Genomic DNA, 262,362 nt, shown 5'->3' with positions numbered 1-262,362 from the left:
CAAATGCCCACAAAGAACAAGCGGGAGAAAACAGCCAATTTTAAGAAAAACAGAATAAACAAGTCTGCATTTGGTAGAAAATGGTGAGTAGTAAGAACCACTGCAAACTGGAGACCATATACCCAACCAAGGCAGTTCCAATATTGCTTGCTCTTGCAAATGTTTAAGAAAAGCTAGCTATCCAGAAGTTTTGTGGGAAATATCTCAATTCCTAAACACTAGCAACAAAGCATAAATTGTTTTAATCAAGTAAAAAATGTGTGTAGGCTGCATACAGGGGGTCCAAAGTCACTGGTTTTCTCAGCTTTAAATGATTCATTCCTAAAACAAACCTCTATGTCACTATTTCACTGAGCCTGTAATTAAAGAAATCTGCACATATACATAAGTTGAAATTAAGAGGGCATTACACCCTATTCTTCATTTCTTTCCTATTCTTAATAAGACAGTTCCCTTCTTCATCTTCGGTAACCCAATCTGAATTTGTTCTATGACACTTCCTCATGTTACTTTTATTTCTTCTACTAACCTATCAAGTTTCTTGAAAAAAGAACGCGTATACGTGCCTGTGCCCCAACAATGCTTTGCACAAGTAGGTGCTCCGTAAATGAAAAGTGCAATCATCTAACCTTCAAATATCTAATATTTACAATTTCTTATTAAAAACAAATCACACAGACTGCTGTAACTTTCAATAGTTTTGAAAAGCCCAGTGAATTTTGGCCCACTTATTGCGACAATTACATTCATATTAGTTTTGGTATAAATTGGGTCAAGTATTATCACATACCTCACCAAAACCACCAAAGTACTCCCTTATTTTCTCCTCAGGTGTATCTGGAGAAAGGCCACCAACGAAAATTTTTTTAACAGGTTCTTTTGTTTTCATGGCTTTGGCCCTTTTAGGATCAATCACTTTCCCATTCAATTTATGTTCTTTCTGATCCATGACCTAAAGAAATTGAAGTTTCCATTTTAAATGTTTATCTTAACTAAAGTTCACAGAAAATTAATTTAAAAATAATTACAGTTTAGTATAGCTAATGCCAGGCATATATGTTGACTGGCTGAAGATTAAACTGCCACGTCATGTGGAGATGTGACATCAGCTAATACATGACTTTGTTAAACCAAACCCATGTGTTTCAGAGTAGAACTGGACTCCACAGGGTTTTCAATGGCTGTGATCTTTCTGAAGTAGATCACCAAGTCTTTTTTCCAAGGCACCACTGGGGGAATTGGAACTGCCAACCTTTTGACTAGTAGCGCTTAACTGTCTGCACCACCCAGGGTCTAGCTAATATGTACTAGTGTCTAAATCTAAGGTCAAGAAGAATGCAGGGGGAAAAGGAGGCACAAATTTAACTAATTATTAGGTAACACTAGATAACCAAAACCTGTTACCTTATAGTTGATTATGACTCATAGTGACCCTACAGGACAGAGTAGAACCGCCCCATAGGGTTTCTAAGGCTATAAATCCTTATGGAAGCAGGTTGCTATATCTTTTTCCCAGTGGAGTGGCTGAGGGGTTCAAACCGCCAACCTCCCAGTTAGCAGCGGAGTATTTAATCACTGTGTCACCAGGGCTCCTTACTAGATAACCATCAGCTACATGAACAGTTGCTACTTCCCTTTGGCAAGGACCAAAATGATGATTAGGTCAAAGTTTCTTGCCTAACAAATTTCAAAATCTGTTTTTCCGTGAATCTGTCACAGCATATGCTTTTAAATTAAGTCTTTTTAAGTCTCGATGGTTTTTTAATTTTAATTTAGTAGAGCATGGCACACAGAATGTATTCAGGAAACAATTTTTTAATCCGACTCTTAAAAACATATTGGGCCAAGAACTGTGTCGTTTCCTTCCTAGACGTGCAAAAGGGGAACCATAAATAATGAGCAAATCCATTATTAAGCTATTCACATTTTAGTATTTTATACAGTGAAACCTGTGAGAGCTGGAACTCAATGGGACTGCCTTGTTTTTCCAGGTCTCGCAAGTTTTCTGCCTTTGATAGGGTATAGTCTTAACACCTGTTTATCACTCATTTTAGCAGAAAGTATTTTGAGTTTTCCTTCTGACAGGTTTCCGCCTTATACAGGTTCCGGCTTTCAAAGGTTTTACTGTATTACTTATTCAAATACCACAAACTGATCAGAACACAAACACTACCTTATCTACACTCTCCGACTCTTTAAATAGCACAAAGCCAAAACCCCTTGATCGCCCTGTGATAGGATCTAACTTCAGAGTGCAGTCTACAACTTCACCAAATTTAGAGAAGTAGTCCTTCAGATCTTTCTTTGTAGTGTCCCAGCTAAGGCCTCCTATAAACATTTTCCTGTAAAGACAAAAAGCAATTATTAACATGCTAAAAAATAAATTAAACTTTGCCTTAAATATTATCCACATCAATAACACACCTTTTCCAAACTGCACCAATTTACTGGGCAGTATATTAAAATGTCACTATTCCTATATAACCCCACATCAAGGTCATCCTATTCCAAAAAGTTGTACTTATTGCTGCTGCTTCTGCATAATTACAAAATAATCAGCATGCAGCATACTGTCTTTCAACATGCTAAAAAGATAAACATGTTCCCCAAGTAAAAATATAGGACATTAAGCTTTCCTTAAATTACAATACTGACAGCAGCAAAACACAGAATCTTAGCTTTGGATTTCTCAATAATCATTAGACATGTCAAAAGGCTATGTGGTATGCATTGATCACAGCAACCAGCATTGTGTCTATGCTGAAGCTCCGGTTCTAATTTAAAAATTCTCTCATGAACAAAACTCTTAGCACACAAAACGGGAAATTCTAAGTCTCACAATTAACTTGTGAACTTTTTAGATGTGCTAAGAGCCCTTAATAAAGACAAAAATAAGTAAACAGTTTAGTAAAAAGGTTAATTAGTAGATAATCAGTAGACAATTCACTGAAGCATAATCCACTACTTAACCTAGAAGATTTCTCTACAGTAGAACCTCAGTTAACCAGCAGTAAAATATTTAAACCTTTAAATGCTGGAGGTGACAGGTGGGTGAGTGGGATACTACCAAGACCCAAGCTGTATACTCAAAAAAAAAAAAATTAAAGTGAAATCTTAAATTACTGTGTAACATTACTATTACAGCAAAAGACCATAAAACTCTGATCCGGCAGCTCTCTGATCCTTTTTACAGTGTCCCCTGCCAAAAAAAAAAAAAAAAAAAAAAGGGCTAATGTATACCTCCTACCCTTTAAAGAGACAGGACTGGAGATTTTCTAAAGGTAAACTGTCAGAATTTGTTATGTGAGAGCTAAAAAAAAATTCACCATGAGGATAAAATTCCTGCCTGCTCCATGTTTTCTCATTTTTATAACTGAGAAGTGGGTCATAACTGGGATGGGGGTTTGATACTTCCAGCTTCTGAAAGAACTAAAGGAGGCCTTTCAATAGAAAACAACTCCATCTTGTGGGCTTTTAGAGTATTGCCGCTAAGGCCCATTCTTGCAACAAGAGGCCAACTGTCCTTGAATTAAGGTCTTCACCCCAAAGATGCCAGATTAACTGAGGTGTTACTGATGTTACTATTTCATGACGTTTGTTTTTACTTCTAATGACAGAGTTATTTTTCAGTGCAAAAGAAGCTTTACTTTAGGCATATTCTGTGCTTCCCATTTCAGCTTAGGTTTTCAACTTGCGCATGTATTCTAAAGCTGGGCGATTTACATGCTTAATTTTCAGGAGTTCCCCAAATAAAACTGCCATGCTCCAAGTAACATTTATTAACCCTTCTTGCATTTTAAAAATCAAATAACATAACAAAGACACCCATAATGCTGCAAAGGTTATTTTTAATATCTGTTGCCAATTCCATGGGAAATATTTGAGCTATTTCCGCAATAACATACATTTCTTTCATTCAAATAATGCACCTCCTAACATCCAATCCCTACTGACATAAGTTTCTTTAAACACCTTATTTTTATCCTAAAGATACAGAGCACTTCTTTCAGAGATGAAAGTTCATTACCAACATTTACCCTTTAAAGGTGACGAGCCCACTGCTATCTTTTTTAAAGATGAGAAAGAAAATTGACTATAAAGCAATGGCTTCTTGCTCAGATATCCATGGCAAGTTCTAGAACAGAAACAACTTCAATTAAGTTGAGATTTAACTATTAAATTACCACTTCTGTGATTATTACAGAAATTTTCCATCAGTAATTGAGCAGATAGTTTGAAATTATTTCAGCCCGAACAGAATATAATTGTAACAAAAGCCTTATTTTAAAAAGCAAAAGTTGAGAAGAAAATTGTGCGTCTGATCTATTCCTCAGATAGACAGAACTAGTTCTGATTTTATTTAACCAAGGCTATGTTTATATTGCAAAAGTATCCTTAATTTAAAATTAAGAAACAGAAAGCAATTACAAAAAAAAATTAACACCAAGAATGAGGCATGTTCGAACCATTATTACTCACAGGCCCCAAATGTTTTTCACATTTCTTGAATATTAGATAGGCATTATTAATTCATCAACTGGCCCAGTAAAGTGCTCTAAAAAAACTCTCCACCTATATAATATAGTCTCCTATGCCATTTTAAGCCTAAATTAAAATATTACATATGCCTACCTTAGAGCCAAAAAGGTTCACTGAAGATACTATCCTTCCTAAACTAATCCCATTTATCCAGATTATTAAATATTTGGTCAACCACAACTATATATGTGTACGTGTATACGCATATCCCAAAGAATGACTACTACTTCTCAAAAAATTAGAGCAAAATGTATAGTAAAACATCAGCAGTCCAGCACCTTTAGAGAATGAGGAGCCAAGTATTTCAGAGCTGGAAGTTCCACCTTCCTTAAGGTATTGCCTGCCTTCCACAGCCCTTTAATTTTTAGCCATCAACCATTTGCAATAAAACTTTTGTCTTCTCAATCAAACCCAGCAATCATGATTTAACACTTTATGGGTCAGTCATCACTAATAATTATGCTAATGTAGCATTCCTTAGGGTCTTCTGAAATTAGAACTATCTACTAATGCACTAGAGCACATCTCATTTAACAAGTTCTATTTATCATCTTTGCCAGGTTAGTCACCATGTGTTTTTCTAAAATGCCTCCCCACTTTCATTTTGTAGGGTAGTAGAGTAAGGAGCCAGTTCTCAGGCTTTTTCGAATTTTGTGTAAAGTAAAAGCAAAGTCTCTGGGCAACAACCTAGGGCACCTTTTGTTTTAGAATAAATTAACATCTATTCTGACAGCCCCAAAGCCCTTTGACTTTCTTTTTCCTGATGTAATAAGGAAGATCTGCTCAACAAGTAGTATCTACAGGTGAACCATCAACCAAATCCATTCCATCTTTACTAAATGGAATGTATTAAATCCACTCCATTTATTTAACAGGAACATCAAGATATAACTATACAGTACAGTGTTGGGAAAGGCTGCTCATTTGGATTCTGGATAAACAGGAACCTACTTTAGCCTCTCTAGAACATCTGCATTCTGACATGCTCTCCTTCAAATCATGAGATGGCATAAAATGGTATCAATTTAAACTGTATTTTATGACTGCTTTTTTTTTTTTTAGGCACAATACCTATGATCCCATCCAAATTAATGCCCTTGGATACAAAGACTGACTTTCAAAGTTGCTGTCACTCCTGCAGAGGTGTAAATGCTTTCCAAGAGATAAAACTTCAGAAAAACCCTAAGCATCCAAGTTAAAACTATGTCACAAGACTTACTCAAGTCCAACAGAAATGGGCCCTTAACGCTGCATATCTGACCCTTAGCTGTAAATCAATCAATAATCCTACAATTAAAATGCAGGACTTCAACTTAAAACACCTATCTCAGCAATAGAAGACTCCCTGCTTTTAGCTTATATTGCCAAGCTACAAAGTTAAATAACAAGCATAAAGTTATGTAATTCAGCACAGATAGCCACCCAGATGCCATGCAGTGTTATTCAGGAATTTCAGCTGCTTTGTGGAACCATTATTTTATCACCTTTCAGAGAAAGAAGTTTAGCAGCAGTAAGTCAAACTGCCAGACTTGAATCCTAGCTCTGCCACTAACTGTGTGATCCTGAGAAATAAATAGAATTCCAAGACTGTTTACCTATCTGTAAAACAAAAAGCATGAGAGTCCACCCTCAGATATCTGCAGTGAGGACAAAATGGCAATAAAGGGCATGGAACAGAGCCTGGCACATCTTAAGTGCTCAATAAAAACATTATTTAGAAGCAGCAAAGCACAATTTAATCGTAACTATTTATGGACAATGATCAACAACAGTTTATTATCAAGCAACTCTTCCATTTACTCAACGGCTTAACTTTTTTAAAAATCAGCAGGCCATATGGATGAGCTATTATGAAGTTTCCAACATTTAGGGGAAGAGAAAAGGCCAGGATGAGATTAATATAAATGGATCCTACGATTATTTTTTTCAATGCAACAGACTTATAATAAACCAGAAATAATTTTAAAATACCCCATGTAAAAAATACATAGGCTGTAGATTAGGCTGCCTAAGACTCTCAAATATAGCATCCAAAATTATTTTGAAGACTCATTTGTGCTGTACATAAATGCAAGTAATTATAGTAAACAGTAATTTAAAAAACAAAAGATAATACATATGGAGCAGTACTGGTTAGTGGAAAATCTGATTTAATAGTCCTGTTTTTTCCTAGGCAAGAAACGTATTCTATGGACTATTGAGGTCATTAGGTTTAACACTCCAAAATCAACAAAGTTTAAAGATGTTTTCTCCCTAACAAGGCTTTACTGTGAAACCAGACAGCTTTAAACACCTTATTCAAGGTAAAATGATAAACCATTATACTTCCTCACAATTTTGGAAAAAGTACCAAAAAAGAGTGTTCTATAACTTTACAACACTTCCTACAACTCATGCTCTTATGGCTTCATAACAAGTTCTGACAGTTTAAGAACTACAACAAAACGTTAACCTGATATACATACTTCAGGTTTATGTAACATGACTGACCAATCACTGTCACCTTTTATAAGAATGTTACACAAGCACACAAAATCCTTATTTAAATAATGTTTCTGATATTTTATTGCTATAATTATTCCTTTTAAAATCCTAAAATGATACAAACTATAATGAGGATCACCAACACATAAAAAATTCGGTATCTTTCCTTCAAAATTATAGGTTTCTTTTTAAGCTAAAACACTAGTTACCTATAATGGGGGTGGGGTGCTTCGCAAATAGATTACATGGTTGCTGCTGTTAGTTGCTACTGAGTGGATCCGACTCATGTGTGCAGAATAGAACTGCTCCATAGGGTTTTCAAGGCTATGACCTTTCAGAAGCAGATCACCAGGCCTGTATTCCGAGGAACCTCTGGGTAGGTTCAAACCACCAACCTTTTGGTTAGTAGTTGAGCACTTAACCATTTGCACCACCCAAGAATAATGATTTTAAAATCTGTATAAAAATTACCCTTGGAAGTAAAACACTGACAATCTTTTAACACATCAGTAACAGAACAGCCTTTTAAGATTTGATCTGGTATATAAAATGTAAGAATTCTTTTAACTATTTAAAACTATGAATTAGTTGGACAACAAATATATTTTCAAAAAAATGCTTTACCCAACAGACTCTCAATTCCAGTATTTCCCCATTATTAAAGATTAACCCCCCAATGCTTTCTACGTCAAGATTACACTTCCAAGGTAACTGTGAAGAGAAATTTTGTTTTTATTCAAGACTATCATGTACAATTGATAAAACATTTCCAAAGCAAGATTTATTTCTCTAGCCTAGTATACTAAATCTCATTACTTCACACTTTAGTTGAAAACATCTTAATATGTTAAGTACAAGTTTTTGAATAAACTTTAAATGCTTAACCCAGTACTTCCATTTTCTTCATTTCATTACAAGGACGCAATGACATTTTTCATTTTACTTTTTTAATAAACTATCGGCTTTACAAAGTAAACTCCATCTACCTAGGTGTTAACGAATGGAGTTTCTTTAGAGTTTAAGATTCTGGTTAATTGAGATTACCACATATCCCACAATTACATGAAGTTTTCTGTTAGAAATCAATGTGGAGATCAATCCTAAAATTAGAAAATGATTTTTACCCTTTGTGATGAAATTTTAGCTCTTGTAATGCTTTAAAATCACAACTACCTTTCAATAACTCTAAGAGAAAAATTATAGCAATTCATTCTATGATGATTATGTCAGTTGCTCTTTGAATGTATTTGCTGAGTTTCATCTTTTTCACAAGACTAAAAAGCTGGGTTGGGGAGGGGGGTCCCTTGGCTGTTTGGGCTTTGTGATGAAGTATAGATAAGCAGGATTTTATAGTACATAGCCCAATACTTAAAAGTATCACCTTGATTATTGGCCAAACACTACCGTAATACAAGCCCTCCTCTCCCCGCAAATATTCTTAAACGCCTAGCTCCAACATACAATATAATACTTCAGAGACTGAAACATGCTTACCTTTACTCCACAGGAGTAAATCATTGGCAGTATCAACTATTAGTGCACCGGATAAATACACACAAGCTATCAAAGCAGGCTATGCAGTCAATCTTCCCATGATGAGCATTGTTTCAACACACAGATCAGCAAACCAAGTTAACAAACATGTTATTTTACCTGAGACCACACTGCAGTTGAAAGTGAAGTAACAGAAACAGATCCCATGTTTCCAGCATCCAGTTCAGTGCCCTATCTACTAAAATGTTAAAGCAAAACTAAAGTCAAATCAAACTTAGGACTAACAAGTTATGTTTTACTCCATTTGTGAATCTGCGTAGTCTTGAAGTACAAAAGTTTTATGTGGAATGGAAAAAAAAAGTTATTCTATCCCTTTTTTAATGCTTTCAACAGTGGCATGTTCTCATCACTTGCAGGCTAAAAATAATCATCCTCCATATTGGCCATAAATCACACATCACAATAAAATCATAGCAACAACAGTAGACTCAATAATGTTCTTATACTAGTGTGACCTTACAGATGGCAGAATAACCACAAAGTATTTTCCTAAAAAATACATTAAAAACAAACATGCCGAAGGGGCCACATGGCTTGAGAAAAATACCCAGATTTAAGGCAATGTTTAAGGCACATGCACCTCAAAAAGCACTAAAAAACTTCAATAACAGTCTCCAATTCCAAACCTAAAAGGTCAGTTGATTTTTCTTTCAGGATAGGAATTTGAAATTAAAAGAATCTTATACTTCTCCCTTACACATTCAGCACCTTAAGATTTAGGGGCAGCAATTTCCTCAATTTTAATACTGGCAACTTGTCAAAAGCTCCAAAGAATATTAAAACTGAGACCCTTCTTCTCATGGCCTCAACTTTACTGTTCACAGTAAACCTAACTTTACCGAATCAAAAGGTCAATAAGTTTGGCATGAGATTGCCCGAAAGTAATTATATTTACAAAGCAATGTTCAGATTGCTCCATAAACACGAGTATAAATTATAATTTCAAATATTTAGAACAAAAGCACGTTTGGGTCCACTACATTTGAGCTTCTACACTGACGGATACAGGACTATATTGTCCTGTAAAATAAAGTACTCTTCTACTTTGGCTGATAGTTAAATGCGACTATTTTACCGTCTGCCCAACCCAATGTAAAACTGTTTCTAAAAGCTAACACGAAATTCTAGTTCTCCACTTATCTTAAAATTTTAAAATCTCTATCCACAAACCCCTCCTGTTAACTTGCTACATGGCACATATTTTGCCAGACACAAGTAATTTTAAAGTACCCTACCCCAAAAGACAACATTGTAAACAAAGTAACAAGTCCCCACATTAAGCAAAATGGGTAATTCCAGTGCAACTACTTTTAAGTAAAAACTACAGATAATGTTAAAATTGGAAAAATTTGAGAGAATTATTTTTTGTAGAACCATCCCTTAGAGGTTTAACAGGCTTGTTTTCCTAAAAACAGTTCTATTCATTCTTTCAAAAATAAATAAATAAACCAAAAGCATAAATACAACCAGCTGATTTTTTAAATAATTTTAGGATCATAATCACTTTATTCTCAAGTTAGCACTGTAAAAGAAAATTCAAAGTAATGTGCTTAACGAATTAGATTTAGATTTTATTTAATAACTGGGCTTATCCTCAGTATTCAGGCTACTATTATTAAACTGTGTTGCCCAACATCTTTCAAAATGGGAGACAGAAAAGAACAGATACGGTTGCAGGTGTGTGCGCACGTGTGCATGCATCCGCACGTGCACGCACACACACAGACATCACAAAAAGACTTAAAGGTCTTGGGGGGAATATCATATGGCTGGGTGATTGGGTGCTCATTAAGAAAACTCATAGTAGACCTTACAAACGAGAACTACATCATTTTTAAGTGTAAAACATCCTTATCTCCAAATGAACCTCAGTAAAAACCTATTTTCTGTGGATGACAATTGGTCATAATCCAACAAGTTCATTAACTCCATTTGATTGTTCATTTTTCTTAAAAGGTCTCCTCAAAAAGTTGTAAAATTACATAGCATCAAGTAGCAGGGCAACTACTCTAAGAGTCATGCAATGACCTTCAAACCTAAATTTATGGCCCTTTCAAATTAACAGAAAACAATTACGACTTCAATGTGAAATACAGAATGAATAAGGAAAGTCTTTCATATATAACTTAATCTCATTTATAGTTTGCCATTCTTGCACTAGCAGTGAAACTGAACTACCACAGTGCCCGCTAGTCATCAGATAGATTGAGCTCATCTAATCTTTTTACTGTTTTTGTTTTGTTTTGCTTTCCCCTTTGCCTGTTTCTGGTCTGCTTTATTTCCAACAAAAAAAAAAAAACTGAACACACTTCAGTACGTGAGAACATAGTAATAAGTAAGTTCTGTATGAAATGACAAATTTATTCTGACTAGGCTTTTAAAACAGAATGTAATTTATATAAGGATAAATAAGTCAACTATCTGCAAATTACTTATTCACCTGTGGCCCTCCAAACTCCAGTGCTGGTGGATACAAACCCCTGGAAAACTCAAATATGCTCCTAAAGGTGGAAAGATTGACATTTAGGGGAGGGGAAGAGAGGAATAAAAAGAACAATACTCAACCTTTCAGGCCTTCCAAAGAGGAGTCATGCAATTGTGAATACATGGCAACCAATTATAACCAACATTCCAGCCAAATCAAATTGAAAATAAAAAATCTGAAAGAACTGTAGTGGAAAGCCACACCAGATCTCCTCTAAATGGTTCATACCCAATTCTCATTAAAGTTTTATATCCAATTATCTTTGGTAATAAATTACAACACTTTTGCATGATACATATATACAGCACCATTTTAAAATTATTTTACTTCTAACAAAATATTTCAGCATAACATGCAAGACACTTTAAACAATTTTATATCAAAAAACCTTTAGCATTAAACTCAGAATTCCAATAAAGTTTCCATCTTAACAAAGTCAACATTGAAATTACAGTATTTCTTTCCCAGATAAGAAAATATCATTAATTATGCTTAGCTTAAATTGGCCCAACCGAAATTACATGCATTACACAGACCAAAACCATATAATGACATCAACTTTGCCCAAAGATTACACACTATGCCTAAAAAGATTGTATATTTTTATATCCCAGGTACAAAATATCCTACTGTACTAATGTCTAGAATTTCCTGGGGATCAATGGGCAACTAATACAAAGCCTCTGCATGTTACGGCTATGGAAACCTTTATAATACAGAAATAAAATTTAAAAGTTTTACCATTCTTCCCGCTGTGCCGTCGCTGCTTCAGTGTGTCGTGGGGAGGAGTTTGAATGGCTAGGGAATTAACAACCGGTACAGCAACCAATCAAAATTCTAGTTTTAGTTTTTGACACTGTTAGGGTTAAAAACTTTAATTCATTTACACTTCAGTTCAACAGTAGATAACTACAAAAGGAACTGCTTCTCAATCTAGTAACTCAGGGCTAATAGAAAGCCTGCCCCAACTATACACAATAAATCACTTTGGTGCCTATGACCAAAGAACAAAATTCAGAAAACACAAACCAAAATGTTAAAGGTTTATGTTCCCAGATATTTAAAATATTTCTTTCTTAACCTATACATAATTCAAGATTAGTTCTGTTTAATAAAAAAAAAAAAAAGTTTCCCCTCCCACCTCCATTCCCCGAAAAGCCAGCAGAGCAAAAAAGCCTGAAAAGAACCTGTCTGGGCCAGGGTTATTAAATCCTATTTCCAAAATGCTTCTCCCTCCCCCTCCAAAGCTTGTGCTCTCTTCCCCAAAGAACACCGTTGTTTTCTAATACTGGATCAAAACGACATTTTACTGCTTTTACCTTCTACACCTTTCTCGTGGGAGTGGGAGGGATTGGGAGGGAGGAGGAACACTCCCAGAAAATGAATGGAAGCATTAATCCAGGATCAGCAGTCAGTAAGGCGAACAGGAAGAAAACTCAACCAAGGACCTTGATTTAGTCCCTCCCTCCTAACTCCTGTATTATGCTCCCGTTTCCAAATGCTGCATTTTAATGTACTTGATGCAGCTTTAAGCGCTATATACAACTGTTACTCCAACTGGAAAAAGCAAGTTACTGAGTGTGTATATATATACACACACGTATTTTATATACATCCTTCAGCACAATACGGTCCTTTTCATTTATTTTGTGAAAAGAGGGCGGGCAGATCTCCTTTTTAACGGTGGGAGAAAGCGGGAAGAAGAAATCGAGAGACCAAAATGGATCCTGGTCACCGAGAAAAATAAAAAACCATGTTTCTTAAAAAAAGTTAGAAAAAGTAAAGTAACAGTACAATCTGTACGAGCAGTTCAAGTTAGGGAACCCAATAGCTGAGGGCGCGAAAAGGGTGCGCTAGAATAACTCAGCGGGGTGGGGGAAGGGCAGCCCGCAGACCGGAGGTAGGAACTGCTCCAGTCAAGTACAGGCCCCGCAGACCAGAAACTTAACTAAAGCCCGCGGAGCAAAGCCAACGTACCAACAGGTGACCCCAGGCATTTTACCAGGCCCAATCTGTTCCGTAGCTTGAAACACGGCCTATATACAAGCACGCCAGTGCATAGTGGAGAAAACTACTAGGTCAAGGCGACACTTCTTCAAAATGCAAAAAAAAAAACAAAAACGGCCTGAAACTGCGGCGGGAAAAGCAGGGGCGAGCAGCACTAACACGATCCCAAAAGCATTGCTTATGAAGAATCGCATCGCCTCGGAATGCAGTGAGGAACGCCAGTCCCTAGCAATACAGACAGAAAAGCTTCTCTGTCTGCTTTTTTACGGCCAGAACTTTAAAAAACAGGGCAGAAGAAAACGGGAAAATAAAAAAGGTATCCCTCGACAGGCGGGAAAAAATCCCGGCGGCTAAATCGGTGGGAGGAGACCCAAGACAAGAGAGGGAAGGAGGGCGGGCCGGGGAGCGGCATGGTGACGGCTAAAGGTGGAAACGTGTGTGATGGGGGAGGGGCGAAAAGTAGGCAGAGGGAAAAGGAAATGAAGGCCCCGGGGAGTCCGACATAGAGAAGGAGCGAATAGTGCAAGGAGGCTGCATCGGGGCCTGGAGAGCCGGCGGGGGAAAAGCGGCAACGAGGCCTAATGGCGGGGGAAGGGGAATTAGTTGGGCCTGACTCTCCCGGGCCGCCCCTTACTCACCCTTCATCCTCTTCATTCTTACTGGCGTCGATCTTCGCCCCCTCCGACTCCGCGCTGCCCGCTTCGGTGCCTCCCGCTGCGGTTCCGCCCCCGGTCCCGGTTCCGCTTCCCGCCGCCGCCGCTGTCCCTTGCGCCGCCACCATGGCTCCTTCCTGCTCGCCCGCCGAGCCGCCTACCGCCGCCGTTGCCGCCGCCGCCGCCCCGTCCCCGCCGAACTGCTCCTCCGACATAGTGCTACTGCCTCCGCCGCCGCCGAAACTACACCCGCCGCTGCCGCGAACCGAAACTAGCAGCAAAGTAATCCCCGCCGCTGTCGCGCGCTCGCTCTACCTCGCGAAGCACACAAGACAGAGAAGGCGCGCGCGTGGCTGCAAACGCTCCTGCGCCTCTCCCTGGCCTGCTTCCCTCGCCTCCCACTCTTGTGCGGCACACTCCCGCTCCCTCCGGCTGCACTAAAAAAGAATAAGAAGCAGCGGCGGCCGCTCTTGCCTCCTCCTCGCTTTAATGGCGCCGCCGCGGACCACCTAAAATGGCCGACGGAAGAACGGCGCGTCCCGGTCACGTGACGCGAGAGCGCGCCCTTTGCGCCTCACCCGCCCCCTCTACCGCTAGGTTTTTTTCCCATTCCTTCTCGGTCCCGCCCCCTCGCTCTCTTTTACACCTTCTCTCACGCGCCGCTCCGCACAGCGTGGGGCCTTTAAAAGGAACCGGAAGTGGCGTATGCTAATACGGCCGCGCGGGGACCATCGAGAACAAGGAGCGCAGTTTCGAAGCCGCGGCTAGAGAGGTCCGTCTTCCATCGTCCCCGCCTTCTCAGAGTTCCTGGAGTCCGCGCACCCTTCCTCCCACCCGGCCACTGCGAGGAGTCGGGGAGTGGTTGCGCCTCGCGCCTTAGCGGGCGCCCTTTCTCGAACGGTACTGTGCCCTTTCGACCTGCGACGTTGAAGGGAAGGACGCATATTAGACGGCTCCTGCTGTAGAGGTGCCCAGCCAGAGAAAGGTGCCGGCCCTGTGCTCCCGGCTTTATCCACCGCGGTGCCTCAGGACGCCTATTCGCCGTACGCAGAGCGGGGCGCCGTGGCTGGCCTGGCGTGTACACGGACTGCAGCAACTCCTCCACCAGCTTCGCCGCCCCGTCACCGGTGACACTGATGTTTTTCCTGCCGCCGCGCTGCCTGCCCCGGGCGGGCGGGCTGAGATCGCGGACGGTTAGAGTTTCTTTTTCTTTTTAAGCTTAGCTTTTCAATTAAGATTTTTGCTTACCTGCTTTTCTTCTGGAATTTTTCGGCAAAAGAAGCAGGTAACTTGAATATTTTAAAGAACAGATACTGTTTTACTTTGCTGCCTTTATTTGAAGATCCAAAAACCTATCACGATTCTTTTTAAACTGGCCGTTAAGGGTTTGGAAATATGTTATTTTTTAATAGAACTGTTAAAAATTCTAGATGCCTTGGATGGAAACTGGGTTATTCAAGCTTGGGGGTTGCAACTTCCCGCAATTGACCTAAAAGAAAATGAAGACAGCAAATAATGATTTGTTTGTTTGGTATGTGTGAAGTTTGCAAAATATACGAAGAACTCTGAATAATGTAATTATTTTCCAAATATTGTAGCTATTCCATTGTGCAATTAAATAAATTTGTATTAACTGAACACTCTCCGAAATCTCAAAGGAAGATTGAAAATAAGTTTAATTAGTGAAGTTTTTAATCAGTTTGGATTGCAGAATAATTAAAACTCAAAATCAGAAAGCATCTTAAAAATATAATTTTACCGAACTCCTGTATTAAGCAAATCTCACGGAGGAAAGTTTGTCTGAGATCAGATGACAATGACTTCATTTATGTCTCCACCTGCCAGATACCAGACAAAGAGAAAGGGGTATTGTGCTTAAACTATATATTACAAGTTTGAGACAACCAAGAAGAGATCTGACTGAAACAAGGGTTCTTGGATCTCTTCTGGCTTCAAGAAAAAATGACTGATTTCTTTCGACCTTAAGTCCACTGGACATGCCCACCTTTTAGTAATAGTGGTTTTCTCAAAAGCTGCGTTTTAATTTACATGTGGCCCGGTAGTTTCTGGACTTCCGGGAATTTATATCAAAAATCCCAGATAGCCTAGAAATAGTTTTAAAGTTAACGTTGTTACTGTATGTTGTGTGAGTGTGTATGATGCCCTTATCACTCACAGCCCTTCATGTTATGGCCCACACCTGCATCCTGTGCCCTTACACCTACCCAACATTCCTCTTAGAACTCGCTTTAATGCTAGTACTCTTAATGTTTTTCACTGCCTAGTAAGCTCCTACCCATCCTTCAGAACCCCAACAAAATGTTACTATTTCTGTGATGACTTCCCAGACTCTCTAAGACAGAATTCTCTCTTCTCACAGCCTTTTATCTGTACTTTCATTATTCTGAATGTCCAATCATACTAGACCTGGAAAGCAAAGATCATGCTTTCAGTGTATCTCTTCCTACCACATACACATACACATAATTTAAAACAAAACAAAAACACCTTGCCATGGAGTCAATTCCAAGTCATGGTGACTCCACATGTTTCACAGTAAACTGCACTCCATAGGGTTTTCAATGAATGTAATCTTAGAAAAGTAGTGACCTCACTGGGTGGATTCAAACCACTAACCTTTTGGTTAGTAGCTGAGAACAAACTGTTTGCATCATTCAGGGATCTCAGTAATTGTAGGTTGAGTTATTAAAAGGCAAATCACTGAACATTTCCAACTAGCTAGATTCAGAGCCTTTTAGGCAAACAAGGTGTGTTTCCAGGGACTTAGAAAGCCCTTCTCCCTGCCATCCCACATCATTTCTGGCATGAAGACATTTCCTCAAACATACTTGCTGATGCTTGAAATTCCTTAGTTTCTTGTTAGGTGCCGTTGAATTGTTTCTGACTCAAAGGGACCCTGTGTACAATGGAATGAAACACTGCCCAGTCCTGTGCCATCTGCACAATTGTTGCTATATTTGAGCCCATTGTTTTAGCTGCTGTGTGAATCCATCTTGTTGGCCATCTTCTTTTTCCCTGACCCTCTACCAAGCATGATGTCTTCCAGGGACTGGTCCCTCCTGATAACGTGTCCAAGGTATGTGAGGTGAAGTCTCGTCATCCTCACTTTTAAGGAGTGTTCTGGCTGTACTTTTCCCAAGACAGACTTGTTCATTCTTCTGACACTCCACGGTATAGTCAATATTCTTCACCAACACCATAATTCAAAGGCATCATTTCTTCAGTCTTCCTTGTTGTCCAGATTTCGCATGCATATGAGGTGATTGAAAATACCATGGCTTGCATCAGACACTTCTTAGTCCCCAGAGTGACATTACCCGTTGCCACCGAGTCAATTCCAACTCATAGTGACCTTATGGAAGGATCAAAAGAAAAAACTTTTCATTCCACATTAATAAGAATTTTAATGTTTTAAGTGACTGCAGATGCTACACTGGAGTGGTATGTTGAATATACCCAAACCACTCGGAAAGCAGCAGTATCCCCTCTCAATTTCCACTGGATTCCAGCACATCAAAAATCCATTATATTAGGAGGTTCCCCGTGTGTTCCAGATGGCACACTGAAATACTGAGTCTTCATTGAATTCAGACTTTTTGAAGCAATCTGCAGAAAAAACTATAGTGCTTAGGAAAGGTAAAAAGCTCATTTGAGATTTGAATTGGAATCTGTTTTACCCAGGACAAGATGCATACACCTAAATCAAAAAGTCACAGTTTTTAATCTGCTAGATGGTTTAAATTTATACTGTACAAAATGGGCAGGGGTACTTTACACTCAAATTTTAAAAAGTAGAATCTGCATTCCAGTCAAAAAACAGCAGGGAGAACCCATTTCTGTAGCACACATACCTGAGCCTCTTCTACAGCTGTTCAGCAGTCTGGACCCATCTACTCGCAGAGCACACTTAGTAGGATTTAAGCAATGGGTTAATAAACAATTAGCTTGCAATTTTAGGGAAGATGACCATCCAGCAGACATTCCCCATCATTCGTGGTTGTCACAAAGATCTCACCTCACTCAGAAAATAGAGGCCATATTACTATGACTAAGGAAGCCTGGTGGTACAGTGGCTAAGCACTCAGCTGCTAACTGAAAGTTCAGTTCAAACCCCCTAGCTGCTCCACAGGAGAAAAATGTGGCAGTCTGCCTCCGTAAAGATTACAGCCTTGGAAGCAATTAACAGAATACCTAGCTCAAAAGGATTCAGACAGTAAAGAAATTTAATCATCTCAATGTAGATCTACATATCCAACCTAATTGACATGTCCACTTGGCTTCTCCACAGACATCTCAAGCTTAAGATGTCTAAAACTGAGTTTGACCTTACAAATGTGCTTCTTTGGTCTTCCTCTTCTCAGTAAATGACACCTCCACTCATCTATGTCCTCCTAACAAAAACTAGGGAATCCTGGAATTCGCCCCCTCCCTCACCTACCACATCCAACTCCCTCTACCTTCAAAATAGGTCTTAATTCTAAATGTTTCTTAGAACTTAAATACTGGGGTTGTTTGTGGTTAGATTTATTCACATTCGACAGTACAATACATTTGTGACATGGGTACTTTTCTGGTGCTGGGAATATAAAAGTGACCAAAATGGACAAGGTAGGTCTCTGATCTCATGAACTTGACATTCTAGTGAGAGACAGAAACAATAGCCAAATAGATATGTAATATTAGTTTAGGTAGCTATAGGAATCAAAATGACAAGGTGCTAGAGACAGAATGTGCACTCTTTACGTAGGGCGGTCAGAGAAGACCTCTTTGAGGAGGTAACATTTTGAATAGAGCCCTGAAGGAAACAAAAATAAAACCAGGTGTTGAGTCAACTTCCAACTCATAGCGACCCCCTGTGTTTCAGAGTAGAACTGCACTCTGCAGTGTCTGATTTTTTAAGAAGTAGATCCCCAAGCCTTATCTTCTGACACACTGGTTGGATTTGAACAACAACCTTTTGGTTAGTAACCAAGCACGTTAACTACTTCTGCCACCCAGGGACTAGAGTGGTCAGAGAAGACCTTCAAGGAGGTAGCATTTTGAGTAGAGCCTTGAAGGAACTAAGGGAAAAAGCCACACAGATAGCTTAGGGAAGACTTCACTAAGCAAAGGTCTACACCTGAGGCAGGAGTGTGCTTGGTGGTTTTGATGAACAATGGAGGCCAGTGTGACTGAATAGAAATCAAGGAAAGCTTCATAGGAGATAATTTCTGAGGGGGATCTAGGAGTGAGGTTACCCAGGGCCTTGTAGGCTGTGCTTAACACTTTGCTTTTGTTATAAATGATGAGAAGTCATAGAAGAGTTTTGAGCAGGGGAGTGCAGAACCTGACAAACTGAGTGGGACTGCAGGCTGCTGTGTGGACGACGGGCTGTGGGGAAGCATCAGGGTGATGAGTTAGAAGGCTGCTGCCATGGGTTGACTTATTTTTTAGCCTCTCTTGCTTGATTTCTGACAAGAGGCTAATCTACAAAGAGGGTGTTATTTTTTCTAGAATGACATTTTCTGCAAAGAAAAACATGCTTTAATGACAACAAGGGATCATTAAAAGTAAGATTTTCGTTAATAATATTTGCAATAAATACTCAGACTAGCATTTTCATTAAATAAGGTATTTTTTCCCCTTCTTTTTGTCCCTTTTTCTGAAGTTTAGGGTAAGACTGTGGTTAGCATTGCTGCTAGGGTGGTTTGCTCAGAGCCTTTTCATAATCCTACCTCAGGTATTGCAATAGTATAGTATTTTGACTTGAATTGAGCTCTGGCATCTTGGACATGCCAGACTTCTTTCTTTTCCCAGGGTCCAAAGCTTAGGCCAAATAGTACCAGGTTTTGCTTCATAAGGTACTTATAAGTTTTTTTATGCTGCTGATTTTATAATTTTCCCACTTAATTTGCAGGAAAAAATTTAAGGGATAATGATCATTATTGAAAAAAAGAGAAATTAAGACAGAAGAGTCAGGGCTTTCAGATTAAGGGTCAACTAACAAACACTGAAAGCCTAAGAAGAAATTTGGGCAAGTGTTTCTGCCCTAGAGCTATTTGGAGCTGTTTCCCTTATGAGAGTGATTTTATTGGATATCCTTCATCCCATACAAGCTGCACCGGGATAATCACTTCCTTACACTAGGGCCAGAGTTCTCAGGCTCTCAGACCACAGAAAAACTGCTTAAAAGTCACCCTTTAAAAATACTGACTCATGCTTCAAAGCTCAGCGGAGCAAGCGTGGGGGTCTGGGGAACATGGTTTGCGGGGACTTCTAAGTCAATTGGCAAAATAATTCTATTATGAAATCATTCTGCATCCCACTTTGAAATGTGGCGTCTGGGGTCTTAAATGCTAACAAGCAGCCATCTAAGATGCAGCAATTGGTCTCAACCCACCTGGAGCAAAGGAAAATGAAGAACACCAAGCCCACATGACAACTAAGAGCCCAAGAGACAGAAAGGGCCACATGAACAAGAGACCTACATCATCCTGAGACCAGAAGAACTAGTTGGTGCCCGGCCACAATCGATGACTGCCCTGACAGGGAGCTCAGCAGAGGACCCCTGAGGGAGCAGGAGAGCAGTGGGATGCAGACCCCAAATTCTCATAAGAAGACCAAACTTAATGGTCTGACTGAGACTGGAGGAATCCCGGCGGCCATGCTCTCCAGACCTTCTGTTGACACAGGACAGGAACCATCCCTGAAGACAACTCATCAGACATGAAAGGGACTGGTCCGCGGGTGGGAGAGAGACGCTGATGAAGAGTGAGCTAATTATATCAGGTGTACACTTGAGATTGTGTTGGCAACTCTTGTCTGGAGGGGGGATGGGAGGATAGAGAGAGAGGGAAGCCGGCAAAATTGTCAAGAAAGGAGAGACTGAAAGGGCTGACTCAAGACGGGGAGAGTAAGTGGGAGTAGGGAGTGAGATGTATGTAAACTTATATGTGACAGACTGATTGGATTTGTAAACGTTCACTTGAAGCTTAATAAAAGTTATTATAAAAAAAAAAAAAAAAAAATACTGACTCATAAACAGTCACTCTGGCCATAGTAAAACAAAACAAAAAAAAAATCAAGTCAATTCCAACTCGTGGAAATCCCACGTTTCAGAGTAGGACTGCACTTCACCCTGTAGAATTTTCATGGCTGTGACCTTTCAGAACCAGCTCGCCAGGCCTTTTTTCTGAGACGCCTTTGGATGGGTTCAAATCCCCAACCTTCTGATTAGTAGCCCAGCACTTAACTGTTTTGGCCACCTAGGGACTCCCTGGCTGTAGTAGAAGGGGTTTTTTTATTTCATTGGTTCATGTCCTCAACATTTAGGCTGCTATAGTAGACATTTGCTGTTTTCGCCCCCACCAACATCCATTTTCCGTTTTCTTAGTAGTAACATAGGGGAAAGCCACTGGGCTGGGAGTGAGGGCCTAAAGAACAGTGAGCCAGTTCAATCAGCTATTCAGAATAAACTTATCACCTGTGAAAACAGTGTGGTGGAGGTGTCTGACCTTTCCTCTAACCTCATAAGGGAGAGGGAATCATAGCAAACTGATTCCTATGAGGCGGATGTCAGACATACCTCCACCCTGCAAACTTTTTACCAATTCTGACACCAACCCTTGGCATCCTCTACTTCTCTACTTCTCTGCTGGTTCGATAATTCATTGCAATGGCCACACAGAACTCAGATCATACAGTTACAGGGCTTATTAGGAAAGTAATGGTTTACAATTCAGGATCAAGGACAATTTAGGATACGGTTCTTAGATCAGGACAGCCTCTTCTCAGCCATGCCCACAAGCAGGCCTCTTTCTGGCCCTCAGCCTCTCAGGCTCTTAGCCCCTGAGAATGGCCTCTAGCTTGGCTCGGGCAAGTGTTAAAAGCTCTTTAGCTCTGCCAGTAAGTGCCCGGGGGTACCCCACTCCACCAGCAAGCCTTAGCCCAAAGGCAATCAGCTCTTTTGCTCTGTAGGTCAGCAAGCCTAGCTCCACCAACAAATGCCCTGGCCCCGGAGGCACCCCACTCCATCAGGAAGCACCCTGCCCAAAGGCACTCACTCTGTGGGTTAGCACATCCACTCTAACTGCCTCACTCCATGGGCCAGGAAGCTCGTTTAGCACCAGTGTCATGGCTCTACTGCTGTCCCTTCTCTGCCTCTCCTCACTGTCTTGCACCGTCTCCAGTATTACAGCTCTCTCTTATCTCCTGGGTCTAGAAGGTTCTCAGCATAGGAGCCCCTGGTCCAAAGGATGTGCTCTGTTCTTGTCTCTTCTTGGTGGTAGTGAGGCCCCCCCCGCCCACCTCTGGTTCATTTTTAGCCTAGCAGGATGGCAAAACTGGCCACTCACCTCATTAGGGTTCCATACACCTTGTTTGCGTGGTTCCACCCCCACAAAGGTGCCATGCACTTTATTTGCATTATTAGTACACTATCCAATCCCCTTGGTGGGCCACAAGCACCTCATTTGCATAGTCCTACCCAGTCATTTTGTGGGAGTTACAAGGCCATTGCAAGAAAGGACATATAAAAGTGATCAATCACATTGCGACACCCTGGTCACATCATTCTGTCCAGAGAAGGGTACAGGCCCTAAGTTGGCCAGTTAAAGGATTTCTCTTGGACATTCGGTGAAGAAATACCCTCCTACCCACTGGTTGTAAACAGAGAAGCATGGAGCTGGGAGAACCAACTGGCAGCCGTTTGCAACAGTAAGATGTCCCTAAAGAAAAGAGCCAAACAACAAGGAAAAGTTACTGAGTCATGGAGAATAGAATATAAGATCCTGGTCACATTCTTTGAACTATCAGATGAATCTATATCTTCAGCTATCCCTACCACTAGACTTACTGGTCAATGACCCAATCAATTTTTTTTATCATTTAAGCCAGTTTGAATTGAGTTTATTTCTTGAAATAAAAAATACACTCGCTATGCTGAATTATTTTTTTGTCAGCCTTGCATTACTACCACCCACTTGTTACATCTCCTTCTGCATTGAAGAAGAGAAGCCAGAAGCAACATTTCCCAGAATCTTCTTTCTTTACAATTCCAAGTTAGAGTTTGCCAGTGAGATGAACCCACACTAGATTAGGAAGGCAAAGAAAAGAAGCTTTTATTCCCAGGAGGTTGTGGTGGCTTCACAGACTTCTCTTCCCTTGGGAGGTTGTGTCAATTTTTGGCTTCTTAGATATCTCCACAAGTTTCTGCTTTGCAATTATGGCAGCGAAACACAATGGCTTCATACAAACTATAATTAATATGCACAAACACCAGGAGAGAAACTAGATAGCTGGGAGCTCCTAAAAGTTAAACACTTATGCTCCTCAAAAGATTTCACCAAAAGTAGCATCTAGGGTCTTAAAAGCTTGTGAGCAGCCATCTAAGATAAATCTACTGGTCCCACCCTGTCTGGAGCAAGGGAGAATGAAGAAAACCAAAGACACAAGGGAAAGATTACACCAAAGAACAAATGAACCACAGCTGCCACAGCTTTCACCAGGCAGAGTCCAGCACAACTCTCTGGTGCCCAGCTACCACCACTGACTTCTCTGATAGGGATCACAATAGAAGGTCCCAGAAAGAGTGGGAGAAAAATGTAGAATAAAACTCAAACTCACACACAAAAAAAGACCAGACTTATTGGTCTCACAGAAACTGGAGAAATCTCGAGAGTATGGCCCCAGACACCCTTTTAATTCAGTACCGAAGTCATTCCTGAAGTTCACTCTTCAGCCAAGATTAGACAGGCCTATAAAACAAACAATAACACACATGGTTCAACCATGTATATGAGACTAAATGGGCACACTAGCCCAAAAGCAAAGATGAGAAGGCAAGAGGGGACAGGAAAGCTGGACAACTGAAAATGAGGAACCCGAGGTCAAAAAGGGGAGACTGTTGACATGTTGCAGGGTGGGCAACCAATGTCACAAAACAGTATCTGTATTAATTTTTTAAGGAGAAACTAATTCGCTTTGTAAACTTTCACCTGAAGCACACATACACAAAAAAGACCACCAAAAGAGTAAAAAGAGAACCTACAGACTGGGAAAGATTTTTTGGCTATGACATCTCCAAAAAGGGTGTAACTTCTAAAATCTGTAAAATACGTCAACACCTCAACAGCAAAAAGACAATCCAATTTAAAAATGGGCAAAGAATATGAACAGACATTCCTCCAAAGACGGTATTCAGGCAGCTAAAAGACATATGAGGAAATGCTCACAATCATTAGCCATTAAAGAAATGCAAATCAAAACTATAATGAGACACCATCAGTCATGGATTGGATTATGTCCCCCCAAAATATGTGTCAACTTGGTTAGGCCATGATTAACAGCATTGTGTGGTTGTCCTCCATTTTGTGATTTTCCTGTGTGTTATAAATCACAATCTCTGCCTGTGGTTAAAGAGGAGTAGGGTGGGATGTAACACCCTTGTTCAGGTCACATCCCTGATCCAATGTAAAGGGAGTTTCCCTGGAGTGTGGCCTGTACCACCTTTTATCTTACAAAAGATAAAAGGAAAGTGAAGCAGAGAGCGGAGACCTCATACCACCAAGAAAGCAGTGCCAGGAGCAGAGTGCATCCTTTGGACCCAGGGTTCCTGCACAGAGAAGCTCCTAGTCCAGGAGAATATTGATGACGAGGGCCTTCCTCCAGAGCTGACAGAGGGAGAAAACCGTCACCTGGAGCCGATGCCCTAATTTGGACTTCTAGCCTACTAGACTGTGAGAAAATAAATTTCTTTGTTAAAGCCATTTGTTTGTGGTATTTCTGTTATAGCAGCACTTGATGACTAAGATACCATCTCACCCTGAAATTACTGGCATTAATTTAAAAATAAAAAATGTTGGAGAGGTTGTGGGGAGATTCGAATTCTTATGCACTATTGGTGGGAACATTAAACTGCTATGGAAAACGATATGCATCTCATTAAAAAGCTAGAAATAGAGATACGGTCTTAGCGATCTATTGCTGCTATAAGAGATATACCACAAATGCATGGCTTTAACAAAGAGAAATTTATTCTCTTACAGCTTAGGAGGCTAGAAGTCCACATTCAGGACGCTAGCTCCAGGGGAAGGCTTTCTGTCTCTGTCAGCTCTGGAGGAAGGCCCTGGTCATCAATCTTCTCTTAGTCTAGGAGCTTCTTTCCACGGAAACCCTGGATCCAAAGGTAACTCTTGCTCCCAGCACTGCTTTCTTAGCAGTATGAGTTCCCCCGTCTCCCTGCTCCCTCCTCTCTTTTATCTCAAAAGAAATTGACTTAAGACACAACCTAATCTTGTAGATTGAGTCCTGCCTCATTAACATACCTGCCACTCACCCCACCTCATTAACATGGCAGAGGTAAAATCTACAGCACACAGGAAAATCACAAAATGGTGGACAATCACACAATACTGGGAATCATGAAATAGCCAAGCAGACACACATTTTGGGGGGACACAATTCAATCCATAGCAAATACCATATGATCCAGCAATCCCACTCCTTGGAATATATCCTAGAGAAATAAGAGCCATCACACAAATAGACATACGCACACCCATGTTCATTGCAGCACAATTCACAATAGCAAAAACGTGTAAACAACCTAAGTGTCCATCAACAGATGAATGGATAAACAAATTATGGTACATACACACAATGGAGTACTACTCAAAGAATGATGAATATGTGTAACATATCACAGTATAGATGAAGCTGGAGGGCATTATGCTCAGTGAAATAAGTCAATCACAAAAGGACAAATACTGTATGAGACCACTATTATCAAAACTCAAGAAAAGGTTTAGCACACAATACAGGGGAAGCCAGCACAACTGGACTAAACCAAAAGCTAAGAAGTTTCCCGAATACAACCAAACACTTCAAGGGACAGAGTAGCAGGGGCAGGGGTCTGGAAACCATGATTTCAGGGGACATCTAGGTCAATTGGCTTAACAAAATTTATTAAGAAAATTTTCTGCATCCCACTTTGGCGAGTGGCATCTGGGGTCGTAAAAGCTAGTGAACGGCCATCAAAGATACATCAACGGTCCCAACCCACCTGGAGCAAAGGATAATGAACAACACCAAAGACACAAGGAAAATATTAGCCCAAGAAACAGAAGGGGCCACGTAAACCAGAGACTCCGTCAGCCTGAGACCAGAAGAACTAGATGGTGCCCGGCTACCACCAATGACCACCCTGACAGGGAACACAGCAGAGAGTCCCTGATGGAGCAGGAGAAAAGTGTGGTGCAGAAGTCAAATTCTAGTAAAAAGACCAGACTTAATGGTCTCACTGAGACTGGAGGCACCCCAGAAACCATGGCTCCCAGGCTGTTATTCCAAAACTGAAGGCATTCCCAGAGCAAACTCTTCAGACAAAGATTAGACTGGACTATAAGACATAAAATGATACTCGTATAGAGAGTGCTTCTTAGCTGGAGTAGATGCGTGAGATTAAATGGGCAGCTCCTGTCTGGAGGCAAGATGGGAAAGCAAAAGAGACAAAAACTGATTGAATGGACACAGGAAATCCAGGGTGGAAAGGAGGAGTGTGCTGTCACATTATAGGGAGAGCAACTAGAGTCACATAATAATGTATGTATAAATTTTTGTATGAGAAACTAACTTAAACTGTGAACTTTCAATTAAAGCATAGTTAAAAAATTTTTTGAAAGAAAAAAGGTTTACACACAGATGAAACATCTTTTGATGATTACAAGGGCAGGTGGGGAATCACTAGATAGTAGACAAATGTCAACTTTAGGGAAGGGAAAGACAACACACAATATAAGGGACATCAACAAAACTTGACCAAACCAAAGTCATAGAAGTTTCCTGGACACATCCAAATACCTTTCAGGACCAAGGTGCCGGGGCTGAGGGCCAGGAACTATAGTCTTAGGGGACATCTAGGTCAATTGGCATAACATAGTTCATAAAGAAAATGTTTTACATCCCACTTTGGTGAATAGTGTCTGGGGTCTTAAAAGCTTGTGAGTGACCATCTAAGATACATTTATTGGTCCCATCCCATCTGGAGCAAAGGAAAATGAAAATCAAAGATACAAGGCAAATATTAGCCCAAAGGACTAAAGGACCACGTAAACCAGAGCCTCCAATAGCCTGAGCCAGGAGAACTAAATGGTACCCAGCTACCACCACCAACTGCTCTGACAGGGATCACAACAGAGAGTCCAGGACAGAGCGAAAGAAAAAGGTAGAATAAAATTCAAATTAGCAATAAAAAACCAGACTTACTGGTCTGATAGAGACTGTAGGAACCCCGAAACTATGGCCTTAGACACTCTGCTAACTCAGAACTGAAACCACTCCTGAAATCCACTTTTCAGACAAAGATTAAATAAGTCTATAAAACAAACAATAACACACATGAGAAACGTGCTTCCTAGTTCAAATATATGAGACCAAATGGGCAACTGTTGCCCAAACGCAAAGACAAGAAGTCAGGAAGGGACAGGAACTGGATAACCAGTCACAGGGAACCTGGGGTGGAAACGGGGACAGTGCTGTCATGTAATGGGGATTGCAAAAAAGTCACAAAACAATATGTGTATAAATTTTTGAATAAGAAACTAACTTTAGCTGTAAACTTTTACCTAAAGCACAATAAAATTAAAAAAGCAGACACAATGGCCTCTAGGACATCTCTGCAAACTCCTGCTCTGAGGTCAAGTTGGCCATAAATGGCAGCTTCTCAGACTCCTCCACAGATCTGGCTTCTTTTATTGCACCATGAGTGCCAGCTTCTCCCTCTGCTCCAATGCTTCCAGCCAAAATAATTAGTGAGTGTTTCACCAATCTTTTGGCTGCAGCTCCAGATCTTCACACCTCCAGCTTCTCCTACATTCATTTAACCCTCAGTCCTTATATTAAATACCTTTATTCTAGAATATTTGCAGTGGTTTTGTTTTCCTCACCACACCCAATTTTTGGTAACAGAAGTTGTTGGGAGCAGGGAGCAGGGGGCAGGGGGAGGGGGAAAGATCAGAACCTAAGGACGGGAACTGGTTCTCTGATCCCATTAGATTTAAAGGCATTCATGACCCCATTGCCAGTGGTAACGGCATTGGCAAAATGATTAATTAATTATCACCCTGGATGACCAAGAAACTCTTGCAATAGGACAACAGTGGAAATAAAGAGTACAAGAACTGTGGGGTAGAGTGCATTAGCTATTTCAAATTACACTGAAGAAAGAAAATGATAAGCTCAGAGCTTTAAATTCCTACTTCAAAACTGGGGTAAAGAACCAGGAAATATTTTACCTGCCTGAAAAAAAAAAATGCTTTACCTGATGTAGCCACAAGGTCTCAGTTTCTGAAAACCAAACCCAAAATCTGATCCTGCGGGTGACTGAATTACAAAGCAAGTTGAATTATTTTGCATGGTTTCTTATGTCAAAGTTAGGGTAAATTTAGAGAAAGAGTGGAACTCTGAAAATTAGATGGGGACATTTAGACAGATTTCTATGAAGCAGAGGATCTTAACACCCAAAATTCTGCCAAGGCTTTCTTGCCAGCAGAAATGGCTTTTCCTCTACTGTGGTAGGTGGCATAATGGCCCTCCAAAGATGTCCATGTCCTAATTCCCAAATCCTGTGAATATGTTACTTCATATGGCAAAAGAGAATTTGCAGATGGGATTAAGTTAAGGATCTTGAGATGGGAAGATTATCCTGGGTTATTGTGGTGGGCTCCATGTAGTAACAGGGGTACTTATAAAAGTGAGGCAGGGGGGTCAGAGCCAGAGATTCGAAGATGCTACACTGCTGGGTTTGAAGAAAAAGGAAGGGGGCCACAAGCAAAGCAATGCAGACAGCTCCTAGAAGCTGGAAAAACAAGGAAATGAATTCTCCCCTAGAGCCTCCAGACACCTTGATTTTAGCCCAGTGATAACTTCAGAGCTGTAAGATGATAAATTTGTGTTGTTTTAGGCCACTAAGTTTGCTGCAATTTGTTACAGCACCAATAGGAAACTAATCCATCTACTGTCTGCAGAGGTTACTGTCTGAAGAGGTTGCGTGAAGAACTTCTAACAACCAATCCTGAATTAGTTGCTTTGCAGACAAATGTTGATCCTCAGCAAGACCTACACCTATCACCTCTCATTTTATTGCTTCTAGACTTATAGCCCCCACCCCCGCCAAAATATCTCACCAGATGGAATACACAGGAATCAAATCAACTACATCTGTGGAAAGAGGTGATGGAAAAGCAAAATGTCATCAGTCAGAACAACTGCAGAACAGGCCATCAATTGCCCATGTGCAAGTTCAAGCTGAAGCCGAAGAAAATTAGAACAAGTCCACAAGAGCCAAAGTATGATCCTGAGTATATTCCGCCTGAGTTTAGAGACCATCTCAAGAATAGATTTGTCATGTTGAACACTAATGACTGAAGACCAGATGAGTTGTGGAATGACATAAAGGGCATCATACATGAAGAAAGCAAGTGGTCATCAAAAAGACAGGTAGGAAAGAAAAGTCTAAAATGAATCTCAGAAGAGAGTTTGAAACTTGTTCTTGAATGTCAACTAGCTAAAGCAAACGGAAGAAATGATGAAGTAAAAGAGCTGAATAGAAGATTTAAAAGGGCAATTTGAGAAGACAAAGTAAAATATTATAATGACGTGCAAAGACTTAGAGTTAGAAAACCAAACATGCTTGGCATTTCTCAAGCTGAAAGAACTGAAGATAAAATTCAAGCTTCTAGTTGCATTATTGAAGAATTCTATGGGGAAAAATATTAAACAATGTGGGAAGCATCAAAAGAAGATGGAAACAATACACAGAGTCACTGTGCCAAAAAGAATTCATTGAAGTTCAACCATTTCAGGAGGTAGCATATGATCAAGAACCAATGGTACTGAAGGAACAGGTCCAAGGTACACTGAAGGCACTGGCAAAAAACAAGTCTCCAGGAATTGATGGAATACCAATTGAGACGTTTCAACAAACAGATGCAGCACTGGAAGTGCTCACTTATCTATGCCAAGAAATTTGGAAGACAGCTACCTGGCCAAAAGACTGGAAGAAGTCCATAATTATGCCTATTCCCAAGAAAGGTAATCCAATGGAATGTGGAAATTATCCAGCAATGTCATTAACATCACACACAAGTAAAATTGTGCTGAAGATAATTCAAAAGCAGCAGCAGCAGTACATTGACAGGGACCTGCCAGAAATTCAAGCCAGGTTCAGAAGAGGGCATAGAACTGGGAATATCATTGCTGATGTCAGATGGGTCTTGGCTGAAAGAAGAGAACACCAGAAAGACGTTTACCGGTGTTTTATTGACTACGCAAAGGCATTCGATTGTGTGGATCATAACAAGTTGTGGATAACATTGCAAAGAGTGAGAATTCCAGAACACAAAACGATGCTCATGAGGAACCTATACTTAAACCAAGAGGCAGTCATTTGAACAGAATGGGGATACTCGTGGTTTAAAGTCAGGAAAGATGTGTGTCAGTGTTCCATCCTTTCACCATACTTATTCAATCCATATGCCGAACAAATAATCCAAGAAGCTGGACTGTATGAAGAATGGGGCATCAGGATTGAGGGACGACTCATTAACAACCTGCCGTATGAAGATAACACAACCTTGCATGCTTCAAGTGAAGAGGACTTGAAGCACTTACTGATGAAGATCAAAGACCACAGCCTTCAGTATGGATTACACCTCAAAATACAGAAAACAAAAACCCTCACAACTGGACCAATAAGCAACATCATGATAAATGGAGAAAAGATTGCAGTTGTCAAGGATTTCATTTTACTTGGATCCACAATCAGCACCCATGGAAGCTGTAGTCAAGAAGTGAAAAGACACATTGCATTGGGCAAATCTGCTGCAAAAGACCTCTTTAATGTGTTGAAAAGCAAAGATTGTCATGCACCTGACCCAAGCCATGGTGTTTTCAACCACCTCATATGCATGTGAAAGCTGGGCAATGAATAACAAAGACAGAAGAAGAATTGATGCCTTTAAATTGTGGGGTTGGCAAACAATATTGAATATACCATAGATTGCCAAAAGAATAAACAAATCTGTCTTGGAAGAAATACAATCAGATGTTCCTTAGAAGCAAGGATGGCAGGACTCACATACTTTGGAAGTGTTCTCAAGAGGGATCAGTCCCTGGAGAAGGACATCATGCTCGGTAAACTAGAGGGTCAGTGAAAAAGAGGAGGACCCTCAACGAGATGGATTGACACAGTGGCTGCAAAAATGAGCTCAAGCATAACAACGATTGTGAGAATGTGGCAGGACCAGTCAGTGTTTCATACACAGTCAGAACCAACTGGACAGCACCTAACAACAATGACAACAATCACTCAGAGTATAAATGTAGAAATAGAAACATGTTTACTTTTGTGAGGCTCTCTACATTGGCTATAAATCATTAGAAACCTGTAAGTCATTAGAAAGCTATTTAGAAAACTTTTGAACATAGAAGCATATGAATTATAAGAATGAATGTGGTAAACAACCATAAAACTGATTTTTTTTTTTTTGACCCAGTAGGCTGTGATAAAAGAAGACATAACAGGAGGTGGGGCCAAGATGATGGAGTAGTCACATGCTTCCAGTGAACCCGTTTACAGCAAAGACCTGAAAAAACAAGTGAAATGATCACATCTATGACAAGCTAGAAGCTCTGAACATCAAAGGCAAAGTTGGAAAATGGACTGAGTGGCCGGGGCAGGGAGAGACGGTTTAGAAGTGGAGAGGAGTTGCGGGACCTGAATCACCGGCAACCCTAAGGCTGCGGTGGGCTGATGGTAGCGTTTGGCCGCAGTTTCCTCAGGGAGAAACAGCCAGACACACAGCCTACTCCAACCTCTGGAACCAGAGAATAATGGTGCTCTCAGCAAAAGCTAAGTACTTGCATATATTTTACCACACCCCCAGCCCCCAAGCTGCCTTCAGTGACTGTCGATTTCCCGGGGCCTGAGATAGGTCCTGTTGCACACTTTGAGCCATTCTCCCAGCCGTGGAGAAGGAATAAATTCACAACTGGGGAAAAGATAATCTGCCAGCTCCACTAACCTGGGGAGCTCAGGACAGAAGCAGCTTCTGTCCAGGCATAAATGGTCCGTGGACTTTGAATACGTTTCCCCGCCTACGTGGACCTATGTGGGCCTATTTCAGGAGAACAGGCCCTTGTTGGCAGACTGCAACAATTTCAGCTGTGAGGTGGAGAGGTGGGTGTTTGATGTTTGACACTGCTTTGCCTATTAAACTGAGTTCTAACCTACCCACATCACAGGCCTAAGGACTGGTAGCTACACTCAGGTCACCCAGCCACCCTCTACAGGGTCCAAGGATAACTGGTACCTCCCAGTCCTTACAGCCAAAAGCATTGGGTGCCCAAGTTCCGTCTGCAGAACCCACCCACCTGTGTGCTCTAGGGGACAGGGATGTGCTTTCCTCAGAGACACTCGGGGGATGGTTGTCAGCCCCCTGCCTTGTTCACAGCGTGACCCCCTGCTGAAACCAGATACTGGTACCTACACCAATCACCCCTACCCTCTAAGTCTGTAGAACAGAACCTGTACCACACACTTGATAACCAACTTCCTAGACACCTGGGCTGAATCCATATAAGAAAAGTTAATGGACTCCTAGGCTCATGTACCTGGTAACAGCTGTGGCCATCTGATGACAGTATGTTAGAGCTTCAAAGGTGACAATAATTAAGCTAGCTCACTCAAGCAACCAATTTGGGCATATAAAAACAAAACAAAGCCAGAAGCTAGGATATAGTAAGCAAATATAAAATGAACTAATACAATAATTTATACACGGCACAGAGACAAGAGTCAATATCAAATCACATAAAGAAGCAGACCACGATCACTTCAACAAGCTCTCGAAACAAAGATTCAAGGGATCTTCTGGATGAAGGTACCTTCCTGGAATTACCAGATGCAGAATACAAAAGATTAATATACAGAACTCTTTAAGACATCAGGAACAAGATCAGGAAGGAGATCAGGCAATGCACAGAACAAGCCAAGGAACACACAGCTAAAACAGTTGAAGAAATTAAAAAGCTTATTCAAGATCTTAATGAAAAATTTAATAAGCTGCAAGAATCCATAGAGAGACAGCAATCAGAAATTCAGAAGATTAACCATAAAATTACAGAATTAGACAATGCAATAGAAAGTCAGAGGAGCAGAATTGAGCAAGTGGAAGGCAGAATTGGTGACCTTGAAGATAAAGCACTTGGCACCAATATAGTTGAAGAAAAATCAGATAAGATTTTTCAAAAATGAAGAAACCCTAAGAATCATATGGGGCTGTATCAATAGGAATAACCTGCAAGTGATTGGAGTACGAGAACAGGGAGGGATAGCAGAAAATACAGACAGAATCCTTGGAGATTTGTTGGCAGAAAACTTCCCTGATATCATGAAAGATGAGAAGGTATCTATCCAACATGCTCATCAAACTCCACATAAGGTAGATCTTAAAGTCACCAAGACATAATCAAACTTGCCAAAACCAAAGATGAAGAGAATTTTACGAGCAGCTAGGGATTTTTTTTTTTTTAGGGATAAACAGAAAGTCACCTACAAAGGACAGCCAATAAGAATAAGCTCAGACTACTCAGCAGAAAACATACAGGCAAGAAGGCAATGGGATGACTTATATAAAGCATTGAAAGAATAAAATTGCCTGCCAATAATCATATATCCAGCAAAACAGTCTCTCAAATATGAAGGTGAAATTAGAACATTTCCAGATAAACAGAAGTTTAGGGAATTCGTAAAAACCAAACCAGAACTACAAGAAATACTAAAGGGAGTCCTCTGGTTAGAAAATCAATAAAATCAGATATCAACCCAAGACTAGAACACTGGACTGAGCAATCAGATGTCAGCTCAGATAGGGAAATCACAAAAATAAATCAAGATTTAAAAAATGCTCAAAACAGGGGAACAATGATGTCATTATGTAAAAGAAGACAACATTAAAACAATAAAAAGGAACTAAGAAATGTAGTCATATATATTTCATATGGAGAGGAAGACAAGGCGATATAAAGAAATAAAAGTTAGGTCTAAACTTAGAAAAATAGGGGTAAATATTAAGGTGACCACAAAGGAGACAAACTATCCTACTCATCAAAATAAAATACAAGGAAAAAAATAGAGACTAAGCAGAAACAAAATCAACTACAACGAATAAGAGGAAAAGACAATATATATGAAGATAAACTACTCAGCACAAAAAACTAAGTGGGAAAAATAAACTGTCAACAACACACAAAGAAGACATCAAAATGACAGCACTAAACTCATACCTATCCATAATTACGCTGAATGTAAATGGACTAAACGCACCAATAAAGAGACAGAGAGTGGCAGAATGGATAAAAAATCACGATCCGCCTCTATGCTGCCTACAAGAGACACACCTTAGACTTAGAGACACAAACTAAAACTCAAAGGATGGAAAAAAATATATCAAGCAAACAGCAATCAAAAAAGAGCAGGAGTGGCAATATTCATTTCTGACAAAATAGACTTTAAAGTTAAATCCATCAGAAAGAATAAGGAAGGACACTAATGATTAAAGGGGCAATACACCAAGAAGATATAACCATATTAAATATTTATGCACCCAATGACAGGGCTGCAAGATACATAAAACAAACTCTATCAGCATTGAAGAGTGAGATAGAGAGCTCCACAATAATAGTAGGAGACTTCAACATGCCACTTTCGGTGATGGACAGGACATCCAGAAAGAAACTCAATAAAGACACGGAAGATCTAAATGCCACAATCAACCAACTTGACCTCACAGACATATACAGAGCACTCCACCCAACAGCAACCAAGTATACTTTCTTTTCTAGTGCACATGGAACATTCTCTAGAATAGATCACGTATTATGTCATAAAGCAAGCCTTAGCAGAATCCAAAACATTGAAATATTACAAAGCATCTTCTCTGACCATAAGGCCATAAAAGTGGAAATCAATAACAGAAAAAGCAGAGAAAAGAAATGAAACACTTGGAAACTGAACAATACCCTGCTCAAAAAAAAACTGGGTTATAGAAGACATCAAGGATGGAATAAAGAAATCCATAGAATTCAATGAGAATGAAAACACTTCCTATCAGAACCTTTGGGACACAGCAAAAGCAGTGCTCAGAGGTCAATTTATATCAGTAAATGCACACATAACAAAAAGAAGAAAGGGCCAAAATCAAGGAATTATCCCTACAACTTGAACAAATAGAAAGAGAGCAATAAAAGAAACTCTCAGGCACCAAAAGAAAGCAAATAATAAAAATTAGAGCAGAATTAAATGAAATAGAAAACAAATACAATTTAAAGAGTTAACAAGACCAAAAGCTGGTTCTTTGAAAAAATTAACAAAATTGATAAACCACTGGCCAAACTGACAAAAGAAAAACAGGAGAGGAAGCAAATAACCTGAATAAGAAATGAGAGGGGCGATATTACAACCGACCCAACTGAAATTAAAAGAATCACATCAGATGACTACAAAATGTTCTTCTCTAACAAATTTGAAAACCTGAAGAAATGGATGAATTCCTAGAAACACACTACCTACCTAAACTAACACAGAGGGAGGACAACTAAATAAACCTATAACAAAAGAAGAGATTGAAAAGGTAATTTAAAAACTCCCAACCAAAAAAAAAAAAAAAATGCCTTGGCCCAGATGGCCTCACTGCAGAGTTCTACCAAACTTTCAGAGAAGAGTTAACACCACTACTACTAAAGTATTTCAGAGCATAGAAAAGGATGGAATACTCCCAAACTCATTCTATGAAGCCAGCATATCCCTAATACCAAAACTGTTTTATACTCCCACCAACAGTGTATAAGTGTTCTAGTCTCTCCATAACATCTCCAACATTTATTATTTTGTGTTTTTTGGATTAATGCCAGCCCACTCAGTCCGTTTTGTAACTTTGCCTTTGATTTTCAGGGCTCCTAGCTTGTCATAAATATAATCGTTTCACTTGATTTTTCGGGCCTTTATTGTAAGAGGGATAGCCGGAAGCATCTTGCTATTCCGCCATCTTGGCCCCATCTCGGAAATGTAAAATGGTACAACCACTTTGGAAATCAATTTGGCACTTCCTTAAAAAGCTAGAAATAGAAGTACCATACAATCCAGCAATCCCACTCCTTGGAATATATCCTAGAGAAATAAGAGCCTTTACACGAACAGATATATGCACGCCCATATTCATTGTAGCACTGTTTACAATAGCAAAAAGATGGAAGCAGCCAAGATGCCCATCCATGGATGGATGGATAAATAAGTTATGGTGTATTCACACAATGGAACACTACGCATTGATAAAGAACAGTGATGAAACATTTCATAACATGGAGGAATCTGGAAGGCATCATGCTGAGTGAAATTAGTCAGTTGCAAAAGGACAAATATTGTGTGAGGTCCCTATTATAAGAACTTGAAAAATAATTTAAACAGAGAAGAAAATATTCTTTGATGGTTATGAGAGGGGGAAGAGAGGAAGGAAGAGGGGTTTTCACTAATTAGGTAGTAGATAAGAACTATTTTAGGTGAATGGAAAGACAACACACAATACAGGAGAGGCCAGCACAACTGGACTAAACCAAAAGCAAAGAAGTTTCCTGAATAAACTGAACTCTTCGAAGGCCAGCATAGCAGGGGCGGGGGTTTAGGGACCATGGTTTCAGGGGTCATCTAAGTCAAATGGCATAATAAAATCTATTAAGAAAACACTCTGCATCCCAATTTGGAGAGTGGCATCTGGGGTCTTAAACACTAGCATGCGGCCATCCAAGGTGCATCAATTGGTCTCGACTCTCCTGGAGCAAAGGAGAATGAAGAACACGAAAGACACAAGGTAATTATGAGCCCAAGAGACAAAGGGCCACATAAACCAGAGACTACATCAGCCTGAGACCAGAAGAACTAGATGGTGCCTGGCTACAACCCATGACTGCCATGACAGGGAACACAACAGAGAATCCCTGATGGAGCAGGAAAGCAGTGGGATGCAGACTTCAAATTCTTGCAAAAAGACCAGACTTAATGGTCTCACTGAGACTAGAAGGACCCCTGAGGTCATGGCCCCACACCTTCTGTTAGCCCAAGAAAGGAACTATTCCCAAAGGCAGCTCTTCAGATAGGGATGGATTGGACTGGACTATGGGATAGAAAATGATACTGGTGAAGAGTGAGCTTCTTGGATCAAGTAGACACATGAGACTATGTGGGCAGCTCCTTCTGGAGAAGAGATGAGAGGGCAGAGGGGGTCAGAAGCTGGCCGAACGGACCCGAAAATAGAAAGCAGAAGGAAGGAGTGTGCTGTCTCATTAGAGGGAGAGCAACTAGGAGTATACAGCAAGGTGTATATAAGTTTTTGTATGAGAGACTGACTTGGTTTGTAAGCTTTCACTTAAAGCACAATAAATGTTAAGAACAAAAAAGAAGACATAGCATAATCTTTTTAAACTAGCCTTGAGACATAAATCTAAACAACTTCCCTAATCTCTAATCTTGAAGAAAAAATGTGACCTTAGGCTACTCCCTGTTGTTGTTCTTGTTGTTCTTGTTAGGTGTTCTTGAGTTGGTTCTGACTTATAGCAAACTTATGTACAAGAGAAAAAACACTGCCTGGTCCTGCACAGTGTAATCCATACTGAAGGCTGAGATATTTGACCTTCATCAGTAAGAGCTTCAAGTCCTCTTCACTTTCAGCAAGCAAGGTTGTGTCATTTGAATATCACAGATTGTTAATGAGTCTTCCTCCAATCCTGATGCTGCATTCTTCTTCATACAGTCCTGCTTTTGGGCTTATTTTCTCATCACACAGATTGAGTAAGTGTGGAGGAAGGATACAACCTTGACACACACCTTCCCTGATTTTAAACCATGTACTGTTTAATCCCCTTGTTCTGTTGAAATGACTGCCTCTTGGTCTATGTACAGATTCCTCATGAGCACACCTAAGTGTTCTGGAATTTCCATTCTTTGCAATGTTATCCATAATTTGTTATGATCCGCAGAGTTGAATGCCTTTGCATAGTCAATAAAACCAGGTAAACATCTTTCTGGTTCTCTGCTTTCAGCCAGGATCCATCTGACACCAGCAATGATATCCCTCATTCCACATCCTCTTCTGAATCTGCCTTGAATTTCTGACAATTTCCTGTCGATGTACTGCTGCAACTGGGTTTTATCTTCACCGCGTTTTTACTTGCATGTCATGTTAATGATATTGCCTGATAATTTCTGAATTCTGTTGAATCTCCTTTCTTTGGAAGGGGCACAAATATGGATCACTTCCAGTCTGTTGGCCAGGTAGCTATCAGGCAGCATTACATTCACTTGTTGAGATACCTCAGTTGGTATTCTGTCAATTCCTGGAGACTTGTTTTTCACCAATGGGTTCAGTGCAGTTTAGACTTCTTCCTTTAGTACCATCAGTTAGGCTACTCTCTACCCTGGAAAAAAGACATAGCACATTGGCCTTTGATGTCACGCTGGCCTTTATCATGTGAGGCCAAGGTGAGTTTTTCACATATAAACCCTGAATTTCTGCTCACTTACTGAGAGAATGCAGAGGCAAAGGGGTATTTCTCTAGTTTTTTTCTCCCTGTTGAGACTCTGCCAGCCACTGCCAACCTCACATCCTAGCTACGGTTCTAAATAAATATTGTGAAGTCTTAAGTCTATGCCTTGCCATGACTAGCCTACAATAAACTAAAGAAGTTTATGCATGACAAACCTGAGTATCTCTCAATTTAGTTTCTAAGATAAAATCCTATACAACAATTAATAATTCAGCGTCCTGGATACCCTAATCCAAAAAAGGTGTTACTCTTTGTGGCATCCATAAACGTTCAGGCCACTGAAAAGGAACTCCTCCCTTGCCCCTAAAATTGTACACTAATACATTAATAAATTGAACCTTTAGTTTTCTGCAGTGGAGAATTTGTACTAGAAATCTGAGAACCAGATATGGTCTATGGTGGGCACGTTATGGTACAATCACCTTATAGTCCCTTTTTGGGAGACTTGCCAGCCCTCTTCATTTATCTTTGTCCTTCCGAGTTCTGACCTTGCTGACTATGGAAGATCTCAGACCTGAAACCAAGGAAAAATAGTCAAGCAACTATAGAGTGATTTACAGGAAGTAGCTGTGAAGAGGATATTGTGGCCTCATCTACACTCATAGCTTCAAATACTATCTCATGTTGATAACTTTGTAGCCTCGGTTTTCCATTCGTTGTCATTCTGTGTAATTTCAGACGTCTTCCATCATACATAAATTTAGCATTATCTGGGACTTTTTCCTTTCCTCTTTCAACATTTAATTTAAAGACCTCTTGCTCAGTCTGGCCTGTTTCTTGAATGTTTTTCTGTAGTCTTTCAGGTATGAACTCTATCCCTAGCCAAAATTCCAGTTTAAATATCCAAAGATGTGATTCTTGAAACCAAATTCTGTGCAGCTATATAAATAAAAATTCACAGAAAGCCAATCCCCAAAATGCAACAATAATTCACATCCTGCTTTTCCACTTCTCCATCTCTTACACCAGCTGCCCACATGGCATTTTCTCTTTTTTACCCTAACTACCCAGAGTTAATAGGAGCCTGGTGGCACAATGATTAAGTGCTCAGCTGCTAACCAAAAGGTCGGCTGTTCGAAACTATGAGCAGCTCTGTGGGAGAAAGATGTGGCAGTCTGCTTCCATAAAGATTGTTGTTGTTGGTAGGTGCAGTCAAGTCGGTTCTGACTCATAGCGACCCTATGTGCAACAGAATGAAACACGGCCCAGTTCTGCACCATCTTCACAGTTGTTGCCATGTTTGAGCCCATTGTTGCAGCCACTGTGTTAGTCCATCTCCTTGAGGGTCTTCCTCTTTTTCACTGACCTTCTACTTTACCATGTATGATGTCCTTCTCCAGGGACTGGTCCTTCCTGATAACATGACCAAAGTACATGAGACAAAGTCTCGCCATCCTCGTTTCTAAGGAGCATTCTGGCTGTACTTCTTCAAAGAAAGATTTGTTCCTTCTTCTGGCAATCCAGAGTGTATTCAGTATTCTTCGCCAACTCCATAATTCAAAGGCATCAATTCTTACTAGGTCTTCTTTATTCATTGTCCAACTTTCGTGTGTATATGAGGTGATTGAAAGTGTCCTTAAAGTGATATCTTTGCTTTTGAACACTTTTAAGAGGTCTTTTGCAGCAGATTTGTTCAACGAATGCGTCGTTTGATTTCTTAACTGCTGCTTATGTGGATGTTGATTGCGGATCCAAGTAAAATGGAATCCTTGACAACTTCAATCTTTTCTCTGTTTATCGTGATGTTGCTTATTGGTTCAGTTGTGAGGTTTTTTTGTTTTCTTTATGTTGAGGTGTAATCCACACTGAAGGCAGTAGTCTTTGGTCTTCATCAGTAAGTAGTCTTTTGGTTGTGTCATCTGCATAACACAGGTTGTTAATGAGTCGCCCTCCAATCCTGATGCACCATTCTTCACACAGTCCAGCTTCCCGGATTATTTGCTCAGCATACAGATTGAATAAATACAGTGAAAGGATACAACCCTGACGCACATCTTCCCTGACTTTAAACCATGTAGTATCCCCTTGTTCTATTTGAATGACTGCCTCTTGGTCTATGTCTTAGTCGTCTAGTGCTGCTGTAACAGAAATAGCACAAGTGGATGGGTTTAACAAACAGAAATTTATTCTCTCACAGTCTAGTAGGTTACAGGTCCAAATTCAAGGTGTCAGCTCCAGGAGAAGGCTTTGTCTCTTGGCTCTGGAGAAGGATTTCTTGTCATCAATCTTCCCCTGGTGAAAGAGCTTCTCAGGCAAAGGGACCCCAGGTTCAAGAGACGTGCTCTGCTCCCAGTCCTGCTTTCTTGGTGGTATGAGGTCCCCACTCTCTGCTAGCTTCCCTTTTATCTCTTTAGAGATAAAAGGTGGTGCAGGCCAAACCCCAGGGAAACTCCCTTTACATTGGATCAAAGATGTGACTGCTAAGGTTGTTACAATCCCACCTGAATCCTCTTTAGCATAAAATTACAATCACAAAATGGAAGGCAACCACAGAATACTGGGAATCATGGCCTAACCAAGTTAACACACACATTTTTGGTGGGACATAATTCAGTCCTTAACAGTCCATGTACAGGTTCCTTATGAGCACAATTAAATGTTCTGGAATTCCCATTCTTCACAATGTTATCCATAATTTGTTATGATCCACAGAGTTAAATGCCTTTGCACAGTCAATAAAACACAGACTGGTGGTGCAGTGGTTAAGAGCTCAGCTGCTAACCAAAAAGTTGGCAGTTCGAATCCATCAGCTGATCCTTGGAAACCCTGTGTGGCAGTTCTACTCTGTCCTATAGGGTCACTATGAGTCAGAATCTACTTGACAGCAACAGGTTTGGTTTTGGTTTAAACATCTTGCTGGTATTCTCTGCTTTCAGCCAACATACATCTGACATTAGCAATAATATCCTTGTTCCACGTCCCCTTCTGAATCTGAATTTCTGACAGTTTGCTGTGGATGTACTACTGCAACTGCTTTTCAATGATCTTCAGCAAAATTTTACTTGTGTGTGATATTAATGATATTGTTCAATAATTACCACATTCTGTTGGATTATCTTTCTCTGGAACGGGCAAAAATATGGATCTCTTCCAGTTGGTTAGCAAGGTAGCTATCTCCCAAACTTCTTGGCATAGACAAGTCAGTGTTGCATTCATTTGTTGAAACATCTCAAATGGTATTCCTTCAGTTCCTGGAGGCTTGTTTTTTCCCAATGCCTTCCATGCAGCTTGGACTTCTTCCTTCAGTAACATCGGTTCTTGATCATTTGCTATGTCCTGAAATGGTTAAACCAGGTCTTTTTGGTACAGTGACTCTGTGTATTCCTTCCATCTTCTTTTGATGCTTCCTGCGTTGTTTAATATTTTCGCCGTAGAATCCTTCAATATTGCAACTCGAGGCTTGAATTTTTTCTTCAGTTCTTTCAGCTTGAGAAATGCCAAGTGTGTTCTTCCCTTTTGGTTCTCTAACTCGGGGTCTTTGCACATGTTATTATAATAATTTGTCTTCTCTAATCACCCTTTGAAATCTTCTGTTCAGCTCTTTTACTTCATCATTTCTTCCTTTTGCTTTAGCTACTCTATGATCAAGGGCAAGTTTCAGAGTCTATTATAACACCATTTTGGTCTTTTCTTTCTTTCCTGTCTTTTTAATGACCTCTCGCTTTCTTCACATATGATGTCCTTGATGTCATTCCACAACTCATCTGGTCTTCGGTCATTAATATCCAATTCGTCAAATCTATTCTTGAGATGGTGTCTAAATTCAGGTGAGATATACTCAAGATCGTACTGTGGCTCTCTTAGAGTCATTCTAATTTTCTTTAACTTCAGCTTGACCTTGCATATGAGCAATTGATGGACTGTTCTACATTCAGCCCCTGGCCTTGTTCTGACTGATGATATTGAACTTTTCCATCATCTCTTTCCACAGATGTACCATAAGGATTACAGCCATGGGAACCCTATAGGGTCGTTATGAGTCAGAATCAACTCCTTAGTTCTTCACAAAACTACTTCTTCTACAGCCCTCTTCTGTATACTAGACACCTAAGGCAGGCTCTGCACAATTTAGGACTCTGTCCTTTTAATCAGCTGCCAAATAGGCAGACACCAGGCTCTGAGGGCTATCATTGCCCCCGAGATGGGTTCAATAATTCACTAGAGTGACTCACAAAACTCATAGAGACTACCTATAATTGCAGTTTCACATTCATTTTAACCAGAAAAGATGCAAAGAGATACATCAGACAAGGTCTGGGAGAGGTAACAGCATGGGGCCTCCATTGTCCCCAGGGTCGTGCCACACTCTCCCTTGTATGGATGCTCTCCCAACTTCAGGAAGTATCCAAAGGAAAGTTTAAGCACTTAGCTGCTAACCAAAAAGTTGGCAGTTCAAATCCACCAGTGGCTCCACAGGAGAAAAGACCTGGCAATCTGCTTTTGTAAAGATTTAAAAAAAAAAAAAAAAAAAAACCCATTGCTGTCCAGTCAATTTCAACTCATGGCGACCCTAAAGGACAGAGTAGAACTGCCCCATAGGGTTTCCAAGGAGCAGCTCGTGGATTCAAACTGCCAACCTTTTGCTTAGCAACCAAGCTCTTAACCACTATGCCACCAGGACACCACGAGCTTCATTTAGTATGTTCAAATGTTGTGTAACCACCACCTTTGTCTAGATCAGAGTGTTAGAAACCATATGGGACGGTTTTACTCTGTCCTATAGGGTCACTATAGGTCAGAACCGACTCCACAGCAACGGGTTTGGTTTTGGTATGAGTTGGAATTGACTCAGTGGCATCCAATAACAACAAGATCCAAAGTTCCCTTGTCATTGGCACCTCAATAAAATGCATGATTGCATCATACCTCCCTCTCTTCCTGAAGTTAGTTCTACCAGAGGTGGGGCCTGTGTACCCGTATTTGCCTGGCTATTTTGGAAAAGAAAGGCATCTTGATTGCTTGAGTTATTTTCAGAAACCAGAGACAAGAAGACCAAGTCTAGTTCTTTGTTCCACAGCAGCTAAGCACCCACATATATCACTCTTCTACCTTCCCATTTCCAACTCACCAAAGAAAAAAATGTTGAGAATGCTGTTTGTATACCTAAGTACTTCAGCTTGTGGCCCAGCACTTCAAAATCCCTTAACACACTTCTTAGATTTCCTCCACGAGGAATGGATGACCTTCCCCACAAATCAGTAGAATCAGATAGTGACTATCAAATTTGATGAGACTGTAGACTTTATATTACTTTCCAGCAAGATGCTCCAGGAAGACAATACACATCCCTATGCCACAGCAGGGCCCAAGGCTGTCTCTATACTCTTCCTCAGGAAGTTGCCAAACATCATTCAGTTAACAGTTCATTGTGGCCTCTTGTGTGGCAACCAACATAATAGTCCTAGTACCTAGTCAAACAATCCATTACTTCTTTCTGGGTTTAGTAGCCAGTATCCTTACACCATCTGCCACTTGTGAAGCCTCATCCTTTTATTTTGTACCTTATACTTATTTTTTTTATTTTAAATTAATTTTAAAGTATACAAGTAATATATGAACACATAGTTTCATTATAAAACTTCAGTCAAACAGTAGTACATAGAGTCAAAATAAGAAAGTCCTGTCCAATCCACCTTCTAAACCCACTCCCACTCTCCAAAAACAGACATATAAACTTTAGAGTGGTACTACCATTTTTTAATTCTGCTACTGAGATCATCTGGCCTGCTTTCTCTGCCCTCTCTTTAAATTCTGTTATTTTCCAAGATTCACCCTTGGTTCTCTTCTTACTATAAATCCCCATCTATACCTATAGCTTCAAATACCATCTCATGTTGATAACTTTTTTTTAAGCAATATGCCTTACAACCACTTAGTACAGTGTCTGATCAGAAATTCTCAGTGGCCCACTAGCTGCTAGGCTATCAATCTCTAGAAGCAAACATCTAAGTTAATCAATAAATAATGCAGTCCACAAACATCGCAAAGGTGATTGGTTTTAATTTTTGAAAATCACTCACTTCTTTTCACCTTCCCAGTTATCACTCTTCTTATGCTGTGAATGTTTTAGGTTTCTTTCCTGATATCTCAAGCTCTCTGACAGATAATATTCTAGGATATTTTGTAAGTTTCTCCACAAGCACAGATCTGAGTCCAGATGATTGAATGTCTAATACCAAAGGCTAATTGTATAACATAAATTTATTTGGCACAAGTGATTGTTAAGGTTGTGTGTCAACTTGGCTGGGCCATAATACTCAGTGGTTTGGCAGCTATGTAATGACCTAATCACCTCCATAATGAGATCTAATATAATGTAATCACCTCCATGATGAGTTCTGTTATGAGCAGCTAATCAGTTGAAAAGGAGTTTCCTTTGGGGTGTGGCCTAAAACCGATATAGCTGGACTTTTTGGCAAAACTTGCAGGCTTTGCTTGCTCTGAATCCTGCAGCTGGCTCCTGTTCATCTGACCTCCAGTTCTTGGGGCTTGAGCTAGCAGCTTACCTGTCCATGGTCTCCACACCTGTCATGATACTGTCCTCCTCCCAGTCTGCAACTATGGCCTCATGGGGAGCCCCTTATGATCAGTTGACTGAGGAAGATAAAACTCATGCCTGGTTTACAGACAGTTCTGCACAATACATAGGCACCCACTGAAAGTGCTCAGTGACAGCACTACAGCCCATTTCTGGGGCCTCCCTGAAAGCCAGTGGTGAAGGGGATCCTCCCAATGGGCAGAGCTTCAAACAGTGTACCGGGTTGTTCACTTTGCTTGGAAGGAGAAATGGCCAGTTGTGCGATTGTATACTGATTCATGGGCTGTGGCCCATGGTTTGACTGGATGGTAAGGGGCTTGGAAGGAACATGATTGGAGAATTGGAGACAAGAAAGTATGGGGAAGAGGTATGTGGATAGACCTCTCTGAATGGGCCAAAGAAGTGAAGACATTTGTGTCTCATGTGAATGCTCACCGAAGAGTGACCTTGGCAAAAGAGGATTTTAACAATCAATTGGATAGGATGATGTGTGCTGTGGAAACCATTCATCCTCTTTCTTCAGCCACTCCCATCATTGCTCAATTGGCTCATGGACAAAGTGGCCATGGTGGCAAGGATGGAGGTTGTGCATGGGCTCAGCAACATGGACTTCCACTCAACAAACCCGACTTGGCTACAGGCACTGCTGAATACCTGATCTGCTAGCAGCGGAGACCAACACTGAGTCCCCGATATGACACCATTCTTTGAGGTGATCAGCCAGCAACCTGGTGGCAAGTTGACTACATTGTACCAATTCATCACGGAAAGGGCAGCGTTTTGTTCTTACTGGAATAGACATTTGCCCTGGATATAGATTTGCCTTCCCTGCATGCAAATCTTCTGCCAAAACTACCATTCATGGGCTTATAGAATGTCTTATCTACCGTCATGGTATTCCACACAGCACGCCTTGAATCAAGGTACTCACTTCACAACAAATGAAGTGTGGCAATGGGCCTATGCTCATAGAATTTACTGATCATACAAGGTTTCCCATAATCCTGAAGCAGCTGGCTGGATTGAGCAATGAAATGGCCTTCTAAACACACAATTACAATGCCAACTAGATGACAATACCTCTCAGAATTGGGGCAGTGTTCTCCAGGAGGCTGTATATACTCTAAACCAGCATCCAATATATGATGCTATTTCTCCTATAGCTAGGATTCATGGATCCAAGAAATCAAGGGGTGGGAATGGGTGTGGCACCACTCACTATTACCCCTAGTGACCCACTCCCAAGATTTTTGTTTTCTGTCCCCACGACCCTATTCCCTGAGGGTCTAGGGATATTGGTTCCAAAGGGAGGAATGCTCCCACCAAGAGACACAACACTGATTCCATTGAACTGGAAGTTAAGAATGCCACACCGCTACTTTGGGCTTCTCTTACCTCTGGATCAACAGGCAAAGAAGGGACTTACTGTATTGGCTGGTGTGATTGATCCTGATTACCTAGAGGAAATTGGATTGGTATTACATAATGAAGGTAAAGAAGAATATGTGTGGAATACAGGAGATCCCTTAGGATGTCTCTTAGTACTACACTGCTCTGTGATTAAAGTCAATGGAAAACTACAGCAACCCAATTCTGACATACCTACTAATGGCCCGGACCCTTCAGGAATGAAGGTTTGGGTCTCCCCACCAGGCAAAGAACCACGACCAGCTCAGGTAGGTGCTTGTTGAGAGTTAAGGAAATACGGAATGTGTGGTGGAAGAAGGTAGTTCTAAATACCAGCGACAACCACCGGACCAGTTGCAGAAATGAGGACTGTAATTTTTATGAGCATTTCTTCCTTGTATGTGTGCATCAAATATTTTGTTTCCTTCACTTGTAAAATATGAGATGTAAAGAGGGCTAGTGCATTCTTGGTTGTACATGTGTTAGTTGTATCATGTTATGTGCAAGTATGGCTTTATAATTGTCTTTATTTAGAGATGTGTATGGGTGCCAAGTTGACTTGGCCAAGTTGACAAGGGGTGGACTATGGTGGTTAAGGTTGTGTTCCAACTTGTTTGGGCATGATTCTCAGTGGTTTGGTACTTATGATGTTGTTTGGCAGCTATGTAATGATGTAATCACCTCCATAATGAGTTCCGATATAATGTAATCACCTCCTTGATGAGATCTGTTATGAGCAGTCAATCAGTTCAAAGGGTCCATGGGATTGTGGCCTGCATCCAATATAGCTGGACTTTCTGGAAAACTCACTTGCCTTTGTTCACTCTACATCCTATAGCTGGCTCCTGTTCATCTGACATCAAGTTCTTGGGACTTGAGTCAACAGCTCATCTGCTGATTTTGGAATCTGTCAGTTTTTATAGCCTGTGAGTCAGAGACCTGCTGTCTGACCTGCCAACCTTGGGTTCACCAGTCCCTGCAGTTAGGTGAGTCAGAAGAAGCCTCCATCCTGATACATGAGTTTGGGCCTTTCCAGCCTCTACAACCACATGAGCCATTTCCTTGATATAAATCTCTCTGTATATATATTTATACACTTCGCTGGTTTTGCTTCTCTAGAGATTCTAGCCTGAGACACCAGAGAATAATATTTTTTTTAAGGCTAATGGTCTCTTTCCATAAGATGTGTACCATGAGAATTGTAGTACTAATTCTACCAAACTTTTTTTCTTTAGTTGAAAATTTCAATGAAGTAATTGTAGATTAACAAGCAGTTGTAATAAATAACTTAGAGATATCCTATGTACACTTTGCCCAGTTTCTCTCAGTGCTAATATTTTGCAAAACTATAGTGCAATATTGCTAACAGAAAATTGACTTTGAAATAACTAACTCACAGATCTTATTCGCATTTCCCCAATTTTACTTATACAGACATACCTAGAAGATATTGTGCATTCGGATCCAGACCACTGTAATAAAGCAAATATCTCAATAAAGTGAGTCACACAAATTTTTTGGTTTCCCAGTGCATATAAAAGTTATATTCACACTCCCAGCTGCTACTAGAATCTGGTGCACACAACTATCACCACTACTTCTCAAGGTGGATAGGTGAAAGGGTGCATCACACACTTGATGACCCAAAATCAGATTCTACTCAAGAATAGTGAATGGACTCAGGCATATATATCTGGTAACAGCCCAAACCAGCTGGTAATAAGTCATAAGTAAGTCAAGGGCTACAACAATCAAGACAGCACAATCTAGTAGCCCACCTACGTATATTGAAAGAAAACAAAACAAGATAAGATTCAGTGAGCAAATATAGAATAAATAACTACAATATCTTAGTGATGGCTCGGAGACAGCAGTTGATATCAAACCACATAAAGAAGCAGACCATGACTGCTTCTACAACCCCCCAAACTAAAGAATCAAAATCTTTCCCAAATGAAGATACAATCCTGGAATTTTCAGATACAGAATATAAAAAACTAATTTACAGAATGCTTCAAGACATCAGGGATGACCTCAGAAATGAAATAAGGCAATCTGCAGAAAAAGCCAAGGAACACACTGATAAAACAGTTGAAGAACTCAAAAAGATTATTCAAGAACATAGTGGAAAAATTAATAAGTTGCAAGAATCCATAGAGAGACAGCATTCAGAAATCCAAAAGATTAACAATAAAATTACAGAATTAGACAACGCAATAGGAAGTCAGAGGACCAGACTCGAGCAATTAGAATGCAGAGTGGGAAATCTGGAGGACCAGGGAATTAACACCAACATAGCTGAAAAAAAATCAGATAAAAGAATTAAAAAAAATGAAGAAACTGTAAGAATCATGTGGGACTCTATCAAGAAGGATAACTTGCATGTGATTGGAGTCCCAGAACAGGGAGCGATAACAGAAAACACAGAGAGAATAGTTGAAGATCTGCTGACAGAAAACGTCCCTGACATCATGAAAGATGAGAGGATATCGATCCAAGATGCTCATCAAACCCCATTTAAGACTGATCCAAAAAGAAAAACGCCAAGACATATTATCATCAAACTTGCCAAAACCAAAGATAAAGAGAAAATTTTAAAAGCAGCCAGGGATAAAAGAAAAGTCTCCTACAAGGGAGAATCAATAAGAATAAGTTCAGACTACTCAGCAGAGACCATGCAGGCAAGAAGGGAATGGGACAACATACAGAGCACTGAAGGAGAAAAACTGCCAGCCAAGGATCATATATCCAGCAAAACTCTCTCTGAAGTATGAAGGTGAAATTAAGATATTTACACATAAACACAAGCTTAGAGAATTTGCAAAAACCAAACCAAAGCTACAAGAAATACTAAAGGAAATTGTTTGGTCAGAAAACCAATAATATCAGATACCAGCACAACACAAGGTCACAGAACAGAACATCCTGATATCAACTCAAATAGGGAAATCACAAAAACAAATTAAGATTAATTAAAAAAAAAAAAATGCTCAAAACAGGGAATCATTGAAGTCAATATATATAAGATCACAATAATCAAAAAGAGGGACTAAATACAGGTGGCATAGAACTGCCATATGGAGAGGGATACAAGGCGATATAGGACAATACAAGTGAGGTTTTTACTTAGAAAAATAGGGGTAAATATTAAGGTAACGACAAAGAGGTATAACAACTCCATAACTCAAAATAAAAACCAAGAAAAATGTAATGACTCAGCAAACATAAAATCAAATACTGTGAAAATGAGGAACACACAATTTACAAAGAAAAAGTCTCAGCACAAAAAAGTAAGTGGAAAAATGAAATTGTCAACAACACACATAAAAAGGCATCAAAATGACAACACTAAACACATACTTATCTATAATTACGCTGAATGTAAATGGACTAAAGGCACCAATAAAGAGACAGAGAGTCTCAGACTGGATAAAGAAACACGATCTGTCTATATGCTGCATACAAGAGACACACCTTAGACTTAGAGACACAAACAGACTAAAACTCAAAGGATGGAAAAAAATATATCAAGCAAAGAATAAGCAAAAAAGAGCAGCAGTAGCAGTATTAATTTCTGACAAAATAGACTTTAAACTTAAATCCACCACAAAGGATGAAGAAGGACACTACATAATGATAAAAGGGACAATAGACCAGGAAGATATAACCATATTAAATATTTATGCACCCAATGACAGGGCTGCTTATATAAATCAAATTTTAATAGAACTGAAAAGTGAGATAGACACCTCCACAATTATAGTAGGAGACTTCAACACACCACTTTCGGAGAAGGACAGGACATCCAGTAAGAAGCTCAATAGAGACACGGAAGACCTAATTACAGCCATCAACCAACGTGACCTCATTGACTTATACAGAACTCTCCACCCAACTGCTGCAAAGTATACTTTTTTTTCTAGCGCACATGGAACATTCTCTAGAATAGACCACATAATAGGTCATAAAACAAACCTCTGCAGAATCCAAAACATCAAAATATTACAAAGCATCTTCTCAGACTACAAGGCCATAAAAGTGGAAATCAATAACAGAAAAATTAGGGAAAAGAAATCAAATACTTGGAAACTGAACAATACCCTCCTGAAAAAAGACTGCGTTATAGAAGACATCAAGGAGGGAATAAGGAAATTCATAGAATGCAACGAGAATGAAAATACTTCCTATCAAAACCTCTGGGACACAGCAAAAGCAGTGCTCAGAGGCCAATTTGTATCGATAACTGCACACCTACAAAAACAAGAAAGAGCCAAAATCAGAGAACTGTCCCTACAACTCGAACAAATAGAAAGTGAGCAACAAAAGAATCCATCAGGCACCAGAAGAAAACAAATAATAAAAATTAGAGCTGAACTAAATGAATTAGAGAACAGAAAAACAATTGAAAGAATTAACAAAGCCAAAACCTGGTTCTTGGAAAAAATTAACAAAATTGATAAACCATTGGCCAGACTGACTAAATACAGGAAAGGTAACAAATAACCCGAATAAGAAACGAGAAGGACCACATCACAACAGAACCAAATGAAATTAAAAGAATCATTTCAGATTACTACGAAAAATTGTACTCTAACAAATTTGAAAACCTAGAAGAAATGGATGAATTCCTGGAAAAACACTACCTACCTAAAGTAACACATTCAGAAGTAGAACAACTAAATAGACCCATAACAAAAAAAGAGATTGAAACGGTAATCAAAAAGCTTCCAACAAAAAGAAGCCCTGGCCCGGACGGCTTCACTGCAGAGTTCTACCAAACTTTCAGAGAAGACTTAACACCACTACTACTGAAGGTATTTCAAAGCATAGAAAATGACAGAATACTACCCAACTCATTCTATGAAGCCACCATCTCCCTGATACCCAAACCAGGTAAAGACATTACAAAAAGAGAAAATTATAGACCTATATCCCTCATGAACATAGATGCAAAAATCCTCAACAAAATTCTAGCCAATAGAATCCAACAACACATCAAAAAAATAATTCACCCTGATCAAGTGGGATTTATACCAGGTATGCAAGGCTGCTTTAATATCAGAAAAACCATTAATGTAATCCATCACATAAATAAAACAAAAGACAAAAACCACATGATCTTATCAATTGATGCAGAAAAGGCATTTGACAAAGTCCAACACCCATTTATGATAAAAACTCTTACCAAAATAGGAATTGAAGGAAAATTCCTCAACATAATAAAGGGCATCTATGCAAAGCCAACAGCCAATATCACTCTAAATGGAGAGAACCTGAAAGCATTTCCCTTGAGGACGGGAACCAGACAAGGATGCCCTTTATCACCGCTCTTATTCAACATCGTGCTAGAAGTCCTAGCCAGGGCAATTAGGCTAGACAAAGAAATAAAAGGTATCCGGATTGGCAAGGAGGAAGTAAAGTTACCACTATTCGCAGATGACATGATCGTATACACAGAAAACCCTAAGGAATCCTCCAGAAAACTACTGAAACTAATAGAAGAGTTTGGCAGAGTCTCAGGTTATAAGATAAACATACAAAAATCACTTGGATTCCTCTACATCAACAGAAAGAACATCGAAGAGGAAATAACCAAATCAATACCATTCACAGTAGCCCCCAAGAAGATAAAATACTTAGGAATAAATCTTACCAAGGATGTAAAAGACCTATACAAAGAAAACTACAAAGCTCTACTACAAGAAATTCAAAAGGACATACTTAAGTGGAAAAACATACCTTGCTCATGGATAGGAAGACTTAACATAGTAAAAATGTCTATTCTACCAAAAGCCATCTATACATATAACGCACTTCCGATCCAAATTCCAATGTCATATTTTAAGGGGATAGAGAAACAAATCACCAATTTCACATGGAAGGGAAAGAAGCCCCGGATAAGCAAAGCATTACTGAAAAAGAAGAAGAAAGTGGGAGGCCTCGCTCTACCTGATTTCAGAACCTATTATACAGCCACAGTAGTCAAAACAGCCTGGTACTGGTACAACAACAGGCACATAGACCAATGGAACAGAATTGAGAACCCAGATATAAATCCATCCACGTATGAGCAGCTGATATTTGACAAAGGCCCAGTGTCAGTTAATTGGGGAAAAGATAGTCTTTTTAACAAATGGTGCTGGCATAACTGGATATCCATTGGCAAAAAAATGAAACAGGACCCATACCTCACACCATGCACAAAAACTAACTCCAAGTGGATCAAAGACCTAAACATAAAGACTAAAACGATAAAGATCATGGAAGAAAAAATAGGGACAACCCTAGGAGCCCTAATACAAGGCATAAACAGAATACAAAACATTACCAAAAATGATGAAGAGAAACCCGATAACTGGGAGCTCCTAAAAATCAAACACCTATGCTCATCTAAAGACTTCACCAAAAGAGTAAAAAGACCACCTACAGACTGGGAAAGAATTTTCAGCTATGACATCTGCGACCAGTGCCTGATCTCTAAAATCTATATGATTCTGTCAAAACTCAACCACAAAAAGACAAACAACCCAATCAAGAAGTGGGCAAAGGATATGAACACGCACTTCACTAAAGAAGATATTCAGGCAGCTAACAGATACATGAGAAAATGCTCTCGATCATTAGCCATTAGAGAAATGCAAAATAAAACTACAATGAGATTCCATCTCACTCCAACAAGGCTGGCATTAATCCAAAAAACACAAAATAATAAATGTTGGAGAGGCTGCGGAGAGATTGGAACTCTTATACACTGCTGGTGGGAAAGTAAAATGGTACAACCACTTGGAAATCTATCGGCGTTATCTTAAACAGTTAGAAATAGAACTACCATACAACCCAGAAATCCCACTCCTCGGAATATACCCTAGAGAAATAAGAGCCTTCACACAAACAGATATATGGACACCCATGTTTATTGCAGCTCTGTTTACAATAGCAAAAAGCTGGAAGCAACCAAGGTGTCCATCAACGGATGAATGGATCAATAAATTGTGGTATATTCACACAATGGAATACTACGCATCGATAAAGAACAGTGACGAATCTGTGAAACATTTCATAACATGGAGAAACCTGGAAGGCATTATGCTGAGCGAAATTAGTCAGAGGCAAAAGGACAAATATTGTATAAGACCACTATTATAAGATCTTGAGAAATAGTATAAACTGAGAAGAACACGTACTTTTGTGGTTACGAGGCGGGGAGGGAGGGAGGGTGGGAGAGGGTTTTTTACTCATTAGTTAGTAGATAAGAACTGCTTTAGGTGAAGGGAAGGACAATACTCAATACATGGAAGGTCAGCTCAACTGGACTGGACTGGACCAAAAGCAAAGAAGTTTCTGGGATAAACTGAATGCTTCAAAGGTCAGTGGAGCAAGGGCAGGGGTTTGGGGACCATGGTTTAAGGGGACTTCTAAGTCAACTGACAAAATAATTCTATTATGAAAACATTCTGCATCCCACTTTGAAATGTGGCGTCTGGGGTCTTAAATGCTAACAAGCGGCCATCTAAGATGCATCAATTGGTCTCAACCCACCTGCATCAAAGGAGAATGAAGAACACCAAGGTCACACGATAACTATGAGCCCAAGAGACAGAAAGGGCCTCATGAACCAGAGACCTACATCATCCTGAGACCAGAAGAACTAGTTGGTGCCCGGCCACAACTGATGACTGCCCTGACAGGGAGCACAACAGAGAACCCCTGAGGGAGCAGGAGATCAGTGGGATGCAGACCCCAAATTCTCACAAAAAGACCATACTTAATGGTCTGACTGAGACTAGAGGAATCCTGGCGGTCGTGGTCCCCAAACCTTCTATTGGCCCAGGACAGGAACCATTCCTGAAGACAACTCATCAGACATGGAAGGGACCAGACAGTGGGTTGGAGAGAGATGCTGATGAAGAGTGAGCTATTTGTATCAGGTGGACACTTGCGACTGTGTTGGCATCTCCTGTCTGGAGGGGGGATGGGAGGATAGAGAGAGTTGGAAGCTTGCAAAATTGTCACAAAAGGAGAGACTGGAAGGGCTGACTCATTAGGGGGAGAGCAAGTGTGAGTACGGAGTAAGGTGTATATAAACTTATATGTGACAGTTTGACTTGGTTTGTAAACGTTCAGTTGAAGCTCAATAAAAGTTAATAAAAAAAAAAGTTATGTTCACACTACACTGTAGCCTATTAGGAAACCCTCGTGGTATAGTGGGGTTAAGAGTTCAGCTGCTAATGAAAAGCTTGTTGTTGTTGTTGTTAGGCGCTGTCGAGTCGGTTCCGACTCATGGTGACCCTAGGCACAACAGAACAAAACACTGCCTGGTCCTGAGCCCTCCTTATAATCATTGTTATGCTTGAGCTGATTGCTGCAGCCACTGTGTCAATCCACCTTGTTGAGGGTCTTCCTCTTTTCCGCTGACCCTGTACTCTACCAAGCATGATATCCTTCTCCAGGGACTGATCCCTCCTGACAACATGTCCAAAGTATGTAAGGTGCAGTCTCGCCATCCTTGCTTCTAAGGAGCATTCTGGCTGTAGGTCTAAGACAGATTTGTTCGTTCTTTTGGTAGTCCATGGTATATTTAATATTCTTCGCCAACAGCACAATTCAAAGGTGTCGGTTCTTCTTTGGCCTTCCTTATTTATTGTCCAGCTTTCACATGCATATGATGCGATTGAAAATACCATGGCTTGGGACAGGCACACCTTAGTCTGCAAGGTTACATCTTTGCTCTTCAACACTTTAAAGAGGTCCTTTGCAGCAGATTTACCCAATGCAATGCGTCTTTTGATTTCTTGACTGCTGCTTCCATGACCGTTGATTGCAGAACCAAGTAAAACAAAATCCTTGACAACTTCAATCTTTTCTCTGTTTATCATGATGTTGCTCATTGGTCCAGTTGTGAGGATTTTTGTTTTCTTTATGTTGAGGTGCAATCCATACTGAAGGCTGTGGTCTTTGATCTTCATTAGTAAGTGCTTCAAGTCCTCTTCACTTTCAGCAAGCAAGGTTGTGTCATCTGCATAACGCAGGTTGTTAATGAGTCTTCTTCCAATCTTGATGCCCCGTTGTTCTTCATGTAGTCCAGCTTCTCGTATTATTTGTTCAGCATGCAGATTAAATAGGTATGGTGAAAGAATACAACCCTGACGCATGCCTTTCCTGACTTTAAACTAATCAGTATTCCCTTGTTCTGTCTGAACAACTGCCTCATGATTTATGTAAAGGTTCCTCATGAGCACAATTAAGTGTTCTCGAATTCCCATTCTTCCCAATATTATTCGTAAATTTGTTATGATCCACACAGTCCAATGTCTTTGCATAGTCGATAAAACACAGCCAAACATCCTTCTGGTATTCTGTGCTCTCGGCCAGGATCCATCTGACATCAGCAATGATATCCCTGGTTCCACATCCCCTTCTGAAACTGGCCTGAATTTCTGGCATTTCCTTGTCGATATACTGCTGTAGTCATTTTTGAATGATCTTCAACAAAATTTTTGCTCGCATGTGATATTAATGATATTGTTTTATAATTTCCACATTCAGTTGGATCACCTTTCTTGGGAATAGGCATAAATATGGATCTCTTCCAGTCAGTTGGCCAGGAAGCTGTCTTCCATATTTCTTGGCATAGACGAGTGAGCACCTCCAGCACTGCCTCTGTTGTTTGTTGAAACATCTCAATTGACATTCCATCAATTCCTGGAGCCTTGTTTTTCACCAATGCCTTCAGAGCAGCTTGGACTTCTTCCTTCAGTATCATCAGTTCCTGATCATATGCTACCTCTTGAAATGGTTGAATATTGACTAATTCTTTTTGGTATAATGACTCTGTGTATTCCTTCCATCTTCTTTTGTTGCTGCCTGCTTTGTTTAATATTTTCTCCATAGAAGCCTTCACTATTGCAACTCGAGGCTTGAATTTTTTCTTCAGTTCTTTCAGCTTGAGAAACACCGAGCGTGTTCTTCCTTTTTGGTTTTCCATCTCCAGCTCTTTGCACAGGTCATTATAATACTTTACTTTGTCTTCTCGAGAGGCCCTTTGAAATCTTCTGTTCAGTTATTTTACTTCATCAATTCTTCCTTTTGCTTTAGCTGATCAAAGTTCAAGAGCAAATCTCAGTTTCCTCTGACATCTATCTTGGTCTTTTCTTTCTTTCCTGTCTTTTCAATGACCTTTTGCTTTCTTCATGTATGATGTCCTTGATGTCGTTCCACAACTTGTCTGGTCTTCGGTCGCTTGTCTTCAATGTGTGAAATCTATTCTTCAGATGATCTCTAAATTCAGGTGGCATGTACTCAAGGTCAGATTTTGGCTTCATGGACTTGCTCTGGTTTTCTTCAGTTTCAGCTTGAACTTGCACATGAGCAATTGATGGTCTGTTCCACAGTCGGCCCCTGGCCTTGTTCTGATTGATGATATTGAGCTTTTCCATCGTCTCTTTCCACAGATGTAGTCAATTTGGTTTCTGCATATTCCATCTGGCGAGGTCCAAGTGTATAGTCGCTGTTTATGTTGGTGAAAAAAGGTATTTGCAGTGAAGAAGTCATTGGTCTTGCAAAATTCTACCATTCAATCTCCAGCATTGTTTCTATCACCAAGGCCATATTTTCCAACTACTGATCCTTCTTTTTTTGTTTCCAACTTTCGCGTTCCAATCGCCAGTAATTACCAATGCATCTTGATTGCGTGTTCAATCAATTTCAGACTGTAGCAGCTGATAAAAATCTTCTATTTCTTCATCTTTGGCCCTAGTGGTTGGTGCGTAAATTTGAATAATAGTCGTATTAACTGGTCTTCCTTGTAGGCGTATGGATATTATCCTATCACTGACAGCATTGTACTTCAGGATAGATCTTGAAACATTCTTTTTGACGATAAATGCAGCACCATTCCTCTTGGAGTTGTCATTGCCAGCATAGTAGACTATATGATTGTCTGATTCAAAATGGCCAATACCAGTCCATTTCAGCTCACTAATGCCTAGAATATCGATGTTTATGCATTCCATTTCATTTCTGATGATTTCCAATTTTCCTAGATTCATATTTCGTACATCCCAGGTTCAAATTATTTATGGATGTTTGCAGCTGTTTCTTCTCGTTTTGAGTCGTGCCACATCAGCGAATGAAGGTCCTGAAAGCTTGACTCTACCCAAGTCATTAAGGTTGACTCTACTTTGAGGAGGCAGCTCTTCCCCAGTCATCTTTTGAGTGCCTTCCAACCTGGGGGGCTCATCTTCCAGCACTATATCAGACAATGTTCTGCTGCTATTCATAAGGTTTTCACTGGCTAATGCTTTTCAGAAGTAGACTGCCACGTGTCTGTCAGTTTGTCATACCATGGGGGCTTGCATGTTTCTGTGATGCTGAAAGCTATGCCACCGGTATTCAGATACCAGGATGGTCACCCATGGAGGACAGGTTTCATCTGAGCCTCCAGACTGAGTCAGACTAGGAAGAAGAACCCAGCAGTCTACTTCTGAAAAGCATTATCCAGTGAATCAAAAGGTAGGGAGTTCAAATCCACCAGGTGTTCCTTGGAAACCCTATGTGGCAGTTACAATCAACTTGATGGTGATGGATTTCGGTTTTTTTTTTTTTGGTAATTTATTAAATGTGCATTAGCATTATGTCTAAAAAAAACAATGTACATACCTTGTTTTAAAAATAGTTTATTGCTAAAAAAATGTTAACAATCACTTGAGCCTTCAAAGCATCGTATTTTTGCTGGTGGAAGACCTTCCATCAATGTTGATGGCTGCTGACTGATCAGGGTGGTGGTTGCTGAAGGTTGGGGTGGTTGTGGCAATTTCTTAAAATAAGACAACAGTGAGTTTGCTGCATCAATTGATTCTTCAATTCACAAAAGATTTCTCTGCAGCATGTGATAACTGTTTGGTAGCATTTTACCCACAACAGAACTCTTTCAGAATTGGAGTCAATCCTCTCAAACCCTGCCAATGCTTTATCAACTAAATTTAAGTAATATTCTAAATCCTTTGTTGTCATTTCAACATCTTCACTAGGAGTAGATTCCATCTCAAGAAACCAATTTCAGGTTTAATGGTCTGACTGAGATTAGAGGGACCCCAGAGTTCATGGCCCCTGTACTCTCTGTTAGCCCAAGGCTGCAACCATTCCCGAAGCCAACTCTTCAGACAGGGATTGGACTGGGCTATAAGACAGAAAATGATACTGGTGAGGAGTGAGCTTCTTAGCTCAAGTAGACACATGAGACTATGTGGGCAGCTCCTGCCTGGAGGCAAGATAAGAAGGCAGAGGGGACAGGAACTGGTAGAAAGGACACAGGGAACACAGGGTAGAGAGGAGTGTTCTGCTACATTAGGGGGAGAGCAGCTAGGGTTACATAACAAGGTGTGTATAAGTTTTTGTATGCGAGACTGACCTGAATTGTAAACTTTCACTTCAAACACAATAAATTTTTAAAAAAGAAACACTTTCTTTGCTCATCCATAAGAAGCAACTACTCATCTGTTAGTTTTATCATAAAATTGCAATGATTCAGTCACACCTTCAGGCTCCACTTCTACTTCTAGTTCTCTTGCTGTTTCCACCACACCTGCAGTTACTTCTTCCACTGAAGTCTTGAACCCCTCAAAGTCATCCATGAGGGTCGGAACCAACTTCTTCCACACTGCTGTTAATGTCGATATTTTGACCTCCTCCCATGAATCGCAAATGTTGTTGATGCCATCCAGAATGGTGAATACTTTCTAGAGGTCTTCAATTTACTTTGTCCAAATACACCAGTGGAATCACTATCTATGACAGCTATAGCCTAACAAGATATATTTCTTAAATAATAAGACTTCAAAGTCAAAATTACTCCTTTATCCATGGGCTGCAGAATGGATGTTGCATTTGCAGGCATGAAGACATTAATCTCCTTGTACATCTCCATCAGAGCTTGTGGGTGACAAGGTACATTATCAATGAGGAGGAATATTCTGAAAGGAATCTTTTTTCTGAGCAAACCGTGTTGTAAACAGATGTACTGTCATCCAGGCTTTGTTGTTCCATTTATAGAGCACAGGCAGAGTAGATTTAGCATAATTCTTAAGGGTCTTAGGATTTTTGGAATGGTAAATGAGCACTGGATTCATCTCAAAGTCACCAGCTCCAAGAGAGTCAGCCTGTCCTTTGAAGCTTTGAAGCCAGACATTGATTTCTCCTCATTAGCTATGAAAGTCTTAGTGGTATCTTTTTCCAATAGAAGGCTGTTTCATCTGTATTGAAAATCTGTTGTTTAATGTACCCACCTTCATTAATTACTTTAGCTAGATTTTCTGGATAACTTGCTTCAGGTTCTACATGAGCACTTGTTGCTTCACCTTGTACTTTTATATTATGGAGACAGCTTCTTTCCTTAAACCTCATGAACCAACCTCTACTAGATTCAAACGTTACTTCTGCATCTTCCCCATCACTCTCAACCATCATAGAATTGAAGAGTTAGGGCCTTGCTGTAGATTAGGCTTTGGCTTAAGGGTAGGTCATGGCTGGTTTAATCTTCTATCCAGACCACTAAAACTTTCTCTTTATGAGCAATAGGGGCTGTATCACTTTTTTATCATTCATACGTTCACTGGAGTAGCACTTTTAATTTCCTTCAAGAACTTTTCCTTTACATTCACAACTTGGCTAACCGTTTGGTGCAAGAGGCCTAGCTTTCAGCTTGCCTTGGCTTCCGACATGCCTTCCTCACTAAACTTAATCATTTCTAGCTTTTGATTTAAAGTGAGAGACGAACAACTCTTCCTTTCACTTGAACACTTAGAGAACACTGTAGGGTTATTAACTGGCCGAATTTCAATCTTTTCATGTCTCAGGGAATAAGTAGGCCTAAGGAGAGGGAGAGAGATGAGGGAATGGCTGGTCTGTGGAGCAGTCAGAACACATACATCATTTATCGATTAAGTTCACCATCTTATATGGGTACAGTTTGTGGCGCCCTAAAACAATTACAATAGTGACATCAAAGATCACAGATCACCACAACAAATATAATAATAATTAGAAAGTTTGAAATATTGCTAGAAGTACCAAAATGTGACACAAAGACACAAAATGAGCACACTATGTTGGAAAAATGGCGCCGATAGACTTCCTTGATGCAGGGTTGCCACAAACCTTCCATTTGTAAAAAAACCCACTATCTGTGAAACACAATAAAGCAAAGCACAGTGAAACAAGGTATGCCTATACTCACTTGTATCTGTTATACAGTTTTATCACATGTAATTTCATGTATCCACCACCATAGTCAACATACTGAACTGTTTTAACACCTTGTGCTTCCCTTTTATAACCATACTCACTTCCCACACCACCTCTCATCTGTAACCCCTGGTGCAGGAAGTCTGTTCTCGATTTCTAAAATTTAGTCATTTCAAAAATATTACATAATCAGTATGTAACCTTTTAGAATTGGCTTTTTTCGCTCAATATAATTCTCTGGAGATTCATACATCAATATATCAATAGCTTTTTCCTTTTTATTTCTGAGTACTATCCCATGTAGTATTATGTTCTACAGTTGGTTTGAACATTAACCTGTTGAAGGAGATCTGGCAGTTTCCAGTGTTTGGCTATTATGAATAAAGCTGCTGTGTACAGGTTTTTATGCAAGTATACGTATTTCTCTGGGATAAATGACCAGAAGTGCAATTGTGGGGTTGTATGGTAATTGCAAGGAGCCCTGGTGGTGCAGTGGTTAAGTGCTCAGCTGCTAACCAAAAGGTCAGCTGTTCAAACCACCCGCCACTCCTCAGGAAAAAGATGTGATGGTCTGCTTCCATAAAGATTATAGCCTTGGAAATCCTATGGGGCAGTTCTACTCTGTCCTATAGGGTTGCTGTGAGTTGGAATTGACTCTACAGCAACAGGGTTTTTGGATGGTCATTGCAGGACACACACAATTGGTGAAGAATATTGGATATACCATGGGCTGCCAGAAGAACGAACAAATCTGTTTTTGGAAAAGTACAAGAATGCTCCTTAGAAGCAAGGATGGACCATCCTTTGTCTTGCTTACTTTGGACATGTTGTCAGGAGGGACCAATCCCTGGAGAAGGACTTCTTGCTTGGTAAACTAGAGGATCAGCAAAAAAGATGAAGATCCTAATAGATGGATTCACAGTGGCTGCAACAATAGGCTCAAACATAGTAACGATTGTGAGGATGGCACAGGACCAGGCAGTATTTCCTTCTGTTGTACATGAGGGTCACTATGAGTCTGAACCGATTTGAAGGCACCTAAAAACGACGTTAACAACAACATGGTAATTGCGTGTTTTGTTTTTTAAAAAAACTGCCAAACTGTTTTCCAGAGTGGCTGTATCATTTTGCACTCCCACCAGCAGTGTATGAGTGATCCACTTTCTCTGCATGCTTACCAGCGTTTGGTATTGTCATTGTTTTGTATGTTAGCCGTCCTGGTAGATATGTAGTGATATCTTGTTGTGGTTTTAATTTTCGTTTCCCTGATGGCTAGTGATGTTGAAGACCTTTTCAGGTGCTTATTTGCAATTCAGATATCATCTTCAGTGAAATGTCTGTTCATGTCTTTTGTCCATTTTCTAATTGAAATGTTTAATTTTTTATGGTTGAAATTTAAGCGTTCTTTTTATCTTCTAGCTACTAACCCTTTGTCTTACATGTGGTTTGCAAATATCTCCTCTCATTCTGTGGCTTGTTTTTCATCCTCTACACATGGGTTTTCAGAGAGCAAACATTTTTAATTTGGGTGAGCTACAAGAAGTCTTTGCCTAGTCCTAGATTCCAAAGATTTTCTCCTGTGCTTTTTTCTAAGGATTTTACACTTTTAAGTCTGTGATCCATTTTGAGTTAATTTTTCTGTAAGTTGTGAGGCTTAGGTAAAAGTTTTTGGGGGATTTTTTTGCATTTGCTTTGTTTTTTTGCCTATGAATGTTCAATTGTCCTAGCACCAATTGTTTAATAGGCTTCATCAGCCTTTTATCATTATGCGCTGTCCCTTTTTATGCCTTAAAACCCACTCTTTTCAGGTAGTGATGTGGCTAATTCTGCGTTAGGAGGAAAAAAAGCACACCCAGAAAGAAGAAATGGGGTATAAGAAACAAAGAGATCTTTAAGACCAAAATTTAAAATCAAAGAGAGGAAAGTAGAAAAGCCTTTAGAGCACAAGTGTGGTAGAGGTATTGTAAATTTGTGCAACAGAAGCAAAAAATGTGAGAGAGGAAGACACATTAGAGATCATCTAGTCTGAGCATCTCATTTTGAAGATGAGGGAAATAAGGCCAGGGAAGCTAAATGCCTTGTTCCAGAGTACCCACACAGTAGCAGAGCTTGGACTACAGTGTATAGCTCCTAATACCTATTACAGTGTTCTTCCTACAACACCCTTCTCCTTCACTCATTTTGTGATTATGAATTGCAGATGTCTTATTTATACCCAGAGTCCCTAGATGACACAAATAGTTAAGTGTTGGTGGTTTGAACCCACTCAGAGGTGCTTCAAAAGAAAGTCCTGGTGATCTACTTCCGAAAGGTCACAGCCTTGAAGACCCTGTGGAGTACGGTTCTGCTCTGCACACATGGGATCGCTCTAAGTCAGAATCTATTTGATGGCAATCAGTTTGGTTACTCGGTTTTATTTATACCCAAAGACTTAGCCCATTACCAATTTAGTCATAGACAACACTTTTGAAAACTGATGGCTTTGCAAAATTTTTTTACTACGAGTTAGGCAAATAACAGAGGCCTGTTGAGTCTCACAATTGGTAGCTGGTACAAAGGTCGAGATACTAAAGGAATGTTTTGGGTTCTGGATTGCATTCTATTTATGAAGATCAAAGAAAGAAATTTTTGACAAACCTATTCTATAATCACAGGGTTGGATTGCTCCTAGCTAGGCCTTCTTTTTCGCCGACCGGTAACATTTTAAACAACTCTCTTTTTGTGTTTTTTATTATTTGCATTAATATGCCTTTTCACAAACTTTTGTAAATATAGTGCCAGATTTACCACTGTGAATTTGTCACTATATTCCTCTGTCAAATAAGGAGTTGGACTAGCTGGTCAAATTATCTTAAGATATGCACCTTTTTTTTTTTTTAAATATTGGCCAGAATTTTGCAGACACGTAATGGTGGTCTCACAAAATGAGTTAGGAAGTGTCCTTCCTTCCTGTATTTTCTGAAAAAGTTCTTGTAGTATTGTTACTATGATTTTTTTGAATGCTTGATACAGTTCACCAACGAAGCCATCTAGGACTAGGGTTTTTCTTATGGGAAAATTTTGTTGCCCTTTACGTGAAAGTTTACAGCGCAAATTAGTTTCTCATTCTCATGCACAGCGGCTTCTGGGGTCTTAAACACTAGCAAGTGGCCATCTAAGATACATCAGTTGGTCTCAATCCACCTGGAGCAAAGGAGAATGAAGAACACCAAAGATATAAGGTAATCATGAGCCCAAGAGACAGAAAGGGCCACATAAACCAGAGACTACATCAGCCTGAGAGCAGAACTAGATGGTGCCTGGCTACAACCCATGACTGCCCTGACAGGGAACAAAACAGACAATTCCCTGATGGAGCAGGAGGACAGTGGGGTGCAGACCTCAAATTCTCATAAAAAGACCAGACTTAATGGTCTGACTGTGACCGGAAGGACCCCGGAGGTCATGGTCCCTGGACTTTCTGTTAGCCCAAGACTGGAACCATTCCCAAAGCCAACTCTTCATACAGGGATTGGACTGACTATAAGACAGAAAATGATGCTGGTGAGGAGTGAGTTTCTTGGCTCAAGTAGACACACGAGACTATGTGGGCAGCTCCTGTCTGGAGGAGAGATAAGAAGGCAGAGGGTGACAGGAGCTGGCTGAATGGACATGGGGTGTACAGGGTGGAGAGAAGGACTGTGCTGTCTCATTAGGGGAAGAGCAACTAGGAGTACATAGCAAGGTGTATATAAGTTTTTATATGAGAGACTGACTTGATTTGTAAACTTTTACTTAAAGCACAATAAAATAAATAGATAAACAAAAATGTATGTACAAATTGTTTTGTGACACTGGTTGCAATCCCTAAATTGTGTCAGCATTCACCCCCATTTCCTTTCTGCCCTGGGTTCTCCCTGTCCATTCGTCCAGTTTTCCCTTCCTGCCATCTTGTCTTGCTTTTAGGCAGGTGTCGCCCATTTGGTCTCATATACTTGATTGAATTAAGAAGAACTTTCTTCACATGTGTTACTGTTTGTTTCATAGGCCTGTATAGTCTTTGGCTGAAAAGTGGACTTCAGCAGCAGTTTCGGTTCTGAGTTAGCAGGGTGTCCGGGGACATAGTTCCGGGACAGTCTCTGTCAGACCAGTAAGTAAGCCTGGTCTTTTTTTGTGAATTTGAATTTTGTCCTACATCTTTCTCCTGCTCCTCTCAGGACTCTCTGTTGTGATCCCTGTCAGAGCAGTCAGTGGTAATAGCCAGCCACCATCTAGTTCTTCTGGGCTTAGGCTGGTGAAGGCTCTGGTTTATGTGGTTCTTTAGTCCTTTGGGCTAATATCATCTTTGTGTCTTTGATTTTCTTCATTCTCCTTTGCTCCGGGCAGGATGGGACCAATAGGTGTATCTTAGATGGCCGCTTGCAAGCTTTTAAGACCCCGGACACTACTCACCAAAGTAGGATGAATAACATTTTCTTACGAACTATGTTATGCCAACCTACCTAGATTGTGGTCCCCAGCCCTCAGCCCCAGCAACTCGATCCCTCAAGGTGTTTGGATGTGTCTAGGAAGCTTGTATGACTTTGCTTCAGTCAAGTTGTGCTGCCTTCCTCTATGTTGTGTGTTGTCATTCCCTTCACCAAAGTTGACATTTGCCTACTATCTAGTTGATGATTTTCCCTCTCCATCCCTCCCCACCCTTATGACCATCAAAGGATGTTTTTTTGTGTGTGTGTAAACCTTTTCTTGAGTTTTTATAATAGTGGTCTCATACAATATTTGTCCTTTTGTGATTGACTTATTTCACTCAGCATAATGCCCTCCAGATTCATCCATGTTGTGAGATCTTTCATAGATTCATCATTGTTCTTTATCATTACATAGTATTTCATTGTGTGTGTGTACCATAATTTGTTTATCCATTTATCTGTTGATGGGCACATAGGTTGTTTCCATCATTTTGCTGTTGTGAATAGTGCTGTAGTGAACATGGGTGCGCATGTGTCTATTCATGTGACAATTCGTATTTCTTTAGGACATATTCCTAGGAGTGGGATTGCTGGATCATATGGTATTTCTATTTCTAGCTTTTTAAGGAGGCATTATATTGTTTTCCATAGTGGTTATAACATTTTACATTCCCACCAGCAGTGCATAAGAGCTCCAATCTCCCCACAACTTCTCCAACGTTTATTATTTTCTGTTTTTCTGATTAGTGCCAGGAATGTCAGCATGAGATGGTGTCCTAGGCTGGGTTCTCTAGAGAAGCAAAACCAGTAAAGCCTATAGGTATGTATATAGAGAAATTTATATCAAGGAAATGGCTCACGCGGTTGTAGAAGCTGGAATGTCCCAAGTCTGTGGATCAGGATAAAGGCTTCTCCTGATGTACGTAGCCACAGGGGCTGGTGAACTCAAGATTGGCAGGTCAGAGAGCAGGGCTGTTGCTCACAGGCTGTGAAGATAGATGAATCCCAACATCAGCAGACAAGACTACAAGTAAGCTACTAGCTCAAGTTCCAAGAACCAGAGCCAGCTGCTGGATCCAGAACAAGCCAAAACCCACGAGCCTTGCCAGAATGTCCACTTATATATTTGATGCAGACCACACACCCAAGGAAACTCCCTTTCTAACTGATTGGCTGCTCACAGCAGATCCCATCATGGAGGTGATCACATTATATCAAATCTCATCATGGAAGTGATCACGACATCATGTGACTGCTAAACCACTGAGAATTATGGCCCAGACAAGTTGACACACAACCTTAACCATCACGGATGGTATCTCATTGTAGTTTGATTTGCATTTCTCTAATGGCTAACAATTACAAGCATTCCCTCGTGTGTCTGAATGTATTCTTTGGTGAAATGCCTATTCATATTCTTTGTCCATTTTTTAAATGGATTCTTCGTCTTTTTGTTGTTGAGGTGTTGAAGTATTTTGTAGATTTTAGAGATTAGACCCTTGTTGGATATGCAGTAACCAAAATTTTTTCCTGGTATAGGTTCCCTTTTTACTCTTTTAGTGAAGTCTTTTGATAAGCATAAGTTTTTAATTTTAAGGAGCTCCCAGTTATCTAGTTTCTTTTCTGGCGTTTGTGCACTGTTACGGTTTGTATTCTATTTATGCCATGTATCAGGGCCCCTAGCGTTATCTCTATTTTTTTCTTCTATGATCTTTGTCATTTTAGGTTTTATATTTAGGTGTTTGATCCATTTTGAGTTAGTTTTGTGTATGATGTGAGGTATGGATCCTGTTTCATTTTTTTACAGGTGGTAATCCATTATGCCAACACCATTTGTTAAAGAGACTGTCTTTTCCCCATTTAACAGACTTGGGCCCTTTGTCAAATATCAGCTGCTCATAGATGGATAGATTTAAATCTGAGTTCTCAGTTCTGTTTCATTGGTCTACATGTCAGTTGTTGTACCAGGACTGGGCTGTTTTGACTGCCATAGCTGCATAATAGGTTCTCAGATCAGGTAGTGTGAGGCCTTCCACTCTGTTTTTCTTCTTCAATAATGCTTTACTTATCCAGGGCCTCTTCCCTTTCCATATAAAGTTGGTGATTTGTTTCCCCATCTTGTTTAAGAATGCTGTTGGAATTTGGATTAGGATTGTATTACATCTGTAGATCACTTTGGGTAGTATTGACATTTTCACAATGTTGAGCCTTCCTATCCATGAGCATGGTATGGTTTTCCATTTATGTCAGTCTCCTTTGGTTTCTTACAGTAGTATTTTGTAATTTTCTTTGTATAGGTCTTTTATGTCCTAGTTAGATTTATTCCTAAGTATTTTATCTTCTTGGGGGCTATTGTAAATGGTTTTTATTTGCTGATTTCCTTTGTGAAGTTCTATTTGTTGGTGTAGAGGGATCCAACTGATTTTTATATTAACCTTGTATCCTGCTACTTTGCTGAAATCTTTGTATTAGTTCCAGTAGCATTCTTGTGGTTTGTGGGGGGTTTTCTATGTATTAGATCATGTTATCTGCAAATAGAGATACTTGTACTTCTTTATTGCCAATTTGAATGCCTTTATTTCTTTTTCTTGCCTTATTGCTCTAGCTAGGACAGTCTTTTCTTTTTATCTCATAACTTCAGTAGCCAAGGCTATTGTTGAAGTACATATGGCCACGTTTTTAAAGTAAAATAAGCAGTTACTTAACTTTTCCTTTCTTTCTTTTAGATATTTTTGACTGTTTATGTTGATTAGATATTCCTAGAGTATACTCATAACGGAATGATTTTTTTTCTGATCAATTCATCTATAAAACTTCTCAACTGAGGAGAAAACAAAAAAACAAAACCCACTGCCATTGAGTCGATTCAGGTCATTGGTTTTAGTCAAATATAAAATTATTGTTGAAAAAAACCATCTTTCCTCTCCAAGGAGAAGGAAGAAAGTTTATATGTAGAAAAACCCATTTTGACATATACCTAGACACACATAAACAAAAGAAAGAGTCATTACATCTGTTTTAAACAGTAACTTCGGCCCTTCACAATTTTATAAAGTCAAAGAATAAAACAACTAGCACTTACTAATCCCCTAAATATGAAAATGAAGGATTTGGAAGAAGCAGGGTGTAGGGAGCCCTTCATTAAACTAAATGGTCTCTTTTTTAGAAAGACATGACAGGATATTTTTTTTCCATTTTTTCATTCTAAGGCATCTCTCAAATGAGCACTCTTTTCATATCAAAGTTCTCCAAAGTAGTCCCTACAATTCCAAACTATCCTCTATAATGTTATGCCAGGAAGTAGTGCAAGTTTATTAGCAGGCAAACCTATGAGAAGTTGGCTCACAGTTGGTCAAAAATAAACATATTAATTATAAGAGTTTTAGGCTCTTCCTTCACACAAACAGATATATGCACACCCATGTTTATTGCAGCTCTGTTTACAATAGGAAAAAGCTGGAAGCAACCAAGGTGTCCATCAATGGATGAATGGGTAAATAAATTGTGGTATAGTCACACAGTGGAGTACTACTCATCGATAAAGAACAGTGAAGAATCTGTGAAACGTTTCATAACATGGAGGAACCTGGAAGGCATTATGCTGAACGAAATTAGTCAGAGGCAAAAGGACAAATATTGTATAAGACCACTATTATAAGATCTTGAGAAATAGTATAAACTGAGAAGAACACACACTTTTGTGGTTACGAGGCGGGGGAGGGAGGGAGGGTGGGAGAGGGATTTTTACTGATTAGTTAGTAGATAAGAACTGCTTTAGGTGAAGGGAAGGACAATACTCAATACATGGAAGGTCAGCTCAACTGGACTGGACTGGACCAAAAGCAAAGAAGTTTCTGGGATAAACTGAATACTTCAAAGGTAAGTGGAGCAAGGGCGGGGGTTTGGGGGCTATGGCTTAAGGGGACTTCTAAGTCAACTGGCAAAATAATTCTATTATGAAAACATTCTGCATCCCACTTTGAAATGTGGCGTCTGGGGTCTTAAATGCTAACAAGCGGCCATCTAAGATGCATCAATTGGTCTCAACCCACCTGCATCAAAGGAGAATGAAGAACACCAAGGTCACACGATAACTATGAGCCCAAGAGACAGAAAGGGCCTCATGAACCAGAGACCTACATCATCCTGAGACCAGAAGAACTAGTTGGTGCCCGGCCACAACTGATGACTGCCCTGACAGGGAGCACAACAGAGAACCCCTGAGGGAGCAGGAGATCAGTGGGATGCAGACCCCAAATTCTCACAAAAAGGCCATACTTAATGGTCTGACTGAGACTAGAGGAATCCCGGCGGTCATGGTCCCCAAACCTTCTGTTGGCCCAGGACGGGAACCATTCCCAAAGACAACTCATCAGACATGAAAGGGACTGGACAGTGGGTAGGAGAGAGATGCTGATGAAGAGTGAGCTAATGATATCAGGTGGACACTTGAGACTGTGTTGGCATCTCCTGTCTGGAGGGGGGATGGGAGGATAGAGAGAGTTGGAAGCTGGCAAAATTGTCACGAAAGGAGAGACTGGAAGGGCTGACTCATTAGGGGGAGAGCAAGTGGGAGAACGGAGCAAGGTGTATGTAAACTTATATGTGACAGTTTGACTTGATTTGTAAACGTTCACTTGAAGCTCAATAATAAAAAAAAAAAAGACCAGACTTAATGGTCTGACTGAGACTAGAGGAATCTCGGCGGTCATAGTCCCCAAACCTTCTGTTGGCCCAGGACAGGAACCATTCCCGAAGACAACTCATCAGACATGGAAGGAACTGGACAGTGGGTTGGAGAGAGATGCTGATGAAGAGTGAGCTACTTGTATCAGGTGGACACTTGAGACTGTGTTGGCATCTGTCTGGAGGGGAGATAGGAGGGTAGAGAGGGTTAGAAACTGGCAAAATTGTCACGAAAGGAGAGACTGGAAGGGCTGATTCATTAAAAACACTTTAATTTTAGGGGGAGAGTAAGTGGGAGTATGGAGTAAGGTGTATATAAGCTTATATGTGACAGACTGACTTGATTTGTAAATGTTCACTTAAAGCTCAATAAAAATTATTAAGAAAAAAAAAAAAAAAGAGTTCTAGGGTCTTAATCCCCAAAATAAGATGCCCTGCCTGCTGACTCAAGAAACCAGTATGACATTGATGGGCCAAAGAAATCATAAAAGTTCAGATTCATTCAGTGCAAAACTCATGTAATCAAGGATAGAGAGGCCTCAAGCAGGGGAACATGTTATTACTGAGTCAACGGTTCCAGTTCAAGGCAGAAAGGGCCTTGACCAAATCTTGATGGAATTGCTCTAGCCCAAACCGCCTGAGTCAACCAAGGACAAATCTACAGCCAAAGTGAGATTTATTGACTTGTTGCAGCAAAGGAGCCTGCACACCAAAGAAACTATGCGGTGCCTCATCAAACAAAGGAAAAGTGTTGTTATAGGGTTTGGTGGAAAGGTGATGTTTAGGTGAAATGTAAATGAAACTGTTTTGATAAGATCAAAGCAAAGCAGGGCTGTATGTAAAAGAGGAACTCAGTTCTGTACAGCAAAATAGAACATACCCCTGTTTCCTTGGAAACTACAAAGTTAAGATAAAGGGGGAATGTTGTTTTCAGAAACCCCTTCTCTGAAGCTCTGCACCTGGACTGGAAATCAAGGTTGCTTCTTTATGACTTAGAACCTTCAGGAAAGAGTGAGATATTTCATTCTTACTGATATAATTTCAAACACTAAAGTTTCCAGCCTATGATTTTGGAGAACCAAGTTTCTCAGTGAGGAGAAAGCAGTAGTCTCACCAAGAGGAGGGTTGTTTTGACACTTTACAGCTGCTACATGTCCTTAGGAATGGTATTATTTATTTTTAACTTTGCATCTGGCTTTATCTGTGTCTGTCCTCCCAGTCTGATAAATGTCAGGACGTATTTTTACTTTCTTAGGTTTAAACCATCACAGAAGTGGCGAGGTGTGCTCTTTCTAACACCATTCAGGGCAGAAGAAAAAATAGCATTGAGATTTTATAGACCAATTTACTGGTTTAATAGAGTTAAAGGTTATACACTGGTTTTGATAAACTTTTCCATGAGAATCCAAGCTAAGGAAAACACATCTGAACATAAACTTACAGGCACTGTGGCATACAGAAAAGGGCACAGGCTTTCAGTCAGACAGGTTTAAATCCTGCTCTAACAGAACAAGGCACATGGGGCAATTCTACTCTGTCCTATAGGGTCGCTGTGAGTTGGAATTCACTTGGCGGCAACGGGTTTGGTTTGGGGTTTGGTATATGATATAAATAACAGTGTACACTATGACTAATACAAAGACAATAAAAATGCCCTACTTCACTGACAAATTTATAAGGTATGTTAAACAAAACAAACACTTAGGAACTAATTAATTAGTCCAGTCACACTAAAATATAAGGAAAACAAACTAAAACAGCTTTAAGTTATCATTTTTTTTAATATGTCTTTTAAGCTAGAAAAACTGCTTCCCACTCCTGAGCAGCTTATACTTAAAACCCTGCATGGGACCGGCAGTCTGTTGTTGTGAGGCGCCGTCAGGTTGATTCTGACTCACGGCAACCCCATGTACAACAGAACAAAACACTGCCCTCTATCAAGCATGAGGTCCTTCTCCAGGGACTGGTTCCTCCTGATAACGTGTCCAAAGTACGTGAAACATAGTCTTGCCATCCTTGCTTCTAAGGAGTGCTCTGGTTGTACTTCTTCCAAGACAGATTTGTTTGTTCTTTTGGCAGTCCATGGTATATTCAGTATTCTTTGCCAACGCCACAATTCCAAGACATCGAGTTTAAGCTAGAAAAAGAAAAGTAAAGAGCAATGTTGGCAAAGTATTATGAAAATGTTGTAAATAGCTCTGCACATTATTCAGTCTCTTTGGAGATCAATATCACAATAGGCATAAAACCATACTACTTTGTGAAATATACAACAAAGAATTACTGCAATCCAAAGGAATAAAAATTGTTGTACAAAGATAATTATAGTCTTCTTTGTAACAAAATTCTGAAAATTCTTAATTGTAACAATTATAAAAATGATGAAATGAATACCAGAATGTACACTTCTTTATGAAGTTTTTCCTTTTTTACAGTCAACTTTCATTCACATTTTCCCACATTTATACCACTTTCTTTGCTTTTTTATCTTTCTTTTTTAATCTCAGGCCTTCTATCTGGGATCACTTTTCTTTGACATCTAGTATATGCCTTAGAGTCTCCTCTAGTGAAAGGCTCCGGGTGATGAATTGTTAAGTTTTTTTTCTTTTCAGAAAATGTCTTTATTTCACTTCCAATCTTGAAAATAAATTGCCGTAGAGAATTCTCAGTTGCAGTTATTCCTTTTCAGCACTTTAAATATATCATTTTACTGTTGCCTAGCTTCCATTGCTTCTATTTAGAAGTGAGCTTTATTGCTGCTTTTTGGAAGAAATACTTCTCTCCCAAGCTGCTGCTTCTTTCACTTTTTTATTAGTCATTTTTTGAACTTTTGCATGGAAACTTCCAAACATGCACTAGAGTAGAAAAAATTGTATAACGAACCCTTGTGCCCACTACCCACCTTTAAAAAAATCAACATTATTTCAATCTTGTTTTATTTACCCCCTTCTTTTTATGCTATAAATCTCATAGACCATATCATTTTATCATAAATATTTTGTATTTATTCTAACATCTAAGAGATAAATACAAAATGGTATTCAGTTGTTTGCTTTAAAAAATACCATTTAATTTCTTTAAAAAATAACTGAATACCACTGATTGTCCATGCTTACATTTCCATTAATGTGTCTAAAAATTGTCTTTTTGATTAGTTCAAACCTGTTTTCAATAAAGATACATACTTTATAATGACTACGTTTCTATTTTTTTATAAAAGCTTTGAAAACCCCTTATTGAGCTATAATTCACACACCATAAAATTCACCATATAAAATGTATGATTTAATGGTTTGTATATGTTAATTGCTTGCTGATGCCAAATGGATCTCAACCAAAAGCAGAGAATACTAGAAAGATGTTCACCTGTGTTTTATCAGCTACATAAAGGCATTCAACTGTTTGGATCATAATAAATTATGGATAACATTAGGAAGAATGGAGATTCCAGAGCACTTCTTTGTGCTCATGCAGAACCTGTACATAGATCAAAATGCAGTCTTTCAAACAGAACAAGGGGATATTGCACGGTCAAAATTGGAAAAGGTGTGTGGCAGGGTTGTATCTTCTTACCTTACTTATTCAATCTGTATTCTGAACAAATTATCATAGAAGCTGGACTATACGAAGAAAAGGGTTGGAAGGAGACTCATAAACAATTTATGATATGCAGATAATGCCATAATGAACACAACTGGAAGCACTTATTGATGAAAGTCAAAGACCTTCAGTATGGATTACACCCAAACGTGAAGAAAACAAAACTCACAACTGGATCAATAAACAGTGTCATGATAAATGAAGAAGAAATTTAAGTTGTCAAGAATTTCATTCTACTTGAATCAACAATCAATGCCCATGGAAGTAGTAGCATTGGGCCAACCCGTGTTGCAAAAGACTTCTTTGAAGTGTCAAAAAGCAAAGATGTTACCTTGATGACTAAGATGCTCCTGACTCAAGGCGTAGTATTTTCAAGCAACTCATATGCATGCCAAAACAGAATAAATGAAAAAAGGAAGGCAGAAGAAGAATGAATAAATTTGAATTGTGTTGTTAGCAAAGAATATTGAATATCCTGTGAACTGCCAGAAGAATGAACAAATCAGTCTAGGAAGAAATACAACAAGAATGCTCCTTAGAAACAAGGATGTCCAAACTTGGGCTCATTTACTTTGAACATGTCATCAGGAAAGACCAATCTCTAGAAAAAGACATCATGGTTGGTAAAGTAGAGGGTCAGTAAAAATGAGAACAACTCTAAATAAATAGATTGACACAATAGCTGCAACAGTGGACTCAAATATGCAAATGATCATGAAGATGGTACAGGACCAGAAAGCATTTAGTTCTGTTATCCATGAGGTCTTTATGAGTTGGAGCCTACTTAATGGCAACTAACAATAATAACAACATTGAAATTTTTTATTGAGGTAGTTTTAGTAATTTGTGTGTTTCTAGGAATTTGTTCATCAAGTGTCTTAGTTATCTTGTGCTACCTTTACAGAAATTCCACAAGTGGATGGCTGTAACAAAGAGAAATTTATTTTCTCACAGTCTAGTAGGTTACAAGTCCAAATTCAGGTTACAAGTCCAAATTCAGGGCGTTGGCTCCAGGGGAAGGCTATCTCTCTCTGTCGGTTCTGGAGGAAGGCTCTTATCCTCAAACTTCCCCTGATTGAGGAGCGACCCTGTGTCCAAAGGATGCACTCTGCTCCTAGTGCTGCTTTCTTGGTGGTATGAGGTCCCCACCTCTCTGCTTGCTTGCCTTTCCTTTTACCTCTTGAGAGATAAAAGGTGGTGCAGGCCACACCCCAGGGAAACTCCCTTTACCTTGGATCAGGGAGGTGGCCTGAGTAAGGGTGGTGTTACAATCCCATCCTAATCCTCTCAACATAAAATTACGATCACAAAATGGAGGACAACCACACAATACTGGGAATCATGGCCTAACCAAGTTGCTGCACACATTTTTGGGGGAACATAATTCAATCCATAACATCTAGCTTATCGTATTGTTCATAGTATTCTCTTATAATCCTTTTTTTTTTTTTTTTTCTTCCTGTAAAGTGGTATTGGTGTCCTGTTTTTTATTTCTGGTTTTAGTTATTTAAATCTTCTCTCTCATGTTCTTGGTCAACATAACTAAAAGTTTCTTGATCTTTTCAAAAAACAAGCTTTTGGTTTTATTTTCTGTGTTGCTTTCATGACTCTATTTCATTAACCCATTGCCATCAAGTCAATTCCGACTCCTAGTGACCCTATAGGACAGAGTAGAACTGCCTCCGTAAGGTTTCCAAGGAGCAGCTGGTAAATTCAAACTGCCAAATTTTGCTTAGCAGCTGAATGGTTAACCACTGTGCTGCCAGGACACCTCTATTTTGTTAGTATCTACTTTAATGTTTATTTCATTCCTTGGGTTCGAGTTTAGTTTCTTTTTCTTTTTCTAGTTATTTAAGGTAGAAGATTAGGTTATTGATTTGAGATCTTATTTCTTTTTTGACATATGCATCTGTAGGTTAAAATGTCTTACTAGGCACTGCTTTAGGTATATTCCATAGTTTTCATATGCTGTGTTTCGTTTTTATTTATGTCAAACTATTTTCTAATTTCCTCTATATTTTTTCTTTGATTCATTGTTTATTTTGGAGTGTCCAATTTTTTATTTAATTTCCACGTATTTGTGAATTTCACAAACTTCTCTTTATTATTAAGTTCTAATTTCATGTTATTGTGGTCAGAGCACATATTTTATATGATTTCAGTCTTTCTAAATTTATTGAACCTTCGCTTATGGCGCAGATGGTTTATGCTGTAAAATTTCCCATGTGTATTCTGCTATTGTTGGGAGGAGTGTTCTATAAGTGCCTATTAGGCCTAGTTGATAAGTGTTGCTTACCACAAGCCTCTTGTAATCTTGTAATCACTTTTACCCCCTACTTTTCATACCATTTATTTGTTGAAGAAACTGGGACAGTCATACTGTAGAATTTTTCAGATTCTAGATTTGCCATGGTTGCATCATCATGGCAGTTTAAAATGTGCCTCTATCTCTCATATTTCCTGTTTACTAGTATTTGGATCTAAATTTGGCTGCTTTTAATATTTGCTCTTTGTTGTTGAATTCTTTGGTTTCACCATTGTCTTAGTTGTTTAGTGCTGCTGTAACAGAAACAGAGATTCATTCTCTCACAGTCTAGCAGGCTAGAAGTCTGAATTCAGGGTGCCAGCTCCAGGGGATGGCTTTCTCTGTCGGCTCTGGAGGAAGATCCTTGTCATCAATCATCCCTTGGTCTAGGAGCTTCTTACTACAGGGGCCCTGGGTCCAAAGAACACATGCTCCTGACTCTACTTTCATGGTGGTATGAGGTCCCCCGTCTCTCTGCTCGCTTCTCTCTTTTATATCTCGAAAGAGATTGATTTAAGACACAGCCTGATCTAGTAGATTGAGTCCTGCCTCATTAATATAACTGCTGCTAATCCCACCTCATTAACACCATAGAGGTAGGATTTACAAGAAAATCAGATCAGATGACAAAATGGTGGACAATCACACAATACTGAGAATCATGGACTAGCCAAGTTGACACACATTTTTGAGGGACACAATTCAATCCAGAAAACCCTGGTGGTGTAGTGGTTAAGTGCTACGGCTGCTAACCAAAGGGTTGGCAGTTCAAATCCGCCAGGTGCTCCTTGGAAACTCTATGGGGCAGTTCTACTCTGTCCTATAGGGTTGCTATGAGTCAGAATTGACTCGACGGCACTGGATTTGGTTTTTTTAATTCAATCCATGACATCCTACTCTTTGACCCCCCAAAATTCTTGTCTTTGCTACATGTAAAACACATTTACCCCATCTTATCATAGCAAAACTCAACTCCAAATCCAAAATGCAAAAATTCCTCTTCACCTGTGAAATTGAGAATACACTACAAGTTATCTGCTTTCGAAGTGCAACAGTAGAACAAGCACAAGCTAGATATTTTCATTACAAATGGGAGAAATTGGAGGGAAAGAAGGGATATCAGGCATCAAGCAAGTCAGCGAACACATTACATTAGCTCTCAAGGCTTGAAAATAATTCTCTGTTTTTGGAGGCCATTTAGACAATGGCCCTGCCCTCCAGACTCTAGGTATTGGTCTCACTCTCCAGATTCTGGGTGTTGGCCCCTCAGCCCTGGGCTTCAGGCCTGCCTTCCAGACCCACTGGAATGGCAAGTCTAGTCCCTCACATTTGGGTGGCCCCATTCTCCTAGTCCATCGGAGTGGTGACTCTCAAAGGGTCTTTGAGACCCCGAAGATCATGGTTCTACCCTTCAAGACCCCAAAGATCATTGCTCTACCCTTCAGGACTGAGGCAGCTCTGCTTCTAGTGTTCCTTGTCCCTTTAGCTTCTGTTTCCTGGTTCCTTGGCCTCTCATCCCCTCAGGCCTCACACCCACATCTGCCCTGCTGGGGCAAGTGTTCCAAAGCTCTGTAGCTCCACTGATAAGTGCCTGGAGGCACCCCAATCCACCAGTAAAGTTTGGCCAGAAGGCACTCAGCTCTCTTGCTGTTTGGGTTGGCAAGCCTAGCTCCACCGATAAGTGACCTGAGGCACCCCACTTGGCCAGAAAGCCTCCTGCCAAAGGCACTCAGCTCTCTCACTCCTTGGGTTGGCTCCAGCTCTGTCTTGGGTTGGTCTCCTTGTTCTGCTGCTGCTTCTCACTGTCTGCGACATCTCCGGTGTAACAGCTCTCCTCATTTCCTTCTGAGTCCTCACCAGAATTGTCTTTGATGTCCATAATTCCACGAATGGTCTTCAAGGCAATCTAGGCTTTTACTATTAGGCACTTTGAAACTCTTCCAGCCTCTATGCAGTCACAGTTTCAAATCTTCTTCTACATTTTAGGTATCTGTTAGAACAGCACCCCCACTCTTCAGGTACCAAATTCTGTCTTAGTTATCTAGTGCTGCTATAACAGAAATAGCACAAGTGAATGGCTTTAACAAACAGAGATTTATTATCTCACAGTCTAGCAGGCTAGTAGTACGAATTCAGGGTGCTGGCTTCAGGGAATGGCTTTCTCTCCGTTGGCTCTGGAGGAAAGCCTTTGTCATCAATCTTCCCCTGGTCTAGGAGCTTCTCAGTGTGGGGACCGTGGGTCCAAAGGATGCATGCTCCTAGCTCTACTTTCTTGCTGGTATGAGGGCCCCATGTCTCTCTGCTCACTTCTCTCTTTTAGGTCTCAAAAGAGATTGACTTAAGACACAACCTAATCTTGTAGATTGAGCCCTGCCTCATTAACATAACTGCTGCTAATCCCATCTCGTTAACATTATAGAGGTAGAATTTACAACACAGAGGAAAATCACATCAAATGATAAAATGGTGGACAATCACACTGAGAATTGTGGACTAGCCAATTGATACACATTTTCAGGGAACACAATTCAATCCATGACAACCATGATGTATCTTTTGTGTAAATTTCTCCTTATTTTTCCCACTTAGGATTTGTTGGGTAGTTGAATCTGTAGTTGTCTTCGATCACTTCTGGAAAATTTTCAACCATTATCTCTTCAAATGTCACCTCTTTCTTACTCTCTTTGAAATTCCAATTAAACATGTTATACCTACCTACTATATCCTGTGTATCTGTGGTTCTCTAGGCATTTTTCATCTTTCCATGCTATATATTTTTTAAATAATATTTTATTGGGTTTTCAGTGAAAGTTTACATGGCAAATTAGGTTCCTGTTTAACAATTTCTATACAATTTGTTCAGTGACATTGGTTACATTTTTCACAGTGTGTCAACATTCTCGTTATTTCCTTTCTGGTTGTTCTGTTTCCATTAATCTGGTTTCCCTGCCCCTCCCTTATCTTCTCATCTTTGCTTTGGAATAAGTGTCGACTCTTTGGTCTCAGGTAGATGATTTTTTAAAGAAGCACAGTACTCACAAGCAATGTTTATTTTATAAGCCAATGCCTTAGCTATCTAGTGCTGCTATAGCAGAAATACCACAAGTGGATAGCTTTAACAAAGAGAAATTTATTTACTCACAGTCTAGTAGGCTAGAAGTCCGAATTAAGGACATTGGCTCCAGGGGAGGGCTTTCTCTCTCTGTCGGCCTTCTCATCAATCTTCTGCCGGACTAGGAGCTTCTCGGCGCAGGGACCCCATATCCAAAGAATGCACTGTGCTCCCGGCACTGCTTTCTTGGTGGTATGAAGTCCCCCAACTCTCTGCTTGCTTCCCTTCCCTTTTACCTCTTGTAAGACAAACGAGGGGACAGGCCACACTCCAGGGAAACTCCCTTTATGTTGGATCAGGGATGCGACCTTAGTAAGGGTATTACAATCCCACCCTAATCCTCTTTAACATAAAATTATGGTCACAAAATGGAGGACAACCACACAATACTGGGAATCATGGCCCAGCCAAACTGATACACACATTTTTTGGGGGACATAAGTCAATCCGTGACAGCCAATCTGTTATTTATCTGAAAGGTCACCTCCAGGAACAGTTTGAGTTCAAAGTTATACGGTATCTCAGGGTGATAGTCTTGGGGATTCCTCCAGTCCCAACTGGTCCAGTAAGTCTGGATTGTTTACAAATTTGAGTTTTGTTCTGTATTTTTCTCCACTTGTATCAGGGTCCATCTATTATGTCCCCTTTCCATGCTATATTGTGGACATTTTTTTCTAATTTATTTTACAGTTCAGTAATTCTCTCTTCGGTGGTGTCTAACTTGTTGTTAGCCTTATCCATATTTCATCCTTAATTTTATTTATTGTATAATTTTTACAAATTCTATTTGTTTTTCCAATCTATGTTGATTTTATAGTTTTTCTTCCTTGAAAATATTTCAAGCTTATATTTTATTTCTGTCAACGTAATAAGTATTTGGGCCTGATAAATCCCTCATTTGTTCATTGTGCTAATTCTCAGCTGTGGTGTTTTGTCCTTGTTTTTATGTTTTGTCCTTTTTTTTTTTTTTCACTTCGTGTTTGTCATTATGTTTGGAGAATATTTGTAGAAACAATCAGAAGCCTAGGATGAAGGTACTTTCCTCCAGAAAGTATTTTCATTTGCTTCTGCCAGGGTTCTGGAGGCCATTACCTTTCTGGGACTATGTTCATCTAAGTTTTGAGTTTGAAATTCCCTTAACCACCCAGGGAAGGAGCCTAGTTTATCCCTTATCTTCAGAGTGTAGCCCTTTGGAGACTCAGTTTAATGGAGGTAATGAGGATATCAGACTCCAGACTCCCATTCGAGGTTGCTCCTAGTCTTTTGACTTTGTTCCTCTTATCTTGTGAGCCCAGGCCGTCAAAACCAGTTTTGAGTGTTATGTTTACTTCATTGGGTTTTGAGCTTCTCCAAAACTTTGGTCAGGTAAGTTCCTCATTATCTCCTTAGCTCTTCAGTACTTTTAAGATTTTTTTTTTTTAATAATTTTTATTGTGCTTTAAGTGAAAGTTTACAAACGAAGTCAGTCTCTCACCCAAAAGCCCATATACACCTTGCTACACACTCCCAATTACTCTCCCCCTAATGAGATAGCCTACTCTCTCCCTCCACTCTCTCTTTTCGTGTCCTTTTCGCCAGCTTCTAACCCCCTCCACCCTTTCATCTCCCCTCCAGGCAGGAGATGCCAACAGTCTCAAATGTCCACCTGATCCAAGAAACTCACTCCTCACCAGCATCCCTCTCCAACCCATTGTCCAGTCCAATCCATGTCTGAAGAGTTGGCTTTGGGAATGGTTCCTGTCCTGGGGCAACAGGAGGTCTGGGGGCCATGACCACCGGGGTCCTTCTAGTCTCAGTCAGACCATTAAGTCTGGTCCTATGAGAATTTGGGGTCTGCATCCCACTGCTCTCCTGCTCCCTCAGGGGTTCTCTGTTGTGTTCCCTGTCAGGGCAGTCATTGGTTGTAGCCAGGCACCATCTAGTTCTTCTGGTCTCAGGATGATGTAGTCTTTGGTTCATGTGGCCCTTTTTGTCTCTTGGGCTCGTAATCACCTCGTGTCCTTGGTGTTCTTCATTCTCCTTTGATCCAGGTGGGTTGAGACCAATTGATGCATCTTAGATGGCTGCTTGCTAGTGTTTAAGACCCCAGATGCCACTCAAGAAGATGTTATTTTATATTTCATCCTGCTTCTTAATTGTCTTCAGCAGGAGTGTTCATTTGAATTACCTAGGCCACAGTTACTGGAAGCAGAAGTATGTATCTGTTTTAAAAGTTATGTACCTTTTTTATGTAAAACCTAGTGCCTGAGTAAATACTCTTACACTACATGTCAGACTGTGCCAATGAATGGAAATATTAATTAGAAATGCTGAATATAAAAAGAATAGGATGATATAATCTTGGAAAGTTTTCTGGAATCATTCTGAGACCCCTAGATATATTCATGAATGCGTTTTTGCTTTCTCATGCTTACAAACAGAGTTAACAAACTGTTATCATTTTTCTTAACCAAATTATTCTAAAAGTTTGCTTCTCTTTCGCCGAAGGAGAATTGTCAAGAGAACAGTAATGCTAGTACTTCCTGGTTAACAGCCTCTGCTTGATTGTTGTTTTTATATTAAAGAACAGAGAGAGAAACTTGCCCTTTGGTATCCTTAGTGAAGTAAGAGAAAAATAATTTCATGTCCTCAAGGGGCAAACATTTATGCCCAGGAGAAGTTAAAAAGATTCAAATCCTTTTTTACACTCCAGCCTGGTAATACCATGAATCTTGGCTATGGATCATTGGCAAATCTCTGTACATGGCACGAACACCAAGAAGATTGTCCTCTTTTGGAGTCCAGGTCATTAAAAACAAACAAAAACCAAATCCAACCTTCACCAGAGAATTGGAAGCAGAATGGTAATGTCTGATGAATATTATCATTCTCTTGGGTAGGTAATAGAGGGAAAATAAAACCTTTTGCTATTTTCTATATCTTGGTGTTCTGAAATATCATTAAAGAATCAATGTAAAAGAAAACCTAGGCCAGAGTGGAGTTATTCTAGTTTTGACAGGCTCTAAAACCTATGTGTACGTGGATTACAACTAAGGAATAAATGCAGGAGAAAAACAGAAGCGTCTACATTAAATGGAATCAAAGTTGTGATTTTAGGGTCTTTTTCTAATGAAGTCATTCAAATGTATAATTAAAAAGATTATAATAGTATTTATACCAGGTATTTTAAAACATCACTTTTTTCCAGGTTATGAAACTAATGCATACTCCAAAAGTGTCTTTTTTCTCCATACTATCTCCAACAATGTGGCAAGTGTAATTCTGAAGGTCCTAAAAAGTAGTAACGAGAACTCTTGGACTTAAAGTATTTTAAAAGTCCAGCAGAAATCATGTATTACTAAAATCATTTGCACAGGCTAAAATATTGTTTCTTTGATTTTAGCTGGCATTGTATTAAGTTGGTTGTATGATGCTGATTATCACACTGGAGAAGCTCTGATTGAGTTATATACCTTTGATTAATATAAATGCCATTACATAATGAGACAAATGTATTTGACAGGTCAAGTCACTCAAAACATAAGGTCCATGGCAATATTTAAAGGGGCTTTTGGTTATGAAAAATTTTGGAACTACACTAAAATGCCACTTAGCATCCACTATCACATACTTCATCCCTCTGCCTGCAGGGTAATACTACTTCCCTAGTGTCTCATGGTTCAAGAGCAGTCTAAGTAATCACTGTCAATTCCATAGAACAGACCTGTCATTGGGATGAGTAGTTGCTCCAGAGTATCCAGCCTCCATTTTCACCAGAGCAACAAGCATGGGTCAATTGTAATACAACCCTACTCTTCCTACAGATCTCAGCACTCATAAATCAATTATATTAAAACTGCTAACCAATCTTAATGCTTAAAGGCCATCCTCAAAAATGACAAATGTTTCTGTCCCAAATCTAGGCCTCAAATATGGACTGACAGTAGTTTAAGCAAATCGTTTTTGCTATGGATTGAACTGTGTCCCCCAGAAAGACATGTTGAAATCCTAACCAGCTGGTATCTGTGGGCATTACCTTGTTTGGAATACAGTCTTTGAAGGTATCAGTTAACATGAGGGCATACTGAATTAGGTGGGTACTGATCCCATCACGTGGAGAACAGGATGGCCATGTGACTACGGAGGCAGATACACGCCAAAGGATGCCAAGGATTGAGGGGAGCCACCAGAAGGTAGGAGAGAGGCATCGAACAGTTTCTTTCTTACTCTTCAGAAGGAATCAACAGAGCCTATAACCTGATTTGGACTTCTAGCCTGCAGAACAGAAAAACCCATTTCCATTCTTGTAAGCCACCCAGCTTTGTGGTATTTTTTATAGCAGTCCTAGGAAACTAAGACAGCAGTAGTGTCGCTACGATTGGTGCCACCAGTGCTGTAACTCAGTGTCACCCCCCATGCCCATTACAGTATGTAGCTAAAACACCAGAAAACTTGACAAAATCGGCAACTGTAAAAACACCAGCAGCAATGAAAACATCATGCGCTTGTAGCTCCTGCAGACAAAACCACGTTACTCGAAGCATCATTATAATTGGATAATGTACAACTCTGATCGGAGTGCATTAGAAGGTTCAAAAAGTCAATTAGCATAGTTTTAGCCTTTTATGTATATTGATACATGTAAGCGGGGTTTACAAAAGTTTTTGTTATGACTACAGGGTTACGTTTATTAAAAAATAGTTTCTACTGAAACACTGAACAAAAATTTTAGTCATTTTGGTGTCACCCCGACAGTGTCACCTGGTACAGTGTACCCCCTTAATGATGCCAGCAGAATACAGCTTCTAAAATGCAATCAGTTTAACTTCCACAACTTGGAAAATTGGGGGACAAATCAAGGTTTTGAATAGGGCCTTTTGTGGGGTTGACCATCCCTGTCCTTCAACAGAACAATCACCCTACACCAATGTTCACCAGCCAACACAAACACAAATACCAAGGAGAGACCTTCTGAAGAAAGTTTTAAGTGCAACATCAATGAGAGCAAATTTATTAAATTTTAGTTGGCTTGCTACCATAAAAGCCAACAACTTCAAGAATCTTTTAAGCAGATGGCTTTCAAAGAAAAGTTTATGATTTCCCTGAAACTGTATGTGTGTATCTTGTTGTTAGGTGACATCAAGTCGATTCCAACTCACACTCCATAGGACAGAGCAGAATGGGGCAGTTTCCAAGGAGCAGCTGCTGGATTTAAACTGGTGACCTTTTGGTTAGCAACTGAGCTCTTAACCACCATGCCACCAGGGCATTTAAATTTCCACGTGAAGAGAATTCCTTTCTGGTCAGGTTTGCAAAAGGAGATAATCATTTGAATAGTATGGGAAAACCTGTCTGCAGGACAGTGTTTTTCTCACTGATGAACCAGAATCTTAAGCATTCTGTTACTTACAACTCCTAGATTTTAACTAACAACAAACCAGAGATTGTCGAATATACTTTTTCAAGCTACACCTCAATCCCAACCACCCCCCCAAGATATTGACATGCCTCACCAAATGGATATGCCTCCTTGAATGAATACTGATAGAGGGATAATATCTGAGATTAAACTGCTAGAGTGGCACAAGAAGTCTTCAGAACATGTTTAACAACGTCTGGGGGCACCACTATATCCTTTCCTACATCTTATAAAAGGTAGAGGGTTGAGAAGTCAAAGGTGTATTTTTATTTTTTGTAACAAATTCTCACTGAAATCTCACATCCAATCTGTTTAAAGACAAAGTAGAATATAAAAAACCCATTCCAACAGCCCTTATTTTTTATGGCAATACATTTTTGAATGTCTTTATAAGAAAGGTAACATAGAAATTGCATTGCTTTGCTCAGAGTAGAAACCACAGTAGATCAGATGACAATTCTTAGAAATTTTGAGAGGTGAAATTTTTACAGAATGACATTTCCTGATTTTGCTTAATGATAGGTATACATACATACATACACTCATCACCTCCTATAAGAAATACTGTAGTATATATTATCTACACGCATCCTTAAATCACCTTTGTAATCAGTGACTTATCCTATCGTCGACATCCTATCAAATCTTGGTAGTCAGGAGGTAATTGTTGAAATGTGTAGCAAACAATTTCTGTCACCACTATGAAAAGAAACCAGCACCAAGAAGTGATGGAATATAAGGCTCTGCTTACTCATGTTTGTACCCCAGTAGATAAATGTTAACTTTTAACAGCCCTAATTTTTTTTTAATCTTATAAATGGGAGCCCTGGTGTCACAGAAGTTGAGCTTGGCTGCCAACCAAAACGCTGGCAGCTCAAATCTACCAGCTGCTCCTTGGAAACACTCTGGGACAGTTCTACACTGTCCTATAGGATGATTATGAGTTGGAACCAACCCAATGGCAATTTTTATTATAATAAATGTCGCTGCAATACTATGAAATATTAACATTGTGTAGTCCCGTTTTAACTAACTCTGGCAATTAGGTTTCTGTTACAATGCCTAACAGCACATAGAACTTGGTCAAAACAATCCAGGTAGCATATTTACCAACATAAACAGGTTACTTCAGTATGTTTGAATGTCATAAGTACTTCAAAACGCAATTACTACCCTGATCCCTTCAACTGACTTCACACATTACTCACCTAAGTCCTAAATACTTGGGAAAGAGATTTTGATACTAATTTTACAGTTTATCTAACTAGAAGTGCCTAGAGCACTTATCCTTGGTCTACATTTTTCCAGTTTACAAACGCAGTTGGTGAACATTTATAGGCTGTAAAACTGAATTAATCAGAACACAAGAATCCAGAATCCAAAGGCCCTCGAAGAAAATCAGATTCACTTTTACTCCCCACTCAATTCTTTGTAAACCTTCTCCAGATGATAACCTCTAGATGTAACTTCCTCAAGGTCAAATGTATCAAGACTTGACTGAAGAGCGTGGATTTTTTTTTAAAGCTTTTATTCAGTTTGGATCAGGGAAGGACAATCTCAATGTCAACTTGTCACCTAATCATAAATTTGAACTTACAGGATTCACTACTCTGAAGACACTGCACCTGCTGACTTGACAACACACTTAAAATGAAATTATCTGCCTTCAGTTCCCTAAGGTTGCACGTTGAAATAGAGAAATAATCCCTTTTGATAGCCAACATTAGTACTTGGCCCGGGTGTTAAGATCAAATAGCAACACAGGAACAAAACACAAGGCCAAGAGCGTTTTAACTTGACTGGGTACAAACATCACAGAAACAAATTTGCAGGCATCAAATCAAGGAAAAAAAAAAGTCCATTACCATACAGAACTACTTGGTTGACTGCGAAATCAACTAGTCTGCACATACACGAGTATGCCAAGTGTACTTCATAATGATCTTAGCAGACTAAGGTGGAACCGTGGAAAACAGCTTTTCCTTAAATCCAACTAAATACACTAAATGCAAAATTCAAAGCTGGGATCTATGTATGTACCTGAAAACCTAGAAACCAAACTGCTTGATTTCCTTTTCAATGCACCAGGAAGATCTGCTGTAATGCCGTAAATCAGCTGTGCATTAGTATTTGCAAGGTTTAAAGCATGCCCTTCTACTACTCCTACAGCTGAACCTGGAAATATTTAACCGCTCAGCTCATGCACTGACTTCTGTTAAAAACAATGGCTTTTTCTAAGAACTCACAACCACAAGGGCAATTAACTCTACCAGTAGTTTCCCAAAAACGTCCCAATGTTCAGTTTGGCAATGGCTGTGACAGAACACCAAGAGAATTCACTCTGCCACTACTTCAAATACTTTATCTAATCTTCTCATCTAGTAACTTCATACTCCTCTGCTAAAATCCTTGTAATTTGCTAGCTACATTTTAAATTAAAGGTCATTCTAACTGCATGTTTTTTCCCTGAAGATTTTACCAAGACAACTGTTAGAAGCTTTGTGATGAGCTAAAGCTTCTTCTAGAAGATCGTCAAGTGACTCTGAAGCCAAAGAATCAGCAAATCATAACAAATGGCCCTCTGCATAAAGGAACAAAGCAAAATCTTCTCCAGTCATAACAGCTATAAATGTCTTTTGCGTTACAAAGTACTTTTCTTGAAATTGTTAACTCAGAAGACTCATGGTCTACTAGAGAAATACAGCTCATGACAATACTTCAACTTAAAAAGTCCCGATGATGAAGTCTACAGATACACAGAGGAAAAAGAACATTAATGGGGTAGCATAAGCCTCAATTAAAAGGGAGATGAAGCCGTGAGCACAGAGTACGTCTATAAAAATGGGGAACAGGATGACAATGTGGCTGGCTATTCATAAAGGACTACTGTTTCTCCCTATGGACCAACATTTCCTACAAAACAAACCGTGCCTTAATTATTGCTTATTTAATATTACATTTTTACAAAGCTACTTAGTACCTGACACAGAAAAACAATCACATAAGGAAGCATTTATTTGAAGTTTAACATGAAATCATACAAATAAAATTTGTATAAACACAAATCCACATCGAGTCATAACACAGATAGCAAAAGACAAAGTAAAAACAAAGAAAACTAATTGGTGGCTATATACAGGTGGACACAATTGTGCCTTGTACACTAGAAAGTCTTTTACAAAGTAATCATCTTAGATCAACAGGAGACCAATCTCCAACGTCGTCCTGGCAAGATGGGTTACTTTACATCTCCTCCTAAAAACAAAAACAAAATAGCAATTAGCTCTGTGCAACTCTGACAAGCTTTCAAAGGTCCACTTTCATGAACTGTTTTAAGTCCTCACTTTATTCTTTTCTTCAATAATTAAAGATCACATGCATATTCATTGACAAAACATAGTTTGGGTGGTTAATAAACTCACCCTGGAGTTCCCAAATGACATTACATTTGAATCTACTTAGAAGAGAATTTGAGAATGCAATCTTCCCATATTCACAGGTTGAACTGTGCTCCATATTAAGGTCTACTAGAAGCATCTCTAGTAAGCCAAGTAAAATACTTCCACTAGCATGATTTTCTAATAGGTTTATTTTATTCCAGGAAAGGAATTGCTTTGTGCATATGATCTTTAATTTACATCCCAGATTTAAAAGTTCTTGTTTTGGTTTGTAGATTTCACTATTAGCTATAAAAAGAAAAAGCAAGCATTAAATCTTAAAGAATGAACACTTAAAATGAGGCTCCACAATTGAAATACAACACTAAACAGAAGACCAAAATGATTAAGCTGTAAAAAGGCATTTATGTACTTTAACTCCTGTAAAAAACCATTTAAGTTAAGTTTAGACACTTAATCTTCAAAAAGATTAAAAAAGAAGCCAAAGTCTGAAGTTTTCCACTTTAATCTTTACGCTGGTACATGAAGTTGGAAGAGACCATACCACAGGACAGCGTTTTCTGGTGTATGCCTTGCGCTCTGCCCGCAACGTGCGACCCCCAGAGATAGACGTGGTCAGGGTGACACACGGCCTGCAATGAAGTTCCCGCTGGCGGGTACAAACAAGGTATAATGTCAGAGTTAGAAGACAACATTCTTGTTTTCCTTAAGTTGTACCCATTTCAGTACTTTACCTGTTAATAGTTCTAAAAAAGTTTAATTATTCCTCTAGATCACCTGGCACACAAAGCAAACAGAAAAACTTTTAAGTTTTTCTGTAATACTAAAAAAGGTGAGATCAGACTTTAAAGTTAAAGATCTATAGACACTTTAGGGCAAAACAGGCTCAAAAAGCAATTAAAAAATTAACGATTTAGTAAAAAACAGGCTACACGGTATTTTGTTTTTACTTTTTTTTTCATTTGTCTATTGATCTTTAAATTAAATTAGCCATTTCCACTGGTTTCTTGTACTCTTATACACACCTGTTTTCTCCAAAGTCCTCCTTTAGTATGGCTGGTAATTGTTTTGGTGATTGCCACCCCCTCGAGATGCCTTGCCATACGTGCTCTGTTGGCCTATTTTGAAAGGACAAAAATTACGTTAAGATAGTTTCCTATCAATGGTTTCATTATGACAATATCAACACACAAAACGACTATTAAATGGCTAAAACTCTGCAGGCCAAATAAACATGAAAATACATGAATCACATTCTGTTACAAATATAAGCACCAATGTCTCTAAATTAAAACCAATCACTGAGTCTATCAAACACTACGATAACTTAACTCCAAGCACTTCAGTAAGTGCAAAAACCCATATACACTGAAACAATCAGAGTGGGATTATACTTTAACACTCAATTTTAATACCACTGGTTTAAGAAATTAAGGTATTCTTACCACTGTAGTCTGCATATCCCTGTCCATATCCATAGTTCCCATAGTTATACCCAGTATAATCATATCCGCCATAGCCACTATAGTTTTGATCACCACCATAGGCACTATTGTAATTTCCATATCCTTGATCATAATAGTTATTAAATCCTTGGTTCCAGTTTTGGCCCTGACCTGAAACAATGCACAACAATTGTTAGCAAACAACTTCTGACCCCCCCAGTAAATGATTCTTTCTTGTCCCTCACTCTGCAAACCTTAAGAGACAAAAAACACCACTATCTTTGTGAAAAAATAATTTTCAGTTGTCATAAAAAAGGGGGTAGAAAGCCCAATTTTGCTAATACCAAGCTTTCTAAATTTAACGGGAAATGAAAACAAACCCAAAAATAGGGTGTTCTGCTTAAAACAAGGACTACTGCCCAAAAAAACCTATCACGCCACGGTGTATCATGTAATCTTAACTACATGTAGCCATATACTCTGCTACCAGTCATGGCACTAACTGTCAAGAGCGGCCAATTTTTAAGAAAGTTAAGCTAATAAGCCCCCAAACCCACCCACTAGGCTGAGCATTTTTCTCTGTGTTAACAGTTCTAAGTTTAAATCAAGTCTTACCTCGTCCACGACCCCTAGTACCACCTCGTCCACCAGCTGTGGCACCTCTTCCTCCTTTCTGTTGTTGCTGTTGCTGTCTATATACCTCTTTGGGTTGTGCAACTTTGATTTCACACTATAAACAAACACATGTGTTAATTTTTTTTTATTGAAGTACAAACAGTATTTTATTCCTCTCAAACGGAGGTTTGAAAAAAAAAATTTTTTTTTTTTTTCATATAACACAATTGAAATGCCTTTACCTTCCCAGAACCAATTTGATGGTATCTGCTTTCTAACAATTTCTTCACAGGCTCTTCATCTGTATATGTGATAAAACAAAATCCTCTTCTTTCATTTGTTTTTGTATCCATGGGAAGTTCAATATTTTCGATCTGAAATCAAGATGTATCTTAAGATCATCCGATGATGTTAAAAAACTACCAAAAAGTCTTAGACCACCATACATCTTTTTCATGTTATTCTAATCAGATGATTTCTGTATAGAAAACTGCTTTATTATCAATCTACAAGGATTTGATGTATGCGTGAACACTGATAGGAAGAGTAAAATTTTCTTTATTCACTATCATCTTGTACCCAAGAAGTGCCACTAGTTTTTAAGTCCAGACAGACCACATCAAAAACATCCATGTTTTGGCCAAAATTCATAAATTAGATACTGTAGTTTCCATTACAGCATGAAAACCAGTAACTAAGGTACAGTCACCAGAAGGGACCCTATCCCCACCTGCCATATAAATATATTCTGTAAAAGGCCTCAAAGCAAACATTTAATAAGCATGTCAAATACTGAAAGACGTATGCCAACATAACCATAAAGCCCACCTCTCCGAAAGCGCCAAAATATTCCTTAATTTGTTCTTCAGAAGTATCTGGACTCAATCCACCCACAAAAACCTTTTTTGGGGGTTCCTTCCCTTTTAAAGCTTTGGCCCTTTTGGGGTCTATCAATTTGCCATCCAGTTTGTGTTCTTTCAGTTCCAAAACCTAGAAGACAGGATTTATTTACTTTGACAATACACAACCAAACCCGAAAACAATTTGTAAAAAACACAAAAGCTGAATGCAAAAACACTCTCCTACCTTATCAACACTAGCAGCGTCTTTGAAAAGCACAAATCCAAATCCTCTTGACCGTCCAGTGACTGGATCTGTTTTAATTGTGCAGTCTACAACCTCTCCAAATCGAGACAAATACTCAGTCAGATCCTTCTTGCTTGTATCCCAGCTCAAGCCTCCAATAAACATTTTACTGGAAATAAAGTTTTTTGTTTTTAAAAACGTTAGCAACTCAAATGTCTACCTCAGTTTGGGAATTAGACCTAACTGTGGGGTGACCTAAGAGCAAATAATTTTTATCCATGTTTACAAACATTAGCAATAATAGTCCACAAAAATCCCCAAATTCCTCAAGGTAATAAACAATAGTAACCAACTCGCTCTTCACACTACATAATGCAAAACTTAAAACGGGCCAGCAAAATATGGTAAAAGTTCTCCCCACTTTTTAGCTCAATCCCACTTCCTGAGCTCATCTCTCCCCACGAGAACCACCCTCCAACTCAGCTGTCAAGCCAACTTTCCACCTAAACATACTCATCACAGGCGTCCTTAGAATGTGGGTACCAGTCGCCTATTGGTCTCCAAACTAGGAGTCCTCCAAGTTCCCCCCAGGAAAACCGCGCAGAGCAGAAACTGAGACACAATGAAGAGGCGGCGGCAGCTGCAGCATGTAGCGCAGCGAGGCCGGCCCCTCCCCCCTGGGCCCCATGCAGCGCCTGCGCACTCGGGACAGACGCCGCCACCGCCGCCCTCCTCCACCAACCCCTCCGCCCTTCCCCCACCCTCGCGGGCTCGAGTCACCCCCTCTGTCTCCTACTTTCGTCTTCCCTGAAAGCAAGTAGGGCCCGGCGAGCACGCGGGGAACGGACTCGGGGCAAGAATGGGGGCAGCGCGCGGCTCTCAAAGGACGAAAGGCGCGTGAGGCGCGCTGGTGAAGGAGTGAGGGAAGAAGTATGCGGTACCCGTCATCCTGCTGATTCTTGCTCGCATTGATCTTGGATCCCTCTGCGAATTCCTCTATGTTGCTGTATTCGTTCATGTCCTCCATTGTGGCGGAGTTGTCGGCAGCGGGGTGCTGGCGCGCAGATCGAGTCGCGGCAGTAGCGGCGGCGGAGCGTTGTATGGAACTGGATTTAAAATGGCGGCGGAAGAGATCTGGGCGCCGCCTGCGACCTCCCTTTATAGCCGCCCCACCCGCCAATCGGGAGGGCTGCTGGGCGGTGACGTGGCGCTGGGCCCGGCGCGCCCCCTGCCGGGAGGAGCTGGGAGCGAGCGAAGGGAGGAGCGGAGCGAGCTGCCGCGGCGCCCGCGGTCGCCAATAGGAGAGGCTGCGGGAGGCTAAAGTAGCGGGAGCGGAGGGGAACAATGGCGGCGGCACATGGGAAAGCCGGGGCGGGACCTCCATCGCGGCCCTCCCGGTGAGGAGCGAAGTCGCTGGTGAGGGGACGCGGGCTTGGGATCAGAGGAGAATCAGAAGAAAGTAACGATGGTGCGAAAAGTCCCTGAGTCAAAAATCTCAAGCAGTGCCGTCGCGGGGCCACAGTCCCTCTTGCCTTGAGAGCCTTTGTCTCTGGCGTCCGATCCAGCCCACTCCTAGCAAACAGCCGTCAACCCTGCCTTTTTTCTCCCTCGGTCCCCCAGTGCGGAGCTGCTGCGGTGGCTGCTGCTATCGTTTAAAACCGTGGCCAAGCTGCTCCGGAGAAAGGCTGACTGCGCCCGACGCTCGTGGCCGAGGCGGCGAGCGCGCCCTTCCGCCGCGCGCACGCGTGTTTTGTCCTCGAGCTGGCTGGAACCAGCCGAACAGGAAGCGGGTGCCCGGCAACCCTTTCGGGCAGCGGCGAGGCGCGGGTGCCTCTTCCGCTACCGCCACAGGCGCGCCGGCGAGGGGGCGCGGCGGGCCTGCCTCAGCCGATACACTGGAACCGGGACCAACGCAGTCAGGAAAACCAGAACTCAACGCGGCCTCTTCTGCGCGCTGAGGAAGGGAGGAGGGGCGGGGGCCTGGTCAGATAACTGTAAATATGAAAAAGTGGAGGTGGTGGGCGGGGAGGGGTTAGGTGCTGTAGAGGGCAAGGGGCACTCACATCCCCGGCGCGCCACTCGCGGGGCTCCAGTCTGCACGTGCCCCAGGCCTCTCCCGCTCGCTCAACCAGTCTGTGGAGAGCGCGCACCCGCGCACCGTGCTCCCGCGTTCGCTTCTTTGTTCCCGCCCACGCCAGGCCCATTTTGATGGATCAGCTTAGAGGCTTTCTGGCGGCCAATCGGCGTTGGCGCTTTTCCTCCCCCCGCCCCTCGGATCCCCGCGGGGCCGCCCTCTTTTCTTACCCACGTGGTCTTGGCCTCCTGACCTGCACAGCTCGCGAGTTCAGTTCCCCTGTGCGGCAGCGTTCTTCATTTCTAGCTGCGTCGTGGTGGCCTCTGCCCTCCGCGCTTTAGGCCGCACGTATTTGTCGGCTCCAACATTTTTCGGGGCTGTAGAGAGCCCAGGACCGTTCTGAGGGTTGCAGCCGCCGCCACTCTCCGCCCTCCCTACCAGTAGGCCGATTCTGGTAGTAGTATCCGGCAGGGAAATGGTCGTGCTTTCGGTGCCCGCCGAAGTCACTGTGATCCTGTTAGATATCGAAGGTACCACAACCCCGCTTGCTTTCGTGAAGGTGAGGGGCGGAAGGGAGCGGGGAAGTTACTTGTGCTTAAAAACAAAAAAATTTTTTTAGAGTATTGCAGACCTTGCACTGGAGGCACAAGGAGAGTCGGTGTGGCTTTGCACCCGGTGTGGAATGGGAGGGAAATAGGCTGCGGTGGGATGCGGGGGATGCTGTACCATCTTCTCCCTCCCACTTCCTTCCGTGCTCTTTGGTGAGATGCAGTGGATGGGAAGGGGTGGAGGTGGTGGCGAGAAAGCCGAGGAGAACGGCTGAGGGGAGGCCTGGGCGCTCTTCCCCGGCAGGTGCGCGCCCCGTAGTCGCCCGGCCGTGGAGCTCCGGCGCGGCATGGCTGCGGGTTAGTCCTCGAAAAAGGGGAAGATTGAAGTGTCAAGATGACTTTAAGAAGCCTTGGTATCTTCGGCGATCATAGTTGCTGTATTCCCACTGTGGCTGTTACAGGCCGACTTTGCACAGTCTGTGGTCCATAGCGGTGATTTTATTGAGCTATAGAACACTTCGGAATCCCGACCACTTTACGTGGAGTGGAAACCATGGACCTTGAAGCTCTCGATCTGCTTAATCGAACCATCCAAAGCATTCTTCCTAGGAAGTCACTGTTAACACTTGTCCATACCTAATTCATAAGCTCAGAACTTTGCGTTATAAATGAAAGTAGACTCCCTTCGTATGTATGTTCTTACGTATTCTTTTATCAGAATAAATATCAAATGTTAGTATAATTTTTTAAGGAATGCCTAGGTTTGTCTTTATTTGATTCCCAGAGGCTTAAGAATTCAGATAGCATAAAAGTATTAACTAGAGGTGCTTGCATATAATAATAGTCAAAAATTTATTTTTACAAAGTAGGAAAAACCCATCTTCCAACAAACTGAAGAATCTTTAAAATTTTTCTATTTTAGTTTTATTAAACAAAATTCACCTATGAAGAATGATTTTCTTGATATAGGTTATAATATAAAATCAGTGTGCATTGTTAACTTTCAGGACTCCAATACAACCACCACTTTCAGATTTTTTTATAAGAATCTTAGGACCTTGATATTTTAGCCTAGAGTTTTAAGAAACCCGGTTTGGCGTTATCAAGATTACCAAATGCTGGTAATTGGGTTGACTTTCTTTTTCCTGTTGATTGTGACAAAAATAACTACTTTCTTGAAGTTTTCAGAGGAAAAAAAGGACTCCCCATTTTTGTGGTTTATGAACTCCACTGTGGCTCTTCATTTCCTACCTCTTAATCAGGAAACCAATCAGGAGAGGTAGTGACACAACATAAAATAGGTACACTTTTGGGGAAGTTTATTTGGGGAATAAGATAATACATATCCAGTTTTGTAACAAAACAGTAACATCCTTTTCTCCCCATTGTGTCTTCTTCTAGATGATATTATAGGTTACTTCTTGGAATCTTTGTCTATGGCAAAATTATTTTAGGATCATACTGAAAGTAAGGGTGCCTTAGTGACCTAAATCTAATTTTTTGAGTTTGTCACTAGTCTTTAGGCACATTCAAGGAAGACTGCAAAAGAAAAATTTGCGGAGATTGTTAAAAGTGTAGTTTTTGGGCCCTTGTGCCTGGGAATTCAGAGTCATTAGTGCTAGACTGAGCATTTCAGGTGATTCTGATGATTAAATAGGTTTGGAAACCACTCATCCTAGAGTCTTTATAGGAAGTCATTCTTGTCTTCTAAATAGAAGTAGAGAATGTGGCTCTGGAGTCAGACTGCCAGTCTTGCTTCTAAGGAACATGTGGCTGTACATCTTTTCCAAGACAGATTTGTTAGTTCTTCTGGCAGTCCATGGTATGTGTATTCACTGTTCTTTACAACAGCATGATCCAAAGCCTTCAGTTCTTTGGTCTTCCTTATTCGCCGGCCAGCTTTTGTATGCATATGACGCGACTGAAAATATCATGGCTTGGGTCAGGCCCACCTTAGTCCTCAAGGTGACATCTATGCTTTTTAACACCGAAAAGAGGCCTTTTGCAGCAGATTTGCCCGTTTCGGAAAGTAGTTTGATTTCTTGACTGTTGCTTCCGTGGGTGTTGATCCAAGTAAAATGAAATCATTGACAACTGGAGTTTTTTCTCCGTTTATCATGATGTTGCTTATTGGACCAGTTATGAGGATTTTTGTTTTGTTTATGTTAAAGTGTAATCTGTACTGATGGTTGTAGTCTTTGATCTTTATCAGTAAGCACTTCAAGCACTTGCTTGTTTAATTTATATCTCAAAAGAGATTGAAGATATACCCTATGCTGATCCTGTCTCATTAACATAAAGACTACCCATTCCCAGATGGGATTATAACCACAGGCATTTAAAAAAATAGCAATCCTATAGGACAGAGTAGAACTGCCCCATAGGATTTCCAAGGAGCACCTGGTAGATTCGAACTGCCTACCCTTTGGTTACCAGTCGTAGCTCTTAACCACTGCACCACCAGGGTTTCCAACCACAGGCATAGAGGCTAGGATTTACGACACATTTTTTGCAGACATGTTCAATTCACAATATTCTAATTAATAGGGCAGTGTTTATTACTTGTCTAGATTGAATTGTGTCCCCCAAAATATGTGTCACCTCGACTAGGCCCTGATTCCCAGTATTGTGTGATTGTCCACCATTTTGTCATTTGGTATGATTTTCCTGTGTTGTAAATCCTGTCTCTATGATGTTAATGAGGTGAGATTAGAGGCAGTTATGTTAATGAGGCAGGGCTCAATCTACAAGATTAGGTTGTGTTTTAAATAAATATTTTTTGAAGTATAAAAGAGAGATGTGAGCAGAGAGACATGGGGACCTCATACCACCAAGAAACAAGAGCCAAGAGAATAGCAGGGTCCCTGGACTGAGAAGCTCCTTGACTGAGGAAGATTGATGACAAGGATCTTCCCCAAGAGCCAACAGAGAGAGAGCCTTGCCCTGGAGCTGGCACCCTGAATTCAGACTTCTAGCCTATTAGACTATAAGAGAATAAATTTCTCTTTGTTAAAGCCATCCACTTGTGTTTTTTTATATCAGCACTAGATAACTCTCAGGGATTGAATGACGGCCCCCCCCCCAATATCTTTCAATTTGTCTAGGTCATGATTCCCAGTATTGTATGATTGTCTACCATATTGTCATCTGATATGATTTCCCTGTGTTGTAAATCCTACCACTGTGATGTAATGAGACGGATTAGTGGCAGTTATATTGATGAGATCTACAAGATGAGTCAGAATTGACTGGACAGCAGTGGGTTTGGTTTTTGGTCTTAAGCCAATCTCTTTTGAGATATAAAAGAAGTGAGCAGAGAGACATGGGAACCTCATACCACCAAGAAAGCAGTGCCTGGAGCAGAGCATGTCCTTTGGACCTGAGGTTCCTGTGTAGAGAAGCTCCTAGACCAAGGGAAGATTGATAACATGGACCCTCCTCCAGAGCTGAGAGAGAAAGCCTTCACTTGGAGCTGATGCTCTGAATTTGGGCTTCTAGCCTACTAGACTGTGAGAATAAATTTCTCTTTGTTAAAGCCATCCACTTATGGTGTTTCTGTTAGAGCAGTACTGGATAACTAAGACATTACTTAGCACTCAAAACATATTGTTCATTTGTTACAAATGAATTTGTCAAAACCAACATTTCTAAAAGTATGTTCAGAAGAACATTAAGTCTGTGGGATGTTTATAGTAATTATGCAAGATTGCAAAAAATAATTCCTTTGTTAAATGGATTTTTGGGAAATGCAGGACAAATTATGTTCAACTAGGATACCCTGGTGGTGCAGTGGTTAAGCATTTGGCTGCTAACTGAAAGGCTGGTGGACCAAACCCACCAGCCACTTCGCAGGAGAAAGATGTGGCAGTATGCTTCCATAAAGGCTTACAGCTTTGGAAACCCTGAGACAGCTCTGCTCTGTCCTGCAGGGTTACTATGAATTGACAACAAAGGGTTTAGTTTTTTTTTTTACTATTTGACTTCTCAGAGCCTTTAGATCATATACATGTATGCACATATATACACAAATAATGCTTTTTGAATCTTCAGGAGAGTGGCATTTCAAAAACTTACTTGGGGTGATAAAGCAGACCAAGCTAGAAAGTATGAATGAATTAGAGGAAGTCTATCGTTTATAGAATCAAAACCTCTCAAAGGTCAGGGAAAATGGATCAGTAAAGTTCTATACAAAAGAGATTAAGAAAGCGAAATTAGTCTCGTTGGACACCAAAACATTAATGGAGTGGTGTTCTCCCTAGCTTTTGCAAATTGTCTTCAAGAACTGAACTGTAAAACAAAAGTACATTTCTTAAAGGACAAATAGAATGTTTGGAAAATAATGGAGTTATGGATATATGCAGGATAGCAGGATGATAGGTGTGAAAATTTCTGGGAGATCTCTAAAATTCCCTTGTGGACTCCCCCCTCCACCACTCCTTTCCACCTCCTCTTAATTTCTAGATAATTGATGGCAGTAGACATTTAAGTGAAATGTCTGTATCATAGGGACATTTGTAATAAACAGTTGGGATTTTTTCCTTCTAAATTATATTTATTTTGCTGTTGTTGAGAATATATACAGCAAAACATATACCAATTCAACAGTTTCTATGTGCACAATTTAGGGACATTGATTACATTCTTCAAGTTGTACAACCATCCTCACCCTCGTTTTCTGAGTTGTTCCTCAGTAACAAACTCATGGCCCCCTAAGGTTCCTCTCTAATCTTGAGTTGCTCTTGTCAGTTTGATCCTGTATAGATAGTTCTTAAAAGAGTGTAATGCTCAAGGCAGGCATTTTTTTTTTTACTAGTTAAGCTAAACAAACTATTGTACAATTTTAAGATGACTGCAGGGTTTAAGGTTTAAAGATTATTTCAGGGCAATAGTTCCAAGGATTCATCGCCCTCCATGGTTTCAGAAAGATTGGATTACATGAGAATTTGAAATTCTGTTCTGCATTTTCCTTCTTTTGATCAGGATTCTTCTATGGAACCTTTGATCGAAATGTTCAGTAATAGTAGCCAAGCACCATCCAGTTCTTCTTGTCTCAGGACAAAGGAGGCACTTCTTCATGGAGGCAATTAGCCACACATTCTATTCCCTCTTCTATCCCTGACTCCCGTTCTTCCTCTGTTCCAGAGACCAATTTTTGTGTCTTGGATAGTCGCTTGCAAGCTTTAAAGACCCCAGGACCTATGCAGTGAACTAGGAGAGAGAACAGAAGCTCTGAATACTTTATTAAGCCAATTAACTGGGATGTACCATGAAACCATGACCCTAAACCTCCAAACCAAGGAACCAAATCCCAGGAGATATTTGGTCGTACATAAGCAACCTCAGTAGCTACTTTTTTTTTGTCGTTTTTGTGAATGTATTAGTCACACAGCTTGTACCAAATCAACTTTTTACAGGTGTACAAGTTACAGCAATTACAATAATTGGCTGTGCAGCCCTACCCTTAATAAGTGTAATTTTTTTTAGCACAGTTAACCTCCCCCTTTCCCTCCTCCCTCCGGTCCTTGGTAAGCACTGATAAACTTTGGCTTCTATACATTTGCCTTTTCTTGTCTTTTTATGTGTGTGAGGTCATACAGTGTCCTTTTGTGATTGGCGTATTTTGCTCAGCATGATGTCTTCAAGCTCCATCCATACTATAGCATGTATCAAGACTTCATTTCTCCCCTCTGCTGAGTAGTAGTCCATTGAATTGTGTATACCACATTTTGTTTATCCTTTTATCTTGATGGGTATTTAGGTTGTTCCTAACTTTTGGCTATTGTGAATAGTGCCTCAGTGAACTTTGGTGTAAGAGTCTCTCTTTGAGTCCCTGCTTTCAAGTCTTTTGGATATATACCTAGTGGTGGAATTGCTAGATTATATGGTAGTTCTGTTTTTAGTTTTTTGAGGAATCAACACACTGTTTTCCAGAACAGCTATACCATTTTGCATTCCCACCAGAAATGGGTAAGGGTTCCAGTATCTCCACATCCTTGCCAACATCTGTTGTTTTCTTTTTTTTTTTATCTTAGGCATCTTAGTGGGAGTGAAGTGGTTAGCAAATATTTGGTTAGAGGAAGAAATCAGTTTGGCAATGGAAAATTAAAAACTATAAGAGAAAATTTTATTACCAAAGAAGGCAAAAAGCTAAATATATTATTCTGTAGGAACCTGTGTGTTAATGTGAAGATAAACTTTTTTAAAAAATATTAATTCATGCTTGTTAGAAAGTTATAAACATTACAGAACAGTATAATGTAGAGAGTAAAAGTTCCATATGCTTCTACCAATCAGAGATGACTATTTAAGAGCTTGATTAATACAGTAAAGTCATTAGTCAAATCAGCCAAAAAAGAGGCACTAATTTTAATATATAACCCCTATTTGTTTTTTATACTTAGGCTTTTTTATCTTGACCAGATAAACTTTTTAAAGGATACCCTGAACTTAGCATTGAAAAAGCCTTACTCTTACCTTGCATGATGGCTCTTAAAACTTTCTATCCTTATAGCTCACCCGGTATCACTTCTCCACTAATGCAAAAAAACTTTTTTTTCTTTTTTAACAGTAAAAACTTTTTGTGTAAGACTTTTGAATTCCATACTATCAACTCATTTAACTTTCAAAACTGCTTTTGGTGGCAGAGGTAGAGGCCTGTTGTACCCAGTTCTCCATCATGTCACGAAAAACTTGTTTGGAGAGTCAGTTCCTCTGTCTTCAGAAGCCCTCATGGAGCCTCTGTGGACCCTTCCCAGGGGATTCCATTTCAGAAACATGGGTTTCTTTTCAAAGACAGAATGTCTTTAAGTCAGAAAGCATTTTTTGTCTTCTAGATATGTACACAAAAGGTTCATTTCTTTTTTAAAAATATATTTTAAACAATAATCTTTACCATGCTTCGTTTATGTTTGAAATCACATAGTGGGCACATGTAGACATTTCTTAGTAGAATGGCATATAAGACTTATGGTTTTACAAATCTGAAAGATATTAAAATTGAATAGAGAAGTGTATCTTCATGAGGAACACTGATATCCAAAATACTGAAATTTTTAAATTTAACCTGTTCTCTTCCAAATTCTTTATAAAACTTATACAAAAACCCTTTCAGAAATCTGCACTGACTTTTTTATTATGATTGCCATTTTCCATTACAACTAAAATATATTTCAAGGACATTAGAAAGGAACAGAAAAAGAACTATAGGAAAAACAAAATAAAAAATGAATCATATAACTAAAAAACACATTTGCTGACAAGCACATACCCAGTTTATTATTATTTTGTTGTGTTTTTGGTAAAGATTTACACAGCAGTTTAGGTTCCCATTCAACAATTTCTATACAAATAGTTCAGTGACATTGGTTATATTCTTCGCCATGTGTGAACATTCTCATTTCTGGTGTGGTTGTTACGTTTTCGTTAATCTAGTTTCCTTGCCCAAGGGCTCATTTCTTAACTTGATTTTGTTTTCAATGATTCATTATGTGGTCTTGTAACAGGTTCCTTTTAAATCTAAAAAGTGTAGAGTTGGTACTCCTTTACTAAGTAAAGGAAGACTGAGGCAACCAGTTTGTAAACTAGTGGTAATCCCAGCACTGGGACCTTGGTGAGACTTGGGAGAGGAGTTCACGGTCAGACCAGTGTTTGGCAGTTAAGCTATTCTGCACCAAGAGGCTGGCTGACTCCCTGGGCTGGGCCTTGTATGGCTCCCAGTCTTTGTAGGTTCAGTAAGCTAAATTAGATCTTTTTACCTCAGGTGATCAGCTTCTGGGAATCTCTTTAAACTCAAAACTCACAAAAAGAACTAGATTGACAAACCATAATCCCAGTTTATTAATATACTTAATGTTTAAATGCCTTTGTAAAATGAGTAAATAGTACTGGCTTTATAAGGTTATTTTGAGGATTGAAATGTGATCATGCAGGCCATCATTCAGTCATTTCATTGAATAAATTTTGAGTGGTAGCAGTGGCAGTCTTGAGAAACTATTAAATTTTGGGTATATTTTGAAGGTAGAGTGACAGGATTTGTTGATAGATTGACTGGATGTGTAGGAGAGGAGTCAGACATGACTAAGGCTTCTGGTCTGAGTACGTAGAGGGATGGAGATGCCATTTACTGAGATGCGGCAATGTGGGAAGAGCAGGATTAAGGGGTAGAGTCAAGAATTTAGTTACAGACATGTTTAGTTTCAGATGAGGGTAGGTTGGGATTAGATATCCAAGTGGAGTAGGCAGTTGGAAAAAATCAGTCTGGAGTTCAGGTAAGAAGTCTGGGCTGTGGGCTAGAGCTATGAATTTGGATGTCTTCAGCATATACATGGTATTTAAAATCATGGGATTGGATGAGATCACTAAAGAGTGAGTTTAGATAGAGAAGGGAAGAGCCTGTAAGAATAAGGATTTAGGAAATGTTGACAGTTACTCCTGATATTACTAATTACTACTACCACCAGTTGCCATCAAGTCAGCTTTAACTCATGGCAACCCCGTGTGTGTCAGAGTACATCTGTGCTCCATAGGGTTTTTAATGGCTGACTTTTTGGAAGTAGATTGCCAGACCTTTCTTCCAAGGTGTTTCTGGTGGATTGGAACTTCCAGCCTTTCGGTTAGCAGCCAAGCACATTAACAGTTTGCATCACCCAGGGACTTGTATTAATACTACTGTTACTTCATTGGAAATGTTGTAGAACTGCTAAGTGAGACAAAATCTCTTATTTTCTCAGTATGAAGTCTCTTTGGAAAACCAAAGTTGTATTAGAAGTTCTCTCACTCATTGCTGTCAAATTGATTCCGACTCCTAGTGACACCACAGGACAGAGTATAACTGCCCCATAGGGTTTTCAAGGAGCAGCTGGTGGATTCCAACTGCCAGTCTTTTGGTTAGCAGCCAAATGCTTAGCCACTGTGTCACCAGGGCTCCAGAAGTTCCCATATGGAATATGTTATCAGGATCCAAGGAGCTGGGCGGTCCGAATGATTTGTGTTGTCGGAAGTCATCAACCCACCAGAGCTGTCTGGGCCCAAGCTTTGGAAGTCGATAGGCCTGGGGTTGAGGCCTGGCTTTACTCCCTACCAGCTGTGAAACCTCTTTGAACTTCAGCTTCATCTATAGAACCAATGAAACCAAACTCTGTGGCCATTGAGTTGATTCTGGATCATAGTGACCCTATAAAAAGGGGTCAAATCAGGCCTACTTTGCAGAGCTGTTAATTGGATTCAAGAAGATAAATGTGAATTCGTTTCTCTTCTCTCTCTGGAGCTCATTGGAGAGGCTGATAAGATAACCTGTCTGCTTGGTATCTCTTTTTTTAAAATCATATCCCCACCCTGGCCTCAGGTAATGACAACATTCCCTTGTGCAGTGTGATTAATTATAATTAATTAGATTATAGTTTATCTTTCTTTAATTGCGGTTTAATCTCCTTAATGAGATTGAGGAGACACCTTTGTCTTATCAGCAAGACACTTATTAATTCATTTCGGATGCAGATAATGAAATCTATTGTTCATTCCTGAAGGCCTCAGCTTTCAGAGGGGACGTACACTTTATGGGACTCTCCCTGCTTACACCGTGAAGATGGGGACAACAGAGGCATAATTCTAAGCACTGGTGGCCCGTGGAACAACCAGAACACTGAAACTTCTCTTGGTATTTCCTAGTATGGTCTTCAGGAAGGTTATTTAAGAGACAGTTCTAATACCACAACTGCTGAAGCTATCTGGCAGATGGTGTGGACCACTGCAAGAGGCAGTAAATTACCACTGGTAGAAGTGTTTAGGTAAAACTTGGAAAACCATTTTTAGAGATGCGGCAACAATAGCAAAAACAGCAATAGAAGTAAATAGTAATAACAATAGAAAGAGAAGTAGCCAGCCTTTGAATGCGTTCTGTGCCAGGCTGTGTTAGTAGAGGTAAAGAGCCTGGCATAAGGAGGTGATATGCCTGCTTCCCTTTGCTCTGGTTACACCATGGCTGCAGGCTTTTTGTTTTTCAGGGTTTGGTGGCCACATTTTCAGAGGCAGCGGTCAAACTGCTGCAGATCAAGAGATCTGAAGGAAACGAAGATGTTCACAATAGCATAAATCTGATTTGATCATTGTGACCTCTCTGCAAGGTGAATCTTAATGAAATTGGGGCTCGGAGATGGTTTGAATTGAATTACTGTTGCTGAAAGAGGAAGGGAAGGATTATAATTCACATATATAAAAAATGAAGTGTTTTGTTGTTTTGGTAGGGGGCAGCTTTCTTTAAAATTTTTAGAAACAAAGTGTTATGTATGCTGTCATATACGAATATTCTTACTATGCTTTATTAAGATAGCCTTTCATCCAAAGCATTTTAAATGTTTTTAACTCAGATAGGTCACTGTTATAATTTAATACTCTGTCTTTTCAGCTTCTTGATTTAGGAGCTTTTTTGGGGGGGATTCCCTGGGTGGCACAGTTGATTAAGTGCTCAACTATTGACTGAAAGGTTCAAACCTACTGAGAGGTGCCCCTGAAGAAAGGTCTGTCGGTCTGCTTCCGAAAGGTTACAGCCTGCAAAATCCTATGGAGTGCGGTTCTACTCTGCACACACGGGTCCCCGTGAGTTGGAATCGACTGGACGGCAACTAACAACAACAATATTGTTACCACAGAGATCTGACAGTAAAATCATATTGGGAAAGCTGTATGAAAAGGCTGGCCTTAGAAAAATACTTGCTAGTAGTATCATCGGAGAAAGTCACTTTGACACTTGAGATACAATGCTATGTTTTTTCTTATTCTCATTCTCTAAAAAAAAAAAAAAAGCCACCACAAATGTGGTCTGTCTTCACATTTATTAAACATAGCTGATTAACTACCTGTGTTGCTATAGCTCTGTTCTCTTTGAGGCCACTCTGGTCATTCTGGTTGGAATTTGGGTTTTACTAAACTCTTTAGCCGTATTGCCACAGATAACTGATTGCTCTTGTCCAGAGCATTTAGTTTTCCCTAATTTTAATCTTAGGATAAATAATCTGTAATATATTTGCTTTTGTAGGGGACAGCTTTATTTGAAACACTATAGGCAGTCTATGATATGTTTGTTTTTTTTTTACTAAAACTAAATTTTTTTTTTTATTCTAGTAAGAGTATACATTTTCATTGTGGAAAATAGGTATGCAAAAAAATTTTTTTATTCCTATAATCTTAGGACTCAGAGAATCTTTATAAACATTTAGATACATGTTTTCCCAGATTTTGTTCTATTCATTAGGTATTACCAAAAGTAGGATTCTACTCTATGCTCTGTTTATAACCTTTTTAAAATTATTGTTTAGAGAATATGATTTATTTTTAAGAATCATCTAGCTACTTAATTTTGCTTTGTCTTTTTGTCCTTAGATTAATGGAGAAGTACTGTAGTGGTAGTGGTGTTATGTGCCTTCGAATCAATTCTGATTCACAGGGACCCTGTATGACAGAGTACAATTGCCGGATAGGGTTTCCTAGGTTGTAATCCTTATGGGAGCAGATCACCAGGTCTTTTCTCCTGTGGAGTGGCTAGTGAGTTTGAGCTGCCAACCTTTTAGTTAGCAGGCGAGCTCTCAACCATTGTGGCACCAGTATTGCCTTTATGTTGTTTAACTTTCTGACTGAAAAAATTGTAAGTCGTAAATCTTGTAAATCATTTGCACTGTGTAGTTCCCTTGGAAGGCTTTTAAAAGTTTTTTTATTTTAATTTAAGTATTATTTTTAGGAGGCACCTTTTTATTACCCATTTTCTTCAAAGGAGACTTGAGTAAATATTATAGCAACAATTTTATTTTTATTGATTCTATGACATTTTCATTAAAACAACCACTTAACCATAAAGCAAATGCATATTTGGACTTCTAAACATATGTAAAGGCAACTTCTTTAATTAGCTGTTTAGAAATTTTGTGGTGCTTAATGGAACCCTTTTAGAAAGCTACCATTAAGCTGTGTACAGTAGTATAAATTGCTGCTTGTATAGTATCCCCTCGAGCGTTCGGTGGACTTCAATCATAGGCCCCTGAAATACAAATACCCTCATTTAGTTCTATAGCCTTTTGTACTGCTAAACTGTAGCAACCCCTTAGGTGCTGGGCAGACTAAAAATACTCACATTTATTTATAGAATCCTGAGTTTATTATGGCATTTTTTTTTCATTTTATAGTATTCTGAAATTATCCATAAATGGATTGTAACTGAAGTTAAAACATTTATCATCACATTATTTCTGAAATTATTTTGTAAGCCTGCAAATTTTTCACTGGGCGGGGTTGGGCAGTAAATACTAACTTAAAAAAGTCTTATTTTAGAGCATTCTTAGGTGGTATCATATAGCATACGTCAGGCTATGCTGTAATTACTGGTTTTTCTGTTCATCTCCCCCACTAGATTATAAACAACTTAAAAGTATAGTTATCTTACATAGTAGATGCTTAGTAAGTATTTGTTGAAACATTAAGATCTTTAAAATTTAGGTGTTTGCACCATGTACTTTTATGTTATGCAGTAGCATTTTTGCAGACAACAGATAATATTTCAAATGTTATACCAAGTTCTAGCCCTGTTACGTAGCTTTATGTGTTTACTCAGTACAGAGTGGGGCTGTACATATGGTGAGAAAGGCAGATTGGATGCTCAGGGATTCTAAAGTAATCTCCAGCTTCTAAAACTTACCCCAAAAGTTCAGAATTAATCATTTGAAACTGTGCACCTTTTACTGCTGCAAATTACCCAAGGGCAGGGGCTATGTTTATAAGTGTGGGAAGTGGCTGGCACTCAGTAGGCCCTCAGTGAGTGTTGTTTGAGTGAGTTGGCTGTGCTTGTGATTTATCCTCTGGGAACTTCTCTGCTATTATTTATCACTAAATTTGAGCCATGGGTGATTCTTGCCCAGTTTAAAGGAGAATGGAGTCAGAAAGCATCAATCAGTGGATTTGAAAGTGTTGTCACCTGCGCTGTTCACGAAGCTGGACCATAGGGTGGTTCTGGTCAGCACTAATTGGAAGAGGCTTATGTTTTACTTGGCACAAATAATTTGGTAATAGTGCGTGCTAGTGCCTTATTAATAAGGGCTTTTTCTTTACATTGACTAATTTTCAGAAGTAGATCGCTGAGCCTTTCTTCATAATAGTCTGTAAGCTCCACTGAAACCTGTCCACCATGCGTGCCCTTGTTGATATTTGAAATACTGGTGCGTAGCTTCCAGCATCAGAGCAACACGCAAGCTCATCGTCCTCCAGTTTCACTCGCCTCTTGGCATGAGTCCCTGCTGATCCCTCTTATACCCAGTGCTCCTGGGTCCTCACACCCACACTCCCCCTCCAGATGTCCCATCCCAGCTCACCTGGGGCCCTGCCTTCGTACCCATCTGGCTTCATGTGCTCATTGAGTCTTTAGGTATTGGACAAACTGACAGATGAGTGGTGGTGGTATATAGTAAAAATATAGTAGGCACCAAAAAAAATTGCCATCATCCAATTTGAAAAGATGCATATGCTATACTTCCAAATAAATGTAAAAAAATTGGCCTAAGATAAATCATGTTCCTGATGCACGGATTACTTAAAAAAAAATAAATAGACAGTGCCATCGAGTCGATGGATTACTTCCAGGTTATTTATTAACCAAATTGTTTTGCTCATCACTCTTTCTTATAAGATACCTTTTAGGTAGTCTGATTTCCAAGAATCATGGTGATCAGTTTTTTTAAAACATCTCGTATGTGTGGACACCATTCTTTCAGCAGATACTTGAGTTATGTACATGTGCCAGGTACTGTGGTATGCATTGGGCATATAGCCGTAAGCCAGACACACTCAATCCCTGCCCTCAAGGACCTGTGGTCTAGCAATCTAGTTCAGGAAGTTGGCAGACTTTTTCTGTAACTTGCCAGATAGTAAATACTTTAGACTTTGCAGGCCAATGGTCTCTGTTCTATCTACTCAACTCTCACATTATTGCCCCAGAGTAGCCATAGACACTATGTAAGAAAAAATGAATGTGGCTGTGTTCAATAAAAACTCATTTACAAAAACAGACAGCGGACAGAATTGGCCTGCAGGTTATAGTTTACTGACTCCTGGTCTAGTTCATTTGTTCTTGGTCTCCATGTCTGTCTGTCTCACGCATGTGTCCACAACAGCAATTTTCAAGAGTTCCATTGATTTGTTCGCTAGGATTGGCTAAAGTGAGATTGTGGATGAAGTTGATTTGTGCAGATGACTAAAGTTAAATGCTTTTGTTTTTTCTTTTACTGTTTTATCCAGGACACTTTATTTCCTTACATCAAAGAAAATGTTAAAGAGTATCTGCAAACACATTGGGAAGAAGAGGAATGCCAGCAGGATGTCAGTCTCTTGAGGAAACAGGTTGGGACATTTCTGTTGTCTTGCGTCCACATCGTCAAGTGTCTTAGAATTGAAAATGCCTGGAAACTTGGGCTTCTCGTGCTCGGAACATATCCTGAAATAAGTGGCCTGGATTTCCGGACATTGCAGAGACTTGACAGCTGAGAATCTACAGTATGTAATTAAACAGCCAGATCACAGCAGTTCCTTGTCTCTAGAGGTTAAATTGCACACCCGTATTTATAAATTTCAGCCCTTTCTGGGTGGAATGCAAAAGGTTTTATGCAACCTTATCTCATTTTTCATGAATATCTCTCTCAGAGTGACAGCGTCTCATAACTTCATCATCCTCCAGCTTCTCTCACCTCTCGGCAAGAGTCCCTGCTGACCCCTCCTGCACCCAGTGCTCCTGGGTCCTCACACCCACACTCCCCCTCCAGATGTCCCATCCCAGCTCACCTGTGGCCCTGCCTTCATACCCACCTGGTTTCATGTGCTCATTGAGCCTTTAGATACTGGACACATGTGGTGCTATAGGGTAATCGTTCTAAATAGCTGTTAAGGATTTTTGCAAGATATAGGAGATTGTAGGAAACTGAATGAGAACCAGGTAGTGCTTTGCTAGTTTCTTTTCAATGGATCCAGGCATAAACTGATTTTACTGAGATATTCTTTGTTTCCTCCTTAGTTCTAGTACAGAGGGAATGATGAGATTTAATTGAAGTCCTGGTTTGTTGAATCAACAATCCATACCATATCATTATATGCTTTTTCTCCTTTCACATAAACCATGCCTCTAGGTTTTCGTTCTGTTGTATATAGGGTTGCTGTGGGTTAGAGCCGACTCGATGGCACCTGACAACAACAACTGAGTTTAAATTTCAGTGTTAGTACTTCCTATCAGAACCTTTGGGACACAGTGAAAGCAGTGCTCAGAGGTCAATTTATATCAATAAATGAACACATACAGAAAGAAAGGGCCAAAATCGAAGAATTATCCCTACAAGATAGAAAGAGAACAACAAAAGAAACCCTCAGGCACCAGAAGAAAACAAATAATAAAAATTAGAGCAGAACTAAATGATATAGAAAACAGAAAAACAGTTGAAAGAACTAACAAGACCAAAAGCTGGTTCTTTGAAAAAATACAACAGAATTGATAAACCATATCAGATTGCTATGAAAAATTGTACAGTAACAAATTTGAAAACCTAGAAGAAGTGGATGAATTCCTAGAAATATACTACCTACCTAAACTAACATAAACAGAGGTAGAACAACTAAATAGACCCATAACAAAAGAAGAGCTTGCAAAGGTAATCAAAAAACTCCGAACAAAAACCCTGGCCCAGGCGGCTTCACTGCAGAGTCTACCAAACTTTCAGAGGAGTTAACACTACTACTAAAGGTATTTCAGAGCATAGAAAAGGACGGAATACTTCCAAGCTCATTCTGTGAAGCCAAGCATATCCCTGATACCAAAACCAGGTAAAGACACTACAAAAAAAAGAAAATTACATACCTATATCCCTTATTAGGAAACCCTGGTGGTGTAGTGGTTAAGTGCTGTGGCTGCCAACCAAAGGGTCAGCAGTTTGAATCCGCCAGGCGCTCCTTGGAAACTCTAGGGGACAGTTCTACTCTGTCCTATAGGGTCGCTATGAGTCGGAATCAACTCGATGGCACTGGGTCATCCCTTATGAACTTAGATGCAAAAATCCTCAACAAAATTCTAGCCGATAGAATTCAACAACATATCAAAAAAATAATTCACTGTAACCAGGTGAGAGTCATACCAGGTATGCAGGGATGGTTCAACATTAGAAAAACAATGTAATCCATCATATAAATAATAAATTAAAAAAATTTTTTTTTAATTTTTTTTATCATATAAATAAAACAAAAGACAAGAATCACATGATTTTATCAATTGATGCAGAAAAGGCATTTGACAAAGTTCAACACCCATTCATCATAAAAATTCTCAGCAAAATAGGATTAGAAGGAAGATTCCTCAGCATCATAAAGGGCATTTATACAAATCCAATAGCCACCGTCATCCTAAGTGGAGAGGGCCTGAAAGCATTCCCCTTGAGATCGGGAACCAGACAAGGATACCCTTTATCACCACTCTTATTCAACATTGTGCTGGAGGTCCTAGCCAGAACAGTTAGGCTAGGTGAAGAAATAAAGGGCATCCAGATTGGCAAGGAAGAAGTAATATCTCTACTTGCAGATGACATGATCTTATACACAGAAAACCCTAAGGAATCCTCCAGAAAACTACTGAAACTAAGAGAAGAGTTCAGCAGAGTATCGGGATACAAGATAAAAATAAAAAAATCAGTTGGATTCCTCTACACCAACAAAAAGAACATTGAAGAGGAAATCATCAAATCAATACCATTTATAGTAGCCCCCAAGAAGATAAAATACTTAGGAATAAATCTTACCAGAGATGTAAAAGACTTATACAAAGAAAACTACAAAACATTTCTGCAAGAAACCAACTTCATACGGGAGGGAAAGAGGCCCCAGATAAGTAAAGCATTACTGAAAAAGAAGAACAAAGTGGGAGGCCTCACTCTGCCTGATTTTAGAACTGTTATACCGCCACAGTAGTCAAAAAGCCTGGTACTGGTACAACAGATACATAGACCAATGGAACAGAATTGAGAATCCAGACATTAATCCACCCACATATGAGCAGTTGATATTTGACAAAGGCCCCAAATCAGTTAAATGGGGGAAAAGACAGGCTTTTTAACAAATGGTGCTGGCATAACTGGATATCCATCTGCAAAAAAATGAAACAAAACCCATACCTTACACCATGCACAAAAACAAACTCAGAATGGATCAAAGGGCTAAATATAAAACCTAAAACGATAAAGATCATGGAAGAAAAAGTAGGGACAATATTAGGAGCCCTAATACATGACATAAACAGTATACAAAACATTACTAACAATGCAGAAGAAAAACTAAATACCTGGGAGCTCGTAAAAACCAAAGACCTGTGCTCATCCAAAGACTTCACCAAAAGAGTAAAAAGACCACCTACAGACTGGGAAAAAGTTTTTAGCTATGATACTGCCAATCAGCACCTGACCTCTAAAATCTACGTGATACTGCAAAAACTCAACTACAAAGAGACAAATAACCCATTTAAAAAATAGGCAAAAGATCTGAACAGACATTTCACTAAAGAAGACATTCAGGTAGCTAACAGATACATGAGGAAATGCTCACGATCATTAGTCATTAGAGAAATGTAAATCAAAACTGCAATGAGATTCCATCTCACTCCAACAAGGCTAGCATTAATCCAAAAAACACGAAATAACCAATGTTGGAGGGCTTGTGGAGAGAATGGAACACTTACACACTGCTGGTGGGAATGTAAAATGGCACAACTACTTTGGAAATTGATTTGGTACTTCCTTAAAAAGCTAGAAATAGAACTACCATACGATCCAGCAATCCCACTCCTTGGAATATATCCTAGAGAAATAAGAGCCTTTATGGCAACAGATACATGCACACCCATGTTCATTGAAGCATTGTTTACAATAGCAAAAAGGTGGAAGCAACCAAGGTGCCCATCAACAGATGAATGGGTAAATAAATTATGGTATATTCACATAGAATACAGGATGAATCCGTGAAACATTTCATAACATGGAGGAATCTGGAAGGCATTATGCTTAGTGAAATTAGTTGCAAAAGGACAAATATTGTATAAGACCACTATTATAAGAACTCGAGAAATAGTTTAAACAGAGAAGAAAATATTTGATGGTTACAAGAGGGGGGAGGGAGGGGGGCTTTTCTAACTAGATAGTAGATAAGAACTACTTTAGGTGAAGGGAAAGACAACACACAGTACAAGCAAGGTCAGCACAACTGGACTAAACCAAAAGCAAAGAAGTTTCCAGAATAAACTGAATGCTTCAGAGGCAAGCGTAGCAGGGACAGGGGTTTGGTGACCATGGTTTCAGGGGTCATCTAAGTCAATTGGCATAATAAAACCTGTTAAGAAAACATTCTGCATCCCACTTTGGAGAGTGGCATCTGAGGTCTTAAATGCTAGCAAGCAGCCATCTAAGATGCATCAACTGGTCTCAACCCACCTGGAGCAAAGGAGAATGAAGAACAACAAGGACACAAGGTAATTATGAGCCCAAGAGACAGAAAGGGCCACATAAACCAGAGACTACATCAGCCTGAGACCTAGGAGGAGACCAGGAGAATTAGATGGTACCCGGCCATAGTCGATGACTGCTCTGACAGGGAATGCAACAGAGAACCCCTGAGGGAGCAGGAGAGCAGTGGGATGCAGATCCCAAATTCTCTTAAAAAGACCAGACTTAATGGTCTGACTGAGACTAGAAGGACCCTGGTCGTCATGGCCCCCAGACCTTCTTTTAGCCCAAGACAGGAACCATTCCCAAAGCCAGCTTTTCAGACAGGGATTAGATTGGACAATGGGTTGGAGAGGGATGCTGGTGACAAGTGAGCTTCTTGGATCAGGTGGACACTTGAGATTATGTTGGCATCTCCTGCCTGGAGGGGAGATGAGAGGGTGGAGGGGGTTAGAAGCTGGCGAAATGGACACGAAAAGAGAGGAGGGAGAGAGCGGGCTGTCTCATTAGTGTAATTGGGAGTATGTAGCAAGGTGTATATGTTTTTGTATGAGACTGACTTGATTTGTAAACTTTCACTTAAAGCACAATAAAAATTAAAAAAATTTTCAGTGCGAACAATCTAGGACCAGTAATGTAAATTTATTAATTATCATCTAGTTTATTTTAGGAATCATTCGTATCAGCCCCAAAGTATGTGTTATTTTAATTACAGCAGTGCTAGGTGCTAATAGAGAGTTGAAGAAATTTGGTCTGCTTGACTTTCAGGTCTCATTTTGCATGATTTTTTTTTTTTTTTTTTAAAAGAAGCCAAAAGCAAACTCCATGTTATTTATGACTTAAAGGCTGAAGAGGATTCCCACCTGGATGGGGCCGTTCCGATTCCTGCAGCATCTGGGAACGGGGCGGACGACCGGCAGCACATGATCCAGGCTGTGGTGGACAATGTGTACTGGCAGATGTCTTTGGACCGAAAGACCACGGCGCTGAAGCAGCTGCAGGGCCACATGTGGAGAGCGGCATTCACAGCTGGGCTCATGAAAGCAGAGTATGTAGCTGGTCAAGTGACTTTAAACATTCTTCCAGTCCCAAATATGCTGTTTGTTAGTCCTCTCTGTCATGTGTATATTGTGTGATTAGTAAAATAGATAGTATCAAAGGTCTTGTTGTTCTAACAAGTGAGTGTTTTGTTTTTTTCAAAGCTAGGCTAAAGCATTTCATCCAGCTAAATTCCCTAGACCTGCCTGCCTGGTTTTGTGGATGGTCGAAGACTTTTAATCCCAGTTTTAGACAGCTTTCTAGAAAATGGTGAATTCCTTGAACTAAGTCATATTTGATCCTTAGCATGTGAACGCTGCTTCCCAGGACCTTTAGATCACTTCCTTCTTGCTTTTTTAAGGAAATAAAAAAGCTATGAAATTATGCAGCCTGTCACTTTGGGGTTTCTCAGAGAATGTCAGCAGTGCCACTCTGTTCTGTGCTCTTTTGAGCAATTTCCACAGATCTTTTTGAGCCTTGGTTGTGGAGTTCCTGATAGCATTCCTGCCTAAGGAGACTCATGAGTTCTGTATTGCTGAGAAAAGTCTTAATAAGACACTGCTGCCACAGATTTTAGGCTGATGCCTGATTTAACCTTAAGATCCAGGATTGTTTCCAGCTGCCTATATTTATTTTGTATTTCTGTCAAATGAGATTTATTTATGCACTTTACCTGGAGCTTCCCCATTTTAAAGGATACATCGGAATTTCCGAAAGGCCAGTAATCTGGAAATAGCAGCTACTTCACTGTGTAAAACGCTCCAAAGAGTGGAGCCAGGAGGCTGTGATCTCAGTAGTTAGCCCTCACTTCTCTTGGTCTTGGTTCCTTAAGTATAAATCCAGGGCCTTGGAATAAACTATGTCAAACTCCTAAGCCCTACTTTGAGCAATAATATGGAAATTAATTGTGGAAAAATCCTATCTCCATGAGTGCAAAGTAACACCCTTTTTATTACTTGTACTGGTTTTGAACTCGCTGACCTCTTTCTTTCTCAGAATGCCTATTAATTCAATCAGAGTAGAACTGATTACATTCAGCTGAGAACAGAGACTGCCCCCCCCCTCCCCGCAAGGTGAACAACCCCAGGTCGTACGAGCAATAAGATTCAAAGTAAGATCTGAAGCTTGGGATTTTATGTTGGAATATTTCACCAATAAGGATGTGACCTCTAGGGGAGTCGGCTAAAAATGTCTGAGGTCAGAGTTTCTTGGCGTCTTACGTTTTAACCTTGGCAAAAACTAAGAAGATCAGTGCATTATTAGCAGTTTCCGTGACGTCTGTGTATGTGAATATAAATACATGTTCAGAATAACCCAGAGAATATTGTGGAATTAAGAATTACTTCCTATAGAGAAAACGTATTACTTGACAGAAAGTTTCCAGTAGGGTTTCTTTATTTAAAAAAATATATATAAGTATATATATATATTTTTTCTGTTCTATAGGGTTGCTATGAGTCGGAATCGACTCGACGGCACTGGGTTACATATATGGCAGCTAACACTTATGTAGTGCTTATTATATGCCAGGCATAGTTCTAAGCCCTTTCTGTATATTATCTAGCCCTCTTAATGACCTCCCTCGTAAGGTAGGTGCTATAACCACTGCCATTTTACAAATGGGGAAACCGGGACACAGTGAAGTAACAGGCCCAAGGTCACACAGCTAAGGCTCACCTAGAGGAAAGTTAGCTGTATTTTACAAAAAAGGGTAAAAAAGGCATACCTGTGTAGGATATAGCCAAGCTCTTTTCAGTGTCCCCATTTAGGCAGGTGTGTATGCCATTAATGTGGATCAAAGTGGTCTCAGCTATCTGGATATAAACATTAGACATATATGCTCTCTATAATTTACCAAGTGCATGCTAATCACAATGGTAACACTTTTTGTGGTAAAACTGAATGTTATATATAATGCTGATTGACAGTTGCTTGGGGTCTAAATTAATACTGAATCTAATCTATGTAAATTTCATTACATTCTTAACCTAGACTTCTTTGATAGTTTGACTAAAGGAAAGAAAATTGCGCTTTCACTGTAATTGGAAATTAGGACTCAGAGGGTGGTGGTGAGAAGAGAAGCGTATTGGGGTCTGATGGACACCAAACAGAAACTCTTGGAATATTTAGTCAGAACATAACAAGGCTCTACGATGGTAGCTTGCTTTTTTGTTGTTGTTGTTCCTACTCCGCCTATATGCAGGAGATGACCACTGCCATCAGTAACACCACCCTTGTACTATTTGGTAACCCGTATCGCTAGGGAGTGTAGAGAAAGGTGAAGGACTGCTGCCTCAGGACTCTGGGGAAAGCATCCAATTAGTTGTATCGCTTAGAACAATTTCCACATTTCTTATTTCCAAAATAATGAAAATGAAAAAGACAACTCTTTTTACTTAAAACCGCCTTTGATTTATATAAATTCTGTATTTATAACTACTGTATTTATGTAAAACAAGTTTCTGAAATCAGCAGATGTACTTTATATCACACCCTGCTGTTTTTATTGAACATGATTTCATATACACTCCCCGTGAATCTGTGTACTCTCAGTTCCTATTTTGTTGAGCATATAATAGCGATTATTTTCATGTTTCAATATTCTTGCCTTTCTGAAAATTGGAGCACGTTTGATTTGATTTCTTTTATTTGAGAATTAATATGGATACGAAGAATCTCCGTGGAATCACGCATACAAATGCCTATTACGTAGAAACCTGAGATGAGTTACTCCAATTTTTATACTCGGACTAAAGCTTTTTATTTATTTTAATAGATTTATTGAGATAGTCTGTGTCATGCAATTCTGTCATTTAAAGTGTATGCCTCCATAGCTTTTACTATACTCACAGTACCTTACTTTTTTGTTTTTTTTAGGTAATATTTTATTGTGTCTTCAGTGAAAGTTTACACAGCAAACTAGGTTCCCATTTGACAATTTCTTCACAAGTTCACTGACATTAGTTAAATTTTAACAATGTTTCAACAGTCTCATTGTGTCCTCGTTGTTCCATTTCTAGTATTCTTGTTTGACACTGAGGCTTTTAGTTATTGAAATTTCTTACTCAGTAGAAGATGTCGCTGATACAAATACATTTTCCAGTCACTCTTTTAAAGATGACTGGCTCTACATGCCGGGTTCCTTGTGCTTCTCTTTCACTCATTTCTCCTGATACTATTTTCAGTACAGGTAGTCCCCGACTTACGACAGGGTTTTGCTCTGACGACTCTGTCCTAAATTGTCTCTGACTTAATTTGAATCTCTCTCTCTCTCTAAGTTTTCATTATTAGTGCCTTTTATCATCAGTATCTTTATAAATCTGATCTTTTTCTGTCTTTTGAGCTGGAAACATTACATACAAACTTACAGATACATTTTAAAATACATACATACATACATAAAAAAATACACATCATAAAAATTTGTTGCTCCAATAATGAAGAATAGTTGGACAACATTGGCATTTTGTTGGTGGCGGTAATAGTTCCACTTGTGGAAGGTTCTGGATCATCTGGATTACCTCTAGAAATAGGGATAGCATCCTAGTCAGAAAATTAGTGAAAGTTGTCTTATGGTCCTTTTTTTCCTTCATATATTTTGTGAGAACATTTCACAGCTTTCCAAATCTGCCTATCAACTTTAGCAAAGTGGTCAGTGTTTGGGTCCATGTTTTCAAGGACCTGAAGCCCCTGGTTTAGTTAGAAAAAAGTTCAGCTAATTCTTTCACTATAAAATTTTTTGGCAACCTCTTCCTCTTCTTCATAATTTTTTTCTAATTCAGTATTTCTTTCCTTTTCAAAATCCATTGAGTCCTGATCTGTCAATTCCCCTTCTTCGTGATCTCTGAGCTGTTCCACATCCGCGATAGCAAACTCTAAATTCAGTGTTCTTGCCATATGGACAATTTTTCCAGCGATCTCTTCCATCATATTATCCTGACCAAATGCTTGGAGCATGTTCATATAACTCAACAATTTCTTCCAAATCCCTTGTGTCATGGATTGAATTGTATCCCCCAAAAATACATATCAACTTGGTTAGGGCATGCTTCCCAATATTGTGTGGTTGTCCTTTATTTTGTGATTGTAATTTTCCTATGTGTGGTAAATCCTAATCTCTGCCTGTGGTTAAGATTAGATTATGTTAAAGAGGATTAGGGTGGGATTGTAACATCCTTACTCAGGTCACATCTCTGACCCAGTACAAAGGGAGTTTCCCTGGGGTGTGGCCTGCACCACCTTTTATCTTAGAAGAGATAAAAGGAGAGGAAAGTGAGGAGAGAGTGGGGGACCTCATACCACAAAGAAAGCAGTGCCAGGAGCAGAGCCTGTCCTTTGGACCCAGGATTCCTGCTCGGGGAAGCTCCTAGTCCGGGGAAGATTGATGAGAAGGACCTTTCTCCAGAGCCCACAGAGAAAGCCTTCCCCTGGAGGTGACGCCCTGAGTTTGGACTTCTAGCCTAGTAGACTATGAGAGAATAAACTTCTGTTTGTTAAAGCCGTCCACTTGTGGTATTTCTGTTACGGCAGCACTAGATGACTAAGACACCCTGCATGCATTTCCCCGTAACTTCCTTCCAGGAAGATGCAGTGTTCCAAGGACACTGAAGAAAATTACAATGAAGTCAGTGTCAGCGTTGTAACAAGAATTCAGAGTTGTAACGGCTGTTGGGCTGGTGCACAGTTCAGTTGTCATATGTCGTTAGACTGGAGCATTGCATAAATTTCTGTCTGTTACAACTCCCTACACTGACAGCAACACAGACTTCATTGTAGATTAGGCCGCAGCCTGCTATACAGCAGTGCTTTGAACAGAAAATTATACCATTGAATATCTGCAAGTGAACATCTGAGTATAACATCAGCAAGTTATGCGCTGCAACACTGTACGTAGTACACTTTACTAATGAAAAGATGTACAAAAAAGGGACAGTTGTACGTGTGGTTCGTCATAACTTAAATGCGTTGTACGTTGAGGACTACCTGTACTGAATATAGAAGACACCATAGAATGGGTAAAAGTAACCAGTGTCAGGAATCAAAATCAGACACTGCTTCCTGATGAACTAATGTGAGATGGTACAAATCTCGTAACTGATTTGTTACATGTATTTTTTTCCCTGTGTAGTTTTCTTAGTTCTTAAGAAATATAATTCAGTTTTCTGGGTGATCAAAGGTTTAAAGCTTTAAACCCCCTAAACATTTTTTCTTTTAATTATTTTGGGTATAGTTCTTTCTAAAATTACTTCCATGCTTTCTTAAAGAAAACTGCAAACTGGACATAATTTAACCATTTCTTGTCATAAATTACATAAAAGATTATATAATAGTACAATATTATTGTTTGGGAATTTTTCCATTTCTTATTTTATCCTTTTATCTGTGATTCCTTTTTACTATTATTAGTGTGGCTGTCTGTCAAAATGATTCTCCTCCCCACCTAAATCTTTGCTTCTAATCTGCTGTGATCTTGGAACTCTGATAATAAGCTTATTAGAACTGTAGGAGTTTGAAGCCTCCGAGGACTTGGTTCTCATGGCAACCCTTTGTGGGCGTGAATGGAGGAACTTGTAGATCTGTTTTGACAGATTTCCGTCTGGTTGGATGACATGTTCCTGCATTTTAACTTGGTGGTCTTCCTTCCAGGTTCTTTGAAGATGTAGTTCCAGCAGTCAGGAAATGGAGAGAGGCTGGAATGAAGGTGTATATCTATTCTTCAGGAAGCGTAGAGGCACAGAAACTATTATTTGGGCATTCTACAGAGGGCGATATTCTGGAGGTAGGTCACTTGCTTCCTTTGCTTTTTGACACTCAAAGGGTGAAATAATGTTAAGGAATGTAATACAGTGATAAGCTAAATCAGCATTCATTTAATTGCGTTTATATATGCCAAGGGGGTTGTAAAGAGAAGCGGAAAAACCAGGAACTGTAGGGCAGGCTGAAGTGTTTTCTTCTCGAACTTTGTTGTGCATGAGGGTCATCTGGAGGAGCTCGTTAAAAATGCAGAGATCTCCGGGCCCTGCTTCCTAGCAAGTCTCTGGTGGGGGGTTAGGGTCTGCATTTTAAACATCCACCTTAACTGTGAGCGATTCTGATGAGGGTAGTAGTAGTATAACTGTCTATCATCTGTCTATCTCTCTGTCTATCCACCTCTATCTAAAACAGCTACTGAGCTAGATGTAAACCAGCAATCTTGCCAGTATTTGAAAATCATCAGCCCAAAGGAAACTAATGGAATACTTCTTTGGTTGTTTAATAAAAATTTTATTTTCAGGTTTCCAAGTGAGGCAAACTTGAGAGAAAAGGAAAATATTCAAAACCAATCGTAACTTTTTGAAGTTTTTTAAAAAAGAAAAACCTTACTGTTACCTTAATTTGTATTTGAGTGACCGTTAGGCTTGCTTTTAGTTTGTGAAAAGTTCTGAGAACATTTTAAGAGATCACATGATAGTATCTGATCCTAAATGTGGACTTCTTTTTTTTGTGATAAAGATACATACAGCAAAACATACAGAAACTCAGTGACTTCTGCTTGTATAGTTCAGTGACGTTGATTACATTCTTCATGTGGAGCAACTACTCGCTACCCTTTTCCAAATTATTCCACCACCTTTAACATAAACTCACTGCCTCCTAATGTGAACTTAATTATTGTTGGTTAAATTAGCAAGTTATACATTTGACCCCAATTACTTCTAAGAGGGCAAGGGCATATGTTGGCTCTTGGGTAGAATTAAAAAATGTAATAATTGGAAAATATTCTTGAAAGTAAAGTAATACCTTATTACTGAGGCAGGTTAGAGGAAATCTGTTCCTTCTGGGATCAAAAGGACAATGCTTAGAACATTTCACCAGCACTGAAATCTAGTTCAATAAATAGTCTGAGTATAAAAAAAAAAAAAAATAGTGTTTATTAAGGATAGAAGGTAGGACGTGCATATTTTTAAAAAATTTTTGCATCTAAAATCAATACAAATGAAAACCAAATAGATTATAAAATGATCTTAATATACATGTTGAGCTGGTAATTTTCTTCTTCCAAATGCTATTGCTATAAAATCTTGCTTTATGTTTACTTTTTGTGGCATCCATAAAGTTCTAGGTTAAGTAGATTTTCAATAAATATTTATTGAATGAATGGAATTGCTATGACTATCGTGTATTCCAGAGAAACAGGGTGAGAGACAAAGGAGTCAGGATTAGCAGGTATACTTGCATCGTCAGTCTTTTCACGATCCCCTCTCTTTGTTCAGCTTTTTGATGGTCACTTTGATACCAAGATTGGGCACAAAGTGGAGAGTGAGAGTTATAGAAAGATTGCAAACAGCATTGGGTGCTCAACCAACAACATCCTGTTTCTGACAGACGTTACTCTAGGTAAGTAATCTGACTTCTTATATCGCATATTCCAGGATAGGAGCTGAGCTGGATGCTACAAACACGTTGTCTATTTAAAGAAAGTTTATATAGGGATCCTTGAAAAATGAAACAGTTTTATAAAAAGAAACAGTGAACCAACCAACCAACCTCCCTCCCCGTTTACTAATTCTTAGGGGCTGGTGTAGAGAAGTGGCATTAAAAAGACTTGATATTTTTATTCTTATCGTCTTAACTCCTTTACTGTGGCTCCCCACCCTTTACTGTGTGCATACACACACGTGAAGTGAGAAAATAATTAGCAAGCCTTAAGGGCTGTTGTTGGGAAGGGACATGCAGGCAAGCGTATGAAAGTAGATGCGTGGTTAGTAAGGACAGTAAAGTTAGAGTAGATCAAAGGCATTTAACAGCAGTAAGATTACATACTCAACAAAGATTAAAAAAGGAGAGAACTATGTAAATAGTTTGGGCAATTTTATCTGTCTTCCCAGGGGCTGAGCATCTCCGCATGGTGAGTAGGAGCCTCATCTCTGCCATTACCGTGGGTGGTCTTGGTTCCCTCACCCCTCATGGTGTACCCCTCGGGCCTTGCTGCACATGCCTTAGCTGTTTAGAGATACACATTTTTTTAGCCAGCCTGCCCCTCTTTGTTATATACTGTACATTAGCATATATATTATTACTTTAAAAGTTGAATGCATAAAACAGCATATACTGTAATTTATTGGTAATTTCAGTGATTTTAAGAGTGATTTTTACCAAATATAAAGCACCCACCCCAGCATCTGTGTAAACATGAATCCTGTATAGAATCACGGAAGGAAAAGGCAGTGAAGGAGGAATTCAAGAAGCAGCAGGCACGAGGCAAAGGGTGCTGGGGGAAGGTGGGTCTTGTGGTTCTTACCTGACAGCCCTTGGTTGGTGAGGCTTTTCCCAAACCATCCCACTGGCTCCTGCCATTGTTTGTGTGGTCATTTACCTTACAGTTTGTGTACCTCCCAGTGGGCCTATTTCTGGTGTGTTTATAATTTTACTTGTATTTGAGAACAGCTCTGCACACTTGTGTTTCTTCCATTCCACTATGGATTGTAAGTTTCTTTGGGCTGAGATCATGCCTTCCATTAACTCCCAGAACAGGGTTTTGCATGATGTGCAGCTGCTCTGACAAGCTACGTATATGATGGCAGGCTGGGCAAGGGCGTTAGGGGGAAGAGGTGGAGGGGAGGGAGATGCTCTCTTGCCTGGTCTGCTCTACACAGCTCCCTGGGCCCCTGGAAGGTAGTTCATCAGTCTGATGGTGAGATTCCTCACTCAGGTCCTTTCTGTCTGTTATCACAGAACTAGAGTCATTCCAACTCATTAGGACTTTCAGCGACAGGCCCCAAAGGAAGATCCAGGCTACTGGTAAAATTGTCTTACGTCAGGTGGTGTTTATAAGCTATATTCTTTCTGTGCTGCTGACCCTGGAGCTTTCCATCAATTGTGTTAGGCAAGAGTGGTAGGTGTATAAAACAAACCAACAAAAAACAGTTGCCATTGAGTCGATTTCTACTCATGATGACCCATGTGTGTCAGAGTAGAACTGTGCTCCATAGGGTTTTCAAAGGCTGATTTTCGAGAAGGAGATCGGCAAATCTTTCTTCCAAGGTACCTTGGGGTGAACTCGAACCTCCAACCTTTTAATTAGCAGCTGAGCACTTAGCTGTTTGCACCACCCAGAGACCTAAACTGTTTTTTAAAAACCTTAACCAGCATAGATCATCCAGTGCCTTCAGAAGTTAAACTTCTACAAGAGAAAGGGAGGTAAAACAGGCTTAATTTTACCTGACATAAAGTAGGCATTCTGTAAATGTTAGTGTCTTTGTTAAAATTTCAGTCCTTAGTGAATCTAGACTGAAATTTTTGATCTAGGTAGATGGTACCAATTCACAGCTATTTGTTATCTTGAGTTTTGAAAGCTCAGCAGATTTAGTAGGAATCAGCTCCTGTCCTACATGTCCCGGCTTGGGTCAGCTTCAGACTCCAACTGCCAGCTCATTGTTTTTGCTTCCTGGAAAGCTTTGCATTCACGTATTGCAGTGTGATTGATTATTTTTGTGTGGCCTTTCTAGCCATGATCTTGTAACTCCCACCCATGAGATTGGCAGGACTGTGTAGTAGAATAATCCAAGGGGATTGGTCAGTTTTGCCTTAAAAGAAAGCCAATTCCAGAGCAGAGAGGAGGATCCTACCACCACCAAAGAAGAATGGCCAAGAGTGGAGAGCGTGTCCTTTGGACTCAAGATCCCTGTGCTGAGAAGCTCCTGGAAGCAGGAGACTGAGAGAGCAAGCTGCAACCCTGAAGACAGTGAGAAGCAGTGGCAGTAGAGACCCGGCAGCAGGAAATGGCACGGTGGGCTTCCTGGGCCATGGAGAGAGAAAGCCGAGTGCCTTTGGGGCCAGAAACAGGTGTGCCTGCGAGCACGGTTGGGAAGAGGCTGTCCTGATGGAAGAACTGTATCCTGAGTGTTCCTGAGCCTGAATTGTAACTGTTACTTCCCTAATAAACCCCATATGTGTGGCCACTGCAATGAATTATCAAACCCAGCAGAGAAGTGGAGAGTGCTGTTCAAGAGATGATTGGTGTCAAAATTAGTAAAAATGAGAGAGAGAGGAGGCTTGTCCAGCCTCCACCTCATGAGAGTCAGCCTTGCGCTGTTAATCTTGGTTCTCCTTCCTCTCTGTGGGGTTGAAGGAAGTTACAGACTGCCCCCATGCTGTTTTTACACGTATCTGCCTGCAGTGAAGGAGAGAGACAAGTAGACGTGGACACATTGCTTCAAGGCTCATTATATAACTAGGTAGCCAGTCCATGTGAAACGTTCCATCAACGAACTTTAGCCTCAACAACAATTTCCCCTGGCCTCTGTTTTGAACAGTAAATGTCTTTAAATGTTTGTCATTTCTGTACAGTAACCTTGTCCTGGCTCAGAACTGTGATATGCTGTCTTCCTCGAATGGGCTTATATGGATGGGGTAGGGAGGTTGCTGTACTATCTACATGCCGGCAGTTTGCGTGAGGAGTGATAATTTTAAGACCTTTAACTTTGTTGTGCTCCTTGTGGAAAAGGAGTAGGCCTGGCTCTGGTGAGTTAAGCCAGTTTAATCTGTGAATTGTTGTTACTGAATCACTTCACAGAAAGGAGTTGTGGGAGATAAAAATTCATGTGGTCTGTTCTCATAATTTAATTTCCTTAACACTTTGGATGGTAAGTTTAGAATTAGGGATCTGCCTTGTGGCTGGAGCTCCCCACAGGTCTGTGTCCCAAGCATTCTTGGATTGAATACTTGGTTCAGCTTGTGATTCCTAGACCGTCCCGCCATCCCCAGCTTTTTGGTTACTATTAATAATTGTAACCTCTGCCCTAAGGCCTCTTACGGTTTCTTTGTAGTCCTTCTTGAGCCACATTTTTTTGTAGTTTTCATCATAGTACACACATAATTTCAGGTCTTTTCATTTAAGCTATTTTCTTAAAGTAATAGATATAAATCCCCAAGTTAGCCTCAAAACAAAACTGACCCCCTCTCAGTCTTCCAGAAGATTTTATTCCTGCTGCTCCTCTTCTGCCAACCCCACACCCGATTAAGCAGTGGGGCCAGGACTGGGGTCACCTGTAGCTGGGGTGGGCCCAGACTGCTGGCTTCCTGCCTTGCTGTTTTCTCTCTGATCATCCTGTGTTTTGGTACCATGTGCTCAGATCTCCATTGCCAAGGCAGAGCAGATTTCATATTCCAAATAATACCCACGTATGAGAGAGAACTGAGAATTTTTCTCTTTGGAGGAAAGGAAAGGAGTCCAGCGTTTTAAGTCAATGAGTATTTGAGCAGATAGATGCTTAGGGACAAAATTTACCCCATGGTGTAGGTAAGAGGCCTGAAGACAAATATAGCACAGCCATTGGTTAGTGTCAGCTCCCACGTGGATCATGATGGCTCAACTTAGTCAAGGTCCTTGGTTGCCAGTCCAGGTGAAAGCTTTGCTTGAGGCAGCCAGGCTAGGTACTAGGGCTGATGAAGCGCAGCTGGCCCTGCCTGGGTTGCCCCTTCTGCTGGAGTGAATGCTATGTGCAGAGTAGACCAGAAACATGAAATGAACAGAGGCTTCTTTAGCATGCTTTGTTTGCATCTGGGAGGGTGACAGACCCTTTTACCGGAAGAGCAGAAGACAGATACTTGAGGGCACAGGTGGAAGAGGCAGCTTTGCCCCACACATTCTCTCTAGGAACTTCATATCTCTCTCAGCACTGCCGCCCTTAATTAATCCCTTCATTTAATCCGTCCTTTAGTTGTTTTCCAAAGATTGAGAAACTACTGAGGCTTCCTGTTACACCAAACTGAATTCCATTCATAAGGACTTAATAAAGCTCAAGTCTAGTATACTGTCATTCTACCCTGTCAAATACAGTTACGGATTTTAAAAAATTTTATTATAGAAAAATTAAAACATACATAAAAGAAAGAATAATATAGTAAACCCCCGTGTGGCCATCATCTAACTTCGACAATGATTATATCAGGGCCAAACTGGTTTCTACGTTCTCCCTGATTACTTTGAAGCAAATCTCAGACTTACAAAATCCTGTTTTGAAGTTTCTGACACATGCTCTGATTTCCACAGAGGCCAGTGCTGCTGAGGAAGCGGAGGTGCACGTAGCTGTGGTGGTGAGACCAGGTAATGCAGGACTAACTGATGATGAGAAGACTTACTACAGCCTTATCACATCCTTCAGCGAACTCTACCTGCCTGCCTCAACCTAGAGAAGGATTCAGAGGAAGACCAGACTGTTCCCCAGAGTCGTCCCTGTAGTCTAGTTTTATTCTAATGGTAAAAGTAATTTACTTAAAAAATACATATATACACATACATATGTATTATGCAGGTGGATATATGTATATGTTCAAAGTGTCTTCCACAGGCATATAAATGGAAAAAGAAAAATACTCAGTTCAGTGAAATGGAAGCTTATTTTAAAATGTATTATATGTAGAAATTGTTTGAAGCCACAACTCTAACCCTTATTGAGGGCAAAGTGTAGTTGATAAAAGAAATTACTAAAATAAAAATCAAATGTGTTATGTTTATCAGGTCATGTACCAAAATGAAAAGCTAGTTTTGGGAAGTTATTCAGAAGTCTTGCTATTTTAAAAACAAAGCATTTCAAAGGGTTATTCCTAATAATAATTTGTTGCCCCTCTTTAATTGTTAGAAGATTACAGTGGTTGCATTTCACAATATTTGCCTCTGTATATACAAAAGACAAAGGTGTTTGCTTCTGCCCCAAAAGAACAAAATTGGGAAAGAAACCTTACTCAAGTTGTAATCGAGCATCTGCTAGTTCAGAAGAAACTTGCTAATCATCATGGCAGCCACAGCAAGCAGTTGCCTTACCAATGAAAAAGGTGCACTGACGTAACAGCCAGAATACACATGTGGTTCTCAGTATTTAACAAACCATTCCTAATCCTGCCAGCTGTTATCATTAAAGATTTTATGCTTGCCTTTCTAACTACTTAGCAGTTTTAGAATATTGCTGTTTACTATTAATAAAACAAAAATGGTTTTACTGAAATTAGTCCATAAGATCAAAAAGAGCTCTAATATGTAATATTTTCCTCTGTAATGGATGTGAGAAATGTAAATTTTATAACAGTATTATTTATCGTGATTCATTTCTAATAAGATCTCATGTCTGATTCATGTTGTGATTAATAAAAGCATTTTTTTTACTCAGTTTTAAGTAGGTCCCTGATCTAGAGTTCCACAAACTGCCATAAGAGAAACAAACTGAAAAGAGAATGAAAAAATAAGAGTTTTATTTTAGTTTTCTACTAAATTGTATATGTGCGTGTGTATGTGTTTTAATAGAATGCCAGTGGAAAATCATTGACTATTATTTGTATTATGTGGCTAACCTCACTGGTTATTATTTCATTTGGATAGTATGCATTGAGGGTATGAGTTGGGGTTCTTAGAGTTTTTGGAATCTTATATTTGAGGTATATAAATTAATGTTCGAAGGAGGTAGTTATTCTCCTAATTGATCAAGAAAAACTGTAACGGATCCTAGAGGGATCATTTTGGGATGTTTTAATAAGGGAAAGGAAGTAGTCTTGCAAATAAGAGAGCACAGGGGAAATAAAATATTTTATGTTGATAGTTTTTATCTTATAATAATTAAGAAATCTGATGACTACAAAAATACACAGGAGTAGAAAAAGGGAAATGAGTTTTAGTAAATCTTAGAAATGGGAGTAGTTTATGAATGATGGTAAAACCATTGTTAGGTGCCATCAAGTCAGTTCTGACTCACAGTGACCCTGTGTATGACAGAATGAAACACTGCCTGGTCTGGCGCCATCCTCACAATCATTGCTATGTTTGAGCCCGGTCTTGCAGCCACTGTGTCAATCCATCTTGTTAAGGGTCTTCCTCTTTTTCATTGACCTTCTACTTTACCCAGCATAATGTCTTTCTTCAGGGACTGGTCCCTCCTGATAAAATGTCCAAAGTATGTGAGATGAAGCCTCACCATTCTTGTTTAGGAGCATTCTGGCTTTAGTTCTTCCAAGACTGATTTGTTCATTCTTCTGGTAGTCCATGGTATATTCCACATTCTTGGCCAACACCATAATTCAAAGGCATCAATTCTTCAGCCTTCCTTAATCCTTGTCCAGCTTTTGTGTGCATACGAGGTGACTGAAAACATGATAGCTTGGATTAGGTAGAGACCTGGTGGCACAGCGGCTGAGAGTTCAGCTGCTAATCAGAAGGTTGGCAGTTTGAATCCACCACCTGCTCCTTGGAAACCCTGTGGGCAATTCTACTTTGACTCGTAGGGTCACTGTGAGTCAGAACTGACTCTACAGCAACAGGTTTGGTTTTTTGGGTCAGGCACACCTTAGTCCTCAAAGTGACGTCTTTGCTTTTTTAATACTTCAGAGGTCTTTTGCAGCAGATTTGCCCAGTGTGATACACCATTTGATTTCTTGACTGGTCTTTCCATGGGCATTCATTGTGGATCCAAGAACAATGAAATCCTTGACAACCTCAATCTTTTCTCTGTTTATCATGATGTTGCTTAATTGGTCCAGTTATGAGGGTTTTTGTTTTCTTTATGTTGAGGTGTAATCCACACAGAAGGCTGTAGTCTTTGATCTTCATCAGTAAGTACTTCAAGTCCTCTTTGCTTTCAGCGAAGTCACGTCATCTGCATATTACAAGTTATTAATGAGTCTTCCTCCAATCCTGATGCCGCATTCTTCATATAATCCATCTTCTTGGATTACAATTTACCAGAAATACCTTTTTTCAACCACATAAATGGCAGCTATACGCATGGACCTTGCCAAAAGGAATACACAGGAATCAAATCTACTGTGTCTGTGGAAAGAGACGATAGAGAAGGTCAATACAATCAGTCAGAACAAGGCCAGGGGCCAGCTGTGGAACAGACCATCAGTTACTCCTATGCAAGTTAAAGTTTAAGCTGAAGAAAATTAAAACAATTCTAAGAGAGCCAAAGTACAACTTTATGTATATTCCACCTGAAGTAGAGACCATTCAAGAATAGATTTGATGCAGTGAACACTAATGACCAAAAGAGCAGACAAGTTGTGGGATGACATCAAGGACATCATACATGAAGAAAGGAAAAGGTCATTAAAAAGACAGAAGAAAGATAAGAGCAAAATAGATGTCAGAAGAGACTCTGAAACTTGCTCTTGAATGTGGACTAGGAAGCAAAAGGAAGACATGATGAAGTAAAAGAGCTGAACAGAATATTTCAAAGGGTAGCTCAAGAAGACGAAGCATTATAATGAAGTGTGCAAAGACCCAGAGTTAGAAAACCAAAAGGGACGAACAAGCTTGGCATTTCTCCAGCTGAAAGAACCGAAGAAAAAATTCCAGCCTCTAATTGCAGTATTGAAAGATTTTATGGACAAAAATTTGAACAATGCAGGTATCTTGCTTATCTAGTGCTGCTATAACAGAAGTGCCACAGTGGATGGCTTTAACAAAGAGAAATTTATTCTCTCACAGTTTAGGAGGCCAGAAGTCCAAATTCAGGGTGTCAGCTCCAGGGAAGGAGTTCTCCCTCTGTTCCCCTGGTCTAGGAGCTTCTCAGTGCAGGGAGCCCGGTTCCTAAGGACGCACTATGCTCCCGGCTTTGCTTTCTTGGTAAGAGGTCCCCCATCTTCCTGTTTGCTTCTCTCTTTTATATCTCAAAAGAGATTGACTTAAGGCACAACCTAATTTTGTAGATTGAATTTTGCCTCATTAACATAACTACTTCTAACCCTGCCTCATTAACATCACAGAGGTAGGAGCCACAACACGTAGGAAAATTACCTCAGATCACAAAATGGTAGGCAACCACACAATACTGGGAATCATGGCCTAGCCAAATTGACACATATTTTGGGGGGACATAATTCATGGCATTCCATCTCTTGTCCCCCCAAAATTCATGTCCATGTCACATGCTATCATATCAATAGCAAAAACTTTTAAATCACCTCCAAATCCAAAAATTCCTCTTCATCTGTGAAATTGAGAATACAAGTTATCTGCTTCCAAAGTACAATGGTGGAACAGGCACAAGCTAGACATTTCCATCACAAATGGGAGAAATTGGAGGGAAAGAAGAAATAACAGGTACCAAACAAGTCAGCCAAACACATTATACCTCTGAAGGCTTGAAAATAATCCTCTGTTGTCTGAGACCATGTAGGCAGTGGTCCTGCCCTCTAGAGTCTGGGTGTTGGCCACATCCTACAGATTCTGAGTGGAGGCCCCTCAGCCTTGGGCTTCAGCTCTGCCTTCTAGGACCACTGGAATGGCACCTTTGCTCCCTTGGATTTGGGTGGCCCCACTCTCCTAGTCCAAGTGGCGAACCTACCTTTTCAGCCCTGGCAGACCCTGTTTTTCTGCCCCTTGGGTAGTGGATCTGGCCCCATCCCGTTGGCATTTGTGGATGGTGGCCCCACACTCCGGAACTGAGTTGGTTAAGATCCTACTTTTTGACAACTAGGAGGCTTAGGCCCTACTCTTAGAAACTCCAGGGGCCATGGCTTTACCCTTTGAGACCTCAGAGGTTAGGGCCCTACTTTTTGAAACTGAGGCAGCTCTGTTGCCTGTGTTCCTTGTCCCTTTACCTTCTGCTTCCTGGTTTCTTGGCCTCTGGGTCCCTCTGGCCTCGCTTCTGTGTCTGCCGTGCTGGGGCAAGTGTTCCAAAGCTCTTTAGCTCCACTGATAAGGGCCTGAAGGCACCCCACTCAGCCAGGAAGCCTCCTGTGCAAAGGCGCTCAGCTTTCTGCGCTGTGCATCAGCTCCAGTGCTGCCTTGCACCAGTCTCCTGGTTCTGCTGCTGCCATTTTGCTGCTTCTCACTATCTGCACCGTATCCAGTATTAATAGATCTACTCACTTCCTTCTGAGTCCTCACCAGAATTATCTTCGATGTACATAATTCCACCAACAGTCTCTTCAAGGCAACTAGGCTTTTACTATTATCCATTGCCATCGAGTCAATTCCAACTCATTGCAACTCTATAGGACAGAGTAGAACTGCCCCAAAGGGTTTCCCAGGAGTGGCTGGTGGATTTGAACCACCGACCTTTTAGTTAGCAGGCATAGCTCTTAACTACTGTGCCACCAGGTCTCCAGGCTTTTACTTTTAGGCACTTTAAAACTCTTCCAGCGTCTATTCATTTACAGTTTCAAAAGTGTTTCTGCATTTTAAGTGTCTGTCAGAGTAGCACCTCACTCTCTTGGTACCAGATTCTGTCTTAGTTATCTACTGCTGCTGTAACAGAAATACCACCTGTGGATGGCATTAACAAAGAAATTTATTCTCTCACAGTTTAGGAGGCTAGAAGTCCGAATTCAGGGTGCCAGCTCTAGGGGAAGGCTTTCTTGTTCTGTTGGCTCTGAGGGGAGGTCCTTGCCATCAATCTTCCCCTGGTCTAGGAGCTTCTCAGTGCAGGGACCCTGAGTCCAAAAGAACATACTACGCTCCTGGCTTTGTTTTCTTGGTGGTAGGAGGCCCCCATGTCTCTCTGCTGACTTTTTATATCTCAGAAGAGATTAAGACAACCTAATCTTGTAGATTGAGCCCTCTCCCATTAACATAACTGCTTCTAATCCTGCCTCATTAACATCATGGAAGACAGGAAAATCACATCAGATCACAAAATGGTGGACAACCATGCAATACTGGGAATCATGGCCTAACCAAGTTGGCACATATTTGGGGGGGATATAATTCAATCCATAAGAGCCGGTAAAATCAGAAATGGTGATAAGAGGACGAAATTCACAGTTTCTGGGAAAGATCATGAGAGAACATGAGTAAAGAGCATCTCTTAATGACAGTAAAGGAGTAATTGGAAAAGAAAGAAAAAAATAAAAATTACGCACTAGGATCTAGATTTGAGAGGAATTTAAGGAAGAACAGGAGAGGGCACAGAATTGAGATAGAGAGGTATTTGCTGTCCATGACAAAAAAAAAAAAAAACTGAAGAAGTATGTACTTTATATTGAGTAGTGAGGACAGAAAATAGATTCAAAAATTAGGAGAAAATTTAAGTACCAAATAAAGTTTGTCAAGCTGGGGTCTGAAAGGAAGGAAAAAAGGTGGTGAGTAGAATATATCTTAAATCCTAAGAAATCCATTCACAGCTAAATGTGATGGAAAAGAATCTTAGGAAGAGCTTGAGAGAAAATGTAGACTGGTCACGAAAAAAAAAAAACATGGAGAACCCATTGCTGTCTAGTCGATTCCGACTCATAGCAACCCTATAGGACAGAGTAGAACTGTCCCATAGAGTTTCTAAGGAGCACCTGGTAGATTGGTCATAAGGAGGAAAAATTCCCACTGAAGAAAGTGGGTAGTAAACTAGGAGGTGAATCCAGATAAATTCATGGTCCTTCATAAGGGAAAGAGGAGAAAGTCACCTCTGGAATTTAAAAAAAAGCGGGGGGAGGGGATAAAAAGCACCAAATTTTCTCAACATTGTGTTGGCAAAGAATACAGGGGATGAAGGCCTCTTAAAGTTGTGGCTCTTTTTATTCCTTTTTGTTAATACAGATCTTCCAACTCAGTTGTGGTCCTTCCCACAGTAGCACTGATTTCCAGTCTTGGATCAAAACCCAGGTTGTTTTTTTAGAAGAAAAGCTGCAGACAAAGAGGATATTATACTTTTATCAGCAGTTCTGGAGTATGAGGCCTTCCTGTTTGGCCTCTGGAAGCCTGGCCTTAGTTGCTAAGCTTAACTGATACCAAGTGTAGAGTTGCACAAGAGAAGTTTTAAGAGTCACTGGCCTGTTGCCGAGACAGACACAACAGCATCCTTTGCCCAGCAGGTGGTGGTGTTTCTCCAGATATACTCATGTGTGTGGCCACCAGATAACAGCAGATGGAACTAGGAGGTAACATTCAGAGAGAGAAAAATGAATATAGTTAATTTATCTTTAAAAACCAATAGCATGATATTGCAAAAGTCACAATAATTTGGGAAAAATGGCAATAATTCCAGTGAAATCCATCCATCAATATACCTCTTCTCCCCTTATTGCCTAAGTCACATTAAAACAGAAAATGAGTGATATTTGGACAGTCAGTTTTTCCAGCTGCAGTGTTAAAAAGGAATTGTTTTCAGATTTATTATTGCATTAGAATACAAAGTTGATATGACATGTGCCAAAACAATTTTTGATTCTACTGCCTGTGACAAGATTAAGACAGAGGTCCTCAGGCTGCAGGAAATTCCACTGCCTCAAGCAGCTTGGTTGGCACACTCTGTAGCTTTAGAACCCTGGTCCTTTGCTTGGCATGCCCCATAACTTTACATTAAAATCCTGGTTCCTTGAAGAGAAGGACAACACACAATACAGGGGAAGCCAGCACAACCAGACAAAAGCAAAAGCTAAGAAGTTTCCTGGACACATCCAAACACTTCAAGGAACAGAGTAGCCGAGGCTGGGGCTTGAGGACCATACTTTTGCAGGACAACTAGGTTAATTGGCAGAACAAAGTTTATTAAAATGTTCTGTATCCCACTTTGGTGAGTGGCAGCTGAGGTCTTAAAAGCTTGCAAACAGTCATATAAAATGCGTCAATTGGTCCCATCCCATTTGGAGCAAAGGAGACTGAAGAAAACCAAAGACACGAGGAAAATATTAGCCGAAGAGATTAAAGGACCATGTGAACCAGAGACTCCACCAGCCTGAGACCAGAAGAACTAGATGGTGCCTGGCTACCACCAGTGTCCGCCCGGACAGGGAACATAACAGAGAAAAATGTGGAGCAGAGCTCAAATTCACATAAAAAGACCAGACTTAATAGTCTGATAGAGACTGGAGGAACGACCAAAACTATGACCCCTGGACGCAGTGTTAACCCAGAACTGAAACCATTCCCAAAGCCTACTCTTCAGACAAAGATTAGATAGGACTATAAAACAAAAAATAATAAACGTGAGGAACGTAAAAAAAAAAACAAAACTGGTTCCTTTGCCTGACACGCCCTGTATCTTTACATTAAAATCCTCATTCTCCTCCTTAACTGCTGCCTCAAAACTGGAGGAAATTGGTGGAAACTGGTTTAGGCGCCATGTTGACATTCAGGATAACCTTTTAGACCTCATACATAGTAACTTCCCTACCGCTGGGTGGAGTTTAACCACCATTTTCTGAGCACGTGATGCATGAAGTTGTATGTAAACCCTACTGTGCCTACATAGTATGATTAAGAATGTTGCTGATATAACCTGTATGAACTTCCTAATTGTAAACCCCTTAAAAGTAACCTTCCCCTGGCCCTTGATGAGCAGTCTTGGCAGCAGCAGCCTCCTCTCTTTCCTTTCCTTGCTTAACCAAATAAAGGCACCTTTCCACTCTCCCACCTCAGTCTCTCGTTTATTGGCTGAGATGAATCACGCTGAGCAGAACCTGGGGTTTCCACCCAGCAACATTCCTGGAGAGCCAGCCAGGAGTCATCTGCTCAGTTCCAGAGGTGGACTGGACAACAGATCAACTTCAACGTCTGGCACCACCAGATTTCTCCCGGAGACCTTGGAGCAGCCCTGGAAGCCCATCCACCTCAGACCCAACAGCGACTGCTTAGGAGACACGAAACATGCGTGAGTTATTTGGTAAGTACTTTGGTAAGGCCTTAAAAAGAGTCCCAAGAAACGGGAGGAATCAACTGTTGAGGGCATTAAAGGCTTTAGGTGCCTGTGGTTATTTGGTAAATAACAGGGTAATTTCTAGGTAAGGCCTTAGCAGGAGGGATTGACTGTTGAGCAAATAAAAGGCTCTGTTGTTGTTAGGTGCCATCAAGTCAGTTCCAAGTCATAGCAACCCTATGCACAACACTGCCTGGTCCTGCACCATCCTCACAGTCGTTTTGCTTGAGTTCATTGTTGCAGCTACTATGTCACTCCATCTCACTGAGGGTCTTCCTCTTTTGCTGACCCTCTACCAAGCATGAGGTTCTTCTCCAGGGACTGGCCCCTTCTGATAACACGTCCAGAGTATGTGAGACATAGTCTCACCATCCTTGCCTCTAACTCCTCTAAGGAGTTATTCTGGCTGTACTTATTCCAAGACAGATTTGTTCATTCTTCTGGCAGTCCATGGTATATTCAATATTCCTCGCCAATACCATTATTCAAAGGCATCAATTCTTCTTTGGTCTTCCTTATTCATTGTCCAGCTTTTGCATGCATACGAGGCAATCGAAAACACCATGGCTTGAGTCAGGTGCACCTTAGTCCTTAAAGTAACATCTTTGCTTTTTAACACTTCAAAGAGGTCTTTTGCAGCAGATTTTCCTAATGCAATACATGCTATTATTTCTTGACTGCTGCTTCCATGGCTGTTGATTGTGGATCCATTAAAATGAAATCTTTAACAACTTCAATCTTTTCTCCATTTATCATGATGTTGCTTATTGATCCAGTTGTGAGAATTTTTGTTTTCTTTATGTTGAGGTGTAATCCATACTGAAGGCTTCTTCGATCTTCATCATTAAGTGCTTCAATTCCTCTTCACTTTCAGCAAGCAAGGTTGTGTCATCTGCATAACGCAGGTTGTTAATGAATTTTCTTCTAATCCTGATGCCACATTCTTCTTCATATAGTCCAGCTTCCTGGATTATTTGCTCAGCATACAGACTGAATAAGTATGGTGAAAAAATACAACCCTGACACACGTTTGTCCTGGCTTTAAACCATGCAGTATCCCCTTGTTCTGTTCGAACAACTGCCTCTTGGTCTATGTACAGGTTCCTCGTGAACACAATTAAGTATTCTGAAAATTCCCATTCTTCAAAATATTATCCATAATTTGTTATGATCCACAGTCGAATGCCTTTGCACAGTCAATGAAACACAGGTAAACATCTGTCTTAGTCATCTAGAGCTGCTATAACAGAAATACCACAAGTGGATGGCTTTAACAAAGAGAAATTAATTTTCTCACAGTCTAGTGGGCTAGAAGTCCAAATTCAGGGCGTCAGCTCCAGGAGAAGGCTTTTTCTCTCCATCGGTCCTGGAGGAAGGTCCTTCTCTTCAATCTTCCTCTGGACTAGGAGCTTCTCTGTGCAGGAACCCCATCCAAAGGATGCACTCTGCTCGCAATGCTTCTTTCTTGATGTTATGAGGTCCCCAACTCTCTGCTTGCTTCCCTTTCCGTTTTATCCCTTGAGAGATAAAAGGTGGTGCAGGCCACACCCCAGGGAAACTCCCTTTACATTGGATCAGGGATGTGACCTGGTAAGGGTGTTACACTCCCACCCTAATCCTCTTTAACATAAAATTACGATCACAAAATGGAGGACAACCACAGGATACTGAGAATCATGGCTTAACCAAGTTGATACATTTTTGGGGGGACATAATTCAACCCATGACAACATCTTTCTGGTATTCTCTGCTTTCAGCCAGGATTCATCTGACATCAGCAATGATATCCCTGGTTCATGTCCTCTTCAGAATCCAACTTGAATTTCTGGCAGTTCCCTGCCAATGTACTGCAGCAACTCTTTGAATTTTCTTCAGCAAAATTTTACTTCTGTGTGATATTAATATCGTTTGATAATTTCCACATTCAGTTGGATCACCTTTCTTGGGATAGGCATATTTATGAATCTCCTCCAGTCTGTTGGCCAGGTAGCTGTCTTCCAAATTTCTTGGCATAGACGAGTGAGCACCGCCAGCACGGCATCCATTTGTTGAAACATCTCAATTGGTATTCTGTCAATTCCTAGAGCCTTGTTTTTTGCCAGTGTCTTCAGTGCAGCTTGGACTTCTTCCTTTGGTACCATCGGTTCTTGATCATATGCTATCTCCTCAAACAGTTGAACATTGACCAATTCTTTTTGGTACAGTGACTAAGTGTATTTCTTCTATCTTCTTTTGATGCTTTCTGCATCATTCAGTATTGCCCATAGAATCCTTCACTGTTGCAACTAGAGGATTGGTTTTTTTTTTTTTTTTTTTTTCAATTCTTTCAGCTTGAGGGAAACCCTGGTGGCGTAGTGGTTAAGTGCCACAGCTGCTAACCAAAGGGTTGGCAGTTTGAATCCACCAGGCGCTCCTTGGAAACCCTATAGGGGCAGTTCTACTCTGTCCTATAGGGTCACTATGAGTCAGAATTGACTCGACGGGACTGGGTTTTTTTGTTTGTTTGTTTTTTGGGGTTCAGCTTGAGAAACTTCTGGTTTTCTAACTCCTGATCTTTGCACATGTCATTATAATACTTTACTTTGTCTTCTTGGGCCACCCTTTGAAATCTTCTGTTCAGCTCCTTTCGTTCATTTCACTTTAGTTACTCTACTTTCAAGAGCAAGTTTCAGAGTCTCTTCTGACCTCCATTTTGGTCTTTTCTTTGTTTCCTGTCTTTTTAATGGCCTCTTGCTTTCTTGATGTATAATGTCTTTGATGTCATTCCACAACTCGTCTGGTCTTCAGTCATCAGTATTCAGTGTATCAAATTTATCTTGAGATGGTCTCTAAATTCAGTTGGGATCTATTCAAGGTTGTACTTCGGCTCTCATGGACTTGTTCTAATTTTCTTCAGCTTCAGCTTGAACTTGCATATGAGCAATTGATGGTCTGTTCCACAGTCAGCCCCTGGCCTTGTTCTGACTGATGATATTGAGGTTCTTCATCATCTCTTTCCACAGATGTAGTTGATTTGATCCCTGTGTATTCCATCTGGTGAGGTCTGCACGTATAGTCTCCATTTATATTGTTGAAAAAAGGTATTTGCAATGAAGAAGTTGTTGGTGTTGCAAAATTCTATCATGCAGTCTTCAGCATTGTTTCTGTCACCAAGGCCATATGTTCCAACTACCAATCCTTCTTTGTTGTTTCCTACATTCATATTCCAATCCCCAGTAATATCAATGCATCTTGATTCCATGTTTGATCAATTTCAGACTGCAAAAGTTGGTAAAAATCTTCAATTTCTTCATCTTTGGCCCTAGTGTTTGGTGCATAAATTTGAATAATAGTCATATTAACTGGTCTTCCCTGTAGGCCTATGGATATTATCCTCTTACTGACTGTTGTACATCAGGATATATCATGAAACGTCATTTTTGATGATGAATGCAATGCCATTTGTCTTCAATTTTTCATTCTCAGCTTAGCAGACCATATGATTTTCTGATTCAGAATGGCAACTTCCAGTCCATTTCACCTCACTAACGCCTAGGATTCTTAGTCATCTAGTGCTAATAGAATAGAAATACCACAAGTGGATGGCTTTAGCAGAGAGAAATTTATTGTCTCACAGTCTAGTAGGCCAAAAGTCCAAATTCAGCCTATCAGCTCCAAGGGAAGGCTTTCTTTCTCTGTTGACTCTGAAGGAAGGTCTTCGTCATGAATCTTCCCTTGGTCTAGGAGTTTTTCTGGGCAGAAACCCCGGGTCAAAAGGATGCATTCTGCCCCCAGTTCTTTTGGTGGTATGCGGTCCCCATGTGTCTCTGCTTGCTTCTGTCTTTTACATCTCAAAGAGACTGGCTTAAGAAAAACCTAATCTTGTAGGTTGAGTCCTGCCTCATTAACATAACTGCCTGTAATCCTGCCTCATTAACATCACAGAGGTAGGATCCACAACACATAGGAAAATCACATCAGATGACAAAGTGGTGGACAATCATGCAATACTGAGAATCATGGACTAGCCAAGTTGACATACATTTTTTGGGGACACAATTCAATCCATTACACTAGGATATCTATGTTTATGTGTTCCATTTCATTTCTGACAATTTCTAATTTTCCTAGACTCATATTTCATACATTCCATGTTCCTATAATTAATGGATATTTGCTGCTGTTCCTTCTCATTTTGAGTCATGCCACATCAGCAAATGAAGATTCTGAAAGCTTGACTCCATCCACATCATTAAGGTTGATGCTATTTTGAGGAGGCAGCTCTTCCCCAGTTATATGTTGAGTTTCTCCCAACCTGAAGGGCTCATTTTCCAGCACAGTATCAGACAGTGTTCCGCTGCTATCCATAAGGTTTTCACCAGCTAATTTTTTTTTAGAAGTAGACCACCAGGTCCTTCTTCCTAGTTTGTCTTAGTCTGGAAGCCCAGCTGGAACCTGTCTACCATGGGTGACCCTGCTCGTATTTGAATATACTGGTGACATAACTTCCAGCATCACAGCAACATGCAAGCCCCCACAGTATGGCAAACTGACAGACTTGGGGTAAAAGGCTCTAGGTATCTGTTAGTAGGTTGGTGCACTGAATTATGTTGTGTGTGCAAGTGTGTGTGTCCACAGAATGGGGAACGTTCAGGTGATCCTGGAATGCAGCCCACTAGGATGCATCCTTAACACCTGGCAATATTTCCAATCAGACTCTATTAAAAAGAAAAAGATGATTGTGTTTTATACCACTGCCTGTCCTTAATATGAATTGGCAGATGACGAAAAGTGAATAGCAAATGGGTCTCTAAATTATAATACCATCGTGAAACTTGATTTTTTTTTAATTTTTATTGAGCTTCAAGTGAACGTTTACAAATCAAGTCAGTCTGTCACATATAAGTTTATATACACCTTACTCCATACTCCCACTTGCTCTCCCCCTAATGAGTCAGCCCTTCAGTCTTTCCTTTCCTGACAATTTTGCAAGCTTCCAACCTTCTCTACCCTCCCATCCCCCCTCCAGACAGGAGATGCCAACACAGTCTCAAGTGTCCACCTGACACAAATAGCTCACTCTTCATCAGCATCTCTCTCCTACCCGTTGTCCAGTCCCTTCCATGTATGATGAGTTGTCTTCGGGAATGGTTCCTGTCCTGGGCCAACAGAAGGTTTGGGGACCATGACCACCAGGATTCCTCTAGTCTCAGTCAGACCATTAAGTATGGTCTTTTTGTGAGAATTTGGGGTCTGCATCCCACTGATCTCCTGCTCCCTCAGGGGTTCTCTATTGTGCTCCCTGTCGGGGCAGTCATCGGTTGTGGCCGGGCACCAACTAGTTCTTCTGGTCTTAGGATGATATGTCTCTGGTTCATGAGGCCCTTTCTGTCTCTTGGGCTCATAGTTATCGTGTGACCTTTGTGTTCTTCATTCTCCTTTGATGCAGGTGGGTTGAGACCAATTGATGCATCTTAGATGGCCGCTTGTTAGCATTTAAGACCCCAGATGCCACATTTCAAAGTGGGATGCAGAATGTTTTCATAATAGAATTATTTTGCCAATTGACTTAGAAGTCACCTTAAACCATAGTCCCCAAACCCCCGCCCTTGCTCCGCTGACCTTTGAAGCATTCAGTTTATCCCGGAAACTTCTTTGCTTTTGGTCCAGTCCAGTTAAGCTGACCTTCCATGTATTGAGTATTGTCCTTCCCTTCACCTAAAGCAGTTCTTATCTACTAACTAATCAGTAAAAAACCCTCTCCCACCCTCCCTCCCTCCCCTCCTCGTAACCACAAAAGTATGTGTTCTTCTCAGTTGATACTATTTCTCAAGATCTTATAATAAGTGGTCTTATACAATATTTGTCCTTTTGCCTCTGACTAATTTCGCTCAGCATAATGCCTTCCAGGTTCCTCCATGTTATGAAATGTTTCACAGATTCGTCACTGTTCTTTATGGACGCGTAGTATTCCATTGTGTGAATATACCACAATTTACTTAACCATTCATCCGTTGATGGACACCTTGGTTGCTTCCAGCTTTTTGCTATTGTAAACAGAGCTGCAATAAACATGGGTGTGCATATATCTGTTTGTGTGAAGGCTCTTATTTCTCTAGGGTATATTCCGAGGAGTGGGATTTCTGGGTTGTATGGTAGTTCTAACTGTTTAAGATAATGCCAGATCGATTTCCAAAGTGGTTGTACCATTTTACATTCCCACCAGCAGTGTATAAGAGTTCCAATCTCTCCGCAGCCTCTCCAACATTTATTATTTTGTGTTTTTTGGGTTAATGCCAGCCTTGTTGGAGTGAGATGGAATCTCATCGTAGTTTTAATTTGCATTTCTCTAATGGCTAATGATCGAGAGCATTTTCTCATGTATCTGTTAGCTGCCTGAATATCTTCTTTAGTGAAGTGCGTGTTCATATCCTTTGCCCACTTCTTGATTGGGTTGTTTGTCTTTTTGTGGTTGAGTTTTGACAGAATCATATAGATTTTAGAGATCAGGCGCTGGTCGGAGATGTCATAGCTGAAAATTCTTTCCCAGTCTGTAGGTGGTCTTTTTACTCTTTTGGTGAAGTCTTTAGATAAGCATAGGTGTTTGATTTTTAGGAGCTCCCAGTTATCTGGTTTCTCTTCGTCATTTTTGGTAATGTTTTGTATTCTGCTTATGCCTTGTATTAGGGCTCCTGACGTCCCTATTTTTTCTTCCATGATCTTTATCATTTTAGTCTTTATGTTCAGGTCTTTGATCCACTTGGAGTTAGTTTTTGTGCATGGTGTGAGGTATGGGTCCTGTTTCATTCTTTTGCAAATGGATATCCAGTTATGCCAGCACCATTTGTTAAAAAGACTATCTTTTCCCCAATTAACTGACACTGGGCCTTTGTCAAATATCAGCTGCTCATATGTGGATGGATTTATATCTGGGTTCTCAATTCTGTTCCATTGGTCTATGTGCCTGTTGTTGTACCAGTACCAGGCTGTTTTGACTACTGTGGCTGTATAATAGGTTCTGAAATCAGGTAGAGTGAGGCCTCCCACTTTCTTCTTCTTTTTCAGCAATGCTTTACTTATCCGGGGCTTCTTTCCCTTCCATATGAAGTTGGTGGTTTCTCCATCACATTAAAAAATGACATTGGAATTTGGATCGGAAGTGCATTGTATATATAGATGGCTTTTGGTAGAATAGACATTTTTACTATGTTAAGTCTTCCTATCCATGAGCAAGGTATGTTTTTCCACTTAAGTAGGTCCGTTTTAGTTTCTCGTAGTAGTACTCTGTAGTTTTCTTTGTATGGGTCTTTTACATCTTTGGTAAGATTTATTCCTAAGTATTTTATAATCTTGGGGGTTACTGTGAATGGTATTGATTTGGTTATTTCCTCTTCGATGTTGTTTTTGTTGATGTAGAGGAATCCAAGTGATTTTTGTATTTTTATCTTATAACCTGAGACTCTGCCAACCTCTTCTATTAGTTTCAGTAGTTTTCTGGAGGATTCCTTAGGGTTTTCTGTGTATAAGATCATGTCATCTGCAAACAGAGAGAATTTCACTTCCTCCTTGCCAATCTGGATGCCCTTTATTTCTTTGTCTAGCCTAATTGCTCTGGCTAGGACCTCTAGCACAATGTTGAATAAGAGCGGTGATAAAGGGCATCCTTGTCTGGTTCCCGTTCTCAAGGGAAATGTTTTCAGGCTCTCTCCATTTAGAGTGATGTTGGCTCTTGGCTTTGTATAGATGCCCTTTATTATGTTGAGGAATTTTCCTCCAATTCCTATTTTGGTGAGAGTTTTTATCATAAATGGATGTTGGACTTTGTCAAATGCCTTTTCTGCATCAATTGATAAGATCATGTGGTTTTTGTCTTTTGTTTTATTTATATGGTGGATTACACGAATGGTTTTTCTAATATTAAACCAGCCTTGCATACCTGGTATAAATCCCACTTGGTCACGGTGGATTATTTTTTTGATATGTTGTTGAATTCTATTGGCTAGAATTTTGTTGAGGATTTTTGCATCTATGTTCATGAGGGATATAGGTCTGTAATTTTCTTTTTTTGTAATGTCTTTACCTGGTTTTGGTATCAGGGATATGGTGGTTTCATAGAATAAGTTTGGTAGTGTTCCGTCATTTTCTATGCTTTGAAATACCTTTAGTAGTAGTGGTGTTAACTCTTCTCTGAAAGTTTGGTAGAACTCTGCAGTAAAGCCATCCGGGCCAGGGCTTTTTTTTTTGGAAGTTTTTTGATTACCGTTTCAATCTCTTTTTTTGTTATGGGTCTATTTAGTTGTTCTACTTCTGAATGTGTTAGTTTAGGTAGGTAGTGTTTTTCCAGGAATTCATCCATTTCTTCTAGGTTTGCAAATTTGTTAGAGTACAATTTTTCATAATAATCTGATATGATTCTTTTAATTTCAGTTGGGTCTGTTGTGATGTGGCCCATCACGTTTCTTATTTGGGTTATTTGTTTCCTTTCCTGTATTTCTTTAGTCAGTCTGGCCAATGGTTTATCAATTTTGTTAATTTTTTCCAAGAACCAGGTTTTGGCTTTGTTAATTCTTTCAATTGTTTTTCTGTTCTCTAATTCATTTAGTTCAGCTCTAATTTTTATTATTTGTTTTCTTCTGGTGCCTGATGGGTTCTTTTGTTGCTCACTTTCTATTTGTTCAAGTTGTAGGGACAGTTCTCTGCTTTTCGCTCTTTCTTCTTTTTGTATGCATGCATTTATCGATATAAATTGGCCTCTGAGCACTGCTTTTGCTGTGTCCCAGAGGTTTTGATAGGAAGTATTTTCATTCTCGTTGCAGTCTATGAATTTCTTTATTCCCTCCTTAATATCTTCTATAACCCAGTCTTTTTTTCAGGAGGGTATTGTTCAGTTTCCAAGTATTTGATTTCTTTTCCCTAATTTTTCTGTTATTTCCACTTTTATGGCCTTGTGGTCTGAGAGGATGCTTTGTAATATTTCGATGTTTTGGATTCTGCAAAGGTTTGTTTTATGACCTAATATGTGGTCTATTCTAGAGAATGTTCCATGTGCACTAGAAAAAAAAGTATACTTTGCAGCAGTTGGGTGGAGAGATCTGTATAAGTCAATGAGGTCAAGTTGGTTGATTCTAGTAATTAGGTCTTCCGTGTCTCTACTGAGCTTCTTACTGGATGTCCTGTCCTTCTCTGAAAGTGGTGTGTTGAAGTCTCCTACTATAATTGCAGAGGTGTCTATCTCACTTTTCAGTTCTGTTAAAATTTGTTTTATGTATCCTGCAGCCGTGTCATTGGGTGCATAAATATTTAATATGGTTATATCTTCCTGGTCTGTTGTCCCTTTTATCATTATGTAGTGTCCTTCTTTATCCTTTGTGGTGGATTTAACTTTAAAGTCTATTTTGTCAGAAATTAATATTGCTACTCCTGCTCGTTTTTGCTTATTGTTTGCTTGATATATTTTTTTCCATCCTTTGAGTTTTTGTTTGTGTCTCTAAGTCTAAGGTGTGTCTCTTGTAGGTAGCATATAGACGGATCGTGTTTCTTTATCCATTCTGAGACTCTCTGTCTCTTTATTGGTGCATTTACATTCAGCGTAATTACAGCTAAGTATGTGTTTCTTGTTGTCATTTTGATGCCTTTTTATGTGTGTTGTTGACAATTTCATTTTTCCACTTACTTTTTTGTGCTGAGACATTTTTCTTTGTAAATTGTGTGTTCCTCATTTTCACAGTATTTGACTTTATGTTTACTGAGTCGTTACATTTTTCTTGGTTTTTATTTTGAGTTATGGAGTTGTTATACCTCTTTGTGGTTACCTTAATAGTTACCCCTATTTTTCTAAGTAAAAACCTAACTTGTATTGTCCTATATCGCCTTGTATCCCTCTCCATATGGCAGTTCTATGCCACCTGTATTTAGTCCCTCTTTTTGATTATTGTGATCTTTTACATATTGACTTCAATGATTCCCTGTTTTGAGCATTTTTTTTTTAATTAATCTTAATTTGTTTTTGTGATTTCCCTATTTGAGTTGATATCAGGATGTTCTGTTCTGTGACCTTGTGTTGTGCAGGTATCTGATATTATTGGTTTTCTGACCAATTTCCTTTAGTATTTCTTGTAGCTTTGGTTTCTTTTTTGCAAATTCTCTAAGCTTGTGTTTATCTGTAAATATCTTAATTTCACCTTCATATTTCAGAGAGAGTTTTGCTGGATATATGATCCTTGGCTGGCAGTTTTTCTCCTTCAGTGCTGTGTATATGTCATCCCATTGCCTTCTTGCCTGCATGGTTTCTGCTGAGTAGTCTGAACTTATTCTTATTGATTCTCCCTTGCAGGAGACCTTTCTTTTATCCCTGACTGCTTTTAAAATTTTCTCTTTATCTTTGGTTTTGGCAAGTTTGATGATAATATGTCTTGGTGTTTTTCTTTTTGGATCAATCTTAAATGGGGTTCGATGAGCATCTTGGATAGATACCCTTTCATCTTTCATGATGTCAGGGAAGTTTTCTGCCAGCAGATCTTCAACTATTCTCTCTGTGTCTTCTGTTATCCCTCCCTGTTCTGGGACTCCAATCACATGCAAGTTATCCTTCTTGATAGAGTCCCACATGATTCTTACAGTTTCTTCATTTTTTTTAATTCTTTTATCTGATTTTTTTTCAGCTATATTGGTGTTAATTCCCTGGTCCTCCAGATTTCCCACTCTGCATTCTAATTGCTCGAGTCTGCTCCTCTGACTTCCTATTGCATTGTCTAATTCTGTAATTTTATTGTTAATCTTATGGATTTCTGAATGCTGTCTCTCTATGGATTCTTGCAACTTATTAATTTTTCCACTATCTTCTTGAATAATCTTTTTTAGTTCTTCAACTGCTTTATCAGTGTGTTCCTTGGCTTTTTCTGTAGATTGCCTTATTTCATTTCTGAGGTCATCCCTGATGTCTTGAAGCATTCTGTAAATTAGTTTTTTATATTCTGTATCTGGCAATTCCAGGATTATATCTTCATTTGGGAAAGATTTTGATTCTTTAGTTTGGGGGGTTGTAGAAGCAGTCATGGTCTGCTTCTTTATGTGGTTTGATATTGACTGCTGTCTCCGAGCCATCACTAAGATATTGTACTGATTTATTCTATATTTGCTCACTGAGTCTTATCTTGTTTTGTTTTCTTTCGATATACGTAGATGGGCTACTAGATTGTGCTGTCTTGATTACTGTACTCACTTATGACCTATTACCAGCTGGTTTGGGCTGTTACCAGATATATATGCCTGAGTCCATTCACTATTCTTGAGTAGAATCTGATTTTGGGTCATCAAATGCGTGGTGCACCCTGTCACCTATCCACCTTGAGAAGTAGTGGTGATAGTTGTGTGCACTAGATTCTAGTAGCAGCTGGGGTTCACACTCCAAGGGGGGCAGGATGCTGACAGGCTTCCCCCAAGTGTCAGTGAGGTAGGTGTGTCTCTATTCCTAACGCACCTTGGTGGGTGGGCTCTGCAGTTGTACCTTAGGCCCCCAATGCAAGTACCTCTACAAATTGGTAGGTGTCACCCTCCTTAGACCCCTGAGGCAGGAGGCTAGGTGGTCAGGGGGAGCTTCAGCCCTCAGTTCCCTGTTGTGGGTCAGTGAGGGCTCTGTTGAATACGGAGAGATATCAGACCTGGGAAACTTGTCTTTCCAGTAAATCGGCTAAAATAATTGCAGTCAGATCCCTATCAGAAATGCCTTTGCATTATCATAGCCACCTTGTTCCCTGTAAGGATGAAAGCCCGAGACTGTGGATCACATATGCTTGGCTGGAGCTGGTTCTGTGTTTTTAGTCCAATTAGGGAAGGATTTTTGGTCCCGGGGTTTTTTGTGGTTGCTTCTCTCAGGCCAGAAGAATGGGTTAGGAAAAGACCAAAAAAAAAAAAAAAGGAAAAGAAAAACCGCGGAGCAGTTCTCCCTGTGGCTCAGGAAATTCCATTGTTAATGAAGCAGCCTGGGAAGGGGAGGGGAGGGTTCAGAAAAACAGGAGAGAGTAGTACCCCGGAATGTAGACAAAGTTACTTATCTTGCTTGGGATGACTGTGTTATCTGAGATTCCAAGGGGCACGTCGTCTGTGTGTGCTGGCTGGGTAGAGATTGCCCCCGAGGGTCAGGCCCACGTCCCGTGCTTGCGCTGTCTCAGAAGCCGCGGTCGGTTCCTCCGCTGCCAGTCCAAAGCCCAGCGTCAAGGTTCCCCAGCTGGGACGCTGCTCTCCCAGCTCCAAAACCAGTCGCTGCCTCCCGGCGACTTCTCCCGCCAGCTGCGTCGCCGTGCTGCCTACGCGGACTGGCTGGGTCCCCTACCGAGGTCAGTTCAGGGGGGTAGGGCTGCGCCCTGTGTTTGCACCATTGCAGGATGCCGTGCTCAGCTCCCCTGCACCCAGTCCAAAGCCCAGCGCCAAGGTTTCCTGACTGGGACGCTGGCTCCAGGCTCCGAAAACAGTCGCTGCTTCCTCGTAGTTGTTCGTTCTCGGTCTCTGTCATTCAGGTCAACTCTTTAAATCTGTGTTTGTTGGTCAGGGTTCGTAGATTGTCATGTATGTGATTGATTCACTTGTTTTTCCGAGTCTTCGTTGCAAGAGGGATCCGAGGTAGCGTCTACCTAGTCAGCCATCTTTGCCCCCTCCTCCTGCAACTTGATTTTTTTGTGTATTCATGAGGGTAAATGAGATGATAAGTATTATGTAGAAGCCTTTATGATTCCGTATTGGGACGAGGGATTGCAGAAGAAATGTAAAATCTGGTCCAGAAATGGAGCCAGCAGATCATGACCACCATCCTTTATGCTTCCGTTTTGAGAGAAGTGGCTGTGTAGGCAACAATTTCCACTGCTAAAACCCAATATGCCCTATATTCACCCCTCCCAGGCCCTTGTGCCCCAGTGTTGGGCTCACCGCTCCATATGTGGAACAGAAGAGCCTTTGGGTGCCCCAATTCGGTGACTAGGGAGAAAAGTAATATGAAGTGAACAATTCTCAGGACAGCCATAGCACAACTGAGCCCAGGGGCATGCATCCCCTCCAACAAGTCTGGCAGGAGACACCAGCATGGTCTGGGTCCACCAACCTCTCTCAACAAGCAATCTTTATAATTGGGAATACCGTTGCCCTGGGTAACAGGAAGACCCTAAGAGAATGCAGGATCTTTTTGCTTCCATCTTCCACACTCCTGAGTAGATTTCCAGGCACTGCTGGATGTGCTCCTGATCCAAAAGAAGGGCACATGGTCCTAGAAAAGGCTAGGGCTGAGGCTGACAGCTGTCGCTAAGTGCAGGCAGTAAATCAGCTGGCGACAGAGACTTTCCTTATGGGGGACCCTGGCTAGAATCTGAATGTGGCCAATAGACAGACCCACCTTGCTTGTAATAGGGTGTGCCTTTTAGAAGAGTGAAAAAAAGGGGTGTCTTAAAAACAAACAAACAAAAGAAAACCTTAGCAAAATATATGGGATCAAATAAGAACCAACCGAAGAGCTTCTAAGTTTTAAAAATTTGAGGTTTTTAGACAGCTTGTAGACATGGACCTTGAGAGGCCTCAAAACGTTCACATGATGAATATGATTTTTTACTGGGCAGAGTGCCCTGGAATATGGAAAAAAAACTCCAGAAACTTGAGAGAGGTGAGGAGTTGTGTCTCTCGTGGCTTGTTGAGCTTGTCTACCAGGTATATTCCAATCTGAACTGGGAATAGGAAAAGAGAAAAATCACTGATCAGAAGACAGGCAACATTCCTGGCTGCCACCTTGCAGGCCCGTCTCCTGGTGACCCAAGAGGAGGGCCCCTGAGAAGAGAGGGAGGTTAGAGGCCCCAACCCCTGTTAAGCCAAGACCAGTGCACCTGGTGCAAAGAGAGAGGACACTGGAAGAGAGAGTCCCCTAAATTCCTACCCACAGGTAAGAAAGAGCCTGGGGCTGTCCAGTGCCCCATGATGCTGATAGGGGAAGACTTGGACTGAGGAGGATTGGAGACGAGTCCTCCACCTGAGCCTCTGATTATAATGAAGGTGGTGGTGGTGGGGACCTGTACAGTTTCTAGTGAATACTGGAGCAACCCACTTTGTCCTGACCCAGAAGAAGATAGCCCTGATGAAACAAACTGTGTCAGTCATGGGAGTCTCGTGTAAGAGGGAGAACCCTCCCTTCCTCCAGCCTCTCACCTCCTTCACACAAAGGAAAGTATTAACATATTCTTTTCTCTACATGCCCGACCGTCTCATTCCCTTGCTGGGAATGTCTTAATTTCTCTGTCATTTTTTAAAGGATAGTTTTGCTGGATATAGAATTCTTGGTTGGTAGGTTTTTTCTTCCAGCACTTTGAATATGTCATCCTACTGCCTTCTGGGCTCCATGGTTTCTGATGAGAAATCAGCTCTTAATCTTATTGAGAATCTCTTGTATGTTATGAGTCACTTTTCTCTTGCTGCTCTTAAGGTTCTCTTTATCTTTGCCTTTTGACAGTTTGATTATAATGTGTCTCTGTGTGGATCTCTTTGAGTTTATCTTACTTGGAATTTTTTGAGCTTCTTTGGTATATAGATTAATATTTCTTATCAGATTTGGGAAGTTTTTGGCAATTATTTCTTCAGATATTCTTTCTGCCCCTTTCTCTCCCTTCTCTCCTTATGGGATAGCTATTATTATGTTTATGTTCCTATGCTTGATGGTGTCCCAAAGATCTCTTGGGCTCTGCTCATTTTTTTTTTTTTTTTCTCTTTTTTCTTTCTGTTCTTTAGACTGGGTAATTTCAATTGACTTTTCAGGTTTGCTGATTCTTTCTTCTGCCTGCTTGAATCTGCTGTTGAGTCCTCTAGTGAGTTTTTCATTTCAGTTATGGTATTTTTCAACTCCAGAATTCCTATTTGGTTCTTTTTAAAAGTAATTTCTATCTGAAAGGTTGGAGATCCAAGTCCACCCAGAGGCGCCTCAGAAGAAAGGCCTGGTAATCTATTCTGGAAAAAAAAATCAGCTATTGCAAGTTCAGTGGAGCACAGTTCTTCTCAGACACATGTGTGGTCCCATGGGTTAGCATTGACTCAATGGCAACTGGTAACTTAGATGCGGATGACTGCGGGAGGATTAGGTTTAAAGGGAGGAGATAAGGAGTTTGTTTCTGTGTGTTAAATTTGAGATGCCTATTAGACACCCAAAGGAGCCCTGGTGGTGCAGAGGTTAAGTGGTCAGTTGCTAATCAAAAGGTCAGTGGTTTGAACCCACCAGCTGCTTTGAAGGAGAGAGACCTGGCTATCTGCTTTGGTAAAGATTATAGCCTTGAAAACCCTATGGGGCAATTCTACCCTGTCCTATAGGGTCACTATGTGTTAGAATCAATTTGATGGAAACTGGTTTGGTTTTTATTAGACAACCAAGTGAAGATGTCAAGAAAGTTATAGGCCAGGAATTTAGGATTGAGGTCTGGGTTGGAGAACTTGGGAGATGTCTTTATATGGCGGTATTTTAAACCAGGAGACTGGATAAGATCACCAAGGGAGTGAATATGGACAGGAAAGAAGAGTTCCAAGGCTTGAACGACAGAGCACTTGGATGTTAGGTCAGGCAAAGAAGTTCCAGCAGAGAGTGAGCAGTGGACTGTGAAGGAGGAGGCAAACTAAGAGGGCATGATGTTCCGGAGGCCACAGGAAGAAAATGTTTTAAGGGAGGTGGGAAGGGGTGACCAAATTGTCAAGTGTTGCTTATGAAGAGAGGTAAGGTAAGGATTGAGAACTGATCCATGAATGTAACACTGTGAGGTCTTTGGGGGTGCTTGAGTAGTTTCAGTGAATTGGTGGGAGCAAAAACATGATTGGAGTGGGTTCAAGAGAAAATTGGGAGAGACCCATTGGAGACTGCAAATAAGGACTTATTTTTAAGATGGGAGAAATAAAAGCCTATTTTATACCAATGGAAAGATCTCTGCTTTTCCAGTGAGGGACCTAGCCTTCTTACCTACCTTTCTTTGGACTTAAAATTTGGATATTTGCAGATTTCTCTTGGAACCCTCACTTGGAAGAGTGTTAATAGGGAATCTGTGGATTGTGAAAATCAACTTATTTCACATATGAAATTCTCTTCCCCCAAACCATTGGTTTCCACTTCTTTGGGGAACATAAATTTTTTAAATGTAGCCAAGAGCCCTTGGGCTCAATGGAAGTGCATTTCTCTCATTTTAATTATTACTTAGACTGTTCTTCACACTTGTATTTTGCTGTTCTATCCCAACCTCATAGATGCCCCTTTTCTTCATTTCTGAATGATGGCAGATTCTTTAATGATCCTTGGGACTCCTGCTCCAAAGGAATGACAGTGACCAAAGAGGTTTTAAAAACCTAATGTGAATTCCGTGGTCATCACTAAAAAAAAAAAAAAAATTTTTTTTTTTTTTAATCATCACTAGGGTGTTCATAAATGTTTCTCAATTCTGGGTACATGGTAGGAGTTCCCTTCTTGGCCACACTCAGATATGGCCGTGCGATTTGCTCTGGCCAATGAAAGAGAAGCTCGGTGATGTCTGTCACTTGCTGGCAAAAGCTTTAAGAGCAGTTTGCCACGGTTTCTCGGCTGTTGGCAACTGTGGAAGCATGAGATGAAGGTAAAGGCTCTCTCAGCCAGGGTCTAAGTCACTGCAGTGAGCACAGCCCCCTTGCTGGCCCTGGAAAGTCGTACCATACGAGAAATAAATGTTAGCTCTTATATACTGGAGCAAAACTCAGTCTCAGCTGCCTGACACAATGCCTAAGGACAAAAATAAAATCAACAGTGGTGTTCTAATCTCCATGTATAACCAGGAGATCAGAAGTTTCAAGATGAAAGTCTTACTTTCCCATAACAGGGGGAAAACAAAGGCAATAAATAACACACATAATAAAACTTGACCTCACTGTCAGTCCTCTGTTAAACAAAAGAATTTATCATATCTTTAACATTGCTTTAAAAATATTTTTTTTCCTAACTGGGAAAGTAACTTTTCTTCTTCAAGAAACTTAGTTGAACTGTCAAAAACCAAGTTTAGTGTATTTCAAACTTTGTTCTCTGGGCCATCTGTGTTAGATCCTGCTGAGATGCTTGTTACAAATGCAGATTCCCTGGTCTTGGCCTCCTTCATGAACCCTGTGGTTCCTAGTTCCCAGGAGGTTCTGTAATGTGGGTTTTTATTTATATACTATCAATGTAACACTCAAGTTCACTGTCAACATAATGCCTCACTGAGTTTAACACATTTTAATATTAGAGAAGAAAGTTAGTGTAACAAACAAGAAAATCAGAATTCTGCATAAAAGAATTTTATTTAGTGGTAAGATCCCAATGAATAATGTCAGTTTGCCTCATTCTGCTAAAATGTGCTATTAGATATACTCTTAAGAAAGTGTACAGTGCATCACCAAAAGCTGTTTAATTTGAATTGTATGCAGTCAAAGAAAACTTCATAAACCTTTGTTTTTGATAAAAAAATTTTAAAATATAAAAATGAAAAAAGAAACAAAAGCAGTATTCAAAAATAAAAAATGTCACCTTGGACTATTTACAGTGAAATGCCTTTTTAATAGGAGAATACTCTCTGCTTAATTATTTTCCTCATAGTTTACATAAACCTTAAAAATAGTCTCACTCCCCCATCTGACCCTTATTCATTTCTGTCTCTCATAATAGTCTTTTATTTTCTAAAAATTTTCTCACTCATCTTTGAATTTTTCTGATACTCTTACTTCTCTTAAATTACCGTTAGTTCTATTCAACAGACATTTATTGAGCACCTAAGATGTGCCAGGCACTGTGCTGGGAGGTGGGGACAAATACAGAGATGAAAAGACATTGACCCCCTCCTCAAGAAGCTCAGATTTTGGGTTGAACTGAAAAACAATTGAAATACCAGGCCCCTATCACATAAATCACATAAATTCAGGGATTTCTTGAAACAAAGTGCACGCATGGAGGGTCTGTCAACTTGACCCACTCCGACATATTTTGAACTTGGAATTCTGCTCTTCTTTAAGAAGCACAGCCTCAGAAGTCTAGGCTACCGTTTGAAAGCTGGAGTTCTGAACTCTAGCACATGAGAGCTAGGTGTTGGGCAGCAGGGAACCAGCTGCCCTGATTTCATTCTGGGGGAGGGTAATCTTTTATTAGGCTTCTAGAAATTCCAAGTTTGAAAAGCCCTTAATCCACAAAAAGATACTAAATCTGAGCAATAGATTTTAAGGAACTCTCCCAATTTGGACTTATAACAAGATGCTCTAGAAGTTCTATCTTTTATAAATGCCCAGCAGGAGTTTTATTACTTTCAAATATATATCTTTGCACATTTTCTTAGCTTCAAACATAAAAACAGCAAATAAAACCTGAAAGTGATTTTTTTTCCTATTCTTTTTTTTTTCTTTTATCATGGTTGAACCCAAAGCAAGCTCAGCTCTTGCATTTGGTCTATATATTCTTTGTCCATGAAGCCAAGAGAGATCCATGGTAGTGCCTTAAAGGAAAAAAAAAAAAAAAAGGTAAACCATGAAATAAAAAAAAAAAATCTGTACATGGCATACTACAGAAGCAAACACTAAACCTTATGTTTGCTGCCCCATCTTGTTCCATGCTTGACAGACCATTATCCCTACAAACATTCACATTTGGAAATATTTTTCAGTCACAATGGATCAAGTCCCAATCACGGTAGTGGGCTTCACTCTCACAGTTTGTGGCGGGTGCATTTCATTGAACTCACACAGCCCACCTCTGAATGATGGCCAAGTGTATTTTCCTGGGAAAGTTCTCCTTTTGACCCCACACCTTTCCACACGTTACACAAGATCACATGTCTATACAGTTTCCATCCAATTCCACGATACACAATTATCCATTCAAGAGTATTAACACCAGATTCCGAACTTCCCAATTAGCTGGTTCCAAGCTCTTTGGAGCTGAAGGCGATTTGGGGAGTTGGCATTATCCCATGTTACATTTGGCCTACCCTACTGTTAGGGTGAACGCGGAGTCTGAAACGTGAAGAGAATGAGTAAGGGTAGGGGAGAGAGACATGATCATGCACAAGTTTCTTGCTCTGTCGTGCATATATTTTCAGTGTAACAAGCAAGTATTTCGACACACAAGGGCTTGTGCTTTTTCACTGAAGAAGAAATAACTCGCCCTCAAAAGCTCATTTGGCAAATGTGGCCATGAATGGATGTGTGGTATGTGTGAGTGTGTGTGTGAAAAATGTATCATGAGGTCATGTGTCAAGTCCTGTGAGTGTGCCCTCCTGGCACCTGCCCCACCGTCACACCCACCTCACCATCAGGCAAAAGCTGATGTTACACCTGGTCGGTTTGGTATTCAGAAGCTTCTGAGAGGCTTTCTGAGAAGCTTAGGAAATTCTCCTGGTACTCGGAGCAAACAATCTCATAGCGATAATGCCGGAACTCCACAGCAAAGGTGCCAAAGTAAGACAGGAAGCACATGACCAGGCCCCACTGGATCCTGGCTGCATACATGTGGATGCCTTGGGCCATGAGGATGAAGTCTGGAGAGAAGAGGTCAAGGAAAGCACCCGCATCAGCCACATTTAAGCTGGGTTATTTTTTAAAGAAGTTTTTTTTTTTCTTTTATTTACTGGGCAGGGACAGGTGATAGAAAAAGTCTGGTTCTCCAAAAGACAACTAACTTTTATAAAATTACTAAAAATGGCTACGGGTCATACCAAAATAAAACCAAACCCACTGCCGTCCAGTCAGTTTCAACACATAGCAATCCTATAGGACAGAGTAGAATTGCCCCATAGGGTTTCCAAGGCTGTAATCTTTATGGAAGCAGACTGCCACAGCTTTCTCCCTGTGAGCCCTGGTGGGTTCAAACTGCTTTTGGTTAGCAGCCAATTGCTTTAACCACTGCACTACCAGGACTCCTTCTACTATGGGTCATTTTTTTTTTTTTAGTCATCATTATATCTGCAGAAATTATTTTGAGCCTAACAAACTACTAATTACCTCCATAAATGTCCAGCAGGGGCTCTCTTTATTACTACAAAACGTTGACTCTGCACAGATACAAATGCCTGAGAGGCTCTTCTTCTCTTTCTAATTTTCACTATTGCTTTTCAGACAACTCTTAGCAGAAATAAAAAACTGCAGTAGCTCAATAAAAATCAAAGTATTAATGTATAGGCTAGTTTCATTCCTGGTGTCAAATTTAAACTTTGCCCAAATGAAAATAATGCAATTAAAAAAACAAAGAAACATGAAAGGTATATGTCTGAATATTTAAACCTCACCCAGGATATATGGAGTAGGAGCAGGGAAGGAGAAAGGCTCATAGCATGTCTTAATGAAAGGCCAAGGACTGAATACATTTATTCAGAAAATCAGGAATATTCCCTTAGAATTAGTTTTGTCTCCAGAACTAGACTTAAAATCTTAGGAAATTTTCAGATGGTAAGAATATGTGAAACCACTTCGGCCAAACTTTGCTCTCCTGATAGGCCTTAATCCATGTACCTGAGAACCAATAAATGTTTTCAGGTATTCAGAAACAACACAGATCAGAGCTATTTGGTATAAGCTCAAAACTCAGGATAATTTAAAGCCTGTCCATACTACTCTGACTTTGTCAAAACATTGTCAAAGAAAAAATTAACTTATTACTGAAGTTAATGGGAAAAGGATAAATCTTCAAAGCCCATATGGGGCAGAGTTTTGACCTTTTATAAAATATTTTATCAGGTTGCTAGCAAGCAGCAAGTCTTTTGGCTTAAATTTCAAGTTCTTAAATGTTCTCTAATATGACTAGTAGAACTTCAGATAACCAATGGAATGATTGAATGGCCATTTTTGAGGGAAGAAGATATAAAAGACTCAAATACTCCACTAAACTAGAGAACATCTCTGAATGTTAAATGATGATTTCATATTTCAAGGCCAACTTTTCTTGAAAGTCAGAAAGGCAGAACCATGTAGTGATTATGGGTGTAAGAACTGAACCTGAGTTTAAAACTTGATTTACCATGTACTATTTCTGTGATCTTGGGCAAATTAGCCTCTCTGTGCTTTACTATTCTTACCTGCCATGATGGTTAAGGCTGTGTCAACTTGGCTAGGCCATAATTCTCAGTGGTTTGGCAGATATTATGTAATCATTCTCCATTTTGTGATCTGATATGAGCAACCAATCAGTTGAAAGAGAAGTTTCCTTGTGGGTGTAGCCTACATCTGATATATATGGATGTTCTGGCAAACATTGCCCTCTCTTGATCCTGCATCTGACTTCTCATCCCCTGATTTCTGGTTCTTGGGACATGAAGCAGCAGGCTGCCATCTGACCTGCAGATTTTGGGATTCACCAGCTTTCACAGCCCTGTGAGCCAGCAGCCTGCCATCTGACCTGCTGATTTTGGGTTCATCATCCCCTGAAGCCATGTGAGTCAGGAGAAGCTTCAAGCCTGGCACCTGACCCATGGATTTGGGACTTGGCAGCCTCTACAATTGCGTGAGCCACTTCCTTGAAAAAAATCTCTCTATATATATTTACATATACACTTCACTGGTTTTGCTCCTCTAGAGAAACCAGCCTAAGATACCTGCTAAGTGAAGATTATAGGAGTTTATGATACATTTTTTTTTCATTATTAGTTGCTATTTGCAGGATTTTTTTTATTAACTTTTCTTAAGCTTCAAGTGAACGTTTACAAATCCGATCAGTCTGTCACATGTAAGTTTACATACATCTTACTCCCTTCTCCCACTTGCTCTCCCCCTCGAGTCAGCCCTTTCAGTCTCTCCTTTCGTGACAATTTTGCCAGCTTCCCTCTCTCTCTATCCTCCCATCCCCCCTCCAGACAAGAGTTGCCAACACAATCTCAAGTGTCCACCTGATATAATTAGCTCACTCTTCATCAGCATCTCTCTCCCACCCGCTGACCAGTCCCTTTCATGTCTGATGAGTTGTCTTCGGGGATGGTTCCTGTCCTGTGCCAACAGAAGGTCTGGGGACCATGGCCGCCGGGATTCCTCTAGTCTCAGTCAGACCATTAAGTATGGTCTTTTTATGAGAATTTGGGGTCTGTATCCCACTGATCTCCTGTTCCCTCAGGAGTTCTCTGTTGTGCTCCCTGTCAGGGCAGTCATCGATTGTGGCCAGACACCAACTAGTTCTTCTGGTCTCAGGATGATGTAGGTCTCTGGTTCATGTGGCCCTTTCTGTCTCTTGGGCTCTTAGTTGTCGTGTGGCCTTGGTGTTCTTCATTTTCCTTTGCTCCAGGTGGGTTGAGACCAATTGATGCATCTTAGATGGCCGCTTGTTAGCATTTAAGACCCCAGACGCCACATTTCAAAGTGGGATGCAGAATGATTTCATAATAGAATTATTTTGCCAATTGACTTAGAAGTCCCCGCAAACCATGTTCCCCAGACCCCCGCGCTTGCTCCGCTGAGCTTTGAAGCATTCATTTTATCCCGGAAACTTCTTTGCTTTTGGTCCAGTCCAATTGAGCTGACCTTCCATGTATTGAGTGTTGTCTTTCCCTTCACCTAAAGCAGTTCTTATCTACTGATTAATCAATAAAAAACCCTCTCCCACCCTCCCTCCGTCCCCCCCTCGTAACCACAAAAGTATGTGTTCTTCTCAGGTTTACTATTTCTCAAGATCTTATAATAGTGGTCTTATACAATATTTGTCCTTTTGCCTCTGACTAATTTCTCTCAGCATAATGCCTTCCAGGTTCCTCTCATGTTATGAAATGTTTCAGAGATTCCTCACTGTTCTTTATCGATGCGTGGTATTCCATTGTGTGAATATACCACAATTTATTTACCCACTCATCTGTTGATGGACACCTTGGTTGCTTCCAACTTTTTGCTATTGTAAACAAGCTGCAATAAACATGGGTGTGCATATATCTGTTTGTATGAAGGCTCTTGTATCTCTAGGGTATATTCCGAGGAGTGGGATTTCTGGGTTGTATGGTAGTTCTATTTCTAACTGTTTAAGATAACGCCAGATAGATTTCCAAAGTGGTTGTACCATTTTACATTCCCACCAGCAGTGTATGAGAGTTCCAATCTCTCCGCAGCCTCTCCAACATTTATTATTTTGTGTTTTTTGGATTAATGCCAGCCTTGCTGGTGTGAGATGGAATCTCATCGTAGTTTTAATTTGCATTTCTCTAATGGCTAATGATCGAGAGCATTTTCTTATGTATCTGTTGGCTGCCTGAATATCTTCTTTAGTGAAATGTGTGTTCATATCCTTTGCCCACTTCTTGATTGGGTTGTTTGTCTTTTTGTGGTTGAGTTTTGACAGAACCATGTAGATTTTAGATATCAGGCGCTGGTCGGAGATTTCATAGCTGAAAATTCTTTCCCAATCTGTAGGTGGTCTTTTTACTCTTTTGGAGAAGTCTTTAGATGAGCATAGGTGTTTGATTTTTAGGAGCTCCCAGTTATCGGGTTTCTCTTCATCATTTTTGGTAATGTTTTGTATTCTGTTTATGCCTTGTATTAGGGCTCCTAGGGTTGTCCCAATTTTTTCTTCCATGATCTTTATCGTTTTAGTCTTTATGTTTAGGTCTTTGATCCACTTGGAGTTAGTTTTTGTGCATGGTGTGAGGTATGGGTCCTGTTTCATTTTTTTTGCAAATGGATATCCAGTTATGCCAGCACCATTTGTTAAAAAGGCTATCTTTTCCCCAATTAATTGACACTGGTCCTTTGTCAAATATCAGCTGCTCACACGTGGATGGATCTATGTCTGGGTTCTCAATTCTGTTCCATTGGTCTATGTGCCTGTTGTTGTACCAGTACCAGGCTGTTTTGACTACTGTGGCTATATAATAGGTTCTGAAGTCAGGTAAAGTGAGGCCTCCCACTTTCTTCTTCTTTTTCAGTAGTGCTTTGCTTATCCGGGGCTTCTTTCCCTTCCATATGAAATTGGTGATTTGTTTCTCTATCTCCTTAAAATATGACATTGGAATTTGGATCGGAAGTGCGTCAAATGTATAAATGGCTTTTGGTAGAATAGACATTTTTACTATGTTAAGTCTTCCTATCCATGAGCAAGGTATGTTTTTCCACTTAAGTATGTCCTTTTGAATTTCTTGTAGTAGAGCTTTGTAGTTTTCTTTGTATAGGTCTTTTACATCCTTGGTAAGATTTATTCCTAAGTATCTTATCTTCTTGGGGGCTACTGTGAATGGTATTGATTTGTTTATTTCCTCTTCGGTGTTCTTTTTGTTGATGTAGAGGAATCCAAGTGATTTTTGTATGTTTATTTTATAACCTGAGACTCTGCCAAACTCTTCTATTAGTTTCAGTAGTTTTCTGGAGGATTCCTTAGGGTTTTCTGCATATAAGATCATGTCATCTGCAAATAGTGATAACTTTACTTCCTCCTTGCCAATCCGGATACCCTTTATTTCTTTGTCTAGCCTAATTGCCCTGGCTAGGACTTCAAGTACGATGTTGAATAAGAGCGGTGATAAAGGGCATCCTTGTCTGGTTCCCGTTCTCAAGGAAAATGCTTTCAGGTTCTCTCCATTTAGAGTGATATTGGCTGTTGGCTTTGCATAGATGCCCTTTATTATGTTGAGGAATTTTCCTTCAATTCCTATTTTGGTAAGAGTTTTTATCATAAATGGGTGTTGGACTTTGTCAAATGCCTTTTCTGCATCAATTGATAAGATCATGTGGTTTTCATCTTTTGTTTTATTTATGTGATGGATTACATTAATGGTTTTTCTGATATTAAAGCAGCCTTGCATACCTGGTATAAATCCCACTTGATCATGGTGAATTATTTTTTTGATGTGTTGTTGGATTCTATCGGCTAGAATTTTGTTGAGGACTTTTGCATCTATGTTCATGAGGGATATGGGTCTATAGTTTTCTTTTTTTGTAATGTCTTTACCTGGTTTTGGTATCAGGGAGATGGTGGCTTCATAGAATGAGTTGGGTAGTATTCGTCATTTTCTATGCTTTGAAATACCTTCGGTAGTAGTGGTGTTAAGTCTTCTCTGAAAGTTTGGTAGAACTCTGCAGTGAAGCCGTCCGGGCCAGGGCTTTTTTTTGTTGGAAGTTTTTTGATTACCGTTTCAATCTCTTTTTTTGTTATGGGTCTATTTAGTTGTTCTACTTCTGAATGTGTTAGTTTAGGTAGGTGGTGTTTTTCCAAGAATTCATCCATTTCTTCTAGGTTTTCAAATTTGTTAGAGTACAATTTTTCGTAGTAATCTGAAATGATTCTTTTAATTTCATTTGGTTCTGTTGTGATGTGGTCCTTCTCGTTTCTTATTCGGGTTATTTGTTTCCTTTCCTGTATTTCTTTAGTCAGTCTAGCCAATGGTTTATCAATTTTGTTAATTTTTTCCAAGAACCAGCTTTTGGCTTTGTTAATTCTTTCAATTGTTTTTCTGTTCTCTAATTCATTTAGTTCAGCTCTAATTTTTATTATTTGTTTTCTTCTGGTGCCTGATGGGTTCTTTTGTTGCTCACTTTCTATTTGTTCAAGTTGTAGGGACAGTTCTCTGCTTTTCGCTCTTTCTTCTTTTTGTATGTGTGCATTTATCGATATAAATTGGCCTCTGAGCACTGCTTTTGCTGTGTCCCAGAGGTTTTGATAGGAAGTCTTTTCATTCTCGTTGCATTCTATGAATTTCCTTATTCCCTCCTTGATGTCTTCTATAACCCAGTCTTTTTTCAGGAGGGTATTGTTCAGTTTCCAAGTATTTGATTTCTTTTCCCTAGTTTTTCTGTTATTGATTTCTAGTTTTATTGCCTTGTGGTCTGAGAAGATGCTTTGTAATATTTCGATGTTTTGGACTCTGCAAAGGTTTGTTTTATGACCTAATATGTGGTCTATTCTAGAGAATGTTCCATGTGTACTAGAAAAAAAAAAGTATACTTTGCAGCAGTTGGGTGGAGAGTTCTGTATAAGTCAATGAGGTCAAGTTGGTTGATTGTTGTAAGTAGGTCTTCCGTGTCTCTATTGAGCTTCTTACTGGATGTCCTGTCCTTCTCCGAAAGTGGTGTGTTGAAGTCTCCTACTATAATTGTGGAGGTGTCTATCTCACTTTTCAATTCTGTTAAAATTTGATTTATGTATCCTGCAGCCCTGTCATTGGGTGCATAAGTATTTAATATGGTTATGTCTTCCTGATCAATTGTCCCTTTTATCATTATATAGTGTCCTTCTTTATCCTTTGTGGTGGATTTAAGTCAAAAGTCTATTTTGTCAGAAATTAATATTACTACTCCTCTTCTTTTTTGCTTATTGTTTGCTTGATATATTTTTTTCCATCCTTTGAGTTTTAGTTTGTGTCTCTAAGTCTAAGGTGTGTCTCTTGTAGGCAGCATATAGATGGATCGTGTTTCTTTATCCAGTCTGAGACTCTCTGTCTCTTTATTGGTGCCTTTAGTCCATTTACATTCAGCATAATTATAGATAAATAAGTTTTTAGTGCTGTCATTTTGATGCCTTTTCATGTGTGTTGTTGGCAATTTCATTTTTCCACATACTTTTTTGTGCTGAGACGTTTTTCTTAGTAAATTGTGAAATCCTCATTTTCATAGTGTTTGACTTTATGTTAGTTGAGTCGTTACGTTTTTCTTGGCTTTTATCTTGAGTTATGGAGTTGTTATACCTCTTTGTGGTTACCTTATTATTTACCCCTATTTTTCTAAGTAAAAACCTAACTTGTATCGTTCTATATCGCCTTGTATCACTCTCAATATGGCAGTTCAATGCCTCCTGTATTTAGTCCCTCTTTTTGATTATTGTGATCTTTTACCTATTGACTTCCATGATTCCCTGTTATGTGCATTATTTTTTTTATTTTTTGAATTAATCTTAATTTGTTTGTTTTTGTGATTTCCCTATTTGAGTTGATATCAGGACGTTCTGTTTTGTGACCTTGTGTTGTGCTGGTATCTGATATTATTGGTTTTCTGACCAAACAATATCCTTTAGTATTTCTTGTAGCTTTGGTTTGGTTTTTGCAAATTCTCTAAACTTGTGTTTATCTGTAAATATCTTAATTTCACCTTCATATTTCAGAGAGAGTTTTGCTGGATATATGATCCTTGGCTGGCAGTTTTTCTCCTTCAGTGCTCTGTATATGTCGTCCCATTCCCTTCTTGCCTGCATGGTTTCTACTGAGTAGTCTGAACTTATTCTTATTGATTCTCCCTTGAAGGAAACCTTTCTTTTCTCCCTGGCTGCTTTGAAAATTTTCTCTTTATCTTTGGTTTTGGCGAGTTTCATGATAATATGTCTTGGTGTTTTTCTTTTTGGATCAATCTTAAATGGGGTTCGATGAGCATCTTGGATAGATATCCTTTCGTCTTTCATGATGTCAGGGAAGTTTTGTGTCAGGAGTTCTTCAACTATTTTCTCTGTGTTTTCTGTCCCCCCTCCCTGTTCTGGGACTCCAATCACTCGCAAGTTATCCTTCTTGATAGAGTCCCACATGATTCTTAGGGTTTCTTCATTTTTTTTAATTCTTTTATCTGATTTTTTTTCAGCTATGTTGGTGTTGATTCCCTGGTCCTCCAGATGTCCCAGTCTGCATTCTAATTGCTCGAGTCTGCTCCTCTGACTTCCTATTGCGTTGTCTAATTCTGTAATTTTATTGTTAATCTTTTGGATTTCTACATGCTGTCTCTCTATGGATTCTTACAACTTATTAATTTTTCCACTATGTTCTTGAATAATCTTTTTGAGTTCTTCAACAGTTTTATCAGTGTGATCCTTGGCTTTTTCTGCAGTGTGCCTTATTTCGTTTGTGATGTCTTGAAGCATTCTGTAAATTAGTTTTTTATATTGTGTATCTGATAATTCCAGGATTGTATCTTCATTTGGGAAAGATTTTGATTCTTTTGTTTGGGGGGTTGGAGAAGCTGTCATGGTCTGCTTCTTTATGTGGTTTGATATGGACTGCTGTCTCCGAGCCATCACTGGGAAACTAGTTTTTCCAGAAAATCCGCTGACTGGTATGCTGGCTCCAGGCTCTGAAAACAATCGCTGCTTCCCCGTATTTGTTCGTTCTCCGTCTCTAAATCTGTGTTTGTTGTTCAGGATTCGTAGATTGTTATGTATGTGATCGATTCACTTGTTTTTCCGAGTCTTTGTTGCAAGAGGGATCCGAGGTAGCATCTACCTAGTCCGCGATCTTGGCCCCGCCTCCAGGAGTTGATACATTTAAAGTGTGTAGAATATTGCCTATTGTTGTATCTTCTTGAGTCGATTCCAACTCATGACAGTCCCATATGACAGGGAAAAACTGCCCCATGGGGTTTTCTTGGCTGTAATCTTTACAGAAGCAGATCACCAGGTCTTTCTCCCGTGGAGCTGCTAGATGGGTTCAAACCACCAACCTTTAGGCGAGCAGCTGAGTGGTTAACTGCTGAGCCACCAGGGCTCCTAGAATAGTACTAAGCCCACAGTAAGTACTCAGTAAATGCTGGCTATTACTATGATTAAAAAAACTGAACTTGTTGCCTTCAAGTTGATTTCAAGTTGATTTCAACTCGCAGTGACCCTGTAGGACAGAGTAGAACTGCCTCACAGAGGTTCTAAGGAGCAGCTAGTGGATTCAAACTGTTGACTTTTTGGTTAGCAGCCAAGCTCTTAACCACTGCACCACCAGAGCTATGGCTGCTAACCACAAGGTTGGCAGTTTGAATCCACCAGCCACTCCTTGGAAACCCTATATGGCAATTCTATTCTGTTCTATAGGGTTGGTAAGAATTGAAATCGGCTTGATGGCAATAGGTATTACTGTGATTGAAGCTGTGTAATTGTATTAGCTATACAGTCTACCATTTGGGAACCTTTATTTCCTTCCTCTCTGGTTTCCTGAGGAAGAGGACCTATTGAAGTGAACAATTCTGTTTACTCAGCCCCACAGAATGAGCAACTGATCTGACTGGTGGGATGCAAAATTGTCGGCTCCCATTGGGCAATGCTACCAGTAGGTGGGGCTGCTGTGCTCCATCCTAGATTAGTCTCTCTCTAGGAAAACTGTAAACGCAATGCTAGTCTATTTATAGTGAATTTATTTTCCAGGAAAGCTTAGCTATTTTCCTGAAAAACATAAATGTATTTGTCCCTGCAATTCATTTTAGAGTTAGTAAATTAAATGAAATAAAAGAACTTTTAATAGTCACAAATGAAATTTTTTTCAAGATGAAGGGAAAAAAAAGTCACAAATGAAATTTTTTCCAAGATGGAGATCAATTCTCTTTTGATTATGCGTTCTGTTTTTCAAAAACGGAGAACTTCTACATCTTTAGTGATAAGGAGAATACATGACACAATTCCTAAAATAGAAACAAATAATCTTGAGATGTCCAAGCTCATTTTTTAAGTTCCCCATTTCCTCTGTCATGGATTGAATTGTGTCCCACCAGAATATGTGTCACATTGGTTAGGCCATGATTCCTAGTATTGAGTGGTTGTCCTCCATTTTGTGATTGATATAATTTGCCCATATGTTGTAAATCCTAATCTCTGCCTGTGGTTCATGAAGCAAGACTGTACTATGTTGAAGAGGATTAGGGTGGGATGTAACATCCTGGCTCAGGTCACATCCTTGATCCAACGTAAAGGGAATTTCCCCAGGGTGTGGCCTGTACCACCTTTTATCTTACAAGAGATAAAATGAAAGGAAAGTGAGCAGAGAGAGGGAGACCTCATACCACCAAGAAAGCTGCACCAGGAGCAGAGAGCATCCTTTGCACCCTGGGTCTCCGTACCTGAGGAGCTCCTAGTCCAGGGGAAGAGTGATTAGAAGGACCTTCCTCCAGAGCTGACAGAGAGAAACAGCCTTCCCCTGGAGGTGATGCCCTGAATTTGGACTTCTAGCCTCCTAGACTGTGAGAGAATAAACTTCTGCTTGTTGAGGCCATCCACTTGTGGTATTTCTGTTATAGCAGCACTAGATGACTAAGACATTCTCTCTGGCATCAAAAGTAGATATGAGAGTTTTTGCTTTTATACTCATTTACTTTTCTGTTCTGTCTACGAATCTGAGATGATCTGACAAGAATATATCCTAACTTACTGGGGCAAGCAATTTTCTCATGTTTTACATAGACAAGTTATCTGTGTTTTAAACTCACTGGCAAAGAAGTGTTTCACATTCAAAGGATACAGAGGACCACACAGAGAGTGATAGATGCTGACAGAATAACTCTTGGAATCCCAACTTTCCGTCCTTCATTCTTGATGTTGACTTTGAGTGTCAATGCAGCCTGGATCCAGCAGGTCAACGTGCCAAATCCAAAGGTCAAGGAAGTCCCAACGTTATGGATTTCTTCATCATTCGTGAGCTAAGGGATGAACAAAAATGGCATGTGGAGATCCATTTTGAAAAGACAACACATAAACCAATGGAATAAATGAGGAGGAAAAAGAAGAAAAGGGATATCCCAATAATGGGATAATAGATTTTAGAAAGATTAGATTTCTTCATCCTCAACTGGCTCCCCGTGTCTATTTTCAATTGGTTCAAATTCTGAGGAAAGGAAGGGAAATAAATAGTATCCCAGGACCCCTGAAAGATTCTTCTAGATCAACTATACAGGCAGTGGTAATCTATTTCTTAAATTTATTTTCTAGAAAATCCTTGTGAGAAAATAAAAGAAAAAAGCAGGAGAGTTACACAAAAAAGGGAAATATCCAAGACTCCAAGAGCATACACCCCAAACTTTGTTTCCCAAGCCTAAGAAAATGGGACCTGGAATCTTGTTGTATATTCACTGAATGAAGATGGCCAATTCTAGACAGGTCAAGATTTTACTGGCAAAGACAACTGTTATGGATTGAATTTTGTTCCCCCCAGAATGTGTATGTGTATCAACTTGGCTAGGCCACGATTCCCAGTATTGTGTGGTTGCCCACCATTCTGTGATCTGATGTGATTATCCTATGTGCGGTTTAACCTCTATGATATTAATGAGGCAGGATTAGAGGTGGTTATGTTGATGACGCAGGACTCAATCTATAGGATTAGGCTGTATCTTGTGTCAGTCTCTTTTGAGATATAAAAGAGAGAAGCAAGCAGAGAGAATGGGACTTCATTCCACCAAGAAAGAAGCACCGGGAGTAGAGTACATCCTTTGGACCTGGGGTCCCTGCACTGAGAAGCTCCTAGACCAGGAGAATATTGATGACAAGGACCTTCCCCCAGACCCCACAGAGTGAAAGCCTTCCCCAGGAGCTGGTGCCCAGAATTTGGACTTCTAGCCTCCTAGGCTGTGAGAGAATAAATTTCTGTTTGTTAAAGCTGTCCACTTGTGGTATTTCTGTTATACCAGCACTAGATAACTAAGACAACAACTAATAACACTTGTCTGTTCTTTATTCCTACAAAACTGGCTCATTCATATAATGTCACCAAATCTTTGTTAAAAAGACTTGTTTGGTTTGGTTTGGTTTTCTTGTAGTAATAAGAAAAACTGCCCCCATGAGCTTTCTCAGTATTTGGAGACCCATTAAGAGACACCAGTGTTAGACAGTTCATGGTCAAGGCCTTTATAAGAGTTAATGGATGAAAGGGGACCCATTTGGGTTGTGTACAGCATGGAAAACCAATTTACTAGAAATAAAAATTTCATTTGAGAAACAATTATTTAAAATAAGTCTTAAAAATATATCTTTTGAATGATGTGGATAAAAAGTGACTCCTTTCAAAGAAGAGCAAAAACTTCCATAGCCAGAAACAACAGAAAAAGTTGTAAAGGAAAAATAATACTGATGTGATGCAACCATTATTTACAACAATGTCAAACAACAAAACAAAATATCTGAAGGCACTGGCAATTAAAAAATATATATATTTTCATTAATAGTAGATTTTATTTTCCTATATGTACAGTTAAAAATATATACGATTACAAAAGATATTTTAAGTGAGATATTTTTAAATGCCAAAGGGAAATGATCTGGGGAGGCTTTAACCTGAAACAACCCAAAATGGTTCATCAAAACAACCCAATCTCTAGGATTCTTCTCGGAATTTAGTAGAGAACAAAATGTTTACCCAGAAACTTTTATCAAATCCATAGTTGAGAAAAACGACGGTTGCTGAGTGCTTTACAACATGCCTACACCTACCAAAAATCCCCATAAAAAATACTCAATGTCCTAACATTTTGGAGCTTAAGGGGACAAACTCCTAGATATTCTCCTGATAATTCATTGAATGAGGATGACTCATTCCCTAAGCTGTCCTCTGGCACACAGTAGCTACTCAATATTTTCTACTTGATGATTGGTTTGACAGATAGGTAATCCTGCCAATTTGTCTAGCTATCGTGGGCCCCATGCCATCTCAGGCTGGACAACCAGAAAGCTGCATTCTCAGAACAGACTGGCAAAGACTCCTGCAGAGCCACAATCACTGAGTTGTGCCTTGTGTTATTTCTTCAGCTTACACTGAAGGACCCTCAGGACAAGAAACAGCCTTAAAAAAATCCCCTACTGTCTTTGCAGTCAAAACATTACTGAACACTCACTAAAATATTGAGGGTCTTGAATGCCTACACCATCTAGATTTCATTCAATACACAGGAGAGGAGAGTTGACAGGATCAGAGTTTGACTACAAAAAGGAAATGTCTAGCAGCACCATACAGTGCAGATCGGATGACAGGGAGAGGAATGGAGGCAAGAAAATCAGACAATTACTGTAAGACAGCAGGGGTCTCCTTGTCTGTTTTACAGTGAAGTCATTCAGGTCAAGAACTGGGTGATAGTACTGTCAAGGGTAATTATTGTTAAAGGCTATGACCTTGGGCTTCTGAATTTCTGAAAGAAGAATTAGTGTTGGCATACATTTACATAAGTCATAGGTACTTGAGAGAAAATGTGGACTCCCAAAAACTTGATTCCCACATGAGTCTGCTACTCTGAAATGCAAGCTTTCATCCAATAAGGATGCTCAGAGTTTAATCATAAAAAGGCAATGATCCTATTAGTTTTCTAGAAGGGATAAATTAGGATACAACTTGTTATGAAACAATATGTAAAGCAATTTGAAGTCTTTTGTAGAAAATACAGCTATTTTGGTAGGTACTTTTCCCAGTAGCTGTGCTGTATTTCAAATGCATAGTTAGCACCCTCACATGTGTGATGCGAACTAAGGTACACCAGGCTGAAAACCATAAGGACTTACTGCTGGAGAATCTGTGTGCATTAGCAACTACTGTTAGCATTTTATAAGAAGAATTCATGTAGAATTACACGGACATATAGTGACTGTTAGAGATTGAATTGTGTTGCCCCAAAGTGTGTGTCAACTTGAGTAGGCCATGATTCCCGGTATTGTGTGGTCCTCCACCATTTTGTGAACTGATGTGATTATCCTATGTGTTGTAAATCCTAACCTCTATGATAACAAGGCAGTTATGCTAATGAAACAGGACTCAAAATACAGGATTAGATTGTGTCTTGAGTCAACCTCTTTCGAGATATAAAAGAGAGACTCAAGTAGAAAGGAAAGGGGCCTCATACCACCAAGAAAGAAGTGCCAGGAGCAGAGCATGTTCTTTGGACTCGGGGTCCCTGTGCTGAGAAGCTCCTAGACCAGGGGAAGATTGATGACAAGGGCATTCCCCCAGAACCAACAGAGAAAGAAAGCCTTCCCCAGGAGCTGGCTTGGTGAATTCAGACTTCTAGCCTCCTAGACTGTGAGAGAATAAACTTTCTGTTTGTTAAGGCCATCCACTTGTGGTATTTCTGTTATGGCAGCGCTAGATAACTAAGGGAAACCCTGGTGGTATAGTGGTTAAGTGCTACGGCTGCTAACCAAAAGGTCAGCAGTTTGAATCTGCCAAGCGCTCCTTGGAAACTCTATGGGGCAGTTCTATTCTATTCTGACCTACAGGGTCGCTATGAGTCAGAATCGACTCGATGGCAGTGGGTTGTTGTTTGAAGATAACTAAGAGAGTAACTAACCAGTTACTGTTTTTTTTAAACCAGTTGTTTTTTTTCTGTAACTTTTTGTGTGTGTGTAAAACTACACACACCAAAACATACATTCATTCAACAATTTTTATAACCAGTTATTTTGAATGCAGGCAAGTGACACCTCAGTGGCTATGAGAATAACACAGATGAAGGCCTCACAGGTGTGAAAGGGAGGTGAAAAAGGCCAAGTGAAAAAAAAAAAAAAGTGAAGTACCTGAAAATTCCCAAGTAGGGTCATTCCAAAGGAAGCCAGACACAGCGCCACCAAACCACTAATATTCAGCCATGGGTTTAAGACCTTTGGTTTCAGTTGTATGAAGCGCAGAACTGCTACCACGAGAGCTAGGAATAAAACAAAATGTTAAATTTTTAAAATTTCAATCATATACCCAGACTATGATACAGAGTTCTAAAGTCACAGTGTGCAAAATTGAGCTTTTCACCATAGTACATTTTAAATCTCCAAAGTGACAATTTTTTTCTTAGAAATGTTCCATGTGATGCTGATGACTGTTTAAATGTTTTATTATACCTAACCTGGGGGAGGCTGAGAGGAACTGAAGCAGCAGTGATGGATGTTATCTGGGTGATACAGGGATGAGAGAACTGTTAATAGCATTGTTCTCAGAGTTCTCAAAAACAAGGTCAGCACAGGACAGAGCAGTGCAGAGGCTTGGCACAAGTCAGGTGGGGATGAAGACAGAACACAGTGTGGGAATTCACTGATCCAATTAGCCTTCAGTTTAGAACAGTGTTAGACCAGAAAGAGCAGGAGGATATGGGGAAGAAGACAAGGTTACCACATCTAGACAAACCTGCTGGTCCCTCTACCAGAAATCATTCCTGGGAATGGGAGGAAGATAAAGGAAAGTGTACAAATTCCTTTATTACTAATTTTACTCCCAATTCCTGCTGATTCTACCTCTAGGGGTTCGCTGTCAAAGGATGCAGACAGTTAATCCAAACTAGAGCAAGTTACAGTCATCACCTTTTATAAAACCTGCATTTTAACATAGCAGATTTGGGGGTCTTGTATGTATTAAAAATCACAGCTATATTAAGAACCCTTAACTCTTCCCAATTAAGGTCCCTAAGTGGCACAAATGGTTTGCGTTTGACTACTAATCTGAAGGTTGGCGGTTTGAACCCACCCTGCAGTACCTCAGAAGAAAGGCCTGGCGATCTGCTTCCTTAAAGGCTGCAGCCCAGAAAACCCTATGGAGCAGTTCTGTAACACATAGTGTTGCCATGAATTGGACTTGACAGCAACAGGTTTGGGTTTTTTTTTTCAGGCTTAAATTCTTCTAAATGACATTAATTACTCATTTTAAGAAGTCACTCTTATGTTTTAAAGCAAACCATTAAGAATTTGAACAGAGAATGAAGGACGTTACTTAGATTTCAAAACTGACTTCTAATAGTAACTCTGGGGACCATCCATATTCAACACACTAATTTAGGAATCACCTTTTTTTAATTGTTCAGTGCAGGGATATTTTCATATTTATATATAAAAAAAAAAGCTGGGAGAAGCTACCCTACAAATGACGATAAAGTACTTGCACTTAATATAAATTATATTTACATATAAGGAAATGCTCTTATTATTTCCTAAGCTAATTTATTTTGACCTTAATGTTCAGCAAGGAAGACAATTAGAAATTCAAAAATTATGCTATTTATACAGCAAATAGGTAGGTAATTATTTGCTAACGGCTTTACCTTAATTACAAGTCATTAGTAGCCAGAATAAAGAAAACTCATCCATAAATTTGCATTTCCTAAGTATGTTGAATTTCATGGTCTAGTGTTTCAAGCTGCAAAGTTAAGCTCCCTGAGTTGAGTTTCAGTTCCAAGTATCTCTGAGCAAAGAGTGGTATACAACCTGATTAATATTTGGATTTTTGAAAGAAAAATCCCTAGGCAACACACCTTCTGTGTAGCCACCACCTGTCTGGTAGTGGAGGCTTGCCTGTTGCTATGATGCAGAACAGGTTTCAGTGGAGCTTCCAGACTAAGACAAACTAGGAAGAAAAGCCTGACAACATAATGCTGAAAATCAATAATTTATGAAATCTCAACTTATTTAGACCTGATTTAGCCTTCAGTATCTTTGCTTCAGCTAATACCCACTATTTATCAGAAAATTCATAAATTTTACTGGAGTTGACAAAAGCTTCTCAAACTAATGGTTTGAGGGACCTAGTTAGGAGTTACAGTGTATCAAAAGTCTGTAAAAGATGATAACTATGCTAGAGGAAATATGCACAACTTCTTGTTCCTTTTTGAGGATAGAAACAGGGAAGGCAGAGGGGGAAGGAGTAATGCAACACACAGCACTCTGGCACAAAGCGATCATCACATAAAGAATGCACTGGATTGAGACCAGCAACTTCAACACAGGGCATCATGGGATATACTTGCAAATTAAACTTGCAGTTGATTCTCATTATTTGCAGTAGTTGTCAAGTCCTCGTGAACAGCAGATTAGCCAACACTGAACTAGCCTTATCCTGGCCTTGGCTAGAATTTTTTGCCGTTCTGCATATGTGCATGCTGGCAAATAACCACGGAAGCACTGCTGCTGCTTTCAGCAAATAAGAGAGTCTGAGAACACAAAATCCACGAAAAATGAGGGTAGACTATAATTGTGTATGGGTATTAGTCAGGGCCTAATGACAAAATGGTGACGACAGTGGTGGCTCAGTGGTAAAATTCTCATCTTCCACGTGGGACACCCAGCTTCCATTCCTGGCCAATGCACCTTCTGCACAGCCACCACCTGTCTGTGAGTGGAGGTTTTCCTGTTGCTGTGATGCAGAACAGGTTTCAGCGGAGCTTCCAGACTAAGACAAACTAGGAAGAAAGGCCTGGCAATACATGTCTGAAAATCAGCCAATGAAAACCAGGGATCACGATGGTCTGATCCCCAAGTGATCATGGGGATAGTGCAGAATACTGAGCAGCATTTTTTATCGTTGTGCGTGGGGTCACCACGAGTCAGGCCCTCAACAGCAGCTAACAACAATGACACACTCAGTTATCTGGTTATCTACTATAACAGAAATACAACAAATGGCTGGGTTTAACAAACAGAAATTTATTTTCTCACAGTTTAGGAGGCTAAAAGTTCGAATCCAGGGTGCAGGCTCTAGAAGAAGGCATTCTTTCTGTTGGCTCTGGAGGAACGTCCTTGTCTCTTTCAGCTTTTGTTCCTGGGCGATCTTCATGTGGCTTGGCATCTCTCTTCCCTCATCTCTCTTCTGCTCACTTGTTTAATCTCTTTTATATCTCAAAAGAGACTGGCTCAAGATATACCCTGTACTAATCCTACCTCATTACCAAAACAAAACAACCCATTCCCAAATGGAATTATAACCACAGGCATAGAGGTTAGGATTTACAGTACATATTTTGGGGGGATATAATTCAATCTATAATGGAGCCCTGATGGTGCAGTGGTTAAAAGCTCAGGCTGCTAACCAAAAGGTCGGCAGTTCGAATTCACCAGCCAATCCTTGGAAACTATGGGGCAGTTCTACTCTGCTATATAGGGTTGCTATGAGTCAGAATTGACTCGATGGCAACTTTTTTTTTTTAATCCATACCATTCCACCCTTCGGCCACCAAAAATTCATGTCCTTGCCGTATGCAAAACACATTCACCCCATCAAATCATCCCAAAAGGTTTTTTTTTATTATTAATTTTTATTGAGCTTTAAGTGAACGTTTACAGACCAAGTCAGTCTGTCACATATAAGCCTATATACACCTTACTCCATACTCCCACTTACTCTCCCCCTAATGAGTCAGCCCTTCCAGTCTCTCCTTTCGTGGCAATTTTGCCAGTTTCTAACCCTCTCTACCCTCCTATCTCCCCTCCAGACAGGAGATGCCAACACAGTCTCAAGTGGCCACCTGATACAAGTAGCTCACTCTTCATCAGCATCTCTCTCCAACCCACTGTCCAGTCCCTTTCATGTCTGATGAGTTGTCTTCGAGAATGGTTCCTGTCCTGGGCCAACAGAAGGTTTGGGGACCATGACCACTGGGATTCCTCTAGTCTCAGTCAGACCATTAAGTCTGGTCTTTTTATGAGAATTTGGGGTCTGCATCCCACTGTTCTCCTGCTCCCTCAGGGGTTCTCTGTTGTGCTCCCTGTCAGGGCAGTCATCGGTTATGGCTGGGCACCATCTAGTTCTTCTGGTCTCAGGATGATGTAAGCCTCTGGTTCATGTGGCCCTTTCTGTCTCTTGGGCTCTTAGTTGTCGTGCGACCTTGGTGTTCTTCATTCTCCTTTGATCCAGGTGGGTTGAGACCAATTGATGCATCTTAGATGGATGCTTGTTAGCATTTAAGACCCTAGACACCACATTTCAAAGTGCATCCCAAAAGTTTTACATCAACTCCAAGTCCAAAATCTCATCTTCTGAATCATCTAAATAAAATATGGGTGAGACTTTGGGCATATTTCACCTAGGGACAAAATTCCTCAACTGTAAACCTGTGAAATCTAGACTACAAGTTACCTGTTTCCAAAGCACAGTGGTGAAACAGGCACAAGGTAGACATTCCCATTACATGGGAGAAATTGGAGGAAAAGAAGCTATAACAGGCACCAAGCAAGTCCAAAACCCAGCAGAACAATTTACATTAGATCTCAAGGCTTGGAAATAATCCTCTGCTCTCTAAGACCATCTGGGCAATGGCCCCGCCCTCCAGACTCTGGGTGTTGGCCACGCCCTCTGGATTCTGGGTGGAAGCCCCACGGCCTGAAGTCCTGCCTTCCAGGCCCTCTGGGATGGCAACCGTGCTTCCTCAGCTCTAGGTGGCCCCATTCTTTTTTTTTTTAATTCTCCTAATCCATCTGAGTGGATCTCCTAATCCAACCCCAAACCCTTGGTCCAGGCACGCCCTGTTCTTCTGCCCCTTGGTCATGGAAGCTCTACTCCTTCAGCTTTGGGCCCCATCCGCCTGGCACACCTTAATGGCAGCCCCACACTCTAGAACCAAGTTGGTGAAGATCTGACTCTTTGAAACCTAGGAGGCTATATGGCCCCACCCTTTGAGATTCAGGAGACCTCAGCCCCAAGCTTTGACACTGAGAAGACCTTGGTCCTTTTCTTTTCTTGGAGGACAACGGATGTAACTCATTTGGCCTGTTTCCTGTCTGTGGGATTCCAAGAGGCAGAGAGCATTCTTTGCTTTCATTCTTTCTCTGTCCCCTTCAGTCTAAGCTGATAGGTTTTCTGCTGTGGTAGTTGGTTAGACCCAGCAGTCACAGGCTTAATCTCTTTAACAAAAGATTGTGTAACCACGTCCTTGGTGAACACTCTAGGACACATGTCCTTAGTTTGTACAACAGAAGTTTCCAAATTTTTAAGTTCTGTTTTCATTCTGCACAGTACATTTTTAAGTCCATCTCTCTCTTCTCACATTTTACTGTAAGTGGCAAGGAGAAACCACATGGCGTCCTTAAGATCTTGCTCAGAAATCTCGTTAGCCAAATATACAAGTTCATCACTTACAAGTTCTACCTTCCACCAAACATTTGAACAAAATTCAGACAAGTTCATTGCTACTGCACAAAAAGCACTGTCCTTCCTCCATTGTCCAGTCACATGTTCGTCATTTTCTTTTAAAGCTTCACCAGAAGCACATTTAACATCTACATTTCTGGCAACCTTCTGTTGCTAGTACCATATACATTCTTTGAGATGATACAAACTTTCTCTATAGCTTTCCTTACTTCCTTCTGAGTCCACACCAGAATTGCCTTTGATGTACATAATTCTACCAACAGTCTCTTCAAGGCAATCTAGGCTTTTACTATTAAAAAAAAAGAACAAAACACAAACTCGTAGCCGTCGAGTCAATTATGACTCACAGCAACCCTATAGGACAGGGTAGAACTGCCCCATAGAGTTTCCAGGGAGTGTCTGGTAGATTCGAACTTCCAACCTTTTGGTTAGCAGCCATAGCTCTTAACCACTAAGCAATCAGGGTTTCATTAATGACCCGACCTGCTGCCGTCGAGTCGATTCCGACTCATAACAACCCTATAGGACAGAGTAGAACTGCCCCATAGAGTTTCCAAGGAGGGCCTGGTGGATTCGAACTGCTGACCTTATGGTTAGCAACCATAGCGCTTAACCACTATGCCACCAGGTTTCCCTTTTATTTTATTATTAGACACCTTAAAACTCTTCCAGCCTCTACCACTGGCCTCTTTAAAGTGTTAAAAAGCAAATATGTCACTTTGAGGACTAGGGTGCACCTGACCCAAGCCATGATATATCCAATTGTCTCACACACATACGAAACCTGGACGATGAATAAGGAAGATCAAAGAAGAATCACTGCCTTTGAATTACGGTGTTGGCGAAGAATATTGAATACACTATGGACTGCCAAAAGAATGAACAAATCTGTCTTGGAAGAAGTACAGCTGGAATGCTCCTTGGGACTGAGGATGGCGAGACTTTGTCTCACGCACTTTGGGCATGTTATCAGGAGGGATGAGTCCCTGGAGGAGGACTTCATGCTTGGTAAAGTATAGGGTCAGCAAAAAAGAGGAAGACCCTCAAGGAGATGGATTGACACAGTGGCTGCAACAATGGGCTCAAGCACATCAACGATTGTGAGGATGGCAGAGGACCGGGCAGTGTTTCATTTTTTTTCGTACACAGGGTCACTATGAGTCGGAACCGACTTAACAGCACCTAAAAATAACAACAACAACCTCTACTGTTACCCAATTCCAAAGCCGCTTCCGCATTTTAGGTATCTGTTAGAGCAGCACCTCACTCTGCTAGTGCCAAATTCTCTTAGTTATCTAGTGCTGGTATAACAGACATACAACAATTGGGTGGCCTTAACAGAAATTTATTTTCTCACAGTTTAGGAGGCTAGAAGTTAGAATCCAGGGTGCTGACTCTAGGGGAAATCTTTCTGTGTCAGCTAGGGAGGAAGGTCCTTGTCTCTCTCAGCTTCTGCTCCTGGGAGATCATCATGTGGCTTGGCATCTCTCTTCCTTCATCTCTTTCCCTCACCTGTTTTATCTTTTTTATATCCAAAAGAGATTGACTCAAGATACACCCTATACTAATCTTGCTCCATTAACACAACAAAGACAAACTGTTCCAAAATGGCATTATAACCACAGGCACAGAGGTTAGGATTTACGACACATACTTTGGGAGACATAATTCAGTCCCTAACACCCTCCAAGATAACACGTGTAATTTATATTTAAAACGACTAGTGAAAATTATTTCTCTGGGAACTCTCTGGCTGTCATTTAGCTTGGAAGGACATGATCATGCTGGAACTTGGGTCCAAGCCCTAAACTGCTGATGAAGCAGACTCAAAAACGTCTCTTCACACAGACCCACCCAGTGTAACAGTTTGTTCTACTATGTCCAGAAAAGAGTTGATGGCTATTCTCTGCATTATCCATTTCTCATCAATATAGGACAGGTGTCACCTCACAGCCCCAGCATTACTAGGCTTTCCATTTGTAGTATGCATTATAAATCATTTTATCATGAACAGTTAAAGAAGTTAAGCAGGAAAATGAAACCTATTTGAAGGTAGGAATTTAACTTCCAGAATTGTATTTCAGACACCACACTTTGCCCTTTTTACGTACTAACTCCATTATTAATTAGCTCAGACCAATTAGTCTTTCCTATTAAAATAGGTTCTAGTAGAATTTTTAAGATGGGGGGAAAAATAAAGGTTCTGACCCTGATTGTATAGTGGTTAAGTACTACACAGCTGCTAACCAAAAGGTTGGCAGTTTGAATTCTCCGGTCGCTTCTTGGATACTCTATGGGGCAGTCCTACTCTGTCCTACAGGGTCCCTATGTGTTGGAGTCGACTTGATGGTACTGGGTTTGGTTTTTTTTTTTTTTTTTTTTGGACCCTTTAACAATTTTATTAATATTCAGGTTTAAATGGAGGCAGATCACCAAGTAGTGATTTAATGATACCTTCCTGAAAGGCTTCTGGGTAGTCGGGTAATTTCAAAGCTATCTTTATATACGCTGACCAACTTTTAACATTCAAATTCTGATCTATGGATATATGTATACATTTTTTTAAAATAATTTTTATTGTGCTTTAAGTGAAAGTTTACGAATCAAGTCAGTCTGTCACATATAAGCTTATATACACCTTACTACATACTCCCATTTACTCTCCCCCTAATGAGTGAGTCAGCCTGCTCCCTCCTTGCAGTGACCGTTTTGCCAGTTTTTAACCCTCTCTACCCTCCCATCTCCCCTCCAGACAGGAGATGCCAACACAGTCTCAAGTGGCCACCTGATACAAGCAGCTCACTCATCATTAGCATCTCTCTCCAACCCATTGTCCAGTCCCTTCCATGTCTGATGAGTGGTCTTCGGGAATGGTTCCTGTCCTGGGCCAACAGAAGGTTTAGGGACGTGACCACCAGGATTCTTCTAGTCTCAGTCAGACCATTAAGTCTGGTCTTTTTATGAGAATTTGGGGTCTGCATCCCACTGTTCTCCTGCTCCCTCAGGGGTTCTCTGTTGTGCTCCCTGTCAGGGCAGTCATTGGTTGTGGCCAGGCACCATCTAGTTCTTCTGGTCTCAGGATGATGTAAGTCTCTGGTTCATATGGCCCTTTCTGTCTCTTGGGCTCATAGTTATCGTGTGACCTTGGTGTTCTTTATTCTCCTTTGATCCAGGTGGGTTGAGACCAATTGATGCATCTTAGATGGCCGCTTTTTATCATTTAAGACCCCAGATGCCACACTTCAAAGTGGGATGCAGAATTTTCATAATAGAATTTATTTTGCCAATTGACTTAGAAGTCCCCTTAAGCCATAGTCCCCAAACCCCCACCCTTGCTCCGCTGACCTTCGGAGCATTCAGTTTATCCCAGAAACTTCCTTGCTTTTGGTCCAGTCCAGTTGAGCTGACCTTTCCTGTATTGAGTATTGTCCTTCCCTGCACCTCAAGTAGTTCTTATCTACTAAAGTGCTAATCAGTAAATAACCCTCTCCCACCTTCCTTCCCTCCCCCCTCACGTAACCACAAAAGAATGTGTTCTTCTCAGTTTATACTATATCTCAAGATCTTATAACAGTGGTCTTATACAATATTTGTCCTTTTACATCTGACTAACTTCACTCAGCATAATGCCTTCCAGGTTCCTCCATGTTATGAAATGTTTCACAGATTCCTCACTGTTCTTTATCGATGCGTAGTATTCCCTTGTGTGAATATACCATAATTTATTTAACCATTCATCCGTTGATGGACACCTTGGTTGCTTCCAGCTTTTTGCTACTGTAAACAGTGCTGCAATAAACTTGGGTGTGCATATATCTGTTCATGTAAAGGCTCTTATTTCTCTAGGGTATATTCCAAGGAGTGGGATTTCTGGGTTGTATGGTAGTTCTATTTCTAACTTTTTAAGAAAATGCCAGATAGATTTCCAAAGTGGTTGTACCATTTTACATTCCCACCAGCAGTGTATGAGAGTTGCAATCTCTCCGCAGCCTCTCCAACATTTATTATTTTGTGTTTTTTGGATTAATGCCAGCCTTTTTTTTTGTTGGAGTGAGATGGAATCTCATCGTAGTTTTAATTTGCATTTCTCTAATGGCTAATGATTGAGAGCATTTTCTCATGTATCTGTTAGCTGCCTGAATATCTTCTTTAGTGAAGTGTGTGTTCACATCCTTTGCCCAATTTTTGATTGGGTTGTTTGGCTTTTTGTGGTTAAGTTTTAACAGAATCATATAGATTTAAGAGATCAGGCGCTGGTCGGAGATGTCATAGCTGAAAATTTTTTCCCAATCTGTAGGTGGTCTTTTTAGTCTTTTGGTGAAGTCTTTAGATGAGCATAGGTGCTTCTCTTCGTCATTTTTAGTAATGTTTTGTATTCTGTTTATGCCTTGTATTAGGACTCTTAACATTGTCCTTATTTTTTCTTCCATGATCTTTATCGTTTTAGTCTTTATGTTTAGGTCTTTGATCCACTTGGAGTTAGCTTTTGTGCATGGTGTGAGGTATGGGTCCTGTTTCATTTTTTTGCAAATGGATATCCAGTTACGCCAGCACCATTTGTTAAAAAGACTATCTTTTCCCCAATTAACTGACACTGGGCCTTTGTCAAATATCAGCTGCTCATATGCGGATGGATTTATATCTGAGTTCTCAATTCTGTTCCATTGGTCTATGTGCCTGTTGTTGTACCAGTACCAGGCTGTTTTGACTACTGTGGCTGTATAATATGTTCTAAAATCAGGTAGAGTGAGGCCTCCCACTTTCTTCTTCTTTTTCAGTAATGCTTTACTTATCCGGGGCTTGTTCTACGGATATATTTTTAAGCTTTACTAAAAATTCTGCATTCTCCTAGTAGTCAGTTTTAGGAAAGATTTCTTAAACCCACCATTCTGTTTCTGGTATTCAGAACAGTCCTTTGCTATACTTATTTGCTACTTATTTGTCTATTTTAAATGAGCACAAATATTAGAATAATTGCTTACTTTTAAAATTATTTTATTTTTTGCTGTTGAAAATATATACAGCAGAACATATATCGATTGCTGATTTTTTTAATAGTTTTTTTTTTTGAGGCTGATTGGATTTTTAAAGTTCATGACTCAAAATAAAAATCTCTTCATTGCAGTTCTAAATGGGTGACTGGCCAAATTCTTTCTCATTTTGTTTAGTTTTACTGTTTATGCATCAATAATTCCTATTTATGATTGCAGTAGAACAGGGCAGTCAGTATGCTTTGGCTGAAGGAGAGAGTGGTTATTAGATGACTGAAATCATTCAGTTATTAGCTTTATCCTCACAACTTCCCCAGAGCAGGAAATAAAATTCCTTTCAAGAAATCTTTTCATCCCCAAGGGAAAAGAAAAGGCTGGATGCAGGACCAAGAGCATAACAAATTCTGTAAAGAAAATCATTGAGCGTTCAATCTTTGATTAGTCCTTCAAAAGATAAAAGATCGTTGTACACTAATTTTAAGAAATGTTACACTGACTCATTTGCAGATTGTAAATTATATTCTATATGGCTGCCAAAAAGCAGTGAATTACGGGCAGCCTGAGTTATTTCTTAAAAGTCAGTTATGTAGGGTAAAGTAATACTCTGAAGTCTAACAGGGACAGGCCTGCATCCAAAGTTTAGAGCAGGAAAATCTTCAGTAAACTGATTCTTTTTTACTCCCACTGTTGGTAAATAAATAATTGTTGGTTTGCTCCTACTGAACACTAATCAGTTTTGTGTCTACCATACTGGCACTAAAACTGATAGAAGATAATAAAAAATAAACAGTGGATATTGCAATACCTGAGAGCAAGAGCTAGTCTTATGGATTGAATTGTGTTCCCCAAAAATACCTGTTGTAAATCCTAACCTCTGCCTATGGTTATAATCACATTTGGGATGGGCTGTCTTTGTTATGTTAAAGTGGCACAATTAGCGGAGGGTGTGTCTTCAGTTAATCTCTTTTGATATATAAAGGAAATTAAATAAGCAAGACAAAGAAGCAGAGATGGGGGAAGAGAGATGCCAAGCCACATGAAGACTGCCCAGGAGCAGAAGCTCAGAAGACACAAGACCTTCCCCTAGAGCGAACAGAGAGAGAGGAAGGCTTCCCCTAGAGTCGGCACCCTGGATTTGGGCTTCTAGCTTCCTAAAGTGTGAGAAATTGTTAAAGCCATCTACTCGTGGTATTTATGTTATGTTGTTGTTTTGTGCCATTCAGTCGATTCTGCCTCATAGTGACCCTATAAGACGGAGTAGAACTGCCCCACAGCGTTTCCAAGGAGCGTCTGATAGATTTGAACTGCTGACCTTTTTCAGTTAGCTGCCGAACTCTTAACCACTACACTGCCAGGGCTCCATTTCTGTTATAGCATTTCCATTTCTGTTATAGCAGCCCTAGATAACTAAGACAGGTAGTAAAAGTTTAATTGCTTCTTGGTGGAGCAAGCACAGGGAAGGACTGGAGAATAAGATGATGACAAATGTTATCTGGAAAAGGGGAAGTTGTTTTCATTGCTTTGGTTTTGGAAACGCTTTTATAATTAATTAATCACAAGCTTTATAACTAGATGAGTTTGTGAGCTGTGCAAACTGTTATTTTTTTAGATTATACACTAAAGACTATTGGGAAATAGCAATTTGTCTTAAGAAAACACAAAAACAGTATGTAGCTTCCAACATGTTCTCTGGTTTCTTTAAAGCTCAGTGGGGAACAGACAGCTTTTGACAGCTTTTTTGTAAGGGTGGGCCCCCATGTACCGAGATTAAATGAGGTAATATTTGCAAAGTACTTAGCATTGTGCCTAGAATATAAGTGATTGTTATGAATTATTTTTATTATCACACCCTGTGAGAATGCAGATGAGCAGGTGCCAACCTGCAGGCCTATGTGATGTTACTTCAGAGAGGCTGAAAAAGGTTCCTGACCTCGCAATTCAAGATTTGATAACAGGACTCTGTGCTCAATTGAATTCAAGTATCTCCTTAGCAGTCAATTATGCCTTGGTATAAATAAATGTGTTAGCTCTTTCGTAAGAGCAGTGTCAAGAGTAGAAAAAAGGAGCACATATAAAGGCCTCTAGCAGCTCTGAGGCTGAAGGCAGTGATGACAAAACTTGAACGACCAGCACTGGCTTGGTGACCAGATGTGCACAGCTGCTGTAAGTACCGCCTTTCTCAATGCTTGGGAATATCCGGGATATGAAAATCCTGACTGCCAAGGGCATGAAGAGAAGACCTTTAAAGATTCATCAGGCCCAGCATCAGGATATACTTCACTTTCTCCTTAGTGGAGGGTGGTAGTCTATGCCTTCCAAACACTTCCTGCTTAGGGGATATGCTCTGGGGAAGCTTGGGTGGGAAAAGCCTCTGACTGAAACAAGGTTAGCTCCAGGAATGAATCTCATTAACTCCAGACAAGGCCCACAGTGTGTTTCTCTTTGAATCTCACAGGTTCAGGGCAGTTCTCTCTGGTCTCACAGAGAAAGTTTTCCATGTCACTCATATTTTGAGCCTTCTGAACCAAGGTCCTGCCTGTGTTGGGTGTCAGACTGTCTCCTTTCATTTTCCAATGAGTTCTACAGGTCTTCCCTTTTCTTATGTTCTTGTTGTTAGGTGCTATCAAGTCTATTTCTGACTCATGGTGACCGCATGTGACAGGGCAGAACTGCCCCATAGGGGGTTTTTTTTGGCTGTAATCTTTATGGGAGCAAATCTCCAGGTCTTTCTCCTAAGGAGTGGCCAGGTGGGTTTGAACTGCCAACCTTTTGGTTAGCAGCCAAAGACTTAACCATTGCAATACCAAGGCTCTTTCCCTTTTTCTACAGCAAACATTAAAAGAGAAAATGTTAAGTGTTGAGTAAGAATTTGGAAAAGTTTCATCATAGATGAAATAACTGGTAACTTTTCTTTTTTTCTTTGGGGGACAGGTGACACAAGGCCAAATATATTATGTTTATTTCTTACTTAGAGTATAAGTTTTACCTCTAAAACAAAAAATCATTTCTATTCACAGCACTATCCACAATAGGCAAAAGGTAGAAACAATCTAAATGTCTACCAAAAGATGAATAAACAAAGTGTGGTGTATATATATATACAATGGAATATTCCTCAGCCATAAAGATAAATTGAAGTCCTGGTGCATGTCACAACATGGATGAACCTTGAAAATACCATGCTAAGTGAAGTAAGTCAATCACAAAAGGACAAATGCTATATGATCTCAGTTATATGAAATATATAGGAAAGACATATGTATAGAGACCAGAGTTGATTAGTCGTTACCAGGGGTGGAGGGAGGGAGAGAAACAAGGAGCCATTGTTTAGGAAGCAGTGAGTTTCTACTTACAGTGATGGAAAATTTGGCAATAATTTTTAGCAATGGTTGCACAACATGATTGATATTACTAAATTGTGCACATGAAAAGCATTCAATTGGCAAATGTGTTATATACAACTTTACAACAATTTTTAAAAACTTGAACACCCAACAAAAAAGGACAAAATAAACAATAAATAAATAAACCATTTCTAGAAAACCATTGTTGAAAGATTTGGCTGTCACTGGTCCCTTCGCAACAGCACACCAACAATGATAGCTACTGGACCCTTTAAAGACACTGTGAGGTCTAAGTGCCTCCATGAATTCCTTTGCCATGAGACTGGAAAAAATGGATGATGTCCTGCAACAATTACCCAACGTTCTGATCAAAGACCCAAAAGATGGATCTTGATCAAAGGAAGGAAAAAATGTGGAACAGAACTTCAAATTCTTATTGGACACCAGACCTACGGGATACACTGAGACTGGAGGATCCTCTGAAACTATTGCCTGGAAACAATTTTTAAAGCTTGAACCAAAACTACCCCATGAAGTCACCTTTAAACAACAATTTAGTTCATTTAATAAAGAATGTTCACCTTGAGCATTGTGCTCCTTTAAAGAATGATCTATATGAGATTAAATGGACGATAACTCTAAAACGTAGATGAGAACTTTAAGGGCAGAGAGTCTAAGTTAATGGTAAGGAAACAATATGGAGAGATAGCAAAAATGGTAACAATAGTCTGACGTATGTAACCACTGTCAATGAACTGTACGTGTAAATCTTGCTAAATAGGTATGTTTTGTTGTTTATATTTTCACACACACACACACACAAATACGAATTCAGGCTGAGATACATTTGAAAAAAAAAAAGACACTGTGAAAGCTTGGCCTTGAGGAGATGGTATAGCAGGGAGATTTCTAAAAGGGTAGAAAGCAAGGCTGCTTTCCACAATCCCCTGATGACTAACAGGAACATAGAAGCCCTCACGGAACAAGAGATGGCAGAATATTAAGTGAAGGTCTCGGGCCCTGAGAAAAAAGTAGGGAATTAATTGGAGCCTGGTGGTGCAGTGGTGAAGCATTTAGCAGCTAACCAAAAGGCTGGCTGTTTGAATCCACAAGCCATTCCTTGGAAACCCTATGGGGTATTACTACTCTGTCCTATAGGGTTGCTGTGAGTCAGAATCCACGATGGCAATGGGTTTTTTTTGTGTGTGTTTTTGGTCTATGAGTACCAAAGGAGTCTTGGAGGCGCAATGGTTAAGTGCTTAACTGCTTAACTGAAAAGTCGGCGGTTCAACCCACCCAGCAGCTCTGCAGGAAAAAGACCTGGTAATCTGCTCCCGTAAAGGTTACAGCCTAGAAAACTCTACGGGGCAGTTTGACTGTGTCACATGAGGTCACTATGAGTCAGAATGAACTTGACAGCACCTAACAACAACAATATATGAGTACCAAAAGATTTTTTTTTTCATCTAGTCCTCACTTGTCAGCTTGATCTGTGTGTAGGCACAGGGTTAAGTGTAGTCTTAATGTTAACACTGATCTTTAGATTTAAAGACAATACTTACACACATCAAGAACCTATGCATTTTTTTTCATCTTTGCCAGTGAAGGAATAAATAAGGCATTCTTTTCAAAGCAAAAGTATTCCATTATAGGACATTCTCATGCGGGATTTTACGGCACATGAAATAACATTAATTCATGCAGCAAAAGAAACTCAAGAATAAGCTGCAACGGTAAAGATGGTAAAGGAGATAGAAAATATAAGAGAAACAGAGGGAATATAAAAGAATGTATGAGAAAAAAGACCCTCAAAAGAAAAAGCTTCAGTATACTGACATGATACCAAACTGTCAACTAAGCCCACCACGATTGTGATATGGGTTTGGGCAAATTTAAAATAAAAAAGAAATGCATCCAAGTGCATAAAGCATGCTTTCTGCTGTTCTTACCTAGAAATGCTGCCATGTTCGTTACCTGACTAAACACACAGCTTGCAGGAGGTTCATCACCTGCAATACTTGAAAAATATGAAACATTTTATTGTTCCCATATTAACATCTACAGCCTTCCCAACTTGTAATAAGATCCAACAGATCAGAAGAGAATTATCAAGTTACCTTATATATGGTGCATGCTTCGCACCAGGTTTCCTGCCAAACAAAAAGCACAGAGGCACAGGTTATAAAGGATGGTTGTTTGTGTATGGTTTTACTTCACAAGTAGCAAAGTTTTTTACTGTTTATTGATGAACAATGGATTACCCAGAGATAAACTTTACCTTTCCTCTGAATTTAACGGAAAAATTTTGTCATCTTCCACAGCTATAAAGTATCTATCAAGAAAAAACAACAGAAGTTTATAGAACAAAGATTGTTTGAAAAAGAATAGTTTGTTTCTTGGTTTTACTAGACTAACCACATTAAATCAAATTCACGTTTTTTTTTGGTCTGAGAAAATGCTCTATTACTACAAGTCTTTACCTGTGGACCACCTAGTTCTTGGAAGTTCGAATGCCATTAATGATAACGTTTCCTTAATTTTCAAAACACCCCCACCCCCCACCAATCAATAGCCATCATTATGATCTAGATGGGGAAACTGGAAAAAAGGAAATAAGGCCTTAGAACTTAGGCAAACTAAAATGAGAATTTAATGTCTCTCTTTTTTTTTTAACTTGTCAAAAATATGTGTCCACCTGCCTTAATGAACTAAAAGAATCTCCTTGAGGTAAATATTATTTGAAATTAGCAAATGTGGATAGTTTTCTGTTAGGCCAGAATTCCCAATGTAATTATATTTTATAACATTATAAATATACCAGGCCCATTCACATTATAACTGGATCATGAGTGGAACTATGCATGGAACCCACAACATGTTATCATCAAGTTATCAAATACTTATAAATAACAAGTTTATACAACTAGTTTATAGAATGTTCATTACTCGAAGAACACATAAACACTAACTAAAACTAGTATTCTTGACTATTTGCTTTGTATAATGTATTACTCACTCTTGTTATTTATTTTGGGTATTGGAAAAAGAGAAATAGGGACTTTAACAAGGTTGAATTAGTAAATATATTATTTAAGTATTTTTAAGTACATAAAGGAGTCCTGGTAGTACAATGGTTAAGCGCTCACTGCTAACCGAAAAGTTGGTGGTTCAAACCCACTCAGTAGCTCTGCAGGAGAAAGACCTAGTAAAACCCTATGGGGCAGTTCTACTCTGTGACATGGGGTCACTATGAGTTGAAACTGATTCAACGGTGTCTACAACAACAACATAAGTACACGAATACAGATGTGCTACATATCATCAAAGGAGCCCTGGTGGCACAGCGCTTAAGTGCTCGGCTGCTAACCGAAAGGCCACTCTGTAGGGAGAAAGATGGGGCAGTCTGCTTCCATAAAGATTATAGCCTTGGAAACCCTACGGGGCACTTCTACTCTATCTTTTAGGGTCACTATGAGTCAGAATCAACTCGACAGCACTGGGTATGTATCACCAAAACTTTATATTTTTATCTACACTGCCCTTGGATCCTTAAATAATTAAATAAGAGAATACTTACACTATCCATAGTCCAGCTGAAGTAAACAAGGTAAATACAAGAGGCAAAAACATCCAGACACTGCATTTCTTCCCATCCATGCCTGTAACACTGAAATATAATGAACGGATATTAATAATTAAGACAAACATTTACCTCATTCTTTCAAAACAGGAAAAGAAGTTTAGTTTAAATGAAAAAGTACATATTCTATGCAACCATGTTTTTTAAAAAATATGATTCAAATCAGTATCATTTCTGCCACCTACACATGTGGGAAATCCCTTGAGCAATTAATATAGATAATTATCTATTATTAGCTTAAATATTCCAGAGTCTTCATTCAGAACTTGTGGGAAATTTCTCATAAAGACATATGTTGTTGTTGTTGTTGTTAGGTGTCGTTGAGTCGGTTCCGACTCATAGAGTTGGCACAACAGAACGAAACACTGCCCAGCCCTGCACCATCCTTACAATCGTTGTTATACTTGAGCTCATTGTTGCAGCCACTGTGTCAATCCACCTTGTTGAGGGTCTTCCTCTTTTCCGCTATCCCTGTACTCTGCCAAGCATGATGTCCTTCTCCAGAGACTGATCCTTCCTGACAACATGTCCAAAGTATGTAAGATGCAGACTTGCCATCCTTGCTTCTAAGGAGCATTCTGGTTGTACTTCTTCTAAGACAGATTTGTTTGTTCTTCTGGCAGTCCATGGTATATTCAATATTCTTTGCCAACACCACAATTCAAAGGCGTCAATTCTTCTTCAGTCTTCAGCTTTCACATGCATATGATGCGACTGAAAACACCATGGAGTGGGTCCGGTGCACCTTAGTCTTCAAGATGACCTCTTTGCCCTTCGACACTTTAAAGAGGTCCTTTGCAGCAGATTTACCCAATGCAATGTGTCTTTTGATTTCTTGACTGCTGCTTCCATGGCTGTTGATTGTGGATCCAAGTAAAATGAAATCCTTGACAACTTCAATAAAGACATATATCCTTACATAAATCATCAGGATATCTAAGTAAGAACACAAGTGTTTAGGTTGGACTTAGGAGAAGAACTAGGTAGCAAAGACATATTCCAACGTACTTTTGGGGCTATTATTAGCCTTTATGGACTTACGGAGCTGGCCTGTACATATGTCTGTAGCCTGGCAGACAAGAGTGTTAGGAACAAATGGTTATTAGATACATATTGGCAACAGAGGCAAAAATGACAAATGTTTTAGAAATTTGAACTTTTCTTGTAACATGTTATTGAGCAACTATCTCAGATGGCTTTGAAAATGAATGTGCTGAGAAATAATACATTGCATACAGCTTTAAATTAGCTCCAACAAAACACATCAGAAAAAAATATGCAGATGTCAGACATTTTAGATGTTACATTTTAAAGCAAAAATACATAAATAAAAAATTCCCCACAAAAATGAAAACTAGATGCTTCAAAAGTATCTATGAAAAACTACTGGAATTGAACAAAAAAAAGTAACTAGTCATCACTTACCTTTGCCCAAAACTATCAGACATAATCCAACATATCAGACACACGCCAACATAATCCTTCAGGCAAAAAACACCCTGTTCCAAGAAAATTTAGTACCCTAGTGGCTTTCACGGAAACCCTGGTGGTGTAGTGGTTAAGCAGTTTGAATCCACCAGGTGCTCGTTGGAAACTCTATGGGGCAGTTCTACTCTGTCCTATAGGGTCGCTATGAGTCAGAATCGACTCGACAGCAGTGGGTTTGGTTTTTTTTTTTTAGTGACTTTCACTGACGATCTGATAAACAGAAGGATAATGTGATTAAACGGCAGCTGTAGGGAGATGTTACTGCTCATTATTTTGGGTTTTAGCATTATGGCAAGAAGTTCATTTACTGGGTTTGAACCAGTACCACCATGTTTCTGAGTACCTCCATAACACCTGCTTTCACGTACTGAGACTCTCTGGACCTTCCAAGAGTTGAGATCTGAGAGAGTATATGGTGCTCATTTTAGGCTGGTGAGTCAATCCCTTTCAGGTAAGTCTTAGTTCCCAGAACTGACCTACCTGATTGGGTAGATCTTTCAGACTAGAAAATACGTGGGCCTAATAATTTTCTTTGAACAGTTATGCCTTAATCTAAACATCTATCTGAGCAGGGATGTTAAATTACAAAATTTAGGAGCTGAAAGACATTAGAGCCACTTTCAATCAATTTAATCCAATCTGATCCAGTTCACAATTATGGACACCCTACTTGTGCCAGGGAAGTAGCGGGTCAGTGAAAATGAGGGAAACCCCCAATGAGATGGATTAACACAATGGAAACAAGCTAAAACATACCAACAATCGTGAAGACGGCATAGGAGTGGGCAATGTTTCGCCTGTTATATGTAAGGTTACCATGAGCCAGAGTAGACATGATAGCAACTACCAACAACATCTTGTGCCACGTACTATACCAGGTGTTCGAAACACTGAAGTGAGGTCTAATGAATATGACTATTTATTTGTACTAATCTATGTAATATATAAATAGTATTTTATTAACTGGTGGTCCATGGCTATCCAGTTTATATAATATGGAAGACTCATAAACATTTTAAGCATACATAATATGGCTAGTCAGAGTCTATTTCTTTACGTCCAGAAAACTGTGGGTACATAATAAAAGCAACCAATTACGCTAACAAAAAAAATAATTTCATCAATAGCCAAGATGTAGAGGGAGTACAGAAAACAGAGGTGGTTATTTAGCATGTAAAACCAGTTACTCTAGTCTGCCCCTGAAATACGATGCTCCAACAGGATAAGCAAGGCAGAGGTGGTTACACCTGAAACAGAGTTAGGAGACCTAGTTCTCAGCCTCAGCTCTGCCAATATCTGAATCTATGGGCCTGGACCTGGTAGTTAAGTCAAACTTCTCCATCTCGCTACATGAAGATTGTTGAATTCAAAGGGGAGAAGGATGTCAAAGACTAAGACCTCACAGTGTGGTAATATCTTGGGTGGGCGGGAGGGAGTCACCCAGATCCACTATCTTGGTTTAGCTTTGCAATAACAGAATACTCCAAAGTACCTAGAATTATGAGGCCCAGAGGAACCCATATTTGTTAACCATTTTTTACAATAGATCAGTGAATAAATCGGAATACCAACTTATTAATGTATAGTAAGAAATTCAACTGCCAAATGGGCAAATACTCACACTGGCTCCCCTTCTAGGAACGTCTATAAGGGGAATTAAAATTTGGAAGCAGGAAACTAGAGAGTTAATAAAACAATTCTAAGACCGTGACATCAAGCTACAATAGTTTTATGTACTAATTTCCTTTAAAGAGAGGCAGTGTGGTGGAATGGAGATAGTATGACAAGGCGTAGGACTAAAACCCAGCTCTGCCACTCACTAGTTGTGTGATCTCTGGCAAGTGATTTTATCTCTTAAGCTTTAGTTTAATTATGGAGCTGACTTCTATCTTGTAGGGCTATGCTGAGGACTAATGATGATGCGGGTAAAGCACTTCACACATAATACATGTTCTCTAAGTAGCAGCTCTGCCAACTGTAACTGCCAAGCAGACCAACACATGTTTTAGGATAACAAGGTGCCCTCTCTTTTGGGCAACCCTCAAGACAACTTGACACTTTGGGCTCCCACTTTTCCAGAGTCCATGTAGACATCATTCCTGATAGTAACAGTTTCTTCCTTCAGGTGGCTTTCCTGCTCCCTTGCCCCCCGCAAAAAAAAACTAATGAATATCTTAATCTTATACATATTAAAGCCTATCTTCTCTGTTCTGATCAAGGAGTCAATGGCTGGATCCTGATCAAAAGGGGAGGGGATGTGAACACAATTTAAAATTCTTATGGAATCCAGATTTCCTGGACCCATTAAGACTGTGGGAACCCCCAAATCTACTGCCTTAAAACAATCTTTAAACCTTGAACTGTAACTACGCCCTGAAGTCATCTTTAAACCAAACAACAGTTTAGCTCAGTAAGTAAAAATGCTCGCCTTGAGTAATGGGCCCTCTGAAAGAATTATCTATATGAGATCAAACTGACAACAGGAGCTCGAGTACATGGATGAGCAGTTCAGGGGGCAGTGAGTCCAAGTTAATGGTGGTGAAATAATCTGGGAAGAGATAACTAAAATGGTAACACAACATGAAGAGTGTAATCAATATCACTGAATTGTACATGTAGAAATTGTTGAATGGGTGTATGTTTGGCTGTGTATATTAATTATTAATAATTTTTAAAAAGTCTACCTTCTTGACACTCTACTCTGGTCATCTTTCAGTATTCCCTCCTTCTTTTTCTTTGTTTGGAAAGTATCCAACACCTTGGATCTAATACCTAATAGCTTCTCTCCTAAACTGTTCTATTTTTACTACGTTAGCTCTCATAGGGCAACCTTATGTCCAAATTCTAGGAAAACCATAATAGATCAAACCTTGCATAATGATAGAAAAAATTTCCCTTTCTAACTCAGAGAAGCCTTTGCAAATAAAAAAACAAAGGTGATAACATACAAGTTTATGGACAGTTATATTATTAGCTTCCAATGAACTTTCCTAGGTGTTTTCTTCAGGAATTTTATGTATCAGTTATGCCCTTCCCTTTTCTGAAAAACTAATTGCAGATTCACATGCAATTCTAAGAAATAATACAGAGATCCCATATATCCTTCACCCACTCTCTTCCATAGCAACCAGGAAATTGACATTGATACAATCCTTCAACCTTACCTCAGATTTCTCCAGTATTACATGCACTTCTTTCTGTGTATGTTTATTTTATCACATGCGTAGACTCATGTGACCACTGCCAGAGTTAAGATACAGGACAGTTCCATCACCACAAAGATCTCTCTTGTTGATCTTTTATAACCACACCACCCTCTCCTCCCTTGCTTTACCCCTAATTCCTGGCAGCCACTAATCTGTTCTCCACTTCCATAATTTTGTCATTTCAAGAATGTTATATGAATGGAATCACACAGTATGTAATGTTTTGGGACTGGCTTTTTTCACTCAGCATCATTCCCTGGAGATTTAGCCAAGGTTTATGTTCATCGACTGTTCCTTTTTTTGCTGGGTAGTATTCCGTGGTACGAATGTGCCACAGTTTAACCATTTACCCATTATAGGACATCTGGGTTGTTTCTAGTTTTGGGTTGTTACAAATAAAGCTGCTATGAACATTTGTGTACAGGCTTTTGTGTAAAGATAAATTTCCATGTCTTTGGGCTAAATGTCCAAGTTTGCAATTGCTAGATCGTGAAGTACCTGCACCTTTAAAATATTTTTAAGAAACTTCCAAATCATAATATAATTTATAAAGATAATGTTCTACATTCTACTTTGGTTAGTAGTCTCTGGGGTCTTAAAAGCTTGTGCGTGGCCATGTAAGATACTCCACTGGTCACACTGGAGTATCCACTGGTCCCACCCTGACTGGAGCAAGGGATAATGAAGAAAACCAAAAGCACAAGGGAAAGATTAGTCCCAAGGACTAATGGAGCACAACTACCACAGCCTCCACCAGACTGAGTCCAGCACAACTAGATGGAGCCTGGCTACCACCACCTACTGCTCTGACAAGGATCACAACAGGGGATCCCAGACAGAGCTGGAGGAAGATGTAGAACAAAATTGTAACTCACAAAAAAAGACCACACTTACTGGCCTGACGAGACTGGAGAAATCCTGACAGTATGGCCCCTGAACACCCTTTTAACTCAGTAATGAGTCACTCCTGAGGCTCACCCTTCATCCAAAAATTAGACAGGCCCATAAAACAAAATGAGACTAAAAGGGCACACCAGCCCAGGGACAAGGACAAGAAGGCAGGAGGGGACAGGAAAGCTGGTAATAGGGAACCCAAGGTTGAGAAGGGAGAATGCTGACCTGTCGCTGGGTTGGTAACCAATGTCACAGAACAGTATGTGTACTAATTGTTTAATGAGAAGCTAGTTTGTTTCATAAACCTTCATCTAAAGTACAATAACAAAAAAAAAAGAAAAGAAACCGCCAAAACATTTCCCAAAGTGGCTGTACCGTTTACCAGTCTCTTCACATCTTTCACAGCATTTGGTATTTTTTATCCCTATTTTTTATTTTAGCCATTCTCATTAGGTATGTAGTGATATCTCATTGTGGTTTTAATTTGCATTTCCCTGATGGCTAGTGATACTGAATATCTTTTCATATGCTATTTGCTATCCAAATATCCTCTTCAGTGAAATGTCCATGTCTTTGGCTCATTTCTAAATGGATTTTATATATTTTTATTGATGAGAGTTAAAAGAAAAAAAGGTTTAAGAGTTCATATATTCCAGATACTAATTCTTTGTTGGATATGTGGTAGGTAAATATTTTCTCCCAGTCTGTAGAGCTTCTCTTCATTCTCTTAACAGGGTCTTTTGACGAATAAGTTTTTAATTTTGATGAGATCCAGTTTATCAAATTTTGTTTTTATGGATCGTACTTTTGGTGCCAATTGTAAGAACTCTTTGCCTAACACTAGATCTTGAAGATTTTCTCCTGTATTTTTTTTCTAAAAGATTATAGTTTTGCAGTTTACATTTAAATCTATGATCTGGTCATATCTTTTTAGACCATAGGTCTGTATCATTTTACCAAATTTGGTTAGAACCTGGATAGTTTATAAGTCACTTTGACAAGGATCAGAAAATATGCAACGATCTAAGCTGACTAGGTATAAATGAAGGTTCTTATAATAAAGGACATACATTTTAGCCATAATATACCCTACCATGGAAGGTGCTTTTGGCAACTACAAGTATGAGTTTAAGAACAAGAGAACACTGAGGTGTGTGTGTGTGTGTGTGTATGTGTTAGTGCAGATGGGGGAAGATCCTTTTCCTACTCCACTCCCTAGCCACCTTTGAGTTACCATGGAGACTTAAAAATCAAAGTAAAAAACTGTTTCAGGACCAGCTTCTGGTTTTGTTAACCCACCAAAATCCCACCTGACACATCTTGATCCTTTACTTCTTTCTCCCTCCCTTATGGAACAGTGTTAACCAGCATAGGGACTCGGTTAGTATAACTTCTCTTTTCTTGCCCCAAAGGATCTATCTGTCTTTTATTAGCCCATTCTCAGCTTATAACATAACCAAAAAGCCTGAAGTAGAGAAACATCACTGACGTGCTCTCTGCTCTCTGCTCTCTGTGCTGGAGGACGATTCCTGGAAGTGCCAGATGAAGGTTTGATTTGGTTTGGTTTCACAGGATTCTCTCTCAGCAGCTCTCGCTTGACAAGTTCAGATACTTGACCAGAAGTACCTCTGCAAATAAATGAATAGATCTATTTAATGAACTCTCTTCACTTTGCCTCCATATTGTCTAAAATTAAAAGTTAAAACTGAGAGGTGGTTTTCTTCCTTTCATCCTTCTAGACACCATTAAAATAGACCAGTTCATTGCTTCTAGTAGCACTGGCAAGTGTCACCCAAAGTTTATTTACATTTTCCAGCAAGGACAAGTTCTACTCTTTGGAATGAGAGAGTTTCCCTGAGCTAAATCAACAAGGCACCTACAAGCTAGGAGAGTTTTCTTGCCTCTTTAAGGAAAGAGGAGGAGAAGAAAGAAATACTTCGCACTCCCAATATAGTTTTATTTTTGCAATCTGAATTACACTTTTTTATTTAGTATGATACTTAATCCACTGATATTAATCTTTAAAAAATATCTCACTGTAAAAAACTCAGGATAATTGTTTGCATGTCCCAATTGCCGGAAGAACGAACAAATCTGTCTTAGAAGAAGTACAGCCAGAATGCTCCTTTTAAGGGAGAATGGTGAGATTTTGTCTCAAGTACTTTGGACATATTATCAGGAGGGACTGGTTCCGGGGGGAAGGACATCATGCGTGGGAAAGTTGTGGGTCAGCAAAAAAGAGGAAGACCCTCAACGAGATGGACTAACACAGTGGCTGCAACGATGGGCTCAAACATAGCAATGACTTGTGATTGTGAGGATGGCACATGATGGGGCAGTGTTCTGTTCTGTTGTACACAGGGTTGCTATGAGTTGAACTGACTCGAAGGCATCTAACAACAACAACCACAACCCAGTTGGTAAGCTATATCTGAAACAATGTCACCTAATGTATTTCTGACAAAAGGAGGAACAGAGCCAGAATTTCATAAACCTTCTTGAAAGTGTTCTGGCATTTAGATCTGGTTTGGAAGCCTTTCCTCCAAATGGCAACAAAGCTGTTATCCAGATGGTCCAATTTTCCTAGAGAGCCAATACTGCCAACTCTCTGTACATTTCTAGCATGTGTTCTTTTCTTCCAACAATATCATTCCCAGAGTGTGAGTTATCTTTGTGCTCTTTGACCTAGTCTGTGCCTTTGTGTACTCCTCAACACTTTCAGTCAGATGGTGAAAATCTGCATCTCCTACCTGTTCCCTTTGTGATCTGCCATCTCTGAAGCTCTCATATTTCTTTAGAAAGAAATAAACTGTATCAAAAGGTTTGCAGGGGCTCCAGCTGTTGACATTATTGTTCTTCTGGATGACTTTTAGCTACAGATGCTCAAAAGAATACCTGGCCATTTGATAATTTAGGACCTCGTGGAAGGAAACAAAGTATAAAGTCCATGTTAGCTTGGCACTTAAGACTCCAATTACTTTGGTTCTAAAAGGGGTTCTTACTTAGAGTAAGAGGTACTGAAGTCAAAGAATATAGCGTACTGTTAGCAGTGATGATCCTGGAAGACAAACTTTCTATTCAATCAGGCAATGGTAAAACTCCAGTCTACAAATGGAAAGGTAGAGCCCATTAGATCATTTCATCATTTACAGTTTTTCAAAACTTATGAGTGAGAAACCACTAATAAAAATGACTGTGAAGTGACACAAAAGTTAGATAATGATTTCTGGGGTAGGAAAGGATTTGTTTGTTATGAGCTGGTAGGATTTTGTACTACCTGGGGCAGTGGACTCTATAGCCACTATAGACTTCAAAATCAGCTCTGCCATTTACTAGTTGTGTGACCTTAAATCAGTCCCCTCTGTGCCTCAGTTTCTTCATCAGTAAAGTGGAGATAATTATGACACCTACCTCACAGTGTTTTTATGAGGATTGAAAATACATTTAAATAACTCGGAACAGTTCTAGCACACAGCAAGCCTTCAATAAATGTTAACTGTACTCCATTGCAAGTGCTGTTCAGAGTCCAGTTCTTTTCATTTTGTAATTTATCAGGAAATGAGCTCCCTGCCACAGTAATTTTTCATTTTGCTCTCAGGGCCAGCTGGAACAGAGCAGGAAAGATTAACGAGTCACTCACTAATGGCCAGGACTGTCATGGTGTCTATGAAACAAGAGCATCCTGATTTTTTTTAACCTTCTCAGAATCTTGTAATTTTCCATGTATGTCACAGGCAAATGTGAAAGGCTTATATTATGTTGTAATTAATTTGCAATTATAAGTGGTAATGACAAGGACTATTTGTTTTGTTTTGTTTCCTAAAATGTTTACAGGCTCTGATATAAATCAGTATGGGAAGACATACACTAAAACCACAAATACGTCACACTCATCATACTGACAGTAAAAATTTTGTTTTCACTGAATCCTAAGTTTGGGAATGCAAGATACTCTGGGTGAGCTGGTGTCGCCTTTAAAATATATGACTCCCCCTAAACAGACAGAAAGGAGCTCTAGTGGTGCAGTGGTTAAGCACTTGACTGCTAACCAAAAGGTTGGCAGTTTGAACCCAACAGCCACTCTGCAGGAGAGAGGTGTGGCAGTCTGATTCCATAAAGATTTACAGTGTTGGAAACCCTATGGAGCAGTTCTACTCTGTCCTATGTGGTTATTATGAGTCAGAATTCACTCGAGAGCAGTAGGAATCAGATGGATATAAACAATATTATTCAATCTCTGGGGTCAATTTCCCCCCAAAATATTCTCCGTGAACACTGGCAAGAAACAATACATTAATTAGTAAAATGTTTCTGTAAACTATTACTGTCTCCAAAAGAATATGATTTCTGGATGGAATAAAGAAATTCATAGAATCCAATGAGAATGAAAACACTTCCTATCAGAACCTTTGGGACACAGCAAAAGTGGTGCTCAGAGGCCAATTTATATCAATAAATGCACACATACAAAAAGAAGAAAGGGCCAAAATCAAAGAATTATCCCGACAACATAAACAAATAGAAAGTGAGCAACAAAAGAAACCCACAGGCACCAGAAGAAAACAAATAATAAAAATTAGAGCTGAACTAAATGAAATAGAAAACAGAAAAACAATTGAAAGAATTAACAAGACCAAAAGCTGGTTTTTTGAAAAAAATCAATGAAATTCATAAACCACTGGCCAAACTGACAAAAGAAAAACAGGAGAGGAAGCAAATAACCCGAATAAGAAATGAGAGGGGTGATTTTACAATAGACCCAACTGAAATCAAAAGAATCATATCAGATTACTAGGAAAAATTGTACTCTTACAAATTTGAAAACCTAGAAGAAAGGGATGAATTCCTAGAAACACACTACCTACCTGAACTAACATAAACAGAGGTAGAACAACTAAACAGACCCATAACAAAAGAAGAGATTGAAAAGGTAATCAAAAAACTCCCAACAAAAAAAAAAGCCCAGGTCCTGACGGCTTCACTGCAGAGTTCTACAAAACTTTCAAAGAGTTAACACCACTAATACTAAAGGTATTTCAGAGCATAGAAAAGGATGGAATACTACCAAACTCATTCTATGAAGCCACCATATCCCTGATACCAAAACCAGGTAAAGACACAACAAGAAAAGAAAATTACAGACCTATATCCCTCATGAACATAGATGCAAAAATCCTCAACAAAATTCTAGCCAATAGAATTCAATAACATATCAAAAAAATAACTCACCATGACCAAGTGGGATTCATACCAGGTATGCAGGGATGGTTCAACATTAGAAAAACAATTAATGTAATCCACCACAGAAATAAAAGATAAGAATCACATGATTTTATCAATTGATGCAGAAAAGGCATTTGACAAAGTTCAACACCCATTCATGACAAAAATTCTCAGCAAAATAGGAATAGAACGAAGATTCCTCAACATAATAAAGGGCATTTATACAAAGCCAACAGCCAACATCACCCTAAATGGAGAAAGCTTGAAAGCATTCCCACTGAGATCAGGAGCCAGACAAGGATGCCCTTTATCACCACTCTTATTCAACACTGTGTTGGAGGTCCTAGCCAGAGCAATTAGGCTAGATAAAGAAATAAAGGGCATCCAGATTGCCAAGGAAGAAGTAAAAGTATCTCTATTTGCAGATGACATGATCTTATACACAGAAAACCCTAAGCAATCCTCAAGAAAACTACTGAAACTAACAGAAGAGTTCAGCAGAGTTTCGGGATACAAGATAAACATACAAAAATCAGTTGGATTCCTCTACACCAACAAAAAGAACATCAGAGAGCAAATCACCAAATCAATGCCATTTACGGTAGCCCCAAAGAAGATAAAATACTTAGGAATAAATCTTACCAGAGATGTAAAAGACTTATACAAAGAAAACTACAAGACACTTCTGCAAGAAACCAAAAGAGACTTACATAAGTGGAAAAACATACCTTGCTCATGGATAGAAAGACTTAACATTGTAAAAATGTCTATTCTACCAAAAGCAATCTATACATTTAATGCAATTCCAATCTAAATCCCAACGACATTCTTTAATGAGATGGAAAAACAAATCACCAACTTCATGTAGAAGAGAAAGAGGCCCCGGATAAATAAGGCATTACTGAAAAAGAAGAACAAAGTGGGAGGCCTTACTTTATCTGATTTTAGAACCTGCTATACCACCACAGTAGTCAAAACAGCTCGGTACTGGTACAACAACAGAAACATAGACCAATGGAACAGAATCGAAAATCCAGACATAAATCCATCCACATATGAGCAGCTGATATTTGACAAAGGCCCCAAAACAGTTAAATGTGGGAAAAGACAGTCTTTTTAACAAATGGTGCTGGCATAACTGGATATCCATCTGCAAAAAAATGAAACAAGACCCATACCTCACTCCATGCACAAAAACTAACTCAAAATGGATCAAAGACCTAAATATAAGATCTAAAACGATAAAGATCATGGAAGAAAAAATAGGGACAATGTTAGGAGCCCTACTACACGGCATAAACAGTATAAAAAACATTATAAAGAACGTAGAAGAAAAACTAGATAACTGGGAGCTCCTAAAAATCAAACACTTATGCTCATTCAAAGACTTCACCAAAAGAGTAAAAAGACTACCTATAGACTGGGAAAAAGTTTTTAGCTATGACATTTCTAATCAGCGCCTGATCTCTAAAATCTACATGATACTGCAAAAACTCAACTACAAAAAGACAAATAACCCAATTAAAAAACAGGAAAAGATATGAATAGACACTTCACTAAAGAAGACATTCAGGTAGTTAACAGATACGTGAGGAAATGTTCACGATCATTAGCCATAAGAGAAATGCAGATCAAAACTACAATGAGATTTCATCTCACTCCAACAAGGATGGCATTGATCCAAAAAACACAAAATAATAAATGCTGGAGAGGCTGTGGAGAGATTGGAACACTTATACACTGCTGGTGGGAATGTCAAATGGTACAACCACTTTGGAAATCGATTTGGTGCTTCCTTAAAAAGCTAGAAATAGAACTACCATATGATCCAGCAATCCCACTCCTTGGAATATATCCTAGAGAAATAAGAGTCTTTACACGAACAGATATATGCACACCCATGTTTATGGCAGCATTGTTTACAATAGCAAAAACATGGAAGCAACCAAGGTGCCCATCAACGGATGAATGGATGAATAAATTATGGTATATTCACACAATGGAATACTACGCAACAATTAAGAACAGCGATGAACCTGTGAAACATTTCATAACATGGAGGAATCTGGAAGGCATTATGCTGAGTGAAATTAGTCAGTTGCAAAAGGACAAATATTGTATAAGACCACTATTATAAGAACTTGAGAAACAGTTTAAACTGAGAAGAAAACATTCTTCTGTGGTTATGAGAGGGGGAAGGGAGGGCAGGAGGGGGTATTCACTAATTAGATAGTAGATAAGAACTACTTTAGGTGAAGGAAAAGACAACACACAATACAGGGGAAGTCAGCACAACTGGACTAAACCAAAAGCAAAGAAGTTTCCTGAATAAACTGAATGCTTCGAAGGCCAGTGTAGCAAGGGCAGGGGTTTGGGGACCATGGTTTCGGGGACATCTAAGTCAATTGGCATAATAAAATCTATTAAGAAAACATTCTGCATCCCACTTTGAAGAGTGGTGTCTGGGGTCTTAAACGCAAGCAAGCAGCCATCTAAGATGTATCAATCGGTCTCAACCCACCTGGATCAAAGGAGAATGAAGAACACCAAGGACACAAGGTAATTACGAGCCCAAGAGACAAAAAGAACCACGTGAACCAGCGACTACATTATCCTGAGACCAGAAGAACTAGATGGTACGCGGCTACAACCGATGACTGCCCTGACAGGGAACACAATAGAGAACCCCTGAGGGAGCAGGAGAGCAGTGGGATGCAGACTACAAATTCTCATAAGACCAGACTTAATGGTCTGACTGAGACTGGAAGGACCCCGGTGGTCATGGCCCCCAGACCTTCTGTTGTCCCAGGACAGGAACCATTCCCAAAGCCAACTCTTCAGACATGGACTGGACTGGACAACGGGTTGGGGAGGGATGCTGGTGAGGAGTGAGCTTCTTGGATCAGGTGGACACCTGAGACTATGTCAGCATCTCCTGCCTGGAGGGGAGATGAGAGGGTGGAAGGGGTTAGAAGCTGGTGAAAAGGACATGAAAAGAGAGAGTGGAGGGAGAGAGCAGGTTGTCTCATTAGGGGGAGAGTAATTGGGAGTATGTAGCAAGGTGTGTATAAGTTTTTGTGTGAGAGACTGACTTGTTTGTAAACTTTCACTTAAAGCAGAATAAAAATTATAAAAAAAGTCAACTGATAACCCAACCCACTGCCGTTGAGTCGACAAAGTCAACTGATAGTATATTAAAAAAAAAAAAAAAGTATATGATTTCTAACTAGAGCCAATGATGACTGGTTTTTTTTCCAGTGCTCTCCTGATTTCTGAAAATAATCACCTTCATTCAACTGACAGATGACTATACCCATAACTCATTGACGTTGAGTCAATTCTGACTCATAGCAATCCTATAGGACAGAGTAGAACTGCCCCATAGGGTTTCTAAGGAACTGCCACCAGACCACCAGGGTTAGGGATCCTTTTATGTTAGTGGCCCAAAGGGTTATCCTTCTCAGCAATAGATGGGAGACACTGTTTTCAAACCATTCACAGAATAATCCCAGAAAGAATTCCTCTCTCCTAGTATTTCAGTTCAACAATATCTTCTTAGAGTTTCTATGCCAAGACCCTTCTCAGAGTCCATTTATATTTTTAATAATAAACAAAAATATTGCCCACATGTAGCAGATATAATTGCCAACCTAACAGTTACTTCTCCCCTTTTGCTTAACTAACAGAACTCTACATAAGCCCTGGTGGCGTAGTGGTTAAGCGCTTGGCTGCTAACCAAAAGGTTGGCATTTGAACCCACCAGCTGCTCTGGAGAAGAAAGATGTGACAATCTGCTTCCATAAAGATTACAGACTTTGAAATCCTATGGGCAGTTCTACCCTGTCCCATACGGTCGCTATGAGTTGGAATTTACTAGATGGCAACAGGTTAATAGAACTCGAATTTTATTCAGGACAGCAATGTATTCACTCCAAGAATATAATTCATGATTGATCTAAACCAATCAATGCTCTCTTGCTTTCCTTTGAAGAGTATCTTTCCAGACTCCCTTGCATTTAGCCAATGACTTCCCCTAATCAGACAGATATAAACCGAGTAGTCTACTGAGTAGCAGGTGGGAAGGGATTGCTTTCATGATAATGGGAAGCCCATCCCTTTTCCACTCATTCTTCTTTCCCATTTGGGATGCTGCAGCAAGAACATGATGCCTAGTGTTAGGGCAGCCATCATGTAGCTATGCAACAACAAATAACAGGACCCAAAATAGAGCAGAAAATGGAAAAAATTGAGTCCTTGATAACATCATTGAGCCACTGCACCAAACCCCCAAAACTAACTGACTTCCAAACTCCTGGTAATGTGAAACAATTAAAAGTCTTTATTACTGCAGGTTTGCATAGTACCAAACTCCATTCTCCCTTCTTCCACTAGAACTGGGCAAAATGGCTGCTCAGCTACACTATGCTTGTAACTTTCCTTGCAAGTAAGCGTGGCCCTTTCTTTACCAATGAAATGTAACTGGAAGGTTCATATGATAATGTACTTTATTACACAGGAAAAGGTCCCTCTTTTCTAGAGATGTATACTGAAGTATTAAGGGATCAATTGGCATGATGTCTAAAATTTGCATCAAAACACTATCAAAAAATATGAAGTAAATATGGCAAGATGCTAATTATTAAATTTGGCAATGGGTGTTCATTATACTATTGTTTCTGCTTTTTTGTACTTCAATAATAAAAAGGAAAAACAAAAAACAAGACTTAAAAAAACCTAAAACTCAGGGCACTAGTTTAACGACTGGACAGCAGCCAGCCAGAAAACAGGTAGAGCAGGCTGGAGGCCTGTGCCATGCTGTGGCTAAACTTTAAATAAAGCTATTGCCTGACATCACTCAGAAGGCAGACCACATTCATTGAAAAGAACCTGTATGTTAATATGCATCAGCTGCTCCTTATAGCTTTTCCCAAAGCATTATAAGAAAGAGACTAGCCCAGAGCAGAACTGACTGACTTGAAAACAGAAATGCAAAGGAAGATGGATGGTTTAGAAATCTGGGGTCTTCCAGGGTTGGAAAGCCAACGGCCTTTGTACTTGCAATAGCAAGAAATTAGAGATAAGAATAAGAGTGTTGTCTTCCCTCTCAAGTCTGTTGTTTCAGAGGCCTCAATACAGCAGCCACTAAAATAAGACAGAGAAACACGAAGGGCAAGGAAGCAAATAAGTAAGGCAGGCTGAAGATCCTTGTCTTAAGTTGTGAATACTGATGTGTGAACTGGTGGAAAGTTCAGAGACGAGAAGCTACCTAAGTTTCTGAGGGAACTGCATTACCAAAGGGGCCACAGCCAACCCAGTAAAACCTGGTGATGGCTGCACCCTCAGACCTTCAAATTTGCACCAGCAGGCAGTGGGCTGCAAGGCTATACAGTCACCAAGGAGGGCATGCCCCCAACACCTATTTCAGATTTGTTCAGGGAGAAAGATCTCCCTCCCCCAAGGGCAAAGCCAGCGGGGTTCCTCCTCAAGAGCAGAACCAGGATCTCACCAGGGAATTACCTCCTCTGCCAGGGCAGGGGCCTTCCCATTGCCTGCCCCATTGCTACAAACCAGTGGCTGCTGTGGGCATTTCTTTCTCCCCTTTTTCAAATGGAAGTTTTAATTACGATTTTTCTACTGTGTTCCACCACTGAAGGTTCCTGGGTGGTGCGAGGGGTTTGTGCATGACTACTAACGAAAAGGTTCGCAGTTCAAACCCACCCAGCAGCACCGTGGCAGAAAGGCCTGGAAGTCTGCTCCCATAAAGATCACAGCCAAGAAAACCCTATGGAGCTCAGTTCTACCCTCTAACACATGGGATCACCATGAGTTGGAATAGGCTCCACAGCAACGGGTTTGGTGTTTGGTTCCACCACTGCATATTTAGTGTGCATAAGCATGTAGAAGGGGAGAGTGTTTGTCTTTCAGTTCACTAGTTGCCAGACCATTAGGAACCACATCTGCACCTGATAGAAAGGACTGTGCATTACCACTTTGAGGTGGTACATTTACTGGATGGGGCTTTGGTGTTTGTCTCCGTGGAGACAAAGTGAGTGTGTTCTACGTGTAGGTAATAGGTCTTTCACAGATACCTGGTGGCCAAAGGAACTAACTATGGCAAAGACTGCTAGCTGTCTACGAAAATCCACTCTCCCCTTCTTCCACTGGGTTAGAATAATAGCTAGGTATATGGCTGCCTGGCTACACTACACTCCCCAGCCTCCTTTGCACTGTGAAGCGGCCATGTGACTGAATTCTTGCCAATGGAATGTCAGCAGAAGGAGTGTGTGCTGTTTGCTGGCAGAGCACATACACCTCTCAAACACCTTTTCCTGTGGGCGGGATGGTGATAATCAGAAGCTAGGTTAAAGATTGCCTGTCTGTTTTGAACCACCCCTCCCCCATTCATATGGAAGACCCACCCTGGACTGTTAAATGAGAAAAAAACTTCATTTTAAAGTCATATTATTGTTTCTGTTATAGCAGCTGAAGCTTTTACTCTAACTAATACGGTCAGATACCGCATTAACTGCAACTCAAACATTTTCTCTGATACTCCACGCTATTCCTGATTAAGAATGAGAGAGCCTCTCTTGAGCTCTCTTGAGAGGTACACTGATTATTAGGTGATATTAATTTAACAGAATCCTGCCCTGGTGAATCAGATGGTACTCAAGAGTTCCAAGGGACTAGAAAGATTGATCTTAGGCATTAGTGAGCTGACATTGGCCATTTAGAATCAGACAATCATATGGTCTACTACACAAGGAATGACAAACTGAAGAGGAATGGTGTTGAATTCATTAAGAACATTTTAAAATCTATCCTGAAATACAATGCTCTCAGTAATAAGATAAAATCCATATTCCTACAAGGAAGAACAGTTAGTATGACTATTATTCAAATTTACATTCCAACCACTAATGCCAAAGTTGAAGAAATTGAAGATTTCTACCAACGTCTGCAGTCTGAAAAGGATCAAACATGCAATCAAGAGGCAGTGATAATTACTGCAGACAGGAATGTAGAAGTTGGAAACAAAGAAGGATTGGTAGTTGGAAAATAAGGCCTTGGTGATAGCAATTATGAGGAAAATCACGTGATAGAATTTTGCAAGACCAACGACCTGCTCACTGGAAATACCTTTTTCCAACAACAAAAATGGTGACTAAACATGTGGACCTTGCCAGATGGAATATATAGAAATCAAGTCAACTACATTTGTGGAAAGAAATGATGGAGAAGCTTGATATCATCAAACATAATAAGGCCAGGGGCCAACTGTGGAACAGACCATCAATTGCTCATATGCAAGTTTAAGCTGAAGGCGAAGAAAATTAAAACAAGTCCACAAGAGCCAAAGTACAACCTTGAGTATATCCCACCTGAATCTAGAAACCATCTCAAGAACAGATTTGATGCACTGAACACTAATGACTGAAGACCAGATGAGTTGTGGAATGACATCAAGAACACCATATATAGAGAAACCAAAGGATTACTAAAAAGACAGAAGAGAAAGAAAAGACCAAAATGGATGTCAGAAGACGCTCTGAAACTTGCTGTTCAATGTTCAGTAGCAAAAGCAAACGGAAGAAATGATGAAGTAAAAGAGCTTAACAGAACATTTCAAATTGTGACTCGAGAAGAATGAATTATAATGAAATGTGCAGAGACCTGGAGATAGAAAACCAAAAGGGGAGAACTTACTTGGCATTTCTCAAGCTAAAAGAACTGAAAAAAAATTCTGCCTTCTGGTTGCAATTTTGAAGGATTCTATGGGCAAAACTGACGCAGGAAGCAACAAAAGAAGACGGAAGGAATACACAGTGTCACTGTACTGAAAAGAATTGTTCCATGTTCAGCCATTTAAGGAGGCAGCATATGATCAAGAACCAATGGTACTGAAGGAAGAAGTCCAAGCTGCACTGAAGGTATTGCAAAAAACAAGGCTCCAGGAATTGAAGGAATACCAATTGAGATGTTTCAAGAAATGGATGCAACACTGGAAGTGCTCACTTGCATCACCTATGCCAAGAAATTTGGAAGACAGCTATCTGGTCAACCAACTGGAAGAAATCTATATGCCTATTCCCAAGAGAGGTGATCCAAAGGAATGTGGAAATTATCATACAATATCATTAATATCACACAAAAGTAAAACTATGCTGAAGATAATTCAAAAATGGTTGTGGCAATACGTTGACAGGGAACTGCAAGAAATTCAAGCCAGATTCAGAAGAGGACATGGAATGAGGGATATCACTGCTGATGTCAGATGGATCTTGGCTGAAAGCAGAAAATACCAAAAAGGTGTTTGCCTGTGTTTTATTGACTACCTAAAGGCATTCGACTGTGTGGATCATAACAAATTATGGAGAACATTGTGAACAATGGGAATTCCAGAACATTTAATTGTGCTCATGAGGAATCTGTACGTAGACCAAGAGGCAGTCGTTCAAACAAAACAATAGGTTTACTATCAGGAAAGGTGTGCATCAGGGTTGTATCCTTTCACCATTCTTACTCAATCTGTATGCTGAGCAAATAATCCAAGAAGCTGGACCATATGAAGAAGAATGGGGCATCAGGATTGGAGGGAGACTCATTAACAACCTGGGATATAGAGATGACACAACCTTGCTTGCTTAAAGTGAAGAGGGCTTGAAGCACTTACTGATGAAGATCAAAGTCTTTAGTATGGACTACACCTCAACACACACAAAAAAACAAAACAAAACCCACTGCCACTGAGTCAATTCCAGCTCACAGCAACCCTATAGGACAGAGTAGAACTGCTCCACAGAGTTTCCAAGGTGCGCATGGTAGATCTGAACTGTTGACCTTTTGGTTAGCAGCTGCAGCTTTTAACCACTATGCCACCAGGGTTTCCATCAACACAAAGAAAACAAAAATCCTCACAAATGTATCAATAAGCAACATCATGATAAATGGAGAAAACACTGAAGTTGACAAACATTTCATTTTATTTGGATCTACAATCAATGCCCATTGAACTAGCAATCAAGAAACCAAACAATGTATCACACTGGGCAAATGTGCTGCCAAAGGCCTCTTTAAAGTGTTAAAAAGCAAAGATGACACTAAGAACTAAGATGCACCTGACCCAAGCCATGGTATTTTCAATCGCCTCATATGCATGTGAAAGCTGGACAATGCACAAGTAAGACCGAAAAAGAATTGATGCCTTTGAGTGACAGTGCTGGTGAAAAATACTGAATATATCTTGGATTGCCAGAAGAAGGAACAAACTTCTTTTGGAATAAGTATAGCCAGAATGCTTCTTAGAAGTGAGGATGGTGAGACTCTGTCACACTTTGGACATGTTACCAGGAGGGACCAGTCCCTGGAGAAGGACATCATGCTTGGTAAAGTAGAGGGTCAGTGAAAAAAAGGAGGAGCCTTGACTAGATGGACTGACTCAGTGACTGCAACAATGGGCTCAAACAAAGCAACAACTGTGAGCATGTCGTAGGACCAGGCATGTTTTGTTCTGTTGTACATAGGGTCACTACGAATAGGAACCAATTCAACTGCACCTAGCAACAACACAGTTTCTACAAGTACATGACAAAATAAAGGTCACTGCTTCTTTGCTCGGTAACGTTCAATCTTTTATATACATATATATACACACACACACACACACACACACACACATACATACACACGTTTATGTAAGTGCTCAACAAATAGCTGAAAGGTTGGTGGTATGAACCCACCCAGAGGTGGCTTCCAAAAGGTCACAGCATTGAAAGTCCTATGGAGCAGTTTTACTCTGCACACATGGGGTCACCGTAAGTCAGAAGCAACTTGATGGAAACTAACAATAAATATGTGTTATTTTATATATATATATATACACACAAACACATGCACACACATATATATGTATAATTTTCACAAGTATTTTCTGAGTACACACACATACCTTTTCCCTAAAGAGTTAGCTGTATTTTATAGATCTTGATTCAAACAAATATTCACAATATTCTTGTTGTTGTTGTTAAGTGCTGTCGAGTCGGTTCCGACTCATAGGGACCCTATGCACAACGGAACGAAACACTGCCCAACCCTGTGCCATCCTTACAACTGTTGTTATCCCTGAGCTCGTTGTTGCAGCCACTGTGTCAATCCATCTTGTGGAGGGTCTTCCTCTCTTCCACTGCCTGTATCTTGCCAAGCATGATGTCCTTCTCCAGGGACTGATCCCTCCTGACAACATGTCCAAAGTATTCTAGGAGGTATAAAAAGGCTGGACAACACTACTAATTTTACTTTATAGATGACAATTAGATGTTTACTCCTGAATTTTTTTTAATGCAATGTATTTTTTTTATTGTGCTTTAAGTGAAAGTTTACAAATCAAGTCAGCCTCTCTTACAAAAATTTACATACACCTTACTATGTACTCCCAGTTGCTCTCCCCCTAAAGAGACAGCATACTCCTTCTCTCCACTCTGTATTCCCTGTGCCCACTCAGCCAGCTTCTGTCCCCCTCTGCCTTCTTATCTCCCCTTCAGACAGGAGCTGCCCGCATAGTCTCATGCGTCTACTTCAGCCAAGCAGCTTGCTCCTCACCAGTATCATTTCCTATCTTATAGTCCAGTCCAATGCCTGTCTGAAGAGTTGGCTTTGGGAATGGTTCCTGTCTTGGGCTAACAAAAGGTCTGGACCCCGTGGCCTCCAGGGTCTTTCTAGTCTGAGTCAGACCATTAAGTCTGGTCTTTTTATGAGAATTTGAGGTCTGTATCCCACCGCTCTCCTGCTCCATCAGGGATTTTCTGTTGTGTTTCCTATCAGGGCAGTCATCAGTTGTAGGCAGGCACCATTCAGTTCTACTGGTCTCAGGTTGATGTAGTGTCTGGTTTATGTGGCCCTTTCTGTCTCTTGGGCTCATAATTACCTTGTGTCTTTGGTGTTCTTCATTCTCCTTTGCTCCATGTGGTTAAGACCAATTGACACATCTTAGATGGCTGCTTGCTAGCGTTTAAGACCCTGGATGCCACTCACCAAAGTGGGATGCAGAATGTTTTCTTAATCGATTTTATTATGACAATTGACCTACATGTCCCCGAAACCATGGTCCCCAGACCCCTTGCCCCTGCTACTCTGGCTTTTGGAGCGCTCAGTTTATTCAAGAAACTGCTTTCAGTTTAGTCCAGTTGTGCTGACCTCTCCTGTATTGTGTGTTGTCCTTCCCTTCACCTAAAATAGTTCTTGTCTACTATCTAATTTTATCTAATTAGTGAATACTCCTCTCCCTCCCTCCCTCCCCACCCTTGTAGTCATCAAAGAATATTTTCTGAGTTTAAACTATTTGAGTTTTTATAATAGTGGTCTCATACAATATTTGTCCTTTTACAACTAATTTCACTCAGCATAATGCCTCTCCTGAAATGTTTGATTCTTTAGTTCTAAAGAATCTTTTCTCAACTTTTGCCATATTCAATTAGTCCACGTGCCTTCATATCCCTAAGGCAAAAATACAAACAAAACCCCCGTAAAGCAGTCTCACAAGCTACCTGAAAATAAAATTCTGTGCCCTCAAACCCCTGGTCAGCGGCTTTGAAATAGCATCACAGCAACCCTTTCTAGCCCCCAGTCACAGCTCCAAGTACTAAAACAAACAACGAGTCCTCACAATGCTGGTTCTCTCTAGCCAGGCTCTGACATCCAACACTCCTGGCCTCATTTGGTGAAGAAAAACAACCAAACATGAAACAAACTGAAACAAAACAAGAAATGCACTATCCAAATCCCCAGATGACAGATGCATCCAGTAAACTGAAGAGACTGGGATCTGAGAGACCAATTCAGGTGGAATCGTGTGTGGCTAATGGTAGTATACTAAGCTGAGAAATGCCAGCCTAGTGCACAGGACCCCCAAACCTTACTAAACAAACTGGCAGTTGCTCAGTCGATAAGTGATACCTAAATGCTGGTAAAATGATAATTCTTTCACTCTCCATTATAACAGGAAGGCAGAACAGGGCAGGAGCTATGAGCAAATGTCCTGTGTCCAGACTTCCCTGGCTTCAAATCCAGGCTAGTTGGGTGACTTTGTACAAATTGCTCAAGCCTCTTTAAGCTTCAATTTTCTCATCTATGAAACAGGGATGATAATAGTGGCCACCTCCTCCAGCTGCCATGGGGATTAAAGGATTTACCAGATATAAGGCAGTCTGGTAAGCACATGACAAGCTCTCAGTAACTGTAGGTTATTATTTTTCATAAATGGTTGTCTTAATAGTAATGACGACCACCCAATTTATGGTCCAGGAAAAGAAAGTAGAACTGCAGCTTCATTCCAGCTTAATGGTGACTGCTTAGGAATTCAGTGAGGAACCTGAAAGAGAATGTAGTATGTGCTTTCAATGTTCCCTCCGTGAAGCCGGGTATGACCTTGTACAGAAATCCTTCAAACGGTCCCTTAGAAATGACTTTATCCTAATGACTTCTTTGGAAGGACAAAAAAACCACACACACACACACACACGTAAAATATACCAGATCAGAGGTTGCTTTGTGGAGTCAGGCAACTCTGTGTATTACAATTCAGACCAACCCTGAAAAGGGTTGTCCATCATCCTGCACCCTTCCAACAGCCAGAAGAACTAATCAACAACTCAGAATCCAAACTCTCCCTCAACGCTCAGAAACACAGCATCACCAGAATGAAAACAGTGAAACCAAGGACTCATAAAATGCCTGAAGCTGTTCTTCCGAAGCCAGTCGGCGCTCAACACACCTTGTGAGAGGTGACCTGGTATAGTTTCTCATTTCACACGGTACCTTGTACAAAAAATAACCCAGCACAGCCTTCATAAATTATTAGCATTCTCTATCTTCCTCAAGCCCCCTTTTTCTACAATGATCTCCTTTTCTATTAATTTTAAGCACTTAGAAGACTACAGGATATAAATAAGGGTGTAGCTGTGGATTTAGGAGCAAAATTAGGAAACTCACCAATAAAAGTGGCTCCAGTAAAAATCCAGAGTTAATCAATGAAATTAAGCATGGACAGCTTTAACACACCCCAACAATATTTACAAATGTGCAAAGAGGACTGGCATGTTGTGTCATTCATAAGCACAGATTCAAAAAGACTAAGCAAAATACTAGCGGAAGACATTCATCGAATTCAATAGTCATGGGTGATGTCTAGCACTTAGATAAAAAAAAAGAGTGGCAACGTTTCCCAACTCCCCTTGAGCAGGCTAGGAAACATTCTCAGAAAATAGCGACTGGCGTGAAACTGGCCAGCAACTACTCAACTACGTTGGCCCCCGGCAGCCCAGCCCTGCACTGGCTCTCCAGACGCTCGAGTGGACTTTCGTCAGACCAAGGATGCATCTGTCTTTGTCCTTGGCTACCTCTACTAGGCAGTGCTCTCCCAACTGTCCCTTTCACAGCTCATAAGCCAGCTCCTTTGTTTGGCTCAGGTCTATTTCCCTGAGCAGATGGATTATATACATTGATGCCCTCTTTCTCCCCAGTGAAGAAATTCCCAGGTTGCGCGGTGGGGTGGGGGTGGTAAGGGTGGGGTAGACTCACCTCTCCTATGACACACATGCGGTCTCTCCTCTCTCAAAGCCCTCCATTTTGTTCCCTGCACCACACCAGACCACAGCCTCTCCACCACCGTGCTCTGCCTGCCCAGTTTCTAGGCAATGGGCACTGCTGCACCTTTCAGGACTCGCACTTGCCTGTTCTACTTCACCCCTCAAACTCTGCTACCTGCGTAGTTCACTTTTACAGTGCATGGTCCCCTTACAAAGAACTGATTGAGATAATGTATTTCTTTTAGAAATTATTCATCAGTAACACATACATACACACACACTGTCGATAACCAATTTATAGCACATTATTTGAATTTTCAAAGTAGTTATGTTATTTTTGTTGGTTGCCCTCAATTCATGGCAACCCCATGTACAACGAGATTGGACCACTGGGATCCATAGGGTTTTCCGTGGCTGATTTTCAGAAGTAGATTGCCAGGTCTTTCTTCCTAGTCTGCCTTAGTCTGTAAACTCCGCTGAAACCTGTTCAACATCACAGCAACATGTAAGCCTCCACTGAAAGATGGGTGGTGGCTATGCATGAGGTGCACTGGCCAGAAAACAAAACCAGGTCTCCTTTGTGGAAGGCAAGAATTCTACCCCTGAACTACCAATACCCTCCAAATCAGTTATGTTGTTGTTGTGTGCCACTGAGTCCATTCCAACTCATAGGACCCTATAGGACAGAGGAAAATTGGCCCATAGGGTTTCCTATACTGTAATCTTTATGGGAGCAGACTGGTGTGAGTTAAGGGCAGATTCTTTTTTTTTTTTTTTAATTTTTATTGTGCTTTAAGTGAAAGTTTACAAACCAATTCAGTCTCTCATTATTGTTGTTGTTGTTAGGTGCCGTCGAGTCGGTTCCGACTCATAGCGGCCCTATGCACAACAGAACGAAACACTGCCCGGTCCTGCGCCATCCTTACAATCGTTGTTATGCTTGAGCTCATTGTTGCAGCCACTATGTCAATCCACCTGGTTGAGGGTCTTCCTCTTTTCCGCTGACCCTGTACTCTGCCAAGCGTGATGTCCTTCTCCAGAGACTGATCCCTCCTGACAACGTGTGCAAAGTATGTAAGACGCAGTCTCGCCATCCTTGCCTCTAAGGAGCATTCTGGCCACACTTCTTCCAAGACAGATTTGTTCGTTCTTTTGGCAGTCCATGGTATATTCAATATTCTTCACCAACACCACAATTCAAAGGCGTCAACTCCTCTTTGGTCTTCCTTATTCATTGTCCAGCTTTCACATGCATATGATGTGATTGAAAATACCATGGCTTGGGTCAGGCGCACCTTAGTCTTCGAGGTGACATCTTTGCTCTTCAACACTTTGAAGAGGTCCTTTGCAGCAAATTTGCCCATTGCAATGTGTCTTTTGATTTCTTAACTGCTGCTTCCATGGGTGTTGATTGTGGATCCAAGTAAAATGAAATCCTTGACAACTTCAATCTTTTCTCTGTTTATCATGATGTTGCTCATGGGTCCAGTTGTGAGGATTTTTGTTTTCTTTATGTTGAGGTGCAATCCATACTGAAGGCTGTGGTCTTTGATCTTCATCAGTAAGTGCTTCAAGTCCTCTTCACTTTCAGCAAGCAAGGCTGTGTCATCTGCATAATGCAGATTGTTAATGAGTCTTCCTCCAATCCTGATGCCCCGTTCTTCTTCATGTAGTCCAGCTTCTCGTATTATCTGTTCAGCATACAGATTAAATAGGTATGGTGAAAGAATACAACCCTGACGCACACCTTTCCTGACTTTGAACCAATCAGTATCCCCTTGTTCTGTCCAAACAACTGCCTCTTGATCTATGTAAAGGTTCCTCATAAGCACAATTAAGTGTTCTTGAATCCCTATTCTTCGCAGTGTTATCCACAGTTTGTTATGATCCACACAGTCGAATGCCTTTGCATAGTCAATAAAACACATGTAAACATCCTTCTGGTATTCTCTGCTTTCAGCCAGGATCCATCTGACATCAGCAATGATATCCCTGGTTCCACGTCCTCTTCTGAAACCGGCCTGAATTTCTGGCAGTTCCCTGTCGATATATTGCTGCAGCCATTTTTGAATGATCTTCAACAAAATTTTGCTTGCGTGTGATATTAATGATATTGTTTTATAATTTCCACATTCAGTTGGATCACCTTTCTTGGGAGTAGGCATAAATATGGATCTCTTCCAATCAGTTGGCCAGGAAGCTGTCTTCCATATTTCTTGGCATAGACGAGTGAGCACCTTCAGCGCTACATCCGTTTGTTGAAACATCTCAGTTGATATTCCATCCATTCCTGGAGCCTTGTTTTTTGCCAATGCCTTGAGAGCAGCTTGGACTTCTTCCTTCAGTACCATCAGTTCCTGATCATATGCCACCTCTTGAAATGGTTGAATATCAGTCTCCCATACAAAAACTTATACACACCTTGCTATATGCTCCTAGTTGCTCTCTCTCTAATGAGACAGCATACTCCTCCCCTTCACTCTCTATTTTTGTGTCCATTCAGCCACGTTCTGACCCCCCTGCCCTCTCATCTCTTCTCCAGACAGGGGTTGCCCACACAGTCTCATGTGTCTACTTGATCCAAGAAACACACTCTTCACCAGTATCATTTTCTATCCTGTAGTCCAGTCCAATCCCTGTCTGAAGAGTTGGCTTTGGGAATGGTTCCTGTCTTGGGCTAACAGAAGGTGTGGGAACCATGACCTCTGGGTCCTTCTAGTCTCAGTCAGACCATTAAGTATGGTCTTTTTATAAGAATTTGAGATCTGCATCCCACTGCTCTCCTGCTACCTCAGGGGTTCTCTGTTGTGTTCCCTGTCAGGGCAGTCATCAGTTACATCCAGGCACCATTCAGTTCTTCTGGTCTCAGGCTAATGTAGTCTCTGGTTTATGTGGCCCTTTCTGTCTCTTGGGCTCATAATTACCTTGTGTCTTTGGTAGTCTTCATTCTCCTTTGCTCTAGGTAGGTTGAGACCAATTGATGCATCTCAGACCGCCGCTTGCTAGCATTTAAGACCTCAGACACCACTCTCCAAAGTGGGATGCAGAATGTTTTCTTAACAGATTTTATTATGAAGGGCAGATTCTTTGACTGAGAAAGTTGGACCATTAGAATTTCTGCATGTCTGAAGAGTGCTGTACAGAGAAAAGGTTGCTTCGGTTCTGAGAACGACAGTTTTCTGGAAGGAAACACTCCTATAGTAAAAAACAGCAACTGGCCCGACTAATCTTACTGGATAGAAATATCCTCATTTCTATTGTTCTAAATCTATATTTATCAAGTCACGCCTATAACATGGTTTTCTGAACAAAGAAGAGCTTTCCTAAGGAAATGACTAAGCTACCCTATCCTCCGTTGTGAATTAATATTTTTTTCCACTGTGGTTTAGACATTGGTCTCATAAGCGAGTAGCATCTGGGGTCTTAAAAGCTTGCACACAGCCATCTAAGATACAACTATTGGTCTCTACTCGGCAGGAGTAAGAAGGTAACCAAAACCACAGAGAAGAAACAAGCCTACAAGGCTGATAGCCTAGGCAAGCCATGACCTCCACTGCCCTGACACTAGAAGCACCAGATAGTGCCTGGCTACCACCACTGACCAATCTGTCCAGGGGTACAACGGATGATCCTGGTTAGAATGGGAGAAAAATGCAGAACAAAACTCAAATTCTTAAATGGCCAGACTAACTGGACCACCTGAGAACAGAGGACTCCCTGAGACTATTGCCCTGAGATGCTCTTTAAACTGTGAGTCAAAACCACCCTGAGATCAACTTTTAACAGAAAAGGAAAGTGACATACAAAATAAAGGATATTACCCTTAGATTGGTGGTATACTAAAAATGATCTGTGTGAGTCCAAAAGATCGACATTTATTCCAAATAAAAGATGAGAAAAAAAAGGGCAAGGAAACCCAGAGGAAAGGAAATGGAACTACCAGGACGCTATCAATGAGAATGTTGACACAATGTAAAAAATGTAACTGATGTCACAGAACAATTTGTGTGGAAATTGTCAAAGAGGTACCTAACTTGCTGTGTAAACTTTCACCAAAAACATACTATTTTAAAAAATAATAATTAAAAAAAATTAAGAAATCGGTCTTATAAATTTGTTATTGTGAGTTGTCTCCAGAGTGGGAGCACTTTCCAGTGAAAAATAAACCTGCAAAGCTGAGGCCTAGGCCCTGGACCTAGGTAGACTCACCGGGTGTGAACACCCTGCCTACACGAGGTTTGTTCTCTGCCCTCTTCTTATCCACACGGAGGGCAGGAACATTTTTGTTCCCGTCCTATCATCCGGACTTTTGGGTTGTATACACATAGAGCACATACATTGTCATCACAGCATCCAGACAGAGTTAACATAGAGTTAAAAATTGGAAAGTAGAAATTGAAAGTCCCCAGTAATGTTACACCCCAAACAGATCACTGTTAACACTTAAACATAAAAAATACAGTACCAAAAAACCAAACCCAGTGCCATCGAATCGATTCTGACTCATAGCAACCCTAGAGAACAGAGCAGAACTGCCCCATAGAGTTTCCAAGAAGCGCCTGGCGGATTCGAACTGCCGACCCTTTGGTTAGCAGCCACAGCACTTAACCACTATGCCACCAGGGTTTCCAAAGATACAGTAAAACCGACAAAAAGCCAGAATCTGTATAAGGAAGAAACCTGTCAGAGAAGGAAAACTCAAACATATTCCACTAAAACAAGGGACAGAAAAGCGGTAAGGCTCCACCTTGTCAAAAGGTGTAAAACCTGTGAGTCCCAGTAAAACAAGGCAATCCCGTTGAGCTGCGGCCGGTTTCACTGTATATCCTCCAAGGCTTTTTTCTGCCATATGTATTAAGTGCAAAATTTTTTACTGAACAATATATTGTGGGAACATTTATGTGTCAGTACATAGAGATGCCCTTTGTACTTCTTCTCCCAAACCTGCTCCGCTGCAGTCTCCCCTTCTCCGTTAGTGATTTCATCCTTTCAGTTTCTGAGGCCAAAGCCTTGGAGTCTTCTTAGACCCATCTCTTTCTTGTATACCTCACATTCAATTTGTCAGGAAATCCTGAGCCAAAAGAGATTCCAAATCTAACCACTCTCATCACAGCAGCCAGGTAGAACCTTTCTGAAACATAGATTGGATGATGTTGCTCTTTAGCTCAACACATTAACCCAAACGAACCATTTGCTGTGACGTCAACTCCAACATGGAGACCCCATGTGTGTCAGAGTAGAACTCTGCTCCACAGGGTTTTCAATGGCTGATTTTTCAGAGGTAGATCGTCAGGCCTGTGTTATGAGGTACCCCCGGGTGGACTCATACCCTCAATCTTCTGGTTAGCAGCTGAGCACATTAACCTTTTGTACCACCCAGGGACTTCAGCTCAACAGTCTGCTAAGAGTAAAAGCCCAAGCTCCTGTCTCAAAGTGTATGTTCCTCTCTGGCTTTGCTCACTACTCTTCCCTGGCTTCTCCCCCTTGTGTACCATGAACATACCTGGCACCTCCCTGGGCAGGCCACACACATGCTGCACTGTTTGCCTGTCACCTCTCCCCCAGATATCCACATGGCTACTCCTTCACCCCTGCAGCTCTTCATCTAATGGTCCCTTCTTGGGGAGGCCTTCTCAAAACACCCTATCTAAAATCACCCTTACCTCCAGAATTCCCCGACCCCCACTTTTTTTTTTTTTAGTAGCACCTATTTTTTTATTACTGTATTTTTGTCTACTTATTTTATTAATGGACTTCCTTCTTTTGGAAACCTTGGTGGCATAGTGGTTAAGAGTTCAGCTGCTACATAAAACGTCAGCAGTTCAAATCTACCAGGTGCTCCTTGGAAACCCTATGGGGCAGTTCTACTCTGTCCTATAGGGTCGTTATTCGTCGGAATCAACTTGATGGCAACGGGTTTGGGTTTCTTTTTTTTTTTTTTTTTGGTTTTTCTTCTTTCACTAACTGTAAGCTCCATGAAGGAAAGAGTTTTTCTCTTATGCTTCTGCTTTATCCTCAGTGTCTAGAACAAGGCCTGGCACATAGCAGACTGCCCAATAAATATCTGATGAAGAATGAAAGAAAAGCACTATGCCAGGAAATGGGAAATATAAGGATTAAATACCAAAACAAAAGCAAGAGACTTGGCTCCAGGCAACATAAATGTGAATACAAATAACTACTATATGAGGATTAACAAGGCAATTGCTATTATAAGTTGAAAACAAAGATTTATGTTTGTACTACAGTAAAAGTGAGTAATTTTGACTGTGGGGATTAGGGCAGGCTCCATGGAGAGAGGGAGTTTGAGTTGGGCCTTGGATGATGACTAGAACTGCTAGATATTGAAAAGGAAAGGAAGTCTATCACATAATAGAAACCGTGAGGAAAAGGAAATACAAAAGATTCACGGAGAACAGTAAGTAATGCCGTGAGGCTGACATTTGGTTGAGGAGGTATGAGAGTACCGGTGAGTCTGGAGAGGTCATAAAGTAAAAATGCCATTTTAGGAGGATTCCACCGGCTATTTGTTTATAGTATTATCCAGAAACAGACAGGAGGCAGAGAAACCAGTTAGGAGGCCATAGGAAGGACTGCCATGCCCATATTCTCATCACAGTTATTGCCTTGGAGGTTCTCTAGATCAGAATGGTAAGCTAACTTGAGTGCACCCTTGTCCTTGTTATCTAACCAAAATCTGTAACTGCGATGGTTAAGATTGTGTGTCAACTTGGCTGGGCCATGATTCTTAGTGGTTTAGCAGTTATAACGTAGTTTGGTAGTCATATAATGTTGTGATCACTTCCATGTTCAGATTTGATATAATGTGATCACCCCCATGACAGGAGCTGCTGTGAGTAGTCAATCAGTTGAAAGGGAGTTTACTTGGGGCTATGGACTACATTGAATATAAGTGGACATTCTGGTAAGGCCCATAGGGTTTTGCTCATTCTGGACCCTGCAGCTGGATCCTGTTTGTCTGACTTCAGTTTTTGGGACTTAAGCTAGCAGCTTACCTGAGAATCTGTCTGCCGGTCTCAGGATTTGTTGATCTTCGCAGCCTGTGAACAACAGTCCTGTTCTCTGACTTGCTGATCTTGGATTCACCAGCCCCTGTGGCTACGTGAATCAGCAGAAGCCTCTATCCTGAGCCAAAGATTTGGGATGTTCCAGCTTCTACAGCCGCGTGAGCCATTTCCTTAATATAAACCTCTCTTTATATATACTTATACGATTTACTGGTTTTGCTTCTCTAGAGAACCCAGTGTAAGACATTTTGTACTGAGAGTGGTTCTAGAGAAACAACATTCTAAGGATGAGTTTTCTAAATTGGTTCTCAAGTCTGGTTAGTCTTAAAGATGCTGATGACTCTGCTTCCAGTAGTAAAGAGGGTACTGCTAATGCATACCATGAGGTGGCAATTCAAATATGCAACATATCACCACCAATAAAACCGGTATTGTTGAAAGGTGACGCTCTGGGTGGCTGCACGTATGACACCTTTCTACAGTTCTGTCATAATGAGAAGTATAAGGAAGCCGGTTGGTTGGCCTTACTTTCACTAGACAAACTGGTGAAAGAAAGAGATGAGCTCAGGGCTTCAGAGTCAAAGCTCAAGTGCTGCATAAATGGTCTCAAAGTTTCCACCACAGCAAAACAGGTGGCAAGAGCAAAACATTGACCATTCTTGAAATGGGAGTGAGCTCCAGTAAGTCAACATCACAGAGCTTATTCTGGAAATTAGTTAGGGGCATATAGCACCACCCACAATTCTCTTTTTCAGTGATTGAAAGTGATAGATTTACAAAGATAAAGAGATGCTTCTAGGTTTATTTGAGGTACAAAGGCAGTTTGGCATCTTAATGCGTAAAATCAAAATATGAACTGCCATGAGGGACATCAAACAACAATTTGTACGGTCCTATCTAAAAAAAATTTTTTTTATTATTCTATATGGTCACTGTGAGTTCAAATCGACTCAATGGCAACGGGTTTGGTTTTGGTTTATTTTATATAATAAGGAGCCCTGGCAGCGTGCTGGTTAAGAGTTTGGCTGCTAACTAAAAGGTTGGCAGTTCAAACCCATCAGCTGCTCTGTAGAAGAAAGATGCGGCAGTCTGCTACCATAAAGATTACAGCCTTGGAAACTCCAAGGGACAGTTCTACCCTGTCCTGTAGGGTCACTGTGAGTCAGAATTGACTCGACGGCAGTGGTGTATTCCATACAATGATAAAAGAATGAACGGAAAGAGATGGTTGGGTCAAAATCACTATTAAAACACAACTATAATTTTATAAACATGGCCATAATCTAAAATTATGTTGCAGAATCTAGAGTTATCTAAGAAGTATCATTTTATTCTTTGATATTTTTGCAGGAAAAATCTAGTTTTCTCTTTCTCCAAAGGCACTGATTGTACATTTAGGTAAACAATACATATTTCTAAAAAGAAAGTAGTGTGAAAGTCTTAGAAACCCTGCATTTTGCTTTAACAGTGAATGATTAGCCCATTTCTTTTAAACTGCAAATAAGTTACTTGCAGTTTTCTCTAATTTCATCAGAAAAATATTTTCTGATGAAATATATTTTCATTCATTCAAAAAGCATTTACCAGAAATGAAATAAGGAGGGAAATTTAGCTGCTTTTAATTTTTAATTCTTAAAAAAGATGTGAAGCAGAAATGGCAAAATGTTGATATTTTGAAGCAAGGTGGTGGGCACATGTGTATTCATTATACTTTCTCTATCCTTTTTTGTATGTTTGAAATAAAAATATTTGATATAAGCAAAAAACAAAAAACATTTACCAAGTACCTACCATGGGTCAGGACACCCTGTGTGGAGCAAACGGTTTAAGCGCTTGGCTACTAACTGAAAGGTAGATAGTTTGAATCTACCCACAGGTACTCTGGAAGAAAGCTCTGGGGACCTACTTCCAGAAGATCGGCTGTTTGAATCCACCCAGAGATGCCTCAGAAGAAAGGCCTGCCATTGGAAACCCTAGGGGGTGCAATTCTACTGGGGCACACATGAGGTCATCACGTGCTAGAATCGACTCAGTGGCAACTGGTTATCATGGGTCAGGTATTGTCCTGGGCAGTGGGAAGGGTACAATTATAAATAAGGCAAGGACTCTGACTTCAAGGCCTCTAGAGGAAGAGACATACAATTAAATAATTGCAAATGTAATAGCTTACATAATACAAACAAGCTCTATAAAGCCTAAAGTAAGGTGTGCATAATGCCACCTGAGAGAGCTGAGAAGAGATTAATAGAGGAGGTGACATTTAATAGGGGTCTTAATGAATTCACCAGGCAGATAAAGCTAAAAAGGGATTCTGGGTAAAGTGACAGCATGAACAAAGCCACAGAAACACAATGTGATTATGAAGCTGTTTTACCAATGAGGAAGACTTCAGTATGGCTGTGGTATGCAGGGGTGAGAAGCTATTGCAACGTTGCTGGAAAAAGACAAGCGAATCCTGAATTAAAGCAGTAGCAGTTGGAACATTCTCAAAAAGCTGAATTCATAATATGCTCTGGAGGTGGAAGGCAAAAGCAGAAAGAATGTTTCAGGCATTCATTCTCGAAAACATAGCTAAGCTGCAGTACACCTCTTTCAATGACTACCAGTTATCATAGAATAAATTCCAACTCATAGCAATCCCACGTATGTCAGAGTAGACGTTTTGGAAGTAGATCGTCAGACTGCTCTTCTGAGATGCCTCTGGGTAGACTCGAGCCTCAAACCTTTTGGTTAGCAGCTGACTGCACCACTCAGGGACTCCTTTCAATGAATGCCCTCCCATTGCCATCGAATTGATTCTGACTCATAGCGACCCTATAGGACAGAGTAGAACTGTCCCATAGAGTTTCCAAGGAGCACCTGGTAGATTCAAACTGCTGACCTTTTGGTTAGCAGCCGTAGCACTTAACTACTACGCCACCAGGGTTTCCTTTTAATGAATAGAAACTTATTTATTCTACTGAGGGAATTTATGTGTTGGAGTAAAGTCGAAATTTGGGTTTGGTAAATGAGAAAGAAATTATTGCATTCATAGGACCTGTAGGTTTCGTTTGAAAAGAGAAGAATGTAAATGAAAGTACAATCTAGGGATCCAATCAATACTGAAACTGAGTCTTAAAACCATAAGGGACTATATTGTTTCCAAATTCTAGTTCAGTGATTTTTCTCCAGTTAAGGTGGCCACCAACTAGAAAACCTAATTAAAGATGGTGGGAGGAGGGGCGGCATAGAGTCAAGATTTATAGAAGATAAAGATTTATGCAAACTTAATGGAACCAGGATAAAGGAAGTGGTTAGGTCTTTTATAAAAGGATAACATTCCATTCTTTGATTTTTTAATGTTTAACAAAGATAAAGAGATACAGTCCTTTCTCTCAGGCAGAAAAATGCTTAACAGATTCTGATGATGGTTATAACTGAGGCTGTGTACAGATATTAGTCTATTATTGCATGGCCCCACAAAACAAGTCCCTAAGGAGCCCTGGTGGTGCAATGGTTAAGCACTTGGCTGTTAACCAAAAGGTTAAACCCACCAGCAGCTCCGTGGGAGAAAAGACCTGGTGATCTGCTCCTGTAAAGATTATATCCTAGGAAACCCTTTGGGGCAGTTCTATGAGTTGGAATCGACTTGACTGTATACAAAACAACAACAATAAAACTCTGCTAAAAGGAGGTCATGGGATCACTTTAACCTCATCCCATTCTTCCCTGCTAGAGCCTGAAAGTGGGTCAGGAAACCATGGGCGACAGGCACACAGCCACCTGGGATGTGTGGCTGCAGCTCCAGCCATTGCTCTCTGGCTCTAAAACCGCTCCTGTGCAAGGCCTGAGAGAAAAACTGCACAGTCCATTTCTTAGCACAGGAAAGAGAACTTATACTGGAAGGTGCAGAAATACATTTTGGAACTGGGAGTGAAAGCAACTATAATTGAATCCAAAGGAAACATAAAAATAAGAAGTAGAGCAAATTTCTCCTGATAATCTAGCTAGATCCCATCTGCTAAATTGGCCTGCTACTAAGAATAGCCAAAAGTATCATTTAGCCTTTGGAGTCAACCTTCCTGGAAAGTATTTCCCAGGGAAATAATAATAATAACCACAACAGTGATAATAATAATGATGATATTGGCAGCACAGAAACCCTGGTGGCGTAGTGGTTAAACCTAAGGCTGCTAACCAAAAGGTTGGCAGTTTGAATCCACCAGGTGCTCCTTGGAAGCCCTACGGGGCAGTTCTACTCTGTCCTGTAGGGTTGGTGTCAGTTGGAATAGACTTGATGGCAATGGGTTTGGTTTTTTGGTTTAATATACACACACAGAGCCCCGGTGGCACAGTGGTTAAGAGCTTGACTATTAACCAAAAGGTCAGCAGTTCAAATCCACCAGCTGCTTCTTGGAAACCCTATGGGCCAGTTCTACTCTGTCCTATAAGGTATAGGGTCAACATGAGTCAACTGGTTTATGTACGATGTGCCTAACATTCTGCCAAGTACTTTACAAGGATTTTCTTATTAATTCCTCACAACTCTCTGAGGTAGAGACTATTCTTATGGCCAGTTTACAGGTGAGAATACTAAGCATTAAGAGCTTGCATGTTGCTATGATGCTGAATAGGTTTCAGAAGAGCTTCCAGACTAAGACAGACTAGGAAGAATGGCTCAGTGACCTACTTTGAAAAAAGAAAAAAAATCACCCAATGAAAACCCTGTGGATCACAATGGTCCAAACTGTCATGTATGGGGTCACCATGAGTCAGTGATAGACTCAACTGCAGCTAACAACAACAGAGGTTTACTAACTTATTCAGCATCACACAGGTGACCTTACCTACTATAAAGCTCTTCTTGCCTACTACATCCTAGTAAACTTTATTAGTCTTTATTATACTCACTACTTGCAAGAAAACCTCAATTAACTATAATGCTTAGATGATGTTTTAATTAACTAAGTTCAGATGTTATGCTTTTAATTATTTCTGAGAATCTATCTAAAATCTATCCTATCTTGGTAAAGACAACATATTAAGGCATAATTATGCCTTTCACTGGTGACGGAGGGTCTTCCGTTGAGAATCATGAATTTTGCTCTGCTAAAGAAGACTGAAGAATTGATTAGACCCACAGACCTACACATGGAGAGCCCAGAGGACACATCTTTTACCACAATGGTGAGGAACAAATTTGTGAAGGGAGTTCCAGCATCCTTGAAGACTGCTATGATTGCTCTTTTACGTAAGTCAGACTCAACAACAGGCATTACCCTAACTGAATTAAAACACCTAACTACAATGGAGCTAACCGGATCCTACTATGGTAGGTGCTAAGGGGCCACATTCAACGGACAAAGACAATGTGGGCGTGGTTACTGTAACAGATGGCAGAGTCAAAGCAGTAATCAGAATAGTCTGGCTTTATGGACTTGCGGTGTTGGCTACTTAGTCATGATAGCCCTAGGAGTGAAACTACTAAATATTTGCTTAGTAGTTTCTTAGAAGGGAAACCTACTAAATATTTACTATTTACATAATTTCTATTGGTAAAAATCTGTAAATATTTACAGATCAAATATTTACTTGATCTGTACAAGCAGAATTCTAAGTCAAGCGAACGGCAGTCTAACTCAAATCACCAGAACAGAGAGTCACGGCCCCCTCAATCAATTCCCAGACTTGAGCCAGTTTATAAACCTACAACCCCTTGAATGAAGGGGAGGCTAGATCCTCTTGAGGAAGGATCCCACTACACTGTCAAAAATTTATACTGTTAATCTTTATCCCAGCCCTCCCCAAAGGTATCTACAGGCTTTTACGAGAGTAAGTGTTGACCGGAGAAAAGGAAATAATCAGACTTTTCAGCAATTACTGGATACCGGCGCTGAAATGACACTAATTTCAAAAAAAAAAAAAAAAAATTCCAGGAAACCCAAAATGTCACTATGGCCTACCAGTCAGAATAGGGATACATATAGGTCAGGTTATTAATGGAGTCTTAGCTCAAGTTTGTCTCAGAGTGAGTCCAGTGGGTCCCAAAATCCATCCTGTAGTGATTTTCCCAGTTGCAGAATGCATAATTGGAATAGACATACTCAGCAACTGGCAGAACCCACACACTGGACACCTGACATGTGGAATAAACGCTATTGTGGTAGGAACATCCAAGTAGAAGCCATCAGAACTGCCCCTACCTAGGAAAATATAAATGAAAAACAATACTGCATTCCTGGAGGGATTGCAGAGATTACTGGCACCATCAAGGATTTGAAGGATGCAGGGGGTGGTATGATTTCCATCACATCCTCATTCCACTCTCCTACCTGGCCTGTGCAAAAAACACTCTGATCTTGGAGAATGACAGTGGATTATTGTAAACTTAGCCAGGTGGTGACTCCAGTTGCAGCTGCTATTCCAGATGTGTTTTCATTCCTTCAGCAAATTAACACATCTCCTGGTACCTGGTGTGCACCTCTTGATCTGGCAATGATTTTTCTTGATTTCAGTTTCAAGGGAACACCAGAAGCAGTTTACCTTCAGCTGGTAAGGCCAGTATTACACCTTCACTGTCCGATCTCAAGGGTATATGAACTCTGCACCTTATGTCATAATTTAGTCCACAGGGACCTTGATCACCCTTCCGTTCCATGTCACATTGGCTTATTACATTGATGATATTACGGTGTCTGGACCTAGCAAGGAAAAAGTGTCAATGACTCTGGACTTATTGGTAAACACCTGCGTGCTTAAAAAAAAAAAACAAAAACCTGTTGCCTTTTACTCGATTCTGACTCATAACAGCCCTATAGAACTGTCCCATAGGGTTTCCAAGGCTATCACCTTTACACAAGCAAACTGCCACTTCTTTCTCCCGCAGAGTGGCTGGTGGGTTTGAACCGCTGACCTTTCACTTAACAGCTGAGTTCTTAACTACTCCACCATCAGGGCTCCTATTTGCATGCTAAAACCCCAGTGCTGTCGAGTTGATTCCGGCTCATAGTGACCCTATAGGACACAGAGTAGAACTGCCCCATAGAGTTTCCAAGGAGCACCTGGTGGATTTGAACTGCTAACCCTTTGGTTAGCAGCCGTAGCACTTAACCACTATGCCACCAGGGTTTGCATGCTAGAGGGTGGGAAATTAATTCCACAAAATTCAGGCACCTTCCACCTCAGTAAAATTTCTAGGTATTTAGTGGTGTGGGGCATGTTGAGATATTCCTTCTACGGTGAAGGATATGTTGTTACATTTGGCCCTTCCCATAGGTATTAAGACAGCACAATGCCTGATGGGCCTCTTTGGGTTTTGGAGGCAGCATATCCCTTATTTGGGTGTGCTACTCCAGCCTATTTATCAAGTGACTTAAAAAGCTGCTAGGTTTGAGCGGGGCACAGAACAAGAGAAGGCTCTGCAACAGGTTCAGCCTACCGTGCAAGCCACTTTGCCACTTGGGCCATATGATCTGGCTGACTTGGTGGTGCTTGAAGAGTCCGTGGCAGATAGTGGTGCCGTCTGGAGTCTTTGGCAAGTGAATCGCAGTGTAGACCCTTAGGATTTTCAAACAAAGCCCTCCCATCCTTTGCAGATAACTACTCTCCTTTTGAGAAAGAGCTTTTGACTTGTTACTGGGCCTTAAAAAAAGAACAATGGGCCAACAAGTCACCATGCAGCCTAAGCTACAGCCTGAGCTGCCTACCATGAACATCATGGGTGTTGTCTGACCCACAAAGTCATAAAGTCACACGTGCACAGCAGCACTCCATCATTAAATGGAAGTGGTATATACAAGATGGGGCTTGAGCAGGATCTGAAAGCATGAGGTGGCAGCCCAAATGCCCATGGTCCCTGCTCCTGTCACATTATCCTCCCTCTCCCATTCTGTACCTATGGCTTTCATGGAGAGTTCGTTATGATTACATGACTGAAGAAGAGAAAACCTGTGGCTGGTTTATAGATGGTTCTGCATGATATGCAGACACTACTCAAAAGTGGACAGTGGCAGCACTGTAGCCCCTTTTTGGGACCTCCCTGAAGGATGGTGGTGAAGGGAAATCTCCCTAATGGGCAGAACTTTGAGCACTGCACCTGTTTGTTCACTTTGCTTGGAAGGAGAAATGGCCAGATGTGAGACTGTATACTGATTCATGTGCTTTGGCCAATAGTTTGGCTGGAAGGTCAGGAATTTGGAAGGAAGACGATTGGAAAATCAGCAATAAGTACATATGGGGAAGAGGTATGTGGATAGACTTCTATGAATGAGCCAGAGAAATTAAGGTACTTGTGCCTCATGTGAATGCTCACCAAACAGTGACCTCAGCAGAGGAGGATTTTAACAGTCAAGTGGATAGGATGGTGCGTTCTGTAGAAACCAGTCATCCCTTTCCCCAGCTACTCCTATCGTTGCCCAATGGGTTCCTGAACAAAGGTACCATGGTGGCAGGGATGGATGTTATACATAGGCTCAGCAACATGGACTTCCACTCACGAAGGCTGACTTGGCTACAGCCACTATGGAATGCCCAATCTACCAGCAGCAGAGACCAACAATGAGTCCCTGATATGGCACCATTCCTTGAAGTGATCAGCCAGCAACCTGGCAGCAGGTTGATTACACTGGACTACTTCCATCACAGAAGAGGCAGCATTTCATTCTTACTGGGATGGACATTCACTCTGGAGACAGATTTACCTTCCCTGCACACGATGCCTCTGCCAAAACTACCGTCCGTGGACTGACAGAATGCCTTATCCACCATCATGGTATCCCATACAGCATCGCCTCAGATCAATGGACTCACTTCACAGCAAAAGAAGTACAGCAATGGGCCCATGCTCATGGAAGTCACTGGTTTTACCATGTTACCCATCATCCTGAAGCTGCTGGCTTGATAGAATGATGGAATGGCCTTCTAAAGACACAATGATGGTGCCAGCTAGGTGGCAATACCTTGCAAGGTTGAGGCAATATTCTCTAGGAAGCTGTATATGCTCTAAACTAGTCCAATATGTGGTGCTGTTTCTCCCATAGCCAGGATTCATGGTTCTAGGAATCAAGGGTTAGAGATGGGAGTGGGACCCACTTACTATTGCTCCTAGTGACTCACTCACAAAAGTTTTGCTTCCTGTCCTCTCAACCCTCTTCTCTGCAGGTCTAGAGGTCTTAGGTCCAAATGGAGAAATATTCCCACCTGGAGACACAACACAGATTCCATTCAACTGAAAGTTGAGAATGTCACCTGGCCACTTGGGGCTCCTCATGCCTCTGGATCAACAGGCAAAAAAGGGTGCTATCATACTGGCTGGTGTGACTGACCCTCACTACCAAGGGGAAAGGGGAGGCCTGGGAAAGGGGTGCAGTGGTTAAGAGCTTGGCTACTAACCAAAAGATCGGCAGTTCCAATCTACCAGCCACTCCTTGGAAATCCTATGGGGTAGTTCTACTCTGTCCTATAGGGTTGCTATGAGTTGGAATCAACTCGACAGCAACAAGTTTGGTTTTTTTGGTTTTACCAAGGGAAAACCAGATTGATGCTGCATAATGGAGGTAAAAAAAGAGTATGTCTGGAATACAGTGGACCCCTTAGGGTGTCTCTTAGTACTACCATGCCCTGTGATTAAAGTCAATGGAAAACTATAGCAACTCAATTCTAACATGACTAATGACCCAGACCCTATGGGAATGAAGGTTTGGGTTACCCCACCAGGCAAAGAACCAAGACCAGCTGAGGTGCTTGTTGAGGGTAAAGAAAATACGGCATGGGTGGTGGAAGAAGGCCAGTTCTAAATACCTGTTATGACCATGTGACCAGTTGCAGAAACAAGGACTGTAATTGTTATGAGTATTTCTTCCTTGTATGAGTGCATCAAATATTTCTGTTCTCTTCACTTATAAAATATGAGATGTAAAGTGGGCTAGAGCGTTTTCAGTTGTACAGGTGTTAGCTGTATTGTGTTAGGTGCAAGTATGACTTTGTAATTGTCTTTATTTAGAGACTGTGTATAGTTTAAGGACATGTGTACAGGTGTCAAGTTGACAAGGGGTGGACTCTGATGGCTAAGGTTGTGTGTCAGCTTGGCTGGGCCATGATTCTCAGTGGTTTGGCAGTTATATAATGTTGTAGTTTGGCAGTAATATAATGATATAGTTTCGCAGTTATGTAATGATGCAATTTGGAAGTTATATAATGATGCAGTCATCCTCCATGATGTGATCAACCAGTTAACCAGTCAGTTGTAAGGGGTTTCTTTGGGGGTGTGGCCTACATCATACATATATATATATATATATATATATATATATATATATATACATATATATATATATATATGGAAATTGTGGCAAAGCGCACTTGCTTGTTCTGGATCCTGCATCTGGCTCATTATCATCTGACCTCCAGTTCTTGGAACTTGAGCCAACGGCCTGCCATACTGCCTGCCGACTTGGCATTCATTGGCCTCTGCAGCCTGTGAGCCAGTAGCCTGCAGTCTCACCTGCTGATCTTGGATTCACCAGCTTCCACAGCCCATGAGCCAGTGGCCTGTCATCAGACCTGCTGATTCTGGGTTCATTAGCCCCTGTAGCTATGTGAGTCAGAAGAAGCCTTCAGCCTTCAGCCTTCAGCCTGACCCATGGACTTGGGACTTGCCAGCCTCTACAACCACATGAGCCATTCCCTTGAGATAACTCTCTCTGTATACATATATATGCTTCACTTGTTTTGCTTCTCTAGAGAGTTTAACCTAAGGCTGTATCTCAGACTTTTCAGTGCAGAGAGTAAACCGCAGGTATTTCAGAACCAGACACATGGATATGTGGTGGCTTTGTAATGTGCCAACTGGGTTAGCCTGAAATACATTTCCCAGGATTTCCTTCTGGTTATGGTGGCCCACATAAACATTTTCATGATTTGGAGGTAAAAGTGAAGTAGCAGCCAATTTTTAAAAATAAATTATTTTGGAGTAATTTTAGATTTATAAAGCCATTTTTTCACACTTGGAAGGCCAGGCAGGTGCTTCTGTAGCTCATACACGTTGTTGTTATCTGGTGCTCCCCTAATTGGTATGGGCCAGCTGCTGGGCCTGCAACTGCTCCCCCTTGCCCTGGGTCCTCCTTCAGCTTCTCTTACTCCTGGGTCAGGAATGTGTTTAGCTCCATGATGAAAGGCAGCCTCTTCTCTTGCAGAATACCCACATCATCAAGGTTGGAGGCAATGAGAACTGACACAGGTTGTAGTCTGCCCTTGTGGATTCCAGTTCATGCTCATGAGTTCCAGCTTGTGCTTGTGAGATCTAGTTTGTCTTTCATTTCCCAACCCCACCCACTTTACATTTTTCTTTCTCTACCCTACCGTCTGACTGGAGAACTTCAAGCTGGAGCATCAGACATGAAGACTACAGCTTAAGAGAGACACGCCAGCTCTCACTATTGAGTAAGTTCAAATCCCTGTAACCAATCATTCATATACTGTATTTTTACACAAATAATACATGTGTTATACCTTTTCTAGCCAACTGCGCAACCACATCTTGCGTTATTTTCCTAGGCACGCTATGCACTTTATATGTATGGGTGTGTTATTTACATGGGCACATTATTTGTGAGAAATATGGCATATATGGAGCCCTGGTGGTGCAATGGTTAAGTGCTTAGCTGCTAACCCAAAGGTTGGCAGTTCGACCCACTCAGCAGTTCTGCAGGAGAAAGGGCTGGTGATTTGCTTCCATAAAGATTACAGCAAAGAAAACCCTATGGGGCAGTTCTACTCTGCCACACTGGGTTACTATGAGTCGAAAATCTACCTGACAGCACCTAACAACAACATATATATACACAGTGGATATTTCTACATACATAGCTGAAGGTGCTGCATATATATTGACATAGGCAATAAAGCACACAAGGGGCACAGTCGAGGAAACTTCTTAGACATAACCAAACACCTCATGGAATGAAGCTTCTAGGCTAGAAGGTGAAGGACCTTAGACTAGGGAGACATCCACATGAATTGGCACAACAGAATTCACAGAGACAATGTTCTGCATCCTACTTTGGTGAGCAGCATCTGGGGTCTTAAAACCTTGTGAGTAGTCATCTAAGATACAACTATTAGTCTTTTCCCATCCGGGGCAAAGGAGAGTAAAGAAAACCAAAGACTCATGGGAGCAATTAATCCAAAGGACTAATGGACCACATGAACTATAGCCTAAACAATCCTGAGACCAGAAGAACTAGATGGGCCCAGCAACTACTACCAACCACTCTGACTGGGATCACAACAGAGGATCCTGGCCAGGGTGTGAGACAAACTACAGAACAAAAAATCAAATTCACAAAAAAGACAACACTTACTGGTCTGACAGAGACTAGAGGAACCCCCTAGACCATGGCCCTAAGACATCCTTCTGACCTGGAAATGAAGCCATTCTAGGAGACCGCTTTTCAGCCAAATAATAGACAGGCCCATAAAATAAAGAAAAACACACGAGAACATGTGCCTTAGAACAATCAATTATATGAGATCAAAAGGACAACATCTGCCCAAAAACAAAGATGAGAAGGCAGGAAGGGGTAGAAAGTCCAGACAAAAGGAAACAGGGAAGCTAGGGAGGAAATGGGAGAATGCTGACACATTGTGGGAAATGCAACCAATATCATGGAAAGCTTTATGTACAAACGCTATCAAACGGGGAATTAATTTGTTCTGTAAACTTTCACCTAAAGCACAATAAAAAAAAAAATTTTTTTTTAAGGAAAGCTATGCAGTCATAAGGAAAATGTAGATTATGGTCAAAACTTTGTTTTTCAAAAACAAGAGATTCGAGCATATTTTATGGACAGTGGCACAGAAATAGGGAGGGAGCACAAGTTGACTCCAGACCCTGCAGGACACCAGGGAACTTGTTCAAGAGTACCACAGAAGGATTAGTTTTCCACAGAACAGAAGGGCAGAAAGACAAGAAGGTGAAAATATCAGTTAGTTCACGCCTGATAACCTTTATTTCCTCTGCAAAGAGGCAAGAAGATCTCTTGAGCAGGAGAGATTAAGAGAGAGGGAGAAAGGCAGTGGGAAGAAAGCTATGAGTTTGACGTAATAACTTCGAGGTTTTGAGAGAATAAACAGCCTTATAAAAATGATCCTGTTCCATGCTGAGGGGCTAAATTAGGTGGGAGGCCTTGCATTTTTCTCCATAGAGTTCTCCTCTAGCAGTGATCAGCAGCCAATATACAAGAGAGCATAAAAGGTAGATGGTTGATGAATCCAAGGCAAGATAAATACAGCAAAACACAAGGGAGCAAAGATAAAGACTCAGTAACAAGTTGTATTATTTTAGCTGCTGTCAAGCCGTCTCTGATTCATGGTGACACCATGTACAACAGAACAAAATGTTGCCCAGTCCTACGCCAGCTTCATGATTGTCAGTATGCTCCAGTCCACTGTTGTGTATTCTGAGTGTCTTTCAACCTAGGGGACTCATTTTCCAGCACTATATCAGACAATATTCTGTTGAAAACCATAGGGTTTTCATTGACTAAGTTTCAGAACCCCCATGCATCTGTCAGTTTGTCGTACTATGGAGACTTGCGTGTTGCTGCAACGCTGGAAGCTATGCCACGAGATACCAGCAGGGTTACCTATGGTGGACAAGTTTCAGCTGAGCTTCCAGACTAAGACAGACTAGGAAGAAGGACCCGGTGGTCTGCTTCTGAAAAGAATTACCCAGTAAAAACCTTATGAATAGCAATGGAACATTATCTAATATAGTGCCAGAAGATGAGCCCCTTAGGTTGGAAGGCACTCAAAATATGACTGGGGAAGAGACACCTCCTCAAAGTAGAGCTGATCTAAATGACATGGATGGCGTCAAGCTTTTGGGACCTTTGTTTGCTGATGAGGCACAATTGAAAATGAGATGAAACAGCTGCAAACATTCATTAATAAATGGAATGTAGAATGTACGAAGTATGAGTCTAGGAAAATTGGAAATCGTCAAAAATGAAATGGAATGCATAAACTTCAATATTCTAGGCATTAGTGAGCTGAAATAATGACTGGTATTAGCCATTACGAATTGTACAATCATATGTTCTACAACTTGAAGAGGAATGGCATTGCATTCATCATCAAAAAGAACATTTCAAGATCTATCCTGAAGTACAACGCTGTCAATGATAGGATAATAACCGTACACATACAAAGAAGACCAGTTAATATAACTGTTATTCAAATTTATGCACAAACCACTAAGGCCAAAGATGAAGAAATTGAAGATTATTACCAAGTTCTGCAGTCTGAAATTGATTGAACATGCAATCAGGATACACTGATAATCACTGGTGATAGGAATTCAAGAGTTGGAAACAAACAAACAAAAAGGATTGGTAATTAGAAATACGGCCTTGGTGATAAGAAACGATGCTGGAGATCGCATGATAGAATTTTGCAAGACCAATGAACTTCTTCATTGTAAAAACCTTTTTTCACCAACTTAAATGGTGACTATACACCTGGACCTCACCAGATGGAATACACAGGAATCAAATCAACTACACTGTGGAAAGAGTTCATGGAGAAGCTCTACATCATCAGTTAGAACAAGGCCAGGGGCCAACTGCGGAACAGACCATCAAGTGCTCATGTGCAAGTTCACATTGAAACTGAAGAAAATTAGAAAAGGTTCATGACAGCCAAAGAATGACCTTGAGTACATCTCACCTAATTTGGAGACCATTTGAAGAATAGATCTGACGCATTGAACACTAATGACCGAAGACCAGAAGAGCTGTGGAATGACATCAAGGCATCATACATGAAGACAAGAAAAAAAGAAAAGACCAAAACGGATGTCAGAAAAGACTCTGAAACTTATGCTTAAGTGCTGAGTAGCTAAAGCAAATGGAAGAAATGATGAAGAAAAGAGGTGAACAGAAGATTTCAAAGCATGGCTTGAAAAGCGAAGTCATGTATTATAATGAAATGTGCAAAAACTCGGAGTTAGAAAACCAAAAGGGAAGAACATGCTTGGCATTTCTCAAGCTGAAAGAACTGAAGAAAAATTCAAGCCGTGAGTTGTAATATTGAAGGATTCGATGGGCAAAATACTAAATGATGCAGGAAGCATCAAAAGAAGATGGAAGGAATGCACAGTCACTGTACCAAAAAAACTGGTCGACATTCAACCATTTCAGGAGGTGGCATACGATCAAGAACCAATGGTACTGAAGGAAGAAGTTCAAGCTGCACTGAAAGCATTGTGAAAATTAAGGCTCCAGGAATTGAAGGAATACCAATTGAGATGTTTCAACAACCAGATGCAACCCTGGAAGCACTCTCTCATCTATGCCAAGAAATTTGGAAGACCTCTACCTGGCTAACTGACTGGAAGAGATCCATACTCGTGCCCATACCAAAGAAAGGTGATCCAACACAGTGCAGAAATTATCAAACCATATCATTAATATCACACTCAAGTAAAATTTTGCTGAAGATAATTAAAAATGGTTGCAGCAGTACATCAACAATGAACTGTCAGAAATTCATACCAGATTCAGAAGACAACGTGGAATGAGTGATATCATTGCTGTTGTTGGTTGGATCTTGGATGAAGTCAGAGAATACAAAAAAGACATTTACCTGTGTTTTATTGACAATGCAAAGGTGTTCAACTGTGTGGATCGTGACAAATTATGGATAAAACTGCAAAGAATGGGAATTCCAGAACACTTAATTGTGCTCATGCCAAACCTGGACATAGACCAAATAGAACAAAAGCAGTCATTCAAATAGAACAAAGGGATATTTCATGGTTTAAAATCAGGAAAGGTGTACGTCAAGGTTGTATCCTATACTTCTATTCAATCTGTATGCTGAGAAAATAATCTGAGAAGCTGGACTACATGAAGAAGAAAGAGGCATCAGGATTGGAGGAAGGCTCATTAACAACCTGTGATATACAGATGACACAACCTTGCTTGCTGAAAGTGAAGAGGACTTGAAGCACTTACTGATAAAGATCAAAGAAGCTCAAAGTGTCAAATTTTACATGCAGCCTTCAGCATGGATTACACCCCAGCATAAAAAAAAAAAAAAAATCTTACAACTGGACCAAGAAGCAACATCATGTTAAATGGAGAAAAGATTGAAGTTGTCAAGGATATCATTTTACTTGGATCCACAATCAACGTCCATGGAAACAACAGTCAAGAAACCAAACACCACATTGCATTGGGCAAATCTGCTGCAAAAGGCCTCTCTAGTGTGTTAAAAAGCAAAGATATCATTTTGAGAACTAGGGTATGCCTGACCCAAGCCGTGGTATTTTCAACTGCCTCATATTTCATATGCATGCAAAAGCTGGACAATGAATAAGGAAGACTGAAGAAGAATTGATGCATTTGAATTACGGTATTAAAGAAGAATACTGAACATTACTGCCAAAAGAACTAACTAATCTGTCTTGGAAGAAGTACAGCCAGAATGCTCCTTAGAAGAGAAGATGGGGAGACTTCATCTCACATACTTTGGACATGTCATCAGAAGGGACCCGCCCCTGGAGATGGCCATCATGCTTGGTAAAGCAGAAGATCAGCAAAAAACAGGAAGACCCTCAATGAGATGGATTGACACAGTGGCTACAACAATGGACTCAAACATAGCAACAATTGTGAGGATGGCGAAGGGCCAGGCAGTGTTTCCTTCTGTTGTATATAGAGTCACTGTGAGTCAGGATCAACTCAAAGGCACCTAAAAACAACAAGGAAAAATGAAGTTCTGATGCATGCCACAACATGGATGAGCCTTGAAAACATAATGCTAAGCAAAATAAGTCACAAAAGGACAGATACTGTATGATCTCATTTAGATGAAATAAGCAAGTGTATAGAAAGCTAAGATTTTAATATTTACCAGGGATGGGAGGGAAGAGGAAAGAGGAAGCCCTTCTTTGGGGGACGTTGAGTTTATGTTAATGGTGGTGGAATATTTTGGAAACGGATGACGATAATGGTGGCACAACATCAAAAATGTAATCAATGTCACTGAATTATAAAGGTGGAATGTTTGGGTGTGCATATTTTCACCACAAATAAAAAAAAAAAAAAAAGAGAAAGAACATGAAGATCGTAAAATAACACAAATTAACATAAAGATATCCAAGAGCTGGTTCTTGTATCACTATCACTTCCACCACAAAAATTTTGACAAATCAAATGTCTTTAAGAGAAAAATATACAATAACAGTGTTAGAAAGTACCTATAATGTATATTCACACTGACTGGCATGTGTGTGTATGTGTGTATTGTGGGATCAAATTTATATTAAAAATAGATACTTCACTTTTATTTCAAGAGGTCTTTTCTTATGCATGAACTTAAAAATTTCTGACTGAAAATTAATCCAGCAGCAGGGTTTTTTTCTGTCTTGCCCAAAATGGCTAATCGACTTTTTATTTCCTGTTCCAAAGAGCAGACCATAACAAAACAATTAACCTGTGATTAAATGAGAAAGACTCGGACTTCTTTGAATTTCCAGAGGAATCAGGACTGCAGATGGGTGAAGGGGCAAATCTCAATCTTCAGAGAAGTTGCCTTTCTAATTGCAACTCAGTAGGCATTAAGTTCTTCATCATCATGGAAACCTGTACTCTTTAAGCAAAAGTTATTTAAGTCTCTGTGAATTCTCCATTCTCTGGAAGTGGTTTCCTTTTACATGAAGGAACATTTCCCTAATTTGAAAATTGTTTTTTAAATCATATCAAAAACCAAACCCATCGCCACGGAGTTGATTCCTACTCACAACGATGCTATAGGACAGAGTAGAACTGCCCCACAGGGTTTCCAAGGAGTGGCTGATGGATTCGAACTGTTGACCTTAAGGATAATGTCCAAAATGTGGTAAGTCATATCCCCAATTTCCCACTTCATTCAGACACCAGCTACCTACGTGGCATTTTCTCTCTCTGACCTTAACCTCCCAGAGTTGGGTCTCCACAAGTTAGAGCTCTCCTTCCAGCCCCTGCCAAATAGGCAAATGCCAGCTTCTCTGCTGGTTCTCACTGCTCCCGTTGGTTCAATAATTCTCTAGACCACAGAAACTTCTACCTAAAGTTACCCATTTATTATAACCAGAAAAGATACAAGTATAGAGACCCATCAGGCAAGGTCTGGTAGAGTACCCAGCATGGGAGGCACCCTCTTTGTCCCCAGAGACGTGCCACTTCCTCTGCCTTACATGGATATTCCCACCAATCCAGGAGACCCCAACGAGAGAGCGCCAAGGTCCCAGGTCTGCTAGTCATTGGGACCTCAATGAATATGCATGACCTGGGGCTTAATTCATAGTTACGATCCAACCAATCAATGAGTATGCATGACTGTATTAGGCCCCCTCCCTTCCTGAAGTTAGTTTGACAGGTGTAGCCCCTGCTCTCCTAGATATTTGGAAAAGAAAGGCATCTTGATTGCTTGGACTATTTTCCAGCAACCAAAGTTAAAGGGCTCAAGTTCTTTGTCGCACAATAAGGAGCCATAGTTACCGTTGGGAAGAGTAGGAATTAGGCAGATGGAAGACAAGGTAGGAGAGATATTTTCACTATGTAACATCTAATAATTTCTGATATTTCAATCATAGGAATGTATCATGTATTCAAAAATAATTAAAAAGTTCTAGAAAACACAGATTTTTTAAAAATCATGTCATGGATTGAATTGTGTCCCCCCAAAATAATGTGTCAACTTGGTTAGGCCATGATTCCCAGTGTTGTGTAGTTGTCCTCCATTTTGTGATTCTAATTTTATGTTAAAGAGGATTAGGGTGGGATTGTAACACTACCCTTACTCAGGTCACCTCCCTGATCCAGTGTAAAGGGGGTTCCCCTAGGGTGTGGCCTGCACCACCTTTTATCTCTGAAGGAAAGCAAGCAGAGAGTTGGACACCTCATACCACCAAGAAAGCAGTGCCAGGAGCAGGGCATGTCCTTTGGACCCTGGGTCCCTGCGCCTGAAAAGCTCCTAGTCCAAGGGAAGATTGATGAGAAGGCCTACAGAGAGAAAGAGCTTTCCCCTGGAGCTGACACCCTGAACTTGGACTTTCAGCCTACTTTACTGTGAGAAAATAAACTTCTCTTTGTTAAAGCCATCCACTGCTGGTATTTCTTTTATAGCAGCACTAGATGACTAAGACAGATCATAAGAAAATATTATACGTTTGAAAATCTCAATGAAATAGACTACCTTCCAGGAAAATAGGAATTTCCAAAAGTGACTCTAGAAGTAGCCAACCCAAATGGATCAAATTCAGGAAGAAACTGAAAAAGTTACTTGGCACTGGATACTTGGGACTCAATAAAATTTTGCTGAATGAGTGAATGGTGTCTTTATTAGTGTGTCTTTTTTTGAAGGAAAAAGCTATGCTTCAGTGGAAAACTATGCATTCTCCAAAAGACGTACCTCTGGGTTTTGATTCTATGGAAACTATTTTCCATGTTGCTGCTAGTCGCCATCCAGTCGTTTCTGACTCATGGAGACTCATGTTTTGCACAAGTACAACTACTCGGTATGGTTTTCAAGGCCTTTCGGAAGCAGACTGCCAGGGCTTTATTCTGAGGCACCTCTGGGTGGATTCAAATTGCCAACCTTTGGGTTAGTAATGAATGAGTGCTTAATCATTTGCACCACCCTCCACCCCTACTCCCCCTGAAAAAATGTTTTGTCTCCATTTGTACATTCATTCAATTATTTTTGATATATAAATATGAATTCTCTATAAATCTGGATTCTCTTTTGAACTGGTATAACATCTGCCTGGCTCCTTCAACGATTAACGAGTACAGTAAAGTCTTCAACACATTCATTTTTATATCTGTATGAGTCATGATTTTATCTTTCTCTGAAAATTATCCTCTAACAGTTTCACGCTTTCAAGGAAAAGCTAATATTTAAAAAATTTTATTGTATTTTAGGTGAAAGTTTATAGCACAAATTAATTTCTCATTTAAAAATTTATACACAAATTATTTCGTGACACTCGTTGCAATCTCCACAAGGTGTCAACACTCTCCCTCTCCACCCAAGGGTCCCCATGTCAATTCATCCAGTTTTTTCTGTCCCTTTCTGCCTTCTCATCTTTGCTTTTGGTCTCGTATACTTGACTGAACTAAGAAGCAGGTTCCTCATGCGTGTTATTGTTTGTTTGATAGGCCTGTCTAATCTTTGGCTGCAAGGTAGACTTTGGGAGTGGTTTCAGTTCTGGGCACGGTGTCTGGGGTCATAGTTTCAAGGGTTCCTCCAGTTTCTGTCAGACCAGTAAGTCTGGTCATTTTTTGTGAATTTGAATTTTGTTCCACATTTTTTTCCCTCTCTGTCCGGAACCCTATATTGTGATGCCTGTCAGAACAGTAGGAGGAAAAGCTAATTTTAATGCTATATAAATTATGCTAGAATATGGAAAAATATGGAAAGCTACCCAAATTTTTTTTGAAGATAGAATATTTCTCATACCAAAAACTGATAAGCATATCTTAAACAAACAAAAAACCCAAAGACTTATTTTGCTTCTAGATAAAAATAAGATATATCAATTCTCTTCTGAATTGACGCAGTTTTTTTTTTTACAATTCCTTACCAAAAATTACGAATTCTTGACTTTTTTACATATTCATAGTTTAGGCCCTTAAACAAAAGAACAAGACCACAATTATTGCTATTCCTTAGATATTACAGGTAGATCTACTGGGTGGTTTGGAGAGATCTCTTTTGACCCCCCATTTTCTGACTGTAAGGAATAATCATCAGTCAGCCTCCCAAAAATATGCCAGTTAGTACTTTCATAATTTGTGAAAAATGCCCAAAGTTCTAGGAGTTTTTAGCCAAACTTGTAAAAACGGACAAGGAAGAATTTGTATACAAAGCACATATCAAGCTCCTTCAGTCTCCAATGAATTTAAAGCCACAGAAATGTTTTCAGTCAATTAAAGAATGTGAATCAGGAAAAAAATTATTTATCGGCTCAGGTTTTAATAACAAGAAATCTGGTTTGTTTTGGAAGAGCTTAACATCTAGAATGTTCATTTTACTGAATTGAATTACACATCCAAAACTGTGGGACCAATGTTTTGCTCCTAAACCTCTCTGAAACTTTGGTTTTGACAACTGCCGTTCTGCCAGGTGAGCTATGTTTCAGGAGACAACTGGTGAGAGATTACAGGGAATATAATTCAAAGTACATGAAAAGAATTAGCTGCCACAACAAAGTATGAGTTATTTCAGAAGGGTGGGGATGTTTTAAAATTGGAAATTTTATTAATATATAAAAAAATTTTAATGGAAAACAATATCACTTAGAGAGTGAAAAGGCATGTAATAGGATTCTACACCCATTCCTTATTTTTAAAAAAAGCTTTTAAAAGATTGGGAATAGAAGGTTATTTTCTTAACATAATTTTTTTTTTTAAAGTCAAAATCAATAGCCAGCACCGTTCTTAACCATGAAACCATAATAGAGGCATTCCCTTTAAAATCAGGAACAAACACAGATCCCATTAGTGTTTATTCAAAAATGTTCCGGAGACTTTGGTCAGTATGAGACAGACACATAAACTAAAAATAACGATAACACTATAAAGGAGGCAAAACTCACTTGTTCCCAGGTAATGCCTTGTTTACCAGCTACACCCTTACCTCACCCTTGCAAAGTTTAACAGAAAAACTATTTGATTTAACAAGGGAGCTTGGCACAGTGGCTCGATACAAAACACACATCTAAAAATCAATAGCTTTCTTGTGCACTAGCAGTAACAATTACAAGATCTAACAGGGAAAAAGAAAACATTTACACTGTGCAAGATGTAGCACATGGAGGGAAAATTTGGCTAAAAGGTGAAAAGAAGACCCAAAGAAATTGAGAGGCAGTAAAAAGTTATCAATTCTGGGCAAATTGCTTCACAGCAGTATATCCCCAAACAAGCCCCAAATACACTTCAATTACTTACTAAAATGCAGATTCCTGGGCTCTAGCCCAGACGTAACAGTATTGGAAGGGGCGGTGAGAGTAAGCTTTCAAGAAACCTGTGATCTTAACAAGCCGCTCAAGTGATAAAGTTTGGAACCACTGCTTTACAGAAAATTCACAAAATTCCAGTAGGATTCCAACTTTATCTGGAATGAGACCCAAGAAGAGTCAAGAAAACTTAACATATGTTAAGTATATGGTAACATATGTTAAAGTATATTATAACTATAAACAAAAAGTATATGCAGAAAGTATATCATAAACTTCAGTAATAAAAATAATGTGGTCTTATGCAAAAACCAACAAACAAGGCAACTGAACAGAATAAACAGCCCAAGACAAACTCCTACATTAAGTTTCAGAAGTGTTCCTGTGTGTTGATTATTGCATTCCCAGAGAACTGCTGAATCTTTTTATTTGGTGGTATCAATAACATTTTTAATGAAAACTCTTCTAAAACAAAAATTTGTTAAGAAGAATGGCACCATTTTATATTTTTGAAGCTGAAACATTTTTTATCCAATTTGGAGGGCATGTTTGTAAGGATCTGATACTCCGTGGTATAGATGCAATTTATGTCAGAAGGCCACCAGAGAGGTACTCGGAGAGGTACAAGAACAGGACCATGCATTCCCAGTCAGGAGAAGTTCTCCAAATTGAAAATAAAAGGAAGGCCAAAGGAAATGTAGTCATTGACCTGGGATGGAGCTGTTTCTCATATGTGCAACTCCATGTAGTAGGTTCTGAATTGAGTAATTGCAGTTTATATATTTAACAATATGTAATAGCTGTTTTTTTTTTTTTTTTAAGAGCTGATATAAGATGCTGTGGTAGAACAATGGTTAAATGCTTAGCTGCTAACCAAAAGGTTGGCAATTTGGACCCACGCGGTGGCTCTGTAGGAGAAAAGAATTGGCGGTTTGCTTCTGTAAAGCTAATGGCAAAGAAAACCCTATGGGGCAGTTCTGCCCTGTCACATGAAGTTGCTCTGGGTCAGAATCGACTCGATAGCACACAACAATAGCTGCTATGGTGACAGTCGGCTAAGGCAAAGTTTAAAGCAGAGTTCTCAACAGAAGCAGTACTGCCATTTGGGGCTGGATAATTCTCTGCTGTAGGGCGCTGTCCTGTGCATTGTAGCAGCATCCCTGGCCTCTACCCACTCCCCGACTGTGTAGCACTCGCCAGTTAGACAACTAAGAATGCCTCCAGATATTGCCAAACGTTTCCTGGGGTGCAAAAGTGTGCCCATTTGAGAACCACTGATCTAAAAGAATCAATGAGAAACAGAGAAATTACTTAATAAATGTGGTGGGGAAAACTGATTTTAAAATACGAGAAAATCTATTTAGGTCCTTATCTCATACCATATACATAACTTCTAGGTAAAATAAAGAGTAAAATGTAAAACTTGAAACTACAAAATAGGAAACAGGTAAGTATTTGCCTAATGTCTGGACAGAGAAGCATTTTTTGAAAATTAAACAAAGAAATCACAACAGAAATATTGATAACTTTGACCACATAAGGCTAGACTTCAATAAAATTCAAAGGCAAATGACAAACCGAAAATATTCACAAGCAGTATGGCAAATGGCTAATATTCTTAAAACATAGTGAGAGGATCAATAAGAAAAAGACTAATGTATTGAGAGAAAAAATGGGCAAAAAAAGTGAAAAAAGATTTCACAGTAAAAGAAACACAAATGTCTATAAGCACACAAAAATTTTGTTCAACTTCATCAACAATTAAAGGAGTGGTATTTTTTAAATAATGACTTTCCATTTTTACCCCATCCTGCAGGCAAAGGTTTTTAAAAAATGGAAACACTTACTGCAATTGAGGATCAAGATAACTGGGTACTCTATACACCACTGACGATAAATGAGCCAGGCCCTCTTACACATTTTGGAAAACAATTTGGTAATATGTACGAAGAGCCTTAAGAATGGTCCCATCTTTTGATTTCGTATTTTCACTCACAGGAATTTATACTAAGGAAATAGTCAGAGGTGTGAACAAAGATTTGTATATTAGGATGTCCATCTCTGCATCACTTAGAACAGCAAAAAATTAGGAAAAAAAGGAACAAGACTAGAGGAAAGGTTAAGTAGCTATAAATGTATCCATAATATACTATGGAACCACTAAAATAGGGTCTGAAAAATTTCTCATGCCATGGGAAAATGACTGTGGCACGTAAGTGGAAAAATCAGAGTACAAAAGTGTATGTACGTTGTGATCTGGAAACGTAACTAGGCATAATACACATACTAATTGCCCCGATGAACGACACAGGTAAAAAATCCTAACTAGAAAACAGCACATGAAATTCAACAGTTTACTAAAGGAAAAATAAACCATATCCCAGGAAATATACAATTATTATTAATAATAAAATGTAATACATTAATAACTCAAATAAGATAAACCTTAACATCATCTCAAAGGATGCTGAAAAGACGCTGGATAAAATGCAGTGCTCATCCCTTACAAAATATCTAGGAAAACTAGGAATTCAAGGATCCTATAATGAACATCTCTCCTAAACCATCTGTCAGTGTCATTGTTTGGTGTGAAAAGAGAGCTTTCTTATTAAACAAAGCTCAGATGAAAGAATACTATTATCACAATTATGAACATTGTTATGGTACTTTTTACATATCCAATAAGATAAAGAACAGAAATAAGAGGCATACTAGTCATAATACAGAAATAAAATTATTATCTGCAACAATAAAACCAGAGAATTGATTCAAATACCTTTAGAATTAATGAATGTTCATATAAAGAGCTGGATAAACAATGAAAATTCAAATAGCTTTTAATTATATAGAATAAATGAAAACATAATAGACTTACAATACCAATAAAAATCATAAAATATCTAGGATTTTCTGTAATAAGAAATGTACATGGAAAAAAAAATCAAATGACAGACATAAACACTTGAAAAAATGTTCCTGGAGGAGGTTAAAGTGGAATGCTGTGAAGAAAACCACTCTTGCCAAATTAATTTAGAGGTTATCAGAGAACTCAATACAAAGACTCAAGGGGATTTAATTGGCATTCGGCAGTGTTTCTGAAGTTCATGTGAAATAACTTTTGAAAACACAGCTACATGTAAAAATGTGTGTCCAAATCTCTCTTTTAAAACTACCTAATAATCCTAAAGAATGCTAATTTTATCTGGAGATGCATAAATCATTCAATGTCTCCACCTGTTCTTTTATCTATAAAATGAAGAAGAGATTAGCATTTCATTATTGGCAAGGCTTCAAAACCAAAGGATGTTTTCTTAAAAAGTTCCCCCCCACATCGAAGAGGAAATAACCAAATCAATACCATTCACAGTAGCTCCCAAGAAGATAAAATACTTAGGAATAAATCTTACCAAGGATGTAAAAGACCTATACAAAGAAAACTACGAAGCTCTACTACAAGAAATTAAAAAGGACATACTTAAGTGGAAAAATATACCTTGCCCATGGATAGGAAGACTTAACATAGTAAAAACGTCTATTCTACCAAAAGCCATCTATACATACAATGCACTTCCGATCCAAATTCCAATGTCATTTTTTAATGTGACGGAGAAACAAATCACCGACTTCATATGGAAGGTAAAGAAGCCCCGGATAAGTAAAGCATTACTGAAAAAGAACAACAAAGTGGGAGACCTCACTCTACCTGATTTCAGAACCTATTATACAACCACAGTAGTCAAAACAGCCTGGTATGGGTACAACAACAGGCACATAGACCAGTGGAACAGAATTGAGAACCCAGATATAAATCCATCCACATATGAGCAGCTGATATTTGACAAAGGCCCAGTGTCAGTTATTTGGGAAAAGATAGTCTTTTTAACAAATGGTGCTGGCATAACTGGATATCCATTTGCAAAAAAATGAAACAGGACCCATACCTCACACCAAGCACAAAAACTAACTCCAACTGGATCAAAGACCTAAACATAAAGACTAAAATGATAAAGATCATGGAAGAAAAAATAGGGACAACATTAGGAGCCCTAATACAAAGCATAAACAGAATACACAACATTACCAAAAATGACAAAGAGAAACCCGATAACTGGGAGCTCCTAAAAATCAAACACCTATGCTCATCTAAAGACTTCACCAAAAGAGTAAAAAGACCACCTACAGACTGGGAAAGAATTTTCAGCTATGACATCTCCGACCAGCGCCTGATCTCTAAAATCTATTTGATTCTGTCAAAACTCAACCACAAAAAGACAAACAACCCAATCAAGAAGTGGGCAAAGGATATGAACACACACTTCACTAAAGAAGATATTCAGCCAGCTAACAGATACATGAGAAAATGCTCTCGATCATTAGCCATTAGAGAAATGCAAATTAAAACCACGATGAGATTCCATCTCACTCCAACAAGGCTGGCATTAATCCAAAAAACACAAAATAATAAATGTTGGAGAGGCCGCGGAGAGATTGGAACTCTTATACACTGCTGGTGGGAATGTAAAATGGTACAACCACTTTGGAAATCTATCTGGCATTATCTTAAACAGTTAGAAATAGAACTACCATACAACCCAGAAATTCCACTCCTCAGAATATACCCTAGAGAAATAAGAGCCTTCACACAAACAGATATATGCACACCCATGTTTATTGCAGCTCTGTTTACAATAGCAAAAAGCTGGAAGCAACCAAGGTGTCCATCAACGAATGAATGGGTAAATAAATTGTGGTATATTCACACAATGGAATACTACGCATTGATAAAGAACAGTGACGAATCTGTGAAACATTTCATAACATGGAGGAACCTGGAAGGCATTATGCTGAGTGAAATTAGTCAGAGGCAAAAGGACAAATATTGTATAAGACTACTATTATAAGATCTTGAGAAATAGTAAACCTGAGAAGAACACATACTTGTGTGGTTACGAGGGGGAGAGGGAGGGAGGGAGGGAGAAGGTTTTTTACTGATTAATTAGTAGATAAGAACTGCTTTAGGTGAAGGGAAGGACAACACTCAATACATGGAAGGTCAGCTCAATTGGACTGGACCAAAAGCAAAGAAGTTTCCGGGATAAAATGAATGCTTCAAAGGTCAGCGGAGCAAGGGCGGGGGTTTGGGGACCATGGTTTAAGGGGACTTCTAAGTCAATTGGCAAAATAATTCTATTATGAAAACATTCTGCATCCCACTTTGAAATGTGGTGTCTGGGGTCTTAAATGCTAACAAGCAGCCATCTAAGATTCATCAATTGATCTCAACCCACCTGGAGCAAAGGAGAATGAAGAACACCAAGGTGACATGACAACTAAGAGCCCAAGAGACAGAAAGGGCCACATGAACCAGAGACCTACATCATCCTGAGACCAGAAGAACTAGTTGGTGCCCGGCCACAATCGATGACTGCCCTGACAGGGAGCACAACAGAGAACCCCTGAGGGAACAGGAGATCAGTGGGATGCAGACCCCAAATTCTCATAAAAAGACCAGACTTAACGGTCTGACTGAGACTAGAGGAATCCCGGTGGTCATGGTCCCCAAACCTTCTGTTGGCACAGGACAGGAACCATCCCCAAAGACAACTCATCAGACATGAAAGGGACTGGACAGTGGGTAGGAGAGAGATGCTGATGAAGAGTGAGCTAATTATATCAGGTGGACACTTGAGACTGTGTTGGCATCTCCTGTCTGGAGGGGGGATGGGAGGACAGAGAGAGTTGGAAGCTGGCAAAATTGTCATGAAAGGAGAGACTGGAAGGGCTGACTCATTATGGGGAGAGCAAGTGGGAGTACGGAGTAAGATGTATATAAACTTATATGTGACAGTCTGACTTGATTTGTAAAAGTTCACTTGAAGCTCAATAAAAGTTAATAAAAAAAAAAAGTTCCCCCCTCCCCCCATGAGCACTGCTTCTTTTTCACTTTCTTCCTTTTTATCCTGGATAATTTCTTCTAGGGGAATGTGAATTCCCGCAAACCTTGGAGGTTATTTAAAAGAAGTACACATTAAAATCTTTAAATTTACATATTAATCTATATTTTTATATTGACATAAGACAGGCTGGCATAGTAAGAGTGGTCTTATATATTTGAATCTCAACTCTGCCACTTTACTAGTTGTCTGACCTTAAAACCCATTGACCCGTTGCCGTTGAGTCGATTCCAACTCATAGCGACCCTATAGGACAGAGTAGAACTGCCCTATAGAGTTTCCAACGATCGCCTGGCAATTTATTTAATCATAGTGCATTCCAGCTTACTTCTTTTTAAAAAATAGATTAATATCCCTACCTCAAATAATTGTTGTGAGGATTCAGTCACATAGTTATTATATAGCACAGTGTTTGGTGCAGGCTAGAAACTTAATTGTATGATTTATCGTAAGTCATATACTTTCTAAGCTTCTATTTTTTTCTCTGTATTTCCATAAATTGCTTATGTAACAATTTATCCTTACTTAATTCATTCTCATGGTTAGATCCTAGTTGCTTACATGTGCGTTTCCTACGCCAGGCTGTAAATGCTCGGAGAAGAGGCAATGTTTTACTCACTTACACACCCACACAGCATCCAGCGCAACGCTCTCATTTTAGGTGCTCACAGATGTGAAGGAAAAAAGGGAGGAAGAAAGGAAAGAAGGTGATGTTAATTACAATCACGCATGTTAATATGTTTGTACTCTAGCAATAAAATTTTATTTCATCATGTCTAAGCTTAAGGAGTCCTCGTGGAGCAGTGGTTAAGCGCTCAGCTGCTAACCCAAAGGTCAGTGGTACAAACCCAACTGCTGCTCCGAGGAGACAGATGTGGCAGTCTGCTTCTGTAAAGATCTACGGCCTTGGAAGCCCTCCCTATGGGGCAGTCCTACTCTGTCCTACAGGGTCACTCTGAGTCAGAATTCGGCTTGACAGCAATGGGTTACTTCTAAGCTTAATAAAATCTTAGTACTTTAAAAGATGTACTAAATTAACTGACACGTACAGAGTTGACTCAATCAGTGAGGAGTCAAAAATAAAGTATAAATCAATCTGTCCACAACATGTATTGAATTCCCACTATGCGTTAAATGATTTCAGGGTTCTGGCTCTTAATTCTATAGCCTAACCACAGTTTAATAGTGAGGAAATGCTGACATACTGAAACAGCTAAAGTCTCATGTATTCTCACTGTCAAAAAATACAGACTTATGGTTCCCATAACAGCAACAGAAGCTCAGCCTCGCTCTAAAATACTATTCTGTTCCACCACATGTGGTCTGGACTCCAGGGCTTTATTTATGTGCAGTGGGGTGGAATTACATTTGCCAAGAGAAAACTTTGAAGTTTTTTACCTGTACTTTTATAAAACAAGTACATTTTTCCTGAATGCTTAACTGGTAAACTTATAATAATTTTAATGTTATCAAATTAACAGTCTTGAGTCTTTAATGAGAAGATATTAATAATAAATGGCACCTAATAAAGCTCTAAATTAAATATAATTAAATGCAAAAATATAGGGAGGAGCCAGTCAATGTTCAGGCAGAGGCAGAATTTATGAAAAAAGTGGAACTGAAATGTGTGGGCAAATGTAAATAAATGCAATAAGCAAGGGAGAGCATTTCAGTGTGGGAACCACAAAACAAAAGAAAGAAGCCAGGACTAGGTCCAGGTGAGTGGGCAGTAAAAGGTCTACATTAGAGAGGAATTAAAAGAAAACTGTGGATAGATAAAATGGGGTCAGGTTATGCATGGCCTTGAATGCCATGACCAGTAACTTGGATTTAGCTCCGAAGGGTTCCTGAACAGGTAAGAGATGATATGAAAGCGAAATGTGGGGAAGGTTAGGTGGTAGCACTAAAGTAACCAAGAAGTAGAAAGCAGAGAAACCAGTATGGAAGCTACTGCCATGTTTTTACCCATCAAATTACTGTTATTTAACATAATCTTAAACATTTGTAATGCAAGGTAAATGACCTTCTTACTTGCTCTACAAAACAACCTATGAAATAGGTAAAATGAATATTGTTTGTTCAACAGATATTTACAGAGTTATTACCTGCCAGGCCCCATCCCATGCATGGGTGGGGGGAAGGCTTCCAATGATGGATGAGCCCCAAACCCTACTCTCAAGAATCTTGTAGTCTGGTGAGCAAGACCGACAAGTAAATCCACATTTTACTGATGAAAAATCTGAAATTCTAAACTTACATAAATTAAATAATTTATGCAAGCACAGACAGTACAGAGTGGTTAGGCCAAAACTTAAAATGCCAATAATACATCTCCAAGTCTAATACTTACAAAGGTTATTCCAAGCAAGGCTGTTTGTCCCAGTTACCTAGCGCTGCTATTAACAGAGATACTACTAGCTGGTGGCTTTAACAAATAGAAATTTATTTTCTCACAGTTCAGGAGGCTAGAATTCCAAATTCAAGGTACCAGCTCTAGGGGAAGGCTTTCTTTCTCCGTCAGCTCTGGAGGAAGGTCCTTGACTCTCTGAGCTTCTGCTCCTGGGTTGCTCCTTCATGTAGCTTAGCATCTCTCTTCCTTCAACTCTGCTTGCTTCTCTTTCCTTTTATCTCTTGTAAGAGATTAACTCAAGTCACACCCTACACTAATCCTACTTCATTAACATAAATTTATTCTCAAATGGGATTATAACCACAGGCATAGAGATTAGGATTTACAACACATATTTTGGGGGGACATAATTCAATCTGTAACACTGTTACTTCCTTTTCTGGCTCACTGGACCAAAGAATGAAGCAAAACAAAACAATAAAAACAGGATGATCTAGTCTAGCCAAATTTCTACAAAAAGAGCCTGACCTTGGTGAAAAGAAAAAATTAAATGAAGAGGTTGTGGTTCTGATGCAAACAGCGAAGTCTACTATGCCAGTGTATCACCTATAGGTTGAACAGATGAAAAATGCATTATTTCAAACATTAAATGTCTTATTATCAACAAACATTTTCACTAAAATGATTTCAGATGCTTTAGATGAATTGCTCACATTGCGTCACTTTTCTCAAGGAAATCCAAGAGAAACCCTTGTGGGCTAAAAAGCTGAAAATAGCTCCAAACAATTCCGTTTCATAGTGATTAAAACTACGTTTCGCTTTTCCTTCTGCCCCTTGCCCCACTGCCATCGAAGTTGATTTTGACTCCTAGCAACCCTACAGGACAGAGTAGAACTGCCCCATAGTGTTTCCAAGGCTGTAATCTTTACAGAAGGAGCCCTGGTGGTGCAATGGTTAAGTGCTTGCTTGGCTGCTAACTGAAAGGTCAGAAGTTAGAAACCATAGTGGCTCCACAGAAGAAAAGACCTGGCAATTTGCTCCCACAAAGATTTATAGCCCAGGAAACCCTATGGGGCAGTTTTACTCTGTCTTATAGGATCACTATGATTCGGAATTGACTGGACACACCCAACAACAGACTTTATGGAAGCAGATTGCTCCATCTTTCTCCCTGGAGTGGCAGGTGGGTTCGAACTGCTGACCTTTTGATTAGTGGCTGAGCGCTTAACCACTGTGCTATCAGAGTTACTTTTCTATCCCTTAATGCCCCCCAAAGGAGGCCTGGAGATCCTTATTTTATATAGTAGAGAACTGTCTCAAGCTACCACAGTGTACGAGCCTGAGAGATTTCATTCTACCAAATCTGGACAGCCCATTACAATTTTTCAGTGTGAATTGCTATTACTTCACAGTATGCTGTCAACTGCCCCTCAGACTCAGGTGCAGCAATTACCAGATGTTTTTGCTTCCTCCCCCCGCCCCAAAAGGGTCCTGATCAGGGTTGAACAGAGGAAAGAAAATGGTGGCGGGATCCTGGTCTAATCTCAGAAAAGTGATGAGTTGCCATTAAGTTTGTACAGAGACAGCAATGAGACTTCTGGTTTTAGAAGTACATTCTTCAATAGCCTCAATTTTACCATGGTTTATTTTTCTTAGGAAGCTTCCCTGGCTGGCAATACTGTGCATATTGTCACACATCGTCGCTGTGAAAAACAGGTGCTGTTACATGGCTCCACTCACAGAGGAGACCTGAAAGCTCACGCCTGATGACTGCTGGGCCCTGCCCCATGCACCTCTTCTCTCAGATGATTTTAATCTGTAATTCTTTCATCATAGTAAACCGTAACTGTGGGTATAACTGTTTTTCTGAGTTCTGTGAGTCCTTCTAGTGAATTATGGAACCTGTGGGTAGTCTTGGGAACACCTGAGCTTGTAGCTGGTATCAGAAATGTGGATGGTCCTGGGGACTGCCAAACTTTGCCATATGTAGCAAAGCAAACAAACCAGGCAAATATACGAAACTGAAGTAAACCTTAAGGTATAACTTCCGAGTCATGTTATGTCAGCCTGAACAATTTGTAGAGAACTAATGCGAAATATTCATAGACTAAAACTAGAATGGAGTCTCATCTTCCTGTGATGCCTGTGGTCATACCAAGACTCTGAAAAATAAGTAAACGTGACTTCCAAAGGCTTCATCTAGCTCATAGAAGCTCAGGGGTGGAGTGAGAGGTATCATCCAAGATAATTCTCTTTAATTTCGCATGTGATAAAACCTGTGTTATACCAAAAAAGACCAGACTTACTGGCCGGACAGAGACTGGAGAAACCCCAAGAATACATCCCCCAGACACTCTTTTAGCTCAATAATGAAGTCACTCCTGAGGTTCACCCTTCAGCCAAAGATTAGACAGGCCCATAAAACAAAACAAGACTAAAGGGGCACATCAGCCCAGAGGCAAGGACTAAAAGGCAGGAGAGGATGGGAAAGCTGGTAAAAGGGAACCCAAGGTCAAGAAGAGGAGAAATGACAAGTTGTGGGGTTGGTAACCAATGTCACAAAACAATATGTGTACTAATTGTTAATGAGAAGATGCTTTGTTCTATAAAGATTCATCTAAAGTACAATAAAAATAAAAATATATATACATCATAAAAAATAAAATATAATAAAAGCAAAAAAAAAATCTGTGTTATAAATAAGAAGGAAGTAATAGTGAAAAAAGTTACTCTCAGCCAAGGACCATAACAGGGACTTCACAAACATTTGTCCAACAGCTAATAAAAAACAGCATTTCTGAATTATTATGTTTACATCTCTGCAAGCTGACATTCACGTGGTTCAGTTGCCTGATCTTAAAAAATCATGATGTACCATTATTTGATCATAACAGTGTCCTTTCCCCAAAGGAGTTAATGGGGAAACTTTATCTTTATTTTTTACACATACATACATACAATCAAAATTTTGGTATACAAATGGCAACCCACTTCTTTTCATATAAATATTTTTATGCCACATGTAACCTGAAATTAAAAAAAACACTGATCAAAATGTCAGAAAACAGAAAAGCAGCTTTCTCAAGAATAATTCTAAAAGTTGCTAAACTACAAGGAGATAAATATGGCTCCCGTGAACACTGCGCTGTCACTGGCAAAACTGACAAATTTTCCAAAATGCCATACACTTTTGATGTCTAGGGTAGGTGGGAATATAATACCACAAAGGAGGAAAAACTGTCACCTCAAAGTTAATCCTCCTGCTCTGCAGCATATTTTAGTTATTAGTGTTTCTGGGGAGCACACTTTAAATTTTAGTGAAATGTAAAATTCAGAAATTCCAGGACATATATTTTCATTAGAAACTCCAGGAAAATTACACTGTAGAATTCTTCCAATTATAATTTACAAACACACCAAGTTAGTAAAAATAAATATTTCTATTTGGACTGCTTTACAATGGTATCAAAACTTCTTAACACTTTTTCAATCATGAATCAACAGAATGAAAAATGATTTGAAAGACAGTTTTATTAACTAGCCTGGCTTAAAAGATTATACCCATTTTAGCGATCTACAGTCAGTTTTAATTTGTGCTTCAAGACTTCTCATATTACCACTTAAAATATTTCTTGGGTGGCTAAGCCATCATAAATGTTTAAAACAGGAAGAAATTTATTCCATTAATAAACGAAATGTTTGATAAAGGGCATGGCTATTCTATTTTGGAGACATTTATGTTTACATTCAGTTGAAAACCATTATACTTCATAATAATTGCTTCAGAGTTAAATAACACCATTTAAACTAGAAGCTAATTTCCTCTATTGCCATAAAAAAAATAGTCAGGCACAATTACTTCTCCTTAAGCTTCAACTCCACTTGCCTAGAAGTACTCCACGACTTTCCATGTTTCTTTAAAGATACTTCATCTTGCCCCTTGGTATTCCATAGATCATCTGCATCTCTGTCCTCAGAGATGGACGATTCTGCAGCTTTGAACAAAATCTGAATCTCTTAAGTGATTTTTAGTATGTTAGACATAAACGCTTCACTTTTGTAAAGAAGAAAAGTAACCACGATGACAGGCTGCACGTAGCCTCTTCTACCTGACAAAGTCTATGGACAAGTGATTGCTTATATTTAACTTGACCTTTAAGGAACACTGTAATTTCCTTCCAAACTAAAATTAGTTTTACTTTCTTGATTGCACTGTGAGGGGGTAGTGGGATTTTCAGCCTCAATTTTGAAACATCTCCTTTTAAATAATTCTCAAAAAATTATTTTCCATTTTTTTAATTTAAAATATGCCATGAGGCACGTATGGGGGAAAGTGATTTTGAGAAAGCAAATATTTTGGATGTAGTAGATATTGGGCAATTTATGGGATGGGCATATCTATTTAGGCTGCTACATTTTTTTACCATTTGCTACAAACCAGTTTGCAGAAGTTAGGAAGCCGGTTAGGAGGGAAGGAAGACTGAGCTGTGGAGAAGCAATCTATAGTTAATCTTTAGAGCATTCACGTTTCCTTGAGTTCCAGGTTGCCTTTCCAAGGGCACTGTCATTAAGAGACCACAGGCTGGCAGCAGTGAGGTCTCTTCTAGCCCAAATGAGCAATGACTAACCTCTCACCCATCAGGCTTGTTTTACAAAGAAAATAACTGTTGTCAGATATTTCTGCCCTTGCGTAATGCCGTACAACGTTTGAGTCTTACAAGTCTGTGGATGCCTACCTAAGTATTGCTGTCAGCACTGCATTATGGGAGGTAGTGAGGTGTAGTATGGGAACAGCCTAGGTTCAGATTCTGGCTCCTCTGCTTACTGTGATGTAGGTTCTGTCATTAGCCCACAGTGAGATACAGATAGTACTTACATCAAAGGATTTGTGGGAAACAATGCACGAGAAACAGTCAGCATGGAGCCTGGCTCTTAGCAAGCACTCAATAATGATACTCAATATTAGTTATTACATATATGTTTCTGATCAATGTTTCCCAAAGTGGGTCCCAAGCCTAGTTTGCTAGGCAGTTTTTACATCATGATCTAATATAAACACATACACTTACATAATAATATAAATAATGACCATGCTTACATAGTGCTTACTATGAACCGGGCAAGGGGATTAGTGGTTCAGTGGTCTATGTGGGAGACCTGGGTTCAATTCCCAGCCAAGGACACCTCATGAGTAGACAACACCCATCTGTCAGCAGAGGCTTGAGCGTCGCTATGCTGCTAAACAGGTTTCAACAGAGCTTTCAGACAAAGACAGACTAGGAATAAAGGCCTGAACAATCTACTTCTGATAATCAGCCAATGAAAACCCTATGGATCACAATGGTCCAACCCACAACTAATCAAGGGGATGGTGCAGAACTGGGCAGTTTTTCTTTCTTTTCTGCATGGGATTTCCATGAGTTAGGGGCTGACAAAATAGCAGCTAATAACAACAACATGGACTGTGTGACTGAGAATCAGGATATGAACCAAAAAATCCTGTTTCTGTAGCGATCTTAACCACCACTCTACACTGTCTTATGGCTTTGTATCTATTATGCATGGGGGAATCAAAAGTCTTATCAAACACTACTAACCTTCACTAAGAGGGATACAAAGCGATAATTCCCATTTTAAATACTCTATTTTCTTTAAAAAATGTTGATCTCCAGGTGGACACTTGAGACTATGCTGGCATCTCCTGCCTGGAGGGGAGATGAGAGGGTGGAAGGGGTTCGAAGCTGGTGAAAGGGACATGAAAAGAGAGAGTGGAGGGAGAGAGCGGGCTGTCTCATTAGGGGGAGAGTAATTGGGAGTGTGTAGCAAGGTGTATATGGGTTTTTGTGTGAGAGACTGACTTGATTTGTAAACTTTCACTTAAAGCACAATAAAAAATTATTAAAAAATGTTGATCTCAATCTGCTAAACTGATTTCATAACCTAGGACACCCAGTTTGAAAAAGACTATGTTAAGTGCTGGGTGAAAACAAAAAAATTTTTTTTGGAAAACACTGGTAATTAAAAATTTAAGTTTATCTCAACTTAGAAACTTTGCCATGCTATTGCGCACTGTAAATCTCAAAAAAAAAAAAAAAAAAAAAGTTTATATGGAGCATTTCTCCGAGTATCCTCATTGCCTTGTGGGATGGACACTAACCTGGGAAATGCTGTTCTAGGATGTTAACACCTTAACGGCAGAGATAATTCTGGAGTTAATTTAACCTATACTTTTTTTATGCACAAACACATCCAGTAAATTCCTAAGTAACTGACTGAAGGAGAGTCTCTCCCAGAGGAGGGGAATCCCCAGGACCCTGAACTCCAGCCTGGGAGAGGTATCCTAGGTAGCTAGGCTGGGGGAAAGAGGGACCTTACTGAAGAACTATGAGAGGCAGTGTCTTATGAAACCATCTAATGAAAAAATGTGGCCCTCTCAAAGGTTGAAATAATAACTATAATCAGAGAAAATTAGTTAAAAGATTTAAGCAAGGCAGATGCTAAATCAAATCCCATTTTAACGTTTTTAGTTAAAAAAAAAAAATTTTTTCTAGTTGCTATTGACTCAGTTCCAACTCATCATGACCCCATGTGTGTCAGGGTAGAACTGTGCTCCATAGGGTTTTCAGTGGCTGATTTTTTGGGAAGCAGATCACCAGGTCTTTCTTCCAAGGTGCCTCTGGGTGGATTTGAAGTGGATTTATTAATCCATAAGGCTAAGAGGGAGGACCTGGGTTTGAACCGCAAGGGGAAGAAACCAAGCAAGAAGGGTCTAATGAAGTAGAGGCTTCAGCCATTCTTTAGCCAGGGGACACCCAATTGTTGGACTTTTCACAGGGTCTCTGTGATTGCAGGGGAGGGAGCATCACCACCTCCTTCTTACCTTTCTGACTCTCCTTTCCCTGGAGAAATGCAGAAACCACCTCTAAGAATAAATGATTCTATAATGTGCAAAAGGGCAAACAATGTTCAAGAACACAGACACACGGAGCCAAGCATCTAAACAACTCCTGGGTAATGCTTATTTTTGTGGCCGGCAGACTACAGAAATTAAAAACAAACAAACTTGTTGCCGTCAAGTTGATTATTTTTAGAGTAGAGTTGAACTTCAGCATAAAATACCTTCTTCAGAGTAAATCCAAGTACTCTGCCACAACAACAGGATTACAGGAATCAGATCTTAACTTCTATCAAGGCCAATTCCCACTTTCTTCTAATTACCTTTTTGTAAAAAAATTTTTTGATGGCATGTATTTTCGGTTTTGGAACACATGCTTACTGATTCAGTGTGTTTAAATTTTTGGTTGGTTGTATGGATTTTGAGAAAGATAATTTGGCAATACAATCCACCAATGAGACTAGTCGCACTGTGGCGCCACCAATCTGTGGCATGACATTATGCCTATGGGAACTAGAATTTATTGTGGGCGCCTTTCCAAAACAAACCCATCAGGGCTCTCTAACTATCACACAGGAAAGCCATAACTATGCTTACAAGCCTTATCTCACAGAAATAAAGGAAAAAAAGGCAAAAGTTTACAAAACTAACACATCCTGAAACCATCACCTGAGAGAGTGTTCAACCTACACAACAATGAGGCTCCAACTCTTGTCTGCTGAGCTTCATGCATTTCAAAAGGAACCCAGCTGACACTAAATGCATCGGAACCAGAACGCCGCCTTGCCAATGAGGTCCAGAGGCATAAAAAGTAGTTGGCAAACCACATACACTAATGGTAATGAAATTAATGTTTGGCTGCTAACCTGCTAACCAAAAGGCTGGAGGATGGAGTCTACCCTGAGGTGCCTCGGAAGAAAGGCCTAGTGATCCACTTCCAAAAAAACGTGCCATTGAAAACTCTGCGGAGTACAGTTCTACTCTGACACATATGGGGCCGCCATTAGTATCAACTAAATGGCAGCTGGTATCCAGTGGTAGTCACTAGCTACATGTGGCTATTTCAACTTATATTAGTTGAAATTAAATAAAATTTAAAATTCAGTTCCTCAGTTGCACTAGCCACATTTCAAGGGCTCAGCAGCCACACGTGGCTAGTGCCACCATATTGAACAGCTCAATTATATGGAACATTTCTATCACTGCAGACAGTTCTACTGGGCCATGCTAATCTAGAGAAAGGCCATTTACAGATGCTCAAAAGAAAGTCGTTCATTTCTCACTTGGTAAAAGTGTCCCAAAAGCCCTACTTAGCTGGGCTGGTTTGACTCAGTGCTTTGGGGTTTAATTTGAAGGCTACTGCCAAAGATTCCATTACCATCTCAAAATATTCAAGCTGGCCTGTCTACCATCATCAAAAGTTATCTCTCAAACATGCAAGAAATGAGATCTGGTCATAATGATAACTTGTTATTAGGGCAATTTATGAAAAACATAAATATGCATAGCACCATCAGCTCCAGGAACAAAAGTTTATAAGTTATAATTAAAATAAATAGGGATGCATTTCTGTTGTTACCATCAGGATAAGAAAAATATTTATTATACCACTGGTCCTAGCTTTTACATGAACTTAGACCTGGGTTCAGTTAACACTTTTTGTATCGTGTCTTAGGAACTTCGGCATAGATCTCATTTGAGCCTCACAAGAACCTAATCACCATTGTAGTGCTGATTCTGAGTGTTGTAGATTCTTCTCAGGAAGGGGAAGACTGAGAGAGAATACATTATCTCGTCAGTGTCTGTCTTCCTTAACTGGTTACTGAACAGGCGCCAAGAAGCCAGACTACAGTGAAACCAAACGGCTAAGACTGCAGGGGCCAGCTAGCGTTTCCTCTTTCACAACTCCAGGCTGCCCGGCTAATCCAGCCACAGTATTAAAGAGGTGTGCCAGAGTCACAGTGGAAACAAAGCAGGTGTACGCACAAGAGTATAAATCAATTTTTGTGGCTGAAAAACACAAAGTGCCTTCCCTCTTGACAATCATAAAGCAGGCAGAGTGAGTACTTAAAAAAAAAAAAACTGCCAACAGATGAATGGGTAAATAAAATGTACATACATACAATGGAATACTACTCAGCCAGCAGGAGAAACGAAGTCTTGATTCATGCCACAGTATGTATGGAGCTTGAAGATGTTATACTGAGCAAAATAAGCCAATCACAAAAGGACAAGTATCTTATGACCTCACTTATATAAAAAGACAAAAGGTAAATGTATAGAGACCAAGTTTATTAGTGGTTACCAGTGGCAGGAGGTAAGGGGGGGGAAGGAGGCTTAACGGTGATGAAAAAATCGCATTGATTAAGGGTAGGGTTGCACTGCTGATCACTGTAATTGCTGTCTACAAGTTGTAACCTGTAAATTTGAACAGGCAAAAGTTGTGTGACAGATATATTTACAGCTAAGACCAAAAAAGAAAAAAAAGGGGTAGCTGCTGAAGCTGCTTGAGTACAACCAAATACCTCAGGGACTCGATACTTTGGCTTGGAGGTTTAGGGTCATGCTTTCATGGGACATTCCAGTTACCTGGCTTAATATCATAGTTAGTGCTTCTGTTCTACCTCCTAGTTCCTTGAGTAGTGCCTGAGATCTTAAAAGCTTGCAAACAGCCATCCAAGGTACAACAATTGGCCTCTATTCACCTGGAACAACAGAGGAAGCAGAAAAAGTCAAGAATAGAATCTGTGCCTAACTGCCTCCATGAACAACTGCCTCCTTTGCCATGAAACCCTAAGAACTGGATGGTGCCCGGCTACTATTACTGAACATTTTGATCAAAGATTCCACCTAAGAATCCTGATCAAAATGGGAGAAATGGGGAACAGAATTTCACATTCTCATGAACTCTAGACTTTCTGGAACCATGGAAAATGAAAGAACCCCTGAAACTATTGCCCTGCGATAATCTTTGAACCCTGAACCAAAAATATCCCATGAAGTCTTCTTAAAACTAAGCAATAGTTTCTAACTACTAAAAAAGGTCTGCCTTGAGCATTATGCTTTTTTAAGAACTATCTATATGGGATCAAACTGACAACAACAACTCAAAAGACTGGATGGGAACCTTAGTGGGCAGTGAGTTTATGTTAATGAGGGAGGAACAACTCAGAAAATAAGGAAAAGAATGGTAGCAAAACTTAAAGAATGTAATCAATGTCACAAAATAGTACATGTAGAAATTGCTGAATTGGTGTATGTTATGGATTAAATTGTGTCCCCCAAAAGTGTGTGTCAACTTGGTTAGGCCATGATTCCCAGTATTGTGAAGTTGTCCACCATTTTATGATCTGCCAAGATTATCCTATGTGTTGTAAATCCTAATCTCTATGATGTTGATGAGGCAGGATTAGAGGCAGTTATGTTAATGAAGCAGGACTCAATCTACAGGATTAGGTTATATCTTGAGTTAATCTCTTTTGAGACTTAAAACAGAGAACTGAACACAGAGGAGGGACCTCCTACCACCAAGAAAGAAGAGCAGGAGCAGAGCATATCCTTTGGACCAGGGTCCCTGCCCTGAAAAACTACTAGATCCAGGCAAAGACTGATGACAAAGATCTTCCCCCAGCGCTGACAGACAGACAAAGACTTCCACAGGAGCTGGAGCCCTGAATGCAGACTTCTAGCCTCCTAAACTGTGAGAGAATAAATTTCTGTTTGTTACAGGTATCCACTTGTGGTATTTCTGTTATGGCAGCACTAGATAACTCAGACAGTGTATGTTTTGCTGTGTATATTCTCAACAACGACAACAAAAGAAAGAAAATTTAAAGAAAAAAATACAAGATCTCTGCAAGCATGATTGTGGTAGTTATATAACAAAGTCCAAGTATAATGCATTATTATGTTCATGCAAACTAATTATTCCACAGAGCAAAATATCTCCCCCCAAAAGCAACTTGTGGAAGGCAGTAGATGAGGAAAAAAAAGTGAATTAAGCAATTTCCATAAAGGCCTTTTAACGTGGATTTAAGTAATCCAAACAGATTGTCTTCAGCAAATGGCAGGATTATGATAATAAACATGCATTTTTCAAATACTTTAACATGTTTGCTTAATGTCATAACATCTATCAACTAGTCAGTTTTGTCAGCAAAACTTCTTTACCCTTTTATTTACCTTGTCCAGTTTTTGAGCTCAACTTGGGGAGCGTGTAAAACATTTATTAAATAATTTATAAAGAAAGTACATGCCATTAAAATTCCTGTGAAGACTGAGCTCAAATTCCTAGCTCATTAAGAGATGACAGGTATAGTTTATCTTGGAAACATTATGTCTCTAGGACACATAAAAGAAAAAGTTTAGGATTTAATGCATGAAAACTGAGACTGCATTGTTTTTTGATCTGCAAATATTACATATATGAACCTAATCATTTAACTGCTACATCCATCGAGTATATACATCTGCATTTGCCTATCCTTTTGAAGAACTACAGCCAGAATGGAGATACAGCCCTGCATTATTAAAATCTGCCTTTGATTCAAGCAGAGAAATAAAGAAGCAGAAACTAATATTACCCTTTAGGTTTTGTTATTGTAATGATCTAAAAATTGTTTTTAAAAATATATAAATTATTAGTATACTTGGTTCCCTAATAGACCACGCAGGTAGGACGTCAGAATGGGTCCCCTCAGAGTCTGAGAGGGGCTTCCATTCCAACCGGGCTATGTTCTCACGTTTGTAGTCACAATCCTGGCTCAGCCACACACACACACACACACACACACACACACACACACACACCAGTGAAGTACTGGGATATAATAAAGTACTGTGAGGGTAGCAGGGGTGGAGGAAAAAAAGCGATGAGTAGAGAGAAGGGAAAAATTAATTTAAAATGGGAAAACTCTCTCATTCCCTACTAGATTCGTTTAAGGAGGGGAAAACTACCAAACAAGGGCTCTCTCCATGACCCAAGGCTAATCACTTTTTTATTGCACCAGATGATCAAACAGCCTCCGTCACCCATCCTCCTCCGGCTTCCCGAGGAATCGAAATCACATTTTTTCCCAAGTGTGCACCCAGCAAAGGAAAGCAAGACGGTGCATTTCGAGTGGAGGGTGGTGTACAGGGCAAAGCAAGTTAGTGCCTCCTGCCGGGATCCCTGCCTCCCGAGCCAGCCTGACTTGGCTAACGGTAAAGTGAACGGTGAATGGCAGAGAGGCCGAGGGGCCAAACTTGGGGGTCGCTTCCGACCAGACTTCACCAGATAACAAAAGGCCTGGGTATCCGGACCTGGCGGCGGTGGGAATACCTGTCAAAGGATGTGGCCGCGGCCGTAGCCGGCGGACAGTGCAGAGGCTCGGCGGACGGCACTGCGGCGGCGGCAGGGACCGAGGCGCGGGGAGAGCCGGCACCGCTCCGGGACGCCGCGGGGCACCGCGCCTCGCCCGGGTGTGCGCCCGCGGGGGGCTCGGGCGGGGGGCTCGGGTGGGGCGCCCCGCGCCGGGAGGTTCTGAGGCGGGGGTTGGAGCCACGCGGGGCCCCGTGACCGGGCGGACCCCGCCGCCCGAGCCCCGCTGCAGCGCCCGCCGCCCCTGGTCTCCGCCTCCGGGCTGGGCAAGCGGAGCCGGGGCCGGACGCCCCACTGGCTGCCCCGCGGGCCCGCGGACCGGCCCGGCCCGGTGACAGGAGGGAGCGCCCCTGGCGCCGCGCCTACCTGCTCCGGTGCGGTGGGGCCGTGACCTGAGAAGCAGCGGCGGCGGCGGCTGTCGCGGCGGGGAGGGCGCTTCCTTCAGGAAGGGGTGGGATCTGCCCGCCCGCCCGGGCCCCTCCTGCTGCGCCGCGGCCCGCCCCCGACTTATTCTGGGGGCCCGGTTGCAAGGCCTCCCAGGGGGAGCCCAGCCCCCCGGGTCTCGGGCTTCTATCACTATCCACCCGGGTCCCTAATAATTACCCGGGGCTGAAGTCGGGTGAGGACGGTCGAAGCGCTTGCTTCCAAAGGTTGTGGACGCGTTTGCCTGGCGCTCCTCACCCAACAAAAGGAAGGACATAATATGGGATCCTCCGCCTGGTGGTTATTTATTCCTGACCCGTTGTAACGGTCTGGCTGGCTCCCTTCTGTCCACACCTAAAGTTTTTGCACATAGCAGCTAAAATTCATTTTGCATGCCCACTGGCTGAATGTAGCTCTCTGCCACTCAGCGCTCTCCCGGGGTTTTCTTTCATAGTATTGAACAAACACACAGCCAACTTCTGACCCTGGCGATGAAGAGCAGACTCCAAGGCCGCCCTCCCAGCGCCAGCTTGCTCTCTACCTCCCAGTGTCTCATCTGAGCCAGTTATAAAACTGTATTCATTAACATTTTAATAACTTGCCTCTACCTCAAACCCCAAATTACCGATGGCACCATGTCGACGACCTCTAGCAGCAGCTGTGGATAAATGCCGTTTTTATCACACGCTCATCATTAACTTTTGTTCCAAACATAACCTTACTGGGGTTCCTCAGTGGGTCCTCTTTTACACAACCTGTCTTAATCAGGCTGACCGCCATTCTTTTTTTTTTAGCTTTCATACTACACTTGTCTCCTTCTTTAAACTGTTGCCTCTCAAAGCACAAGTTTCTAACAACCTTCTCCAATTTAATCTACTTAAACTCTCCAACTCAACATTAGCTTCCAGACCCCCCCCCCCACACACAACTCACAACTCCTGTGATTATTGCTTTCACCTATGTACGTGTATATTGATTTCTTGCTCATGTCTTCTCCAGGCTACTAGACTGTATGCTTCTCGAGGCCAGGAATTTGACTCACTCTTGTTTTCGCTATCCTAATGAATAGGACGGTTGTCTATCCAGTTAAAATAGCAGATTCTAGTCTAGAATCTCTTGAAATTATATGCCGAATTTTGTGGAGGTTAGCCTATGTGTATTTTTCTGAAGAGAGTAACTATAGCTTTTATCAGATTCTCAAAGTGGTCTATGACTCCTCTAAAGTTAAGAGTTGCCCATGTATGGACCCCAGCACTGGTGTAACTCTCATTCACTCTCTTCTCTGCTATTCATTGCTGTCTGAGATGACTGAAAAAGACCTCTAGCTATCCTTCCAATCCATTTTTTTCCCCAAATTTCTAGATGCATCTGAAGAATTAATGATCTCTCTCAACCCTGTCTGGACATCATAACCACCAGTGGGAGCTTAAAAAAATAAAATGCCTGATCCCACCTCAGATGCCCTGAATCAGAACTTCTGGTGCAGAAGGCAGGAGGGTGAGAGGAGGAACCAGGACAGGGTATTTTCACAAATGCACGTGATTCTGACATGCCGGTGACTGAGTCACAGCCGTTCTTGGAAATCGGGTGCCCAAAATGTTCTTTAGTAAATGTTTTCTATGGACAGGTTGCACTATGTTTAATTTATTGAAATATTTTCATTTTTACTTACAGCCAGGCCCTTTTTTGCTTAAGGCACCATCTTGAGTTCTGTGAAGGTAGCAGGCTCAGTGCCACTTGTCAGCAGCACTAAATCACTGCCACCTTCATCTCCAAAATGTCCATCCAAATAAGCCTAAAGGGTGAAATAAATTACATTCCTGACAGTGATATTGACAGCTGAAATGTTACATTAAAATGCTGGCCACGAAGGAGAGTTGGTTGCTATAAACAGATTCCCTTAATGCCATGAGTGTTCTAGTGAAACTGTAAGATAAGCGAACACAAACAAAACATAAGCTTACCTGTGCTTTTTATCTTTCTCCTATTCCTTGGTATCGCATCCATTAAACTTTGTTCACCATGTGCTCAATATGACCTTGTTGTTGTTAAACCAGAAAACCAAACCTGTTGCCATCAAGTCGATTCTGACTCATAGCAACCCTATAAGACAGAGCAGAACTGCCCCACAGAGTTTCCAAGGAGCACCTAGTAGATTCAAACTGCTGACCTTTTGGTTAGCAGCTGTAGCTCTTAACCACTACACCACCAGAGTTTCCTTGTTGTTGTTAGGTGCTGTCAAATTGGCTCTGACTCATAGTGACCCTATGTTCAACAGAAGAAAACACTGCCTGGCCCTGCACCATCCTCACAGTTGTTGCTATGTTTGAACCCATTGTTGCAGCCATTATGTCAGTCTATCTCCTTGAGGGTCTTCCCTTCTTTCCGCTTACCCTCTACCAGTATGACTATCTTAGTTATCTAGTGCTGCTATAACAGAAATATCACAAGTGGATGGCTTTAACAAACAGCAGTTTATTTTGGGAATCATGGCCTAGCCAAGCTGACGCACATTTTGGGGGGATATAATTCAATCCATAACAATGACCTTAGATATTTTAAATCATATGTGAGCATAAGATCAAAATACGATCCCAGAGCTGGTTGTTTTTTTAAAAAACATTTGAAGATTCATCCTGTATCCATAAATGATCTGTTGACAGTGTTCCACACTGCTTCAGACTATGAGGAAAGGGCCAAGCACAGTGTTAAGAGACTCTGGGCACCATTACCAACCCCCAACTAGTAAGTAGAGTAGCATGAGCCACCTCCCCTTTCAGCTGGTTTTTCCAGATTTTTTTTAGGTAATTGGCCAACTTCCTGCCCAAGGTAAGAAAAATGAGGCTGGGGTAGCTGACCACGGAACCAGTTAAGACCAAATCTGGCCCACCTGACAGGCACAGAACCATCAACCCCATCCTCTGGGTGACCTCAAAATTTTTCTCCTGCTGGATGGAACCAAAGTTTAGCTGCCCAAGATTGGGAAGACTTTCAGAAGTGAAGGGTCCAAGCCTAAGATCCAGTTTGAGAGAACCCCCTTTTGGACCGAGCAAGCACAAATGATGGAATTGCCCTGGAAACGTCTTTTTGGGCCAGACTGATCAATGC

The 262,362-nt window shown here is 40.2% G+C and overlaps 4 protein-coding genes and 1 long non-coding RNA gene across 18 annotated transcripts in view; 2 read left to right on the top strand and 3 right to left on the bottom strand.

Moving 5' to 3' along the window:
- The window catches only part of HNRNPD (heterogeneous nuclear ribonucleoprotein D), an 18,058-nt gene extending 3,837 nt beyond the window's left edge, over nucleotides 1–14,221 (bottom strand). Inside the window, exons 1-4 of one of the 4 annotated variants that reach the window (XM_049885881.1) lie at nucleotides 13,708–14,221; nucleotides 11,804–11,860; nucleotides 2,174–2,342; nucleotides 791–952 (exon numbers count right to left, since the gene is read on the bottom strand). In XM_049885881.1, the coding sequence (XP_049741838.1) occupies nucleotides 791–952; nucleotides 2,174–2,342; nucleotides 11,804–11,860; nucleotides 13,708–13,937 (618 nt within the window). In that variant the 5' untranslated portion in view covers nucleotides 13,938–14,221. The remainder of the gene's footprint in view (nucleotides 1–790; nucleotides 953–2,173; nucleotides 2,343–11,803; nucleotides 11,861–13,707) is intronic. The other 3 variants (XM_049885884.1, XM_049885882.1, XM_049885885.1) reach the window with 3 other exon arrangements.
- A 57-nt stretch (nucleotides 14,222–14,278) lies between these two features.
- LOC126077027 (uncharacterized) lies at nucleotides 14,279–39,402 on the top strand. Of its 2 annotated transcripts, none has more exons than XR_007517645.1 (3): nucleotides 14,279–15,007; nucleotides 24,768–24,907; nucleotides 31,278–39,402. It is a non-coding gene; the product is annotated as an uncharacterized LOC126077027 (long non-coding RNA). The 2 variants fall into 2 exon arrangements; XR_007517644.1 differs by having other exon boundaries at nucleotides 31,275–39,402.
- A 47,701-nt stretch (nucleotides 39,403–87,103) lies between these two features.
- Nucleotides 87,104–92,054, bottom strand: HNRNPDL (heterogeneous nuclear ribonucleoprotein D like). 4 transcript variants are annotated; one of them, XR_007517642.1, is made up of 8 exons: nucleotides 91,597–92,054; nucleotides 90,656–90,824; nucleotides 90,398–90,559; nucleotides 89,812–89,943; nucleotides 89,570–89,684; nucleotides 88,955–89,125; nucleotides 88,054–88,627; nucleotides 87,104–87,366 (listed from the first exon to the last, which is right to left on the bottom strand). XR_007517642.1 is itself a non-coding variant. In XM_049885871.1 (8 exons), exons 1-7 carry the CDS (start codon nucleotides 92,037–92,039, stop codon nucleotides 88,557–88,559), a joined length of 1,263 nt encoding a protein of 420 aa, XP_049741828.1. In that variant the 5' UTR covers nucleotides 92,040–92,054; the 3' UTR covers nucleotides 87,104–88,158; nucleotides 88,535–88,556. The 4 variants fall into 4 exon arrangements, 3 of the variants coding, with proteins under 3 accessions (XP_049741828.1, XP_049741826.1, XP_049741825.1); XM_049885871.1 differs by having other exon boundaries at nucleotides 87,104–88,158; nucleotides 88,535–88,627; XM_049885869.1 differs by having other exon boundaries at nucleotides 88,535–88,627.
- A 937-nt stretch (nucleotides 92,055–92,991) lies between these two features.
- Nucleotides 92,992–125,827, top strand: ENOPH1 (enolase-phosphatase 1). Its single transcript, XM_049885887.1, has 6 exons — nucleotides 92,992–93,288; nucleotides 107,552–107,653; nucleotides 112,623–112,825; nucleotides 118,462–118,594; nucleotides 120,069–120,192; nucleotides 124,850–125,827. The coding sequence occupies exons 1-6, from the start codon at nucleotides 93,205–93,207 to the stop codon at nucleotides 124,987–124,989; spliced, it is 786 nt and encodes a 261-aa protein (XP_049741844.1). The 5' UTR covers nucleotides 92,992–93,204; the 3' UTR covers nucleotides 124,990–125,827.
- A 24,760-nt stretch (nucleotides 125,828–150,587) lies between these two features.
- On the bottom strand, nucleotides 150,588–259,465 carry TMEM150C (transmembrane protein 150C). 7 transcript variants are annotated; one of them, XM_049885892.1, is made up of 11 exons: nucleotides 259,198–259,263; nucleotides 193,499–193,562; nucleotides 191,947–192,085; nucleotides 184,807–184,896; nucleotides 183,508–183,561; nucleotides 183,347–183,379; nucleotides 183,179–183,246; nucleotides 167,569–167,696; nucleotides 163,538–163,715; nucleotides 152,691–152,923; nucleotides 150,588–151,882 (listed from the first exon to the last, which is right to left on the bottom strand). In XM_049885892.1, the coding sequence occupies exons 4-10, from the start codon at nucleotides 184,884–184,886 to the stop codon at nucleotides 152,715–152,717; spliced, it is 750 nt and encodes a 249-aa protein (XP_049741849.1). In that variant the 5' UTR covers nucleotides 184,887–184,896; nucleotides 191,947–192,085; nucleotides 193,499–193,562; nucleotides 259,198–259,263; the 3' UTR covers nucleotides 150,588–151,882; nucleotides 152,691–152,714. The 7 variants fall into 7 exon arrangements, with proteins under 7 accessions (XP_049741849.1, XP_049741851.1, XP_049741845.1 ...); XM_049885894.1 differs by lacking the exon at nucleotides 150,588–151,882 and adding an exon at nucleotides 151,889–152,399; XM_049885888.1 differs by lacking the exon at nucleotides 150,588–151,882 and having other exon boundaries at nucleotides 151,889–152,923.
- Nucleotides 259,466–262,362: the final 2,897 nt, after the last annotated feature.

The sequence above is a fragment of the Elephas maximus genome, chromosome 5, assembly GCF_024166365.1.
Source record: "Elephas maximus indicus isolate mEleMax1 chromosome 5, mEleMax1 primary haplotype, whole genome shotgun sequence".
In the NCBI taxonomy this organism is placed as follows: domain Eukaryota; kingdom Metazoa; phylum Chordata; class Mammalia; order Proboscidea; family Elephantidae; genus Elephas; species Elephas maximus.
The sequence above is the reverse complement of the archived record's forward strand: the minus strand, read 5'-3'. Positions and strand labels throughout refer to the sequence as shown.

Coding starts and splice junctions, on each gene's coding strand:
- HNRNPDL (XM_049885868.1), bottom strand. CDS start 92,039: ATGGAGGTCCCGCCCCGGCTTTCCCATGTGCCGCCGCCATTGTTCCCC. Junction 89,944..90,397: donor ATTTTGGCGCTTTCGGAGAG/GTGGGCTTTATG, acceptor TCTTGATTTCAG/ATCGAAAATATTGAACTTCC. Junction 89,685..89,811: donor ATCAAATTGGTTCTGGGAAG/GTAAAGGCATTT, acceptor GTTTGTTTATAG/TGTGAAATCAAAGTTGCACA.
- ENOPH1 (XM_049885887.1), top strand. CDS start 93,205: ATGGTCGTGCTTTCGGTGCCCGCCGAAGTCACTGTGATCCTGTTAGAT. Junction 93,289..107,551: donor CCCCGCTTGCTTTCGTGAAG/GTGAGGGGCGGA, acceptor TGTTTTATCCAG/GACACTTTATTTCCTTACAT. Junction 107,654..112,622: donor TCAGTCTCTTGAGGAAACAG/GTTGGGACATTT, acceptor TATGACTTAAAG/GCTGAAGAGGATTCCCACCT.
- TMEM150C (XM_049885890.1), bottom strand. CDS start 184,886: ATGGATGGGAAGAAATGCAGTGTCTGGATGTTTTTGCCTCTTGTATTT. Junction 183,380..183,507: donor CCGTTAAATTCAGAGGAAAG/GTAAAGTTTATC, acceptor TTTGTTTGGCAG/GAAACCTGGTGCGAAGCATG. Junction 167,697..183,178: donor GAACATGGCAGCATTTCTAG/GTAAGAACAGCA, acceptor TTTTATTCCTAG/CTCTCGTGGTAGCAGTTCTG.